The sequence below is a fragment of the Esox lucius genome, chromosome 4 (assembly GCF_011004845.1).
Source record: "Esox lucius isolate fEsoLuc1 chromosome 4, fEsoLuc1.pri, whole genome shotgun sequence".
In the NCBI taxonomy this organism is placed as follows: domain Eukaryota; kingdom Metazoa; phylum Chordata; class Actinopteri; order Esociformes; family Esocidae; genus Esox; species Esox lucius.
The window spans coordinates 29,176,728-29,462,323 of NC_047572.1; the positions used below are offsets into that span (position 1 = coordinate 29,176,728).

The 285,596-nt window shown below is 42.4% G+C and overlaps 2 protein-coding genes and 2 long non-coding RNA genes across 6 annotated transcripts; 2 read left to right on the top strand and 2 right to left on the bottom strand.

Annotated features, from left to right (window-relative positions):
• Positions 1-1,936: 1,936 nt before the first annotated feature.
• On the bottom strand, positions 1,937-32,094 carry ankrd50 (ankyrin repeat domain 50). Of its 2 annotated transcripts, none has more exons than XM_013133594.4 (5): positions 31,850-32,094; positions 29,740-30,510; positions 21,812-22,047; positions 4,639-8,183; positions 1,937-3,733 (listed from the first exon to the last, which is right to left on the bottom strand). In XM_013133594.4, the coding sequence occupies exons 2-4, from the start codon at positions 30,240-30,242 to the stop codon at positions 4,642-4,644; spliced, it is 4,281 nt and encodes a 1,426-aa protein (XP_012989048.1). In that variant the 5' UTR covers positions 30,243-30,510; positions 31,850-32,094; the 3' UTR covers positions 1,937-3,733; positions 4,639-4,641. The 2 variants fall into 2 exon arrangements, with proteins under 2 accessions (XP_012989048.1, XP_012989047.1); XM_013133593.4 differs by having other exon boundaries at positions 29,740-30,855.
• A 9,175-nt stretch (positions 32,095-41,269) lies between these two features.
• Positions 41,270-64,541, bottom strand: LOC109615712. Its single transcript, XR_002196684.2, has 3 exons — positions 64,469-64,541; positions 64,232-64,351; positions 41,270-41,335 (listed from the first exon to the last, which is right to left on the bottom strand). It is a non-coding gene; the product is annotated as an uncharacterized LOC109615712 (long non-coding RNA).
• Positions 64,542-70,557: 6,016 nt separating this feature from the next.
• On the top strand, positions 70,558-156,873 carry LOC105028103 (protocadherin Fat 4). Of its 2 annotated transcripts, XM_010900611.5 has the most exons (17): positions 70,558-76,161; positions 111,679-111,810; positions 118,664-118,925; positions 119,258-119,608; positions 121,814-122,736; positions 123,426-123,600; positions 135,201-135,381; positions 136,438-136,688; positions 136,817-141,163; positions 142,502-142,606; positions 142,953-143,260; positions 145,365-145,450; positions 146,078-146,257; positions 146,658-146,782; positions 146,910-147,127; positions 148,789-149,041; positions 153,770-156,873. In XM_010900611.5, exons 1-17 carry the CDS (start codon positions 71,056-71,058, stop codon positions 155,662-155,664), a joined length of 14,898 nt encoding a protein of 4,965 aa, XP_010898913.4. In that variant the 5' UTR covers positions 70,558-71,055; the 3' UTR covers positions 155,665-156,873. The 2 variants fall into 2 exon arrangements, with proteins under 2 accessions (XP_010898913.4, XP_019901605.3); XM_020046046.3 differs by lacking the exon at positions 142,502-142,606.
• A 107,860-nt stretch (positions 156,874-264,733) lies between these two features.
• Positions 264,734-267,616, top strand: LOC109615718. The gene is made up of 3 exons (XR_004575722.1): positions 264,734-265,103; positions 266,276-266,431; positions 266,566-267,616. It is a non-coding gene; the product is annotated as an uncharacterized LOC109615718 (long non-coding RNA).
• Positions 267,617-285,596: the final 17,980 nt, after the last annotated feature.

Genomic DNA, 285,596 nt, shown 5'->3' on the forward strand with positions numbered 1-285,596 from the left:
TTCTACAGGTAGGGTTAACAATTTTCTGAATAACTCTCATCACATCACCTGCTTTAGATTGTGATTGTACCACACATTTTTCTTATGGAGTTCGAAAAAACAAACACTGGGAAATGTCTTAGAAATAAATATATTTTTTGAAAAGGTAGAAGTCAAAATGATGGAGAAAACTATCCAGCCCACAGATATCTTTCATATGTGCTCATGGATTGTTCCACCAATTCAAACTGCTGTGTTTGGGTTGTCAGATCCAGTCTCCTGTTAGGCGCATCCAGGTTTTTTACTAAAATATCCTGTTACTGGGTAAAGTTCTTTAGTTGCTAGGGGTCTGATTGGGTCACAATTTCTTTCTGATAACATTGTTGGTTCAGCCCCAGATTTGTGTATGAACTGATAGGTCAACAGGGTTTGGGACAGTTTGCTATATATTGCTAAGTATATCAACACATTTGTTTGAAAAAAATCATTTGGTCAAAATATCAGCTTTTTTACCCAGTTTTTTTGAGAAGTTTTTGGAAATACAGCAGTCTTTCAGAAGAAGAATCGCATTGTGGACAACTGGCTACTAATCTGAACTCTGCATGGTAAGTGGTCTGACGCCCAGAGCTGCTGAGGCATCACCCAAGTGGTTCCACATAGAAGAGAAGTCCAGCGCCTATAAGATCAGGCTGTGTCCCAGACTTGACTAATACAGACTCCATCATCTACCATCCTCTGACCACCTCTCTCCACTCAAGCCATGATCTGACCCTCTCTATCTTCTAATGATGCAGCATTTAAAATTGGCCATGCTTAGCCATGTGATATATTCCACATTTCTTGCTCTTATTGAAGCGTCTGAGAATCCCTTTATTAATAAATCGTATTTATTATTATTAAAGTTAATGAAGCTGCTGGCCTTTGTGCCCAAGGAACAGTGAAAGCCAAACAACCAAATCATAAAGATGAAAAACCGCCAAAATAAATGGCAAATTCATTTCAACTGGTCTAATGTCCATTTCTCATGAAAGTCTCCATTAGTAGTGGTTTCTTCGCAGCAATTTGACCATAAAGGCCAGATTCAGCCTGATCAGTTGATGTTGAGATGTTTCAGTTACTTAGCATTTATTTGGCCTGCAATCTGAGGTGCAGTTAATTGTTGATTTCTGAGGCTGGTAACTCTAATGAACTAAATCTGGGACTTTCGTTCCAGTGGTGGCCTTCATGAATGCCAGTTGTTTATTTTTGCATATTTGAGCTGTTCTTGCCATAATATGCACTACTACTGTGCAGACATAATGATAGTCTTCTGTATATCAACCCTTCCTTGTCACAACACTGAAATGCACAAACTAACATTTTACAATGCACACCTGTTAATTGAAATGCATTCCAGGTTACTACCTCACAAAGCTGGTTGAGAGAATGCAAAGAGTGTGCAAAGCTTTCATCAAGGCAATGGATGGCAACTTTGAAGAATCAACAATATGAAATGTATTTGTATCTGTTAAATTGGCTTTTGGTTACTACATAACTCCATGTATGCTATTTCATAGTTATGATGTCTTTGCTATTATTCTACAATGTGAAAAATAGAAAAAGATAAAACCCTTGACTGAATAGGTCCAAACCTTTAAATATATATATATGCATATAAAACATTTCATTTTATTAATATTTCTTTACAAACTTAGGCCTGATAAGATTGAAGGCACTACGGCAAGAAAAACTGCCAAAAGAGGCTATTTTTTGACAATTGAATTGATCAATATGTTTGTTGGGTGGCTCTTTAATGCTTAGGTCTACATGTATTGGCTTTTAATAAAAGGTTAGCCAACAGAGCAGGGAAATCGCATACTGTTTCTTTACGTGTATGGTCAATTATAAAGTGGTTCAATGGTGAAATAAAGAATGTGGTGTTTAATGAAATCACAATAATGTAACAATACAGAAGCTATACTTTTCCAGCAGTAAAGCAAATATGTTTATTAAGCACTTTAATATACATCAAAAAATTTGCTTAATATAGTACAGGAAATACATTTTTTTAAATGGAAAGTTCAATGTACATGGCAAGCTATTTACAAACAATTTGTTAAGGGTCAATTCAAAACAAGATGACAGACAAACCTAGGCAAAACAAATAGACAGTTTGACATACAGCAAAAGAAGTTGGAAAACTGACCAGAATTTATCAGAAAAAAAAGGTCCTTCTTTCATTACACCTTCATAACCCGCCTCCACTGGGAAGTGCCGGGCTTTGACTTAAGTTGGTACAGAAACGCAATTGCTCACACAGCCCCACAAAATCCATGGGAAACAGATGTTTCCAATCCCAGAGCACCATCTTCAAACCCACCCCCACCCCTGTGCAGTGGAGCTAAAGCAAGGGAACCGATATGCAGCTGCTCAGAAAGAGAAAAAAGAATGCTTAGTTTCAACTTTGGCTTGACAAGTATACATTTCAAACAATGCTTAAAACCATAACATTATTGAAGACTAATACTCAGTGAAGTCATAAAGAGTGATCCGTAAGCCATTTTTGTGTCTCGCCCCAAAATATACTGCAATTATCAAAACTTAGCAACGCCACAACAACAAGGGAAACAAAGCTAGAATGTAGTTTCTTGCATTGCGCGTGTTTAATAGGAATTCCACAAACAAATGCATTCATCACTACTTTCACTTGAGAACTTTGCATTTAGCACCAAACGCCGCAGTTTCACCAGTACACCAATAGTCATTTTAATCAACTCGAATGCACGCAACACAGAAACATGAAAAGTCCCACAGGGACAAAATGAAATGGTCTGAACATTTTCAATGAACTCTCTCCCTTAGGTAGTTGCAATACTACAATATACATAGCCAGTAAAACAGTAGCAAGATAACCAAGATGGAGTCCAAAGTAACTGCAGGCAACTTTTGAACAGAGCACCATGATAGAGCATACAAGACAAATGAAAGTGGCTTTTTTTCGCTCCCCAAAAAAATAAATATGCCTGATTATACTTGTATAGTATTTGCCGTAGCTATTATCATATTACACACGCAACACAGGTGTGGCACACTGATGAGGTCAACGCAGATGGTGAGTCTCCAGGAAAGGGCAGAGTATCGATGTATGTGAAACTATCCATATCGATTATCTTGATGTCCTCTGATAAGATGTGGCAACGTACTGAGAGGTACATCGTTGTACATCATATGACTGCAGGACAACAGGATGTGACGTAGAAACAAACAAGAGAAAACTGTGTGTGATTCTTTCGAACGGTTACTCCGAAACACAGGAGCATAAGGGGAAACTGAACAAAAGCGTGTTTGTCGTTTTCTCTATTTGAAAAGTGCATACACTGCATATTAAATATCAACACATTAAATAAAATTATAGTGTGCATGATTACACCGAGAAGGCTACAACATATGTAGGCACATGGAAGTGTCAGTTCATGGTAAGCCTTGTGAAGCGATCAACATTCTTCCCTAGGTTTTCTTGAGGTGTTCCCAGGGCCAGCTCTAGCCTTTTCGGGGCCCAGAGCAAAACTTTATTTGGGGCCCCACTCCCCTAGCGGTCAGGGGCCCCCTAGCAGTCAGGGGCCCTAAGTGACTGCTTATGTCACTTATGGCTAGAACCGGCCCTGAGTGTTCCACTTGAGAAAGTGGAGAAAATAATTCTGTTCATATGCAGATGAAAATAGTTGCTTTGGCACGTTCCCTCCGATGTCTGCTTGACGAATGGCATCGAAGACTTCTGAAATGGCAATGTGAATCATTTGGGTTAGTGTTGAATTAGAAAACATTTAAGTCTTCCATGGTGCTCAGTTGGAACGCTAGGGGATGTGAATGTAATTTAAAGGGGGGGGGGGGTACCTAAAAGAACAAATATCGAAAAATGTTTGTCTTCGGTAGTGTGAGGCACTCTGGATAAGAGCGTCTGTAAACGGCTTCTTGGCCAGGAAAGGGCATTCTTTGAATGCCCTATATTAGTCATATTGAAGTCTGTTTCAGTTTAATGATAGGTCAATGCAGGACATTTTCCAACAGTGTTACCAGTTGTGGTGAGTGATTAGACAACCATTAATAACAACAAATGCCTATAGTTTTAACAAGGCGGCCATTAACCATTCAGACTAAAAATACATAGTACTGGACTGACCCATTTTATATATTTGTTTACCATTATATTACTAGGTAAGTATGCTGCAAACAGATTCTGATTTAGAGCAAAAACCTTGGAGCAATCACGATTAGCTGTACAACCAGCGACTTCTCGACCCTTAACCAGTAACCATTTTTGTTTCTCCTTGACAGTTAATTCCATTTAGCTGATATCCCAGGTCTGATTCATTGACTGTTTCTTGGCCCTCCAGGACTGTAACAGAATAGCCCTGGTCTATATCCCATTCCTGCATGATGATATCTTATACTACTACATTCAAGATGTAAAGAGCACATTTTAAATCATAATTAAAATAAGGCAACTCTGAACAACTCTAGAACTAATCTACGTATATTATAATGAATTAAAACGATAACGTTAAATTCCAGAATAACTTTAAAGTCAGTGGATTATCCTGTGGTTAAAAAGAAGTTCCTAAATCATGATAAGAAAGAACACTCTTATTACATCAGATTAGTTGGAGAATGAAAACTTACCAGCTATAATGGTGTCTCCTTTTTGTAGTTAAACCCAGAGTCTGATCCCTCTATCTGCAGTTTCAGGGCTTGTTTAAGGCTTAATTCAGTCTCCCCTATAGGATAGTTCTCCAGCACATCCTGGTGTCCTCTGTTCTGTACAGTTCTGGGGACAGAAACCCTACCGAGGAAAACCTGGTTGCCCTGAAGATGGTAGTTGGGGTTGGTCATAATGCCATTTCGCCTTTTCTCTGCAATGCTCTGCTGTTGGATGAATAACTGCTCTTGGGTCAGTCCCCCATCTGACTGGGTTGAGCAACCAACCATGATCTTACTATGAGGATCCTTCACTGCAATGTTGGCTACAGACTTGTTGAGTGCAATCCTCTTATCAAACTGGGTCATCTCATATTCCAACACCTGACCCTGGGTGGATCCAATGCTCTTAAGCCTTTTCTTGTCTCCGGACCCCCCTTTGCCATTTGATGTGCCATTCCCGGTCTTAGTCGCTTTGGTTGACTTCAGACCTGGCTTAACCTGAGCCCAGTCAAATTCACTTGATGGAGACCCCGGCTGATGTCCAATGGATTTGGTGGTGGAGGAGGGCGACACGATGGACTGTCGGCTTCGACTGCGAGGCAGAGAGTGTTGCTGGATTTGCTCCGTGAAGGTCATTCCGTGGAAACTATCTATCGGCACGGTCTGTGCAGTGGCAGTGGATGAGGTGGTTCTCAGCGAGGAATTCTTAGAACTTTTCATGGAATTGTTAGAGAGGGAGGACTTCTGTCTATCCACTGTAGAATCGGGAGATTCCGAAGGGGAGCTGAAAGCATGGACTGGGCCATTCTGTAGACCACGTCCAGATGACTGCATATCTCCAGCTCCTGTGCTGCCAGAGCTGCTAGATTTTATCGTGAGGGACTGCATTTTTCCAGCAACAGAGAGTGGGTTCTTCTGTTCCATAGTGTGTACAGGCGAAGGACTGCAGCCATTAAGACTTGAGGCCCCATACTTTTCAAGAAGTTTGATGATCATTGAATGCCCCCCTTTTGCAGCCACTCGCATGGCTGTGCGTCCAAACTGGTCTGCGTGGTTGGGGTCAGCACCATGCTCTAGAAGAATCTGCACCACGTCTTTGTGCCCCTCTTGGGCAGCAATGCCGAGCGCGGTTGCCCCCTGATTACACGTATGATCCACATGAGTTCCATTGTCAATCAAGAACTGCACAACCTTTGCGTGGCCTTGCCAAGCTGCCGACTGGAGGGCAGAGCGCTTCTCGTTGTCACAGGAGTTCACATCGGCATGAGAGTTTATCAGCATCCTGACCATTTCAATATGACCCTGCCAGCAGGACACATGGAGGGCTGTCCTCCCCTCTGTGTCACAAACTTCCACATTTGCCCCATTTTCTAGGAAGTATTCTGTCATTGCCAGCTGATTCTCAAGTGCCAATATGTATAATGTTGGGCGTCCGTCTGCATCTTTATAGTCTATATCGGCGCCGTGACTCAGCAACAGTTCAACAATATCCCTATGGCCTTCCAGTGCAGCCACCCTGAGAGAATTCCTCCCATCGTATCCTCTCTGGTCGATGCAAGACTTGTTTTCCAGAAGAATGTGAACACAATCGTAGTGACCCTCTTGCGCAGACAATATTAGGGGTATTCGGCCATCATTATCCACCTCTGTGCATCGGGCACCTTGCTCAATGAGGGCATCACATACTTGCCGGTGACCCTCAAAGGAGGCCATGTGCAGTGGGGTCCAGCCTGCATCGTCTCTGTGATTTTCATCCAGCCCTCTGTCCAGCAGAGTTCGGACCACCTCTACGTTCCCTTGAGCGGACGCTATGCTCAGAACAGTTCTTCCTTCACTGTCAATGCTGTCTACAGCTGCACCCCAGAAAAGCAGGGTATTAACAACAGAGGCATGACCCATGGATGCTGCGGCAAGAAGAGGGGTGCGGCCATTATTGTCGGTGTGATCCACGTCAGCTCCACCTTCCAGCAGCAGATCTACTACGTCCACGTGTCCTTCATAGGCGGCAACAAGCAGAGGTGTCATGCAGTCCTTGTCGCAGTGGTCAACCTCTGCACCCCGGTCAATGAGGAAACTCACAACGGAAGCGTGGCCTTTACTAGCGGGCACGCAGAGAGCCGCAACCGAGAGTGCCGTCCTTCCGTCTGCGTCTTCGTGATTCACCTCTGCACCGTGTTCTAAGAGGTGCTCTACAATCTCCCTGTGCCCCATGTATGCTGCTGCAATGAGAGCTGTCCGTCCTTCATTGTCCGCTTTGTTGACTTCTGCCCCGTGTTGGAGGAGGTTCAGAACAATGTCTTCATGACCTCCCCACGCTGCAGCTCGCAATGCGGTTCTGCTGTCGGCATCAGCACAATCAACCTTGGCCCCGGCATAGAGGAGGGCAGACACCACCTCTGAATGGCCACCCCAGGCTGCCGACCTAAGGGCGGTCCAACCGTCGTGGTCCGTGTGATTGATATTTGCCTCGCAGCCAATGAGGCAGTTGACCACCTTAGTGTGCCCTTGTCTTGCTGCAAGAGTAAGTGCTGTCTGTCCATGGTTGTCCTCCAGCTCCATGTTTGCTCGTCTGGATATGAGCAAGTTCACCACATCTAGGTTTCCGCTGTATGCAGCATTGGCCAACAAAGTTCTCCCAGTAGAGTCACATTGGTTCACAGAGGCTCCATTGTCCAGCAATGTCCGGATTGAATCCTCTCTCTCCAGAGCCTGCTGAACTATCCACGAGGCATGGTCGTCCTCGTTGTTGACATGTGCTCCAGCTTTGACCAGAAGTTGCAGTACCTCCTGCTCTTTAGGTATGGAGGTGGAAAGAGAGTTTTTAGCAGGTGTGCCATTCCACACCATCCAAAGCGCCAGGTTGAATGGCTCAATTTGCATGTTGGAGTTGATAAGATGCAAGGCGAACTCCTGAACTTCTAGCGGTTTCAGTTGTTTGGCCCTGCAAGTGTAACTCATCGCCATCATCCTATGTCCTTCTGCTGCATTACACAAGTACTTTTGGGTACAATGTTTAACATCCAGAAGCCACTCCGCAAAACTGTAGTGGAAGAGGATCTTAGAACTTCCGAGGCCATCAACCAACAACTTGGAGAGAATGTCCATCTTCTTCTGAAAGTCCTCCATGGTAAGGGTCATGTTTTTGGTCCAGACAGCATGGTAAAGCTCCTTGACAGTGAGAGGCCTGCATGTTGCAAGGATAACGTTGAGGATGGGCTGGACTTTGGCAAACTGCTTCCTGACAAACAACCTTTGGCAGAGCCACAGGTAGAGGCCATTGAGTGTGCCGGGTATATCACGTATCTCTCGAAGCATGATGAAATTTTCAACCACCCCATCAAGCACGCGCTCCAGGTACAGGAAGCAGCCGCTGCTTTTGATGTGCAGCTGGTTGAGCATCTCAGCGGTTTCCTTTGTGAGGTGCTGGCGAAGAGCCTCCTCTTGGTCAAGCCGGTGGAGGATGTACTGCTGCACGTCCTTGACAATGTAGGCTTTGCGAAGGTCGTCCAGGCTGATTTTACGGAATCCTATAAAAAAGAAGAAAAAAATTACAATTAGTTAATCACATCAAAATAAAAATTTTTTACATACATTTCCATCGCAACTTCTCTCCACACATTTAAAATATTAATATGGCAAAATATAGGGAGGGTATAATAACAGTCTTTTCTACTCTCTTAGTGATGTCAGATGTTGGAAACCCATTTTTCCATTGACCTTTTACCTTTGGAGGGTTATATTACGTCAACCTTTCATTTCTAAAGGCACATACTAATTAGTGGTGAAGCCATGTTGTTAAAAATTAAAACCTTTGAAGACATTAAGCCCTACCCAGGTCCCTGGCAGAATACAGCATTTAAAGCATCGGTATGGCAGATAGTTTGTGATGTGCTATGCACAATGGAAAACAAAGCCACAGTAATTAATGCTTAAAACGGGTACTTGATACAGAAGGACTTTGATGAAATAGGTTACCCCAGCGATTGCATAAAAAGTACTTTTAGAAAATACAGGAATTTCATAAGCATATCAACACCCTTAAAGTATGACCAGTCACAGTACCGTGTAAAGCACCTTGAGGAAAGATAGAGTAGATTTTTTGATGCAGTAAGTGCAGAGGTCTGGGTTCAAACCCATACTTCAGCAGTATATGTGCACCAGAGGCAGCTGCTTAGACTGGTGGACCACTCAATATGTCCATGCATGTCTAATAAATCACTGTATGCTTTTAAAGAGCATCACTGATATTGTTTATTTTCCTACCTGTCTGTTTGCCCTTGACATTTGCAAGGCAGGAATACACCAAACAGAGCCTTGGTTGAGTGATAGACTAACATTCATTAGTCTAATATAATCACATGATGTCATCAACTGTGCCAAAAGATCCAACCCTCTTGAAGAGTTGACATTTTTTCTCAAACAGCTCTTACACACATTTTTTCCCCCTGTTTTATTATTTGGCAAGCAGTAAAAAAAAAATCTTAACAGTATTGCCCCGGTATGGTCCATTCATGCTTCAGATAATGTATTGAAAGTCCTCTCCCAACATATCTTTAAAAAACACATTTGTAACAGTACTGACATTTGTTTGTTTTAAATTTCCAGAAAGTAGACAACCCACAAAAACCTATTTAGATTTTATAGGACACAAATGGCTGTAGGTCAACTACACATCTTCGCTCATTAACAGACTACACGCTCCCAGCACAGACTGTACCCTATGGAAATAAATCACTATGGGTTAACTTAAATGACCAATAATCAGCAGCAGCAATACTTTCTTAGATAGTTCAATCCCACAGGAAAATAGCTTCAAGCCAAAAACGGCAATAAACATACGCTATTGGTACTGTCTCCATGTTGAAGCAGTCAGTTAGGGCTCCACACCCAAAGGCAAGGTAAGAATTTAGAGTTCCCATGGTCTCTGGCCTGCTACAGCAGAGGGGAAAAGAGATTCAACAAATCCTTGTTCAAGGTTGTTGATGCATTTCTCAGTTCTAAACCAGTCTCCTGCTGTGGGAAGCAGGTGTTACATTCCTTGGTTTCATCGTATTGCCTAAATCGTGAAAAACTAACAACTTCTAAATGTTTCCTCAGGAAATAAATGGGCTCATTTCCGTCTGTTTGGGTAAGGGGTAACTGGGTTAATTAACATCTAAAACTTGAATGAATATACATGAACCCACCTTCCATAATGAATTACACAAACATTTCAAATTGTGAATCTGAGAGGGTCCTTTAAAAAGTCTAACATCAACAGTACTGGGACAGTAAAGAAAAAAGAATTGCTGTACACTCAAGGCCTATGAAAATACAGTTTAAACATGAATACGAAGCAAAAGTGACGAATGTCAGCTTTCATTTCTGGATGTTTCGACGCATGCGTTTTACCAACTAAGAACAACAGCACATTCAGAGTTCCACCCCCCCCCCCCCCCATTTTATGAGCCCATACGTATTGGGTCAATCCAACTGAAAGCAAATGTGAAAAGTATTAAAGCATGTATTCACTGGCATATCCCTTGCACGCAATCACAGCAGTGAGCCTACGACCCATTGACATCACCAAACTGTTGACTGGTGACTTCGACATGAATATATATACACCATTTACCACATCTGGACAGGGGTTTTACACCAGCAATTTGGGCTTGGCTGCAGTGATTTCAATAGGGGGAAAAAAAAAGACTTCTGTATCTCAGTTGTTCGACCGTGCATGAAAACGTCACAATGCTGTGAGAATCTCCATTAATTCCTCCTCACATGCTCCTGCTGGTCTCTTGTTCCCGTTCGAGTCCCAAAATTATAGGGCTGAGGTATCATTGTAGCTACCTAGGGTGGATATTGCTGAGCACTGCTTGCAGTGGTAAACAACCAGTGTGGCTAAAAGTGAAGCATGACCTTTAAATGCATGTTGTAATTACCTCCTTGTCTATCTTGCAGAGAAAGTGTCTACTTGTTGTCAAGCAAGATATTTCTTGCTACTTAAATACAGTACATATAGTAAACCATTGTCTTACTCTCACTGACCGTTTCTTCTCCTATTTTCTGATTGGCTCAGAGTAGAAAGATCACTAGCTCTTGTGAATAGTCACTGCCAGATGAAGTGCTAAATGTCAGATGTGGGTGGTCAACTAAACACTGCCTGAGGTGAGTTAGGGATTGAAGGTAAGACGATAGTCCAGTGATCGCAAGGTCTACAATCAATGCAGTTTGCCACGGTCTTAGAGGTTATATCCACAATAGCCAGGGCAAGAGCAGGTGGACGAGGTTATCCTTCATGAAATAACACTCCTAGTGAATACAAACACTGTGAATACAGATCTATGTTACATTACCATTCCATACTATAAGACACATCACCAAAAAGAATGCAGCTAATCATTCCTACCGAAGAAAGTCAACGTAAACAGAGCAGTGGGGTCATCATAATATTACTAAGAACCCAATGACCGAAAACCTCAGTGTAAGTCCTGTTTTTAGCAACAGAGCATTTTCCACTGTCTCTCGCCGGCCCAGGATTTGGGATTCCTCCAGCTAAGCCAGGAAACCCACTGGACAGAAGAAGGAAGAAGCCATTAAGAGAAGAGGGTTTGAATGGTATCTAGGACAGATAACCTCAAGTCAATTTTAGCCATGTGGCAGCCTTTTCTTCAGTTTGTTGCCTTTCAAAGGTTGTTTAAATGTTTGATTTAGACATGTGGAACCCTCCAAGAGAGTATCAGCGAATCAGATTGCAAAGCACTGCAAATCGTAGCAGTTCTTTTTCTTTCTCTAGACAATGATTAACAACAAATGCACTCAATCTCTCCAGCAGTTTTGAGATTAGTGACCTCCTCAAATTCCCACATACCTCTTCATATGTAAGTTTTGAACACTGGTGATGTGGAAAACCAAAGAGAAGGAAAGGAGAGACTACAACCATATTGAAATAGAGCATTAAAAACGTAGACCATCTGTACAGTATATATGTTTCACCTAATATGGCATAATAAATAAACTGTTGACTATGTCCTTGTAACTATATTTATGCAATAATGCCTTTGGCCATGTCGTCATTGTAAATGAGAATAATAGAACAAAATGCTTCTGTTTAGTTTCTCTGTCATACCCTGAGCCTTTTTGGCAAAATCCCATCCAAGTTTCAGCACAGGTATTTTTTGTATCCAAATGATCCAAAAGTTTATACATCGATTAACTCAACAAAGTATGCATGACTTGAACATAATAATTACTATGACTAACAGCATTTGTAACACAAAGGCCAAATTCCTAGCACCAATATAAATTGTTTCTGCTTCATGGTCATATCATATTCACATGCTTTTGTTAAACTTCCCAATGCAATGTAGAACTCACAGATTATATGACCAACATTCTTTGTCCACAGTCTTCTTAAATAAACCAACGTGTCATTTTAACAATGTGAGTAAACTATGCCTTAAACCCTAAACCCCTTGTAAAATCCAGAGGTCCAGAAAAAGTTAAAGAGAGAGATCAACAAGTAAGGGGCCTTCAGTCTGAACACGCCATTCATTCAATTACAATAAATGGATTAAGCTGACCCACAACTTCCTCTTGATTCATCACAGGCCACATTGTGAGGCCTGAAAACCCTGCCGTGCAGTTAGGTCATTGTCACGGTTCTCCTCGTGGGGCGCAGATTAACACAAGAGCAACAGAAGAAACTTTGAGCGACATCACAGTGGAAGGTAACGGCAGGCAGCGATGGTAGGCAGCAGCTTCACCATTATCTGGAAAGCTTGTTTCCCTTCAACTGCAGGCAAGCAACACGTTGCCATGACGTCAACTGGAGCACAGCGAATTAGAAACGAGGGGAGGCGGGGCTGCATCAGTAGGAATGACAGGGGTCTGAACACAGAGGAACTGCTGAGGAAACCCAACAACTGATACATTCATCAGGGCCAGGGACGCAGCTCTGAGTAAAGGCCTCGGAGCCAGCTGCTGCTCGTTACGGAACTGGATAGTGGCCATGCGAGACAATCCTACGCACAATGAGGAACTGTTATCAGACGACAAATGAGGCAGAGTGTGTGTGTGTGTACACGTGTGTTTGGAGTGGGAGGTGGTTACAGGTTTTGGACCGTGAACCTGGTTCTGGAACGGCAGCCAGCGTCGTCTCAAATTTGTCAAGTTCTTTGCAAGCCACCGCCTTAAATCACGAGATCCACTAGGAAAACAGAAACCCTAGCTTTACTTTAGCCCGCCGTAAAGCCCCCCTCCACTTGACAAACGCCTGTCCGACAGCTGCAAAGGTCTTGGCTCCAAAACCGAAAACGGCAGCCACCCAAACCCAAGACTCGGGACAAGATTTAGTTCAAACCATCTGTACACAAATATGTATTAAAACAATTCCAGTTGCCTTTTAATTTCAATTTTTTTTTGCTCCAACATAAGATGCATATTCATAAACAATGGAACCAAAACCATAGCCTGCTTGTAATTGAGAAAAGGAAAATAAGACGGCAGTTAGTATTCATGAAAGTCTAATTGAAAAGCGGTGTGAGAAACACAGTACATAACCGTAGTCAGGTTTATTTGTTGGGAGATCTGCAATGTCTGCATCATTGTTGTCTTTCCTGACATTTGAAGCAGCATCAAACGTGCCACTGAAAAACCATTAGAGACATTGAAACAATTAATTTTCAGTGCGTTAATCCTGCCGACACAAGCATGAAACAGCCTCGCCCCAACTTGTTCTGTCATGAATATCAAACAGGTTACGGGAGACCTTCCAGTTAGACCTGTCGGGTTAGCTGAAAGGACTGAGAGCAAACACAAACGACACTGAAAGGGAAACACTGACTCCAGACCCCGCGGTACAACCTAGCATTTGAGTCCACCCAAACAGTCCCATCAAGCCACCTGCATGAAAGCACATCACACATTGCAGGGAGACATCCATCAAAGATGATTTATGCGAAACACTGCAGAGCCAGGAGTCAGATGAGCCGAGATTCCCAGCCAATGAAACGCTGTGTTGTGCTCCAGATACGCTTTGAATGAAGGAGAGGACAGCGGCATGGGATTAATTCACACGGCGGCACACCTGGGTGGTAATGCTCAGTTCAGTCTTTTAGCAACACTGGAGCTACAGCTGAGTGTCACTCTGACATGAAGTCTAGTCATAGCAGGCACCTGCACGAATGACTACCCCTTTTTTGTCCAGATAAATAATTGACAGCCTCCGTTAGGCTTATAGAGGTAGACTGCTACCACGCTCCACGACTAGGTTCAGACACTTTTTCCTTACCACACGACCTAACCCGTAAAAAACAATAACCTGGAACAGTGCCGTCGTTTTTCGGGTTATGTCTTGTCATGCCTGAACTCTCTGTGACCTTATTTGGCCCAGCTCTACTTGATATGCTGTTCTCCTGCAAGTCCACGTGTTCAGGCCCAGACGCCAATCATGTTTTATTAGGCACAAAGTCACTTTAAACAAACCTGTACAGGCCACTGGTTTTCAGCCTGGTGGTTGGTAGGTCCACACAACAGATTCAAAACTCAGCCCATGGAATGTTCACAGAGTTCTGGAACGACTGTGGTTAGTACGTCCACACAACAGATTCAAAACTCAGCCCATGGAATGTTCACAGAGTTCTAGAACGACTGTGGTTAGTACGTCCACACAACAGATTCAAAACTCAGCCCATGGAATGTTCACAGAGTTCTCTGCAAAATCAGGTACTCGCAAAGTTATTCTTGGCATGCGAGTTGGAGGCAGACTACAGTATACCACCCTGTCTTTAGCACACTTTACCCCATATAGCAAGGCGAATCAATGGCACGCCGGAGATTACAAGGTAGAGTATTTATTTTCCTCAGATTAAATTAAGCCCGGCAGTGATTAAAGATCCCTCTGCTGAAGCAAGAATCAACATGCCTTTCTATGCAGAAACATAAAAATAATACCAATCTTGCCTACCAAGCCCAGGTGGTTAGGAGTAGCATGCTGCCCACCATTAGGGCATCGCATGCGTAGTGACGCGAAAATACACGGCGTCCTTCAATCTGTCTCGAGACATGTATCTGCCATGCAGCACCAAAGGTGTTATAGACAGACCAGGAAGACCTGTAATTTGCTTGGCTGTCAGACGGCTCGTGGTAAATTACAGTATTCAGGAGGATTAGCCTTGTCTTTAACCAGCCAGAAGCGCTCAACAGGGCCGACCCAGAGGCTAACCGGCACACAGGAATAGAAGCCTGACGCATAGTCTGTGTGTGCAAACACCAAATCACATGTTAACAGCTGATTGGCCTTTGTCAGGTCATTAGCTAACAACGAACTACCTACATCTGATTCATGTTTAACAATAAGACGGCCTCAGAGTTAGGCAAGTGGTGGGTTGGTTACTTCTGTGTGTAATGCAATCCGTTACAGTCACCTGTACAAACTTGTAATCGGTCAAGTAAAGAACATGCTAACGTAATCTGATTACATTCATAATTCCTTTGGATTACTTTCACAATTCCTATTACAGACATTCAAAGAAATCCAATAGGGTGTCCTAGAATTGGCCAGGGGTCTAACCTACTGCCTCTGGGGCAGATATGCCACTGAAGCATGTGTTTGAATCCAGTCTTCCAATCCAGTATTTCAGTAGAAAAAAAAAAATCACTAGCTTTACACTGTCATTAACCAATAAACTAAAATAAAGGCCTCAAAACAAATCTAAAATATTTTCAATTCAACATCTACTGCAGGATCAATCAGTGTAGAATTTACACAGCTGGCCACAAATGGGTGTTACATTCACCTTTGTGTGCTTCTAACCCATTGCTTACTATCGGAGTATAATATGACTGGGCTAGACTATTCCAGTCATTTAAATTGATTACCTGACAAATAAGGATTTAACTGCTCTGTGGTTTTTGTGTTTGTCTTGCTTCAAATCATTACTGAAGGAGAAATGCTGCTGTCATAGAACGGCTTGTTTTGAGAACTAACTAATCACAAAAACATCAGAGGGCAGCAGAGTTTTCACATTGTTATATAAAATGTCAGGGCTTTCCACCTGTCCACCACAGAGGCTCTCCAACGCGTTGCCTGGTGACCCTAACAATTCACTGGTTCTTCAAATCTAGTCCACTGTCTTGCAAATGTGAACACGGCCACACGCAAATGTCGCCTGTGACTATTGGGACAATTTTAACAGGCCAGGTACGGAAACAAACTACATGCACCTGCATTTGTAGCTTAAAAGACCACTTCTCTGCACCCAAGGTAAACTAGGGATGTTACTTCTCTTGAGTTCAGAATAATAGATTCATGCCTCAATGCAACGGATACGCAACTAGAAATGAGGTGTTGTTATGGCCTGGATGAGTGCTTGTTGCCAACACACTATTCCTTGTTAAACACGTAATTCATTCCTTACATGTTTCATTCTAATTCCATAATATGGAACGCATTGAGATGTCATATCGATCTTTATGCGTGCAGAGGCTAATTTATACAGTCATTCTCTGTCTTAATCGGGGCAATGTAATCACGGTTTAAAATAATCAAGCTGTGCTATATGTTAATTATCCAACCGTTATGAATTTAAAAGTAATCCAAGAGTAGTGTCTCTAATATGAACACGACATGCTCGTCCGTAATGTGATCGTTTACTTGGATTTTCTCAGGTAGCTCAGGTATGATAGTGATTCTACTTATGGACGGTTCACAGATAAACAAAATATTGCACATTCAGCTTTAAATGGGAAATGCTTTTGTCATTCACCAAAGTCCCGAATGCTTCTTTAAGTGGAAATTACAAATCCTGCTACACCTTCTTAGTAAATAAGTGGTTCACCCATCAAGCCCTGAACTATTTGAAAGGTCCTTTGCACTGACATCACCCCCATTTCAAATGCTGTTAGATCACCCACCACTACATCCAAGCTTCCTAAATCAAGGACAATGTCATTACAGTCTGCTGGTTTATAAAGATAGCTGTTCGAACACCATCTTTGTCCCTCTTCGGGGAGTGATCCACTCCCAGCACAGAAAAAATAAACAATCCTAGACTTCTAGCCTTACAGATGTATTTGTGCTGTCAGCAAGCCAGAATATCTTGAGCACCCCCCTCCCGCTCCTCATGAGGCCTCTCCATTTGCCCAAATGGGAAGAAAACTATTTCTCAGGATGGAGACATTCGAGTGGTGACCTCCATGCCCTGCCGCTCAGTCTTTGAGTCTTGCTTGGGGTCTGTGGAAAAGGGTTGGTCCGATGGTTGGCCCGGTCTGATGGTTGGCCCGATGGTTGGCCTGATTGTTGGCCCAAGAGCCATGATGCGGTCTCAAGAATGGAGAGAGGCCACTTCAAACAGGCCTGCCGTTTTTCTTTCTGGTCACTTGTAGTAAATCAGGACTGTCAACCGCCCCAGTGCGGAGAAAGGTCCATTCATGGCCAGAGCAGAGCAGGAGGAAGAGGAGGCGCACCTTCTCACTCGGGTGGGCTTAAGCCTCTCTTCAATTGGAAGGAAACAAAAACACTGGAGATGGATGGGTTGAACGCCTGGAAGTGGCTAGCATAAGCATGAGTACTGCTAAAGAAAAGGTACTGGATTTGGAAGACATTAGTTGCTGTATGCGAAATACAATTTTTTAGGTAAAGGTATATGGTAAAAAATGATTTACTGTATTCCAAAATATTGGTGCTTTAGAGTCCAATGAATCAATGTGGAAAATACAGTTTTCCTATAAAGGCAGAAGAATGTCCCCTGGAAGGTTTAGTCTCTTAATTATCATCCCTGAGTGGGAAAACTGAAATATGCCCATATTAAAACCCATTTGCTGTATAGCCAAAAGGAAAATGCCTTACCGAGTGTGCGTGAGTGTAAGCCAAGTTATTACAGAGAAATATATTGGGCAGATGGTGCCCATTACAGTTCAGTGCTCCTACAGATATGTCGAAACCAAGGCTGCATCATGCATTCTCAATTAGTTCTCAAATGATTAGTCAGTCATTTTCACTAACGACCTCAACGTGTGAGCAACAACAGGAAGCCCGCGCTACCCTACAAAAGGCAGAAGGGCTGACGGACAGTATGGCAACCAGACAGTCCGGGAAACGTCTGTTTCAGATTACATAATTCAGGGGGCTCCAACCTTTCTGGTCACGAGTGCAACTTCTCAGATATGAAACATGTTGCAAGGTTTGCAAGTTTTAAAAAAAAATCTTGAATAGGTACATTCTTCTGTCTTTCTCATGGTCCTTAGTGTTTCCCATGGTAAAATAACTGTTAAAAGTTGGGCCCTGTAAAATGTGTTTGATTTTCAAAACATAAAAGTTGGTCATTTTCCAAAATTATGTTTGTTTTATTTTTCCTGGCTTTGAAAGTTTACATTTCTTCAAAAAAAATGTATTGATTAGAATGAAAAAATACGTATGCACATCTGCAGTGTTTTTTTTTTTTCATTTTCAGATGGTTGTACTACAGTATGCCACAGTACATTTGAAGTAGAGCTTCTGGTACAGAATATAACACCCCGTACTCATCACATTCTCATTTTATTAACATTAGCTGGCTAGCCACCCAGCAGCGTAGTAGTGAAATTAGCCATCTTGCCAGCAAAATAACACGCCAGTCAGTTAGCTAGCTTGTTAGCTTAGCAAATTTGTTTAGCTAGAGCTAGAGAGCACTACTAGTGTCACTTTGAGCAGGCTGGACTCACAGCAGCCTGCCCCCGCCCCCACACACGCACAATGTAAAAACGCAGCCTTGCAACACATTTTAACTTGATGCCCCTTCTTCCGGCAGACTTCCACAAGCATTCAGTACACAACAATCACGGAGGGGTTTCATGAAATAGACTCTGCACAATCTGACTCAGCCTAAAAGGATTCCTCAAAAACCCACTTCTTTCAGCCTATCCGCAAACGGCAAATTCTTTGTTTGTTAGGCATTAGCAGAGCGGATGAGAAGTTCCTGGCAAGCCGGAGCGGCTCACTCTTCCTGCGTGGTCTCTGAGGTGTTAAAAACCCTAACAGCACATTCCTCTTAGAAAGAGAAAAGACAGGAGGAATCGTTAAGCAAGTACTCTGGAATTCCAAGTTTGAGTCATCCTCATAACGGAATTCCTTTGAGACGGTTCAGAGCCAGGAGAAAAGTTGTTCCTTTTACCGAGGAGTGAAGAGGTAATATATTGGATTATTTATTGAATTTATTGAATATATTTAATTTCTTCTCCAAACCGCACTAATGCGCCAACAGCGTGCACGGTGTTACACCTCATCACTCCTCGGTGTTACACCTCATCACAGGTAAAAAGGGTTATTTCCAAAAGGCACAAATGTTGAGCGAAGTGTGACGCCGGACGCTGGCAGGCCTCTGTCAAAACAAACTGGCCTTGTGAACGACACGTTAGAGTATTTTTAGAGTATGCTGGGCCTCAAATTGATACCACTAAGTCTTTTGGTGTATTTCTTTCAGGCGGGAATTGTGAATATTCTCAAAGTGGTCATTGTAAGCTGACGTGCCTTAGTGGGGGATAAAGTAGGCATGTGGGCTGAAGGGCTGAATGGTTGCAGACGAAGTGTAAAACACACCACACTGAGCATAGACTCAGCACAAATGACGACATTAAATCTGTTCGCTCAACTACATCAAGGGACTTGAGTTTGCATTCTGCTGGTGTGGAGACAAAACTCTGCAGAACAAGACACTTAATTTGAGACTTTGATTCTTTGACGGCACAACAGCTGTGGTCAAAACCATGAACAGATTGTCCATTTTCCACCTTAAAACTACTTCTCTCTGTGTTTGGCATTTCAAGCAGGCTATGAAATGGGCTTGGCCCTCATCAGAACGAGACGATGGGAGTCAAACAGAAAAGGACAAATAACCGTTTTTTTATCTGATTCTTCCAAGGTGAATCCATATCAAACAAAACAAACGGCTTTCAAAGCATTAAGTTACCTGTAAGAAAGAATACCAGTTATCATGAAAATCCATACTATGTACACAGGAAACAACTTCCTAAAAAGGATTACCGTGTGGAACTAACAATGTTGGTGTGTAACAACCTTTGATCTGGTATCAAATGAAATCCAACTGATATTGACATATGGTTAGGGGCAATCTGAACTCCCTGATATACCTATATTTCCACTAACAATACAGAAAGATTTACAAGTAAAGTATAAAAAGTTCAGTCAGTGTGATCGTGTACAGAATGTATGTCCTGCAATATGACGACAAAGCTATTATTCATTTTTCCTTTATGTTATGTTTGATCAATACTGTTTAATGGGTAAGTAATGGCTCTCCAGGCTTCCCAACGACGGTACATTTCTTTCTCCATGCAGGACTTACATATATAATAAATCCTTTGTTTTTGATGTACAGTAGTTTACATAACCCTGCCATGAAAGGGCTTCACACCTTCGCTGTGGATAATAAAGCATTACTGAATCTCCAAAGATGTTTATTGGGATGCGTTTGACTTGGCACATCAATATTATCAGTAATTTCAAAGGAACAAAATAATATTAAACCACACACAAACCCTTTATGCTATATTTAAATTTGCTGTTGTTATATTATATTGATAGCATCACTACATTTAAAAAATAACAACTAACATATGCATGACTGTATACTGCATACATTTGAATAAACAATTATCACCAAAAAGACAATTTAAAACAGCATCCCTCACAATCTCGCATCTGACAGAACAGTCACCACAGCATTGATCACAAGGCCAAAATATGTTTTGTAATACAACCAACCAGCTGTTAACAGCATACGTACGCTGTATTTCTCTCTAGTTAACCAATGTGTGTAATTGAAAATAGTGAAAAACCTGTGCACCGATCTAGCGATAGGAAACCCTTGTTACTATAACAACAGCGCAATTCTCTTCAGGAAGTGGCAATGTCAGGATGTTTCAAACTCTATCATCACATCAACTTGACTGAAAAACACTTTAAACAGACTGAAACAATACCCCATTCCTCTTCAGACATTTTCTACCGTGTTCCCAAGAAGTCCAAGTTGAAAAACCTTTTCACGGAGGTGATCAAACATATGACTGTCCGAGTCCATTTTGAAACATCCACTCGTTTAACGTGGGCCCGGATAAAAGCCGAGCTGAGCAATGCTCTCCGGTGAGCGTGGTTTGAACCATCTCAGCTGAAGTGACAGCTACCCTGTGTGAACCCTGCCCGTAGCCAGCAGTAAACACACCTAAATGTGCACATTAATTCTATTCAGCAGAAAAGCCTGTTATTTTCAACCCATTTTCTAAGCAGGGCCCAGAATAAACTGGGCTGTTTAAACAGGGGTGTTACATAATGTTTCAGACATCAAGGGGGGGTGGTACCCAAATCCCTCACATGTAGTGTTCAGAGAGGTAAAAGGGGACGCAAAAGAGTGCAGGCTCTGCAAGGTGTATCACTCCCACACACTCTCGCTGGCTTGATTAAGGTTACGCTAGTGTCTCTACTCATCAGCCAAGTGTGGGCTGGTATTCTGACAACTAGATAAGTTCAGCTTGTCAAGTGAATAGAGCAGCAGCCATTTTTGCCAGGCATTGTGATATTTAGGCATTCGGCGACAGCAGCTAATCCTTATTCCATTTCATGATGTTAAAATGTCTCCAGAATTAGCATTCCCTGAGCCAAAGTGTAGCATGACATGTGCATTGATTAATAGTGACGGAAAAGGCTAACATTTATCGCAACACGTAATAGAATAAATAGTCTGGAAGAAAATGAAATAACGTGCTGCTCAATAGGAGTTTAAATATATAACTGTATTGACCAAGCTTTTGCTATAATTGATTTACAGAAAACCAAAAGATATATCTCTTCATCAAGAAAATGCATTCAAATAAAAACAGCTCAAAGGCTGTTTTCTTCACTTTGGTACAAGTAACACACCAGCGATACAAGATGCCCAATCCCTGTTAATTGTTAGTTTTTTGTGGCACTTTGTGCTGTCTAAAGAATATGTTTTGCAATACCTTTTCCTGCTTTTGGTGACAAGACAAACTCCACATGGAGCAAATACAAATACAATACTAAAGCACCACCAGACAGATCACGGAAAAAAGAAAAATAAGCATTTCAGAAAACCCATCAACCTCTTCACCTGGGTGTCTGAATGGAGCTCCCACAGACCAAGGGGCAAGCATTTACCTGTGAACAGCTTGGTTATGGCCTTGTTCTGTCGCCGGGCAGAGCAGATGAGGAGCAGCCATGGCGGGAAGAACTCATGGTGACTGGCCAGAAGCTCCGCGATGGTCCTGGGTGAGTCGGAACCCGAAGACCTGTGCTCTCCCTCACCCAGCTGACAGCCTTCGTCGACGGAGTCCACCAGGAGGAAGAGGGCTTGCTGCGGCGGCTTGGCGCTCAGGAGTGGGAGGAGAACGCACCTGTAGGTCAAGCCAGAAGAGATGTTTAGAGACCTCCCGGTGAAATCTCACACCTCCCACACCCAACTGACGCTGCTGAAGATTGCCCGCCTGCACTGACGACAATATATTTTATGTCTGCGTGTATAACATTTTTCAGTGTCATCTTCAAAACTCAGTCTTCCCATCTACTGTTCAGCTACCAGAAAAGCAACAGAATGCCATAAGATCAAAACGACTGTCTGGAATAGCCAGGAAAATATTTTGAGAGTTGTTCAAAGTCATTGTCTGTGCTTGAGCATCACACACGCAAAGCCTTGATGTGCTATGATTAAACCACATCAATACTCGGCTATAGCCACAAAGAGAAGGATTTAAATGCTGCATTAACCTTGAAACAACATCGGCGTGCAAGCCAAAGGGAAAAGTGAGGACCGGTTTCCTAAAATGATAATGCGCAGAACGACTGCGTGCATAAACGCTCTGATAACATGAAGGCAGCTCTCTATCTGTTCCTCATATTTTCCAACCACATGTTTGCGCTGGCAAGACTTAAGTGCTTCCCACAGCCTGATTCCAGTCTTGTGACTGTAGTTCTGGAGTTGTGAATTCCCACCACCACTAAAACACACCTTAGTTATGCATGCCCTCGCTGATTCCCAAATTAGAGTCCTATAAATGTTGCTTTCTAGTCAGAGGGCCGGCCCAACACCAAAGGGCCAAACCCTCCCTCCATTTTGCAGCAGCTCAATTTCTTGAGTGCGATAAAAGAATGGCAACGCACAGTCGACCACCTCAAAACCCCGTCGCTACGTCATCCCCTCTCAAAGAAATCCTGCAGAGATCGCTTTTTCTGACGGCTGCGACCCTACGGTGAATCTGCTGAACGGCCAGGGAAACCAGCCAAGAGTCATGTCCATCTGCATAGTCAGTGTGTTGCAAGCTACTGCAGCCATGCTGTCTGCAGAGACAAACAAATTCACAGTGGCAGCGAAGCAGGCCTTGTTACGAGACAAAGAGCCATTCTTTCCCCCCAAAATCAACTGCTTTCAGAAACGTTGACAACTGGTTTTCCTGCAGGAAGGGGACAGGGGCATGAAATGAGCACAACAATCGACTGGATGCCAGACTAACTTCCAACATTCCTCAGCCAGTGATGAGTGTATTTCTGTCACTTCCTGGGCCTCAGAACTTAATACACACTGTTTTGGTGGTCCAGATTCCGAGCATATGCCAGTTATAATGTTTGACAAAAACAGAGGACACGAAACCCGCCTAATTCACCTGCCATCTGTTTTTTCTGCAGTTTAAATTTTCCCAACCGGGCCACGTTGTGCAAAGTGGGCTTCAGCGTGACGTTTAGTGAAGACGTCTGGACCGAGAGGCAGCACTGGGCACTGTGCCCACGTACCACACAGTTACTGAGCCGCTTTTATGGAGTGGGCGCTGAGCCTGAAAATTCCCTAGTCATGCAATGGCTTAGAGGAACTGGTTCAGGACCAACTTACATGTCTAGCCATTACACCGGTTTATTAATGGAAAAGAGCAGCAGGTAAGTCCACTAGTCACATCAGAGATCCCACTGAAAAGCAATATCAACTTGCATTTCCCTGGTTCTCAGTATAAAATGAATGAAACCCTCTTCATTGAGAGGATTCATTTGAATGGAGCGCCTCGGTTGTTTCATTTAGAGACTTCTTTTGAAAGTGAAAGCCTGCTCGGCTCTGTATTCAGGTGAGCTCAGCAGGAAAAGACTACAACTGGAATTCATTCAGACTCGCCATAGCAATGTTTAAGCAGTGTCTTTGTTCACACATTTCATCTCATGTATCAATCGAATTCATTTCCTAAAGGCCCTTCTTCATCGGCATTGTCGCAAAGTGCTAAAACAGACACCAAGTCTAAAACTCCACAAGAGCAAGCAATGCAGATATTGGCTCCTATAAATGACAGGGACAAGGGAAGAAACCCGAGACAAGCCAGGCTCAGAGAGGCATCACTGGTGCAAAACAGTGAAACGAAAACCAACAACAATCTACCATGTAAGTAGTTACAAAAAGACGTGAAAATTTAAGCACTTTACACATTGTGTGCATGCAGAGGTGAATTGATAAAAGAGTTAACAACAGAAAAATCTCAATTGTGGAACACCCTGAAATGTAAACTGGTGCAGTAGAACAAAGTAAAAACATATCTAGATAAAAAACAACAGCATATCCAAGCCCACAAGTCCCTGCTAGCAGAAAACCATTTCTGACATTTTCTGATGAACTGCACTGTTTATCAAGATCTCTCTTGGCATAAAGCTATTCGGTCCAGATTTCATATCTCTATGGGCGGTTTCCCCTCCTCCCTGCAGTAGCAACGAGTAATGGATTGGTTGACTTGATTCACTGAATGTGTGCTTTTCAACAAAGCATTTTCTGAGCTGCAGCATTCCGGTTTTCTTAGGAAGAGAGTAAACAGCATGTATAAATGGCTTGAATGCTACTACGACTTGGCTGTTTTTTCTTTGCAGGTATCTAAGAAAAGGTTGGGTGGTTGACTATAAACAATATTCTTATAAATAACAATCTAGACGATTTAGAATGCTACAACATTCTGGACAGTAACATCATGACTGGATATAATCATTTTGTTAACCATGGTTTGCAAGTGCTATTATAAGATTGTGAAAAGGCAATACATTTGAAGAATACAGTGGACCTTTATGGATTGTTTTAGCCATCTACCCAGAAAGTTTTAAAGCAATGATGTCCTAGTCTGAAATTAACTGCAAAAATAACAGCATTCTATTCAAACATCAAATTCAGTCAGTTCACATCCATACATTGGTTGAAATCAGTTGATGATAGGAGTTTGACAAGTTGCAAATGTTACAAAAATGATATAATTTAATACCACTCATAGCTTATCTTGAGCTTTTGGAGTCCCTTTCAAACAAACAAAATAGAGTCCAATTCGGCATACCCCCCAAAAACAAAATTCAAATGACTGAAAAGCAGAACACTGAAGAACAAAATTTAAGATATTAGTTTAAGAACAAACATGTTCAACCCTAACCTCTGACATGACCAACCGCTATAAGTTCTTCCATCCCAGACGAGGTGTGCATTCCAAGCCAGACGGACAGTTATTCAACACTGTCAGTGGGATCTGAAATTTCATCTCCAACTGAACAACCCCCCAACCCTGTTTTTCTAGAACACCGCTCAAATGTGACTATGGGACACACTACACAGTATCCACACAGATGATGTCCTGTATTTCACTGTGACGCTGTCCTGTATTTCACCGTGTTGCAGTCCTGTATTTCACTGTGTTGCAGACAAAAAACGAGACATCATATATGCTCGGCAAAGCACATCCAAATGTCTCCCCTCCCTAGTCAGAAGTAGACAGAAGAACAAGCCCGATATCCCACACAATGTTGGAGGGGTGACACCCTTTGAGAGGGCAGAAGATCAACTGCATCTTGATTTTACATCACACAGTGACCACCCATTTCCCCAATGTGCACAGCAAACGGGTCTGTAAACATTTAAGGACAGGCACTACACCCTGATCTTTCCATTTCTTTTTTCATTATCAAATTGTATGTTGCAGGAATATAACTTTTTTGCATTAAATTTGTATTCCTATCCAACTTTTTTAAGGACACTGGGTGAATTCAACCACTAGCTGACCGAAAGTTGCTTATAGAACCCCAGAGCCACATCAAAGGATCTGCAGGCCTCTTGCCACAATCAATGCCAAAGTGTATGAGTCAAAACTGTCAAAAAGAAAATGCACAAGGTTGGCCTACATAGGAGGTCAGGAAGGAAGAAGCAACTGCTTGTATCAATATATGACATACGATTGCCAGACAATACCTGTGTAAAGACCAAAATTATGCTCTGAATGAATTAGTCAAAGGTGGAGTTGTCTGGCTGCCATTTCAGATGCCATGTTTGGAGAAAATTAAACACTGCCTGTGCACAGAAAAACTCAAACCAATGATAAAGCAGGCGGAGGCATTATGGTATGGGGCTGCTTTACTGCCTATCCAACTTGTTCTCATTGAGTCAACCATGAATCCCATATTGTACCAGAGAATTCTAGAGTCAAAGCCCACAACTCAATATTATCGATATGCTGCCAGGGGACTTGATGCACGCAAGAAAGCCTTTGTACATGATTCAGCTGAAGCAGCACTGTAAATAAGAGTATGCAAAAATACCTCCCGGGCACAGTCGATGTAAGAGATGGATAGAAAGTTGCAAGAAAAATGCATGAAGTAATGTCAATGAATAAATGATTACAATTATAATCTTTCAGTGTAATTTGTTAAATTAGGTTTATTTGTCAGTAGTATTGACGTGAAGATTACATATGCATATACTCAAAAAAGAAATTCAGGGGGGGACAATGTTTAACCGTATTGATATTACCACCAATGTGATATTTTACTGTTGACTTTTTTGAATAATAGTATATACTAAAATAGACCATATACACCTCCGGAAAACAATTAAGAGGCCACTGTGTGTTTTTCTTTCCTTTCCAAAAAAAGTCAAAAAGGAAGGTTTTGAGTGAGGAACAGAAGGGTTAAAATTAAGAGACCACTGCAAATTGAACGCTTCTGTTCCTCACTCAAAACTTTCCTTTTTAACTTTTTTGGAAAGGAAAGAAAAAGGTGCAGTGGTCTTTTCATTTTTCCAGAGATGTAGTCTCCAAACTGCTAAATTGATTTTAAAATGTAATTTCATCCTGTGCCCAGCCAACCATGTTGGTCACAAAGTGGATCTGACGTAAGAGTTTGGACTCTTTAGGGGATAACACAACCATAACCACCTGTGTATCCATGCAAATACAGGCTATGTAGCTCCATTATGGGCAGAGCCATTGACGCCACATTAAAGTAGCCAAAGTTCTGAATAACATATCGGCTGATCCCTGCCAATAACCCAGCTGGAGCATCTTAATGACCTGCGTTGGGTGTTGTGATCATATAACCAACCACTGCTGGAGGTCTCACCTACTTGACTACATCAAAATGGTGATGGCCATATTGCAAAACAGGTTTCCTCCCAGCCACGTCCTCTAACCACCTCTATATGACGGCGAGTCAAAGCGACGTGGACGGAGAGGCCTGCTTCAGAATGCTGAGTCATCATTGCAGTTGCTGAGGCCGCCTCTGGCTGGCCCGGGACTGACTCGTCACAGCGGGATCCTGGGAAAAAAAAAGTGGCCTAATCTGCAGTGAGTCTTCCGCAGCCGTGCACCTCATGAAGGGCGCGCGGCTCTTTCATCTTTGATTAGCATCCACTCGTTTCACTCCGACTGCCGCTCTGCAGTCCCCAGCCTACTAGCAGCAGTCAAAAGATGGCCGACAAAGCACTGAAAGCGCCGGTCCAACTTCACAATTAGTCCCTTAATATTGTACTTCCATGGTGGGGTGGTTAAGTGTAATCCTAGGGAAGAGAATAAGCTCCGAACTACGCCAGATGAGAAGCGGCATTCTGACGCCAAACTCTATTTGCAATTATTAGAAACAATCTAGTCGTTGCCTAAAGCCCTTGTGTGAGAAACTATTCCTAACATAATCTTGTTTTACTTGGTGTATGTGCTGCATTTAACAACATTTGTCTTGTGATTAATGACTCAATCAAATTAAGTGGCTGATGTTGATTTGGAGGAAAATAGTAATATGTTATCTGCGTTAGCCAACTGTCTGAGAAGGTACCTTGTGACGTTTCAGGTCTAAACTCACACGACGTGTAATCAGATGGCCATGGAAACTCAGTTTGATTATGGCAGTTAAAATGACACAGCTCTTCCTTACTAACAGCAGATGGCTGATTCAAACAACTGCATGCTCATTTTAAAATCACCTTACCAAACCCCAAAGAACTCTCACCTAAACAAAAGTGTACCCTGCCCTAACAGTATATTTGCCAGTGCCTTTAGCTTTTTGTGCCCAAAGGGCTGAGTTAATATAATCTATGTACGTCAGCTCTTTGGTCCTAAAGAAGCTGCTGCTGGGAGAGTATTTGGTCATTTTAAGGTCAGATTAATTCCACTGTTAGTACTCTAGTCAAAACATTGTAGTTACCTCGGATTGAGGGAATGCACATCGTAGGTACATGACAAGGTTCCATATATCCTGGTGCTTGAATTGTACAACCAAGATGGATTAAAGGCACACAATGAAACACACAATGGAAGGTGAAGGGCAAGGCAACACATAGGATGTACACATCAACCATATATACCAGGTTTAATGTATTGACACACAGCCGGTGATTACGATCGACAAACATAGCTGTTTGGCTTCGACAAGGCCGAGGAATTTGACCAACCTCCCTTGCATTCAACGTGTCGTTAAAGTTTTGTAACTGCTTCATGGGTAAAAAGTTCCACCAGTCTTGTTTAATGAGAGCCCGACCTTCACAAACAAACACAACACATTTCCTTCATTAAAGCGAGAACATAGCCTAGTAGTTCATTGATAATACTGATGTGAAATAGGTTTAAAACCTCCTGGAATCTCTTTGCCAGAAGTAGATTTGGGCCACAAGGACTGTGTAAGAAGGACACCCTCTTCTACTTCTGAATTGCTAGCTTTGCCTTTTGAAAACCTCAGATCACAAAGACAGATCAGAGGACCTTGCCTGGGCTACAGATCTTCCACATTCCATCTTACTTGCAACCTGATAGCATCAAGTCTTTATGTACAACAGTGGCCGCAGCTTTTACACCTGAGATGGCGATAGGACATTCACCATAGCAGAGTGCATGTTTACCCTACAAACACAAGGCCGGGATGTTTTTCTTGGGGTAAGAATTGTTTGTTTTTCACCTGAACCAAACCTCAGGCGGTAAAGAGATGTACTTGTTTACACCAGGCTTTGGCTAGGGACGCTGCTTGCGAGAAACTCTCCGTCTCCTTGACACTGACCAAAATAGGACCTCTGTCTCGCTACAACATGGCCTGTCTTCTGTGTTAAAGTTCACAGGCAAGTCCCACACAATCGTAGGTCTATACTACCTGCTGACAGCAAAATAGCCGCGCAATTTCCTTTAGAAAAAGGTGAAAAGGGAAATCAATTAGTCACTTGAACATTCAAATATGATTTACCTTACAGAACATTTGACCTACTTTCCTAGTGTGTGTGTGATGTAGAGAGAGGAAGAATAAGCATCACCAGATGGCCAGACAAGCAGAATGTGTGTTCAATGCTGCATTCTATCCCATGTGTGTGTGTGTGTGTGTGTACTGGCCGACCTGTCATGCAGACAAGTTGTGCAAGTAACATATACACATGGTGGTTTAAACCCCTTTTAAAGCCCCACTCTCTTAAAAGAAAAAAAAAAAAAGAAAAAAACAGTGGCCAAGCATGGTCCCGTATGTACTTTGTTTCAAGTGCGCAGCACAAATCCTCACGGTGTACTCCGTCACACACTTAGAGGCTGTATGTTGTTCTCCCCTCTGGCCACCTAAGCTAGGGTGCCACTTAAAATAACTGACCTTTCCTTAACCATGAGCTAGGGGAGGCACGTCACACCAGGGGAAAACAACACAGGCCGTACATCAATGGGTCTGGGGAGGGATAGGGGGGCTGAGGGCTGCTCTGGGGGGGGGGGGGTTAAAGGACGTGTGTGTGAGCAGTAAAAATGGGGATGGGAGCTAGGACAGGAGGGGCAGGCCTCGGGGCAGCGGGCTTCACCTACCTCTTGAAAGCCTCTGTGGGGTTTCTCTCACACTCCCCGGGCTGGAGGGCGCTCTGCACCGCCGGGTCGCGCACCTTCTCCTCGTACCCCGGCACCAGGCCGCTCCGGCAGACCTGGGCCACAAGGCCTCGAATGAAGCCGCCCACGCAGAGCGTGTCCGAATCGTCCGCCCGGCAGAAGTGGAAGGCCATGCACTGCTGCTGCAGCCCCCGGTGTGTGCCCTGCGCCGAGGTGGGCCACAGGAGCTCCGCGCACAGGGCTGTCTTGCCACTCCCGGGCCCCCCCACCAGCAAAACCCCCCAGGCGGTGGTCTTGGCGGGGCCCGCCGCGGAGCAGCCACCGGGGATGGATGCGCCAGGGCTGGGGGCCGCCGCCGGCTTGCTGGGGGTGCTGGCGGGCCCATTCAGGCCGTGGTTTTTTTCCTGGAGGCAGTGCTGGATCTTGTGAAAGACCCACTCCCTGCAATAGAAGCGCTTCCCCTGCAGCAAACTGGTTTGGGACATTTTGAGACACTGCTGTTCCAGCTATTCCTCATGGGGGGGGGGGGGGGGGCGTTCCTGGCCCTCACATTTTCAAACCAGAGTGGGCCAACTGTAAATGTCAGTATCCATCTTGTTGGCTCCACGTGTGTCTTTCCAAGTTGACTGCAGCTGTCCGTAATGTTGTGATAAAGCCAGAGCGGAACTGAGGCTCCCCTCCGGGAAAACTCTGAATGGCTGTGGGCAAGAAAGGCAGTTTTCTGGGGTGGGGGTGGGGGGTGTTGCAGAATATCTGGGGCAAAAAAAAATATCAAAATTGAGGCTTATACTGTACACTTTCCATATTATTTTTCCATGGCTTTCTCGTTGACTTGACTGAATGCTCGGTGTTATTCCAAGTTAGTTGTTTTAACATAGCTTTGTGCATGACAGGGCACAGTGCTCTCAGTGCATCCACTATCAAACTCAACCACTGCTTGATAAAATTACCCTCAAGAGTCAATTATTTTTCTCCCCTTGATACATTTCTGAGGGACACGGGAGCTGGAATATTGTTTCCATTACATTAACATGTGAAACTCCGTCAGAGTTGCGCTGCTCTCCAATAACACCGAGAGCCTGGTCACTGAAAACAGTCCTGAAAAAAACAGAAGCTTGGGGTAAAAATATATATATATACATATATATTTTTTTAAATATATATATATATAATTATTTATTTATTTTTAACATAAAATAGGTCAAATATTAACCGTTTACATAGCCGATAGAATTATAGCGTTGGAAAATGCATTACAATGATCTGCCGAACGTGAGTTTGTATATAACACAGTAACAAGACGATGGTCCTAGCTCTTGGATTCTTCGCAAGGTTCCGTTCAGTTTCTCTAGGCTATTCACTGATCCGCCTTCCTTCCTATGTGGCTTTAAATCGCAAACAATTCACATCCGTCCTGAACGGGGGAAAAACTCAAAATGAGAGGACCCCCTTTCTCCGCCTACAGCAACATAGATGTCCCTATCCCACGATGCATTTATAGTAAAAAGCAATAACGTAAAAGTGTGGATATTTATTAACATCGTCAAAAACGACGAGTGTTACGGTGTAATAGGTATATCACTTTAAAACGCGTGTACTATGCCTGACTAAATGTTATTATTCACCTTTCTCCGGTTTTCTAAGCGCCCACCTCATCGCGCAACCATTAGGCTATAGGCTGCTACAGTGCTCTAATTTTGGAAATAAATGACAAAGAGGCAGTTTTAAACTCCTTATCGAAACGTTAAATCAAGGTAAAGCATATGAATAGGTGTTAGGGGTAAACTGTCATAGGTGGCGATGAAACGTGGACCGAAAGACTGGTTAGGCTACACCGTCTTTTGTATGACACAAAACCTCACCCATTTCAAATGGAACAGAATTGGTCACCTTTAATAAAAAAACATACACTATTTATAAATGATGTAATCACTACGGCCAACGAATAGGTAAATGAACAGAATGCGTTAATCGGTCTAACAAAATACAATATAGGCTAACTATATAAAAAAAAAAACTTCAAGCCAATTTGGAACGTTTGCCCATTTTTCTACATCAAACATCTCGTAAGCTATAGCCTACGGCTTCTCACCTTTGCTGAATCCCTCTTTTCCTTTGGATGTCCGCGCTTAAAGCCTTTGCGTCTCCAACCAAACGCTATGCTTTTAGAGCAATATATGGTTTGCTTAATCTATTTCCAAGCCCAATCTTCCACTTCGTCCATACGCGTCTTTGCATTTCCCTTTCTTTTAGCAGCCGCGGCTCCTCCTGCTATCCAACACAGTACTGTTGCACCCTACCACCAGTCTCTCCGCCTCCAAACATTCTAAAATTCTATCCCTTGCATACTGAGCACACACGCAGGATGGACGCAAAGTCTGACGGGAATTGGGGTTTTATAACTAGACGCCATTATAACGGTATTTAATAAATTTAATTTATAGAATTTATACACTAAATGAAAATAATTGCACGTTGCTTTCCAAACACATGCTTGCACAATAAAAAAGTGTTGATCGTGCATGGTATGTTTTCCACCGCAAATCACAGTCTTATTAGTGTTTTAATTTCACAGTAAATACCTTTCTTTATAAAACATTGTCTGACCCTCACCATCTGGAGGTAGCTTTTAGAGATGCCCCCATTCAACACAATAGAGAGAGATAAGGAAATCAATATATTGAACACAGCCTTTTCCCCATAATCACAAACACATACACACTAATCTCTCCTCTCTGTCCATCCCTACAGTGCTGTCAACCACTCACTAAAACAGTATGCCACAGGGTTGTTGAGGTAAAGTATGAATCTTTGTTTACAGCAGCTGTTCACACATAAATAACAAACACTAACATATATCCCCAAACACATTTAATAGAATAGAATTGAACTTAATCTGCATGGCACTTTTGTGAGAGAAAAAAGAGTGGGTCTTAAAGTGCACAGCACAAGAGCCCATTACCTTAACCACTGAAAGTATTCTATGGACCAAGATGAATTGTAATTCATGGTTCAGCTTTATTTAAGCACTAATTTCAACAAATTTTAGCCACAGCTAGATAAAAATAAATGGAATTAATGTGAGCATATTTCTTTGTTTATGGCCAAGTCAGTTCATTTGAGGTGATTTGGAGATTCAATTTTTGATTAAATGCTCACCCGCTGCTTTTCCCTTTATAGATTCTGTGCTAGGGGTGACAAACAGCTCGATGGGGTATCAAAGAGTGCAGCCAAGCTGATCTGTGTGATTTGGGTAATTGCAGTAATTTTCCCCTCTTTGTGCCAACCAATATCAACTGGCCAGTTTCATCCATAATTGTGTGCCATAATAATTTTTCTCCTTTGTTAAAATGTAAAATATACTCAGAGTAGGCATCAACAGCGAAACACATTTGGTATTCTAGGCTGGTGGTGGATCATTTGTTTTGGGACATCGGTGTAGCAGAGTGTGTCCACCCCTCAACCATTTTCTGCTGATACGTCGACAGATGCTCTGCCGCTCTGTCAAAAGGAGTTCTCGGGTATATAAGTATCTAAAACACACAGTAAGGCCCAAGGCCTTGAGAATGTAGGTTAATGGATTACCATTGGTTCTCTGCTTGGTGCTTTCTTGCCGTGCAACACAAGGTCAAAGAATGCAACCTTTAAAATGGCAATGAAAACAAGATGTGGGCCATTTTCTGACTCATTATGCGCATGTGGGTCTACAAACATCTGCAGTAGAATGTAAACACTGCCCAGCCTACGTGTGAGTGCATAACACTGACACCTTAACCTGAGCTCATTGAAAGGACGCAGCACATTCCAAAAACAACTGTATTCTGCATGTGCACATGCACGCGTCGTTGTATTTTTCTGTGGCGACAATGTAATACGGTGGTGAAAGAAGGGACATTAGCAAGTTCTTTCTTTCACATGCAGTAGTGCCTTCTGTTGCTCTCTGAACAGTCTCAGAATAAATGTAATTGCCAATCACAAATCCATGTGGAAGGTCAGTGAATGAATAATAATTCGCAATCACTGGACGCAGCTCCTTGATTCGAGCATGCTCCAAGAACTTCCATGATCGTAAGGCGTGTGTGATTTAGTTTGTGCGTTTATGTGTGTGTGTGCATCTGTTTCAGCAACGTCACTGAAAAACTCAAAGGAGAACGTTAATCACGATAGGGATTGTTTAGCTACCTGTATAGTGGATAAGGCATCGCATGAATCAACATCTGTACTAAAGTAGCATTTCCATGTGTTCATTATTAATAGTCTGTATTGGCAGCTATACATTCTTTATTCTTTTTACATTATTTCACCTCCACGTGCTAGCCAGCAGTACCCTGACTGGTGTTTGGTCCTTGGATGAAATCCACGGACCCATCGTCAGACCTTAAGCTGGTAGAGTGGGCCCTGGGTTCCTCCTGGTGCAGGAAAAAGTATGTGTTAATAGGTAAGTCTCATTAACACGTGCATTTTCATGAACGTAGTTGAATGTGCAATTTGTCAGTGCCGGCACACATCCTAAATCAAGCCCGATTACAGGTATACAGTATGTATTTTAAAACACCTTTTATGTCTGATAAATTGTATTAGTTTTAATTTTCCTTTTCAGTTTTAGCATGCAATAATGCTCAGTATTTCTATATATCTTTTATACAGGAAATTAAGTCATCTTTACTGAGCATGCCAACAAATTAATAAATGTTCTCATATGATCAAGGAATTTAATACCTTTTTAAGTATTTTCTTTTTATATTTCATTTTCTCAAGGCTCAAACATGTTACAGCAGTGCTGTTAAGTTCAGACCATTATCAGATACACTGTAAATATGTTTCCTACGTAACGCTTCACACTCTTTTTCAAAAAGAGTCCTTGGTAGCATAATGTCCTCCAGGAAAACTCAAGTGGTAGGATTCAATGGAGAATAATGACCCAACTACCTCTTAAATGCTGAGGGCAGTTGGCATTTTCGAGGCCAAGAAACTCCAGTGTATTTGAAATATAAAATATATAAAGGTGTTTAAAGGTCCTTTTAAAGGACCTTGACAAGTCAGCTGCCTTCGGGAGTCATAAAGTAAAATATTCCTATTCAATTTCATTTTTTCTACTATTTCAATTCAACTCAAGGGACAATTCAAATCCCAACAAGGCCAAAACCGGGCAGTTAGTACTACATCCATGGTATAAACATATCTGAATCAATTTCAATTGTCTACCGGAAGAGAGTTTCATTTTTTTTACAGAAAACTATTTGTCCCCCAAAGTCAGGCCTTGGAGAGTAATGCAGTCTTTCACTTCATAAGCCTGATTCACACAGCTCTCTGGGCCCGAGTTGAGTGTTTGTACGAGGTTGTCCAGCAGAATGGAAGAAACAACAACTATTCTCTGAATTATTAATATCCCTGGAGTACGAGTGCGTCGTGGCCGTTGGTGGAAAACAGGCACAATGCACTGTAAAGGCAAGCATGTGGGAGGAATTACTAGAAGGATATGTCCTCTCTCCATGTGCCTTCAGGCTCCATCCCTCACTATCAATGCTTAAGATTTTGAGAGCAACTGTGTTTGTCCCACAAAAAGGACTTTTCTAATTCATACAAGTTTTAGAGCCTAGTGGTTTCCTTTCTCTACCTGACAATTAATTGCACCCACCTAAGTCCCAGATCTAAATCAGTTCCTGATTAGAGAGGGGGAAATGAAGACTGTGGGCAATGGATCTGGCTTTGAGCTCCAGACTGACATTTTAGGACTTTAAATCAATGTAAAACAAATATATTTTTTTTATCTTCTGGAAGTATTTTGAACGCAAACTATATCCCTCCACAAACAGGTGAGGGATGACTTCAAGGAAGGATTCATCGTAGTATAAAATGGACCCCAGTGTGGACAGATTCGGACGGTAAATTCATGGGGTAATGCTTTCAGTGACGCTTTAATTGGTGTGGTTTTTAAATCAATATTACAAGTTAATGCAGTCATCCATCATTAGTTATTCACGCCCAGTGAATTCAGAGAAAGATTTGTCTAAATCAACGCTCATGTAAAGGTGTGTTCATAACAAACAAAACCCAGTTGTTTGTGGGAGCCCTATCACACCTCCAGAAGTGAAGACTGAGGCCTGTCCGCTGAAGCACATCTCGCTACGCTGTTCCACTTTTTTACACACAGCTCACTCAACCAGAAAGTAGACACCAGCAACTATGAGGCTGACGGAGAACTTGCTCACCGGCTGACAACTATGATCGAGCTTGAACTAATTTGCACACACCCATTCAAGGCCCCCATGCAGTGATGGAGTGCCCCAACCAGGATTTGAACTCCTGGCCGAAGCACCTTTGCCGCCGGGCCTTTTGGGATCCCTCCACGCCCACATTCTCATTATAAATTCATAACTCCTTGAGAAGTCAATAATTAATCCTACAATGTCTGTGGAAAACATCAAACAATAACATGTCATCTTCAGAAATCAAGGACATGAAATTTAAATTGTGAGCATTGTAAAACAATGCAGGCTTAAATAATTGATAAAGATTTGGTGGAATCAAAGGAGCAGTAGATAATCACAAGAGAGTATTTGATGTCTGTCTTTGAAGGACTGCTTTGAAACAAAGAACCACTTTTTCTCTGCATTTCACTCACTTGACCGACAAGAGCAGATTCATGTTTCTCTCTGTCGGTTAACCTTTAACTCACTTCATCAGACCTCTAAGAGACTGAGCGTCTGTTGAGAAAAGCGACATTGGTGCATATTTCTGCATCCAAACACATTAGGGAGGGACATGGGATGATGCTATAGGAGGAAGGAAAATGTCTCAGTCATTTAGCGTTGCACTTTCTCTGGGTACGGTGATTATGTCAAACAGTGACATCAGGATCGTCACGTTGCACAAGAGACAAGAAGCTGTTTAAGTCGTGGTATGATTACCCAAGACATTCTAGTTGCTTAGCTAATCGGAATAGATGTCAAGGTTGGGCAGATAAAATTAATTACCAATTACTGATGTATTTCTAGTAATAGAAAATGCACACATGTTGATGAAATATTAATAATTTGGGCCACAAAATCACTGCTGCTTTCCTCTGTCCGTACCAGCCCGCTGGTTTCCTCTGTCCGTACCAGCCCGCTGGTTTCCTCTGTCCGTACCAGCCCGCTGGTTTCCTCTGTCCGTACCAGCCCGCTGGTTTCCTCTGTCCGTACCAGCCCGCTGCTTTCCTCGGTCCGTACCAGCCCGCTGCTTCCCTCTTGCATTGACCTCCAACTGGCCTGGGGCTAAAATTTTCATTTGTTGAGTTCCTACACTGCTGTCCAGTAAACGACCGGTTCAGCTGCCAGCACATTGTGTTTGCGCCATAAAATCAACGAGTCTGAGGTTGCACGCTACCTCTTTTACCGTTTTCATCCAGGATATAGTAAATCTGTCGCCCCCTTTTAAGTGAACGATGCTGTGAAGGATCTTTGGTGTGAGAGGGAACTAGCTGGAGAGTAGACGGCAACCTTCGTTTTAATGTCTTTCGCATTTGTCTCATTAGCTCAGCTTGGCTTTTAAGGTTTGTGGTGACTGGATAGAGAGCCATAAGGGATGCATTTACCATGGTGACCCTCAACACAAATGGCCCAATTACTGAAGAAGCAGAGGTCAGAACAGGCGTCATGCATTCTCTGATTAACCTCACATGTGTGAACATAAACACACACAAACCAAACCGAGACCAGCCCAAGGGCAGAAATGTTACCACACTTTCAGAAGTGAGCCTAAATGTGTCTTTCAGAATCCATGGCTATTTGAATGGTTTAACAACCGTTCCGTTCCACTAGGAATGCAGTCATGAGTGTCTAAGACACAGCATTCGAAAATGTTCAGATCCAACTGCATACCCATCAAATCTAACCACTCACTAGTTTTTTTTTTTACACTATCAGAGTATCCAGTTTTGCATTTCGCTTCACGGATCGCACAAGTCTACTCTTCTCTTGATTCCAAAATGTTGCAACAGCGCTGAGGTTTTCCGTAACATACACAGTGCCCACACCTCTCAATCTTGTTCCCCTGCTCCAAGATCCCTCCGCCGGGGTTTTTGTTTAACATAGGAGATCGCCCTGCTAGTCTCTCTCATCAGGTAACCATTCATAGGGTGTTATTTCCTCTCCCCTCACCCTGAACTAGGCCAGGCAGGAGCAGCACTGGCACCAGGTGCTGCGGGAAATAGTGCGTTTGGCAAGAATGCCATCTGCTCAGAGAACCCCGACCGAATCGTCTTCCTCTCAGCTCTGTTTGCGGATCTCTGTCCTCGATAGTAGGTGAAGAAACCCGGCTGAAGCAAATGAAAAGGAATCATCTTGGGAATCCCGAATCTGCTGTTGGGTCAGGGTTTAGTCCGAATAATCACAAATAATCCCAAATGCACCGCTAGACCAGGGTTTTGTCTGAATAATCTCCAATAATCCCAAATGCACCGCTAGACCAGGGTTTTGTCCGAATAATCACAAATAATGCCAAATGCACTGCTAGACCAGGGTTTTGTCCGAATAATCACGAATATTCCTGAACGCACTGCTAGATCAGGGTTTAGCCCGAATAATCAGAAATATTCCTGAACGCACTGCCAGACAAGGGTTTAGTCCAAATAATCACGAATATTCCTGAATGCACCTCTAGACCAGGGTTTAGTCCAAATTGCCATGAGTTCTCTGAATCAACAGTTAAATCGGGGCTTAAATCGAATAACCATGACCGTGTCCTTAAACGCACATGATCTTATCTCAGCAGAGGCTATCTGTGTTTATGTTATAGGGAAGAGATCGGGCTTGGTCACAATACTCCCCTTTGTACCCATTTGAAAAGTAAGGGTAATAGTCGGGTCAACATTTTTATATCTCAAATAGACTAGACTTACTGGAAGCTGTGCAGAGCTGACTGTAACTTCTCCGGGATCAAAGCACATGCAGTTCACCATAGGAGACCAGGATTTATTACTCAATTCTCCCTTTCACCACTATAGTCGCACTTTCAGCATCCTGTCCACTCTTTCACCACTACGTCTGCCCTTCCCATTGTCAACTCTTGACAAAAACAATTAAAACAAGCAAGAACAGTGCGTGTCCACTTTCTTTTAAAATAAATTTTCAGTCAATTTGTATTTTGTACCTCCCCCTGAACAGGGGTATTTGCAAGTTAGCCAGAGAAAACCTTGTTTACAACCAGATGGTCGTGCCATGCCGTCCACTGGTCTCTATTGGTTACAGCAGTTTGAGTCATTTCTCTCGTGCTGGAAACGTTTGCTTTAGATTTACTTAACAAATCAACAAGGACCGTGTAAAACAGACTGGTATTAACCATCCATGGTAATTAGCGTAGAAACCTGCTCACTCACAGTTATGAAAAGTAGCTTCCAGTGCGAGAGGAGATTAAGGAGGCCTCAAAGCTGAGGAACTTGACTAAACGGAAGGCATGCTCGGTATTGGCAGAAAAAACCTATTGGAAGTAAAATCCTGGATCCTTGCTGTTCTCTCGGCCATCTGGACGAATGTACTGTACTGTAGGAGCGAGTCATATGGCGGTTCTAGTGGAAGAGAGAGACCATATGGCTTGTAAACCTCATCAATACGTAGAGGATGGGTCTGTGAGCATTGCTACGTGAGGCTTTTGAGATGTTTAAACATTGGTCTCCAGCTCGTTAAAAAACGGGGAAAGGGAAAAAGATAACTAATGAACAATTTCTTACCGTCATTTTGTTCTCTGCTTGTTTTGTTTTGCCATGCATTTTGTGGTGCTGACAAAATTTGAATCTTGCTCATGGATCATTTGATTTCCACGCTCTATCTAGCTACAAACCCACAAAAGGACTGTAATAGAGTCAGCGTGGCCCTATTCATGTATTCAACTGAAGATAATTCTTACCAAACACTGACCATTCAAAAACCTAATTACCTAAGTATTTATATTTTTTAAATGCTGGTTTGTCTAATAATATTCTTTTTAAATGTATTACCATAACTCTGGAATATATTTTTTCCCCTGTGTTTGTAGATGCTCTGTAGATTAACTACTGACTACCAGTAACATTTTAACTATCTATTAATAAAAACCTTACCCTAAGCTTTAAAATAACCCTAACCTTAACCCTTACCCTAAAACATATTCTAAACCTACCACAATCCTTAACCCTCAGCAAGCAGTTGCTTATCAACAGATACGTTTGGTGTTAGTATTACTATCCATGGAATATCCACAGACGAAAATTGGGACACCGAAAATGAAGGGTAACCTTTTTCACATAGGGACTTTACATTATCGCAAATAATGTATGTTTCCAATAAGTCTTTGCTCACATACAATAGGGCTTCCGCTGGAACTGTCTCACATGTCTTCATTGATGATGTAACTGCTGCTCCAGGAGAAGCAGAATACACTCTGAAGTGTACAGAAACATTGTGACTTTTTAAATACAAACAAATACCTCCACAACTATTTTGGCCTGACCAAACAGCAAGTCAATGACCCAAAACATGCCACTACAGCAGGGTGAAGTCTAGGGAGATTTTCAACGCCAAATAGTAGACAGTTGCTGACTGGGGAAGATACTTCCCAGATTTACACCCAAAAAGAACATGACTTACGTTTGTTGAATAAGAAATTTTAAACAGAAATGCCTCAAAACTAACAAAAACTGAATCCACTGTTGGCTCCAGAAAAGCCTGGCAAAGCATCAACAGAAAAATAACCAACATCTGGTGGGGTCAATGGGTTGCAGACTTCTGGCAGTTATTCCATGCAAGGATACACAACAAAATACTAAACATAAGTGCTTAATGTGGACATTATATTAACATCTCTCATTAGGTGCCCTGAAATAAGGGGACGATATCTAAAAAGTGGTGTCCTTTCTAAATAGTTCAATTAATATGTGCAAATATCCTCAAATTAAACCTTATAGCATATCTTTCAACCTTATTATAATTGTTTGATTTCCAGTATAACATTTTGAAATAAAGAAAGAAAGAAATCACCACTGTAAAGTTTTGATTCGCAGCTACACATTTGTCCTACACATTTTCAGAAGTTTCATAGTGTTTACATTTACAGAATTACCTCTATAAATGGTTTTAAAAAGGAAATCCTGTTTCACTAATCTTTAAAGACTGATGAGCTGATTCTGTAGGGTCATGATATTATACCATGTATATTGATGTTTAACACAACCAGATTTGAAAGCACCAGCTGGAACTAATGATTAGAAATCACCCAGTTTGCGGGGCAATTAGCTCTGTTTTGGGAACGTTTAGAGGCACAGCTAGAAAAGGGTTTGGAAAAGGTTTGGCAAGTCTTTTTATTATTTATAATATTTCTGCTAAACACCCGAATGCCTGGTTATTGCACAACTGTCATTGACCATTACCATACTTGAGTGAAATGAATTTGATCCGGTCGACACACTGGGCACACGTCCACATCCAGTCCACGCCCGGTCCACGCCCGGTCCACGCCCGGTCCACGCCCGGTCCACGCCCGGTCCTCTCGCAGCATAAATCTTTCGGTGGAGAACCTTTATTTCCTTTTTGACACGTGCTCCTGGAATGGTCCGTGCGCGGCACTGGTGATGTAGAAATCACAAACAACACACGTGGCGGACAAATAAAAACCTTAAACTATTCACAGACATTTGGAAAGAATTATCCAAAAGGCTTTCTAAATCGTCTGGTTTCGTAGGTTTCATGAATACCATACTTTATCACCAAACATATAACATGCATTAGACCCAAACATGAATTTTAGCTGGCTAACTAACTACACTCACCTAAAGGATTATTAGGAACACCATACTAATACTGTGTTTGACCCCCTTTCGCCTTCAGAACTGCCTTAATTCTACATGGCATTGATTCAACAAGGTGCTGAAAGCATTCTTTAGAAATGTTGGCCCATATTAATAGGATAGCATCTTGCAGTTGATGGAGATTTGTGGGATGCACATCCAGGGCACGAAGCTCCCATTCCACCACATCCCAAAGATGCTCTATTGGGTTGAGATCTGGTGACTGTGGGGGCCATTTCAGTACAGTGAACTCATTGTCAACCAATTTGAAATGATTCGAGCTGTGTGACATGGTGCATTATCCTGCTGGAAGTAGCCATCAGAGGATGGGTACATGGTGGTCATAAAGGGATGGACATGTTCAGAAACAATGCTCAGGTAGGCTGTGGCATTTAAATGATACCCAATTGGCACTAAGGGGCTTAAAGTGTGCCAAGAAAACATCCCCCACACCATTACACCACCACCAGCAGCCTGCACAGTGTTAACAAGGCATGATGGATCCATGTTCTCATTCTGTTTACGCCGAATTCTGACTCTACCATCTGAATGTCTCAACAGAAATCGAGACTCATCAGACCAGGCAACATTCTTCCAGTCTTCAACTGTCCAATTTTGGTGAGCTTGTGTAAATTGTAGCCTATTTTTCCTATTTGTAGTGGAGATGAGTGGTACCCGGTGGGGTCTTCTGCTGTTGTAGCCCATCCGCCTCAAGGTTGTGCGTGTTGTGGCTTCACAAATGCTTCTCTGCATACATCAGTTGTAACGAGTGGTCATTTCAGTCAAAGTTGCTCTTTCGCCCACAGGACTGCCGCATACTGGATGTTTTTCCCTTTTCACACCATTCTTTGTAAACCCTAGAAATGGTTGTGCGTGAAAATCGCAGTAACTGAGCAGATTGTGAAATCTGGCACCAACAACCATGCCACGCTCAAAATTGCTTAAATCACCTTTCTTTCCCATTCTGACATTCAGTTTGGAGTTCAGGAGATTGTATTGACCAGGACCACACCCCTAAATGCATTGAAGCAACTGCCATGTGATTGGTTGATTGGATAATTGCATTAATGAGAAATTGAACAGGTGTTCCTAATAATCCTTTAGGTGAGTGTATATCTGTTATATATATCAGAAGATGTAATGTTGCAACTGTTTGGGCACATCATCACCAAAATACTGAGAACAATAATTAAAAGTTAATGCACAGTGGCTAGGAAAAACTCCCTGGTAGGTTTGAAACCTAGAGAGGTGAAGATTATAAGGGATTACAATGGTATGTGACCTTTTGGGCCACACCAATGTGTCTGCATGTTCAGATGACAAGCAGGTCAATAAATGCATCCAGGTTGCGTCCAGGGTCTTTTAACAGAATCCAAGTCAGCTGCATGACCAGGTGAACAAGGACAGAGACAACCAGGTGGGATGTGGGTAGTGTCAGCAGGAATCATTAGGAAGCCAGGGTTAAGTCGCTTATACTGAAGCAATGTGATCAATAGTTTTTGTTGTAGTTAAAATTCTAGCAGCCGCGTTTAGCACTAATTTAAGTTAATTTATTATCTTATCAGGGTAACTAGAAAGAAGAGCATTTGCAATAGTCTAATCTTGAAGCAACAAAAAAATTAATAAATCTTTCAGCATAATTTTTCAATAAAATCTCGGAGCTAGAGAAAAAGATACCTGACACATCAGTGTCATGTTCATCGCACGGCACCATGAACATTAGAAGATATTTCATTACAAATAAATATAGGTTTCTGTTTGTGGACAAATGAATGCCTCTATCAGTGAAGTTACAAAAATGTAGCTACTTGATCACACAGATGTTTCTGCGGATAAGCTCTTGTGTGTCTGATGCATGGCTGTGCCTGTACGTTTTTCCAATGATAGTGTGTTATAGTTGACTGGTATGAGTGAGAGATACATTGTTGCACATGGACATAGTTTGTCACAAAGAGGAAAATGAACGGGAAGTGTGGGGAGATTAAACCAAGTGCACACAGAAAGCTAACTCTGCTGCACCACTATCACTCATTTACCAATTCTAGGGACATACGCGGAGCATGCGAAAAATATCTCTCAGACGTCATCGGCCCTAGTGAACTTGCTGACCCCTCTGGCTCGCGCACTATTGGTCTATTATATATCAATTGTGTGACATCACGCGGTTGGCCAGAAGTACCGTCTCAGCCCATACAGGCTGACATACCAGGCATTTCTTGTAAACAGCTCATACACAAAGAGGGCATTATTGCAATTTAAACAATGCAAGGCTGTTATTTCGACCTTATGAAAGGGTGGGAATATCAACAACAAACTAAATCAAGACCTCACTGGGCCTTTAACCAATGAAATAGTGCCAACTCCTGATGCTCCTCCTCTGATCTATACTAGAAATGTCCTGATGTACACACGTCAATACCAGCTGGCAACACTGTGTCGGATGGATGTGGAGTGAATGAAAACATTGAATGCTGGCCTCAGAATCAGTGCTGAATATTGAAACAATACTCAATAAGCCACGTTTTGCTGGCAATCCGTCACGTCTCGGAGGCATTTGAAGAATGCATGATGTTGTGGGGATTGGTGGGGATACATTAGTGGATGTTGAGCTCAGAAAGTGTGCAGTGTTTAACCACAGGCTAAGTGTCAATGGAGTCAGAGGATATTGTTTTGACTGCAGGACAGTTGGCAGACTGGCAGTTATGCTGACGTGGTTTCATGTGTCTGCATTTTATGTAATCCGTTTTATAACATGCGGTTTATAAAAATAAATAACTGAATACTCATATGAAAAATAGGATTTTTGTTGTTGATTATACAAATACATACAGAAAATTGGTAATCTATAGGCCTCACAAATGTTTGATAGCAGCCTGAAGGTTGACTGGGCGACAGGCTTGTCAGCCAGCTTCAAGGTTAGCACTTATTATGTCTGTGGCCATATTGTGGTTCTTCGTCTTGCTGTTGTTAACAGTGTACATTCTGGTATGAGAAAAACATCCTGAATGCCATGAGTACATTTGCAGATCTTTGTCATGGTACAGTTGTCAGAAAAGGTTATTTTCATTATTTTTCAAAATCATGTTCTGGGGAGAAAAGGTCATTTTCACAGTACAGATGATGTATACTGATTTGTAGCCACCAGAGGCTGCCATTAGTAAGATCACCCTGCATGCTGCAATACAGTATGACACCGTTTGAACATAAATTGAAGTGATTTTGTGTAAGAATATCAGACATCCTGGTCGGAGGGTCAACTAATTGCTACAGAATTGCTAGTTCCCAGGAGCACAGTGGCTCTAACACTGTTAAATCAATGAAGTTTGGAAGCATCAAGACTCTTCCTAGACCTGGCCGTCCGGCCAAACTAAGACATTCGGTCAGGGAGGTGAACAAGAACCCAGTAGCCACTCTAAAAGAGCTTCAGAGTTTCTCTGCAGAGATGGGAGAACCTCCTAATCAGGCCTTCATGGTAGACTGTCTAGATTGAAGCCACTCCTGAGTAAAAGTCTTATGATATGCCAACAGAAGAACACTTAGACCATAAGAAATAAATTGATTTGGTCTGATGAGACCAGATACAACAATTACAATTACAACAGCTACAACAATTGTTTAAAAATCTTCCATATTGTCCATCTGCACTTGAGACTCATCTAACATTTGACTCAAATTGTGCATAGTTACAAGTCACCATTCTGCACGTCTTTCAATATCCTGTTTTTCAAAACTATTTGTAGACAGTACCTGTATTATTCACCCATTGCTATCGGTATAGGTGTCCCACTTCCAAAAATTTTTCAGAAAACCCTTGCCAACGTATGCATTTACACATCCACAGGCAGGTAGGAAAACAATCCTTACGGTGGACTCTCTGGCAACACCCGTCAGCCATAGCCCACAATAAAGCGTGTCCACGGCCACCCCTAATTGAGGGCATCATGCACGGCTGTATAACGAGAGCCGATCCATGTCGTTGGCCGTCTGACAAGTGCCGACATCCTCCGTGAGCTGCCTTGCAGCAGTGCGGTCCAGTGCTGACGAGGTCCCTAAATCTCATCTGCCGCTCTGCTGACAAAACCAAAGGCCTTCATCTTCCACAGACGTGAGAAATACGGTCCCAGCTGAAGCCCTCATGTGCTGCATGCCCATAGGTTTGCCTCTCTCCATCCAGCCATGAATCAAACGCTGTACTGTAAGGCACGGTGAGTATTTGTGTTTGCTTGTGCGTTGCTTTTGGTGAATTTAAAGCCACTGAGGCCAGTTTTTGTGTTCAGTCATCTCACTTCTTGGAACAGTTGGACAAAACTAGGGCAGTAGGAGGCACTGACATTTCTAGAATATCCTGGTCCAACTTATGTACAGGAAGAAGTAATGTATTTGGCTTAGTCCAAATTCTGAAATGTATCTCCAAGTGTATTTTCTGGGCCAGCACTGTAAGCCAGAGTTATACATAGCGAAACACACTTGACAAGGGAAAGCAGAGGCGTCTTGACATTTCACTTCCTTCGACACCAGCACAAAGCCTTAATATATCAGTTCTTGTCCAGTCAGTTCCAGAGGATCACAAGCGTCTGCTGCTAGGCGTTTTCTACAGTTGTGGTCACTGTTAAACTTGCCGGGCTACAGTGAGCATCAAAGGGAACTGCTGTAAATAAAGAAGCATGGTGCCGTGAACTGAATTAAGTCCACCAGCTGACACATCCTAAATTAGTGGGACTTAACGAAAGACAGGGGTTAACTGGGGCAGATCTACCGATAGAGCCCATAAGAAATTCAACAGCTGCCATGTCATTCAGAGGTTGTTTGGATTCTGTCTTTATCCCATTTACATTCTAGTCATTTAGCAGATGCTCTTATCCAGAGAGTCCATACATTTTAAAAGAGGTTGATGAAACAACCACAGAGTTTCATCTACTTAATCTTTCATTCAAAATGTTCACAAAAATCAAAGCTTAACTTGAAATAAAATGATTGAAGAGAAATAAATGTGAAATCAATTAAATAAAGATTTTTCTCCAAAACATGTTTGGCACAATTATTGGCATTCATATGTTAGGTTTTAAGTTTACCTGAGTGATTAGGAATATTTAAGTGGTAAGCCATGGGTTCCTGTTTCAACGGGGTATAAATATGAGGGGACACAAAGGCAAAAATCCCATAGGTGTTGTAGAGGCCTACGTACAAACTCAAACGAATAGATCCGGGCAAGGGTACTTTTTGAACCAAACCCACAGGGTAACCAAAGCTAGAATTAGAACTAGGACAATGTAAGCGCAAGTCAAGTGAACCCTGGTGAGCCTTTTCTATCAGGAAAGTGAACCCAGACCATGAGGTGAGCAGTTCAGAAAGCAAACATTTTTTGAGGTATCACTAGCTAACGTTCATTGGTTGGTGCTCTAACCATCTTACCAGTTCGCCAGCCTAAACAGGTAAGGGAATAGTTAGTGTATGTGAAGAAACACGAAACACCCACAGGTAGGGCTTCCAGGTCAATGCACTGCTCATGTTCCTGGCATGGTTGTTTTCAACAAACTAAGGTTTGAGTGTAAAAACCTACAACCTACTGACTGAGACTAAAAGTTAAGTAAAAATCCTATATTTGAGCGTCTTTACTAATTTAGATGTGTCCTAAATGCAATTTCCGTAAAGACAGGAAGGGGTGTACTGTTCGAGAATATAGTGTGATGATGTGACTCTTTTCTATTTTTTCAGATTTTGATCTGGTTTTACCAATCTGGGTGATCTATATTTCCATGCCTAGAATTGTATAATTGCAGGCTACTCTGTTTCTATTACAGATGCCTCTTTAGCCGGTGATTGCCCAGGGAGAATAAATGTAGACCATACTGGAAAAAAACACCCAGACTGACTGAATGGGGATTATATCGAAATTACATCGAAACACAGCTTCTACTCGACAAATAATTGCTCTTGTACACTGTTCTTCCATCAGATCAACATTTTCTTTTCCGCAATGTAACTTGAGCTGACTGGTGGTTTCTGGTGGTTACTAGTGGTAAAAAATAAAAGCAGTAAAACTCCACCACTCCCTCCCAAATATGTGCTATGGTGTACATGTGTAACCCTCTCGATCACAAAATAACTCTCTGCAATACTGAAATGTGAGTGCTTCATAGTGATTCAAATCCATACTGGCTACCACACACTCACACACCTATGCACATACACATACAAACTGAAACACACGCCTAAGCTTGTTTTGTTATTTCACATTTGTGTACATTCGTGCCTTCAGTTGCCTGTATTGACTGCATGTTGAAGTACCCATGTGGTGAGCATTTTATGTATTTTCTTCCGAATTGCATTTGTTTTTTATTAAAGACCATTGTTAACTACTGTTTAACAAAAGACCAATGTATTTATGTAAATTAATTTCATGTCTACTTCCCCAAACGAATATCTGGTGCCACTCACTAATATAATAATTCATGACATACATGAAAATTGGGATCTACAACACCAAAACCACAGATTTTAATAACTTACCCAACATACACCACAGCCTGTCATTTCCAAAAGGAGCAAATTAAACATAGCGGGTAGAAAATGGAAGGCAGTGGGCAGAGCCAAGCACAAGCTACCAAGATCCTATTGGCATGTTTATTTCCATATTTTCATTTTGGCAATGCCTACTTTGTAAAGGCTGCAATAACCTAATTAATCCTTCCCAGTCCTAAACATTTATTTTTTATTTACAAATGTTTCTACTTTGTCAAAGAATCATGTCTACTAGACATTGTAATAGATTCTAGCTTTGGGAAGAGAAATCTGTGTTGAGATAAATTATTTCATTGATGAGAACATTTTCATAATCTAGGGCAAATGTAATGTAGCTCAACATTCTCTGATCTATTTGGTGGGCGAGAATTTGTTCCAAATGGATACATCAGAATTATACAACCAGTGAGAAATCTGTCTCCCCTTTCTATTAGTGTCATAACCAATTTACAGGATTTCCTGGATTATGAAAGGGCAGTAAGAATCCATTTTGGAATAAAATAGATGAATAAAACAGTGTTCATAAAACAAAGGACACATTTTATTTCAACGTCTTGCAGAGCAATACAATGTTTGCCTCACCCCAAGAAACCTAGAAATGAACAGTTTTTACACTACAATAGATTTATTTTGATACATGAAATGAATATAATTTATTGGTAGTAATGGATGAAAATGTCAATTATCGTCCGTCGACTTCTGAGGTATCGTGGGACAGATACTCCCTGCAGTTACTAAGGGTCTAAACACTAATGTGTCACTCATGGGGTTTTTAGACATCTGAGAGGTGATGTCGGAGGTCAAAGGACGTTTCCCGTTGTTGACAAGTAGCAGAGATATTTATCAAGAGGAGGCTAACTCAAGGCAAACAGATTGCCTTCATAAAGTTGCCTGTGGGAGTGTAAAGTTACCCCCAAAATGATTGAATTCAGCTCGTTGGTCCACAAAACTCTTTGGGTTTACAATCTGACATGTCAATATACTTTTTATATATATATATATATATATATATATCAGTTTACAAGAATCTGTTATAGAATGATGTTTGCCATTGTAGGTGGGCTAGCCGGCATTATCTTTCGCTGCAGCCTGAAAACAATGAAACTGCTGTCATGATTTTAATCCATTTTACGGCTCTCCGTCAGATCAATTCTGAGTCCACAAAACAATTACTAAAAATGCAAATAACAAGCATGCAAGCCAACTATTTAGCCCTGCAGTCCTTATGCCAGGCAAGGGTCTGCGTGATCATGTTTTCAACTTATCGCGGCGCTTTGTTAGTGCTACTTTCTCATTGCAAGTCTAACTCCAAATGTGTGTTTGCATATTGAGTAAACATTTTTTAAGCGAAAACGTAGTTATGACAATTGATGCACTCTGAATAGGTAATGAGTGAAAAGGTATCAGGTCTAACACGGCTGTTGTCAACAGTGCAATCAACTGTATTTCCTGTTTCCCCGTTACATGAGCCTCGGACCAAACAGTGGGAGCTACAAACTCATGAGTACCCTTTTTAGAATCAGTAAAGCCTCTGGGACATGGGATGGTTTTGTTTGGCTGGATTACACCCATAGTGTTGTCACAGAGAAAAATTTAGTTTGTCACCTGAGCACAACACGTTTACCAGAGGACAGGAACAAGGCGCAACATGCTAGGAGAGTGCAGTCACATGTCAATGCATAACCTGAACACCAAGTAAATCAGGACTTATTATAAGTAAGTAAATTATAAGAAGACAATTCACACTTGGCCGCGCGGATCGACCCCCTCACCCAGGGCAGTTGCATTTCCTCCCGGCTGAATCCCCGCCCCCACCCATTTCCTGTTACATCCACCTCATGATTCTCCGAGACGTTCTCCGAGATGACTTTCACCCTGCTGTGTTGTCATGTGGCTGGAGCAGAGGAGCCAAACGTTTGAAGGGTGAGTGTCTCTTGCCTGTTAGCTGAAGTGGTAGCTTTAGGCTCTTCACAAGGTCACAAATTAAGCCTCTCACTGCTTCCATCCAGCAAGACTTTCCTGCTCAACGAGTCTTCTACCCATGCCTTTGTAGTTCACGGCAACACAGTGTTCTGTCTGTCTGGTTTCATCTTCACTGAATGGGGAGTAGCTGAGGAGGCAACAGCATCTTCAGCAGCTGAAATATGGTGTTTTCTTTCTCATGATACACGTGGCACGTCTTGACTCTACTGTTTTTGGTGATGTGCTGTTTCTGTCCAAAAAACTCAGAACCTCTTAGGTTTTTTACTCGCATTCAGCTACACTGTGATTTTTGTAAATGCATGATTTGCATTTTGCAACATAGAAGAGTAGTTTTGTGCCATCTGGCTTTCTGTGTGCAGTGCTGCAGCAGATGGTGTGATTCTTTTTTTTTTGGCACGCTCATTTACCTGGAGGAGGATGACCAGTTCAGTGGTTTGCTCAAGCTCTGTTGGTAGCATGATATTGTAATGTGCAGTCTGCTCTTACCCTCCTTCTGTAGGAAACGTGACTCTCATTCATTCTCTGCTCATCGTCTACTCCTCTTTGGCTACTCTAGGATGTATCCGGTATCATCTGTAGTATGACAAAGTCGGCATTCCATACGTTTCTGACTCAGTGTTTCCAAGCTTGCAAATTTGAAATTCACATCCATCATATACTGTAGCTGCCTGATACATTCACATCAGAGGGTTTCTTCACAGGAATGAGATTCAGCTGCCCTGACATGTGAACACAGAACACAATATACTTGCTTCCAGATCTACTCCTGAGCAGAGCGACGGTATCATACTGTCTGCAAATCTCAGTCCTACTTCTGTCTTTGCAGAGGTGAAATACAGTGGGGAGAACAAGTATTTGATACACTGCCGATTTTGCAGGTTTCCCTACTTACAAAGCATGTTGAAGTCTGTAATTATTATCATAGTTACACTTCAACTGTGAGTGACAGAATCTAAAACATTGTATGATTTTTAAATAATTAATTTGCATTTTATTGCATGACATAAGTATTTGATCACCTACCAACCAGTAAGAATTCCGTCTCTCACAGACCTGTTAGTTTTCCTTTAAGAAGCCCTCCTGTTCTCCACTCATTACCTGAATTAACTGCACCTGTTTGAACTCATTACCTGTATAAAAGACACCTGTCCACACACTCAATCAAACAGACTCCAACCTCTCCACAATGGACAAAAGACCAGAGAGTTGTGTAAGGACATCAGAGATAAAATTGTAGACCTGCACAAGGCTGGGATGGGCTACAGGACAATAGGCAAGCAGCTTGGTGAGAAGGCAACAACTGTTGGCCCAATTATTAGAAGATGGAAGAAGTTCAAGATGACGGTCAATCTCCCTTGGTCTGGGGCTCCATGCAAGATCTCACCTCATGGGGCATCAATGATCATGAGGAAGGTGAGGGATCAGCCCAGAACTGCAAGGCAGGACCTGGTCAATGACCTGAAGAGAGCTGGGACCACAGTCTAAAAGAAAACCATTAGTAACACACTACGCCGTCATGGATTAAAATCCTGCAGCGCACGCAAGGTCCCCCTGCTCAAGCCAGCGCATGTCCAGGCCCATCTGAAGTTTGCCAATGACCATCTGGATGATCCAGAGGAGGAATGGGAGAAGGTCATGTGGTCTGATGAGACAAAAATGTAGCTTTTTGGTCTAAACTCCACTCGCCGTGTTTGGAGGAAGAAGAAGGATGAGTACAACCCCAAGAACAACATCCCAACCGTGAAGCATGGAGGTGGAAACATCATTCTTTGGGGATGCTATTCTGCAGGGACAGGACGACTGCACCATATTGAGGGGAGGATGGATGGGGCCATGTATCACGAGATCCTGACCAACAACCTCCTTCCCTCAGTAAGAGCATTGAAGATGGGACGTGGCTGGGTCTTCCAACATGACAACCACCTGAAACCCACAGCCAGGGCAACAAAGGAGTGGCTCCGTAAGAAGCATTTCAAGGTCCTGGAGTGGCCTAGCCAGTCTCCAGACCTGAACCCAATTGAAAATCTTTGGAGGAAGCTGAAAGTCTGTATTGCCCAGCGACAGCCCCGAAACCTGAAGGATCTGGAGAAGGTCTGTATGGTGGAGTGGGCCAAATTCCCTGCTGCAGTGTGTGCAAACCTGGTCAAGAACTACAGGAAACGTATGATCTCTGCAATTGCAAACAAAGGTTTCTGTACCAAATATTAAGTTCTGCTTTTCTGGTGTATCAAATACTTATGTCATGCAATAAAATGCTAATTAATTACTTAAAAATCATACAATGTGATTTTCAGGATTTTTGTTTTAGATTCCGTCACTCACAGTTGAAGAGTACTGATGATAAAAATGACAGACTTCAACATGCTTTGTAAGTGGGAAAACCTGCAAAATCGGCAGTGTATCAAATACTTGTTCTCCCCACTGTAGGTTTTCAGTTGGGTAAACTTCTATCTATAGCTTCTTTCTTGACCATCTTCCTCCACGTATTACTGAACATCTGTGATCTGCTTGAGTTTGTATCCCTCAGGTGTGATGGTAATGGATTGAGGTCCTTTTGTTCAGTATCACTTGCTGTACACAACACCTCAGCCCCTCGTGCTGCTAAGCGTCTGTGTCTAATCCATCCAATGGAATTGACAAATCAATTCCAGGGTCACGTTCAAAGAAGCTGTCCTTAGTTTTATTTCACCATAAGCGGACGCAGTTCTTTCTGGAAAATCACTGCGGTGAATTTAAAAATCCCATCATCACCAGGTTGCAGTGACAGTGACAAAGTAATGGCGAAGATACATTTAATTCACTGGCCAACACCTATATGGGAAAAGATTCTCCTTTCCGATGAGACACCGAATTTGCATCTAGCAACAACAAAAAAGATGGTAGAATACAAAGGAAATACAAAGGGAGTGGGGTCCTGTGCTCCAATGGCTAGCACCGCTACCCTTTGCTGAGTTCCTGTAACACATTCCTTCATTGTGGATGAGTCAGACCCAGACAGTGCAGGACCAGGCACGTACTACAGGTGAATAAGCTCTGTGTTTTATCAAGGCCAGACTCTGAGTGCTCTGTCGATTGAATTCCAACCCGGCACTGGCTGATGGGGTCTAGTGGTTTTAATTGGGTTGTTTATTATCTTAAAAACGGCAATTTAATCCTGGCCTTCATGTGAAAGGCCTGAAACGGGGAAGTGCGGGAATGCCCCAACTCACCAATTAGGAAATGGGGCATGTGTTTTAATTGGATCTGATTATAATTCAGAAGTACAGCATGAACTGTTAGGGGACTCAGGGTCAAAGGATTATGGTTTGTGTTTAAAATGTAATTGAAATAGTCTTCACACATTCAAACTGAGAATAAGGGTTGATTGAGGTAAAACAAAAAATAAAAAATAAATCCTTCTCAAGCCTTATATGTACTTCAATCTTTTCATTCAAATGTATGCCCCGATTTCATGATATCAGCATATATTAACTTTTCACCATAGCTCTCAACACGCTCAGGAGAGATGAAGCTAGGGAGACGTGTCCTCCAAATGAAAGAATATTTCTTTAACCGTCTGCCTCATTCAACTCGCAGGTGCCCAGCACGCCACAAAGAGTTGCTAAAGATGTCAAATGCCCTGCCTCTGTAACCTGTGCACCTCCCATTGGTTCATCCGGGGCTCGACCGGCTGTGGCACGCCCTGGTATTGAACGATACCGCAATGATACTACGGTTCTAAATAAAATATCGCATTGTCAATTTGATTCAGGGCAGTTGCTTTCACGCACTGTGATTCTCCGTGACAGAGACCACAAGGCTGCTCCTCTCAACCTGGATTGCAGGAGCAGGATGTAAGTGCTCCTATTAATGTGGCCCGTCCAAGCAAACAGTGAATTGATCCGGCCGGGAATCCCACCGCTGCCACCGTCCTGCACACTCCACGACACCCCGCCGTCACCCTTGCCTTACCTCGGAGAGACGTAATTGGCCGGGTGTCAGGTTTACTTACACTCTCTGTGGGCTGTGGTAGGTGTGTGTGTCAGCTGAGAATTAATGGCAGGCGGAGGTCAGCCCATAATCCCCTTGATGAATATGGAGGAGAATGCTTTGGGTTTACCAAGGAGGGCTGCCAAAACTGATAACCACCCCTTCGGTGCTATTCAGGGATTTAAATGTGCTGAAGGTATGGCACTGGAGTCATTCACTGAAATGAACGGGCCTTTGTTTGTTAATTTGCTTGTCACCATTTTTGTTAATTTGCTAAGAAAATGTACCTGCTTTCCTGCCAGTGAAGAGTAATTTAGTCCTTACTCAAACATTGAAATAAATGCATTTCATGTGTTATTGGGGGGAAAAAATACGAAGTTCTTTAGTATCATTACAATAATAATTATTATATAATTCATAAACTCAAAAGCATTTTCATTGTTATCTTGGAAAAAGTGACATTTTGTAATAGAGCTCATCTCTTTAGTTTAATTTGACAATCAAGTGTATTTTGGAAACCCTTCTTATTCTTTCTGATACTATAGAAATACAAAAATATGAACTGCATGTGACTCCGTGAGGGAAAAAAAAAAAGTCCCTTTTTGGAACCCTGGGGGGGAAAAAATCATGACCTCCTAAAACTACCGAAAGTAAATAGCAAAATTACTATGCACAATGACACAGACTTTTAAGATAATGTCAATAATGGAAACAGTGATGAAATGTGATCTCTCCCTTGACCGTTCTTGGCATGTAGCGAACATCTATTTCATGGTCCCATGTGAGCAAAGATAAAAGTGGGCAAATAGTGTCTACAACATCTCTCACCGCAAACTGTGAAATTCACCACAGGTGCCACACCAGCGTTTTGATCAGGGGTCGTCTGTTTTTCCAAGTGATTTCACAGAGCCAGCGCAAAATGAGTCGGCGGTGTCAGATCAGCGGTGAGTTATACCCGCTAATTAATGTGGGTGGCGTACTGAGACAGGCAGAGCGATGGCGTCTCTAGGCCCAGTCATTTCCCCTTATCTCCATCACCCACTCCTGGCCACTCAGCAACTTCACCCTCCTTATTCATGCCCCCGTCACTAGATCTGAGATATATTGGTCCGAATGAAAGCGGTCACAGTTCTCCGAAAATGGCTGCAAAACAATTCCGCTGTGCCACTACCACTTTGCCCAGGCTGTCAGTCGGCCATTTTGAGCCTTTGAATTGACTAAACTTCTCCTGACCAGGTTTAAAGTTAATTCTCTTTCCACTCAGTAACTTCAGTAGGTTAAAGGGATATTTCGTTTTTTTCTATGTCAGATCTAATTTTCCACTTACATTTAGTGTTGAAGCGTCGTCCAGGAAATTGTTTCAGTCACTGTTCCATTTTAGAGATTTATCTGGCCGTCTAGTGGCAAGCTGGAGCCTTACAGTACCCCAAAATATCTTCCTGACCCTCTCCCCATAAAATTCTAAAGACGATAATGTTTTCAGAGGGCCTTTTGAAAAAAACTTAACACTGTTTTATTCTGCAGACATCACGAAGTGTGCATGAAAATGGAATAGGTGCTTACAGCCAGTGTTGCTCCCTTCACTGACAAAATGGAGTAGGCATGTTTCTTTATCTCGTGTTTGTCTAGACAGGCTGCGAGGCTATACACACTGAAATACAGATTAAAGGGCGTAGCACTAGAAATCGGCAACGACACCGTTTTAGCCTTGAGAAGCAGGCTCACTGGAGGTGTACGTGGTTAGGATAGCAGGCAGCGTGTTTAGAAATAAGCTCAGTGAAAACGGCAAAGCAGGAAGTGAACACAGTTCAAGTGATAATAGTGGAAATAGCAGTGTTTTTGCATTGACATGCGTATAATAGACCTCAAGGAAAATGAGGTGATTGTGTAGCTCATTGTGGGGACATTTTGAAGTATTTATTTTGATGTGTCCAACGTCGGTGGAATGCTTGCGCACGCAGCTAGAAAACTAAATGAATGAACAGCTCTCTGGATAATGCTTCAACACTAGGATTGAAAAATTTGGTCTAACATGGTAAAAACCAAAATACCCCTTTAATTGGAATTCAGAAAGGTCAGCCCAATCTGCAAGGCCAACATTTCTTTCCATTTTAAAAGTATGCTGGCAGAATGAACCAAGGTTCAAAGTCTGAAAGATGAAACTGTCAGAAAAGACCTTGATCTTGGCGTCTGAAAGCCGTGCGGGGGTTCTTAAAGAGGTTTATAGGGATGCCAAAGTCAATGAATTGTGTACTGAGGTACATTAACTACAATCAATATTATTATCTGATTTGAAATTGGAAAGGTAGCGCATTTTGAGCGTGACGGGATTGGCTGCTGAAAAGCTTCTATCAAATATTGTGCGATGGAAGGATGGTTATGGATGAAGGAGAATATTTTAGCCCTGTTTGAAATAATACAAAGCAGTTGAGTCAAACGCGACGGCAGCCTTACCACAGCAAACACATACAGCTGCAAACTATCCCCAAGTTCTTCTGCCCGACCACACGTCTTGGAACCGGCTCGGCTTGATCTTATTTTTAGTCAGTTCGGAACATAATCTCACTGTGCTTTGGGGGTCTCCAGGCTTGTTGCTATCATGTTGCTTGGAATGTATTTGTCTCTGGGGAAATAAAACGGCCTGCCCTGTCGACCGGTGAGATACCCTGGCAGAAATGGCCACAAACAAGACCACCACCACCGCCGTAATGAGCCCTACAAAACAGGGTTGACTTCCCAACTCACTAATTCAACCTATTTTGTTTGTGTTTTTGAGATGTTTCAGAACCCTACAGTATAGTTTTTGTCATTTCCTTGCCAATAAATTACTATCTATTCAGTTTTACTATTGTAGCAATGAAGCAATCCACCAAGCTAACTGATCCTGAGAGCATTTTCGGGTTCTTCTTAAATCCAGTGTCAAAGAAAAGTTCAACATCCATAATGTTTGACTGGACAATATTTGTGTGAAGTGCTCTTTATTCAACCACACAAAATGTGCCCAAAATACATCTGAAGAACAAGCAGGTGTGCACAGCTGTTCCTTTACTCACAATTATCTGTCCAATCTCTGTTCAAATGTTGAGGTCTCACCTGCTCTCGGGTGTATACAGCACATTTCTGACAGCATGTCTCTTACCACCTCGCTTATTATATCGCTCCTGCTCACCATGATCGTGTTGTTGTGTTTTAAAATGCATTACTTCTCATTAATTACTATAACTGATCAATTGTATTGAGTTGACAGTTCTCTGCTGTTAGAAGCAATTTGTCTAGAACTAAATTAATCTGTAGTTCTGAGGTCAAAATCCTTAAGCATGTTTAGTGGGCTAAACACAAACATCTGGATCCTTAGAGACAGAACCAGATCCAGTCCAATAATCCCTCTTCGGTCTGTATCCTCTCCTCGTCCCTACTTTCATAAACACACTGCGCAACGCAGCCTTCCTCTGGGAAATAACGGAACTTCAGGAAATAATGTCATCATCAGGTGTGTTTATCAGGACAGTAATTTTACCATCATTTATCTTTCTTTAATACATCAAACAAAATATAATTTTATACTCCCTCTGTGTTCATCACAAACTGAGCCCTTCATCTTGTTGAGTAGGCTACCAGAACATTTGAGCGGAACTAAGAGCAGCTGCTCTTTGAAATATTGATGAGCCGTAAAAAGATGGTTGACAAACGTCAACATCAGTTTTAATTAGCTCATAGTTTACACATATTATATTCTCATAGTTTAGATGCCTGCCAAATTTATCTTAAGTATGTGCAAACTGCAAACTATGATGCAACTGCAAACCTACAAAACATCAAGGCCAGGCAATGAATTACGTGTATGACTGGTGAATGTTGACAACGATTTTAAATAAAGCGACATTTGTTGACGATTTTCTGAATGTAAGATGGCTGCCTCATAAACAGAACTGTAATGGGACTCCCAGCAGTTGGTGTTTAGATATTCTCCCTCCTTTATGAGTTAGCAAGAAGAGCAGTCTATCCTGGCAGCTGTTATCGCTGCACTTATGTATTGATCCTTTTCAAGAAGCACTTAAAGGTGTGTCATTAAGGCAATGAAGACTCAAGTAGCACTGGTTTGAAAGGGACTGACTGAACAGTTTGCAGTGACCGATGAGACATGTTAGTGAATTGAATAACTACTTGGGGAACTTCAATGCGTGCACAAGTCGTTTAGAGCAAGTGGATAAAAGTTGGATAAAAGTGAAACAACATGTCTGTCTTCCAAATATCTAAAAGGTGCTATCTGGGATTTTCGGCCACTGAGTGTAAAGGTGACTCACATTTACCCTTGTCACACTCCCCGTTATTCACCTTTCAGTTATGAAAAGGGCAATTTTTTCAGATGAAATTCAACTAGCTGTTTTGAACGTCTAGTCTAGACTATATGTTGCATAACATCTATGCTGTGAAAGCAATGAAGATGAAGAATCTTGTGCCATTATACACTCACCTAAAGGATTATTAGGAACACCATACTAATACTGTGTCTGACCCCCTTTCGCCTTCAGAACTGCCTTAATTCTACATGGCATTGATTCAACAAGGTGCTGAAAGCATTCTTTAGAAATGTTGGCCCATATTGATTGGATAGCATCTTGCAGTTGATGGAGATTTGTGGGATGCACATCCAGGGCACGAAGCTCCCGTCCCACCACATCCCAAAGATGCTCTATTGGGTTGAGATCTGGTGACTTTGGGGGCCATTTCAGTACAGTGAACTCATTGTCATGTTCAAGAAACCAATTTAAAATGATTCGAGCTTTGTGACATGGTGCATTATCCTGCTGGAAGTAGCCATCAGAGGATGGGTACATGGTGGTCATAAAGGGATGGACATGGTCAGAGACAATGCTCAGTTAGGCTGTGGCATTTAAACGATGCCCAATTGGCACTAAGGGGCCTAAAGTGTGCCAAGAAAACATCCCCCACACCATTACACCACCACCACCAGCCTGCACAATGGTAACAAGGCATGAGGAATCCATGTTCTCATTCTGTTTATGCCAAATTCTGACTCTACCATCTGAATGTCTCAACAGAAATCGAAACTCATTAGACCAGGCAACATTCTTCCAGTCTTCAACTGTCCAATTTTGGTGAGCTCGTGCAAATTGTAGTCTCTTTTTCCTATTTGTAGTGGAGATGAGTGGTACCCGGTGGGGTCTTCTGCTGTTGTAGCCCATCCGCCTCAAGGTTGTGTGTGTTGTGGCTTCACAAATGCTTTGCTGCATACCTCGGTTGTAACAAGTGGTTATTTCAGTCAAAGTTGCTCTTCTATCAGCTTAAATCAGTCGGCCCATTCTCCTCTGACCTCTAGCATCAACAAGGCATTTTCACCCACAGGACTGCCACATACTGGATGTTTTTCCCTTTTCACACCATTCTTTGTAAACCCTAGAAATGGTTGTGCGTGAAAATCCCAGTAACTGAGCAGATTGTGAAATACTCAGACCGGCCCACCTGGCACCAACAACCATGCCATGCTTAAAATTGCTTAAATCACCTTTCTTTTCCATTCTGACATTCAGTTTGGAGTTCAGGAGATTGTCTTGACCAGGACCACACCCCTAAATGCATTGAAGCAACTGCCATGTGATTGGTTGATTATATAATTGCATTAATGAGAAATTGAACAGGTGTTCCTAATAATCCTTTAGGTGAGTGTATGTCGATATTAAGGAGTGAAATCTTAGAGCAGCTGTCTTGACTGATGCATGAGGTGTTGAGGCCCGGGTTGGTCATGCACTGTTCGCAATGAATAATGGTGCATCTTTGGAATCTGCACCAAAAGCCTTCGCGTACAAACTGATATCTACGGAAAAGCATGGCAAGAAATGAATGCAGTGTTACTAACCTCCACAGACACACACAAACACATATATATATACACACACTAGACACACAAACTCCCACTATTTTTGCAACTATTTGCTCCCACCGAACAAAGTAATTTTAAAGACGTTCTCTCAATGTATTTTCTTGACATCTTTTCAATGCCTTTCCAACATCCTTTGCTACGTGGGCTTACATCTGAAAAGCAAGATAAGAGACAAAAGACTGTGTTTTCACTTAAGGCTTTCTGTTTGCTCTGCAACTGAGTAGATTATAGCCAACACTACAATCCCAGCTTGTATCATCGCCCGCACAATGCACACTGTGTGTAGATTTTTACACAATAAGACATTCAGTGTGAAGCAGAAGGGAGTTAGCTAATTTGGCAGATGCACCGTTGAGGTAGCTGTCAATCCAAACATACACACCTGTTTAGGGCAGTAGGAGCCACTTCGGCTCACACCTGGCCCCGTGCATTTGCCTGACTGGGACTTATAATGATTAAGGAGGGCAAAAAGGCAGACAAACGTAGGATAGGAGGCGTTCTGTTAGATATCTGAATGCTTCACTGTGTTTAAACTCCCTCTGGGCATTTTGCTCCTGATGTATCACTGCGGATCCTTAATAAGGGGGTTGCATTTTCCCTCCCAGCCTCCAGTGTTGTCATGAAGCGAGCGAAAAAAACCCAGAGGTGTCCCGTTGTGCCGTCCACAGAAAGCACCTCTTCAGTGCCTTTCAGGGACCACACGGTGCTGTCGTCACGTTCAGCTCACTGTGTGGCTGGCTCTGATTGACACCTGAACCCGGTGAGTCACAGGCAGTCCCGGTCTCCTTTGGTCCTCACACAAAGGACGGCCTCACAACGCGGGTAAGGTAAGTCATCGTTTCAGCCTCCCCCCTCTCCCCTCCTCACGTCACTCCCCTCAGCCCACCTGGACCGCAAGCCAACCTTAGGCTAACTTAGTCATGCAAGGATGATAAACACGCACGCACGCAGACACACACCCACGCAAACACACACACGCGCGCGCGCACACACACGCACGCAACCAAAGAGTTGCAAATCCTTTCTCTCAACAGTCTTTTCGACAACATGAGAAATGCAGGTGACTTGTATTTCGGAGTCCTCCATCAAAAACGCTTTGACACATTTTCAAGCTTAGAGGACACGCACGGCAGCCTCAGGGATGAAATAACACTTTCCCACTATTCAAAGGGGCCACTGTTCCTGAAAATGTTATCATGTTTTGTGCAAACAATGGGAATGTCTCCCCTTTAATTAGTGCAGGGGTCTGATTTGCCTTGCTGACAGTAGGCTCAGTGGACCTAATTGTGAGTAATTTGAGGGGGAAATGCATTTATTTTACATCATTATCAACTGTGTTCTCTGTAAAAGAAAAATGACAAAACAAAGTTTCTCTGAAATACACCACTTTGCTAAAACCCTACATCATCATTTCACAGAGTAAAGAAAAGGAAACTGTGGTTTCAACATTGATCTCTTAAACAGTGATTATGTCAATTTTTGCCTCTCAAAGGGATTATTTTTCACTCTTGATTGGTAATTACATTATTTATTTTTTTGCCATTTAATATGTATGGTCAGATTGCAATTGCACTTTTTAATATCTACATACGGGGTAACAAAATGAAAAGCCAAGACAACAATCTAATAAACAGGATACTAAAATTGCATTTCACCTGTAATTGCATACATTTTACACTACAATGATGTGCCATTATCTACTGTTTGTTGTTGCTGGACATTAAAGGAACATGGCAACACTAAACCAAATAAGTGTACCATATAACATTAACGCTGCTTCAATTAACACTCATGATATCATAAAATCTCCACGCTATCACTCAACGGCACAATAATAAGCAAAAACAGCTATTCATATTCAGTCTTGGTCACAGACCATTGCTCGCTTGACAACAGCATACTCAGGTCCATCAAAACAAGTTTGATAAATGGCCTCTGTTTGTGTGGAGAAACAAGGGATCATTCGCTGAGACTCCGTTGCAAGTGATATGATAAACATGTTTGTTTCAGGAACACTAGGTCAACATAGCATTCTGACTAGTCACAGAATGGTCACACCACTGCACTGTAGCTGCATACATCCTTTTCTCATAGAGACAGAAGAAGAAAACAGTATGTTCCATTCTACAGCATATCCAATACATATATTCCTACACATCTGATATATACATAGCATTTTTGCACTTCCGATACATCCGATAAATAGCACTGCTGCACAGCCGATACATAGCACTGCAGCACATCCGATACATAGCACTGCTGCATATCTGATACATATTACTGTTGCACATCTGAAACATAGCTCTGCTGCATATGTGAAACATAGCTCTGCTGCATATGCGAAACATAGTACTGCTGCACATCCAAAAAATAGTACGGCTGCACATCCAATAGATAGCACTGCTGCACATCCGAAAAATAGCACTGCAGCACATCCGATCCATAGCACTGCAGCACATCCGATACATAGCACTGCTGCGCATCTGAATCATAGCACTGCAGCACATCCTATACATAGTACTGCTGCACATCCGATACATAGCACTGCTGCCCATCCGATACATAGCACTGCTGCGCATCTGAATCATAGCACTGCAGCACATCCGATACATAGTACGGCTGCACATCCAATAGATAGCACTGCTGCACATCCGAAAAATAGCACTGCAGCATATCCGATACATAGCACTGCTGCCCATCCGATACATAGCACTGCTGCGCATCTGAATCATAGCACTGCAGCACATCCGATACATAGTACTGCTGCACATCCGATACATAGTACTGCTGCACATCCGATATATAGCACTGCTGCACATCTAATACATAGTACGGTTGCACATCCGATACATAGTACTACTGCATATCTGATACATAAAGTAGTACTACTGCACATCCAGTATAGTACTGTTCCACATCTGCTACATAGTACTAAAGCAGTTCCAATATATAGCACTGCTGCACATCTGCTACATAGCACTAAACAGTTCCAATATATAGTACTGCTGCACATCTGCTACATGCTGTAATACTAAAGCAGATCCAATATATAGGACTACTGCACATCTGATATATAGCACTACAGACATGATTTTTGTCTTTAACTGCATTATTGCAGATTAGAGATGTCAAAATGAACTGTAAATATTGTGTTGAAAGACAGTGTATACTTGCATCACTGGGATGTGAAGAAACATTTGAGCAAAGATGTTCACAATTCCTGGAAGGGAATGAAGATACAGTCTTAAAGAAAAGGGTCTGCGTTTGACATTTAGCAGACTGGGGTTAAATGGCTTGCTTAACGCTCCAAGCGCTAGGCTACCTGCCTAATCTGGATCTATAATTGACTGGATACTATGAAAGCAATGTGTTCAAGAGAGTAGAGGGTTTCGTGTTTGTACAGTGACATCCAATCCCATTTTGGGGAGAATAAATTTTTCCAAGGAATGTGAGAGAGATAAAACAGGATGTGTTACGTGATACCAATCTGCTTTACGGTGGGAGTACTGCACATAAATGCCACAAAATCAAATGAATGTCTTTCACAGTCAGGGGTGGAAATGTGTCCTCCAGTCATTATTTGTATTCCAAACTAAACAAAATGGGCCGTCATTAGTGTTTAATTATAATGAGCCACATTTGCCCTTCTGAATCTGTTCAAACACTCAGTCATCTCTATGACCAAGGGAACACTGTCTGTGGAATGTCGCTTCGTACGGAACAGACATGTGGAGTTTGTTCAACTGAGCTTGGACACTTACAAGACCAGGTGGTTGGAACCCTGATTGCTGATTGGCTGAAAGCCGTGGTCTATGACACTGTATACCCCCAGGTTATGATTTGTACTGTTCTGAATGCACTGCTAACTGGTTTATAATGGCAGTATGGCACCTTGGGGATTTGTGGTGTATTGCAAATACTTCACAGATATGGGCTGTATCCAGACACTCTCTCCATTGCATCTTACATACGAAAGTATTTATAGTGCAACTTATCCAGCACATTGCTTTTAAATGGTTGGAAAGGCAGTTTTTCTGAACATTAATAGTTCCTTATTCTGCGTGTCAGTGAGACCAACATAAAGCGAAGCTAACGAGGAGGGAAACCTCACAAAGAGGCCATTATTGCCTTTAACCCAGTGACTCCTGCAGTATATGTATTTAATTAGAGACGTGACAAGGAGGACACGAGGGAGTTCACATGCACAAGTTTGTCAGCTGAAGTAGAAATCACACCCTCACCGCAGAGGAAGCTGGACACCTTCCAGGGGTCAGAAATTACAGAACATATCTACTAACCTCAGTGGAAATCTGTGTATGCTCGCCAAACTCCTGAACCAACTTCCTGGATCCACTCCTGTTTGCGTTTTAATGGAGTAAAAAAATGTTTTGTCCAGACAGTATTATTGGCTTATCAACCTGAAATTATAAATTTATTTTGGCTTCAGTACAAGTAACATATCGACTGTGGCTGGATCTTGTGTTTAAAAAAATGTAGTACATTGGACACCGGTGAAATAAAATAATTATACTTACATGGTTGAACTTGACTTAATGGAGTGCCTCCGGAATAAGTCCTTAGCCCAGCACTTTTTCCCTCCACCATCAATAAGGATATTTGATCACTGAAACAGATCAAGGGATCCTTTCTTAAGAGATGTATAGGCTTGCCCCACTGTCAGCATATTAAAATATGGGTTTTCATAGGCATAGTAATATCAAATATATTAGATTCCTCCTTAAGAAATAGGGAATGCAGTGGTTGGGTGATGGTGGAACTGTAAGGCAGCATATGCTGTACATTTATTTTGAAACGGTGGAAGAAATTAGGCACAAGATAACACAATATGTTTTAATTATATGAGGGCTCTTAACAGACGTGACACCCGATAGAAACACAGCTTCAAATAGAAATTAAAATATACTTTCAAAGATAGAGAAAAAGGTTGATATGTAGATGTGCACTGTTCAATGGGTGCACAATATTTTTAAACCTGGGTGAAAATAAAATTTCCCCAGCTCACTGTCTTATATGTATTCCTTATTATGGGTAAGAGTTCTACTTACGAAAGCTGCAAGTCTTACAGGCCTACAATTCGCCACAGTATGCCAGATTTGCAGCAGCTGCTGTAGTTGACAGACTATGCCTGCTGTTAGTTCTCTAATGTTGCATTATTGTGTGTTGAAGAAGGCTGCTTCATTCACGTACAGTTCTTGCTTGTGTTGGTCAGGACAGATTGCCAAATAAAAAGTTTTGGCCTTTGAAGGAAATTGGAGGGAAAACCTTGAGCTTTGTGCGTTGTGTCCGGCCCGCGCGAGCTGTGATTCCGTGAATCTGATTGGTCAAGACAGGCGCAGTCGGCATAGAGCCGGCATAGAGCCAGGAGTAGCGTTAGCAAGAGAATGACAAATCGACTGTAATCAGGTTGACATTGACAAAATCATGATGCAAAACCTTTTTATCTAAATCAGCACTCATTTTTTTTTAAAGCATATCGCCTACGCTCAGCGTTTTATTAAACAAAATCTAAAGTGGTGTGGTAAATACTCTGCCTCGCCGCGCCTCCTCCTTTGGCCTCGCCGTGTGTCATTAAACAAGACTAATAAAAACCCTGACCACAGTTCTTGCTCAGTGGAATGTTTTTTTTTTTCGTTCCTCAAAACAGTACCCTCGACGTGGCATAGGCCTACAGGTCCACTGCAGTTTTCTTAGTATCAAAATGTCATGTTTGAGGTGGTGGAGGGCAAGGTGTCGGTTTATGACGCCGAGCATAAATGTTTATTCACTGCAGAGTAACGGCTTTTACGAGCTGCGACAAAGCTTAAAACGTACTTACACACAATGGGCGGAAAAACAGCCTTGAAAATGTATTTACACGTCTCCCGCGATAACTCAACATCTCCAACAACTGATTCAATTTGCAGATACTGTCTTCGAAAAGTGAATTGACAAACACAACGGGCAGCATTATCGTGCCTTCAAATCGATTGAGAATAGTGGGAAGACAATTGTTTTCTCCGTGTTCACGAATAAATGAATGACTGCAGCAGTAAATATGATACTATCAGCCGCTCTGGATAAAAGCATCTGCTAATTTACTGCAATGTAAATGTACTTTATAGGTATTAGACTGCAACTCTTTCATTTTCCTCCATGTAGAGGTTAATTCTACGGTGGTCTCTATAGTCCTTTGTTTACTCTCTCCATTTTGGTCTCTGACTCTGAAATGTCCATCCTTGTCATTTTCAAGTCACTTTGTATGTTATCTAAAGCCGTGTCTTACACTGCAGCTGAGGGATTGTATTGAAGTTCTACTCTTGAGTCTGGGGTTTGAAAAGACAACCAGATAATCTATATTATCCACCCCCAACGTAAATGTGAAATGGATATGGACTTAATGAGCGGAACCACGCGCCACTTGCAGCAATTTGTCACTGTCCTCCTGACTTTTGTGCTGGGTTTAAAGTTTCAGATTATTTTCAAAGGGATAAGAGAGTGTCATGTTGCTAATCATCATAATTATCTTATTTGAAAATTGCCATTCTAGAGAACGGGGCGATTTAAATTACCTTGATGTCAGGGTTTGAATTACATTTCTGTGCATGAACTGGCGATGGAAAAAAATAGAAGCACACCTATCTAGTAATGTTTATACGGTACAAGTTGTTTAGCATGGTTATACAACGGCGACATCTCCTGGGCAAATGCAGACAAATTGTTAGGTTTGATGCAGCATGACATTTCTTCAATCCACAGATACCGGGTTCCTGCAAAACAACCTGAATCTCTTCTCCGAGTCAAGTGAAATATCTCTAGAGAATATAGCCAAATAAGGCTGGACTCCAGAGAAGGCTAAGAGGATCGTGCTCTTGCACGAACGATCTCACATTCTATACGTTTAACAAGTATGCAGTGGAATTCACTATAGGTACAACTGGCCAAGGAAAAGGAAATCCACGATTGTACGAACAAAACACCAACAGGAGGCCCTTCTTACTTAAAATGGCGGATGCTTTCAAATGCGATGTCTATGCTTTCACACACTCTATAATGGGAAGTATATAGGGATGGATGCCCTTTTCTTCTCCATTACCAGCATTGGCAAAGGCAAATCAAAGACAACTGCCATAAGAATTTATGTTGCTCATGCTTCATATGCTTCCAGGGAAAATCCCAGAGGAAGCCTGAATTACAATTTAAAACATGGAGGCGTGTTAAACAAATACAGACGTGAAATGGACCCACAGTCAATATTAATAAAGGTTGAATTGCCACTGGCTGACAATTCATGGTTGTAGAATAGCCTTTCATTTCATTCTTCAAAAAGCAAATTAAAAGGACTTTCCATTGATTTCATTAGGCCCTTGCCCGAACACTCAAAAAAATTTATTAACTGTAGTCTACAAATAGTTATTTTTCCCCACACAATGTTAGATCAGAATGAAAGCCCTGAAACTGTTTAATATTCCTTTTGAATGAAAGTACTCTGAATATAATCTTTAAACAGTATCGACAATGTGTGAGTTTTTCTCTTAATGTGTTAACACATTTCCCACCTTGCAATCCAATTTGGTCGCTGATGACAGTAGAAACTCACAATTACTCATATGTTTTGTATTACAGAGCTCCTCCGTTCTCATTGACTCCTGCATTTTATCTTTTATTGCTGTACTCTAGCTTTACTGTATGTTGACAGGTTTTACAAGTGTATGTGCTCCCAGGTTATGCTCATGCACCCTGTAAAGGCATCAGGCTACAGTATTTCAGTCATTGAGGGGGTAAAAATTACTCAGAGCAAAGGGGTTCATTCTAAAACGTAGAACAGGAAGAAACATTAATTTGATGACATGTCGGGTGGACAGGAATATAGGGGAAACTGTCTTTCTCAGGGACAGAACAACAAAGTTAATTGTTTTCTAGCAACCTTTGGCTAACTGGTTAGATACCCTAAAATGCACATGTGCACATTTACTATTTCCAAGGTGAAACTTTTCTATGCGTCCTTTAATTATTTTACAAGCTATTATCTGAAATATTGTATTTCACCATAGAGATGGATAGAGACCTATTGTGGTTGAGAGGCAATTTTAGAATTGACTGACATTGTAGGCACCCATCATTTTATGTAGCCACCTGGGTAGGACTTTTGAATTCATTAGCTTATCCTTCATGTAGTCCCACTCAGTGGACTACATTAAAATGGTGGATGCATTCAATGGTGATGTCTATGCCGCAACACACTCTGTGATAGGAAATATATAAGGATGGGTCCCCCATTTCTCTACTTCTCCATGCCCTGCATTGGCCAAAGCAAAACAAAGGAAAGACAACTGCCATAACCATTTCTGTTGCTCACTCATTTCTGAGTGCACTGTTTGTCTATTTGGTAAAAGCTGGCATTTTGAGTACATACTTGCTGTGCATCTGAGGCTAAGATGGTGAGTACATAGACACATCATATTTATCAGGTCATTTACCATTGAAAAAATGGGTCACAGTTCCTGTCTACTTAATGGTTGGCTCTCCCTTTGACAGCAATGTGAAACCAGCTGGGTCATTTAGTCTAGTTTGTACAATGACTGTATTTGAAACAGAAGAATGAAAGAGTAGGATGTCTAGATTCCTCTTTCATCGATGCCTTCAGCAGCTAGAAAACATAATAAATTGTCCAATAATAATTTGTGTGGGTTATTCTCAACAATCAAAGGGATTCTTCTTTGCCGGGGGGTGCTTGGGTATTTTTTTTGGCACAATATACAGAAATTACATTTTTTATTCGTCTGAAACTGATTGGTGTCAATATACATTGTTTTATTTTTGTTGCTAATTTCACCTAACATTCGTTTCTTTTTTCTCTGCTCGGCTATCAACACTTTCCTTGAAATGGTTGTCAAGTTACTTTAAGATCTAAGCTTAGTGTTAACACAGGGGAGCCGTGCCAATAGGTCCTCTGAAGTGCCGAAGTTTAAACCCCCACTAGAGTTGAAAACATGAACTCGACTCCCCAGAATATGCGCAGAAAGAAACCAGTCCAAGTTAAAGAATTAGCGCAAACACAATCACAAGACGATTTCAAGCATACGGCAAGCTTCTGGCTTAGAATAATCAGGTTAGCCGGCTGACAGGCAGGAAAGACTGTGTGGGAAGCTAATCTGCTTTGATAGTGCCTGTCTCTTCTACACGCTGCAGAGACATCGAATGGGTTACGTACATTGGCTGTCAGTCCATGCGGTTCGTGCCAAACGTCCCCAGACAGTTTATAATTCAACTAAGCAGGGTCAAGTCCTCTCCTCTTTGAGTCTCCTGCGCGGCGACGTCCGGATCGCAACCTCGCGGTGAAAACAGTCGACTCGTGAACAAACATGGCCAAGGTTCAAACTGGGACGTATTTATTTTACGTTTAGTGAGTCTATAAAAAAATGTCTTTAACGATGCATAAATTCACAGACAAAGCAACATATGAAAACATGTTTTTCAAGTTTTACACACCAGTGAAATAACTTGAGTCATTTCAGTGAGTCAGTATGAGGCATTAGAGGCATTACTTTAGTTTGATCATCACACATTATGTATGGGCCATTATTAATCCCTAGCATTCACATATATATCATATGTAGTATGATCGGGACATTAGTAATCCACAGCATATGTGATAATCTACTGTACATTGCCTCCTACCTCCTACGTTTTCCTGACAGAGGTGCTCAGACCTGAACACAGTCGGACCATGCTGTTTGTGTTCCCCTGCTCAGATGTTCCACGCATCAACCCATGTCATGGGCTGTGTCATCGACTAAAAGATTCGTAGTATGGTGTCGTTAGCCAATGCTTAAAATAGCTTCCCTATCCAGTCATTGTAAGATGATTATTGTAGACCTGCAACAAAGTATGGCTCCTTCACGATTTACACTGAACACTAGGTGGAGCTAGGTACCCATATGTTAACTCTCAAAATGAAGACATGCACTTTTGAATCGTTTCCAAACTACAATCCTGTTTTGCATTTCTATGTTATGAGTAACAATTAACATGGAACCCTTGAGGTGCATCAAGAACTCTTCTGTTTCAAATGTGTGACTATGAGAAATGCAATAGGTAAACTTCCTATTTGGGGTTTTAATTAGATATCCTGATATTTTTTTTCTGTCAACCTGGCCTAGTAGGCTGCCATTGTATTCAATTACTAAGAATGATAAAGAACTAAAATATAAAGAATATAGGCTATGTATTCCTGTATGTATGTAACTTTGACTAATTAACACATTCTGAAGTAATTAATTTAAAGGAAATGTTAGTTTTTTTAAGACAATACAGGCCTAACATATCTTATGTAGTCCTTAAGGCCTACTGTGGTTATCATAACAAACTAACGGTGAACTCACTACCTGTCTCTCGTGCGGTGTTGACCGTTCATTAATTTGATTGACGTTCTCCTCCACAAGCCACGACAAGGGCTCCGGTTTACAATAGAGAGGAAAAGCAAGGAGGGCGGGCAGGAGCACTGTTATCCAATGGGATACCGGTGGGAGGGAGTTTTCCTAACTCCAGCTTTGTTCTAAATTACTAGGGACCTAAGTATATGACTGGAGCTTCTGCACCGTTATTCCACGGGACATTTCATTGGTAGCGCTGAGAATATGTTTGCCTCACTTTCCCGTATTCTATAAATACAATTATTGAAATACTTTGTAACTTTTGGTTACACTTTTGACAACGGAGAGGAGTTATTGGCAGCTAGACTATACTTTTTAAGTTCCCACAATTTGAGCTTTATTGCGCATATGAACCATAATGAATTGCCGCTCACAGAAGATGCGTTTTTCTACACGGGAGTAGCCTAGTGGTACGACTTCATTGACAAGCAAAGGACGTCCGAGCACCACGGATTAATTGCATTCCAAGGATTCAATTACTACATAAAGATATTCTAACAAGCGAAAAAACAACAACAGCACTTAACTTGGTAGCCTTCTCTGAGGACATATCCTTTATCATCGCTGGAATTATTGCAGTGAGTCACGCACTTTTGGAATATAATGCTTTAATGTTGGCTGAACTACAATAAAGTTGATGCATCTTCGGCATGGACTTTTTCTAATTAAAGTGGACTGGGAATTTGACCATGGCGCTTACAGGTAGCGGCTTAGGCCGGTTCCATTTGATTTTATTGATGCTATGGACCCTGTCGCAATACTCTTCATCCAGCCAAGTCCGTCAAGAGTTTCAGGTATTAGAGGAGCAACCGATTGGTACCTACGTTGGAACAATAGAGACCAAGCCCAGCTTCACCTATCGTTTTAGTGAAAACCACAAACTTTTCGCAATCAACGGCACCACTGGAGTCATTTACACCTCCTCGGTGATTGACAGGGAGATTTTGCAAAGTAATGTCATCAATGTAGTGGTACTCTCCAGCCAACCCACCTATCCTACCGAAGTTAGGATTATTGTACTGGATATAAATGACAACTCCCCAGTGTTTCCAGACGCGTCGATGGTGATTTCGTTCAAAGAGGACGCAAGCAATGGCAGGCAAGTGATTCTGGACACCGCTACGGATTCGGACATCGGCAGTAATGGAGTGGATCACACAACGTACAGAATAGTGAATGGCAACGAGCAAAGGAAATTCCGTTTGGATATTACAGTCAATCCTAGTGGGGAGGGGGCATTTTTGCATCTCGTTTCTGCTGGAGGTTTGGACAGGGAAGTAACTCCGTTCTATCAACTTTTGATAGAAGTGGAGGACAAAGGAGACCCTAAAAAGTTTGGCTACCTGCAAGTAAATGTAACTATCCAAGATGTAAACGACCACCCCCCTATTTTCGACCATGACCAACATCAAGCTAGTGTTTTTGAAGATGCAGCAGTTGGTTCTAGTGTTCTGCAAATAACTGCATCAGACCAAGATGAGGGAGTAAATGCAGAAATCAGTTACTTTTTAGATGAGGGAACCCCTTTTCAGATTGATCCCAAAGCAGGCACCATTATTATAAAAGAAAGTTTGGATTATGAGAGTAAGAAAGAATACTCTTTGACTATCCATGCTGTGGATAATGGGGTGCCTTCTCTATCTGGTAGGTCTGAGGCCACTATCAAACTACTGGATGTTAACGATAATGACCCAGTTGTGAAGTTTAGATATTTCCCCACCACATCTAAGTTTGCCTCTGTTGATGAAAATGCTCAGATTGGTACAGTGGTGGCCTTACTGACTGTCTCAGATTCAGACTCTCCTACAGCCAATGGTAATATATCTGTCTCAATATTGGGGGGCAATGAGCAGAAACACTTTGAAGTTCACACTTCCCCAGTTCCAAACTTAAGCTTAATCAAAGTGGCGAGTGTGCTAGACAGAGAGCGTATTTCCTCCTACAACCTGACTGTGTCTGTGTCGGACAATGGTAAACCCACAGCCAGGTCCTCTTTTGCCAGCCTGGTTATTTTTGTGAATGATATCAATGACCACCCCCCTATATTCCAAGAAGCCTTGTATAGAGTAGATATCAGTGAAGACATTCCAAAAGGCAGCTACATTAAAGGGGTCTCTGCAACAGATGGTGACTCTGGGCAGAATGCCAACCTTCGCTACTCCCTGGTGTCCGGAAACGGTTTGGGGTGGTTTGCCATCAGCGAGAACAGTGGTTTGGTTACCAGTGCATCTTTGTTGGATAGGGAAGTAGCATCTGAAATAGTGCTCAACATCAGTGCCAAAGACCAGGGCCTTCAGCCTAAAATCTCCTACACTAAACTAATAGTCAACATAACTGATGTGAACGATCAAGTGCCCACATTTACACAGAGCACGTATCATGTGTCCCTGGTGGAGCACTGTCCAGCCGGCAGTGAGTTGCTGGTGCTGTCAGCCTCCGATGATGACCTCGGGGCCAATGGAACTATCCGGTTCTCATTTGACCCAGAGACTCCTTCCAGTGAACAGGCATTGTTCCGCCTGGATGTTGCAACGGGCAGGTTGAGCACAGCCACAGAGCTGGACAGGGAGGACCGATGGGATTATTTGCTCTACATCCAGGCCACAGACTCCGGCTGCCCCCCTCTCCACTCCATTTGTAAAGTAAATGTCACCCTGAGGGATATAAATGACAATAGGCCGGTTTTCTACCCAGTCCAGTACTTTGCCAATGTGCAAGAGAACGAACCCTCCGGCTCATTGGTCACCACTGTGCTAGCCTCAGACCCCGACCTGGGGAGGAATGGCTCAGTGAAGTATACCATAACTGCCGGGGATACATCCAAATTCCACATGAATAGCAACTCGGGTAAAATCACCACCTTGGTCCCGCTGGATAGGGAGGAGAAGACAGCCTACCAGCTTCAGGTCACGGCAACCGATGGTGGCGGACTCCGCTCGGACACCCAGGCCACTGTCACCGTTAATGTCATTGACACCCAGGACAACCCCCCTGTCTTCAGTCAGAGCCTTTACAGTTTTGTCATGTTCGAAAATGTCGCCGTTGGCACGGTCATCGGCGCCGTGTCTGCCACCACTGTTGACCTGAATACAAACATCACATATTTAATCACCTCGGGGGACCATCGGGGTCTTTTCACTGTCAGTGGCGCAACCGGTCAGATCAGGGCCTCCGGTCAGATTGACAGAGAGGAGCAGTCATTCTACCAGCTCAAAGTCATAGCCAGAGGGGGAGAAGTGACGGGGGAGACACTCGTCAACATCACGGTCAAGGACCTGAACGACAACGCACCCCGTTTCATCCACGCCGTCGAGCACGTCAGCGCCGTGGAGAACTGGAGCACGGGACATGTGATATTCCAGGCCAAGGCGGCGGACCCTGACGAGGGCTCCAACGGCATGGTGGTCTACAGCCTCAGGCAGAACCCGAAAGGCCTGTTCCACGTCCATGAGAAACATGGGCTCATCACACTGACAGGCCCTCTGGAGGTCAGCACCAACTCCTACCAGGTGGAGGTGCTGGCCTCCGACATGGGGGTTCCCCGGCTCACCTCCAGCCTGACGCTGACAATCAGCGTGTACGACGTCAATGATAACTCTCCAGTGTTTGACCAGCTCTCGTATGAGGTCATCATTCTAGAGTCTGAGCCGGTCAACAGTCGCTTTTTCAAGGTGGAGGCCACGGACAAAGACTCTGGCCTGAACGGAGAGATTATGTACAGCATAGTGGCTGGGAACACGGGCGATGTGTTTGGGATCTTTCCGGATGGGCAGTTGTACATCAAGACAGAGCTGGACAGAGAGGTCCAGGACAGATATAACTTAGTGCTGGTGGCCAGAGACAGGGCAGTGGAGCCGCTAAGCGCGAGTGTCAATGTCAGTGTAATTCTAGATGATGTGAATGACAATCGTCCCCTCTTCAACAGCACTAATTACGTGTTCCAATTTGAGGAAGAGCAGAAGAGAGGGTCACTCGTAGGGCGAGTTTTTGCTGAGGATAAGGACTTTGGCCCCAACAGTGAAGTCAGGTACACGTTTGAGACTCCACAGCCCAACTTTGAGTTGAACACCATCACAGGGGAGTTGACCAGTACTCTACAATTGGACCGCGAGTCTCTCATGAGACAGAGAGGCGCCGCAGTGTTCGGCTTTACGGTTGTGTCCTCAGACCAGGGGCTCCCCAAGCCCCTAAGAGACCAGGCCAAAGTGCAGGTTTACATCCAAGACATCAACGACAACCCGCCTAAGTTCACCAAAGACATTTACCAGGCCTCCATCTCAGAGTCAGCCCAGAACATGACACAACTTCTGAGGGTGTCTGCCTCAGACGTAGATGAGAATAGAAATGGACTGGTCCGCTACCACATAAAGGACGGCAACGAGGAGAGCCAGTTCACCATCGATGGCAGCTCAGGCCAGATCACCCTAGTTGGAAAGTTGGACTATGAGGCGACTTCTTCCTACTCATTAAAAATTATCGCAGTGGACTCCGGAGCTATGCCCCTGTCGTCTTCCTGCATGCTCAGCATTAGCATCCTGGATGAGAATGATAACTCCCCGTCATTCCACAAATCCACAATATCTGTGGACGTTCTGGAGAACATGAGGATTGGAGAGCTGGTGGCTTCAGTGACGGCTACTGACTCCGACTCAGGTCCCAATGCCGACATAACATACAGCATCACTGCGACCAACAACCACGGGACCTTCAGCATTAGCCCCAACACAGGAAGCATCTTCCTGGTGAAAAGGCTTGATTTCGAAACTCAGCCTTTTTACAAACTGAATATAACTGCAAAGGACAGTGGGAGGCCGCCGAGGTCCTCAACGATTCCTGTTGTCATTCACGTCAGAGACTTCAACGACAATCCTCCGGTGTTTACCCCAGGGGACATTTTCAGATCCATTCCTGAAAACATGCCCGTCTCCGCGTCGGTGATGACAATCACGGCTCACGACACTGATGCAGACATCAACGGGCAGCTGGAGTACTCCATAGTTCAACAGACGCCCCGAGGAGGTCACTTTAGCATTGACTCTAGCACTGGACTCATATACACCAACAAAGAGATTGATAGAGAGTTCTCCAATCTCTTCGAGTTGACGGTCAAAGCCACTGATCAGGCAGTTCCTGTGGAATTCCGTCGCTTTGCCCTGAAAAATGTCACCATATGGGTGACCGACTTGAACGACAATGTCCCCACGTTTGTTTCCCAGAATGCCCTGGTCGCAGAGTCCACCATAGTCATCGGCTCTATCCTCACAACAGTGGTCGCGTTCGATCCTGACGAGGGCTCCAACGGCGAAGTGGAATACGAGCTGGTGAAGGGCGACTCGGACACGTTCATCATGGACCGCTACAGTGGGGACATCCGGTTGGCCTCTCAGCTGGTGCCGTCCAGGCTAATCTACAGCCTGACCGTGTCGGCCACTGACCACGGCTCGGAAAGGAAGACCTCCCGGACCGAGCTAACCATCATCCTCCAGGGTGCAGACGGGCCCGTCTTCTCGCAGCCCAAGTACATCACCATACTGAAGGAGGGCCAGCCGCCGGGAACCAACGTCATCTCCCTGGACGCCTCCAGCCCCAGGGGCTCGGCCACCAAGGTGGAGTTTTTCATAGTTTCCGTCCGCAGTGGCGGCAAGGCCGTGGGACGCCTGTTCACCATTGGCCGCCACACCGGAGTGATCCAGACCGCTGCCGAACTGGACCGGGAACAGGGCTCTGACCTCTACCTGGTGGACGTGTACGCCATAGAGGCGGACGCCAGTCAACCCAGGACGCAGAGAGCTGAGGTTAGTGACCCGTGTTTTTCTCTCTTGCTATTGGCGGGCGCCGGCTTCTTTGCATTGTGGTTGATGGCTTCGAGACAGCATAAATTGAATCCGTGCAGATGTTGAAGTCATTTAGTGGGATTAGATGAAATGAGATCAAGGTTTCGACTGGAAAACCTGGGAGTGAAAGGAAAGTGTCACACACACAACGGGTCTACCTAGTGGATTCTTATGCACATAAATTATTTTGCGTTTTCCGAATATACCAAATTTTTCTTATTTTTTTTACATTTGACATTTTAGTAATTTACATTATATTACATCCAAATTGCTTTGGACATGAGCAAGTAGGCCTTGTTTTTTTTGGCATGATTTATTTTATTGTCCCAGTTCCCAAACAGTACTGGTCATAGCAGCCCTTTTAGCTGTGTTTTCTGGGAAAAGGAAATGAGTGCCTGCCTATCAAGAGTTGTAGATGTTCTCCTGCTCTTGTAAAACTGGATATTCTTATCAGTGAATAAGAACAACACATCTCGCAACCGAATGTGTTTTGCTCATTGAAGGAATTAATCACATCAGGTGTGATAAAGATCCCTGAGAAATTCAATTCTATTTCTGTAGGCAGTAATGGAAAACAGGTATCAGGATGATCTAGTGTAGGTAGCCTACATCAGTGCCAGTATCGCGTTGGTGTTAGGACCCTGAGGTTGTTTTGGTTTTAAGAGTGGTCCTATGGAACCTCCCTCCAGCACTGGGCCAGTGTCAGCGTTGCAATAAGTGACCATTGAAATTGGGTAAATCTGTGAAAAGATTATTGGGGAGGGGTGAAAGGGAAAATAATCTTGTAGACTGAAATCTAAGCTAGCTGTTCAGTTCGCGTTATGTGATGCGCCTCTTGGCTTTGTTTTAATTTTCCCTCGGGGACGTAGTTCAATTCTCCAAAGCCAACCGCTGAAACATTAAACCCAGTTTTGGGTGTCTAGAGTCCCAGCCACTCCTCAAATGAAAAACAAATGTGAATCTGTGTACTATGTGTTTTGGACATTTCAACTGGAACCTAAAGTTTCATGTCGTTATAGGCTTGATGATACGTGTTTGTAAATTTGAGCTTTCTGAGCGCAACCAAATGTATTTCACTGCTACTTCTTATTGGAAAATGTGTTTTTGGTTATTGCTTTGTAGGTTGCTTGTAAAGGGACTTTTCTGAAACTCAATAAATGACATTAGGGTAATTATAGTAGATGCTTTGACAGTTTTTGTGGATAAGATTTCAACCCTTACTCTTATTGAAATTGATATTCAGTACATTGATAGGTTATTTACAGGTAAAATGTAATATTATTAAAATCACAAATTACAGTATTTGGCTAAATTATGTTAAGTAATTTTTGTTAATGTTATTATGGTCAAATGGGGATATCAAATTCCTCCCTGTTTTGCCTGCAGCACTGCAGATTGTAATCTCTTCTATTGAAAACTCAGCAGTCAAGATAATAGGAGAGATAATGCTTAACTCATTTCTGAGCTGTTCCCTGTTCGCAGTCCAGTAAAGTTAAATACTTCTTCAGTCCCCTGAGAATGACTTAAACATATGGCTGTACAGTCACTGTCTTTATTGTTCATTTTTACATTTAATAGTTCAGTCACTTTGATGGTCTTAAACTGCCTTTCTTGTGCGCGATTTAGCTGTTCTCATTTGGCCTACTTTAAAGCAGTCTCAGGTACTGCACAGTTGTGTGAAAAGCCAGGCTAAGGTCTTAGAATATCACATTAAAAAAGCAAACCTTTAAGTTCTCCAAAGAGGATTTTTTATTTTTTTACTTTTTCAACTTTAAAGCCATTTGCATTTACTTTGTCTTCTATTGATTGTTATTTGTCTCTTACGATTTACACTGTGCCCATGTTTGTGGAAAGGATAGAACCAAGAGAATTCAATTGAGTATGCTTTGAGTATGCAATGATTGCTATCCCAAACAACCGGACACAGTGCTTAACCTGCCACAAAACAGAAGTTACTACTGACTTGTTTTGACACTGACTTGTGTAATTGCCATTGATTGTTGATTGGTTTCCGTCTTTTGGGATTAAGAGTTTGCTTGGATAGCAGAGCATCTCTTGACCTTTCCGTCACTATTGTTTACAATGTCTGGCCCTTCTCTCTTTCCGTATTCCACTGTCTGATGTGCCCTCCCCCTTTCTTTCTTTCTTTTTTTGTTTCTCTCTGTCACTCCACTCTCAGCCTAAATCCCACTCCCTCTTCATCTCAATTGTTTTCTTTAGGTCATTGTGAAAAGAACTGAAAGAGGTTTTAGTAGAGATCCTGAAGTGCCCATATCACTTCTTGCCCCGCTCAAGCATTGTTCTTTCTGGACATAAACACTGTCAACTCGCAACAGTCCTCCCTTTGTTTTGCCCTCACAGATATAGTGTTGCTCTGCTCTGGCACTGATTCAGCTGGCTTTTTTCCCCCTTCTTTTTGAGCTAGCGTCATTCACACTTACAGATTTTGGGTGGCGTATCCCCCTTGCCCCCCACCCTGCCAATCCCTAATGGAAGACTAGGGATGTGGGAGTCACTTGGGGAGAAGTTTCGGATCAACTCCCAAACTGAGTAGGGGAGCGTGATCAGTATTCTTGGACTGGACATTGAAACAAGGGAATGCAGATGGCTAGGTTAGATAGATGCTTCTTATTAGGGTTTGTCAGGATAATGAAGGATCTTTTCTTTTCTCTCCCTGTCCTGTCTTTTGCTCCCTCACAAATTCTGTTCGCGCCCCCCTTACTTCTGACAGATATAATACATTCTGTCCCAGAAAACATCCACTGTGAAGCCTAATTACATTCACTCTTTTGAAACAGTTTCAATGTGTTTTAAAACTGCGGTGATGCTATTTTGGCCAGGTATCTTAGAAGGTGTGTGTTTAACATCAATTAGACTAACGTAAAAAATAAATACTCTGACATAGTTGGAAACATACCATTTCTTAGTGATACCACTCTGTTTTTTGCACGCTTACTGGAGATTAAATGGATTGCGTATCCACCTCAAATGCCTTACCATGGCTTACTATACCTCACCTGGGTTCAAACTGTCTGGTTTCACCAATTATTTAACCTACATTTAATTCAGCTTGTTGCCTTGTGCAAATATAACCCATGGACATATCCAAAAGTTCAAACCCCTCCCATCCAATTCTCCCCGCAGTCTCCATCAAACAGTCAAAGTATCAGAAAGAAACCAAATGCCCTTGAACCCAGGTCCGATAAACTCCCCTAACTTGAATCCTGAGGAAATGTGATTAGGGCATTAGTGGCGGGCGGAGTGCTTTATGTTGTGCAGAAAACACGGTATGAAACACAAAACCTCCCCAGGCAGGTAGACAGAGGGCTGCGCTGACCTGGGACCACATGATACGATGCTGGTGTGGGGGAGGAAGGGTTTCAGAAGGCCAGCGAGACCGTAAATTCACTGGACGAATCGGCTGGCTGTGTATTAACAGTTGTCACCGCGTTCCTTCCTGGACTCGATGCATGGCATGGTACTCCCTGTCTAGGTGGTCCCGTCCGGGGCCAAAGTTGAGGCAGTCAAACGGGGGGGGGGGGCCTCGCTAAGTGCCTTTGTCTTTAACGAGACAAAAGCGATAAAGCCCTCCTCACCACACACATACAGGGGGGGAGAAAAAAAAAAAAGCTTGGTTTCTCGTGTACAAGACACATGGGCCACGGACCTGGGCCACGGATCCATGCCACACATCAAAAATCTGCCGCCGCCGGGTTCAGACCGTGATGCATTCCATGTGAGGAAAGCAACGCACACGGTTTCACGCCACCTCCTCTATCTCCCTCCATCTTCCTGGAAGAATGACCGTAACTGCTACAGTATCAGTGCCGCTGCAAAAATAGTGCTGCCAGGTCACGTCTGTGGTTTTCACCGCGTAGCCTCCTGCCAGGGCTCTGTGCAGAGAACTCACCCGACGGGCCTCGCCATAACACAGCGGTCACAATATACAGTAAACCGGCTCAAATTTCTCATACGCTTTACTTTTCCGCCTTTTGCCTTCGCCCCGGGTTTCCGGGCCAGTGGCCGTCGCAGTCTCACAGTGAGTGTGGGTATGGCAGCCTCAAGGCGCGAGGTTGAAAACAAAGGCTGTTTTTCGTCGTTACCCGGGCCGGGTGTGTGCCGCTATGTAGGCGAGCTATGTCCAATGACGTCTTGACCCTGCCCCCCTCCGTTGCACCCCCTCCTTCCTCTTCTCTTTCTTCCCCACCCGCTCTTCCTTTCCCTCTATTGTTCTCTGTCTACTTCTGTGCAGGAGGCATGTATACAACATACCGTTTTTTTGACGAACAATTCAGCAGACTAAATGCTTTTCGGGAGTTTGTAATGAAGGTTATAAAGCAGCACCTTTGGTTGGCCGAAGTCAACAAAGGGTGAGACCACCGACTGGAGGAACATATGTCTGAAAGAGGTCTACAATAATCAGTTGTACTCTGCCTCATTCTGGTCGTCCGTTTGACTGTTGGTAACCTTCCAAAAAGACCACAGGTTTTTGCTTAGAGTAATAAATGACTGCGGCGTGATCTGTGCACGCTCCAAAGACCTTGCGCAGAGTTTATTTTTACTTCAGAGATACATTTCCCTGGTTCTGTGAATTTGATTGTCACACCTCATTTGCCGGCCATTCCTCGTCTTCAGAGCACATGGGCCGAGCGCAGAGGCTCAACTGGTGCTAAACCCTGCTGCTTTGGTCTGTGAAACAAGTGGTCAAGTAACAGGGATGGGGCCATTATAGGCTTACTGAGTTGGTTCTCTTGATCGGAGTTGTGATGAGAAATTCCGATATTGAGTAAACAGTGGTTTAGAGTTGTGTGCCATTGACACCAAGCCAAATTAGACATAATATACAATCTGGAGCTGTTTACATCTCACTATTATTGTATTTTTTATGACCCCCCCCCCACACACACACACACATTTGACCACTTTTTTTCTCCCGGCGTCTTGACATTACATATGTGAATACAGTTGTGTCTCACCGCAACAAGTGCTCGGGAGAGTCGTAATCAGGACATGCCTCCTCTGTAGCATGTCCCTCCAAGTCGTGCTTTTTACCATGCGGCTTGGTCAACCAGGACATCAGCCGGGACCAACATGCTTTGAGAAGAACGCCCTGGAGGTCTACCAGGACCAATGCGCTTGGAAAAGGACACCTAGGAGGTCAATCAGGACCAGTGCACTGAAGAAAAACGCCCTGGAGGTCAACCAGGACCAATGCGCTTGGAGGAAAACGCCTCCGGCTAACACAAGGAGTGACTAGAGTGCGCCATGTCAAGATAAATCTCGATATCCATTCCAGCCCCCCAGTGTTGGTGTCTAATAGCATGACCGGGGAATTAACCCGCAACTGCCTCAGACCACTTTGCCACTCAGGAGGGCCTTTCAGCTTTTATTAACATTGCTCACATTTTTAACATGTAATGTTACCCATACTCCTTACTTCGGAAAACACTACACTGAAGGATGTTTGGTTCTCCTCCACAAGGACTGCAGGTCACAAAAATTGCCAAAATATCTGATGGAATCATATAGAATGTACGGTATATGGAATTATATATGAGCGGTAGATTTCATATAGAGTCACCAGGCAAGGTAATATCTATGTTACTCAAGTTCACAAAACGTGTGTGGTGTCAGAAGGAACCATTACGGTAAATCTTGTCCAGTTTCAGTTAAAAAGATTCCAGTGCCTACTCTTGTAGAAATGTAATGAAGACAGTGTGTCGGCACCTTGGGAGATTGGGTTGAGGTGACAGAGGTACAAGGGGTGATTTTGGCACATTTTCACTGCGGTAATAATGGAACCCAGCTACGAAATTATTTGTTGTACACATGATTCACACTGACACACATACTCTCTCTCTCTCTCTCACACACACACACACACACACACACACACACACACACACACACACACAGACAAACACACACATGCAAAACTACCTTTAGGTTTCAACTTTCCTAAAAAAAAAAAAAAGCTCCTTCACTTTTAGAGTTAAACTATTAATTCCAACCTCCACCCCAGTGACATTTAACTATCAAGTCCAACCTCCACCCCAGTGCCATTAAACTATTAAGTCCAACCTCCACCCCAGCGACATTCAACTATTAAGTCCAACCTCCACCCCAGCGACATTAAACTCCAACCTCCACCCCAGCGACATTCAACTATTAAGTCCAACCTCCACCCCAGCGACATTCAACTATTAAGTCCAACCTCCACCCCAGTGCCATTAAACTATTAACTCCAACCTCCACCCCAGCGACATTCAACTATTAAGTCCAACCTCCACCCCAGTGCCATTAAACTATTAACTCCAACCTCCACCCCAGCAACATTCAACTATTAAGTCCAACCTCCACCCCAGCGACATTAAACTCCAACCTCCACCCCAGCAACATTCAACTATTAAGTCCAACCTCCACCCAAGCGACATTCAACTATTAAGTCCAACCTCCACCCCAGTGCTATTAAACTATTAAGTCCAACCTCCACCCCAGCGACATTCAACAATTAAGTCCAACCTCCACCCCAGTGACATTAAACCGAGATCTCTGCACCCTCTGCACATTTTAAAGCTGCTCCTCATGCTGTTCGCGCAGTCAGAAGAGCCGACCTCAAGAAAGGAAGGCTATCTTCCGCAGGCAGCCAGATAATTTAGGAGTGGAGAGCGAGAGATGGGGGGGAGGGAGGTAGGGAGGGAGGGAGATAGAAAGGAGAAGTGGGGATTGAGGTCTGAGCTTTAGCAGCGTCAGGCCTAGAGACAAGGAGAGATAGACTGGCACCAGAGAAGAAACTTCATGTTATTGTTATCTTGCATTCGGTTTTATGAGTTTTCCGTAAGGAGGGGAAAAGTGCAGAGCAGTCCACACTGCACTTAGCCATATCCCGACTGTGAATTACATCTGACCAGTTTTAACAGTGTTTGCACGTGTTCTTTTTTCCTGAGCCCGCGTGCGCTGCGTTGGGCCTGGCATGACGGCCGCTGCATGGCCATGTAATGGACAGTTCTGGATGGAGACGGCATGAAAATCAAATGACCATCTAATAACTGTTACAAAAAAAATCCCAACAGCTGAATTAAGGCGTGGCTAAGCGTCAGTGCCGGCCGAGGGTGTTTCTGCTGAAACGTGGGCTCCATGGCGACCTGACATTTTGTTGCCTCTGCAGCAGTAGATGGTATCAGGGGGAGACGTGTTTTTAAATGTATTTGGGTACATGCATTCTAACGGTTGTTATTGTGTTGGAGGTCATCTGGCTGAGCAATAAGCATCACCCAGAATGCAGTTCTCATCACAGGTTCAGTCCCAGTGCCAGACGGTGGTCATTTCTTTTAACTCACCTTATCCTCATAACCTTAGCCAGTCAGAATGAATACCTACACCCATATCCAAGAGAGGCTGCGGCAGATTGTCTGCAGTCGTGTGTGTGTGTGTGTGTGTGTGTGTGGTGTGCTTTGAAGCATCTCTGTAAATTTAGAAACACTTCATTAGGATTGATTTGAAGTGCAAACCAGTGTGCCACTGAATATCCATGTTATGTTTGTCGCTTGACAAAAGAGGGTCTTCTCTAAAATATGTAGAAAATGGTGATTATATGCTGTATGTAAAGAAATGTAATATTACTGAAGTGATGCTCACTAAAAGACAGGCCGTCTTTTGCAATATTCCAAGTCAGCAGAGAACTTTGGCTTGTAAGATATTTTCATAAGCGGACAGCAATTCTCCCAAAACAAGTTTGTAGTCTCCGGGAATTTCGGAGGAAGATTTTTTTTGTCTGGATGATTTACATTTGCGTAGTCTCATCTCCTTTTTTCAGATTCTAAACAAATGGATTCAGTTCGCCTGGCAACAAACAAAACCTGCCTTAATAACCAAACAATGCATTTGTTTACACAGTTCCAACGAGACTTCTCCAGTTCGAGAGAGAGAAAAAGAGCTCTTCTCTTAAATAGCTCGCCATTTTGGTGAGTGAGGACGTATTCCTCCCCCCTCTGGTGAGTCTGCCTAATTGAAAACATCTGGGTGAATTTTATTTTTTGGGCAGCGATGTGGGGGCCAGCCAACGTGACTCAGACTGTAGCTCCTGATTGGGGTACCTGAACTGCTCTCCCTCCCTCTCCCTCTCCCCCTCTCTCTCTCTCTCTCTCTCCCTCTGAGCTTTGTTGTCAGGCAAAGGTTTGCTTTTATTAAACACGACAATATCTCAAGGAGCAATGGGAAACTTTTTACTGTTTGTACTCTGTACGCCAGGACACAGAACAGTCGCTATGGTTTCGATTGCGCACATTGACTTTGTGCTGTTTTAACAATTTATTTTCCTTTCCCTGCTTTTACTATGCAAATGGATGCAGCGGCCTAATTTAACCAGCTGTTTAGCCTCTGAATCCTTGGCATAATAGAGCAAAGTGTCGCATGGAACATTGTCGTGTTTTCCTGCATGTGTGTGTCCACAGTTTATGGTTAGCAAAGATTGTTCGGTCAAAAAGCCCTTTTTTTCATGGCCAAAAGAGCCTGCGGAGTTTAACAAATACAAATAGAAAAATCTTCGCTGAAACATTTTGTGTTACGAAATCCCCCTGGCTGAGGGCACTTCCAAAATGAAGTTTGATTTCACTTACGGTAACTTCCCTGGGCAAGGTGCATTGTGATGCTTGGGAAGTGACCACAGAATGTGTTCTGCATCCACCCCTGGGATCTGTGCTGAATGCGAGCTCACAACAGAGACCCACACGCAGAGATGCAACCCCTGGTGTTTTCCATCAGTGTTATGGTTTTTCATTTGAGGTGGTTGATGTGATTCCTGAAGGATGAGATTTCCTCGTGCGTGTTTGTTCCTTCACCCTGTAATCAGACGCGCACTTTCATTGCGCCCACATCCCCGTTGTGAGTGAAGTGGGTTACACCAGACATGCGTGTGATTCTGCAAACAAATCAGTTTGTGTCACTTCGGTTCATTCCATTGAGGGATGGTGTTAAACATTCACACTTAGAGGGGTCAGGTTGCCAGTGGATGTAGCGACTTGTGTGTGTGTGAGTGAGTGAGTGTGTGTGTGTGTGTTTGACAGGCCCCTACAGTGGCACAGACTGGCAGAGCCGAGGCTAATCCCTGCATGGCGTCTTTATCCGTCTGACATGTGACAAGGCTGAGACGCTGTTAATAATGATATGGTTATTCTTTCCCATCATGCCTCACTGCAGGCCGTACCCATTACACAGCTATGGGTGTTTCTTTTGTCTGTGATTGTTAGCCCATTGTGCAAGCAATGTTGTTGTACACACATCGAGTTGCGATTACACCCAGGCCCAGATGATAGGAGCTTAATGAAGAACTGCTCACTGTATTCCTTTGTGAAGTAAGCATGACGTTATTACGTTTCAACCGTCTTCTGTCTGCTGTGGTTGCCTACAGAGAAAGTCCTTTTGTTTTTCTCAAATCACTGACCGTAAATCTTTACAACACCGCATCTTCTGATTCCATGTCCATAGGGTCCTGTAAACCAAAAGTATGCATTTATTTGCCCATTCCATGTTTCCTAACTCAGAGCCAGGTGAAACGGCACAGGCATGTTATCTCTTGACTTTCCTCGGTTGGGAGATCACACAGCTCTGTGTGCTTTTCATATTCATTGGCTGAATCGGTCTGAGTTTGAGGTCTGACCATAATAGTAAACACACATCAGATTCAGATGTGTAACCTAATCTTTATTTACCAAGATCGTTTACCACACCACTGTCAGGATTCCTGTAAGTAGGCCAAGAAGTCGTTGCCTTAGCTTGATGTCCTGGCATTACTGGTCATATGGAATCAATCAGAGTAGGCCAGTGGTGTCTTCCCCTGACTGTCAAATGCCCTGTCTGACCCCTGCATTAGGTTTCATAGCCGCTTTGCGAACACTGTGCTATTTGGCATTGGGGCCCATCGAACTGGTGCTCTTTAAGTTCTGGATTTGTGTCCATAAGCTTGTCTGCCTCTTAAGATTTGTAAAAAATAATGAAGGAAAATGTTTGTCAATGTTAATCCTGTACATGTGCATTTGATTACGTTGTTGTCTTGATGACTTTGAAGGGAATTATGCCATGGACCTTCAGAAGCGCACAGTACCCAACTCCCATGTGATTTGGTCTACTACAATGCTTGGCCTAAATTATGCTATGTTTATGCAAATAACAAGCAGTGGATAGCACCCCTCTGACCCATTTTAGATCCTCTCATCTTCAAAAAGCTTTATTTTCCTCATTAAGCGTGCAAGTCATCGGATACCCCTTTCATATCATTATGAAATGAGTCTCTCTGATCATTATTCTGTTGTTGCCCATGTTCTTGTTGATGTTTTTCCACTTTTCATTCATCATTTCCAGTACCACTTTAATTAATTTCTCACCCAAGTCAGCTCTAATAAAAACTACCCCGGAATGATTCGTTTAGGAGATGGAAGATAAGGATGAGCAGCAAAGATCAGAAGACCCCCGACACACCGCACACTCTCATGCTCACACACACACACACACACACACATACACACAAACACAGTTCCTTCCATATCTTTATGATAGTTTTTTCCTGTGGTCAGGATTTATTCTTTACAATCATCAGACCTCCCCCTGAGTTTGATGGAAATTAGTCTGCTTCTCTGTCGCCGGGGATTTGCTGGTGGGATGGATGGATAGAGCCTCATCCGGAGGTCCTCTCTCAGGTCTGTGGCTGGGAGGCCATTGAGAGGAGATTACATAGACCCACTGGTGGTTGTAAAATGCCAGCCATACTGGCAGACACCAAACAGGACTCGCAGGAGGCCTTTCAAACCTCACCATTGTTAGCCGGGGATTATTCCTTGGCTTGTTATCCCATTAAACGCTGTAATGGTGGCAATTTTCTGCTTAGGATTGAGGCATTTCTGTTGCAAAGAAAAATGCCAGAATGTTTTAGAATCATTGATGTCGTTAATGATCTGTAAATAAGTAACATAATTACAAGTAGGTATTTAATTGGACAGATGGAGATTATATTATTTTGTTTCTTGTTCCATCTATAAGTATTCCTGCTTGCTTTCTGCCAAATAAAATGTTATATGGTTTATTGACCAAAAAAGTTCTATTATTGTCTATAAGACTGTAAAGTTAGTTCCTATAGCAGTGAAAATCGATGGTGTAGCACTGTTCTTATAGCAGTAGGAATGAATAATTTAGTGCTGTTCTAATAGCAGTAGGATTGGATAATTTAGTACTTTTCTAATAGCAGTAGGATTGGATAATTTTGTACTTTTCTAATAGCAGTAGGATTGGATAATTTAGTACTTTTCTAATAGCAGTAGGATTGGATAATTTAGTGCTGTTCTAATAGCAGTAGGATTGGATAATTTAGTACTTTTCTAATAGGAGTAGGATTGGATAATTTAGTGCTGTTCTAATAGCAGTAGGATTGGATCATTTAGTTCTTTTCTAAAAGCAGTAGGATTGGATAATTTAGTACTTTTCTAATAGCAGTAGGATTGGGTAATTTAGTACGTTTCTAATAGCAGTAGGACTTGATTATTTAGTACTTTTCTAATAGCAGTAGGATTGGATAATTTAGTACTTTTCTAATTGCAGTAGGATTGGATAATTTAGTGCTGTTCTAATAGCAGTAGGATTGGATAATTTAGTACTTTTCTAATAGCAGTAGGATTGGGTAATTTAGTATGTTTCTAATAGCAGTAGGACTTGATTATTTAGTACTTTTCTAATAGCAGTAGGATTGGATAATTTAGTACTTTTCTAATTGCAGTAGGATTGGATAATTTAGTGCTGTTCTAATAGCAGTAGGATTGGATAATTTAGTACTTTTCTAATTGCAGTAGGATTGGATAATTTAGTGCTGTTCTAATAGCAGTAGGATTGGATAATTTAGTACTTTTCTAATTGCAGTAGGATTGGATAATTTAGTGCTGTTCTAATAGCAGTAGGATTGGATAATTTAGTACTTTTCTAATAGCAGTAGGATTGGATAATTTAGTGCTGTTCTAATAGCAATAGGACTGGATCATTTAGTACTTTTCTAAAAGCGGTAGGATTGAATAAAGCGGAAGAAGATGTATGTATGTATGTATGTATGTGTAGTGCTGTTCTTATAGTAGTAGGGCTGAATCATTTAGTACTGTACTTATAGCAGTAGGGTTGAATAATTTAGTGCTGTTCTTATAGCAGTAGGGCTGAATCATTTAGCACTGTTCTTAAAGCAGTAGGATTGGATCTACTTTTAGCAGTAGGAATGGATAATTTGTCTTACTTCAGACTGAAAAAGGAATTCCATGAGCGAAATTCTTACAATTTTCAGGGTATAATTTTTTTCTCTCGAAGTGAGCAATGGGAGTCTTACTTCCTTTTTTTACTCTGCCGTCAACAAGGCCTTTCAAAGTAATGCTCTTAGCAGGTCATTAAGCTTTTTGAAAGTTTTTCGGTATTTTTGCTCAAACACTAAAACCCTGTGTCCTTCACTTCTGATTAGTGACACTTTAATAAAGTCGTTTAAAGTTCAGTGGACTGAATTTTCCACCTTTTCTAATGTTTCTATGGTCACAGGGAAACGACCTGCATTCAGGCCTCAATGCAATCTTTTAAATGCAAATCCTTTAAAAGTAACTGTGTAATTCTGTGTATTGGGACTCTCCCGACTTGGCTGCTAGAGAAAGTGTTTTTTATATGAGGCAACCACGGTTGTTTTTCTTTCTGTCTTCTTGATCTGACAGCAATTGACTAAACCAGCCCTTAAAGCGAGACAAAAGCTTGGCAAAATCTTTATATTTTTTTTTTTTCCTTTTTTCTCTCTCAGTGCTTCAGTTTCCTTGGATGGGCCAAGGTAGACAAAAGCTGTCTCTTTTCCACTTGATTGGGTCATAAGGCTGAAGTTCATGTTTGGTTGAAAAATTTCTTAACATTCCCTGTATTTTGTTTTCCCCTTCTTGGGAAGCCAGGAAAACTATGTCGAATCGGCCACAATTGAATCATTTACGGTGAGCTCACAGCGAAGGAATTAATACATTTTATATTGGGCCGCCAGGCTCAGAGAACTGCCCCCGAGCACGTGAGAAAACCCCTCCATTGGAAATTATGGCTGTCACCCACTTCACAAGGGGAGCAGGGAAGCAGGTCATTGACTTGATTTTCATGGGAAGGCTGATTCGGCTATTCAAGGCCTGATAGGTCCAGTATGGACGGCCTCGGCAATGTGGTGGTGGGGGGGGGAGCACGCCGGCCTTATTGTGCCACGGTTTGCCAAGGAAAAACAAGAGAATCCCGGAGACAATGCGCTCAATGGGAACAGTAGCCCCTGTGTCCCCGCTTCTGACTGCTGCCGGGGCTTGTGTCTCCCATTGGGCTGAAGTGCTCCCCCTCCCCGCTCCCCGCTCCCACCTCCCACCTCGCCCTCCTTCGCTCGGTCAAGTGGCTTGTGGAGGTGTTGCCGTCTCCCTCCCTGACATCGAGTGCAGAGGTTGTGTTTGCCTTCTTCATTTATGGGGGGTAGGGGTGGCGGTGGCGGCGGCGGGGGGTGGGGGGGGGGCGGGGTTCGGCATTCTTTGATGACGTTTTGCTGTTCCCCGAGCTAGACTAGGCGTATTTGTAGTTGCACTTCTCAAGCGTTGGCGGTAGTTTCCAGCTAGTTTGCTGTGGAGATGTTGGTGACCAGTCAGCCGTGCTACCGCAGTCTGTGTCGAGGTTATCAGTTCAGGCTTATCAGGCCAGGCTTTGAAGTTAAGTGTCGGCTCTGTTTGCCCTCGATATATATGTCGGTCGACTCCGGGCTGTGGGCCAGGTTTTAGTATCTTGTAAATGTTGTGATGAATTATGAAGTATCTTCACGTGATGACAGGATAAAGGTTGAACATATACTGTGTCTATTCTGTTAGTTTATTTTGTATGTTGTTATTATAGTGTTTATTGTAGGCTATCAGATATGAGTTTATTTTGTTGTAGAATACATTTAGAATGGTTTATGAATGTAAGACGATTTTCTGAAGTTGGACAACTAGTCTAAAAAATAACTGTGTCCTGGTTGAACAAAGTTTAAGAAAACGGGCGAAATGTATAACAGTGTAAAACCAGTTATGACATCATTAGAGAGGGTCGGGATGAGAAGACAACTTATTGTTTTTCTAAATTTTTGTTGGGTGGGTTTAAACAGAAGGAGGTTAACCTTGTTTGTTTTTCTGAGGAAAAATAACCATGACTCTGTAGAGTGAACTCTAACCTTTCCTGACCGGGCTTCCGACCTCTTGGGACACCTTTTGACCTTTTTTACTGCTCTTGCCAACTCAGGAAACTGCCCTTCCCCCTGACAACCAATCAGCACGGACCTAGAAAGAGAGGCCTTATTCCCTTGCTTCCTTTCCTGTTGTTTGGTCAAAGTTATAACAAGCCAACTGATAGCAATTAGAGGCCATTTAAAAAGTCACATTTTCAAAGAGCAATATTTTAGGGCAAGAACACGACACATGCTATTTCGAAGTCTTTTGTCCCTGAAAGATCTGAGATCACAGTGGCATTGCGGACTTTAATGACTCCACCCCCATATGCTTTCCTTAACTCCTCCCCTCACTCCCACTCTGTCTAAGAGACTGGGGTTCTTTTGAAGTGTGGATTTTCTGGAGAAGTGTTTCACACCCTAGACCCCCCCCCCCCCCCACCACCTCCCCCAAATCTGTCCATTGATGTATCGTGCCTGGCTTTCATATGGGGATATAGTTCTCTGTAGTTGGTTTTGAGCTCTTTATCGTAATATACTGTATCAGGGAGTACTTCCCTGTGGTATGCAGGGATTCGGAGAGCTGGTCATGTGCTGAACTGATTAAGAACTTTGTGATGACCTAGGGTTAAACCCTCCAAGGGGGAAGAAAACGACAAAAGCAGAATGAGTTGAGCGGCCTCGAGGAGACGCATAGAAATTGGTCAGAGCCCAACTCCCCTGGTAGAAGTGAAACAGGACACATGGGATTCTTCTCACCTGCCACCTTTGCCTTTGCTCGGGAAAAGGGGACTCTTCTGATTAAACCCTTAAAGCTAAACCTCAATTAAAAAAACCAAAAATCTAATCTCACCTCCGCCTTTCTTCTCCTCAATCTTTCGTCTCTCAGGCTACAATTCGGGTCCTTGTTGGGTTGTTTGTGTAGCGGCTTCGTCTCCACAGAAGACTTGAACGTTCGGCATAGAGACAGGTTTGCCGTGTTGACCACTGCGGTGGGGTGTAGTGAGTCTGTGTTGAGTCTGGCCTGCTTTTATATTCCCCTCTTTGTCCAAAGGGGATTCAGGCTGGGCCGGCTCTGTGCTCAGGCACTGCCCACTTGAGTGGCACAGCCTGTGACAGCTCAGATTATCTGTCGCCAGGCCGAGATGTCACAGGCCGATCGGGGCTTTTGTTGCATTCAGAGGAATATTTTGTTGTCGCTTTTCATCGTCTTCCTCTCACGTCGAAACCAATGGCGTGGCCAGAGAGAGAGAGAGAGAGAGAGAGTGAGAGAGAGAGAGAGAGAGAGTGAGAGAATCGAGTCACGATCGAGATGTCTTAATGCTGTCATCACCGACTGTTTCTGTAATTCAACGAGCAACCAAAACCATACAAAATGGAACTAAGCAGAATGAATGAGCGACCTTTCGCTGGAGGCCTCTGCCTCTCCACTAGCCTGTTAAAGTGGACATTTAGCTCCATAGCCTTGGTGACCTGCCGAGGGTCGACCGAGATCTCTTCGGTTCAGCAGGTAATTCCCAGGCGTTTGTCCTGGTTTGGCTGAGGGAAACATTTTCCACTTCAGCCCTGTGTGTTTACATCATCATCCTCAGGGTGGTGGAGGGGTGGGGTGGTGTGTGTGTGGGGGGGGGGTATCTGTGAAGCAGTCTACAATGTCCCTAATGCTCATTACTTCATTCTAAAACAACGTGTCCATCCCGGAACATTTTTCAAACTGAGGCCAGAAGCACAATATCTAGATGCCGCAGTCTTTTTGATGTCCGACACGATGCACTTACAGCTCGCAGTAACGGCAATACGGTTTACAGAGAACAGAATGTATGTATCAATTCCCAGCATCTCCGTTTGGAGAGTGTGTATGTTCTGCAATAAACATTACTTTCAATACACTCGGGCCTATATTTTGAAAGCATGTAGATGGATGACCGTTCTTATACAAGACTGCATAAGTAATTCAGCCAAAGATGTATTAAGGTTTTGCTTACAGAATCCTTTGATGGCCCAGCTGTTGTGTAAGTGTATGTACAGCGATTATCTTCTGGACTAAACATCCCACCTCGTCGCAGACATTGCACATTTTCCCCACAGGAAGAGGGAGAGTGCTCTTCCTTTAGTGTCTTAGTCATATGGCCGTGACGGACATTTTGTTCTGCCTTGCACACATTGCATGTGTGTGTGTGTGTGTGTGTGTGTGCATGCATGTATACATTTGCAGCGAAAAACTAAAAATCCTCACACGAATGGTGAAACGAGGACAAGCCGACCAGCATCTGGGGACACTTCAGCAGTCTCCGTGAGGATGATTTTTTTTCTGGCTTAACGTAAAACGTGAAACAGAACATGACGTGATCCTTCCGTGGGGTGGGAGCGGGGAGCCGGGGGGGGCGGTGGGGGGTGTCCTCCCGGAGTGTGGGGGGGGTCTGTGGTAAGGCGATGATGATGAACCCCCCCCCCCCACCCCCCCTGGATGACACTGAGCCACTTCTTTTGAGGATTCCTTAAGCCCTGAAAGGCAACTGTGATAATGCAGGGACTACCCCACCCAGTGGTCCCGTGTTGGCCCCCCCTTAATAACTATATTAGTAATTAACAGACAGGACAGCCCCCCCCCTCCCCCCCCCTCCCCCCCCCCCTCCCCCCCCGTAGACACATGGCATTTGAGTTAATGAGCTGCGGGAAGACTTTACCCATGTGCACCTCATTCCATTTCTCCCCGCACAAGATAACCCATGTGTGTTAGATAATGTCAGTTCACAGTGCGCGCTGTTTTCTTTCCGTCAGCTCTGGTCTTAGGCAGTGGTGGGCTATGAAGGATCTGCAATGAGATATTGAAATCGGGGTGTGAGTCTTGATAACTTAAAAGGGCCCTTGTTTCAACACCTGGAGTCCCCGCGAGCAATGACCTCTAAGGGCTATAAGGATATTAGGTGGAATCAAGTGGAATTGTGGGTATGCAGTTCCTCCGACAGTAATTCAATTTTGTTTCATTGTAATTCGCTCGTCCAGAGGCTGACTTGTGGGCTGAGTGCAGGCACCGCGGTCTGCTGTGAGTCCATGCTGCTGAGCTCACACCCCTGGTTAACCTCACGTATATTAGCCATGTGAACAAGAGCGAATGTACCCCACCCTGTGTCATCCCAGTGCCTAGTCTCTCGTGAGTACCGATCCGACCAGGCTTTTCCCCCTCCTCGCCACGTCTCAGTTCGCTAAACACCGTTTGCGTTCAGGGGTTTATGTTTCCACTTGTCCGCTTGTCTGGGACAATGTGAGGGGCTACGCCATCTGTGAGACACTGTAGCGACACACCACAGACCCTTTAATGTGTCCGTCTTCGGTCTGAGTGGTCAAATCGCTGTTTCTCCTTGTGTCTGCCACCCGGAGCCTCTCACGCACTCCCCCGTCTCCCCCATCTTCCCCCCACACCGTTGCGCTGGTCAGCGAGCATTAGAAGTTATGGATGAGCATACTGATTCTGTTGACAAGCCCCCCTAATAGAAAACAGAGCATTCTCTCCTCCTCCCTGGGGCCCGTGATCGGGGAGGGGAACGCGGATGACAAATAAAGGCTGAACCCTTGAATGGCAAGGTTCTGCTTCCCGGGGTTCTGTTTGCAGCGTGGACCCCAGAGGCCATAGCTCTGCCGGCCGGGGGGTTGTCAGTTACTGATGGCGCTGTTGTTGCTTCCAGTGTGAAGGGGGCCGAAGAAGCCCCCACAATCCTGCTTGTTAAATAGCATGAATTAATGAAGTGGCGGAGCTGGGAACTTCCTACCCCTGAGCAACAAAAAAAGGGCCACTTCCTTAGCATTTCTATGGGCCCCCAAGTTCTTTTCATCCTGTCGGCTTTTTTTCCAACCCCAAACTTTTTTTTTTGAAGTCGTTTAATCCACTGGATTTATGCCGGGAAGGGGACGGCAACTGATAAGCGCTTCTCAATAAGAAAAAAATAAAACAGGGCTTTTTGCGGAGGGAGTCACGTGTAAATGCTAATGTGAACAGTGGTCATGGCTAACGGCATGGAAAGCCGAGATGAAAGGAGATGCAGATGGGAGATTTTGTGTGTTAAACTTTTTCGAGCATACACAGCCAGCATCATGCCCAAAACTTGTTTTTTAGTTCACCAAGTGATCATGTTTAAACTTGATATCATGTTTCAGGTTGTTGCTGTGTTGCACTAGACCACAGACCCAAGCATCTTATGGTCCTGTGTGAGTCTTAGGTTCTGTGTCGCACTGGACTGCAGACCAAGCATCTCATGGTGGTAGACAAAAAAAAAAATGCAAACCTTACGACCATGATACATTTAAGTTGCTGGGAACAGTTTAACTAGCCAGGCTGTAGGAGATATTCCCATGGTGGATTGGTTGCTATTTTATGGCCATCTAACTTTCTTCATTTACATTATTTATGAAAGTCTGGGTTTACAAGTTTTATGTTTCTTATGAGCTGGGGTCCTAGACATCTGATTTACTGACAGGCAAAGACACAGGAACACTTTTATAGAACTGTAAACTGGTCCAATGATGCTGAAGGATTACGCTAGCAGCTCACTGCCACAAGTGTAGACAAGGATATGGACATTGTTGATTTGGTGTGGCCATCAATACCCAGAGCCAGGACCAAATGTATCAGTGCTTCAACGCCGTTACTCATGAAAACGAATAGAGGGTGTGGGGGAACAAAACCTAATAATGGGCAGTGTTACGTATTTTGTCACAACATTTTTGCTTATTTTACGTAAGTTGTAGTGTCCGGTGCACAAAATGTGGTATTTGAAAGAAGATCACAAGGCTCAGAACATTCCACCAATCTTTTTCTCTCTCTCGGGGAAAATGTTTTTATTTTTTTATTATGGATTGGCCTGAAGAGGCTGAGACTGTTGCTGACAATGGCCGGCTTCGTGGCCCAACAGAGCACCAGCCCCTGCAGTCAGTCAGCCCGGCGCAGATGGAGGCACCGGTCCGATAACACAGGGCCCTTTGAGGTGGTGCTGGTGGGCTGCCAGATCCTAGTGGGACCGTGTTTACACGGAGGGGTTATCTCCCGTTTTGAACTTGCGACGGCCCTCCGACGTACAGAGGGTGGAATTCACCTCGTAAAGCTGATACCGTGCGAGAAAAATAAAGAAATAAACAATCACACGGTTGAGGGAGGGAGAACCGACGAAACAACGGCCGCATGGGATGCAGCGCTAACTTCACCTCAGACATGCATGCGCGTCGACCACCCTGCCAGGGACTGTGAACGCGGCTCGAGTCTCGCAATGTTTTCAGCCCTAGGAAAATATGTTGGCAGGTTTCAGACGCCGATCGCTGGCCGCGATAGGGTTTCTGTTAATGTTCCTCAGACGAGGGGGCTGGGTTGTGTGGCAGCGTCACTCGCCGGCGTAACTGATGTAGACGTGCGACTGTCTGGCTGCACCGGTTTCCAGAGCCTGTAATAAGTGCAGCGATCACGCATTTATATTTGGTTGAAACGTTGCTTTTGTGCTACGGTGTACCGCCACGGTTTGTTAATTATGTGATATTTCAAGCATATTAACTGCACTTCCTTTTTCCCGCACTGCAGAAATAGCTTGTTTGATCTGATGCTGAGCACACATTCTGAGTGAAAAACGAGCAGAGGCACAGACCTGTGTGACCATTGGCTTCATGGATCCAGATCACTTCGTGGAGGCCCATGGTGTCACCTCAGACTGAAATGACAGCTTAGGCAACGGGGTCTTGCCCCGGGACAAAGCACTGGAAGTGACCACCTCAGGCTTTTCCCCGTCTGGCCTGTGAAATTAGACTCTGGTCATTAACTCCTCTCCGTTTCTCCCAAGGCTCCCCCGTGGTCTCTGTCTGACTGGCCTCGCCTCCGACAAAGAACCGAGGAACCGCAGGTAGCGACGCTTCACTTCCCCTCAGAGCCCTCGCTAAAGCGCGGCAGCCTCATTGAGGCCTCTCTTGAAAAGTTTATGAAATTAGCCAATTAGGAGCTGCACTGGAATGACGCGATGGAGAGAGGGAGGGGGAGAGGGAGGGGGAGAGAGAGGGGGAAGTCTTCCCTCACTCTCCCAAAGCCCCCAGCATGGATTAATCACCCTGTCTAGAGAATGAATGGCCGCTCACATCCGTGAGCCTGTTATTTACAATTAAGTAGTTTGACAATAAAACTCACGCCGTAGAGTCTGCTTCAGCCCTGCCTGCTCTGTATTTTTTCTTGTTCATACCTCAATCTCTCTATCTCAGCTGTCTCTCTTTTCCCCTCTCCCTCTTTCCCTCTTTCCCTTTCTCTCTGTCTCTCTCCCTAGTCCCTCTTTCTCCATCCCTCGGTTTGTCTCTCTGCCTCTCACACTCACTGGCATTCTGACTGCTGAGAAGTAACAGAACTCGTGGAACCAGATAATGGGGCAAGGAATGTCCCAAACCATTAAGTTTACATGAAGGAGAGCAGACCTGTGTACAACTTTTTTTTTTTCTTCGTTACACTCAGCCCGGCTATGTCACACACACACACCCTTGTGCGCATACTTCTGCAGCTCCAGCGAGGCTCAGGGGAAGCCGATTGGTGTCAGAAGGCGACTGGTGTCAGACGTACAGGGTCGGTCTCATTCCCAGGAGGGAAACAGCATGTACTACAAAACAAATAACAGGAAACCTGGCCACACATGCAACATTTCCAACAATCCCAGCCGTTGTATTTCCAAACCCCCCCACACCCCCCACCCCCCAACCCCCACTCCCCTGTCTGTCTGTCTTTGTGGTGACGGTTATTGTCAGGCTCGCATAGACTCATATCCTTGTAGTCAAACGAATGCACTTCTGAGGGGCGCGGTATAGGTTTTTTGACATGCAGCATCGTGCATTGTTTATTGTTTAATCCAGTGTGATAACATTTTAGAGGCCCTAATATGGGTACAAGTTTTACAGTAGGTGTCACGTGCAATGCTATAGGGCCAAGAGAGTCATTATGGCCGCCGACAAAATAACAACGTTTTGTGAGAAAAAGTTTGGCGAAACCCACAATCTCAGGTTAAATCGCACAGTTAGTCACAACCACCACTTTGTTAGTTCTCCATATTTGGATATGCCATTGCTTTAATTAGCATCAGCAGTGGTTTAATTATCCCATTTGTTTTCACGTCAGAGGTTGTGTGCGGAATGGTGCGTAACGCAAATACTGAGTGTTGTACTTGTGGGAACCTGTGGAAAATAACCAAGATGTAAAACCCCGGTGATTTGGAATCCCCACCCTGTTTTTTTTTTTTTTTTTGGGTACCCTCGTTGATGAACTGGGAGAAGACATTTAATGCGTCTCTTTGTATTTATTTTAACCTAAATTTAGTGAACGAGCGATCTGGCTCGCTCATCTTGGTATTCTTATCATAATATGGAACCCGAAAGGTTTTTGAGAGGCCTAATGTTTCATACTTAAACGTGAAGCAACATTCGACAATGTCATCAAGCCTGAGATAAACAGTTGCTGCTGGCAAAGCAAAGGCGTAGAAGGTTTGGAAAACTGATTACAGGCCTCAGATTTGAGCCCACTCTTGACCAAAGAATCAACATATTCACTGTATAACGTTTCAGGAATAGAAGGGGGGGGGGGGGGGCTGAACATTTTCAACAGAAAATAGCATCACTCTTTTTCAGTTGCCAGTCCAACAGCGTTTGCCAAGAATAACAATGAGGGGAGTCTGTAGTTAAGAGAGAGAACACTCCTCGCTGGAAAGAAGGAATAGTATTATGGCCTTTGTTGAACTCCTCCAAAAAAAATGGCCTCCTCTTCCTCTCGCTGTCTAAATTCAGATGGCTTTGCCATGTCAAAGGTTTGTGGCCAAGTTCTCTGTTTTACTGGCCCTTATTTCCATTACCCAGGCTAGTGTCATGTCTGTGCGTTTCAGAATCGATGCCTTACCAAACATGCGTGTACTCCTTCCTTGACTTTGACATACGGAAGATGAATTGCACCTGTGCACAACGGGGAGTGGACCAGGAGGAGGCGAGCTGGAGATAACGCAGACTCCATTCAGATCAGATTAGACGGTAGAGCCATGTTGAGGGATCCAACGACTGGACAATCTTACAGACATTTGACATTTTGGACAAGACATTAGTCACAACTTATAGCTGCCTGGAGTGTAAAGTCATGTCACAGCCGCCCTCCACACCGCCTCCCACTGCTTCCTCGTCCCTGATGCTCTGCAGGATCAGTCCCGGTCCCTGGTAGAGTCTGTGCTGCTGGAAGTGGTATTGGGCGGCCACTAGGGGTCACTGATTACTCTGGTGTACTCCAGAGCAGTTATCTGGGACATTGCCCTTTGCCATCTTTCTGGTGAGATGTGCCTCCTGTCCCAGTGGCCCTGGTCAAAATCTCCCACCGATTCTAATATTGCCATGGCTATCTATTCATTCTCAGCTTCCAATCATAAAGCTCCTCTATTAATCTCCTAAAATAAAAGCAAAATTAACAGTAAATAGTTAACTGTATTTGCCATAGCCAAACTAAAACGAAGTTCTTCACCTATACTGAACGTGACGTGACAGCGCCGTTGCAATTCTCACTCCCTAACCCGAAGACATCGGCAGTGACGAGACACAATTCATTAAGTGTGTCGGTACTTTCTAATGATGTGGACTCTATTCTAAGCACAGACGACAGAGTGAAAACTGAGAGCTGTCTTAATGGGCTTTCCAGCTGCTGACACACTAATTGTAGGGAGTGGCCCCCATTCGGCCTGAGTATCTGTCCGCGACAGGAAGGTGATGGATCTCTACAGAAAGTTTGGATGAGACAACATGAGCTAGCTGGACGCAGGTTAAAATGGAGAAGCGCCATATATCACTCCCAGTTCTACTTCTCCAAACACAGCTGGGTGAATCTGACTTCTTTTTTTAAAACTGTTTTTAGTGCTTACATGCCCCTCTGTGATAATAAAAGACCCAATTCGATATGTCTTAGCGTCCCACCTGAAAACGCTCAGTGGAGCGTAGAGACGGAGCGACCACAACCCAGTGTGGGAAGTGTTTTCCCTTGTGTCACACCCACGTTACCCTTTTGGATCTCCGGACACGTCAGCTGCCACACGGCAACACTCTGGAGTCCACGTGAAAAGCACCAAAGCGACATTTTAAACAAAGCTGCTGATAATTGCCTTGGGACCATTTTGCCCTACCTGTTCTTCGGTCTGCTTGTGGCTGTACGTGTTTGATGCACACGGCCCGTTTGTTTTCGCACACGTCCAAAGAACGTGGCCTAAACTTCACCAGATGTCCCTGTGTTTGTGCTGCGTCTAAGAACAGAAATGACCAGACAGAGATTGAGACTGAGGTTTTTGTCAGGCCATGGGCGCCATATTTAAAGTCTTGTTTATCTCATTGAGGTTTTTCTCTGTTTGTGATTGTGTGTGCATGCGCATGTGTGTTTATGCATGCGTGTGTGTGTGTGTGTGTGCTTGTGTGTGTGTGTGTGTGTCTGTTTACACACGCGTGCATGGATTTGTCTGTCCATTCGTGTGTGTTTCTGAGCGCTGTCTTGACCTAAATTAAAATGGATACCTCAGTTTCTAAACAGGATCTTATGTTAATCCCCTGGCAATATTAACCAATTAGCTTTGCAATGTCAGTGAAAATATCAATCTTAATATCAATGTGTAGTATAATATACTTTTATTTTTGAATTGTTTCCAAACTCAGACTTCTTTTGCTTACCCATTGAATAATACCATAAATCTTTTGGTGTTTGTTTTCTATGAACTTGTTTGGCCTTTAGCCTAATGAGTAAAGCTCAAATGTATCCGATGTATGCAGCTTCCATGGCAAGTGCTTTTAACAACTCTATTCACCGTCTGTTTGACTTTAATCTGGATTAGTGATTTCCTTCAGTGGATTACTGTTGTAATTCACCATTTAATTGAAAAGCATGTTGTTTAATGAGGTTGTATCAAGGAAATACAAAGAGCCAACACACACAATGTCTTTCAGAAGAAGATAAGGAAAGACGCTTGTTGCATTTTAGTCATCTTATTAAAAGCCTCCCTTATGCATTAAGCAAGAGTAGATTGTATATGAAAACAATGTAGCAATACGCTGTTATAAAATGATACAAAAGCCATTCTTAATGCATTACATTTGTCAACTTGTAAGCTATTTCAATGCATGGCCAAATCTATTGTTAAAACCAAAGATCATTACTACCATGACACTCAAGCTAGAGTCTGAGTTAAGGTTAGGGCTAGGATTAGTGATAAGGTGATGGGTTAGGGTTAGTGTTAGTGTTATGTTTAGGGATATGGTTAGTGTTAGTGTTAGGTTTAGGAATATGGTTAGTGTTAGGTTTAGGGATATGGTTAGTGTTAGGTTTAGGGATATGTTTAGGGGTTGGGTATGTTAGGGTTAGTGTTAGGGTAATGTTTAGGGATATGGTTAGGGCTAGGTTATGTTAGAGTTAGCTTAGTGTTTGGTCTAGGACTATGTTAAAGGCTATGGACTCAGGTTAGGCCTAGGGATTTTGTTGGGTTAGGGCTAGAGTTAGGGCCAGAGTTAGAGATATCCCAAATTAAAAACGATCTCATCTTAAGGAAGTTGAAGAAAGCAAAGCGGAGAAGAGAGAGAGGGAAGACACTAAGGCTGGGAGGAACATAGAGAATAGAAATGAGGAGGGTCTCAGGACACAAAAGGACAAGACAGCTTGAGAGGGGTTAAGAGGAGGACAGAGGAAAGAGAAAGGAGGTGAGATGAGGGGAGAAAGAGAATGAAAGGAGGTGAGATGAGAGGAGGAGAGAGAACAGAGCATAGGAGACAAAAGAGGAGGCAACCCCATGGAAATGATCTCTAGGTCTCTATCCGTCTCTCCATACACACTCTCTCTTTCTTCCTCTCTCTGACCCTACCCCCCTCACCCCTCTGTCCCTCCCACTCATTCCCCCCTCCCCCTCCTTATCTGTCTCCTCCCCCTGTCTCTCTTTCTCTCCCTTCCTTCACCTCCCTCTGTCTGACCGGTACCAAGTGGTGGTTTAGAGCTTTGCGTGCCACAGTGTTTGGGGGGGGGGGGTGGGGGTGTAGAAGTGGCGACTGCTCCTGTCACTGACTAGATCATATGTGACACTGTAAGCTGTTTTACCCAAGCCTTGCCTTCTTAAATTCTCTGCCCTCCGCTGATTGACAATATCGGATTAAAAAAAACTAATGTTTTTTTTTTGTGTGTTACTTTGAAAGGATGAGGTCTGACTTTGTTCTTGTCCTTGCAATTTATTGGACCAAACCTATGGGGTAAAACTGATGCCGTAGTCGAGATGTGGCTTGGCTTGGGATTGCCAGGGATACATCATATACGACAATGAAATAACGTTGATTGTATCGCAGTTCGATGCTCCAGATACAGTGTAGTGCCTGCCGTATGTGTTTGCTGCACAAGGAAAGGAGAGACAAAACGAATTTCGGAAGTGGAAGTACTTAAAACGAATTGGCTTACAAAGATAGAGCTACTACCCGTAAAGGAAACATTGTAGAGTTCTGGTGTAAGTACAGCCAACTATCCCAAAGATATAATTGCAGTATTGTCAAAGTGAATGTCCTGATTCATTGTGTAACCACACTACTACAATGTGATTATCTTTGTGTCAGTACAGTCTTGTTAGTACAGTTTTAAAAAAACACATTGCAGGCATTTTGATTTTGGTGTTTTCTTGCACTTTCGTCCCAAACACCAGATAATATCTTTGACAACAAATACTGTGGGGAATACCCGTGCCTTTTGAAAAGAGAAATACTCAACTTTATTTGTCTGAAGTCCGGAGACTAAACAACTCACCAGCAAGGTTGGGGGCAATGATTGGTAATTCGTCTGTGTGTACTTTCTCAATGGTCGGATAAATGTTGAATTAATAAATGAATGTATGTAAGAAGAAATATGATTGTGTGTCTGTGTGGGCGTGTCTATAACATGGCTCATGTTCAGGATATGCCCCCTGTGTATCTTGGATTGTGTGTCTGCAGGAGCATTGCCATTGTTACTGATAATAGAATGTTGTTGCCAGACTAAACAATTCCTTTATTGCTAAACACAACTTTATTTATTGTGACGGACTTCGTTTACGGGGCCAGATTAGCCTTCCACAGTGGGACAGTTGGAATACATTGTTTGTCGTCAAAGTATTACTGCTCTACTACTCTGTAAGACACTTTTCCTTTTTGTACAAGTTCTACTAACGGTTTTGGTGAATATCAATAGAGATGAGAAACGGTACCAGTCCCACTTCCCCCTTCCTTCCGTCCAGGATTGGTGAAGTGGTTGCAAAGTAGAGACACAAAGTATTTGTCGGGGTTAGCAGTAAAGGTCGTGTAATGTACGGCTGGATGCGCTAAATAGGGGCCCTGACCCAAAGTATAGGAGCTCCCACAATGTCACTGCTCCAGGGGATTAATGATCACCTACTGACCCCGTGAAGAGAACCCTACAGCCAGTAGAAACCCTTTAGGTGTTACAGATGATAGCAGCACTGGGTGGATTTGGTCTAACTTGGAGGAGCGCAAGCTTGAGGCTTGGTCATGTTAAAAGCCCTTCCTGTGAGTTCACGACTTCAGATTTATGACTTGATTGTCTATGGATGTTCCTTGTCAGGGAATTAAGATTGTTTGGAAGTCATTCGGGTGCAGTCGAGCGTGCCGCAAAAGATGTCTCTCTCCTAAAACGTTTCCTTTATGTTCCTCGGACAAGCCCAAACCTGAGGACCTTACAGCTGCGAACATTTCGGCCATATGTTTTGCAAACCCAGCGTGATAACTAGTACTAGCTAAAGTAATGAAGACGTGGCTTCTTTAAAAGCAATTTTTGGTTTACAAACATTTGGGAACGGGTTAAATTGAGTCAGACTTATTGGTTCTTGCTTGAAGTCTGGAGAGATGTAATTATACACACCCGTTTGAGAGGCTTTCGTTGGACACACTGTGGACTGTTCATGTATGCAATGGAGACCGGGATCGCTTCATGGTATATACAGTAAATCAATGGAGACCGGGATCGCTTCATGGTATATACAGTAAATCAATGGAGACCGGGATCGCTTCATGGTATATACAGTAAATCAATGGAGACCGGGATCGCTTCATGGTTTATACAGTAAATCAATGGAGACCGGGATCGCTTCATGGTATATACAGTAAATCAATGGAGACCGGGATCGCTTCATGGTATAGACAGTAAATAAATGGAGACCGGGAGCGCTTCATGGTATAGACAGTAAATAAATGGAGACCGGGAGCGCTTCATGGTATAGACAGTAAATAAATGGAGAACGGGAGCGCTTCATGGTATAGACAGTAAATAAATGGAGAACGGGAGCGCTTCATGGTATAGACAGTAAATAAATGGAGACTGGGAGCGCTTCATGGTATAGACAGTAAATAAATGGAGACCGGGAGCGCTTCATGGTATAGACAGTAAATAAATGGAGAACGGGAGCGCTTCATGGAATATACAGAAAAATCTATGGAGACCGGGAGCGCTTCATGCTATATACAGTAAATCAAGAGAAGAGTGCTTCAAATTAGGATTTCTCAGAATAACTTAAAGGGATGAACAAAAGTGTGCATGTTTAAGATGTGCATTATGTCTTCATAAAAGAGAGTTCCTTTCTTTGTAGTTGGACTGTGACCCAAATAAAGAAAGTAATTGATACTGGTAAGCAAAACAAAATAATGAAATGCCCAGGAAACATTTATGTTTTTTACCCAGTAATGATCTCTTAGTGTCAGAGAGCTTTTCTTTAGCTGGTCAAACGCTTCCCATGCTAGTGTTCACGGTTTCTGAAAGTGAATGCAAATGGAAATGTTAATTAAGATGGATGGAATTCTGATTGAGACCATCTTCATGATGAAAAAAAAGTTAAGAAGCATTAAACATGTGAGGCTTACAAACTCCGCTTGTGAGGGAGGTTTGTGAGGCATGATGAAAAGCAGGCTGTTCAGTAGAGGAGAGCTAGTTTCAGCCCCTAGTCTGAACTGAATGGCCTCGGTAGGGGAAACCATCTCTTATTGTCAAGTTATTTGGCAGAACCTTTTTTTTTTTTGGAGCTGCCTCATGTTAAATGCATCAACATTTATCTTTCTTTTTTTTGCCCTCAAAATGTCTTCGGATCAGACCATCTTGCCAAACGTTTCCTGTCAGGTTCCTAAATGGCCGACACAGATGTATGGGACGCAAAATGAGTAATGGCTGCATGGCTAAGGAGAGAAAAAAGAGAGGTTATTCTTTGGATCAAGAATTACCAAGTGGAATTTTAGGATGGAGGCAGTGTTTAGCTCGGGCTACACTTTCTGTAATAGCTGTAGTAGTAGACTAATGTTCCTTAATAAAACACTAACTTTAGTGCGCGTTGGCTGGGCTCATTTAAAAAAAAAAAAACAGGTCAGTGTATGAGAACACCATCACATTTGAATTGTGTACTTCAACAGTGTTTCTTTACTAAAAAGCTATTAGCAAGCCTTCCAGAATGTAATTTCTACAACTGTTCCTTGGCAACCAGTTAGTGTCTGGTAAACACACAAAGGTGTGATTGTGGTTTCTGATTTGCATGTTTATGTACTTACGGTGGTCCTAGAGTGATTGCCAGCCAGTGTGTATTTGTGTGTGTGTGTCTGTGTCTGCTCGCTCTTAGGCAGTTAAACAGTCAGGGAACTGGGAGAGTCGCCTCCCTGCAAAACCATTCCTGATTAGGTACCAACCGCTGGGCTCTCTCTTTTCTCTCTCTCTCTCTCTCTCTCTCTCTCTCTTTCTTTCATAACTCCTCCCATTGTTACTGTTTTTGGGGGTTTTCACATAAACAGCGGCTGCAGGGGGTTGCACAGAGCCGTTCTCACACAGAGTCGGTCTGGTTTTGACACATCACACAGACACACACACACACACACACACACACCCCTCCTTTCACAAACGTAGAATAAAACACTCACGACCTCAGTGTCCTTCCTCCCACCAAAGCCCCTTCTTCCATGTTACCTTCTGTCAGTGGCCCTAGTGAGAGGACATGCGGTCAGTCAGGTGGTCAGGTCCAGGAACCTTGCTTTTTAATCACATTTTCTTAACTCCCTTAATAGTTTAACCGAGTGACATGCGTCACTGAGAAGAAATGAACAGCCTCTGCAGATTCAAATGTCTTTCATGCAGTTCTTGGCCGACTCCAGACAAGCATATCGCCCAATGCCTTTTCTGCTCCGTGCTCCTGAAAATCTCTCGCGTCAATCGCGGATGGACGGAAACTGTCAAATTGATGCCGGGACTGTCTTTGAAGCCAGGCCGTCTTGTAAAAGACTTGGAGCCTGACCTTGGCTTTAAAAGAGACATGACAAGTATTTGTATCGCTAAGATGTAATGGTTCTCTAGTTGAAATCCCCTGGTTTTGAGACTGCATGCTGGCGCGTTATCTTCCTGTCTCAATTCTTCATGAGGAGTTATGCAAAATCACATAAACTGGCAATTAATAGTATAAATAATAATATAATAAATAAATAATAAATAATTCCATTGAACTTTTTCAGTTAAGGCATGTTTTGAGGGACAGCAGCAAGGTCTGGTAGGATTATTATTTTTCTTTATTTTTTTTCTAATGTTTTTTTGGGAGGAATTTGCATCATGTTTAATTGCCTATGTTTCTTTGCCGGATCTTTGACGTGGTTTGAGTGCGGTAATGATGGATAAATTCTAGCGACAAGGTCATAGACCAGTAGGCTCCGAGTTGAAGACAGGCACAGGAGGCAAAGGGCAACGAAGGATTTTTGGTTTCCTCCTTATCATTTCCCTCTGTAGAGAAATGTAGTGTGCTCGTTTCGTTAATCATAAAATGTCTCTAAGATTTTGTATTTGAAATGTGTACTTTTGTCAGACAATGGTTGTTTTAAGCATACTGCTGTGTCAGTCTGGGGCCTAAAGGAGAGGTAAGTATTGTCTCCTGTTTGATTACGTCTGATTTAGTGCAACTACTAATTCAACTTTTCACTTAACTTTCCGCGGTAGTAATGATAATGAATATGACGGTTTACTGCATCGGCATTCTGGATAAAATAAGACCTTGGACTATTGAAAACGACCTTTTTCGTGATTTGTCTCAAGTGTTTATATGCAGAGATGTCAATAACGAGTTTAGAAAACTCAGTGAAACAATACTCCGGTCCAAACAGACTGTGTGTTATTAGTTCTGCAGGATCACATATTCCTCCTGAACACTTTGAGGGAAGCTTGTTTGGCAGAGGCTGCAGGGGGTTTGGAGGACTGTAGACAAACTATCTTTTAACAGTTGCTGAAGTGCTCCTCTGAGAGGACAGTGATCCCCTTTATTAAAACCACTTGTCCGTTGTTGTCTCCACACTGCTCCTTGGTTACGTCAGAACTAGGTGCTTTGTGATCGTTTGCAGGCCCTCCTGTTTTGTTTAGTTTTGTCTCTGTATTTTTTTTTGTCCGGCTGGAGAAGATTTGGAAGCTCAAGGGATAGGACCGTATTCTGACTTCTCCCAGGCACCGAGCGTTGGGTTCTGGCGGCATTCCAGCTTTGTCTAGCTTTTCCTGGGCACATTCCCCATCCCGGCACGGTCGAATTCCCACGTCCGGAGCACACGATGCAGACTGCAGATTGATTGTGGCGGAGGCTTTTGTTTGACAAATCAAGCCGGTCGCGATTGCATACGTGTAAAGAGCAGGAGGATCAGATGATGTATAGTTGAGTCGTCACCTTTATTATTTGCTTACATTTCCTTTTGCTCTTAAAAACCAAGCCTGGAATGGTACTTGGAGTTGCGTGCTTGACCCGCAGAACCTGCCTGTTCTTAAGCCAGCATCACCATAAATCTGGAGACCAAATAAATCTCTGACATTGTATCTAAACAGTGAAACAAGTAAAGGAGAGACAGACAGACAGACAGGCAGACAAACAGGGAAGATAGAGTGAAATAAAGATGGTCTTTGTCTTTCAGTCTCAAGAGCCACAGTACATGAAAAATGTTGAATGTGCTATATCGCCTCAGTCTGCCTCGACATTCTCTGAGCTATAGCAGGACATTCATCAGACGTTTACGGATCATGCCATACGCTTTTCAGATTAAGCAATGCAAACAAAGACCCCGGGCCCGTCGTTTTCCTACAGGGTCTGCCATCCATTCCGTTAGTAAGGAATATGACAGATCCCTTTACACAGTTCCTTTTAAACACCACTGGATCTTATTGAAGGGTGTTTTGTCTCAAAGATGTATGCATATTGTATTGGCTGACCGTCTTTATTCATTGACCGCCCTGGCTGACCTTAGTGAGGAGAGCGTTGCTGCTTGAAAGTGAGAAGCTCCAGTGGTTGCTCATCTACCTTTCCCCGCTGAAAACATGAAAATTGTACTGCCTTTACTTTTCTGTGTTTTTTTTTTGGGTGGGGGGGGACTTTTCAGCTGCAGTAGGTAGTATTAATGTTAACCCAACATGCCGCTCTATGCGTGTGTCATCTACCTCGAGGACCTGTTATGTGATTGGCCGAACAAAACCGCCCATGAAGGTAGTTTTCCTGCAAACAAATGTATGCTTTCTGCCTAAATAATTTGTAACAGAATCAGCGCACAGTTTGTGTGGTGTTAATTCTTTGGTGTTATAATAATTCTTTGTACCCTTCATTTCATTCTGAGCCAATGTCTGAGTAACTTATTTTAACAGCTCTTGATTTTGGCCCTATGCTGTGATGAAGTGTTAGCCAAAGTGATCCAGGTTTTTGACACATTATTTTCAAGTGCACTGCTGCTAGAAAATATATTTTTGGTGATGAATAATGGAATTATTCAATTTTCAAAAGGCCAAAAAATTATTAGCTTTGGAAGTCAAATCTTTGCCGACCTTCTACCTCAAGTTGTCAAAAACAACTAATGAGACTTGTAATCATACGGAAATAATTTTTCTCCACACGAGACACACCCCTTATTCTTTTCCATTTCGTGATCAAATGAACTAGATTTGTCATTCCAGGTTGCATCAGAGGATGTAGTGAGTTTAGTTTTGGGAACCCTCTCTTAGGAAAAAGAGACATTACTCTGCCTTTGCAGATGGAGTCTTTGTGATCACAGTAATGAATAGGAGAAATAAAGTACCGTATTACTCATCTTTAATGCGGACCAGCATTACGTTAATGAATTGGCCACTAGTATGTAGGAACCCCTGACTGACTCACTAAACTCGTAGTCTATGTGCAACCTATTGGGGTATGGTTCAAAAAGCCCATGTCCGTCCTCCATGACCCATTTCCCCCCATCTCTGTGCAGTCATCTTGGCTCAGCCACTAGTATGAGACATTGGGGGAAAACGTGTATGTGATTCACTTCCAGTGCGTCCAACTTTTAAAATATGAGGATGATGAATGGGGAGAGGTCATGTGCTCTCAGGGGCGCTGGTGATGCCTGTACCCGAGACGCCACTGAAACTGGAGCCGATGTTTCTCCTTGCCGTGCACCACAAGGCCCAAACACACCAGGACGGACTGGCTGTTTCGGGACATTTTGTTACCGTTAGCGAGACATAGTAAAACAGCTGGAAAGTTCAGCGGCTGCAGCCTGAGACATTTTCATGCTTTAAGATAGGGCTTCTTGAGATGGTAAACTGAAGTCATGAAGCGGTTGAATTCCACAAATGCAGATTCCTGGCAGCTCAGTGGATTACGTTTGTGCAATTCTTCAGTCCTAATTGTCAGAGGAATGGAGGGTTTGGCCACAAAAATCTAACAGAGTAGCAGATAAGGAGGATCTTATGAATTAAATCACCTAGATACGCATTCCGCAGTATCATTAGAACGACGTTTTGTTGATTAACCGATTCTTTGACCGACTCGGCCGTGTTAACAATATCCTGTGGGATAAGAAGCCCTCTGGGGCTAGACAGGCATAGACCTCGACAAGAAGTTCCCTGTCAGTTATGTAAGGCATTGTAATCGACAGCACTTAGGAGCTGCTCGACCAGTGAATCATTCATGGACGGGATGAATAATGGAGCCTAGCAGCAAGTCAGCAGCTGCCACTGGAAACAGTAGTGGCCTTGAAACGCAATCTTTTCCCCCGTAAACGAATGTTTCACCTGCAACATACCGGGCCACCTGGGCCTGAGTGACAGGGAGGGCAAGGGCACAAACAGACTCCTCCCTCCTTCCTTAACTCCCACCCTCCCTCCTGGACTCGCTTCTTCTCCCCTCCAATGAATTTTTCACCAGGCCTCTTTGATATCTCTCCCTCAGGGGAGGTTGGGTAATGTAAACTGTAAGCGCGAGGCATAATTATTTCTCATAACTGCACTTCTTCTCTAATTAGTTCACTCCCAGGACTGGCCTTGCATTATTTACACATCAAGAGGACACGGGTTGGAAGATAAATATTCGTTGTTTGTTGACCTTGCCGGGTCCCTCAGCACAGCGAGGGCCGACGTCTCCCGACTTGTTTTTACATGGTACACGGCGCCCCGGCTGGGACGGCCGGTGAGGCCCCGCGTTAAATCCGATATGTCTTCTTCTCTAATTATATGGACCCAGGGTCAGATCTACCACATCCTCATTCCAGACAGGGAACACAGAACTGCTGATTCAGGATCAGATTAATAAGATGTCAGTATGGAGACCCATTGTAATCACAGTCTTAGGAAGCCTGGTCTTGGTTTTGGACAGTGTTAGTAAACATTCAGACTTACAAAACTGATTTTGTTCTGGCTTTAAAAGTAGTTATAGCGAAGCCATTGTAACGCTCAAGTCATCAATGCGAACGCCCTCAATTCAATAGTCTGAGCCTCCCTCTTTATGCAGGCATCTCAAATCCTATCCTACTGGGTCATCTTTAATGGACTGCCGCTCTTGAAAAGGGCCTGGATGGTGGCATTTGTCGGTAGTTCCTGCACGCTGCTTGTTCCAGAGGGGATTTGCAGAAGCACGTGAGGTCTGTTTTTCTTGTCAATGCCATGAATAGACTCCTGTATATCCCCCCTCTCGGTGGTCCAGCGGCCTTGAAGCCCATTGTGAGCACAGTAAATGCCTGTGGGAGGAACTTTGGTTGGTTAAAAAACTCAGCCCGTCCCTTTGTGGACGTGAGGCAGCTGTTCCTTTCCCATTTCCTATTGCGCCTAAGCAACCCGCATCGACCCGCACAGCGGCAGAATGGAATGGTGGACTGGACAGGACTGAATAGAAAGTCTAAGATGTAAGCAACTGGCAGCTGATTTGGTGTTTGGCAAATCATTACCATAATCACTGTCAACATTAATGGAGATTGCAATGCCGGAAACTGTAAACCAGCTTTTACATATATAGAGGCAATAAACAAAGAGTGCAAACTCAAATGTCTGCTATGATTCAAAGTGAACACTGTTTACTTGTTTTGAAATGCATGGTCAGAACTGAATAGTTTGACACCATAGTGTGTCTGTCTCTGTCTCTATCTATCTGGCTCAGTTACTCTCGCTCCCTTTCTCTCTGTCGTTGTTCTGGAATTCATCTACAGACTGGTTTGGGTTAGGGAAACACTTCATAGGTAGATGTGAATAGGCAGGTCCTCGAGCCTAGCAGAGACATATCTGTTGTTTTTGCCTTGAGCAGTTAACATTAATAACTGCAAGGTCACTGTAAAAAAAAAAAAAAAAAGGTTGAGTGGGGTATACAAATAACACATTTTAAAATGTTCACATGTATTAGTCACCTTAGTTTAAAACAGGACACATTTAAGCAGTAATGATTTTTTTTTTTTTATCATTTTAAAGAGTCTGTCACCAGGCAGTAGTTGTGTCTGATCACAATCTTTATGTAGTTTGTGTTAACATGACTCTGTTCGGGTTTAACTGTATCTGAAACCATCACATATCTGATTGATGCTAGTATGACATCTGTATCAAAAAACATAAAATAGCACCCTCTGTGTGGAAATGATCACTGTGGTTCCCAAAATGTTTTGGTAACTGTACCACCTACTGAATTTTGTCCTGCCCTACATATCCCTGAAGTACATTGCATGTGTATTTTACCAGTAAGCCTTTGGTGCCATTAGTCTTTTCAAGTACCCCCGGGGGTCCTAGTACCCATGGTTGGGAACCACTGGGGTCTTGCATTGATAACCACATTGCACTTGGTGTGAAATATAGCTATATGCATATGAAACACATTACTTTCTGTAAACTCTTCTCTGGAGCTTTATGAAGACTGATCACACGTGTCTGTCAGAATGGCGTACGCAGGACTTCCCGATGGCTACAGCTGGCATTGTCTGACTGCGTTCTTCTCTCTCTACAGGTGGAAATTACACTCCAGGACGTCAACGACAATCCGCCTGTTTTCCCGAACGATCTTCTTGACGTGACCATTGAAGAGAACATCGGTGATGGTTTCAAGATAATGCAGCTAACTGCCATGGATGCAGATGAGGTAAAGTATCAGAGGACTGGAATCGGTTTAATATTCTTTTAACGTTCTTTCTCAGTTCCACTTTCTCCAGTTTGGCCTAAACATGATCTAATATTATACACGTGAATTACAATTTTGTTGTCTAACACGTACAATTGCATGTGTTTACTCGCTATGTCTACCTTCAATATTAACGTATTCTGGGGAATCTTTTTATGATATTCATGAGCCAAAAAGGATGCCAACCCAGCCGGCAATGCAAAGTGCAGCCATGTCAATCTTTCCACCCGAAACCTCTGCTAAATACAGATAGGCCATATGATCTGGCTAGTTACGAACTCCAGAGAAGTGATGAATGTTATCGCTAGATAATATTAGCAACTTGATTGACTCAGCTGAAATGCGGTTCTAAAACACATGCCCTTCATTATGAAAACGCTAAACCATTCATTGATCTAATCACAGGCTGCACATAGGCAGCGATTATATGTGTGTGTTCGCGTGACACGATAAACCTAAACAACTTTGGGAACTTAATGGCAGGATCTGTAATTATATATTTTTATTTTATTTTACCCAGTGACAGAACATAGGCTTTTCCAAAATTAATAGAATTTCATTATGTTTGTTTCTGGAGGTCGATAACCTCTTAAGGCTGGGTCTCAGTTAATAGCATTTACATAGTTTCAAAAGGAGGTTATTGCCGTGCTCCATACCTCTCCCAGAACCAACCATAGAGTAATTGAAAAGCAGCCAATTACCAAGTATGTAGAATTTATATCTTCTATACTTATGTAGTTACTTCTATAACCTACAATTCTCACAACCTTCAGCCAACCTGATTTTTAGGTCCACATCATAGTGGCGAGGGCATAAATTATCAGGTTGAAATTGGCTGTTGTCTATGATTAGTTCACTGTGTGTGTGTGTGTGTGTGTGGGTGGGTGTCACGCCGTTGTGGGGTCCACGGTCGGGAGTGCCACCGCTGCGCTGAAGTACAGCTCAGAAAAACGGGTCTGCTGTCGGGCAGCACGTGCGGGAGACACATCTAACAGCTGATCGCTCGGTTTTGGCCGTCGGTGTGGCTGTCAATGAACAGCAGGGAGCAGCAGAAATACTTAAAAATACGATTCATAAAAAAGCAGCGCGGGTGAGTCAGTACCGCTGGAATGTTTGCGGACTATAATTTCCTCCCAGGCTACAGTCAGTGTCTCCACTCTTCTCAATGGCCTATTGGTTTTATTGATCTCAGTAGCCTGCCCCCCAGGCTGGCTATGCCAGTCAGAGTAGCCTGTGTCATTTCTCTCATTTCAGTGGTTTTTATGTGTGTTTTTGTGATCCCTACATGAAATGACATGGGCTTTCATGAAATTGTTTTAGAAAAGGCAATTTTTACCAGAACTGTGAACACTGTTTAATTTGCCTGCCCTGACTTTTGTTTACTGGTCCTACAGTCAACATAATACTATGCTATTCTATTATATTCAGGTCCGTTGTGTAAAATACAATCATCACGTGATGTGTAGCACGGTGATCCCCCTTTGATCTAACTTTATTAAATGAACAGGCTAAAAATGTGCGCTGTGCCTGACATCCCTGGTTATGTCACCAGGCCCCATCAGAGTTTCATCCGAGTGATATGAAACTCCGTTGATGTCCCCCATGCTGGCCTTCGTGTCCTCTGAGTAGTGGGGAGGACTTCCCTTTCTTTATGATTGCACAACATGTCATATAGAAAACAGTCTTGAAATTATCCACTGCTTGTTATGCTTTCACACACACACACACACACACACGTGTGCGTGCGCACACACACACATGCACAGAAACACACTGTCCCCAGTTGATAATGCGTTTTAATGTTAACTAAAGGCACATAGGAGCCAATAGTGTCACGGAGCCCCTAGGAGAAGGGCTAACAATTGGCTCCTTAAGCCGGGCAGATTGTCCCTCCGTGGCCTTTGTAGTTCGCATTACATCACTGGCTTCGCCCTTGATTAGAAAAAGGCTCCATCCATCGCAGCTAGGCAGGATGTGGACATAAAATCCAGCACTGAGCGAAAATCAGGCCCTCCCAGCATCTCCAAGGCCTGCGGTTCCTTGGGCCTGCCAATGAGAACAGGGAACTGAATGGAAAGTACTGGGGCCATGGCGAGGAAGGATTAGTGTGTGAGAGAATATGGACTCATACTTAACGTTTACTTATGAGGCCACACTTTTTTATTGCACAGCTGTTACCTCACCAACTTCGCCATTCAGAATGTGAGAAAGATCGTGCGCAATCCATTACTGGTATGGCCATTGTGTTCAGAATAGAACGTTGACGATAAATCCTGGAGTCCTGTCAATATTTGGGACTAATAGGGTGTTTTAGGGACATCATTTGAGTAACTTATCTTGGACTCAAGTGGAACTGACCTCAGAGCTCTGATCTGGACGGCTATGATACAATTGGATAACATGTAACTTGGACGGTTTCTGTTAGAAGGAAAAGGATAGAAGGAACTGGCGTTGGTTTAGGGTATCGGAATCCAACCATGGTCACGACATATTGCACTGTGAGAAGAGCTTTAATAAATTGAGGTCTGTCATGACCACACAATATGGCTATGAAGAAAAGCAGTGTTTATCCAAAACTAAAATATTGAAATTAATCGGTCACTAAATTGTTGAAGCAATAGGATTTAGGTTCTAGTTACTTTGTTCCAGATAGGGCTGGCCAAGTTTTGCCCACATCCTAGCGCAGGAAACCTACGCTGCGCAGACACTAAGCGTACGAAGCGCATTCAGGCCCGATTCAGAAAGCCACATGTGTGATCCACAGAGCCATAGCCAAGCCCGGCAAGCTGTTGGCAAGCTGACTGGCTGAATTCAGACATTGTAATGATCCCATCCAATTTAACAGTGCTACATGTGGGATTCATGTGTGAGCGTATTAAAAGACAGTTTCTACGGATGCATTTTTCACCACACCCATTTCCACTCGAAACAAAAGGAACAGTTGCATTTAGTTTGGAAAAGGAAAAGATGAAAGCTTTGCTCTCTCCCGCAATGGAGGCCTCTCTCAGAGAAAATGTTTCTCACCTCATTATTTGAAAGAAAATAAAAAGTTTCCCTTTTCGGAGAGAACTCACAAATTTTATTAGTATTCTGACCTAGAGTGGAAAATATGCAGGTACCAAAAGCTAGAATATATAGAACAATGGGTGATAAAGGAGCAAGAACAACAAGTTAACGGTCCGACAACTGCTGAAAATACCAGTGACTTTGACTGTTGAGCTGATATATTTACAAGGCAATTTCTAATGTAGCATGATGTGTTCAACCTGTGAATACTAATGGTCATTTATTAAGTCAGAAGCCCTTGGGTGACATCATTACAAAAATAAAACTCTCCGACGTCCCTTGATTGTTACATTGTATCACCTTTCCATCGTGTTCTAAAACAACTTGTATCAGCTTAGACTAATGCATCGCAAATAGAGGCATTAGTGCACATCACCTTTCATCAAATTGTGGTGATTTGACTTTTAACACCTGTGTTATGATTGGCCGACGCACATGGCCTAGTCGTTGTTCAGGAAGCTCAGTCTCTCGACAGCGCCTCACACCTCACCTCTCCTCGAGCTGCTGCCTGAACTCATCTGCTAAATGAGTTTCCTTATGACCTGGTCCAGAATTCTGCTCTTTAATTGGTCGGTTTCTTCCTTTTTTTGCCTTCTGTTTTTCCAACCCATTTTTTTCTTCCTGCTGTGCCTTAGGACGGCTGTCAACCAAACTAACTCTGTACTCTAGAAGGTCAGGGGAAAGGTCAGTGTCCAGGGGAGACGACAGACCCCCATCTCCTCCCTTCTCTCCCCATCTCCTCCCCTCTCATCCTCTCCTCTCCCCCTCTCCTCATCCTCTCCTCCCTCCTCTACCCTATTTTCCTCTCATCCTCTCTCCTTTTGAACCCTATCAGTGAATTAATTGGCAGACGAACGGTGTCGGGTTCCAGTTTGCAGCCCAGGTGGCTGATGAGAATTCCAGATCCAGAGTTCTGATTGATGACAGGAGGGCTTGTTATATGAACACAGCCTCGTTCTGGCCTCCTACTAAAAAACAACTCCGCTCTCTGGTTCTGTGTCTTTGATTTGGCTTTTTTGGAAATGCAGAGGGCTAACTTATCACGTCATGGACTGTGTCTGTGGTAAACTAGTAATAAACAATTTCTACTTGTGCTGAGATACGATATACCCTTAAAATCAACCTGAAATAAAGATGCTTTTAGCTTTTGACAGGTTGAAACAAAGGACCTCTGTTGAAAAGCAGTAGCTTTTGAAGTTTTCTTTTTCTTCACTTAGCATAAGACATCAGGAGACAGTCATCTGTTCTGGTATTGTCCTCAACACAAACATAAATGTCAAGTTCTGTCACCACCTTTATTCAGTCATCATATCGCATTCGGTCCTCTACTCCGATTGCATAGGACTGCTATGGCTTTCACATGTGTACTGGGTTTTACTTGTCCAAGGTATCAAGGGATCTATTAGTTGCATTTATAGAGGAACACTATAGCCCCGAAGTTCAAAGAGTACGACCCACGAGAATACTGCCATTCAGCTCCTGTGAGTTGTTTCTCCTCACCAGTGTGATCATTCTGCTCTGAGGGGAGCCTGCTAGCAAAGTGATGCATTTTCACAGACTACAATGTTGTAGTGTTTTGAAACAGATATTTTTACCAAACAACTCTCTTACTAGCTCTGGAAACGATTACATTGACTTCATATCCACAACGCATTCATTACATATCTGTAAGCATTATGCGAACATGTCATAACAGGTCCCAAATGCGTTATTAAAGGTAAATTGATATATCTGCAGTAGCTGGCTGGCGCAATCACACGTGGATGAGATGGAAACGATGAACATCTTTTTATACAGAACCAAATAATAGTTCCAAAATGACATAACAGCGGTCCCTCCACACGGCAAGCTGTAGCACTTGAGACAGGAGGCTACAGGCAGTGCCGGCTCTGGCCATTCGGGGGCCCTAAGCAAAATTTTATCGGTATCATCCGAACTGAATGACTGCTCATTAGAGCAGGTTTCTATGGGCAGGCAGCCAGCCAGGCAGGCAGCCAAAGCTGCTAACGGTGATATACACTGTCCATGGTTCTGAATGTAGCACATCATATTGCTTATCAAGCACAAACAGCATAGCTTCTTTTAAGCCTACGTTCCGGACAAAGTTTCAGAAAGATGTATTATCGTAATCATAACACGCCAATATATTTAGCATCCCAGGAGATGCTACGCCCCCTTAATTATATGGGTTGAAGCAAAATGTCTGAAACCTGCTAGAGAAAATAAAAATTAGACAGAATGTTAATTTGAACTGATTTAAATCAATGAAACATACCCACAGCAGCCGATATGCTAGCTATGCTACCTGACATAAGTCACGTTTATCCGTACTTTCTCCTGGATGGTGCATTGGTTAAAATATCCATGAGGAATCTGTCTTGCTACTTGTCGGCCTACTGTTGCTTTGTTTCAGCCTTTCTTGGTGTTGATTGTGCTGTGGAGATGAGTGTGTGGCTGTTGGTGTTGTATTTTCTTTGCCCTGTAAGTTGTTTGATGCCCAGAAGTACTGGAAATTATTTGACATCTAAAATGTCTTCACCATTAATAGACACCAGCTGCAATCTATAGGTGGTTGGTATGGATAGTTCCCAGCCTTTACTGTACAATTACAAAGTGCCGGGCAGCACCTTCCATTTTATGTATTTCCATAAAACTTTCACTAAAAGATTTTAACCTACACCTTTTCAACAGTTTTGAAGTCAACAATGTTTCTCTTTTCAGCTAGCCAACCTTCATCAAAATCTTTTCTCTTCATATAAAAAACTGCAAATAATTAACTGAATAGTCGCATTCATAGGCTATAGTTTTAGAATAATTGATAACAATAACAAGTCCCAGTGTCCGTTTTTTTCCACAGATAATCTTAATTAATCCACAGATAATCTTGGTAAACCCAGAACTGAAGTCATCCATAATCCATCAGATGCTTGATTAAGTTCTGGTTCCAAATGTGTTGAAGATCTGTGATTTCTGGCCACTAGTTGTACAAGTGCTCCTCTGAAGCCAAGAAAGGTCCCTTAAAATGGTGTACAATGTCATGTTTGAGCCAATTTGTGCCCCTTGTCATCAAAACCACTCAATTTCATGGCTAACTCTGAAGTATTATAGTGATTCTCTTTATATATATTGTGCATGTAAGCAACCAGCCCAAAATGGAAGGTTGAAAACATTATTTAGTTAATCACAAAAGTCACACTCTTCATCTTAAAGAGATGGGATCGGAACCAGAACAAAGAGCTCCACCTCTCATTTAGAAAATCGAAACCAACAAGCGGTTGGGTCAGAAGTTCCCATCTGATTTGAAATTAAAATATCCTAACACATATCCTAACACCTGTTAATGTCGCTTGTTATCTCACACAAAAACCTCTGGTTCATGACTTATGTTCATTTGGACATTTTGAGTAAATGCCAGATGTGCTTGCCCAATGTTTAGCCTATTTGGTCTGTCTAACTTGTACTGGGGATTTCAAGTATAAACATGATCCTGGAAATTCAAGAGCCAAATTCTGGTCGCACTCCGCCACTGCTTAGCTTAATCTATTTCTAGTGTTAGAGTGAACAGTGAGTGTTATGAACTAGAGTTACACTCTCACAGAGAAAATTTTATAGAACGTCCCTTTTAAATGTCCTGTGACTAATCACAACCAGTGGTGATCATCAAAATCCAATTTATTAAAGCCATATTAAATAAAAGTCCATACAGACTCATGGAAGTAGAAATGATCTGTTCTTCGTATTCCCCCAGGGTCCTAATGCGCTGGTGACCTACACCATCATCAGCGGTGCCGACGACAGTTTCAGGATTGACCCAGAGTCCGGAGACCTCATCGCCACGAAGAAACTTGACAGGGAACGGCGCTCTAAGTATTCCCTGCTGGTCCGAGCCGATGATGGAAAACAGTCCTCCGATATGAGGCTGAACATCACTGTCAGCGACGTCAACGATCACACGCCGAAGTTCTCACGCGGAACCTACTCCTTTGACATTCCTGAGGATATGGCGCCAGGTAAAGGGTTTACTGTCAAATGCTGTTGTTTATAACAGCCAGGTTCTTTAAGGCTTACTCAGACTTTGAACAGTCCCGAATGAAATTATTTGAGGGTGTATGACATTCCTCTTGAATGTGGTGTATCTGTATCTAAAAGTTTTGCCAGGTCAACAGGGACATTGATTCTGTTCATCAAAGTCTGGCACACTGAAATGTGAAATGTCTCTTTTCCTTTCTTCAATATGGAAGTCGAAGGGGTTGTCTGGCAAATGTTAGGGAATCAAAACCCAGCAATCCAAAACCCCTCTCAAATCCTCACTGCCTGCCTGTCTGCGTCTTGACTTTGTCAGGCTCCATCGTGGCGGCGATCCTGGCCAGTGACTCGGACTCCGGGGTCAACGGTGAGATCACGTACTCCCTGAAGGAGGACAACGAGGACGACACCTTCCTGCTCAACCCTGTCACGGGCGTCTTCAACGTCACCCGGACCCTGGACTACGAGTCCCAGCAGTACTACATCCTGACTGTGAGGGCCCAAGACGGCGGCGGCCAGGCCAGCACGGTCAGGGTTTACTTTAACATCCTGGACGTCAACGACAACGCGCCCGTCTTCAACACCACCGCGTACAGCACCTCGGTCAGCGAGACTCTGGCCCCCGGCTCCAGCATCGTCACCCTAGGGGCCAGTGATGCCGACGACGGTAAGACGGCCCTCTGTGTCCGTTGCCGGTGTCCATGGGGTGATCATTCGTCACAGCGATGACGTGAAAGTGTGCTTAACTGAAAATGCATGTCAGTCATTTCATTTGGAGTTACAGTTAATTAAGATTGTCCGGCTTCCTCTTCCCTGCCGTCCACTCGCTCCCATTGAGACTCCCTTTGGACAGTCGGTCAACGTATGCTCAACGTTCTATCCGTGTTAGCACCCCGCGCTAAACATAATTATTAGCGCTTCCTGTTGTTTCTCAACCCTTGACCCCTGTAGATTTATGTTGCAACGCATTAGAATTGTATATACTGCTAGGGGACTGCGTACAGTATACGCCACATTGAGATATCATATGCAAGGCCCATAAATCTGCAGTATGACGCATCACCTGTAGTAATCATGTGCTGTGAAAACCGTTAGCGAGACATAATATTTCGGAAAGATTTATTTTCCCATAGTTTCCCTGTCACATTAGAGTCACGTTGTGAAATACAGTCTGGTAGGCCTATAATCAGGTGGCTTGAGGTATAGGTCCATTTCAGGTGGTTACGGTTAGGCTGCTTCATGCTATTATAACAGCCCTGCTGTCCCTCTCCCACTGCAATTACCGCTCCAACCAGACCAGGCCTAATGTGGTTACTCTGACCCACATTCCTGGGGGAGAGGCCTGCCTTGTTTCGTCCAGCGTCAGGCTTCCTCTCCTCTGCTGTCCGCTCGGTGCCATTGACCCCTCCCTTCGGACAGTCAGTCAGCGTACGCTCAACATTCTATCCGTGTTATCGCCGACCCCCCCCCCCCCCCCACGCCAAACATCATTGTTAGCACTTCCTGAAGTTCCTCAACCCTTGACCTCTGTAGATGTCGTTGTAAACCGGCCAATGGAAATAGACTTGGCCTTTCGATAAGGGATTACTTGTGTACAGTAAACACGGCTGGAGTGTGGGAAGGTGCCAGGCCGCTTTCCACATGAATACCCCAAAGACTTGAATTACAGCCGCTCAATTTAAGCTCATTTTCCCCAGGCTCCAGGGGAGGACCAGGGATTATAGGCTAGATTTCAAGGTCTGATAGGTTGCATTTGTGTGGTTATCGTAGTTAGTTATGTCATTTGGAAGAATGCAGGCTATCAGAAAACGAGATTATTTTAAGTTGCTGTGCTATTTCTCTTTGATTAACAATCTGCAGTGTGCATTATGCTACATGATCTGTGTGGAATAAAGTGGAAGGCTGTTGAATTTTTTTGCAAAGATAATATGTGTAAGTGTATTTTGATAGCGGTATGTTATTTTTCGGACATACAAGAACAGTCACATTTAATCAAGCTGGTCAATATATATAGGTAAATATTATCTACACTTGATTAGCTCTAGGTACTGTTTAGTGTAATGAATGAGTCATAGAGAAGGGCTGCATTGAGAAAGGTTCCAGATCCAGAGCATCGGTGGTGTTTATTTAGCAGCTGACAATTCCATGCAAGGGCCAGGCAGAAAGCAGAATCAAACAGGCAGGCAAGGGGTCAAAACCGGAACGTCCAAAATGGAGAAGCAAACAATACAAAATCAGGAGGGTAAAGCGAAGTCGTCAAATATCAAAGTTAAGGTCCAAACACTGAATATCTAAATGCTAGGGATTAGGGATAGTACGCTAAACAAAAGGCTCAGTATGTTGGCGAAAGTCAATCAATACCTTACAAGGGGCAACAAAACGGAAAGGAACTAATATAGGAATAAGGGAGAACAGTAGAACCGATAACACCAATACAGGGGTAAGGCTACGTTAAAAAACAACACTGAAAACACGGTTACACAATGAATTTCCAAAACAGTAAAACCTCATCAAGAAAACTAAGCATCTAAGCATAAAAAACCAAAAACATAAGAATAATAAAGACAAATAACTAGGACAAACCCAGACATCACATTCAGTATAGCATGTGGGACATATTCTCTGGGTTAATTCTATGTAAACTATTCCTACCACGTGAACCTTCTAGATATTTGTCTCGCATAAAAGGCCATTATACTGTAACTACCCCGCTTGTCCTCTACCATATAAAAAAAAAAGTTTCTGTAACAAGCACACAACGTCTCTTTAGAATTACACATTCCTACATCAAGATAACTTACTCTAAGTAATTGCAACCAGGTAACTAATCACTTCAAAGTAACGGACTCCATTTATTTGCCTTGCCTTCCAGGTCACAACGCACAGCTACTTTATGATATAGCATCCGGAGACCCTCAAGGCCAGTTTGGCATCACCAAAGCAGGAGTTCTCCAATCCAGAAAGGCCTTGGACCGGGAGTCGCGGTCCTTCTACAACCTTGTGGTCACTGTCCATGACCTGGCCCTCGCCCCCATGATCCGTTACACGAGCTCGGCTCAGGTGTCCGTCATCCTGCTTGATGTCAACGACTGCCCGCCGACCTTCACCTCCCAGAAGATGGCCTACGTCCAGGAGAACACTCCGGTCGACACGGTGGTCTTCACAGCCAAGGCCGTCGATGCGGACAGCGGGCCGAACAGCTACGTAGAGTACTCCCTGAAAGGCGCCTTTGGGAATAAGTTCAGTATAGGAACTGTTGACGGAGACGTGAGGCTTGTGGGGGAACTGGACCGGGAGGAGATGTCCAACTACACGTTAACGGTGGTGGCCACTGATAAGGGCGAACCGCCGTTGTCTTCAGCCATGAACGTGACCATGCTGGTGCTGGACGTGAACGACAACACGCCCAGTTTCTCGCAGAACATCTACGACATTGAGATTGACGAGAATACGCTGACAGGCACCGACATCATCCAGGTGTTCGCCAGCGATGCCGATGAGGGAACCAATGGTCAGATCCGTTTCTCCATAGCCGGCGGGAACATAAACTCCAATTTCAGGATTGATTCGGTCACTGGCGTGATCTCCGTGGCTAAGCAGCTGGACCGCGAGGCGCGCTCGTCTTATTCGTTGGTGGTCCAGGCGGCTGACCGCGGCAGCAGCCCCAGGGCCGACCGCGCCATGGTCAACGTCGTGCTGTTGGACGTGAACGACTGCCCTCCTCTCTTTGAGCTCTCTCCTTACTCTGTGAGCGTTCAGGAGAATGTAGGGAGCCTCCCCAGGAATATATTACAGGTCAGCGAGGTCTTTTATTTCAGTCACTTAAACAAAGCATTCATTTACTGTGTACGCCAAGCCGAAAGACCCGCAACGACTTAATGGCCTGACTACGTTTGACGTATTTTCAGGATTATGAATCTAATGTGTACATGTATGGTATTCATTTGCTAAAAACATCGGGCATGGGTGGTCGTGTTTTCCTGAATTGGCATTCGAAATAGGTGATTAAAACGATAAAGAAAGGATATACGATGCCAATCAGTCCTGCCTATTTCACGATGAAAAAAAACAAGATTGCCTTGGAAAATGTCACTGGGACCTGACGTTGTACAGGATCCCTGAATTTGGACCCATTACGATCTGAAAAAAGTACCCCGTTGGACCAAACGAGTGCTAGGAACAACCTGTATCCACTTCACTGAGCAGCCACACTAATTAAGCGTAGTTAGCCTGTGTAGCTACTGTAGCTATCAGGAAATGGCTTTGCAGCTGTGTGTGTGCGTGTGAACAGTTATAGCGGCGGTGGGTCGCCACACAAAACATGCGGCCCGGCGGGCAGGAAAGGCAGCGCCCATACTCCACTGGTACTCACTAATGAGTCCTTCTGGCCTGAAGATTTATTGCCAATCTTTTCCTAACAGCGTAGGTAGGGAAAGAGCAATGTTGGATTAGAATGGTCTCATTCTTCTCTGCTGTTTCTGTAGGTAATGGCCAGGGACGATGACCTGGGCTCCAACGGCCAGCTGAGCTATATGCTGAGCGGCGGGAACGAGGAAGGGTGCTTCAGTCTATCGTCCAGTGGTCAGCTGATCCTCACCCGGACCCTAGATCGCGAGTCGCAGGGAAAATACACGCTGATCGTCACGGCAACCGACTCAGGTAAGAACAGAGCAGAGGACGCGCCGAGCGAAAAAGGCGTCATTGTGGCTCAAAAGAAATTGAAAATACTTCGAAGACGTATCCCAAATGAGTTTGCCACGTGGGGAAACTGTTAAGCAGTGTTGAAATGCTTATTGAGTGTCAGCACGGCTGCGTTAGGATCACTAGCGAAATGCTTATTTCTTATCATCCCCATGGTGGTCAGAAGAATGGCGCTTCCATGCATCGGCTTGACGGTGCCACATTCAACATTGTTCAGGGTTCATCTGGCGAATGGATGAGCGCGAGTCGATTGGGTGCAACCGTGCAGCATCACGGTCCAGACAGAAAACACTGACGGAGAGCACTTCTCTCGGCAGACATGGGATCTTAGCACTTTAGACTGCACCGTTTCCTATGAAGCGATTTAGTCTGAATTCTGTGGGCCACACATTGAATTTCTGATGCAAATTCACCTAAACACGCATTCTTTCAGGGCACGTTTCTGTTTGTTTAGATACAGCGGTGGAACTTGTTGTATCCAGATAAAAGGTTAGGTTGTTATTTCACCGAGGTCAGTAAATGTGCAGTTGAGCGAGTACATGCATATCACCGCTGAGGCCAAATCATACGGTATGCTAGTTAAGTATATGTTTCTTTGGGCTACTCTGGCTTGGTCGTCATGGTCAAAGGGTGGTTCTGTTCATTCCATAGACTGACCGTGTGACCGACTGTAATGACGGGTATTTTTGACTTGGCGTTGACTTGGTTGAGAAATTTCACAATGACACAATTCACTCTCTGTTGTCTGGATATTAAAGTTACAGATTATTTCCGAGGCCCGATGTCAGCTGGCCTTCCTGTTTGTGCTGGACAGGTATCATGGGATTAAATGTAATAAGTAACTTTAATATCCAGTCAGAAGTTCTACCTCTGCAATTTGGGTCACCCACTGTGTTTGTGAGCAAGCCACAGAATGTAACACACCATACTGAGGATTTTGTTTGATTTGTCACTTACAGCAACCTCAAATTCAGAGAGTTCAAATAAAATTAGTAATAAGACAATTACGAACCAATTATAACAATTATCATCATCCATTTGCTGTGCGAAGTATGCTGTCCCTTTCAGTAAATTAAACATATTTATAAAACCTTGTGGAAGTATCCGAATGAAGACAAAGAGTGCTGAAAGAGGGACTTGAGCAGAATATCAAAAAATAAAAAGAACCCATAATCACTGTGTAATCGAAATTAGCCTCCGGCGTTTTGTATCACCACATTTTAGAGGCTGTGTTTGAGACAGGAAGGGAAATTCTTATCCAGCCTATCTGACAGGACATGTTTTAAGGTAGTGTTTGAATGCTGTTTTCCATGTGGTCACTGACATTTACAACTCGTTCAACCTTTCGCTTACGACACTTCTTAAAATGTAAGTAGGCTGTTTCAAATAAATGTTTAAGTATTTCAATTACACATCTTTTCATTACACACCTTTTTGAAAAAAAAATACAATTACCATAACTTCAAAATCAGTAGATAATGTCACCGGCATTTTATGATTTGATTGTAAGGAATAGAATTAATGGAAACTAAAAATGAACTGTATGAATCAGCTTTATTTTGTATAGCATTTTCAACATAAACAACACAAAATTCGCCATAACAGTTATTAACGCTTCCAATATTTATGTAGTCCTTCCTGTATTGATTGGAGTGTTAATCCACTGTCCAATCATTTATACACCTATCCATATTAGAATGCAGTTACACTGCTATTAACATACTGTTGTTTGTATGCTGTTGTTGTAGTTACTACTGTGTTACACCCGTGTACTACATATTAATAACTATGTACCTATTGAGGTTACCACTGCTAATGACATTGTATAACCAATGTAACTAACCAATGTGTTTCCAGTTGTTACCGTGTAGTTACATAGTAACAGAGAGCGAGTTAATGTGAAGCGTTACCATGGATGCATCCCTCTCTGGTTGCTGACAATATTATACCTTCTCTGAGGTTCTCGTCTAAGGTAAACTCAATAACCAGAGGCTGAGTGGAGTTTCAAGCTCAACTCTGTTGGGTAAAATCTGTCATTAAATCAATGGAAACAAAAGAGCTCTCTGGTCCCAGTTCTCATAATGATTCCTGGCCAGGGAGTTTGGCACGTTCCTGTAATTATTTAGAAATCTTTACTCCGGCCTGAAATGTGGCACAAATACAAGCTGCATAAAAAGGTATTTTACAAGGGGGCTTGTTGAAGGGAAACTTTAAGATCAGCCCTGCTCGCTGTGGAAAGTTGTTGGCAACGTTTCTGAGGGACAAGTGTGACCAAGTGAGAGAGATATCGGCTGGTGAAGTCTCAGGGAACCCTAATAGCTGTATGGGGCAAACATCTGGGATCAACTGGAGGCAGATCAGATTTGTAACCCACCGCAACTAGCAACATACCAGCGCAAGTTATCCCCCCACACAGAAGAATGTGGGACTATAAAAAAAGCTGAACAAGGAGCTACACCCCTAACACACAAACACACACACACACAGTACACAAACAGAGGCACACAAACACAGTGTGTAGTGTAATATTGGCAGTGCGCGATCGTGGAAATTGTTTACTGTGCCACAGTTAAAAAAACCCAAAACACGTTGATCGGTTATTGTATGAACATTAAGCCTTGTGTATGCATCGTGAAGTTTCATGGGGCTGCAGCTCACAAGAGAAAAAAACCTTGAGTACATTCAGAAGATCATGTGTTTACAGCAAAGTACCTATATTAACTCTGCAGATGTTAAACATCTCCCAAAGTAATTTGAAACAAACTATAGCCGTGTCATCTGCAGAGTTTTTAACCTCTGATGGAGAAGCTCAGTAGATCTGACATACATTTGTCTCAGTGTTCTAGAGAAGCCAAGCGCTGTTATATACGCTGATATCAAGCATTCGACAGTGGCCTGTCACTGTTTTCGCGTATTATACTTACAGTTTATACATACTTCGTAATTTCACCATTGCCACTCCATTGCCTTGTCTAGTTGTTGATGGATGAAGCAGTGCATGGGGTTAGTGGAGTCTAGTGCATTTTGTGAAATGTCCCCGGAGAAACATTGACACACACCACGTTTGGTCCCATTTCTTAAAGAGGAGGGAAATTCCTCGGCCAATGCCTATGGCGGTCTTTCACATTTTGCATTTGGGCCAATGCATTTGTACATTCTGCTTTTCAGGGCTAAACAACCACTTAGCAGATAAATAATGTTAATGACCATTCCATTTATAAGCAGGATCTTTTATGTAATTCAAAGGCTTCTCGTGAATATGCTTCGTAAACTTGCAAGGTTGTGAATGAATTTCCAGCTTAATGTTTATACCTGTAAGGAATGAGGTATCTAGTTGTTTTGAAATGATGGTTTCATTAACATACATTAAAAAAAATCCTGTACTCATATTTGTGGTCAAAGAGTACATAGAAGATAAACATATTTTTACCATGTGGCAAACAAGCAGTTGTAAAACTGTTTGCTATTTCCTCTTAGAATATTATAAGCTGGCCTATCAACAGTGTTGTTTAATTTATGTTGTCATTAACTATTAAACACTCATAGCAATATTTTATTTGGGTATGTTCAAACCACCCAAAAAAGGTTTTTTTAATGTACTTAGTTGTTTTGAGTAGAAAACTATTCCACTCATATTCTAATTATAGGCAATTTCACAGAAATCTCGAAAAACTGTGCAACATATTTTAAGATGACCTCCATCTTGGCTTTATTTCTAGTTAACAGGGTCCATTTCTTAAGTCCTAAGCCAGGGCTAGTGGCTTCACAAGAGAAAATAAAACACCAGATTCCTCAAATTATCTTTAACGGGCCTGCAACATTCTACATCAACTCTTAAAACTCGGGCACTGTAACAATCTGGTCCCGCAATTTGATCCTCTTTTTCTACCAGTGCTTTCTGGTTTACTTAACAATTGTCAGAATGCAATGTTTTTGTAAGTAACCTCAGCGTCTGTTAAGACCCCCAAGGAGGCTCTGTGGGGTTGATGATCGGCGCTCTGCTGCCGCCAGGTGATACACATTTTAAAAACCTTCACTCACTCTGGGTTTCTGTGACCCTGCCATTCCTCCTCCACGGTCACATAACACACATAACACAAAACAAAGAGCAATTCCCTGCCAAAACAATGCAGACCTCGCCTTTGGTTGTAAACCATTTGGCCTTTTGGAACTCGTGGAACTGACAGTTTTTGTTCAGCTGTCACTCATTAACAGTCATATTGCAATTTGCACTATAGATATGATTAGTTTACGATGCAAAGAGAAGAAAAAGTAATATAAAAGTCTTGCGGGCCTACTCGTTGACAACGATGTCAAAAACATTGAAGAATTTGGCAAAGGCAATGCCACGGTAATAAAAGAACGAGAGGCAAATCACTTCATAAACTCCCAGTATGTGTCCTGCAGCAGAAGAAAATGGCAGTTTAACTGTGATTTAACTGTTCCTGTCCGGCTGTCTGTCTGTGCCCACCTGTCTGTCTGCAAACCACCAAACCCTATCCATAACATATGGGAAAGAATATGTCAAATCATTCAGATACAACACTCCATAAATACCTGGAAAGCCCTATAACAGTTTAGGTATAATTTGATGAATACTCCCAAGTCCGCCTTGTTATTAGAAATAAGGGTTTTTCGAACAGGGAGTGGCTCGGGCTGTCGTGTTTAGCTGGGAATATCCTTTTATATTCACTTGCCCATTAACTGTGAGAAAAAGTCCTGTTTACTTTGTTACGTTTGGCAAATGAAGCAGTGGGATAGCTCGCTCCCTACACACTCAGCCTCACCGTTCCCATTCAGGCCCGCAGCACCGGGTGCATTAAAAGGAGCTTTGTCGCAGAGCAACAGGTTTTCAGAAGGAGAAAAATGTCAATTTCGGGGGAGATGGCGGCCAACTCACTGTGAGTAATGATGTGTTTTATTTACGCCGTCCCGAAAGAACACAATCTAGCCGCAGTCCATAAAGCGTAATTAACCGTTTAGCCTTAAGCTCCCAACTACAGATGGCTGTCTCATAAATGTACACATTCATCCGTCTTCCTAAGTCAACCTGTCCGGCGCTTCCAGCTTTAATGAACCCCAGAGTTTGGACAACCACACCATTGTACCGATGGACCGGGGGGCGTTCAACAATAGATCACTCTGTGATATTGAAGGAAGAGATCATCCCCTGTGCCAGCGAGGGACCTAAACCTAGTTCTTACCACAGCTCAGACCTGCCAACCCCTGCAGGCTCGCAACACTTCTTAGGGGCAGGCGGTGATTCCCTCCAAGTCAACTCCCAGCAACCCCCTGCACCGCTCTTTACACGGTGGCATATGCTCATCTGAGAGCTTCAGATAGTTTAATTGTAATTACATATGTATTTTGTACCCCCTCCAGCTCTACAAGTATGGCCCAGGCCACCTTTTCCTGGGCTAATGTGATTTGTTCACTGGTAATGTACACTAATAAGGTGCTTAGATTCAGCCATATGTTTATGCTAGACAATGCTTTCTGGGAAGGGCTTATGGCCAGCTTATGAGGAAAACTGTCTGTGTGTGTTTAAGACAGATGGGGCAGAGCAGTCCCAGTGAGTCTTCAGAGCTTGTTATTTTGGATGCTGACACTTAAGGGTTATTCAGGGTTCTCCCATTCGCTCATTTGATCCCACCAATAACAAACATTTTACGAGTCCAGGCTTAAATGTAATAATTGCATATTGGGGGGAATTGAACATTGTTCTTCTCACGACTACTCCAGGCTGTTAGGTATAATTCACAAATATCAAATAGACAGTTATGTTTCTGACTCAGCTCACATATTGTGTCACTGAACGAGCCTTGGGAAATGCGTTAAGCATAAAATGGGTATCACTTTTCTGATTGAATTAAAATGGGGAGGTATCCTTATGCTATGTTAGTGATTTAACTGTGTCTCTGAGGTGTTGCGTTACTGCCTGTGAAAAGTCATTGTCTCTTCTCCAATACTTCAAAGGCTGCTGATGGCATCCAAAAAGCAACTTTCGTTGGAAAATAAAGTGTTAATTGTCAGTCTCAGGGGCAATTACTATAATCGAAAACAAGGCACTACGATATAAAATGTATCTTTTTCCAATTCTAAGTGCAAGTTTCTTAGACCCAAAACCCAATTTCCTCATGTTATAATCTCCAAGACATATTTAGATAAAATGTACACATTTAGCCAAAACATTTTAAGTAACGTATACAATTTATCTCTTGAGGACGTGAGCAGAGTTGTTGATTCGTCCTGGTGTGAGGTAAATACTCATTTGTACGCGTAATCATCAGCCTAAAGATGGAAGCGGTGTTGTTGATGTGTCCCGGTGTTAGGTAAATACTGCCGTTTAGAAGTGTAGTCATTAGCCCTAAGATGTGAGGGCTGTTATTGATAAGTCCTGGCGTATGGTAAATAAGTGTGACCGTCAGGACAGAGTCGTTTGTTTTTTCCTACACAAGCAAAGATGAAGATGAACTGCCTCATAGCGTGATGCTAATGTGGATAATTCAGTTTGAGCAGCGGTATGGGGGCAGGTGTGTCTGGTAATGTCAGATAGCTTTGAAGCCTCTGAAGTTTGGTAAATACGTTTATCCCACATTCAGAACCTTGATTACAGACAATTTAAATGTACTGATTTAATTTTTTTAAGCGTTTTTAGCCAAATCTTAAATAAATACTTTCTGCGAGCTATGTCTACTGAAACCTTTTCCTCTAACTGTGCCTCTTGCGATGGATGCTCAAGATCTGTTTCCATTGGATGAAATTAAACTCTAGCCTGGAGTATCACCAGAGATGGCGGGAAAGAAAACATGTTGCGGTTTCATACTCATAAATACTGTAAAATATACAGAACTGCTGGTGTAGCAGGATAAAAGAGCTTTCAGGGAACAAGTTTGGCCTATGGAAACAATGCTTTTTTTTTTTACCCACAGTGCATGGCGGCACCATCACTGGTAGCTTTCCACCAGTTCTCTTTCCATGGCACAGTGATGTCATTTGTCATATATTGGTGGGCCAGACAAGGTCTGCCTGCTGCCAAAAGTACTTCAGCATTTTTTTCCTGCCATATCTCCACGGCATCCAGCAACAGTTGGTCACAAAAGGAGCCCGCGTTCCAAATCCAAATCAGCTAAATCATCCCTGTCAGTATCGGGATTAAATAATAACTTTTTATATTTTTATTTGAAAGTGTGAGGGTGTGAGGTAGCCAGATTCCAGTGCAGACTGGGAGTATTAAGTTGAAATTACATCACATTTTCACTGTTGTGTTAAGCTGTCACTGTAATGGGAGTACAGTTATTAACTTTATTAAATGGAAATTTGAATTAAGGATGAAAGCAAGTTCTATTCCTCCCTGTTCAATATCACATAAGCGGTCGTACACTTTTATTTTTATTTCTAACCCAAAACTACAGAACGCACAATAATCTCATTCATTTGCATACACGTGGGTACCGGCGAAGATATTGTACTCCATGATGACTGACTGTAAGCCCTAAGAATGTAACAAGAGATTTTGAACTATTTACAAATTTTGACGGCAGGTCCCAAAAAACAGCTGCTCTTGTTATGCGATAGCAGTGACCCCCAGGAGGTTACAGGGGGCAAACTGTAGAGAGGCAAAGGATGGTGTAAAACTGATCCACACAGAAAGATGTGGAAAATGCCTTGTTTGAACCCGGCCCGTCCACAAGGCTAAGTTGGGGGCAGGTTCACGGTCAAAGAGGGGGGACCGTTTCATAGGGTTTAAGGCTTCCTTCAGGCTTACCCATGGATTAGCTATGGTAACAGAGTCGGTCCCCAGCGCCCATTCCCTGACACGCTGGTGTTGGGGCTCTTGGCAAGGGGTCAGGGTTCGCATAAAGCAGCAGCTCTTTTGACTCAATTGGTGAGGCGGTAGGCAGTTATGCCAAGTAAACAGGTCGTGACTTAACGTTCCTCCCTAAAAGTGTATTGTCTGGACAGAGGCCAAAAGTATCCCACCTAAAAAAGAAATACCACTGCCACAAATTCATTGGCTTCCCGTTTTCAAAGGGGAGCAATGTTACAAGGCTGTTACTGACCGGGTGAAAACGGTGATTTGCTGAAAAACATTAACGCAACTTGATTTTGGAGAACGGTTATAAACCCTGTGGCTCTAGCAGTCTAGGGTGGATGGTACAGACCCCGTAACATGAAACTCATGCAAATTGGTGTAGAGGCACCAATTGCTGTAAAGGCACAGTGAGAACAAACGACACAGACAACCAAAGCTACCGTCAAACATAAAACTTTTATTATAAACACACAGTAAAGGGGTTAGGGAAAAGGGGCTGAGCTGGACCTAAGAAATGAAATAATATAGACCAAACACCCCTAAACTGAAATTGCCTGCATCAAGAACCACTTAGCTGACTACTAACCAATACAAAAATAGAGTGGGTGGTCCGCTCAGTTCTAACTAGTGTTTTTGGACTAAGTTTTCCTACGGGTTGTGTATGCCCAAGGGCGACTTCCTAAAAACCCTTTTTCCCAGGGACACAGGGACAAACAAAAACACATAGGTTGAACAAGGACTAAACAGCACACAGCAAACAATTGACTAGACAACACCAAACAAAACACCACAGCAATACATAGTCACATGAAACAGGACAAAGTGAGATCTATGTGCTGAACTAAGTGATGTATGAATGAACAAAGTGTCTGTCTATCAAAAAGGGTATGTATCTCAAGAGTGTCTATGTCCATGTGGGGTAAAGAAAAACGAGTCTCTCTGAGAGAACCAACTGACTGGGTTTTTAAACCAGGGATGTGTGATGTGATTGGGTAAAGGATAAAAGGAACAGGTGGTGCAATTAGGAGGAGTGTCTAATGATTGGTCCACCTCAGCAGTTAGGCGATGCACTCATGACTGCCAGGTGGGAAACACCAACGAGCACAATCAGGAACATAATGGACACCTGGGGATAAACACAAATGCACATATAGGGTACCTGCATGCGAAACAAGAACATTCTGTATTTAAGCTTAACTTTTTATTGTATTTATTGTTTTTATTATAGGTTCAATAACCTGAACAAAAATATGAATGAAACACTTCAGATGTTTTACTGAGGTACTGTACATTTCATATAAATAATTCAGTCAATTTAAATGAATTAGGCCCTAATCTAAGTATTTCATATTAGAAAAAGGAGCTTTTTGTACCTATAAAATCGTTGATCTTTTATTTCTGCACATTTTAATATTGCGTTTATATTTTTGTTCGGTGTACTGTAGATGTCCCTGAGTTAAATAGATATTTATGTATCACTGAGTTAAGGACAATTGGAGACGAAGCCAACTTGTTTTGAAAAGCTCCTAATCAATCAAGGAACGGCAAAACCGAGCCTTTTTAGCCACCAACATTGCAGGGCTCTTGTAAGCTTGCCATTGGCTTAGTGTTCTCCACCATAAACTGAACAACAAGACCTTCTGACATGGACTGCTGACATGGACTGCCACTCAATATCAACCTTGACTAAAAGCATCCGTTCAAGAATGGCATTTACGCAATTGAATTTACTTAGATAGAAACCTACGAACAAATTGCGCCATCCTGTCAATCCTGTCAGAACCGCCACGTTGCACCCTCACGGGTCATGGCAGTAGGCACAGCGACAGTTGTGAACCGGGCCACTGCTAAGCAATTGGCCCGAGTCATAGGTTTTTTATACTGTTAACGTCATTGGTGCCACTGGTTATATAATAATGGCAATACGATTTCATGCTATTTATAGTATTCAATGTTCACTGTTTTTCATTTGTGCCTGGGGGGGGGATCTTAACATTTCTTATTTCTGTGGAATTCATGAATATGTAATCAAGTAAGTAAGTAAGCAAACCGGAATAGCTCAAAGGTGTATGCGCTTATCTCCTGTTTCTGCAGCGTGAGGGAGCTTGCTTTAGCAGTATGCAAGTCTATATTGCAGTCTATATTGCAGTACTTTACCCTAAATCTAGCATGTGAACATAGGATCAAACCTCAAAGCCAGAGAGTTGGCAAAAGTTCTCTTATTTCCTACTCTGAAACACCTTGCTTGAAATTATGTTCGTAGTTTACCCTGTTTTATAATTTTTTTTACATGCAAATATAGCCTAACAAGGACTATATTTGGTAATAAACAAACAATAGTGAGAAAAAAACTGTACAATACATGTCTCATTTTTGTAATGTAGAAAGATTAGATTTGTGGTTTTTTGTGCCCTGTATTTTGGGATAAAAACTTGTTTACTTTTCGCTTGTGAATGTATCATTTATTTTGTGCTGGAATGCATTTTTTGTTTGGGGCGTTTGTAACTATTTCAAGTGTGTTTGTACTAACAACTGCTTTGCTGCTCATAGCAGCTGGAAGAGGCACTACATTTAATCTACAGGTATTAAATAGAAGTTTTCTCATTTAACATATTTGGGAGAGATTTATGTCTGGCAAGAATTGCCCTATTCTTTTCTTAATCTGGTTCTATGACAGCAGACACCACCACATCACTCATTAGTTACATATAAGGCTCTTCACCATGCCATAATCTCTTTGTCATCCAAATGAGCGGATAAGCGTTAGTTATGCAGCAAAGAGCTTATGAGCACATGTTTTTAATTATCCTGATCTTTACAAATCATGAGAGCTCCCCTGACTCCATGGGATAAACTCCATCTCATCCCCTGCATGAGATTCTGAAGTTTCTTTATGTTTTGATTATGCACAGGCTCCAGATCAAGAGAGATTATTCATGGACACTTTCCAAATGTTTTTTTCTTTTTTTTTTTTCATTAAGCCATGCCTCTGCACAGTACGCAAGGTTCAACTATTTGATGTTATTAACAGCTGAATATACAGCTGCATATGAGCCGCAAATTCATTGCTAACGCTTTGCATTAAAGTGCCATCTAAAGACCGGGTTTGAGAAGGGGCAACTCAAGCCAGCAGATGTTTGAATCTCTTAGTATTTCTGCATTGTAGTTCATTTTCATCTGCTATTGATTTAAGTCCATCCCTCAGGGCCCAGAGAGCCTTATTTCGTCACTCGCTTGGGGATAGAACGGTTAGATTTTAGCTGAAAATAGCATTTTCTCTTCTCACGAATTCCACAGAGTAACTCACTGAGAGCAACATGCCTCTAAGTAGATACCAGCACATTAGCAACCAGATAAAACCTGTGATATCCAAGACCCCACGAAGTTCTGAAGTTTCTGTTCCAGAGTTATTGAACTTTCTTGACGTGTTCTGTGTTGATGTGGCAGCGTGGCTCAGGAAGCTGGACTGGTGGTGACCGAAGACATTTGCTGGATTAAATGCAGGGATCTTGTGGTTGAGTGCCTGCAAGGATATAAATTGCTTCAGCATGTAAACGATAAACCCGCACAATAAGTCATCTTTCATACAAAGTTATATTCTAACTGTACTCATATGGAAGCTTGTTGGTCTGCAATGCTCTTATCCCTTAGGTATTTCAAATTTTAAGGTTGCTCTTGATACTTTCATATCCTCCAATCCCTCATTTCTTTTCTTCGGCTCTTACCCCCCCCCGCCCCCCAGGATCTCCTGCCCTGAGTGGAACAGGTATGGTCACCGTCCTGGTAGATGACGTCAACGACAACGTCCCCGTGTTCACCTCGTCGGCGTTCCACACGACCATCCCAGAGGACGTCACCACGGGCACCGACGTGCTCCTGGTCAACAGTTCCGACGCAGACGTGGGCCTCAACGGTGTCATAAGGTACGGTACGGAGACACCCGCTGACCCCGCCCCATCCGCTGTGTTCATGCTCCTCAAGCCGGACATTTTACTTAGATCCGACCCCCACCCGTTCGCCCTCCACTCACCCCGGTACCCCCAATGGGGAGGCACAGGGGGGTACGGCAACTCGCCCCACTTTCCCAAAACATCGTAATGAGGATGTTAATTGTCTGTGACAGAACTTGTAGTGCCCATCAGGGGTTCCACGGGTTCTAGGCCTTAATGGCGAGCAGAACCATTTGCCATCATTTATTAGTTTCCCATTCTCACAGCCCATTAAGTGGGGACGGTTTTACTTGTGCTTCTAGAGTGGGGTTTTAAACAATTTGGTTGGTTATTTGTTGTAGTAATATGTCTGTGTTCCGTCTGTGTTCACACTTTGTTTCATCATTTGTCCTCAGTTTCAGTGGAAATGCTTTTCTAGGAAGTCTTTTCAAAATATCTTTATGTCAGTATACGTTTGTGTCTGGGTCTTACTGGAAACTTTTGAAAAGTCAAGTGAAACACGATCCTCTTTGGGAAACCAAAAAAGTATGGCTCTTTGGTCGTAAAGAATTCTGGTGTGTCTCCAATCCTGAACTTCCACAGAGAGCAACTTGAATTAGACGTCCCTATGAGAAGGGGGAAGAAATGAGCGGCTTGGATCGAATATTAAGATGTATACCTAAGACGTTGGGTAATGTTTTGCTTGATAGACGATAGGCTTTCTTGAAACACAACCTACAGATGACAATTTAGTTTATTTATGTCCGGTGTTTTTCAATTAAATTTACTCACAGCATCTTTAAAGCTTGAAACAGTGCCCTCCATTGGATTATTGTAGCAATGATGAAACTTGCGTTTAGGCGTTTATTGGCATTATCACTTAAAAATATGTTTAGAAAACACACCTCTGAGTAATAGTGATTAAACATAAAATTCAGTACATGTGATGCATTATACTTTTAATACAGTACATGTTAAATGGCCAACGAAACACCTCAAACCCAAAATCCCATATGCTTCTAAGATATGTCCTCTTCTACGTACCTGCAGTTACAGCTTGACCGGAGGCAACGGTCAGTTCTCCATCAACCCGGCCACAGGACAGATCATCACCAGCTCTTTGCTAGATCGTGAGGCTCGGAGCAACTACCAGCTCCTGGTTGTGGCTGCTGACGGCGGGCAGCCCCTGGGCATGTCCAGCTCTGCTACGGTGTCTGTGGTGGTGTCTGACATCAACGACAACCCTCCCCGTTTCCACCATCACCCCTACGTCACACACATCCCCGCCTTTACATCGGCAGGTGGGCTCAGATTCTGGGAAATATTGTGCATACACCATTTGTGATTATATCTGTATATTATCCACTGACATTAACTCCTATTAAATGTATTCTTTAGAAAAATCTCATTTTCTAATTTTTTTTTTTAGGCAATCTGGTCTTTGCCGTAACAGTGACGGATGAGGATGAAGGCCCTAATGCTCAGCTCCACTACTCTCTAACTGGCCGCAACTCTGACAAGTTCAAGATTGACCCCGTGAGAGGAGCCATCACAGCCAATGAGAGGTTGACAGGCAGCTCGGAGGTCACACTCACTGTCCGAGTAAAAGACGGAGGCACCAATCCCAGAACTGACTCGACCACTGTGACTGTCCGGTTCGTGACCGGAGGAGACTTCCCTGTCATCAAGCTGAAGGATACTACTTTCACATTTCCAGAGAGCCAACCCGCAAACACAATCATTACCACAGTGGCTGGGTCATCGACACGTGGAGGGGCCCTAACATACTACATCGCCAGCGGAAACCTGGATGACGCCTTTCACATTGACCAGTTGACCGGAGAGCTGTCAGTCAAACATTCACTGGACTTTGAAACCATTCAGAAATATGTACTCTGGATTGAGGCCAGGGACCAAGGATTCCCTCCCTACTCCTCGTATGAAAAAGTGGAGATCACGGTGCTGGATGTGAACGACAATCACCCCGTGTTTGACAGGGAACCTTTCCATGCCGAGATACTGGAGAACCTGCCCCCTCAGCGGGTGCTCATGGTGTCTGCCGTGGATCAGGACAGTGGCCCCAACGGACAGCTGGAATATGCTATTGTCGACGGCAACAAGGAGAACAGTTTCAGTGTCAACCGGGCCACCGGAGAAATACGAACGACCAGGCCTCTTGACAGGGAAAAAGTGGCTCAGTATGCCCTTCAAGTTAAGGCCACTGACCGTGGCAACCCACCCAAAAGCACCACCGTAAAAGTCCTGATAAACGTGCTAGATGTGAATGATAACGCTCCGCGATTCTCGAAGATCTTTAGCGCGGCCGTGCCTGAGAACGCCCCTGTGGGGTACACTGTCACCAGGGTTATGACCACAGATGAGGATGCGGGTTCTAATGCCATAAGCAAGTATTCGATCGCAGACACAAGTCTACCGTTTACTATAAATCCAAGTACAGGAGACATAACTATTAGCAGACCTCTCAACAGGGAAGATACTGACCATTACATAGCCAAGGTCTCTGCCCATGATTCAGGCTGGACAGTTAGCACAGACGTTACAATATTTGTTACGGACGTCAATGATAATGCCCCGCGGTTCAGTCGTCCGTCTTACTACCTGGACTACCCTGAGCTCACAGAGGTAGGGTCACTTGTTACTCAGGTGTCTGCAACAGACCCCGACGAGGGCTTCAATGGCAAAATATTCTATTTCATCAGGTCCCAGTCGGAGTACTTCAGAATCAATTCAAGCTCTGGCCACATCTTTATCAAGCAGCGTTTAAAATATCAAAACTCAACCGGCGGCAACGTAAACATGAATCGTCACAGTTTCATTGTCACTGCCTCAGACCGTGCGACCAAGCCACTGATGAGTGAAACTACAGTCATCATAAACATAGTAGATAGTAATGACAATCCACCAACATTTGAATCACCGCAGTACTTTACTCCTGTCACTAAAAGCGTCAAAGTTGGCACCAAACTTATCAGGGTCATAGCTTATGACAAGAAAGATTTTGGCCTAAACTCTGAGGTAGAGTACATAATATCAGGAGGGAACAGCTCTGGCAAGTTCAAACTAGAAATGCAGAGTGGGTGGGTTGTTGTTGCATCCTCGCTTACCTCAGATATAAACAAAGTGTTCCTCATGGACGTTACAGCCAGAGACAAAGGGAATCCTCCTCTGACTGCTAAAACCACTGTAAAAGTGGCAGTCACTGAGGAGAACCACCACACCCCTGAATTCTCCCAAAGCCAGGTCACAGCTACGATACCTGAGAGCCTTGCTGTGGGGACAGCCATCAGGACACTTTCTGCCAGGGACAAAGATAAAGACATGAATGGCCTCATCACGTACAACATCACTTCAGGTAATGAAAAGGGCCTGTTTGCTGTCAACAGTAAAACAGGAGTCCTATCTCTGGCCAATCATCTTGACTTTGAGGAAAAGCAAAGACATGAACTCAGAGTAACAGCCACTGATGGGGGATGGATTGCAAAGACCAGCTACGTCACTGTCACCGTCCATGTGACCGATGTGAATGATAACCCACCTATATTTGATCCCGATGAATATTTCCCTGTGGTACAGGAAAATGTTCCCAGTGGTACCACAGTAGTGAAAATGAATGCCACAGACAGAGATTCTGGGCCGAATGCTGTCATGGCATATGTGATCCAGTCGTCAGACAGTGACCTCTTTGTAATTGATCCAAACACAGGAGTGATCACCACCCAAGGTTTTCTAGATTATGAGGCCAAGCAGGTCTACCACTTAACAGTGAAGTCCTTCAACGTCCCAGATGAGGAACGTTGCAGCTTCGCCAACGTCAACATTCAGCTCAAGGGGGCCAATGAATATGTTCCCCGTTTTGTCTCCAAGCAGTATTACTTTGAAGTTTCTGAAGCAGCTCCCAGAGGCACAGTGGTGGGCGAGGTGTTTGCCAGTGACCGTGACCAAGGAGATGATGGCGTGGTCTACTACCTAATTTTTGGGAAGAGCAGAAGAAAGGGATTCGGCATCAACAAGAAAACAGGACAGATCTATGTCACAGGTCCCCTTGATCGCGAGAAAGAGGAAAAGATCTCCCTCAAAGTCCTGGCGAAGAACGCAGGAAGCATCCGCGGAGCGGACATCGACGAGGTCTTCGTGAACGTCACAATCCTGGATGCCAATGATCCTCCTGTTTTTAGCCAAGAGCTCTATGATGTTCAGATAAGTGAGGGTCTCGCACCTGGTGGTCTGGTCACCTTCGTTAGTGCCCAGGACTCTGATTCAGTCCCAAGCTGGAGTAGATTCTCTTACTCTATATCTTCTAATCTAGAGAAAAATGTATTTACCATCAACCCCCAGACTGGACAAGTGTCTGTAGCTGAGGAGCTGGACAGGGAAACCATTCCTGTGTACAACCTGACCCTGCTAGCTGTGGACTCTGGCTCACCCTCCGCGACTGGAAGTGCCACCCTGATTGTGAGTCTGGAAGACATTAATGACAACGGTCCTACTCTGACGACACTGTACGCAGAAGTCATGGAGAACCAGAAGGCTGGGACAGACGTTGCAACCCTTTCTTCAACCGACCCAGACCTTTCACCCAACCAAGGACCGTTCGCCTACCGTTTGCTAAGCGTTGGCTCAGCCAGCAGCTACTTCAGCCTCAGTCCTACCGGAGTGCTGACCACCAGTCGTGAGATCGACAGAGAGCAGATCGGTGACTTTTACCTGTCAGTGGTGATTAAAGACTCTGGCATCCCTCAGATGTCCTCCACTGGAATTGTCCACATAAAAGTCAATGATCAGAATGATAACCCATCAGAGCCGCGCTCTGTGGAGATTTTTGTCCACTATTTCGGAAACATGTTCCCTGGAGGGTCCCTTGGGGTTGTGAAGCCCCAGGACCCCGACATCCAGGACAGTTTTCACTGCTCTTTGACCCCTCCTTCGTCCAGTCTTTTCACTATCCCAACTGGCACCTGTGACCTCAACTCCAAGGCCCGCGCTACAGACGGAACATTCGAACTAGCTGTGCGAAGCAGTGATGGTGTCCACGGTGCTGTCAGCAGTAACGTCCGGGTGTTCTTTATGGGATTCACCAATGCCACTGTGGACAACAGTATCCTGATTCGCCTCCGTGTGCAGGGGGTGACCGACTTTCTTGCCAATCACTACCTCAGCTTTGTGCGCATCGCAAATTCACAGCTGGCAGGACTAGGCACCGGAGTACTCTTGTATGGCGCTTTTGAACTCAACAACCAGACTTTCCTGATGGTCGCTATCAAGCGCAGCCACGGACAGTATGTTAACCCCAGTGGAGTGGCCACCTTCTTTCAAAGCATCAAAGAGGTTCTGCACCGGCAGAGCGGAGTGGAAGTTGACTCTGTCGACCACGACCCCTGCACACGCAACCCATGTCAGAATGGGGGCAGCTGTAAGAAGCATCTTAGCGTGGGGCCAAGTATGAAGACAGAGGAGAGTGTTCCAGTGATACTTGTCTCAAACCGGCCCCTCCAGCCCTACGCCTGCAGCTGCCGACCAGGCTACGCAGGGGCGCTGTGCGAGACGGATATAAACGAGTGCCTGCCTTCCCCTTGCCACAATGGTGGGACCTGCCAGAACCTTGTGGGGGGATTCTCCTGCACCTGTCCAGAGGGATTCACCGGAATGGCCTGCGAGAGGGACGTCAACGAGTGCCTCTCAAACCCCTGCAAGAATGGGGCACTATGCCAGAACTACCCCGGTGGCTTCAACTGCCTCTGCAAATCTGGCTTTGCAGGTACCGTACACCGCCTTAGGAGTCATTTACATTTTATGAGCAACACAATCACAGATGTTTGAGTAGGCTCAAGTATATATACAAACTGCACATGACTCCTGCTTTTTTTGTCCAAGTAAAATATTTGCCTCCAAACGGTTGTGTTATAGTCCTAGCATACAGGCCGGACTGCCTGAACTTATTTAGTAAACGGATTACTAGTTGGTGGGTATCAGCTGTGGTGCATGTCAGTTTGTCATGTTTACTTTAATAAAAAAGGATGAGGGGAAATAGACCTCATTATGGGCCTTACTGCTTACTACACACATTTTTGTAGTTTTATATAGTGTCATTTTCCCCTGGATGCCTTTCTTTTTTCTCTATTTAAGCATACTGAAAATGTTCTAATTCTCTGTATATCTTTCTTTGGTTAAACAATGAGAGGTTGAATAGCTACTGAAGATTGCTCTCCTTCCTCAAAATAAGTCAGAGCACTACCCATTCTTTGTGTAAATCACTCCCTCCCTGCCTGAATTTAATGCTAAGTTGATGGCGTGATACGATAATATTACGCTTAATAAAGGGAGTGCACACGGAGAGGCATGTTTGAACAGTAGTTTGGATCATGACTGTTTGGTCAGCTGCAGGGCGAAGGGCTGAAAGACATAGACGGCGATCAACAGCAGACGATTTGTTTTAGCGCAAGTAAACAACAGATTTTCTATTAAGACCATAATGAAAGACCAGAAATCTTTGCATTTCATCAAGACAAATGGCCCTCCTGAAGAATTGCACCTATTGACTTACAGTAGTTTGCGTGCCCCCGTACTGAACTCCAAACTTCCTGTTTTCACAGGCCCACTGTGGTGAAAAAACTTAGCTCCTTTGAGCTGTTTCTCTAATGGTGCAGGTGTCGGCATAAAATACACAATTCTGCAGGGCATTTTCAGGCACATCCAATGCTAACCTGTCTGTCTATTTTTGCACTATTAGTTTGTCTATTATTTTAAAGGGGCACTATTTGGTCTTAACCACAGAAAAATCATATTTATTTTAGATGCTTTTTATGGTGGTTGTAACTTTGTAATTTGGATGAGTGGCTGAAATTGTTTTAAAAAAAACAATCTCTAAAGGGCATCTTTAAGTCATCATGTCTTCATTATATGTCTTTGATGTTATTGTACTCCAATAGAGACGGTGCCATTCTAAAATCTTCATGTCATTATTTATGTGTTTTTTTTCACTCATGCAGGTTTTATGTAATCCCCTACGTGGGGGACAGCATGAACTGCCCCCCACGTCTCTCCCTGTATCATCTCCACCTCGTTCATTTTAATTTGTGTTGTTTTGTGAACCCAGGCAAAACGTGTGATGCCATCATCAATCACTGTGAGTGTAGCCCATGTTTTAATGGTGGCTCCTGTCAAAACAGAGTGGATGGATATCAGTGCCAATGTCCCTTTGGTAAGTATTAACTAAAAGGCAACCTGTAGGGGGTTGATATCTGTCCATTGTGGAAAGATGGCCGTGTTGCTATCATCAGTGAATTAATGTATGTTTCCTGTTTGTACCTTCCAAGTACATTGCCTCCATGGTTAGCCTGTTGTATGCAACAGATTCCCAACTGAGTGCTGATTTGTGGATACATTTAGGTGGTTGTGACTAGATGCGATACAGCTCTTTACAAGATTTACCACCGAAACGTTAAGCCTAACTCTCACAGTAGTTTGGTGGTAAATCTTATCCTTGGCTGTACTGCAGTCAAGAATGGCTTCCTGGTTTTAGACTTATTTATTTCATTCCTCCCCAGGGGTCTTTGGAAAACACTGTGAACTCAACAGCTATGGCTTTGAGGAGCTGTCCTACATGGAGTTTCCTAGCCTGGATCCTAACAATAACTACATTTACATCAAGTTTGCCACACTGAAGAGCAACGCTCTCCTCATGTACAACCATGACAACCAAACTGGAGACAAGGCGGAATTCCTGGCCCTGGAGATCTATGAGGGACGGATGCGCTTCTCGTTTAACTTGGGAAGCGGGACCTATAAACTGTTGACTATGATAAAAGTTTCGGACGGACAGTTCCACACTGTCATCGCGAGGAGAGCTGGAATGGTAAGGCATCAAGTTTTGTAAATTTGAAGGAAAAAAATGTTTAATTCTTAATTCCCCCCAAGATGTATTAAAATCCATAGGCCGTTCTGTACATAGAATCATTTGGTAGTTTGTGCTTCAGTAACAGTTATTCTAGGATTTTTATAGGTGAGATCTTCCACACGCTGGTTGTTCTGCTTATCGTTTTCATAGTTTGTAATTACAATTGATTTGCTTGTTGTGGTTCATATCCTCAGACACTGAATCCCCTTCTTTTCACGCTTTTCCACTAACCTCCCTGCAAGTCTGGTACTGGTGACGTTTTTTTCAATGAACTGGGATTTCATAAAAAAAATGTAAAATCTTTGTTGGTTTGGAGACACAAGTTACAGTGAGTACAGGTTCAGGAATTACCATGTTGAGGCTCTTAACTGAGCCAGAAGAACGAAAACAGAGCATGCATGTGTTGTGCTTGAAGTGCCAAGTCCCCGAGGCAGTCTAAAGTGAACCTGATCAGTGTGTTTGGAAAAGGTGATGTGGGTCACTGAGGTGGTCCCATGAAGGGCTTTTTTCAGTTTCTCCAGTTCTGGATTCTGAGCAGATGTGAAAACCAGACACCGGTCCAAGCAATGTAGGATGCACAGAGCAAGTCAAGGACACTGTTGTTTATACGGGCATGATTTAGTTCACACAAATGAAAGCTTCTCCCCAGCAAGCATTATTTCTTTTGTTCACATTGTACTCTGTTATTGCTATTTTCATTTAACAGCAAAGAGTTTGTGAGTGACCACTAAGTTAATAAATCCATTGTATCTTAATAATCCCATCATGTCTCAAATTAACTGCGATGTTTGTGGTGACATTCTTCTGAGGGACATGTTTTGCCATGTTTCCTGTTTCTTCCTGTTGGTCGTGCGAGGAATATGAGTAGTCTCAGGCCTCACATGAGTAATTTAAACATCAACTTAACCTTGTAACATAAAATCCAGTATGGACAATGGCAGACAAAACCCTGTTTCTGAGGGGTTGCTTCAGTGGCAGGCTGGGCTATCTCGGTTGTGTGTGGTTGGGAACTGCCCGTTTAGAAGTTCAGTATTTGGGAAATAATCTGCTGTACTTTACCACCCATTGACTGTATGTTGTGATGCCATGAATTCACTGTTTACTTTGTACCCTGAAACTTTACCAAAGAACATTATGCTCCTGTTTTGTTTGTCACATTTGATACCAATTTCCATAGGAGGTTTTATACTAGGAAACATTGTGCCGGTCATGTATGATACCTGACATGTTGTTGTCGTTTGGTTATGTGGGCTTTTATCTGAGCGAAAGGCGTTAATAGAATGCTCAGATGTGACGACCTAGCCCTTGTGACAAAGGACTGAGACAAGTGTTGTTTCTCCTTTTTGTTTGGCCTTTTCTGTGTTTCTGTGTTTGCAGCGGGAAGTGGGGTGTGGGAGGGGTGAGGGAGAGAGCGCAGAAGACTGAGACGGAGAAAGGGGGGAGGTACGGGAGAGTGGGGTGGAGAGAGGAGAGAAATGAGAGGGAAATGAGAAGGGGTGAGGGAGAGGAGGGGAGAGAGGCGAGGATCACGGTTTCTGTCATTTCTTGGATGATGTGTGCTCATGCTCCGAGTAGGACCTCCATGTTGACCTAGAACCTGATGTAGCTGAGGCATACTGCCCTGCTGGTTCAACACGTTCACGCATTTTCTCCTGACATTTTTTTTTTTACCTCAGTCAAGCCTCAGGGACCTCAGAATAGGAAAGTAAAAAAAAAAAAAAAAACAGCTGGTAGGCTTGGACAAGTTTAAATTTAATATCTTAGGTAATATCTTCTGTGTCTCACCATAAAGATTGTTCCAGATACAGACAAAACAAATAAATAAACACAGTAATGAAATCCAACAGCATTGGTTATAACTTGTACAATGTACAATGGCTGAATTCACAGTTCTCTTAGTTCTCCAAACCCTCCGAGTAAGATGTTACTGTCCACTCAACGATCACAGTGCGATGTGTGTTGGTATTACGTGTGTGTGTGTGTGTGTGTGTGTGTGTGTGTGTGTGTGTGGTACATTAAACAGGGAATAACATGTGTGCTCTGTGCTCCTCTCGTCACGCAGGCTGCCTCCCTGACAGTGGACCTGTGTGGAGATGATCAAGAGCCAGGCTACTGTGCTGTGAGCAGTGTAGCTGTCCACACTGACTGGTAAGAACTCTAGAAGTACACAGCCCACCCTTTCAATAACCGCATTTGAATTCAGTAGAATGTCCCTCCTGTTGTGATTGCCAGTTACGTTCCCATGCACGAGACCTTGCACGAGACCGGGTGTAGCCGGAGTTTGTCCTTCCAGATGCAAGATGCTCTTTGTTGTCCCCCCATGACATACTGTATGTGTATCTGTCTGGCCACCTTCAATGTGGAAATACAGTACAAGGGTCTTCAGTCATTATCGGTCCTGGTTCTGGGAAGTTGAAAGCAAAACTGTCTGGCCGCCGGGAAAGTACGTGGACAGTTTAAATCAACACAACAACGTAGGGCATTCTAATGGAGCGTCCGTCACAAATCTGCCGTCCTCAATGGACCCTTGACTGTCCACTGTGGCTTGGCTAAACATAATAGTGGACTTAAACACTGTGAGAGGGCCCAGAGTGAAAGCTTGTGGGACCCCTCAGGGGGGTTTGTAAGACTGTCTGAGAGGACCATCTGGCGGATGATGAATGGTTACGGGGGGTCCGCTGCGGTTCATTTGCAGAGGGCCCAGGTCCCCTCGGGGGCCACGTTGTGTGAGTTGCACTGACCCCCACCGGTGGCTCTCCCTTTCCCTCCCCACAGGATCCTGGACGTTGGGCCGAACAGGCTCTCGGTCGGTGGCGTCAGGTCGATAGAGCCCGTCCTTCATCGCCGTGGCCAGATCGCCACCCACGACTTCGTGGGCTGCATCATGGAGTTCGCCGTCAACGGCCGCCCACTAGAGCCCAGTCAGGCCCTGGCTTCTCAAGGCATCCTTGACAGGTCTGGCTCCCTCTCTCCTCTTCTTCTTTTCTTGTCTTTTCTTTCTTCCCTCCATCCCTCTCAAAGCATCTAAACCCCGGCCTCGCCCCACAGGACATCTGGTCATTCCCTAGCTTTCTCAACCCTTTAAGAGTAACTGAAGACCCATCTTGATATAAATAGCAGACATGATGTCCTGTTTCTTTGGAATAGCCATCATAGAATTGTGGAATGGAGATTCTCTCTTTTAGCTGGTTGTGAATAGTGGCGAGGACAGATCTTTTAATATGCTAATGCTCTGGGTCTTTCATGTTTTTTTTTGTTTTTTTTGCATTGCGGGAATCTCATCAGCCGGGTGCCATTGAGGGCCGGCTGTCCACCACGGGGGCTAACTTGTTTGTGCCCGTCTGTCTGTCTGTAGGTGTCCCAGACTAGAGGGAGCCTGCACGGCCAATCCCTGCAGACACGGGGGTACCTGTATTGACTACTGGTCCTGGCAGCAGTGCAGATGCATGGAGGGCTTCACCGGCAAATACTGCGAGAAATGTAAGAACAACTCACAGGGGGGAGCATTGGCCGGTGGTCCTAGTCATGCGCTCTTTGTGAATTTGACCGTTCCTCTGAGCTTTATTGAAATCGACTTGACCCAGTGTCCCTTGCCAATCTTTCGCAGACATAACGGCGGACACTGCCCTCTCGCTGGACGGGACCGGTCGCCTCGACTATGTCATGCGCCAAAGCCCCAAGCGGGACGCCTTGCTGCGGCAGAGTCTCGTGGGCTTGACCACTGCCCTGTCGGGACCCAGCAGCCTTGAGGTGAAGTTCCGCACCCGCAGCAAGAGCGGCACTCTGGTCCACGTTCAGGAGAGCAGCGACTACACCACCATCAAGGTAGGAGCCGGCTCAGTGGAAACCCTATCTACTGGGCTGTGAACATGTCTCTGGGTCTGGGTATTTCCATCCACAATGAAAATACCGTACACATGCTTCTAGTGTTAATGTGTTCATCGGTCGGCTGTTACACAACACCGTAACAAATTTAAATGCTTATATTTGTCACACGTACATACAGAGACACACACACACACTAGTTTGTTCACATTACCACTATGTCCTCACTTAAACGCACACATCCAACCCCCCTTTAACCCCCCATCCCCAGAGCTATAAGGGGACCTGTGTTTTTGTCACCTCCTCTCATTACTCGTACATTCACTTCGTAAACCCCTTATTCTGCTGCTGTACTGTGGTTCAAGGCTCTGACTGAGCCTGGGCAGCTGCCCAAAGGCCTGAGATCTCATTCAACCTCAGTCTTTTCCTCCCGTCTGCCTGCTTTCCTCCAGGACTCACTAGGTTTGTCTGGTAGTTTTCCGGTGAGGGCCAGTCCCTCAGAATCCCCTTTACCTATGGTATTATAAGTCTCAGAAGATACTACTGAATGTACTGTTTGACCCAAAAAAATGTATATACATGCATAGTATATAAATAAGGGGATGTAAAATAGATAAGTTGAATTGGTTCTTTGCTTATGTTTTTGGCTTGTGGGTATTTTCAGTTTCCATATTTTATTGTGGTCCTTTAAAATCAATTCCTTCTTAAGCTACTTATCACTGCCGATGTTTGGTTTCTCTGAAGGGAAAGCAAGAGATTTCCTTCCCACTTTAGGCTAATAAGTAGTATGTCATTACCATACACTGTAAAAGTCAGGTCAACTTTTCGCTTGATCTGAATGTATTAAAACTTGTCTTATAAAATTATAATTCATGTTTGTAGAGTGATACTGTTGATTAAGCTGTATGCTCAAATGTTGAGCAAACTCGCTGCGCTAATACAGCAGGGTGTTCTGTAATTGTACCTTACATTGAATCAACAAACTCTGCTCCATACAAGCTACATTTGAATAAGTTTGTGTGAAATTATAAATACCCTTTCCCTAAATCACTCAAAACCATTTCTTTAATTTCACATCTTCCCTAATGCAGCTGGATTTTCATCACTGTTCCAGTACCGTTTTTGTCTCCACAGTACATTAATAGATCAATCCTGTGCTAAACAAACATAAATAAAAATGCTCTAAATGGATCCAAACAATGTTAGTGTTAGGACTTTTTTGCATGTGTTACCGAGATGGCTGTTCCAATTTATATGATAACAGTTTATAATCCGTGTCCTCACTCTGGCTGGATTCCAGCAGGAATTACACATCACTTTGAAAGTCAGCATTGAGGTTTACGCATCCTGCAATTATAAAACAATCAACTGTGAAAGGATTTGAGTTTGCTCGACAAAATAGCATCTCGAGGTTGATTCAATTTACATGATCAAAATGATAATATATTTGGTTTGCTGGCATTTGGTACGAACTGTCTGAAGAGCAACGCCCTTTCTAAAAGCTCATCTTTTCGAAAAATAAATAAAAATCACAACACCAGTCTGTCTGCCTGCCTGTATTCCCATCCGTTTGGTCAGTCTCAATTTTTCCACCCGTCTGCCACTCGGTCCACGTGCCTGTGCGTGCAGTCCGTCTGACTCGGTCTGTCTTTCCCTCGCAGCTGAAGAACGGCAACATCCACTATATCTCCGATGCCGGGCTGGGCGGCAAGGTAGAGAGGACTCTGGGGGAGTCGGACCTATCAGACGGCCAGTGGCACGTCCTGCAGATCTCCAGGAACGGCTCCACCACCTCCCTCCACGTGGACGGGGCACTCGTCAAACTCACCCAGCGCCCCACGCAGGACTTTGGCGGTCTCAGCGTCCTGACCATATCTCTTGGCGGAGTTCCCTCCCAGCAGAAAATTGCGTTGGGTGAGTTGGTGTGAACTCGCTGTTATCTTCGTTATGCATGTCATTATATATATTTTTAAGAGATTAAAATGTCTGCTTTTGATTACTGGTGGTGTTCCAGCAGGTTGTAACTTGTGTTTTTTTAGACATATTTGCTTGGGCCATATTTACAGTAGAAGAGAGTTAATGTTGCACTCTTCCACGGATCATTTCTAGACAATAACTAATGCGAAAATAGTTTGAATAGGTCAGGGAGTCCCGCCTTATATTATTTCATGTTTTCGCCTTACTGCCATCTTGTCTTGGGTCAGGCCTAAATCAAGTATCAAATGTCCTCAACTTTTGACTTGAAAATTGTTTGGATAGGGTGAACAAGGGGGCGTTCAGAGGGAGAAATGTCCACCACTGTAAATTTCAGAATTTTAATGGATTTTTTTCTTAATACTATAGACTAATACACTAAAAGAAAATGCAATTTGAATGATTTGTTGGCCTCTTTCACACAATAACATCCAGTGTATATTTCTAAATAAACATGCTCTGAACACGCATGTCTATGGCAAGCTGCCTCGCCTGGCTCAATGATTATCTGGTCCTGGTTTCTTTGGGCCACACCTGCGCCAAAAGGAAATGACCCTCTCAATATGCGTGCATTCAACTAGTAAGGACCCAATGAGTGGAACAAAATGGTTTTTATTTACATTGGGATCAATCTGTTAGGGAACATTTTTAGGCAATAGTTAAGGTTTGAATTATAGTCACAAAAACATTTATTCCAGATGATTGTCTTGAAGCGATATATGGTCTAAAGAAACTCTCTTTGGCATCACATCTATATTTTTGTAAAGAATGTTGGCTTCTCTAAGAACTGCCAATAATGTATTTACCTGTTTCAGAATGAGATTTGTGAAGGTGTTTTTGATGAGGTAATTTCATTGAGATTTTGGCTAAAGCAGAACCAATTAGCTGAATAAACAAAATCTCTTCAGTCCTGATAGCTTTCAGTTCCTGTTATTTACTTGGAGGAGAACCAACCTCATTGCACATTCTGAAAGTGAACAATCTTGGGTCATTCAGAAACTTCGGTCTCGGTCATTTTTGAATTGCAATGGTTGGTGATTTCATTTGTCTTAGACACCACATAAAAACCCTTCAATGAAAGAAAAATATGAAAAACAAAAACATTTCTGTAACAGAAATGTTTTAGTTTTTCATATTTTTCTTTCATTAAAGGGTTTTTATGTGGTTTTTTTTATATATACATATACAGCACTTGACATAAACTTTTTGCTCACCAGCCACTGTGGCTAGGGGTTTTCCAAAGTTACTAGCCACTCAACATTTTCAGTAGCCACCATTTTTTTGTTGGGGAATTACGTTTTATTTGATAAAACTTGACTATCGTGTGCTACATCTTAGCCTGTCTTGTTCACTGGTTCAGTCACTATTAGGCAAAGGTGGTACCCCACTCCATCGGACACCCCTCTGTGAAATACTTTATATAATGTGGCTACACACTTGAACAAGACAACTATTATAGTGTTAAATCTGCTCTGTTGTCCATGTCTACTTGTGCAGCTAATGCACGCTACAATGTCCTCCCTTATATCAACAAAAATATGCAAGCAATATATATTATCTTAACATAACCTAGAACTATTAACATGTCATTTAAAAATAAATATGAAATCACCCATCAGCTTTATAATTAATAGCAGTCAATATTATTTTTGTCTATTTTTGTTATGCTAAGTTCTTGTTAATATAGACTTGCATGAAAAACGAAACAGCTTTGTCAAGTTATTTTTCCCCCATCTTTGCCTTGAAGCCACATCGTTAATCTCCCTCGATTTCCTTCAGCTGTCCTAGGCTCTGCTGGTGTCGCTGATCCAGCGTCTTCACGTTCATATATTTATATTGTTAGTAACTTAAATAAGTTAATTATGTTTTTTTTACTCTATATATTGCATACATAGTCTAAGGCTTTTGGTGATAATACCCTAATCTGATGGTCTTTTCACCTGTCATCTTCGTTTGTCATTTCTCTTTAAAAACAAATCTGTAATTTTAGGCTACTAGAAGTCACATGAAAAGTAAAAAAAAAAATTTGCGGATTAGATGTAGTTTGAGGTTATTAAGTTTTAATGGAATATTTTGACATGCTTGGGTGTGAAAGAAAACTGGGATCCACCTGTTTTTCCGACATTACTCATCTCCGCGTAATCTGGACCATGTGGTCCTGTATGCAAGGTTGCCAGATTTCATTGACCATAAACTGTATTCTGGCGCTGTCTGCAGAAAACAAATCGACTTGCCCAAGCTCATTAAAAATAGCCCAATTGCATAGGAAACACACTTCACCTGGCAACACTCAATATGAAAAAAGTTTTGTCCTACTGTCATTTTAGCTGCAGTGTTTCGTTGGTATTTTATATATGAGCGGAAAATCATGTTTTACCATGCCAACCCACAGAGGCAGTGCAAGATTTTGGGAAGGATGTTGCCTATGAGCTTTTGAATGCAGGAAAAACCCTGTATATATTTATATAGAATGCCACCCGCCAAAGTGGCTAGTAGTGTGACTGTGTTACACGCCACAGCCAAATTCTACCCGCATTTGGCGGGTGCCGATGTCAAGCCCTGTATGTGTGTGTGTATATATATATATATATATATATACAGTATCTCACAAAAGTGAATACACCCCTCACATGTTTGCAAATATTTGATTATATCTTTTCATGTGACAACATTCAAGAAATGACACTTTGCTACAGTGTAAAGTAGTTAACAGCTTGTATAACAGTATACATTTGCTGTTCCTTCAAAATGACTCAACCCACAGCCATTAATGTCTAAACCGCTGGCAACAAAAGTGAAATAAGTGAAAATATCCATATTTTGTGTGGACACCATTATTTTCCAGCACTGTCTTAACCCTCTTAGGCATGGAGTTCACCAGAGCTTCACAGGTTCCCACTGGAGTCCTCTTCCACTCCACCATGACGACATCACGGAGCTGGTGGATTTTAGAGACCTTGTGCTCCTCCACCTTCCGTTTGAGGATTCCCCACAGATGCTCAATAGGGTTTAGGTCTGGAGACATGCTTGGCCAGTCCATCACCTTTACCCTCAGATTCTTTAGCAAGACAGTGGTCAATTTTGGTCTCCAAAGAGAGGGGATCATGCTCTGCTTCAGTATGTGACAGTACATGTTGGCATTCATGGTTCCCTCAATGAACTGTAGCTCCCCAGTGCCGGCAACACTCATGCAGCCCCAGACCATGACACTCTCACCACCATGCTTGATTGTAGGCAAGACACAGTTGTCTTTGCACTCCTCACCTGGTTGCCGCCAGACAAGCTTGACACCATCTGAACCAAATAAGTTTATCTTGGTCTCATCAGACCACAGGACATGGTTCCAAAAATCTGCTTGTCTTCAGCAATCCGTTTGCGGGCTTTCTCGTGCATCATCTTTAGAAGAGTCTTCCTTCTGTGACGACAGCCATGCAGACCAATTTGATGCAGTGTGCAGCATATGGTCTGAGCACTGACAGGCTGACCCCCCACCCCTTCAACCTCTGCAGCAATGCTGGCAGCACTCATTCATCTATTTCCCAAAGACAACCTCTGGATATGACGCTGAGCATGTGCACTAAACTTCTGTGGTCGACCATGGCGAGGCCTGTTCTGAGTGGAACCTGTCCTGTTAAACCGCTGTATGGTCTTGCCACTGTGCTGCAGCTCAGTTTCAGGGTCTTGGCAATCTTCTTATAGCCTAGGCCATTTTTATGTAGAGCAACAATTAATTTTTTCTGATCCTCAGAGAGTTCTTTGCCATGAGGTGTCATGTTGAACTTCCAGTGACGAGTATGAGGGAGTGTGAGAGGGATAACACCAAATTTAACACACCTGCTCCCCATTCACACCTGAGACCTTGTAACACTAACGAGTCACATGACACCGGGGAGGGAAAATGGCTAATTGGGCCCAATTTGGACATTTTCTCTTAGGGGTGTACTCACTTTTGTTGCCAGCGATTTAGACATTAATGGCTGTGTGTTGAGTTATTTTGAGGGAACAGCAAATTTATACTGTTATACAAGCTGTTTACTACTTTACTTTGTAGCAAAGTGTCATTTCTTCAGTGTTGTCACAAATATTTGCAAACATGTGAGGGGTGTACTCACTTTTGTGAGATACTGTGTATATATATGTGTGTGTATGTAACATTAAATTATTAAATAACATTTGTTCACTCTCTAGCATTGAAATTAACTGATTGATATATCTTAATCTTGAAAGCCTCTGGCAAGTACATTCGAGTCATCTGGCATTTTGAGCTAATGCACCTTATAAAAATATTAGTTGTTATCTACCTATCAATGATAGGTGCCTATGATTAAAATGGGCGATTGTGAGGGTCTTGTGGAACAAAAATGGGATGGTAAATCAGCGAGCCAATTTCTGATCATCAGTTTCAAAAATGTATACAAATAAATGTTTTGTTAATAAAATATTACGCTACCATATTACGCTAACATATTAGTTGATTTAGAATGGAAAAAAGTAGCCAAATGCTTGCTTCAAAATTCCATGCCCAAATTCCACCATAATCCAAGAACAACACATAATCCAAGAGCAACACAAGAACAACACATGACAACACACTGTGTTGTCATGTTAACGGTCTAGGACTGCTTCCTGTAATCTGAATGCATTTTCCTGTTTTTTTTCCTCCGACAGGCTTTGACGGCTGTCTGGCTTATGTGAAGTACAACGGGGAGAATCTACCGTTTAGTGGAGATCACAGCACCGTCACCATCATCAAGACCAGTCCGGCTGTCAAGATCGGCTGCAGAGGGCCAAACCTGTGCGAGAGCAACCCTTGCTGGGACGGCCTGATGTGTGTCAACCAGTGGTACACCTACCAGTGTGTTCCGCCCGGAGAATGCTCCTCTAATCCCTGCCAGAACCGAGGGAGCTGTATTCCCGGTCCACGCTCCGGTTACACCTGCGTCTGCTCTGAGTTCTACACCGGCAAAACATGCGAGACCCTGGTGGCGTGCCTAGGGGTTCAATGCCCTCAGGGGACCCTTTGCAAGACGGCCAACAACGGCGGCTTCATCTGCAGCCCGAGCACTGCGGACAAGGAGCTGACGCTGCCCATCTGGGCGGTGCCGGCCATCGTGGGGAGCTGTGCCACAGCTCTGGCCCTGGTGGTGCTCAGCCTGATCCTCTGCAACCACTGCAAGGGTCGCAAAAACACCAAAGTGCCGAAGGAGGAGAAGAAGCCTAAAGAGAAGAAGAAGAAGAAGAAAGGCAGCGAGAACGTGGCTTTTGACGACCCAGATAACATCCCGCCATATGGCGACGACATGACAGTAAGGAAGCAGCCAGAGGGGAACCCCAAGCCGGATATTATCGAGAGGGAGAACCCCTACCTGATCTACGACGAGACAGACATCCCCCACAACAATGACGCCATCCCCAGTGCCCCATGCGCCCCTTGCCAGATGCCCGAGGCCGACATCGAACATTACGACATAGACAACGCCAGCAGCATCGCCCCGTCAGACGCCGACATCATCCAACACTACAAGCAGTTCCGCAGCCACACGCCCAAGTTCTCCATCCAGAGACACAGCCCTCTGGGCTTCGCCAGACAATCTCCTCTGCCCTTAGGAGCCACAAGCTATACCTACCAGCCCCAGTACAGTCAGGCCCTGAGGTCCACGCCTCTCAGCCACTCAGCTTGCCCCACACCCAACCCACTCTCCAGGCACAGTCCGGCCCCCTTCACCAAGCCCTCGTCCTTCTACCGCAACACCCCCACCAGGGAGTTGAACCTGGCTCGCCGGGAGGGCAGCCCGATGGACCTGCACCACAACGAGATGGGTCAGCCGGGCGCCATGTTCAACTACGCCACCCGGCTGGGCCGCCGCAGTAAGAGCCCCCAGACCATGGCGGGGCACGGCCACGGCTCCCGGCCAGGAAGCCGGCTGAAGCAGCCGGTCGAGCAGATCCCCCTAGAGACCGGGCCGCCCGTGGGCCTGTCCATCGAGGAGGTGGAGAGGCTCAACACGCCACGTCCCCGCAACCCCAGCATCTGCAGCGCTGACCACGGCCGTTCCTCATCCGAGGAGGACTGCCGGAGGCCCCTCTCTCGGGTGCGCAACCCGGCGGACGGCGTCCCCGCCCCGGAGTCATCGTCCGAGAGTGACTCGCACGACTCCTTCACCTGCTCGGAGATGGAGTACGACAGGGAGAAGCCGGTCGCCTACAGCTCCAGGGTGCCCAAGCTGTCCCAGGTCAACGAGTCGGACGCTGATGATGAGGACTACGGCGGACGGCTCAAGCAGAGGCGCTACTCCAGCCGGAGAGCCGAGGGCGGGCCTGCAGCACAGGTGCAGATGACGGATCACTACACTTTGCCACATAAACTGGGCCAGCAAGCTGGCGGATTCAACTGGGACAACCTGCTGAACTGGGGCCCCGGCTTCACCCATTATGTGGATGTGTTTAAGGACCTGGCCCTGCTGCCGGAGAACGCAGCTGCAAAAGACATGAACATTGAAATGAACAGTGGGGATGGATCAGTGACCATACTGAACGAAGGGGAGGCCGAGCAATATGTATGAGGCTATTTATTACAATCCTGTAAACTATGGTATGTTCTCTAAAAGAGAAGCAAAGACGATGTATATATATATGAGAGGCGGAGAATGTTGGACTAGCAATCTCCGTTCTTTTACTTTGTGCAAATAAGACGACCTTCAATGCAGTGAGGCAGAAAAGGACAACTGTAATATTACTTGTAATGAAGTTAACCCCTTGGAAGAGTTTGAGTCCTCCCCCGACCACATATTGTAACTGTAATATCATTTATCTTTTCGAGGCCTCATGGTGCGGTACAGATTAACACCAAATGGTTGGAACAATAAGCCTGTGTCTGAGTTTAATTTGGTGACTGCAAACCTCAGTTTTATCTTAATCAAATGTAGCTGGTCTGTAATATCAACTTTGCCACTCCTGTGCAAAGCTTCTGTCACATTCACAGGTGAAAGATAAGATTAGCAATAACGTTGAACCACTTGCAGAAGAAATTCCAAACGCCATTGCAATTGCAAACCTAGGCCACTGTCATTTTTGCCCCATTTTTTTAAACAAAGCATGTGTGTTTGAGCTCACTGCACCTGTAGGCACTACGATTCAGTTCTCAGTGCTAAAAGGAGCACGCCCCTTTGTTCGCACGGTAATTGAGGCCTGCCAATGTTATGACCCAAGCCCAGAAACCGCTCACTCTGGCTGTATGTTTTCTCTCAGATGACTTGGTAAGCGCTCCAAGAGCTAGGATTAATCAAGTCTCTGCCTTACAGACATTTGAGGATTTGAGATCAGGGAGGATAGCGTTGATTCTGTTGGCTGGTGCTGGGAAGGAAAGGTTCTGGTATAAGTTCTCTATGTCGCAACTGGTGTGTTATTTGACCATCCAAATCGATTTGGGAAAGGATAGCTGATCCATACCATCTTGACAGAAACCCCTGCATGCTAATAGCTTGGGTAAAAAAAGATATTCATACGAAATCATGGAAGTCATTGTGTTTTTGTCATTATGTATGGTTTCTACTTTTTGTACTGTTTATTAACTTAAATTACTTGTTTTTATTGATATTTTCATATGCTGAAGTTTATGTTCTTACTTTCAGGGAAAGTAAGATTAAAGACTTATTTTTTACATTTGTTACGTATGTAACATCAGTATTTTCCACTTTTGATAAAACTATAACATACTTTATGCTTTGTAAATGTAAAAAGCCAATAACAGAATAAAAAAGTATTTATTTAAAGGTCTCCTTCAATATAACGGGAGAATGCCAGGGGGTGAGCAATCTTCTTGCGATCATGCAGTGATGTCTAAAAATACCCAAACATAAAATAGGCACCTTTTAAAGATGGCCTGTCTAACGTGGTTCGTAAGGTATTGTACGGACTTTAGGCCTGTGGTGAGCAGAGTTTAAGTAAAGCTTAATTGAACCCTGCCGAATGTAACAATGTTTTTTAAAAACACCATTGAAGACCTTAATGAAACTGAGCCACAGTGCTTGCAGCCAAGCACAACATCCAGCGGACTCAGTGACACGGGGTCTTCTATTGCCTTCAACAATTATTTACATCTGGCTTATGGAGCAGAACAATTTTTTGTTGCCTGGTGATCCGGTATGCAACATGCTTATCTTCTCCGTCATCAAGAGAGAGGGGCGACAAGAGAGCAAGAGAGCGGGGAGTCATGAATTGGGTGTAGAGTGACAACCCAAATCTGGTAGAAATACTGCAGGCATCCAGAAAGGCTCGGTCCTGCCGAGACCAATGTTGACAAAGCTTGCTTGGGAATGCTGTATCACGCAGCGGCAGAAATAACACTCATAATGATCATGATAATGAGTAAAAGGAGGACCCTGCTTAGAAAAGATGAATTCAAATAATCCTCACAGCACCTATCTCTCTCTCTGCTGTGTGAGGCTAGCATGGCACGATATCGAAACAAAACCGAGGAGTCAAATATTGCATAGCACGCAGTCTGGTCTACTTATATAGGAAGACATACCCCCATAGGTGAGAGGCAGACATGGCTGCATAGAAGGACCATTGTTCTACTATGTTAAACCAGAAGAGGATGGGGCAAATGTACAGTATTAACCCTAGAAGGACTGGCTATGTAAGGTTGCAGCATCACCTTATCAAAGATCATTAAAAATAGCTGGTTATGAATTGGCATTACATAGCAGTACTGGGTGGCTAAGTTATCAACATTCACAAATTGAAGTTAGTCACCATGTCAAGTAAGATTTGGAATTTATGGTTTTCCAAAAAAGTGATAATGATGGAAATGCCAGAAAGAATTTCCCAATGTATCTCCCAATGCCAAACCTTCTTGATTGAAGGTGTGAAAGAAGCTTGAGGCAATTTCCCATGCAACGAAGTGCTGAGTGGAATCTTTTTAAATTCCACAAGTGTCATCAAATAAAATCCTCATTAAAATAGTTTACTCTTATTCAAATCCACAAGTGTCATAATTAAAATGGTTTTGATATCTTCTTTGTTTACTAAGACTTTTCTACCATGTTTATACGAGGATGTGGTGTGGAGATATTATTGACTTTCCTAAATCATCCAGTTCCTTTAAAATCCACCCAGAGCTTGTTTATAAAGATTGATTATTCCTAAGACTCTGGCATCCTGATGCATGGTGAAACCATAACAGCTTTCCTTAGACTTAAATAATGTGGCTTTTAATTAAAAACATCGTTAGAAGAACATAAGCTTTATTCACTAACAAGACTTGGAGTTGTTGGTTGATTCTAAATCCTATTCCAAGAATAGGTCAATTTTTCCGGTTGTAAGATTGAGGATGACAAACTACTGATCGGAACTATATCTAGTAACTAATTTTGAGGCAGGTGATCAGATATGCTTACAGAATCTCAAGGCCTTGCATTGACAAATCACTGGCTGGAATACTTGCACGTTAAAATAACTGCATAAGAGATCTGCAAATTATCACCTTGTCTTAAAATGTGTAGTGTTCAAGTTCACATCTGCATCAAAGCTGTGTCTTTTTCAAAGTGTTCCCTTAATGCTGTGCATACTGCAGCCAATTAGATGCCTTTCAACTGGCATGAAAGTGTCGGGTCATTCAACTGTGGAACAACACTTGTTTGTTGGCACATTTTGTAATATAATCTAGGATAATATAATCCTTTGTTACTTTCTGGCATTATCTAGTCCAAGGATCACCTATGATTGCATGGCCCTATCTTGAAAAGCCTTCAGCGGTAATAATCATCTGCTATCAAATGTCCCATTGCCGTGGAGTCTGTCAGTCTGTGTTGTCGAGAGACGGCTACGGGACAGCTGGTATGTATTATAATGCGACTGCTGGCTAAGCACTTTTTGTTTTGTTTTCTAATTCAGGGGGATGCTGACTTAAGTGACACCTAGCGCGCTCTGCTTGGCAAGTGGTTGAAATAGTGTCCTTGTCCCCCAGGAGAAAAAGAACGCACTGTGCTGAATTTGCAATGTGGTTTTCTGTAACATCTTGTTAGACTCAGAAAGGTAGACACAGCTCTGTCCTGGGTCGACTCTGATTTGAGATAAGTCCAAAGTAGCACTTCAGTAACTACAGTGGAAACCTACCGTGCCTCCTCCAACAAACGTCTGAGTTCAGATGAGGTCCTGCTCAGTGTGTCCGTCCTAGATAGATGTCCCTCTCTAATCAACCAGGATCTCAGCTTCTTAACAAACACGAAAGCATGCCTGTGAACGGGGTTGCCCTGCAGAAGTCGTATGTCTTCCATGCTGTAACCAACATCAGTCGGTGAGATGCAACAGACGATGCATCTCAACTGACCACCGCACCAGTGCCAATCAGTCTTTTCAATTGGGATGATTTAAATGAGACAAGAGCACCAATTATATCACACTCACAGTCAGTCCTTTTCCCTGAACCTTCCAAAGTAATCCTGGGAAATAAGATATCAGTTTAAACTTGAGGTCAACACAGTCTCTCATTGTAATGCATGTCTTTATAATATTCCCCCTTTTCACAGTCTGAGGCCCCAACCAGACGGCTCTGAATTATCTGCTGGTGATTGGCTCTCTCAGCTAGAGTACGAGACGTAGAAACAGCTGCATTCTATGTAATTACCACATATTTCAGTACAGCACGGCTGATATGTTTATGAAACCATTCTGTAGGGGGATTATACGCACAGTGACCTGCTGAGAAGCAATGTTTTCAAACGACCATTACAGTGGTTCCTGTGGACTTGTGATTTTTTTGGGACTGTAGGGGCATTCAGTATTGTACTGTGGGCTGTTAATACATTACCTCTTTGAGGAAACGGCAATGGACCAGGGTCATAATGTAAAATACCCCCATGGATAATGTGTTACCTATAAATCTGACTTTCATTACACTGGTTGGCAACATTACTCATGTTGTACGACAGATCCCAAGTTGACCTAAATCTGTGTCTGATTTGTTAACGCTTCATTGTTCTAACTTTCTTTGACAGCTTTTGACGGAACAACGTAAACGAGGGCAATATCTGTCTCTGGTGTGGAAGATAAATGGTGGTTGTTTCAGGCACAAGCATTTTCACCAAAAACACAAATTGCCTAATTGTCCGCCTTTTCTCGTTGGGCATACTTCAGTTGCTGTGTATCCCCTTTGGACTTTCCCATGCCCCTGCTATTTTTTATCATGTCTTAATCTTTTCATTCTGTCAGTCAAGCTCTCCGCAGCCTCAATGCTAACTCCAAAATCTGGACTTCATGCTAATTGTGTGTCAATGGCTTGATTACCTCCCCCATCTACATAAAGAACCGTAGACCCATTTACACCAGCCTATAAAATCCTGACCTTGTCCTCATCCTGACCCTATCCTGTCTGTTTCCACTTATAAGATCAGATCGCGATTGGATCACAGTGCTCATTTTAATCATGTACGCCCACAAAAACGAGTGTGCAATCAGAATGGAGGCAAGATCAGGACACAGGACACATGTGAGTAGCAGGTATAAATGGGGCTCCTGTTTGCACTATTCAATCTGGACCATTTGTTGTGTCAACAGAATATAGGGTCTAAGGAAAACAACTGTACTGCCCATGCACTGTGCATTTCAAGCTATGATTCAATAAAAAGTATCATTATTTATAGTGACTTGCGACTGCCTATCTTGGCCAGGACACTCTTGAAAATTAGATTTTTAAACTCAATGAGCCTTTTCTGAATAAATAAAGGGCAAATAAATAATACTTAAAAAAGTAATCTTGTTTTTGCGGGAAATGCGTGGATTAGTTTCAGATGAGGATTGATTACTGCATTGAATCCTTACAAATGTTCAACTTTATTGACAAACCAGTAAGATTTGACGGCATTGTGTTAATGCCCTTTCTTTTGGTATTGTCCTCTTTTGGAATTATCCTGTACAAAGTAGGTCAACGAATCCATCGCCAGCAGTTGAACATATCAGAGAATGTTTTAATGAAAAGGCACAAGAGCTAAAGGTTATGAAAATTATAGCTCGGAAGTGAATGCCTAGCTCCTTCTGTGGGTTAAGTGAAAGTACCTCAGTGATAGCCACACACAAATTGTGCTAATTGTGTCCACGTAGACCCCAAGTTGGCTGTTTTTCTTGAGCTCAAGAGATCTCAACCACTCAACACTGAGGCTGCAGGCATGCACCATTAACATCTATTCAACTGTATATCCTTTGATCTTCTCAAAAGAGGGAGCAGGAGGAGAACACAGGGAAAGAAAAAAAAATAGAACAGAAAAAAAACATCATCAACAATTCAAATGTGCCCAATTATGAGACCATAAATAAAAGCCTAATTAGCATAAATTGCTTCCACATTGTTGCTATTTTTATATTATTTCTTATTACCCACCCCCTGCCCCACCCCTGAATTTTCTGTAACACACACAAAAAAAAATTCAACATTAGTGTAATGTTTTCTTGAGTTGTGATGGAGATGCTTAATTTAATAGCAAAATTGCTAGCTAATTAAAACTGGTGGGTAAATATTTAGTTTACCCCGCTGCAATATCCACGTCTGTTGTGGTTGTTGGGACATAGTGAGCATTTGTAACTCAGCATTTGTAACTCAAAAAAGAAGATGAATGTGTTTCTCTGACTGATGGTCAGTGATGTCAAGGGTGATTATCACAACATGACATTTGGCATCTCTGCTTAGACTGCTGCCCCCGCGACCCGGCCCTGGATAAGCGGAAGAATATGGACGGATGGATGGATATTTGCTATTGATTTTAATTCCTAACCGGGACCCACTGCGAGGCATCAGTGACATAGTCCCTCTTGTGATGTCAAGAGCATGGAGGTAATTATAGAAAGTAATGGAAGAGTCTGTTTTGACATTTGTTCCAGATTTTAGCTCTTGCCAATTGATGGATACTGCAAAGGCATTTTTTTTTTAATTAAATATAGTCACGAATCAATGAGAAACATGCCTTTCTAAGAGAGGACAGAAAAGAGGACATGTGAATTAATTTGTATGAGTTGTATTTCCTGGTTGGAGTGTGTCGACCCCCAATTCAGTTGATTAACAAAAATGTAATGGGAGTTTTGCACAAATACAAAGGCATGTCTAAACATAAGACTTTGCAGAAACTTCTTGTTTTCACAGACTAAAATATATCCTCGAAGTGGATAAACGGCTTTAAAAAACCTCTCTATTTCCCAATGATTAATTGACTGATATAATTTACGATATGACTCAGGAAGTGTGGAGAATAGCATTACGTCTACTTCATTGGACGCCTTTTGGTTGAAACCTCAGCTCAAAGAGATGGTTCAATGTCTTCTCACACAGTTGCAGCCTCTAACTTCCAGTCCCTTTTGTTCTCTGTTGCGGGTTTGGTTAAGTTTTTATTACACGCTCCGACTCATGTAACTCCAATTTATAATCACCAGTTCCAGCGTGGAAGGTTACAATAATAAGTCGTAAATCTATTTTTCCAATTTTTTTCACGTTCAAATGTTTTCCTTGGTCACTGTTGATGTCATCAGGCCAATAAAATGCCAAACATTACTTTATTGTCATTTCCATTCAGGTTTGAAGGGAAAATGTGACTGTCGTTCCTGTTATTACTCCTCTGGCATGACATGTCAGTTCATTCTGGGGTGTAAATTCTCAAGGTGATGATATTTTTTCTTAATCCATTAATAAAAGTGTGGCTCAATTCAATTACATATATTTTTTTAAATGCAGATTTTTCACAAAAATTTGAAAATGCCCTTGAGCAAGGCAGTTGTTCCACGGTCTCCCTGATAAATGGCATACCTGCTGATTGTATGTCAGGGCGATATGGGCACCCACCTATTTAGTTTATTATTGTGAATTCCCCTACTGCAATATTTCTATGGTGGATTTGAACGAATCCCAGGCTAAATATAGCTCGAGGAAGTCACTTATTCAAAGTAAGGTGCCTCATCCTTCACTTGACCCTGTGATTATTAAATGACACTGAAAATGATTTAAAAACAATGGCTTTTGTTTTGTGCCAGAAATAAAAGCCAGCAATTAGAAATGGAATGCAGGGTAACCTTGTATGACCCGTGAACACTAAGGCATCTCCAAATGTTCATCACAGAAAAATAAAAATAAAAAGCAATAGCAATAGTTGAATAGAAGTCGATGCAATTCTAGTAGCTTCCACCATGGCTGGCCTGAAGGTGAACTTCTAATTTCTGTTTCGTTTTTATTGCCGATATCAGATGTCTCACAAGACATGGAATGGCTCTTTAATTTTAGAAGAGGAGGACAAATGCTTTACCAATGTGATGCTAAACAGAAGAAATTACATCATAATAAATAATAAGATTTCAGCTATAAAGAGCACTGCTTTCTTGTCTTTATGGATTTTGGTAGCCACCCAGAATTCACAGCTCGATTCAGGCCCACAGTTCGGACTAATGTTGAGTCTTCAATCTGCTGGTCCTGGATCAGGTCTTCGTATATCTCCAGCTGGGAACACTCAGTCGTCTAAACGGGCAGCTTTGAGAAGATCCGTAAAACAGCATCCGAATAAAATCCTCTCCATGGTTCCATAACAAAGGTTTTACAGCATGAAAAAAGCATCAATCTTTTGTTATTGCTGCAATAGGATACTCCTTTTATCAGAGAAAGACATTGAGCTATAAATCAAAGGTGCAACCTGCAAAACAAAAGTGCGTTGTTAGGACGTCCATAGAACGGCAGGGTGCTTTGTGGTGGCCCTAGAAATGTCCCGTTTGCTAAGGGGATTATGGAAAGTGCTGTAATCAGTGCATATACTATAAAAAGTGATATAAGTAATATAAATCTATATTTTGGGTGTATTTTTGATCCTGCATACATTAGTTGATAGAGCATGATGTCTGTGTATTCAGTTACGACAGGGGGCCAGACAATGTATGTACTCGAATAAGAGACTCTTCTTAATCACATAAAAGTATTAATGATAAACACTATCAAACTCATGTTGACGTGTTTGTTTGCTCAGGGACTCGGATAACAAAACGTAGCAAAGCATTTATAAATAGGTTATTAATAGTTTATTAATCATTAATTAATCTATTCAATTACACATTTGTAAATGTATTTAACCTAGTCATTTATTAATTCACTAACTTCTAAGGTAAACAATCATGATTTATACAATCATTCATGAGACGTTTAATGTAGGTTCTTACAAACCATTGACTAAGTGTCTGTGTAGCCTCATCTAAAGAGTGGGCGATTTAAAATGAACAAATACATTATTAATGTTTTGAATGCACAGTGTAATACTTTACAAAAACATTGGGCACGTCATTCCCTGTACCCAATGCACCTTTAAGTTGTAATCCACCTCAACACACACAAATCATGAAAATGCTATGCACCTAGTGTATTTAGCAGGTCCAAAACAAATAGCATACCTGCACTCAACTTTCCCAAATTGGCCATGTTCTCAAACAGATATCCCTGGACAATAATCACATAGTACAGAAGACTTTTAAGAAAAATATATTGAACATGTTATTGGAAAATAGTCGCACTGTTGTAACAGAGTGTGACTAAAACAAAACACTTGCTAAATTCTGCAATTCTTGGTTGGGTCTTTTCTGCCAAAAACCAAATTGTGAATTGCAGTCAGTTTTGGTGTAGTCTCTTTAGTCCTAGAACTAAGTTTCCATACCTCTATGAAATTGGGAGTTCTAGTTTGCAAAATCTACACCATCGTAATAGGCTCTATTCCAATGTCCCCAGCTTCCTTTCTACTAATTCGATCACACACAAAGCAGTCATAGTTTTAACATCAACTTTACACAATCCTGATAGTCAAAATAATCTGACAGAAACCCAAACAGCGGAACTAGCGCTGCTTCCCATTAGCCACAGTCAAAAGCAGCGGAGCTAGCGCTGCTCCCCATTAGCTACAGTCAAAAGCAGCAGAACTAGCGCTGCTCCCCATTAGCTACGGTCAGAAGCAGCAGCTGCTCTTCCTGGCTCTTCCTGGGAGTGTAACTTTAACTATATATTATAAAAGGGTTCATAAAACATTTTAAATACTTATTACTAAATGATGAATAAGCACATTTATGCCAAACTTTTGAATTGTTTTTCTGTTTGGCTTCACTTGGCGAGTTTAAGCAGCCTCGTAGTTTTCAATGAATAATTACTCAGCAACATTACAAGGTAGAAACTAGCCTAAATCCCTGACCTGCAGTATTTTTACTGAATACTTGAATCTTTACCAATCACGAATGTATACCAATTGTCATTAACTACATGTATGTATTTATATAGTTATTATATAAATTACAAAGTGTTTATGCAGTGATTATACAAAGTCAGGTCCCTACAGGGGAACTACATTCTGGTAGACATGTTCTTTACCTGAGGAACCTGTTTGTGGTTTGACTAACATTGGCATGTGTAGCTGAGCTGTGCTGTAGTTATATTCTACCTACTTAACGCAATTATTTAGTGACACCTAACATGAAGTGAGACCGAATAGGCTATAAAAACAAGGCTGCCACAGTTCCAGCATTTTTATATCTCGTCTTGGCAATGACCCCAGGAGAATACTGAAAGGTAGGCCATTCAAACAATAATTATCAAATTGCTCCATAACGGCACTGAGAAAGTAAGAGGTTTAGCGGGGAGTGTCTCTCGAAGTTCACCAGGTCACTTAAGGAGACTTACCCTGAATATTTCCCGGCTATTAAATTCGGTGGTGAGACTCTTCTGAAGAGTCTCCAAACTCGGCACCTGGTTCATATTCCCGGTGCACAATCTGCTTTCTTTGGACACCACATCTTCCTCTTATTTGATTTCAACTCTTTGAGATATAAAATACATGCTGATACTTAAAAGTGTCTTAGGGGACATCTCAAGGTAGAAAGCAGCATTTTGAACCATTTGGAAAAGTGATTTATTATATGCCTTGGCTTCAGGATACAAAAGTTAGAACTACTCTGGACGAGACAAACTCACAGTCTGTGTGTAACTATGCAATTACTGGGACCCAGGAATGTTTTTTGTACCCACTTGGAGTCCCTACAGCTATTTTTAATAGACTACATCAAAGGATTAGTGCACCATATTTCCTTAACATGGTTGAGAGTGTCAGGAAAGTCATTATTTCACCATATGACAGAACACCAAGGTGAACTTGACTGCAAACAGAATGATGGTTCTACGCGTTGTTATCCTGAGTTACGTTGCCGAGACTGCGTCAAGTTTACTAAGGTTCTTGAAGATAGGAAGGTGTACTTTAAACCCAATATGACAGTCACTGCAGGGAGAATAGCTAACACAGCTGTATCAGAAAATGTCATGAATCAAATCAACAGTGTGATGGCCCAGGCAGAGCAGTAACCTCCTTGACTAGACATTTAGTGGACTGTAAATACATTCAGTGTCTTTTCCAGGCATCTGAGAAAATATTCAAAATCTAAATATGTATATATTTGTCCAGTATATAGTATATAATGATACAGCCTGAGAAAACTTGTTCAACCTTTGTGGTTTACTTCTTAGAAAATTGAGTTGTATGGTGACCACAGGGATGCAATCATATAAATGTGGTCCAATAATTGGGGATACTCTGGCAGACATTATGCCCCTGAAGATTTAACAGGCTCTGATGGTTTTCCCAAACTCTTTTCCATTGGCGTCCGAGACAAAACTCTTCTATCCTCTGAGAATGAATCCATCTGATCGCCTGGGTCAGGCCCTAGTCCTGAATCAGCAGTCTGGCCACTTCATTGATCAGGTGCAGCAATGAGATGTTTCCTCTTGGAGAGGCTGTAGGCGAATGGGGACGTCAGGAGTCTTTAAAATAAATGCCCTATAGCCTTTCAGTGATTAAGTGGGCACTTGGGTGAGACTGTTCCACTTATTGTTTCTTCCCCTGTACTCCAAAGTGGTTGTGTGTGTATGTGAGTAAATGTATGTGTATATTTAAATGTACATGCAGGTTTGTGTATGTGAGTGTCTGTGTGTGTGTGTGTGTGTGTGTGTGTGTGTGTGTGTGTGTGTGTGCGCGCGGTGGAGTTTGAGAGAATCCACGAAGCCTGGATTCTGGCACACAATGGCAGGAAACACTGCCACACTATAAATGGAAGCCGAAAATGTTGTAAAGCCTAGTCAGCAAGACCTTGTCCACAACTCCAGAGGATTTATTGTTTTTTTGTCTTCCCTACAACAATTACACTTTGATGACAAAGAGATAAAGAGAACAGAATACCAGGAATATTGTGCATGCCAACCTAGTCTCTCCCTCTCAGACATCATGTCTAAGTGCTGATCCCTATCTTGAAAGTCATTCATGTCATTAAATCTAACCATATAGATTGAAACATTCTCCCTGACCGATGTATCTGCTATACAGTTTAGCTGTTGACAGTCCTGCAAAATGCATCATATCCCTCACCTTGGAAAATCTCTTCCAGTCTGATACTGTCTGGCATTCTCCCAGGACTAAATGCAAGGCCTCACCGTCTACCCAAATGTCAAGGACAAACAGTGAATCTCCTTGGCTAACTAGAACACATGTAAAAGTACAAGGGTTAAGACAGTTCAGATGACAATTTACTGGAGAAGGGGAAGTATTTCCAAGATGGACAGTGGAAAATCAACTAACAAACATCAAATTGCATTCAAGGAATGCTCTGGGATGTTCACATGAGCAGTCAGAGGTGTCTTTTGGGCAAACAGGTAAATCAATTTTAGTGTCTGACGTTGGGATATTTATCTCTCACGCCTATCACCGGGATTAACCTTTGACCCCCAAAGAAAGAGAGATCTTTGTCTTGGATTTTCGTCATTTTGTTTTTGACATATTTTCAAACACACATCCCACGCATTCCACTGTGTCACAGTGCCTCAGCCATTTTAAATCATAGTTATTTTCTTAATTTTATGCGTTCCAGGATACGTTTTAGTTGACCGGACAGTTAAATTACATATCTGCTATCCAGTATAATATTATCTTACAATCCTAAGCTGCAGTGTACTTGTGTTGTTGAATTCCTGTGCCACAGCATCTACTTGAGGAACCACTGCATGACAACCAAATAATTCTACATTAACACGGAATCCAGCAGTTTATGCCTTAGACCACGCAATCAGCTACAGTTTATAGTGAAATTAGTCAGCGTACACTCGCTGGGCTCCAATCTGCAGAGCCGGGAGGTGGACTTCCGCTTTGAAATTCAAGTGGGCAAACGTCAAACGGATAATCAAATGCTGGCCAGTAGCTGCGGTCGCTGCCAAGGGAGCGTCCAGGTCAGCTTGCCAAGTGGGGGAGCAACACATCAGCCAGTGTCACGATAAAAACAACAGATCACTATGATATTTATCTAGGAAGTCGATTCACCAAGTGACAGTAAAGAAGCCAGGAAGCTGATAACATTTTCTAAAAGCTCATAAGTACCAGAAAGTTAGAGCTATTTTATTTGCTCTTGTCCAACGTGAACAGCAACACAACAATGACCATGGAAATAGGCCAACATTTGTATTTTTTTTTGCTCATTCTCAGGGGTGGATTTCTGACCTCATCTGCTGAAGACATATTATTCCCCTATCACGAGAAGTCATATTTTCAGCCGTGCTTGTTCCCTCCATAATTTAACTCAGTGGCTTTCTAAATTGCTTCCTATACTGCCAGGAAATGGAGGCCGACTAATCAAGGTTCCCATTGGAAGGAAAGTTTGAGGAACCGACCCCTCCCCAAAAAGTACATATTCAACAGCCGTTCTCCAACAAGTGACATTGGCGGCGGAAACATTCATCTACTGCGTAACACCTGTGAAATACTTGAACTTGATGCAAAGAGAACTCCATTATCAGCATACAAAGTCTAATGTGAACATGTGATGTCACTGGATGTGACTTGATATCAAATCTGTCCTCACAGTTTAAAAACTGGAGCTCTAAGCGGAGTAACTGCCACATCTGTTTACAATATCACAGCAACAAAGACGGTACTGCAAAACAACACAAAAAAGACATAGAGGAGTACATGCAGTTTGGCACACTTTATTTCGTTAATAGGGTGCTCCAGGCTTCTCAGCTCAGCAACAAAAACCATGACAACAGTGGCAAGTTGGCAAGGTTTTTGCCAGCATCCTGACTCACTGACTGATCTACAGTGCAGACTTGAGTGAACTTGAAAACAACCGATTCGAAGTTAATTCCCTTTCCAAGCCCGGACAACAGCGTCTAACGTCTTTCCAAAGAGTTTTTCTTCAGATGTCCGGGGAAGCTTGTTATGATAACTGAGAATGAGGATTTTTGGACAAGGTGTGGAATGATAATCATTACGATGGGCATCTCCCAGTTTGGGTAAACATTAGCTTCACTGATGTTTCTGGGGGAACGCACCTGTTTGCAAGCCACTGACTGATTCATAACACTCACGCCTAACTGGGCCATGTAAGGTAATGATTTGAGACCACATGGACCAGTAAATACAGAAGAGATTTCCGCATGTTATCATTCTAAATATACTGCAAACACTACATCTCACTAGCAGGTCTCAGATCAGATTTGATCTTTACACTGGCTTTGAAAACAGATAGGGAAACACAAGAGACAAAATCTGCATTGCTAATTTGAATAACTTTACCGTGCTTAAGTCATTTATTATTTACAACACATATTTTCTAAAGCACCGTTTGTTCGCTGCACATTCTGTCACCTTTTGCTGCGCGGTCAGTAGAAGGACAAATATCTGATATAAACACCAGGGGCAATGGTAAACCTCATTACATCTAGAAAAGACTGGTGGTTTATTAGCTTTTAAAACCTCATGCAGAGGCTAACATTTTTTTAAAGCCCTTTCCCAAATCGTATCCCTTAAAATAACCTTTCAGAATTAATACCTCAAAATCATAGATGCATCATAAATTTTTCAAATTTGAAAGATGTTACAAATTTAACTTATATCTTAACATTTCTTATACTCCATCTTAGAAAAACCTTAGGAAAACTCTTCAGAAATGTAGGATTTTATACATTTTAGGAAAATAAGCTAGGACTCCGTTGTTCTGGGCTTCATTGGGAAACTGATTCCACCAACGGGAGAGGCGGAACTGTAATCCTGTAGGGATGGGACGGTCAAGAAGCCAGAATTGGTGGAGCGAAGACTTTGGTTAGGGCTGTAGAATTTCAGCATAGCCTCATGGTAGGGAGAGGCAGTTCCACGGTGGTGTGCTGTGTGGAGAAGCAGGGTGACATAAGAAAAATTGGGGAGGTGGAATATCAGACAGGTTTCCGAATTCTGGATAAGTTGGGGGTGTTAGACGGCAGATGTGGGGAGACCAATCAACAGTGAGTCCAGGCGCGGTATGACAAGTGCCTGGATTAGAACCGGTGCTTCTTCCCATGTGCGGTAAGGCTGTACTCTACCAAGGTTGTGGAGCACGAACCTGCAGGTGTGAGTTGCCACTTTTGACATTCACAGAAAACTACAGGGTGGCGTCCAGGGTCATGCAAGAGCTCCTTTTACTCTGGGACGGGGACACTGGGGAGTTAACAATCATAATGGACAGGCATTCCTCCAGAGGAAGAGCAGCTCTCTCTTGCACAAAGCAATGTGAAGATTCTCACTGAAGGCCATCAGGACAGGTGGGTTCCATTCTGTGCAGTACGATCCCATGCAATCCTTTAAAAAAAAAAATCCACCTGTATGAAGTTATTTCATGTAGAAAAAAATACATTTTAGGTATGCTGTAAGACTGAAACCAAGTCATTATTTCAATTTCCCATTGGTCCCCCGTTCTAACAAAACAGGGCAGCAATATCTATTATTTAAATATTTATCTGCTTAATTACGCGTGGCTACGTGTTAATTATCGCGACAAGTACACCGGCACTTATTTTCACACATGACTAGTCTTGTCATGGCGATGGTTTTCACTTCATTTGGTCTCTTCAGTCTGATCTAAAGGGAAAACAATGATCCATCTTCCCTCAATGACTTTGAACTCCCCTCAAAACAAGTTTAAGATTCTGGTTCTCACAGACGATGGCCTTCGAGGTGAGATTTATGAATGGAGTCTCAGATGGAGAGGCTCCGGAAGGGAGTTCTAATTAGCTCCGATGTCCAGGACTCTACAGGGCTCCACAACGCCTCAGGATGCTGGGGGGGGGAGAAGAAAGGCAGTGGTTGCATAATGAATACTAATATCCTACTGGACCCACTGTTCAAACACAAACAAATGTTTTTGTTTTGTTGTCGAAAAGATGATGAGCATACCTGTTGACGTCGATCATCAAAAAAGTTGTCACCGGGATAGCTTAATTGACAGGCGACAACAGATTTACAACATAAGGTCACAGAACGTTTGAATTGCGTCAAGCCATGTGGAAATTGGGTTTCGGGGCTTGGGCAGCACAGCGGGGACAACTTTGAAGTTGATTCTGATTGCATTGATGAAAAGCAGTTTGCGAAAACCACAGAATACAGGACATCAAAGACTTTATACTAATCCCACTGGATTATTCAACTAGAGGAATCAGGAACATTAGAAGCAAAACAACATTTTGTATGTACTTGACATAAGAGGGTTCTACTGTACACATCACAAAACGCTTTAACTTTTTTCACTGAGACAAAAGTGCAACACGCATCTCTTATCTTCCCTTATTATTTCCACAATATTTCTATACAGAAAATACATTTTACAATATATAAAACGGTTTGGTATTTGGTTATAGCGCTTGCCAACAACTTTCTTCTCCAATTTGTCCTGGTTCATTGCACGGGGTTGCTCTTTGTTCATTTAATTGTCATTCCGGTGAACATTCTCTGACTTGAAGATTGGTTCACGATGGCAAGAACCTGGAAAAAGGTCTGAGATATGATCACAAGAGTGCCGTACACGTCATGTGGGGTGTGGAAGTGATTTTTGGCTCTTATGTCTCAAAGTCAAGCAAAGACTTGAGAGAAGGGTTTTTCACTGAAAGACCACTGAACTCTCTCATTCACTCTGGATCAGAATTTAACATCTTAACCAGATAATCTAGTGTACATTTTAAAACAGAATTACAGGAAAATCAAAGTGTCTCCATAATGCTTTCATAATCACACTATGACATTACAGGCAGACAGTTATCCTTGGCTTGTGGCTGCGGACTTTTGCAAGTCATCCATTTACAACAAAACAATGTATTATTTTCAAAATGCTGTGGAGAACCTTTATTTGACACCGTTCTTTGTGTTGGACACACATTCTTCCGGCTTGAGAATGGATCCTGGTCGGTACCGTGTGGGTAATCCAACAACACTTAATGGGGCCTGCTGTTACTCCACATAGTTTGGTGGAAAACCAACTGTCTGAGTGTGACGCCAAAACAAGAGGCTACGGTGGATGATGTATGACGAGGTTGCAGAGTTCATTGGTCTGTTGGGATCATGTCCCTACAGGCTAACACAATGAATGTTGTACTTCAGCTCAGAGTCGGTCTGTCATGCCAATTGTACTGTGGTAAGAGCCAATGGGATTCAACCAGGTTATGTGACCAAAATAAAACTGATGTTGTCATTTAACTTTTCCAAGGTGATCAATCAAATCATGAAAACACGACAAATGTGAATGGATTATTGTTTTACTGTCTGGCTTTGCCAGGTTTTTTATCTTAATTGTCACTCAACAGAATGTAATTTCTTAATATTATACCACAGCTACTTCTGTCCTAACATGGATAAGCTTTACATTTCTTTTAGCATGTTATTTCTTATACGCTGTAAGCTTACAGCCAAGTTGAACAATTTACACAACTTTGTTGTCTGAACGCTCTGTTCTGTTTCGTACTGACGTACGGTAATTGTCACCAAAGTTAATAATTTTACTGAAATGGGCAACAAGTTTGACACAACACAACTTCTGTAATGATAGATATCATGTGTAATTTGTAATGACATTGTATCTATGGTATCATATTCATAATTATACAGTGGTCATGATATCTTCTTTTATTATTTTTATTTTTTTTACTATTAAACAGCTTTTTTTCCCAAATGAGTTTGCAGAGTGCTTTACACAGCACTTCTCTTAAGCAGGAGTCTTATGATTAAAAAATGTTTAGCTTCTGAATACATTTCAAACAAAGGCACAACATAAAAGAACATCTTTTGAATAAAGCAGTATTTTACAAAACCCTAAGGGTCATATTTATCAGGAATCTTTCGGGTGATTAGCACGAGACCCTTATATTTCTACAGTTGTTGAGATGGCTGCTGTAATCTTCCAGGAGCAAATTTAGCATTTCTTAATTTGGGTAATACAATTAGAATCCTTCTGAACCTAATCAGATTTAAAACTACTGAGTTCCCTTTGAAGTTCATGAAAATAAGGAATCCATTAAAGTGCACAACCATTTTGTGTGTTCCTAGAGTAACTGAGTAATTTGCCGTCAATATATAAGTGCATACTCTGTGATTAATTAGCCTCACTATGGACACACAGGCCAGCCTTTCAGAAACCCTTCCAGCTTGTTGCCGCATGCTTGCCAACTCTAATTACTGTCTCCACCTGTTCATTTGATAACAAAAACACTTCCCTCTTTTTCATCTTCATCATGTTTACAGAGTTACTAGTAGGCTTCAACAAATACTAGGTTTTCTCCAGATTCCAGTAAACCTAATAGAATTTTTGAAGTAATGAGTTATTAAGGCCACTTAAAATGTTGTGAGTTGTTTTGCAGGTGTGATATTGTTGTAAAAACAACATATACGCTACTGGTTTTGCTATAATGTCCAGGGTTTTTTGGCTTAGCTAGTGTTGTTATATGACCTTTAGAACATTGGTTTTGCTATTATGTCTAAGGGTTATGGCTACTTGGTCTGTAACAAGCCGCTCAATACAAAGCTAATATATTGGGTATATACAGTATTTTTAATATATATTTCCACTAGTATAAAAGCTATGAAAATCATTGAAATCTAAATACATGGTAAACATGAACACAGATGTGTGTTTAAAATTCTCAGTTTTAATACATCTTTACACATGCTTTATATGGCTAAAGATACATGATGTAGTAACATTTTAAACGCTCACAATGAAGATTGCTTTTATTAAGACCCATACATGGTATTTACCTTTTGATGGAAACCGTTTTCAGCAACAGCTTATAAAAAGAACACACAATGAAGCAGTGCTTTGGTATAGAGCATAAAGGTTATAAAAATACAATTGAAATATTGAACCATTTAAAAAACTATTCTCAGGGTTCTGGCCATATCATTTACAACCAGTCACAGTGCTGTGCCCTAGTCTAAACCATGATTACTGCATATTTAGACTACAATTTTCAATATTCATTGTAGCTGTGTATTTAGTAATGATTGTAGAATATTAACTACAAAAGGTTATTTCTAAAGATATGCATTAAAGGTAAATAGAGACACTGCCTTTGTGATGAGGGAGAACATGATTTCTAAACGTCATGCTGTTAAAACAAGTAAAATACACAAAAATATGAGTTGCTTAACTACTTATGTTCCTGTTACAATAAATCCTGACGGATTTCACAAATATTGACTTTGTTAGATCAGTTTCTGCCTGTATGCCAATGGCAGTGTTCTGTGTTCCAATGGTCCATTTTCCTCATCTATACTGCATCAAAGCTCCACTCTATCCACATGCCCTAATGGTGGCTTCCCCGCCTAATTTCTTGATTTTGAGGAAGACATGAGTCCTTTGGACCTCAGACTAGAACTGTAAGCCCTGGCAATTTCTGACTGTCCCAGTCCAAAGTACTTTCGGTTGTGTTGCAGATCTAGTCTGACTGATAATTCCAGCTGTCACTGCCTACAGCCCACCTGGTTGTCCTCGCCTACCTGGTTGTCCTGATCCACCTGGTTGTCCCAGTCCACCTGGTTTTCCGGGTCCACATAGTTGCCCTGGTCCACCTAGTCGTCCTTGTCCACCTGGTCATCCTTGTCCACCGGGTTCTGCAGCTGATCTTGATTCTGCTTGAAGAGTCTAAAATAAATACAGTTAAGCGGCATTTATTGACATGCTGGTCATCTGAACATTTTAACTGGCTAAAAAAAGGTTGTGCTCTTATAAGCTGTGCTCTTATAAGCTGTGCTCTTACAAGCTGTGCTAACACAGCCAACACAGGACTGGCTACCCCTCAGAGTCGGCCTCCTCTTTAGGATTCTTTCTGACAACTGCTGACGTGAAAAAGGGCTTAAAGGAATAAGTTGGGTTGATTGATTGACTGAGTGAAGCAAATACAGTTGCTTCTAAATTGTAGTATGTCTTATCTTGGCTTGATACTTCCAGCGTGTCCCTCATCAACAATAGCGATTTAACCTCCATGAAAGTGTGCCCACCTGCGATAGCAACAAAAGCGATTAGTATGTTAAAGTGCAATGCCAGTACAATTCCACTTCCTTCCCTGTGCCACCTCAACTGTTTCAAATCCGCTCAAAGGCTCGGCTCTGTTATGGCAGGAGGGCTCCTGCTGAGGTCAAATCTGAGCCGCCTGCCGGTCGCTAATTTGAGCAGACATGTTAACTTAGGCAAAAGCAAAGACTTGACTACTGGCTCTATGAACTATGACTCAAAAGCTCTCTCCTCTACTAATTGCGCATTGTGAGAGCGATAGAGGAAGAGGCTTGAGTGTCCAGTCTGAACTGTTCACGCACACAGAGTTTTGCCCCGTGGTACTAAAACAGGCACAGATGTGCTGCATCCAAAATAACCGGTGTCATAACCAGGCATTACCCAACGAATAATAGTATTTGGTCTCCTCCTCGTGTAGGATCATTTTGTAATGAAATTCATTTTCTCGGAGGAACAGGATGACGCTGTTCACCAGACCTGTGTTTGAAGTGGTTGCTAGGAGACGCAGACATATCCATTAGCCCCATCCTGTGTGTCTTTATTTACAGTGGACACAGTCTGTAAATGGAATCCAAGAGAAACATCTCAAAGCATTGCAGCAGTTATCTGAGCTAGCTGACCTTGCTTTGAACAAGTCAATCTATTAAATGCATTATGTCAAGGGGGTTGCTCAAAGCTTGCAGTAAACACTAGTTATTACAGTTCAGTAGCCTATTTAATTACAAAGTCATAAGCTAGTACTGTACATGTAAGGACATGCATCTACCAGAGGGCACCACACTGTTTCACGTCCCAACAGTTAAGATTCTTCAATTCTAGTTAATCCAGGTGTAAGCACTTTATCCAGACCACTTCCACTGTGAAATCAGTGTAGTAAGAATCAGTTCTGTGTGTCAGTTGGCTTTGAATAAGCATTAGGGAACTGGTGGTCATTTATCAGTCTAGTCCTCAGGCCACTGTGAGAACATATAGAATTCCACCCAACTCAAGAGCTTAATCCACACAGGTGTCCCACAGCAAATGTCCAGCTGTCTCTGACATGCAGTTTTTCAGATACACAACGTGGTATTTTTCTAGATTTCTTTTGTGGCATTTCTTTTGTGGCACTACTTTTACAAAACCCAAAAGAAAATATTTGTTAATATATTTATATTTTTTATTTAAATTATGTTCATAGTGGCCCTATGCCTGGAAATAATCTCCATTTTAAACTCTACAAAAAAATTTACTGGAATATTAACTGGAAAAGGATCTGACTTTCTTGCAATAGCAACACTTAGTGACTATAAAACAGTATTTCTGTCAAAACTGTTATACCAGTGATTTTGTCAACACCGTCAGACTAGTCTAAAATCCGAAATGAATCGTGAATGAGCAAGGTCAGCTGCAGTATACCATTAGGAACCCTTCTTTTGGTATTCATTACAACAAGGTATTTCCTTTCGAGAGACTAATACAAAAAATGCCCTAATTAACAATGGTCATGACCTAAAAAGGTTTACATAATTTCCCTGATAGATTCATATACCCTAAAATCCAAATTCAAATGATGTCTGTTGTCAACTTTGTCAGTGATTTGTTAACTCCATCAATGATAGGTAACCCTCAACAGAAATATTACAGTATTTAGCATTTTGTTTCACATGCTATTTTAAGACGAGGTGCAGTCTGAATGAGTTGACATTAATACAATAAGGTATGTTCTCTGAAAGAAATGAATAATGATTATATTAGTGACAGCTTATTATCAAAGGTTTCTAGGTACATATTCTAATTTCTTTTTAAATGTTGATGGAATAAATGTGTGACTCACAAATATTTTTTAAATGCATGACTTATTATTATTATTTGTTTATTCATAATTTCAGTGGGTTGCTAGATTAAATTCCCAAGCGGGGAAAGTACAAATAAATCTGCCAGACTGTCCTGTTAATTAATTGCTCCGTTAAGTTAGTTAATATTTTAATATATATTCATATGCAAGACAAATTCAGAAAACAGTCTCTTTTAAACCATCCAAATAGGACCTAAAAAAAGGGATATATTCAAAAAGGAATACATGTGTGCCATACAAAAGCAAATGTGTGTCTTACAGTCAACATAATTTTGAACTTCAGAGAGATTAATGACTTGAGCGAAAACAAGGCACACCATGACATGCCATTAGCTCACGCTTCACAGAGACAGCACGGAGGAAATCTAGTTTCCGATGTTTTGAGCCACACCCAATGTGTGGACTGTGTCTCGATCTGGCCAAGCACAGTAGTCCACCATGGAAGCTTAACCTACTTTGTGTCCAGCCACACAGATCATTCATATTTCAACAGGTTTGTTTTATACCACTTCAGGGAGTCGCGGGATAAACACATAATTTCTTTCTAAAACATTAAATCACTGTTCTGTATTTGTTTGTGGTTTCTCTAAATTACAAGAGATTTGAGGCACATCTAAAAAAAATGACCTGGCCTAGAGTTCACTTTGACAAGCAATATTGTGCCTCTTTACTTGGGACCCATTTCGAGGGGTCAACGTCGATGATCCTTTAAAGTGTGCAACATTAAGATTTGGAGAAATCAGTCACAGGTCCACCACTTTGACTCATAGTTTGCATAATGTTCTCCATTCCCACAGGTGTGATCCAATACATTGGTTCTGTAAAACACTGTAGTCCTTCTATCTTAAAAAAAAAATAAGCGGCACAGTTGCCTGCCAGATTAACAAATGTTGTTCAATAATGGGAGCCATGACTGCTTTCATCTCCCTAAAACATATCAATGCTTATTTCACAGGGGCATGATGAACCACTATCAGAATCCGCGTGAGGCCATTTTATGAGTCTAACATGAAAAAGGTTAACTGCTCAGGTGAAACAAGAACCAGAAGGTCCCGGTTCGTGGCGAGAGTCACGTAAGGAAAAGCACGTGTCTCTCATTAACACACCACTCTCTCGCCGAGGGGCTTCAACTTTTACCTGCCACCCTGGGTCGCCCTGCCTGACGCCTGGCATGACATCTCCCTCATCCCCCCTGTCCCAGGGGGACCCGGTGCCAGGTGTTGAACTGCCAACACTCCACATGATGCCGCCACTCCGCATGATGGCCATAAAGCTCCTTCTTTATTGCCCTCCTCTCACGGAGAACAATGTGTTTCTGACACAATCCACTGAAGCCAAGCCAGAATGGCTAGGGTTTCACACATGCTCCATTGTTACGTCCCTGAGCGGGTGATCCGTGCGGGATATACCGAGGCTAGGCCGCAGGAAATCCCCAGTGAGCACATGCACACATCTTCCATTCAGGGGCGACGAGAGGCTTATTTGTGTAAAGGGGTGCCCACACGCCGTACCGTAGCGTGTGTTCTTGTAGCATTGCATGCAGGCATGCGTTTCGTGAAGACTGAGTTTTGCCGGGTTCAGTGCTGGTTTGACTTTACCGTAGCTTAGCAATTAGTCTATGAGTATATTTGGCTTCTAATTTAGTTAAGCCCACAAGACCACCTGATCAAGACTGTGATTCAGGGCAGGCCTGTTGGAGCTACCGCACGGGGATCAAGCACGGCGGCAGGAATAATTCCCCCGGTGTTGTTCCAATATCCCCGCGTGAGGACCAGCGCTGCTGAAATGAAGGTAGCCGAGCACAAAAAAAAAAAAACAGGACAGGAACTGTGCTTGAAATTCTCATTTGAAAAAGAAAAAAGAAAATGCTTTAAAAAAGAACACCCATTGGCTCAGAGAGTTCTACTGTTGTAAGCTCTACTGTTGTAAGCTCTACTGTTGTTAAGTTCTACTGTTGTAACGAATGAAGCTGATGAAGAAGACAGACATTTTCCAAGCTTTGCTAGAGAGTCCCATTTCCTCCAGTCTGTGTGACCTCCTCACACACCCCCTTTATTAGCAGTGGGAGAGGTCGGCCAGTGGCGTTAGCGGAAGCCGATTCAATCCAGTGCGGCAGTGTGCCAGACCTTCCATCTATATGCCAGCTGCCTCCAACTCAATTTGTCAGACGGTTCCTGCAGACATTTTTTTTTTCCATTCGGGAGAGACAGATAAAACCCGAGACCTGATGTCCAACTATTTGGGACGTCTGTGATATTACAGTCCTGCGAACACCACGAAATATACTTTTGGAGAGAAAAAAACTCAATGTCTCTAGATCAGTAAAAGGTCAAAGGAAATGGCAGACCTGAATGTTTGATATTTTTACTTCTCCTTTAGCTGTTTAAATTATAGAGATATGTGAATGCATGACATTTTGCTAATACAGAGACTAAATGCAAGAATACATTACATTTATTTTATTTTTTTTATTTTATTTGGCATTAAGGGCCTTGCTCAAGAGCTGAACCACATATTTTGTTCCTTTATCTTGGTGGCTAAGGGACTAGAACCTCAAACTTTTCCATTACTGACCCAAGAACACTAGGTTAATGGCTGCTCCGATAATTTGACAAATGCTGTGCATAGCGGCTCAAGTGTAATTACCTTAACATTTCTGTTATTGTGCGGTACAGTACAATGTTCCTTGTCTTAATGTAGTGTAGACATCAACGCTGTAGGGCTATTGTCTGCATTCAGTGTTAAAGCAGCTGTAAAAGCATTGGCACAACAATATGTCAGCAAGTGAACATTGAGGACATGACCCTTTGAAGGTGTGGAGTTTGAAATATTGTTTTCCCCACTTAAGACTGTGTCAAAAGCTAAAGAAGGAAATACGGCATAATCCCTTTTCCATTGGTGGAATACAAACATACTCTATTGTTTTGGTTGGCCAAATGCTAGAGGGAATTTAAAACTCACTGAAGAATTCCAAACTCCTGCTATGCCCCCTAATTTGTGATTCCTACCATGCTACCATATGGAATTGTTTTTATGTGCTTATGCTGGACCTTGGATCATTTAGAAGGTTGAATGTAGATATTCATTTTAAATAATTACTACTATAATGCATAGAAATGCATTGTAAAACAGACAAAAACATTTAGTAGAAATAAAATTGGAAGCTTGTTATGAAGTGTAGTCCATGGATCTGAAAGATACTGTATAAGAAAAAAAGATATTCCTGGGTAAAATAAATTTTCTTCCGCCATGAACAGTTCTGAATTTGCGCTGTGAAACATTAGTACAGCAGTACTTAGCTTCCCTTTATATAGCGAAAGTTGTTTGCGTCGGCCTGCAAAACCACAAATCTTCTCATATTCCAGAGACTACGGAGTCCAAAGGATTAATTTATTAGTGTCTAGCTTCAACTATTAAGCTCTTGGACAAAATATTTACTCACTAATGCATTTGCAACTCAAATGCTTGACATGTCACGGACTTGTTCATGGCTTTGGCATTTTCTGATCAAACACTGTATTCCACAAGCCTTGAATGCCATAGGCCGGCAGACTGGAAAGAGACACAGTGACATTCAACCTCATTGCACGATTAATGTTCACAGTTTGAGTATTTAGGCCGCACCTTGTTCAAATATTATGTGGACTGTTAGGTTGATGATTTTGTCATTTATATATATATATATATATATATATATATAAATTAAATATATATATATATATTATATATATATATACATACACACACTGGATATACAAAGTCTACACACCCCTGTTAAAATGCTAGATTCTTGTGAAGTAAAAGAATGAGACAAAGATATGTAATGTCACAACCTTTTCCACCTTTCCACCTAACAACTTTTTGAACTATAAGGTGAACAATTCAATTGAAAAACAAACTGAAATCTTTGAGATACATTTTTTTTATAAAACCCACAATAACCTGGTTGCATAAGTGTGCACACCCTTAAAATAATACTTTGTTGAAGCACCTTTTGATTTTATTACAGCACTCAGTCTTTTTAGGTAGGAGTCTGTTAGCATGGCACATCCTGACGTGGCAATATTTGCCCACTTTTCCAATCTGTCAGATTGCGAGGAAATTTCCTGTGCACAGCCCTCTTCAGATCACCCCACAGATGTTCAATTGGATTCAGGTCTGGGCTCTGGCTGGGCCATTCCATAATGTAAATCTTCTTCTGTTGAAGCCATGTTTTTGTGGATTTGGATGTGTGCTTTGGGTCATTGTCATGCTGAAAGGTGAACTTCCTCTTCACCTTCAGCTTTCGAACGGATGCCTGAAGCTTTTGTGTCAAAACTACCTGGTATTTCCCTCCACCCTGACTAAGGCCCTGGTTCCACCTGAAGAAAAACATCCCCAAAGCATGATGCTGCCACCACCATGCTTCATTGTGGGTATGGTGTTCTTTGAGTGATGTGCAGTGTTGTTTTTATGCCAAACATACCTTTTGGAATTATGGCTAAAAAGTTCAACATTGGTTTCATCAGACCATAACACATTATCCCACATGCTTTTGGGAGACTTGATGTTTGTTTTTACAAACTTCAGCCAGGCTTGGATGTTTTTCTTTGTAAGAAAAGGCTTCCGTCTTGCCACCCTACCCCATAGCCCATTCATATGAAGAATACGGGAGATTGTTGGCACACAGCCAGTACTTGCCAGAAATTCCTGCAGTTCCTTTAATGTTGCAGTAGGCCTCTTGAAGCCTCCTTGGCCAGTTTTCTTCTTGTATTTTCATCAGTTTTGATGGGACATCCAGTTCTTGGTAATGTCTCTGTTGTGCCACTTTTTCTCCACTTGATAATGACTGTCTTCACTATGTTCCATGGTATATCTAATGCTTTGAAAAGTATTTTGTACCTTTCTACTGACTGATATCTTTCAACAATGAGATCCCTCTGATGCTTTAGAAGCTCTCTGCGGACCATGGCTTTTGCTCTGAGATGCAACTAAGAAAATGTCAGGGAAATCCTACTAGAACAGCTGAACTTTATTTGTGATTAAGCAGAGTCACTTTAAATGATGGCAGGTGTGTAATGACTTCTATTTAACATGAGTTTGAATGTGATTGGTTAATTCTGAACACAGCCACATCCCCCGTTATAAGAGGGTGCACACTTATGCAACCAGGTTATTGTAAGGTTTTCATTTTTCCACCTCGAAGATTTCAGTTTGTTTTTCAAATACATTGTTCACATTACAGGTCACATTAAAAGTGAAAAAAGTTCTGACATTATTTATCTTTGTCTCATTCTTTTACATCACAAAAACCTGGCATTCTAACAGGGGTGTGTAGACTCTTTATATCCACTGTATATATTAAAGTCATTAAAAACCTAATCACAATACACATGTTCATGTTTACATAGTAACGTGTAAGGAAGCTCTCAAAATGCACTATTTTTTTAAACTAAATTATGATAGACACATTTCTCCTCAAGTGAAACCTCCTGCAAGGCCACAAGGCATTTGAGCCAAACCTCATGTTACAGCTTTTTCCCCTTCTCTGGGTCAAGAAAAGTAAAAGCAGTACCTTATTCATAGGCTATCCCTGGTGTATCAAGTACTAACCTAATTTATTATCAAAAGATAGCTCCATTTCCATAAAGCCTCACCCCCAGACTATTGAGCACAATGCATGATCAAGGAACACCCCTCATCCAAAGTTGGCCTTGTGGGAGGGACGTAACCGACTAATGTTTGTGTCATCATTTAATTTTAGCAAATTACAACCCCACAAGGTGTGGCTCCAAATAAAGGCTGGACTACGGAGCAGACAGCTGGCAGAATTGAGCCAACGACTAGTATTGAGCTGCCAGTTTCTGACTGTTTTCTTATAGGCTATGAAGGCCACATTTGAACCAAGTGCCTATGAACAAGATTTAGTCAGTGACGTGTACTTTAAACAAAAACTTGCTGTCTAGACAGATTGCAAGATATTTATAACAGGCAACTTTTTCAATTTGTGAACTGTCTTAGTAATCTGAAACAAACGACTGAGTTCAGCACTACTTTAAGAACTAACAGGGACTTAATGCTTGGAAGTCTGTATCCAATGCTTTATAGAAAGTGAATCTTATCATTTCCCGCAGCATCTTCAATGTCATTTATATACAGTGAATAACAGAGGGCCCAAAATGCAGCCCTGGGGCACACCTTTTGCACGTCTTTAAATCCCAGATTCAGCCCCTTCAGCCACAATAACCTGACTTCTATTAGGAATCATAAACAGGTATCAGCACAGGTCTATGATAACCGCAGCATGCTAATTAAAAGTTAATTAAGCTATCACATGAACCAAATACAGTATCATGAACCTATAGCATGCACCATAAACTGTTATCCAAAACACTCTAAATGGTTCATTTCATTAGTGTTTTTATAGTGTGCTTCTACAGTTCATTTACATTGCAAAGATTGCAGAATTCAGAGTATGTGAAAATACTCCCCTTGTTTAGAAATTTGTCTAGAACACCTCAAGCAATGGATATTACGTTTTCAATTCGCCACAAAAACATATGTTATAAATCCATGTTGCAATTTTTTAACTTTTTGTTTTTTTCTGGAAAATGTCTGAGTCCAACCTAAGTAAATCAGAATATATAATTTCACTGTTTTCCGAACCCATCTGCAGTCCTCTGTGTTGACTTTACTGACAAAGAATAAAACAGACAGTTTGTGTGATTTTGCTAAATTGCTGTTGTCTCAAGTATCATACCTCGTGCCAATTATGTAAAAACTCTAAACACAACCAGTAAGATAATTATAATAGGAAAAATATACCCCAGATCTCTTTGGGATAACACAGATCTCACTCTGACTTTTCCCTCAGAAAGGACAGTGGAAAGGGAGTGTCTGTATTACAGATGTGAAGTGAAGCACTGTCAACTGTTCTTAAAATAAAGGGAAGTTAATGGAGAGTTTAGATGAATGCGTTCATAAGTAACAAAATACCTGTACAATAAAATTTCAATATGGTTCTGGGCAACGTTCCCTTCAAGCTACGCGCATGCAAGGCCTTGCGGCTGTTCTAGATCTGCCGCGCAGACCCACAAAATGAAACTTCACACAGTTTACCATGTTAGTTGGCACTATAGGAAATAAGAACATCATTGATCAAATCAACATAGTATCAGAACCCTTTTCAATGCAACAAAACATAAATGTATCTTTGCAAGAATTGTCTAGGATTTTGAGGTAGACAGAGCTGGAGCTCATCAATAAAAATGTGTCAGTCTTGAACCCTACACAGAGCTGGGCACTAAAGCCAATCAGAGCTATAGAAGAGCTACAGTCATGTAAAGAAGAAAAATAGTACACCCCTATGGAATGTTTTTATGTTAACATATTTGGACGCATGGATATTTGAGCTAATTTCAAACCACATTCATGAAGGTAACATGATTTAAGAAATCATACCAAGAAAAATATAATATGAAACCATTTATGCAAGTAAAATAAAAAGCAATGGAAGTTAGGTTCCATGGATCATCTACAAATGGAGAAAAGTCTATACCGCTGACAATCTACATTGGACAGATTGTCCCACCAAATTCACCCCAAGAGTAAATTGAAAGATGCTCATAGAAGTGTCTAAAAACCCCAGGGTAAAATCACGGGATCTGCCAGTGTAGAAGTGCATGAGTCAACTGAAAAAGCCTCTGCTCTCAAAACGGAATACCAAGACTCGACTGACGTTTGCCAGACAACACCTGGGTCAACACCAAAACTACTAAAACAATGTGCTATGGACATATGAGTCAAAGGTGGAGTTGTTTGGTAAGCAATGCCAGACGCCATGTTTGGTGAAAACAAAACTACTGCCTTTGAAAAGAAGAACCACATACCAACCATAAAACATGGAGTCAGTGGCATTATGGTTTGGGGTTGCTTTATTGCCTCAGGGCTTGGCCAACTTGTCATAATTAAGTCAACCATGAATACCATATTGTACCAGAGAATTCTTGAGGAGAACTTGACGCCATCTGTCAATAAGGCTAAGGTCCAAAACACCAAAGGAAAGCTACAACAGAATGGCTCAAATAGAAAAAATGGGCGTTGTCTAATGGCCCAGTCAAAGCCCAGATTTAAATCCTATCGAAATGCTGTCGGGAGGCCATGCATGCATGAAAGCCTTCTAACATGACACAATTGAAGCAGTACGGTAAAGAGTGGGCAAAAATAGCTCCCAGTTGATGTAAGTGATTGATTGACGGTTACAAGAAATAACCTGCTGATGGCAACAACCCCAGCTGTCAAAGCAAAGGGGGGTATGTATTTTTTCTGCATGATAAACACCTATTTCTGTTGATTTTTTTATACATAAATGATTGCAATGTATAATCCTTCAGTGCCATTTGTAAAATTAGGTCTCCTTTATCTGTCAAAAGTTGTGAAGTGAAGATTTCATATCAGTTTGACAAAATATGTAAATATGTACTGTGTTTTCAGGGCAGTACTGTGTTTACAAAGCAGTACTGTGTTTACAAGGCTGAACTTTGTTTAAAGGGAAGTACTGTGTTTACAAGGCAAAACTGTGTTTACAAGGCAGTACTGTGTTTACAAGGCTGAACTTTGTTTAAAGGGAAGTACTGTGTTCACAAGGCAGAACTGTGTTTACAAGGCAGTACAGTGTTTTCAAGGCAGTACTGTGTTTACAATGCAGTACTGTGTTTACAACGCAGTACTGTGTTTACAAGGCTGAACTTTGTTTAAAGGGAAGTACTGTGTTTAGTAGGCAGAACTGTGTTTACAAGGCAGTACTGTGTTTACAAGGCAGTACTGTGTTTACAAGGCAGTACTGTGTTTACAGGCAGTAGCAAAAGTGCAAATACAGATGGTTTGCTAAAAAGCGATTGTTTAAAGCCGCAAAATTCCCGTCTGTTTTACCGAAAATATCTAAGTACCACAGGGCTCCTCTTACATTAGGAAATGTATGCCAATCCTGATTAAACATCCATTGGAAGCCAGGGTCGCTTTTGTTCAGTAGTGCACAGCAATATACAGTATGCAAAGATATCAACTATCCAGAGCAGATAGCAACAACATATTAGGGTAAAGTAAATGGACCCTCTCAACTTTTCAGCGGGCCATCTAATTTGGCTAGCAATAAACCAGTTTGCAGTTGACATAAAACAATAGAAACGTGCTTGTCTTACCACGGCTCCCATTTCATTGATGCCAATCAATTTCATTGATGCAATAGGTATACTGACTATGGATTATTAAAAAAAATTAGTACAAAAGAGACATCTGTAAACATCAATCTGTTACACAAAGAAGGACTTACTTTGTCCTAACTTAAGCCAACTACAGTGTATTTTTTAAACCAAATTATCTAGCAAACATATATTTTACAAATTATTACTTTGTTAGTACAGATCTGTAATGGAAAGTGCTACCTTCTTTGATAGGTAAGCTACTTGGATGTGAATCAATGACACCTGCATGGCAGAGGGTATGTACAAAAGGTTCAGCCAAACATGCATGTATGACATTTGGCACCAGGCATTTAAAACAAGCACGGTCTGTTGGAAAGAAGTCACTCAACATGCTTTTTTATTCAATTTTGAGCATTCTAAAAGCTTGGTAAACTTCTGTTTACCCCAAATTGAGTTTCGCCTCAATCATCATTGTTTGTGATGAAGCAGATTAAATGTGGCCTCAATCAGCATACTGTATGACTTCACCTTGCGATAATGAGAAACACATTGGAAACTCATAATTCAAAGAACAACTGTCTTTTTCATTCCCCAACTGAGATAGTGAGGGGTGAATTGAGATGGATTTGCACTTGCTTACTTCACTTTAGTAATTAATATTTCATTATTAATGTTCCAGTCTAAAATTTAAACGTGAAAATACAATAGTTTTAAAACAAATATTGTATCAATGATACGGACCAGCCCTGTTTGTTGGGAACAATGTTGGCAATGGTCTCTAAGGGTGTTGTCAGCTTTCACAAAGAAATGGATCAAACCTGACTCTTTTTTTCCCTCAATTTCCTCTCTCACACCACAGAAACCACATTTGACACTGTGCACTCAGATGCTTTAACTGCTTGGTTAAGAGGGAAGTTTATGTCAAAGGCATTGCAAGAAAGCTGTACTATACCAAGAGAGAAATCATACATGCAGCTACCATGACCACACTTAGGAACATCTCATCTCACTGTGGTTACCATGGATTCCAAACTGTAGACATTAGCAACAAGTTGAGTTGGGTTTAGATCACGCCTGAAAAGTTGGTTATAATCCAAATGTATACAAGGAACTCTATAAAACCCATAGTAGAGTACAGCACCTGTTTCACCAAACAATGAACTGACTCCAATATATTTGTCTTTCGGGTTTTGTCCAAAATGTAATTTTTTTTATTTTCAATGAAAGATACCACATGACCGAAATGGGATCAAGTGGGATCCAGGGAAGATGAAAACAGAACGGTCTGGAAAAAGAACACCAGCTGGCTTAATCTGGTCCTGGATCAAGATCCTCACTGCAGACCGAAACTGTTTAATTTCTCAGAGCAAGTCACCACATCTTGAGATCGACACACTGCTGGGTTTCTCAATGTGAAAGTTCTCACTTTGGAACAGGATCTGGTTCCCATCCCTGTTCAATTGAACTTGATGGCTTTTGTTGCAAAGGCACTAATTATAGAATACGCACACGTTTGCAAAGACACTTTCAAGAGTCTTCATCTAGGACCTCTATACTTTTGTTGTGATGCAATAATGACTTACTGAGAGTTTATTCTTGGTTTATCCACAGTCCATCTGTTCATTATCTGTCGCGTTGAGCTACAGAGTGAAGCACCACCTCAACTGCCCAGAAACAAATAACAAACGTAGGATCATTGTTGTGACAAATGTGAGAGATTATATGCCTTTGAACAAGTCAGTGCCTAAGGCATACAGTAGAAGTAATGTGGATGTAAAGGGTCATAAACCTGCAACTATTTGGGACAGCATCAACTTCATTTCCTCACATCATCAAATTTACAAAATAGCCTACAAATGACAACATTGTACATTATGTGCTGATTTAATTGGGACTACAATGTCCTTTTGCATTTACTTCTAAGCTACAGCATACATCGTTATCCAGAGCAAATGAAAGTAGTAAAGGCATGTCTTTTCATAACGTGGAATTTGTGTGTTGTTAACTGGAGATTATTAAGATTAACCTTCTGTGGAGAAACCAGTATTTTGGACATCATACAAACCTTGTTCATCCAAACATGCATAAGGACACATCCCAGGTGCTTTGTTTTTCCTTTCTCTGAGTGTCCCACATCCTGTCATTCTCAGTGATCTCTCTTTCAGTGCTTTTTTCATTATACAAACTACTCTAACAGACTCTAGACAGTTTGGGCTGTTTGTAATCGTACAAATCTCATCTTGACAGGGCACCTCTGCAGAAATCTGAGGAAAGTTATTGAGTGTGTGTAAAAAAAAAAAAAAAAAAAAATGGAATTCATCCACGGCCAGCTTTTTTTATTAAATGTACCCTCAAAAGTGTGATCCAGTGAGAGAAAAATCTTCCAGCTACCACATGCAATGGAAAAAGTCCAAGCCAAGCACACCCACCGGTGTGTACACCAAGACAGATGACTATAGGACTCAGGGCCTGGCTAGCACAATGTAGACCTATTCACTATTTATTTTCATAGTTCAAAGCACTGGCAGAAACCCACTTGGTGTCTGCAGTCCGGCCCAATACACTACTGATTACCACAGTGAGCTTTTTACAGGCCAGAGGGGCATATACCCTGTCTTGTGCCAGCTACCGACGCTGCATCTCCCCCTTCCCCCAAAAATTTGGGGCTCAGGGGTAGGGGGTAAAGGGATTCCATTGTAACCACACTTTGCTGTGGGCAAAATGGCCGCTTTGTGCAGTTTGGCATAATCACACAAACCACATTAAAGGGTAAAGTCTGTTATTGGCCAAAGCAATGATAAGTAATGTCTCACAGGCTGCTACTCTGAGCTACGGCATACCATGGCTGTGATGTGTATACGTGTACTTTGCTCTGGGTTATCCACACAATGCTCAACTCCACGGAGCCCAAGTGATAGACCAGCTACTGTATAGAATCAAGGGCGAGACAGGGCGAACAGACATCTGAAGTTTCCGAAGGCTTATACAGTCTCGAAATTCCCTCACTCCATCCAGAGACGGATGGAGAACCAGTTCACTTGCCAGGCTGAAAATGTCACCAGAGATTACAAACACTGTCACGGCAAAGCGTAGGGTACGGAGATAGAATACTGCCAAAATGTTTGTATTCACAGCATGCAACTCACCCGTAAACCGTGTGGCCACAAATGCTATTTTAGAAATATGATTCAATTAGTATTTCTTTGTGGATAGTGACTTACATTTTCTTTAACGTTTCCAACTAAGTATTTGTGAATCTAATACTGTGTACATACGGTTTACAATCATTGATTCACTGCTGTGTATTTACGGTTCACAGTTTACATTTGTGGATTGCATGCAGTGTATTTACAAATCATGGCTCACATTTGTGAGTTGTATGTTGTGAATACAAACATTTTGGCAGTATTTTATCTCCATAGTAGGGCCCCCAAATGCTTTGCTTATCATCTGGATAAAGTGATTCCTCTACTGACAGTAGTAAAATACCGTGTGGGGCTATTCTCTACATTCTGTCGCCACGCTGATCAGAGCTGCTGCTGTTTTTACACACTGTTATTCTGGTATAGATCGGAAGGAATGTTATTGGTCATTGCTGGATCGGTTTGGTCCAACCTAGGATTTTATGATGGTCCAACATATCTAACTATCAAAAACTCCCACTTTTCTTAAGATGAATTGTTTTAACCACTCAGATTTTGCTACTAGTCACCACTATTGTCTACTATTAGGGACTATTAACACTGTAATACCAAAATGTATCAGAGAATACTCATGCAGATGGATCATTTTATAGTAGAAATGGATGATTTTGAGGAAATCATCAATTCAAGCATTAAGGTGTTGAAATATATCGGGGGGGGGGGGGGGATGCCCCCTGGACCACGGCACTGGCTTTGGGTTAAGCAGCCTAATGTCTTCCTATCCTAGAACCCTCCCTGTCAACAACCCAGATGTTTAATCCAAACAACTCAGTTGGATATAAAAAGGATCTCAGATCAAATGTTTTCGCTTTTCTGGTTTCTGCCTGCTGTGATGAGATTCTCTGTCTCTCCCCATGCGCTACAGGGCATGGCCTCCTGGCTATAATCCCTACCTCTCTGATCATGCCGAGAATGATGGGTTTGTTAATGTTAGTACTTGTAATTTAATCCCCATGCTTTGTATAGCGTAATCATTCATTTTACAATGTGAAGGGAATCTGTTTGTCTGAGATGCAATTGCCAGACCCATTCTTACAGTCAACTTATAGATTTACACTGGCCAGTAAACCACCAGGGTCACAAAAATGTATCACTCTTATAGACAGTGAGTGATGCAGCTCACTATACAAAGCAGCCTTTTATTATGAGCAAGTTTGATCTGGGATGCATTACAGCCACAACACAAACAACCATGTCCGCGGCCAAGAAAGCACTGCAACTACATAGTATCTCAAAAGTGAGTGAATCTGAAATTACTAGACACGAAATTAGAAAAAGCAAATGTGTCACAGATTTGCACTTCGGGAATCTGTTCACTGATGACCTAGTGTGCTGCAGCAGTCTAGGCCACTGGTGTGCCTGAAAAGCTACAGGATGGGTTAGAATCCTGTTCTCTCTGTATTTTCTTTCCCAACTATCAACTATTAGGTGTAGCCTGGCCCGGGGGTGTGAAAGTGACCAGTAGGCTTGATACTGTCCACCCTTGCTGTCTTGCCAGGTGAGCTCTCGTCGCCACTGGGATGCCCTCCCTCCAATGCCTTTCGGGGGAAGAGTCACTGGGTTGTTGTTGTCTCTCTGTTGCGCACTTGTGCCCTCTCTAGGTTTCTTCCTAAAATTCGGCCTTCTTAGGGAGTTTTTCCTAGCCACTGAAATTCAGAACTACTGTTGTTTGCTCCTTGGGGTTTAAGGCCGGGTGTCTCTGTAAAGCACTTTGTGACAACTGCTGATGTAAAAAGGGCTTCATAAATAAATTGGATTGATTGATTGATATCCTATAAAGAACAGAAATACATCCAGAAAAATAAAATACAAATCTAACGAGTTACCTTTTTCTAAACCAGTGAGCAACACCCATTGCCCTATACTAAATGGGTTAACTGTGGTCTAACAAAGATGGCTGATGATGCCAAGATTGCTGATTGAACTGCAATTATCGGTCGGCGCCATCTCTTGCAGAGGACTTTGAACAGTTTTTTTTTTTATATTCCCAAGTCCTTATATCCGTTGCTCTGTCTGTAGATTTCAGTGTGGTTATATTTCTATAGCCTCAATCTTCAGCTTTTTAAAGAAAAAGGGCAATTCACACTTAGGGCAGCAACACTTAGAAAGTAATTGTTAAAATTAAAAAGGTTATTACATGTAATTAAGGTAATTAAGTGCTTTGTTCCACCCTTTCTGTGCGTGTTTGTTTGGGAAAATGCAAACAGTGAAATCTTTAGGATTAAACTGTAATAAATAAGAGATATAAGAGTAATTGAATTGCTTCATCTCATTCAGAACATCACAAAGTTGGTTCTCCACATTACTTTGTGTTAAACCCGAACATAATGGATATAGTCATGATGACTAAATATAAGGAATACACTTAAGGTCAAAATAACATTTATTGTGGATGATGTATGTTTTCACTTCACACAATAATAATAGCTCATCATTCAACAGACAGCTCAACTGGGAGTACTTTCATGACTCATCTTTACTTCGATTACTTTTGCCAATTTTCTGATTCAACATAGAAATTTGAATGTCACTCAGACTCAGATTATAGTACACCTCTGAGAAATCTTCAGGGCATTTTTACATTTATATCTTCAAATTCCCTGTTAATGCATGTCATATATGAAAAAAGAGAAGACATACTACAGTCCACCAGACCTGGGACCAGATCACGGTATGACAAATTGCAAAGTCAGGCTCACTCGTAAAAGAACAGCGCAAGCCGAGCGACAGATGTGCAGAATTCACGTAATTTATCATGAAGCTACCAGCCCACCCAAGGCAAGATATATATGGCATCCATGGGAAGATGTTCTTACTTTTCCTTAACCAAGCAAAACTATGTGAGTTTTATTCAAAGCTTGTAATTCATTCAGATTTACAGTGGGCCACATCCAATTCATGACATCATTTGGTTAGGTTCGCCAAGGCTGGTCCACTTAAGAGTTGATTAATTCAACAGTTTATTTTATTTTTTTACCCAGAGATCAGTGCTGATAGGCCGTGGTGCCAGCACATTATCTTGAAATGTTTTTCTCTTGAATTTGCTATTGTTTTAATACAATGTGGCTTGCAGCCTGACCGTGGCAGGTTTGGCACCCTACATGTCCACAGCGGTCACACTAAGGCAGCATGACGCCAAGGTCATTAGTAGACCTGACTACGGTTACACTGAACCCCCCTGTTTGCTGACAAATACATCAAGGCAGGAGGGTATGTCCGTAGCTATGTCCCGGTCCCGCGACTGGCTCTGTGTTCAAACCACCACTCCGGAGTAGATGATTCGCAGCAGATCAATGTCCAAACATGCCCTGCACATTTTGGATGGTAAAACAGGTGTTGACTAATGAACACCAGATTTGTTTAACGCTGTCCCGTCCAATCACAGTGTGGATGTTGAGCCCCGCTGTTATCGACTGTGACATTGATTATAGCCATTTGATTCATGTATGGTATAGAGTCGTCCGGGGATATGTCTGTGATGTGCCCCTGCTCAGCTACTTTACCATGTCGTTAGTGTCATGAGATGCAGTGGTCTTGCTTGTAAGGAAAACTGATGGGTGTGATAGAAATGCAGAAATGCATTCAGGCCTATGAAGTGTTACACACGGTAAGATATCCCACCTACAAGAGTGGCGCCCATTCACACATGGAAACATGGAGGTGCCAGAAGCCCGCAGGAGCGCGGACAACTTCAGTTCCAGTCATATTTGGATGAACAGTTATAGGTGGTGGTCATTGCTGTCCCGCTCTTTTCCCTGTTTGAAGAAAAACGTTGGCCGTTAAGGAAGACATTTAGTGAAACGATTAAACTATTCAGAGACCGGTAGTGCAGAGACCGCACATGGTATTACACAGCATATTGCATGTTGTTGATAATTTCTTCTGTTTTGCATTACGTGGACGCTTTTGTGCATGCAAGTTGAGGGAATGTAAAATTACTTTTTTAATTATTATAACATCATCCATAACTTGACCAAATTTAGCAATTGCTTTTGTCGCAAAATTGATGACCAGAACGTTTGAAGAGACAGGCTCACTGGGCGGGGAGCTTATTTTCATGAGCTCAACTAGATTGACAGCTCATTGAATCGGCCTCATGTTTTTTGCAAGGTAACCATCCAAACAAAGGTCCACGTGTCATCGATTACTCAACTACCAAGTCTGTTTTTGGCCTCGTGCAATTTCCCCTGCAAAATGTTGTTGCTTGTTGCTAAATGAGTTGTTGATGGACTGCAGCAATACACAATTGCCTTTCAGATGTTGTGACTAATTAAGGATTACAGTTTATGTATACCATTGTTCATAGAAATTAGCATAAACTACTTTTTTCCTCAAGAATTTGAACGGTAGTGTGTGTGTGTGTGTGTGTGAATATATAATGGCTACATGACCTAAGGATTTCTCTGCAGCTATTTTTGAAATATCAATACCACTCAAATGTCACCACTCATTCAAGAAAACCCCAAGCAGTTATTTAAGTTAAAGCTTTTTTTCAGCTCTTAAAAAGTGCTTAAAACGAAGCTGTAAGTGCAATCACGTGTTTTACTATGGAAGGTTTGTTTCCAAAGCTAGGCCGGACAGGGCAGAACCAAAAACCTCTATACAATCAAAACAATTGCTTTGCGAGATGGTACTTGTAAATGCCTGCTGAAAAGATACCATATGGCTGGCAGTGTCCCTAGGAGAGAGCAGGTCCATCTGATTGGAGCAGGAGAGCCCAATGAAAAGTGAGAGTCGGCTTGCATGGATGGAAACAGAAGTCTGATTCTGAATGGAAACATGTCATCACTCTTTCAGTCACCAAAATAGATTATAGGTAAAAGAACCAATTATAAACTCTACTTTATCTTCAGGCAAGACACGTTCAGTAATAAACAGGGGCATTTCTTTACAAAATAACATCAGGACATCCGAAGGGTGTCCCTTTCTGGTTTTGTTTCTCCTCCCTTCTCCTCTTTTTTCATTTTCAAGGGCATAATCTCTTCCAGCTGTAGACCCCCCCCCCATCTTATCTTTGCCACGGGTGAAGTTTCCACTCATAGACTTCCCCACAGGCTCCAATCCAACACAGGCTGTCAGACAGAGGTGCAGGAAGACATTCCCCTTCTAAGATTCAGCCTCTACAAGAGGACCACAACATTAAAGTGTCGTTAATTTCCTTCCCTTTTTTCCAGCTTTGAAGAGCTGGGGATACTGACATTTTCAGTGAGAGGAATTTTATTTATTGATGCTTTGAAGAGACTGTGCAAAGTGCATCCATCTTATTTCAATCTAATAGTTAGCTTGTATTGGCACATGAGTTCAGCTCAAAAGACAAACTGAGTGACGCCTATTTCCATGTCCAGCACTACATTTCTTAGAGGAAGACTTTTGGCCACCTGAGCAAAATATGGTCAACATTTCTACAAAAGGCAGTGTACAAGTACTTTGTACATCTCTAACTCTCTAAGGTAACTTAAGCTCAAGACTGAAGCTCTAGGGCCCAGACATATTGCGAGGACATGTGCCGACAGAAAACCTTGCCTGCTCAGCAACTTCTCTTTCACAGTCCAGCTGAAAGTTATGAATCATTAACAATTGAATGTTGTGCCGGTCAACATTAATCAATTGGGCTCGGCCTAAATAAACTGATGCCACACCACCAATCCAAACTTGGTCAGCTGTTGGCAATTCTACACAAAGTACCCAATAAACCTGCTGTGATGGTTGACCTGGTGGAGCTTAGTGGGTCAGGACAGCGAGCACGGCCTTTGCTGTAGCCCAGCAGCACCCAGCAGCGTGTATAATCACCGTGAGTCACATTAATTCTTGTACCATGATGCGACCACAGGTTGTTAACTAATTCCATGCAGCAGCATGTCCCAGTCCCCCAGCGTTCCTTCAGGACACAAACACAGAACAGAGCATGACCACTTTTTCTACATATATAAAAAAAGAACATTCTAGCAGGACAGATGCAAATTAATTACAAACAGGTTGTTCAAAAGGGTTTTTTGCCAATCATCTGACGCTGTCATGGAGGATCTAGAGGCGATGCTGTGACAGAGACCTCCTGGGAGTTCGGAGCAGTCACCACAGCTCCAGATGTGGCACTGGGGAAGAAGCTCAAGGAAGGATTCACACCGTTCAGGGAGTTTTGATGTGGGCAGTTTGAACTCAGTTTGTCCCGTGTCTATTTTGGCACAAGTGGACTTAACAGATTTTAAGCATGACTGGGGAGTATTAAGAAAACCAAGAGATATGTCATGGCTCAATTTCTGGTGATCTTCTAATCCGAAATATTGGCCGGGCCTACACTAAAAAGATGGATTCAGTCATGCACAAGTGACTTAAAGGTATGTTTTGATACATGCATTATATGTTTCTCCAAGCACACACACAGTAAATCCAAAAACATCATCGTTTTACAGTGGTGATGACAAGATAAAATATATAGATTGGTATATAGGTATATAGAGGAACAAAGTTACCACATGATGCATAAGACCATATTGAAAATAAAGTGGCCAAATGAGAATACATACGCTATACAGTGGTTAAAGAAAGCTGTAGTTTGTAAGAGCGGTTAAGGGGTATCATGCATAGAAAATCAACTTACATCTAAAAACTACCGTCTAGCAAACAAATGGTTGGTTAAGAATCCAAAGAACCCTGTTCAATAGTGCCACGTGTACTAATGCACCCCCATACCATCATGGAGGCTGGCTTTTGAACTGTGGCCTGAAAACAAGCCTGATTTCCCCTCTCATCTTTAGCCCGGAGGATGCAGCATCCATGATTCCCAAAAATACTTTGACATTTTTATTTGATAGACCACAGTTTTTCACTTCGCCTCAGTCCATCTTAAATGAGCTCGGGTCCAGAGAAGGAGGTTGTGTTTATGGACCTTGTTTATACCTGGTTTCTTCTTTTTAACTTGCATTTGTGGATGCAGCAACATGAACCACAGACAATGGTTTTCAGAGGTGTTCCTGAGCCCATGCAGTGATGTCCACTACAGAATCATGTCTGTTCTTAAAGCATTGCGGCCTGAGGGCCCATAGATCACAGCCATCCAATATAGTTTTTTGGCCCTTTCGCTTGCATACAGCAATTTCGCCAGATTCTCTGAATCTTTTAATGATATTAGGCACCGTAGATAATGAGATTCCCAAACTCTGCAATTTGCCTGAAAAGTCTTTCACAGAGTGGTGAAACCCCTCCCCATCTTTACTTCTGAAAGACAGCCTCTCTGGAATGCTCTTTTTATACCCAATCATGTTACTAACTTGTTGCCAATTAACCTAATTAAAGTTTTTTCTTTTGCGTTACACAACATTTCCAGTCTTCAGTTGCCCGTCCCAGCTTTTTTGAAACGTGTCGCTGGCATACAATTCAAAGTACTATGTTCTATTGAATATTGGGTTTAAATTATTTGCACATCATTGCATGCTGTTTTTCTTTACATTTTACACAGCATTCCAAAATTATTTTGGAAATGAGGTTGTAAGAAAGGCAATCAATTTGAGCCCATTGAACAGCACTTCCCCACAGAAAACCTGCTGCACACCTAAATCTAGTTTTGTTTGTGATTGGTGGCGATTTGCCAAAGACAGATTGAGGCCCCTTTTAGACATGGTGAAATCTCTTTTTAAGAACATGGTGTTTTCAGAGAAGTCTGACCATTTGAATGTGGTCAGACTTCAATGTGGATTACCTGACCCGCTTTTCCCCTTTTAATGAAAATAGAAACATGGATTAAACTTTTCTCTTGGCCAATAGATTACTTTCAGGATGAGGAACATGAAGTTAAAAAAAAAAAAAAATCCTATAATTAACATGTATTATTTTGACACTCTCATCCAAAATCAATACCATCAAAGTACTGTAACACGTAAGGTTGTCAAACTCTCCACACTTGGAAAGAAATCTTTAACCTAGGTTAGTCCTCATTAAGTAGGTGAATGCTTTCCAGACGTAAAATAGTAATGGGCATTTTGATAACCAAATGTTTCCAATCAGGGCTAGTTTATTTGATAATTCTATTCAGCACGGAGGAAAACATTGTAATCTTGGTCCACTTTTGGTCATACTTGATTTAAGTTACAAGCATTTCTGTCAACAAGGCAAAACACCATAAGATGGCTTTTTTTTCACCAGTAACCAAACATATAGACATCAGGACATGGTGAGGGTTTAGCCCAATTTCACCTCAAGCAGAACAGAGGATTCACGAACACAACAATGTAATCTCATTGACATCAAACCTATTCAATAAACAATTTGGATATTAATTATATGATACATGATATGTCTTAAAGGCTTGAGGTAGAAATCTGAAAGGATTACACGTTCAGAGGGCTTCTCTGGATAATGTTTATCTCTTCGATCGTCTTTTGGGATCATTGACCGTGACAGCAAATCTGTTGAATTGAGTACAGATGTGTCTATCTAAATAGTAATCATATGTGGTTGATCACTGGAGAGGGCCAAAGACAAGTTGATTAAACATGAATTATGATGAGTTTGATGACGTGATACTATCAAATTTGTCGTCAAAGCTAATGTGTGTACAACTGGAGATGTTGGACCTGTTGCTCGGCGAAAAGGATGGCACCTTTTCCTCAAGCCAGAGGTCAGTGGTTGGATTCCAAAGCATCACTTATGCTAAAAGAAATCCACTTTTCATCACCAACCATTAATTCACAATTTACTTGAAGATGGACAGTGCCCATCACAATTAACGGAACCCAATAATCATCTGAGTCATAAGGAATTTTCGTACAAAAACTCATTGGCCATCATAAATGACAGCTGCAAAAAATTAAATAATAATAATAAAACTGACCTGAAAACACCCATATAAAACAATATTAATAAAGAAGTTTAATTCAACAGGTGCAGGAAGAACTTCAGCTCTTATGTATAGTCAGAAGGATGGTTTGTGTAAAAACATCCCTGTGCAGGGCAGGTAGGCTACAAGAGCACAGCAGCAGGGAATCATTCCTTTCAATGTTCTTTCGACCAACAAACTAAGGCAAAACAGGAGCTACTTAAATAGGGTCCCCGATCAGAGACAACAAGGTGCAGCTGCCTCTGATTGGGGAGAACAGAAAATAATAGCGCAGAGATGCCTAGAGGCATCCCCACGGTTAGGCCCTGGCTTTGGTCCCCGGGCGCATAAAGATGCCTAGAGGCATCCCAGCAAGTACCTAATAATAAAAAAGTTTCTAATAATAAAAAAATTATAAAACAATATATATTCTGTATCAATAGGAAGATATGTCTATTAGATTTCATTGATTACATTAACAAAAATTCCTGTTGGTGCCAAACATTGTACAGAAATGTTCAAAAGACCAAGCTGATTAACAACACACTTTTTTCATAGCCTTGTTGTTCATCTTCACTAAGGAGTCCAATAATAGGAAAGGTTCTTTGGATGTGACTTTCACAATATTTCATAGGTTATTGTAGATCATTGCAGCTCTGTGGTGGATCAGATAGCTTGAAGTTTGTCTAAATTGTCATATTGTTTATAAAGTTAGTATTACTGTGGGTGGCATAAGTCCATCATGTGGCAAACCGGGTTATAAGACAGGGATATTGTGAAAGGCCATTTGCATGGAAAAAAGCTTTCCAAGTTGAAAAGGCATACCTCAGAATATCTTGGAAGATACAGCTTAAACTAAGGAGCTTAGCATTTAAGAAAGCGTTCAAAGGGAAAAAGTGGTGGTAGGATTGTGTCTATGTCTGTATTATTCAGAGGTTAAGAGGTTGTTAATTTTGAATTTTCTTCTTGGATGGACACAATCCAATAGCATTCTGTGTACGGGATTGAGCCCCACAATACAGTATTTTCCTGACACGCACTAACGTGGACAATTCTCAGCTCACTTTCAACCAAGACCATCTATTTTTGTTGAATATTGGGAGCACTGCATATGGAAGTAATTTATTGACCACTTACTGAGGGGCAACACATCCAGTCATAATGTCTGCCCCAGTGCTGATGTGTCCGTTGGCTTCAGTGGCATAAAAGCCACATCATATGTGCAACAGTTGTGTTTGTGTTTTGGTTTCAGTGTTTTGTTTAAGTGACTATGAAAAGTTATCCCAAAATACGAATGTAAAACCCCTGAAAATGAATCAGCAAAATTGTGTTTGCAAACTTTTGACAAATTAGGGTCTCCTTGAGCAGGGGAATGGCAACATGAAACTATAATATATATATTTTTTTTTTAATTAAGTAAACCTTGGAACGGTTTCATACGTTTCCTTGCCACGATTGTGCACAAATGATTTGTCAAGTCTAGGGATGTAAAGGTTGTCACAAGCCAGAATGCTTCACAGACGATTCTCAACAAGTTCATACTAAAGTAGATGTTTATGTTGCTCGTAGTTCATATTGTATGACAAACTGTGCTTGAGCACTTGATAATGCAGACATTTTCAAGGATGATCCTCCCAGAGAAGATCTCATAAACATTTGTTTCTCATTATTTTGTGAGGGCCAGTCAGCAGCTTCAGATTTGCCACAGCTGAATGTTACACTGTAGTACATTCCTGTTTTGTTTGAGCTCCAAGATACCCAAGCACCATCAAAAAGGAACCAAAAAAATTTACCATGAGCTCAACTGTTTGCAAGTGAAACAACAGTAACATTTGCAAAGAAATTGCAATTTGTTTTTAAAATTCTATCCGGCAGAACCACTGGCTGTGCCTCGCAGACATTGGCTATTGACCGCAAGGTCTGCATTTGGTAGCACTCTGATTGGAGCAGGAGTTGGGGGCGAGTTTAGTCACACCCAAAGGGAAGAAAGAGCTTCATGCAGTTTTGCGGTTATTTGATAGTGCTTCCAGATTCCTGCTCACAGCTTGCGGGTGAGTCGGGAGTTTTGTACTGAACTTTTAGCACCAGGACAGGTAGTCATAAAATCATAGATAACCAAAGAGAGGCTGGGTGAAGAGTGAGATCCTGTTATCTACCGACCTCAGCAAGCCTCAAGATCCATGTTTGGTTTTCAGAAAAAAGCCTGGAACAAATAGAGCAGGGATACGGCCGGGAACTCACGCCCATTTGTAAGCTATTCTGGCATCTGCAATCTGAAACTGCTTGGCTGTGATACCATCACACATTCCCAAAACTAATGGATTTCAGGAGATTTTGGGAGACAAACTTATCCTCTTTTTGAAGATTGTGTCAATAGATTTTGAAAGGGCTTACAGAAAGGAAAATAAATGTTTTAAATAAATGTTTTAATTTCAGAAATGCGTAATTATCTTAATTTCCTGGAGCCAGTTTTTAAGAATTGTAGGCAGTGGTCTTAATATCATTATGACTAGAACCAATATCACCTTTCCAGCACTGTGTTTTTAGAGCAGGCTGGAACGTCTCACTCTTAAGTCTTTGCTGAACTGTCACAATGTTTGAGCTACCGGCTGGGGTCATTTTGACCCAAGAAACCTATGTATACCTAAGAGACATAGATATTTTGAAAACTTTCAAAACTTTTTATAATAACAAAAGATTGAAATAAATTTATCTGAATGATTATTTTGTGTGTATCAATACGTTTAAAATTAAAAAATATATATTTTTAAAAACTACACACGATAACACAAGATGACATAATAATGCAATAGCAAAAGAAAAACTTTTACAAATATGTGCCAGTATATTGAAGAATAAAAAAGAAATGTCTTATGAACATATGTTTTCAGACCCTTTATTCAGTACTTTTAGAAACACCTTTAGCAGTGATAACAGCAGCAAGTCATTTTGGGTATGCCTTTACCAGCTATGCACGCCTACATTTGGGCAGCATGTTTCATTCTTCTTTAAAGGTCCTCTGGAGCCCAATCAGACTGGATTGGGAGCGTGAACTGTGAACTTCGGGTCTAGTCACAAATGTTCAATTGGGTTTAAGACCTGGCATTGGCTTAGTAACTCGAGGATATTCACAGACTTCTCCCGAAGCCACTCGAATGTTGTCTTGGCATCCTTTCCTCAATCCTGACCAGTCTGCCCGCCCCTGCCGCTGAGTTGTTGGTATGTTAATGGTTTGAGGGTATATTGGTAGTTTGAAAGTATGTTGGTAGTTTGAGGGTATGTTGGTAGTTTGCAGGTATGGTGGTAGTTTGAGGGAATGTTGGTAGTGCGAGGGTATCTTGGTAGTTTGAAGGAATGTTGGTAGTGCGAGGGTATCTTGGTAGTTTGAAGGAATGTTGGTAGTGCGAGGGTATGTTGGTAGTGCGAGGGAATGTTGGTAGTTTGCAGGTATGTTGGTAGTTTGAGGGAATGTTGGTAGTGCGAGGGTATCTTGGTAGTTTGAGGGACTGTTGGTAGTGCGAGGGTATGTTGATAGTGCGAGGGAATGTTGGTAGTTTGAGGGAATGTTGGTAGTTTGAGGGAATGTTGGTAGTGCGAGGGTCTGTTGGTAGTGCGAGGGTATGTTGATAGTGCGAGGGAATGTTGGTAGTTTGCAGGTATGTTGGTAGTTTGAGGGAATGTTGGTAGTGCGAGGGTATCTTGGTAGTTTGAGGGACTGTTGGTAGTGCGAGGGTATGTTGATAGTGCGAGGGAATGTTGGTAGTTTCAGGGCTAAGCTAGAAGCAAAACTTCATTACACTGGAAGAGCCCACTCTAGGGGATTGGCCTCCAGGTTTCTGTAAAAAATTATAATCCATTGGTCAAAATAGGGTTAATAACTCCCATCTGCTGTGTACAGATATGTGCCAGTGTGCATATTTCAAAGTCATTTGTTCACTGTAAGATGCACAGATTATCAAATCCTTAACAGCAGCCTCTGAAGGATTCCCACCTGGCCCTGAAGATTCAGAAATATTAAGAACTGGGTCCTCTATTCTGGTGAAGGCCGAGATGGAAATAATCCGTCCTATTTCTTCTTCCACATGAGCTGTCATAATGTGAAGCTAGCAGGGTAACCTCTTAGATCAGGCTATGCTGTGTGATGTGATTTGGAGGTATGGCCAAGTTAGACTACTGGTTGAGGAGCCCCCCCCACCCCGTGTTGTCCCTGTCCTTGTCCATCTGGTCATGCTTTTGACCTGGATTAAGTTTAAATAGAGCCTGGGCCTGGTTCCTCTCTAGGTTTCTTCCTAAATTTCAGCCTTCTTAGGGAGTTTTTCCTAGCCACTGAAATTCAACAATACTGTTGTATGCTCCTTGGGGTTTAAGGCCAGGTGTTTTGTAAAAGCCCTTTGTGACAACTGCGTTATGAGTTAACCGTATGCATCGATTTTTGTGTATTGGCATTTGAACAAAGATTGTATGACTAGAGACATACAGTATTTACAGTATTCCATGTGGAAAAGCTTAGATACAAGTGCGTTTTTTAAGGTTACATTTCTAGTAAGAGTTTTTTTAAATGCATAAAATGCATCTAGAATTTATCAACAAAAACTTCACCGTTGATAGTAAAAAGCAAGAAAGAAATGCACATAACCCAAAAGAAAGACACAGCAAATGCATTTGAATCACCCAGCCATTAACACATGGCAAGTCGGACTTTTTTTCCCCATGTCTATAATGAAAATATCTTATGAAAAATATCCTGAGATACTTTTAACACAGCCCGCCCACTCACGTCTGTTTTGTGTGTCAGGCTTGAAATGAATTGCACTTCCTATGTTTAACACAACTGGTTTTGAAATAGCCAACATTGACAGCAATAGAAAGGCTGTGAAAATAGTTATCCTCAATGTATGATCAAGTTACTGTGAGTTGGTACGGAGTGGGCTGGTGCCGCTAAGCTCCTCAAGGATGCTGAGTTATACTAGTACTGTACGTAGAGGAATGGCCTCGAAACCTTATCTCAACCATGGAATGTGAATGGCTCATATCCTTACATTAAAGCTGGGGCCATTTATATCTGAGGTCCCTCCTATGAGAGTATTAGAAGAGTCACCTCTATCATACAACACTTTTACAGTAAAGCAGTGTATATACATACTGAATTGTAATGTATATACTGAATTGTTTTAACTATTGTATTGGACAAACAGGTTTTTAGGCAAGACTTTTTGGAAGGTCACCTTGAGTAATGATTGTTTAAAATATCTCAATTATGTTACGATCTGACCAAATTATAATTTTTTGCATCATTAGATACAGAGCAGAAGGTCAACCATGTCCTTACGCAGCGAATCATCCCCAAAGCATCACACTACCACCAAAATGCCTGACCTGATATGGCTTCAGTACTGTGGAAAGAAGTGTTTGTTTTTTGCCTGACATAACGGGAACCATGTTGTTCAAAAAGTAAACTTAAGTTTGCCAAAACGCACAAAGATGCACCTGTCAAAACTCGTCAAGACTCCAAGAAGTATGTTCTAGCGACGGATGAGTCACAAGTTTAGCTTTTTGGTTAAATCTTTTCTGTCAAAAACCAAACACTGCATTCCACAATATTGACCCCATATCAAACTCATTTGAGATGTTGTGGCAGGAGCTAAAAACAAGCTATTCATGTTTAAAAACCTTAAACTGCGGCTGAGTTACAGCAGTTCCGCACGGCAGAGTGGGCCAAAAGAACCCCCCCACAACAATGCAAGAGACTTCGGAACAGTACAGATACTCAGAGTACAGAAAGCATTTGTTTGCTGTCCTTGCACACACATGGGCCCAATGCAAAATTCATTGTTTAATGTTGTGTAGATATGTGGGCAACCGGTTTGTAGCAACAAAAATACACCTTAGGGGTGTGGGGGGGGTATCAAAATACTGATTTGTTGTGCTGAAAGTTGCCAGAAAGAGGTCAATGGAATGCGGAGCAGGGAAGATAGAAGAAGGATAATATCACAACAATGTCATATAATAGTCCTGAAGTGCTGAAGCTGAACACAGTGCTGATTGAAACACACAGAGGCTGAAGTTAGAGGGACATACAGGACTCCACTCAGGGGTTGTGAAAAGTTGGCGACACACACACACGCACGCACGCTTTGTTAATGGTGTCTGAGGGCATCTGGTTGACTAATGACCATTATCTTGACTGCCTCCTCTGTATCCTGGCATGTATCCTGCCTCCTCTGTATCCTGTAACATCTGCATATCTCCCCCCCCCCCCCCCCCCCCCACAGAGACAGACTCTGATCAGCCAACCCTCCCGACAGACCCACGGACTAGTGAAAGTGAACACCTCCCACTGCAACTGCATCCTGGATCTCCTGGTGGCGAGGGGAGGGTAATAACATGCTGCCATGCTAACCCTCAACACGGAGGCCGATCGCAGAGGATGCTTCTTGTTCGTGGCAACGAGCTAATCCATCATCAAAGTCTCCTGGCGACAGTGGTGGAAGGCCTGATCACCAACTGTGATCTATAGGGACCTGGCAGTGTGGTGGCAGTGTGGTGGCAGGCCCCCCCCCCCCACACAGTTGGCGGTGTAGGAAGCACGTCAAAGCCTCTTCCCACTTAAGAAGCCGGCGTTTGGCCACTTGATCCTCACACAGCTCCACAGCTGCACAATCACGAGCATTTTGGCAGGCTGCGTCACCGTCTGGTATGACAACTGCACCGCCCGCAAACGCGATACACCACCAGGGCCAAGCGCCCCCGTCAGATTCCCTGCACAAGGCCTTGTCAGAGAAAGACACACACCACACACACAGACACACAGGCATTGATACAAACACAGACTCCTACCACAGTGTTGCACCAACTCGCCCGAGGGGGAAAGCTGTCAGATTCCGGAACCTTCCGGACAAAGCCAGCAGTGCCAGCCCCGCCCCTCCACACAGCTACCCGACGTCAGGAGCTCGTCACGGGCTAGCTTATCAAGGCTCCTGCAGAGCAGCTAAGGGCCAAAGCAGAAAAAGGCGACAGGAGAGTCAGAAGACGGAGGCGCCACATGGGGACACGTCGGCGACGCCCCTCCTGACAGCCCTTCGCGCTGCGCTACCCCCGAGCTGTGGGAGATAAGAGAGGAGGAAGACAGCCAGGAGAAGTAAGGTGGAGAGCTGAATCACCCATTCCTCCCAAATTGCCTACTCTGCCGTCTCAGAAGAGCGGTTTGTTTTCTGTATTTGCTTTTTCCATCCAGTCCCCTGTGAGCTTTAATAACACACCCAGCGGAGACTTGAACACTTGTCCTGTGTCCATTCCCTGTGTCTCTCCACATTACGGTGAATGACTTCTTCCAAAACATGCTTATAGAGAAAAGTCTGTTCAAGGGCTAAAAAGTAGGAAATATTTTAAAATACATCATTTGGTAATCAAAAGTATATTTACAGCACCATGTTTGTATGCATGTTCAATAAACAATTAAATTCATTACAGACTCTTGAATGGAAGTGTCCTCTTTTCATAAACTTATCCTATAACCACATGATCAACTTAACTGCATCGTGTCCATATCAGGACAATGTCAGCCAGCTGCAAATTGAAGGTATTTCTATCACAGTGTACATAACAGAAGGCGGGACAGCGGACATTTTCCAGGTAAGATGAGGATGGCATTCTCAGGGTGGCCATGTTCAAATCCACATCTGGTCCATGACCTTAGGGAGCCATTAAAACGTCTAAACCTTCACAGACAGTGAATTGGGGAGAAATACCTGCAGATACAACAAAAGGAGCTCAAGATTTCAAGAATGTCTCACACTGGAAAGCCAATGTTAAAACATCAGAGGAAACATACCCCAGTAGTTTGCGTTGTTGAAATGGACATCAAAAGAATGCACTTACAATAAATGTCCAGACCTGTGATTATAATAACGGCCGGATCTATGATAAGAAAAACGCTCTGGAACTCCGACTCATAACAGTAAGGAATTCCATATGGTTGCCAACGGAGAGAGTGTAGCATAAAAACATATTCCTCATGTTTAAGATTACATTTTTCCCACAGCTAAACTGTAAAGCAAATCAGTAATAAAAATTCAACCATCACCGCTCTGGAAGCCATAAAACAGCAGGTGCATCACTGGAGGTAGTTTGCCAGACAGACCAGCCTCTCGTTAGAGAACGATTCAATCCCGACACATTTTCTTTTGCTGAATCAAGCTTTGGGTCAAAGCTGGCCGCTTTCTACATTCATCCCAACGCAAATAAAAAGGAATATCGCCAGTGGGAGCCAACGCGTGCATTAATAAGGAATGCCCACTGTGTTTTCGCTGCGGGATTTACGGCTTTCGGAAAAGAAGAAAACTTTGGACATCATTTGGGAGACAGACGTCCAGTGTTTACCCACCGACTAGACGTAGGCCCTGGTTCAGGCTGTACCGAGAACACCCACACTGTGACCCTCACAGAGCAGCGCTCCGCCGGGACCCAGAAGACTTCACCCGCACCGACAACGGGCTGCGCTCCCGTGATAAAGCCAACAATGCCACACAAGTTTAAAGGCCCACGGCCCCCTTCGTGCAAAGTAACCTCAAAATATTATGATTTCACCCATAAAGCTTTCAGTCTTTCTGACAGGGCACATGCTCTTGAACAAGGACACGCTGTCTCTTTTGCAGTAACTCATAACCAGTCTGGTGAAAACCAGTCTCATTTCCTTGAAATGAGCTGATAAGTGATATGAACTGTGGCGTTTATTTCGGGTTATTTGTGTGCCGTGTGCGCCGGCGACGGACGGGTCGATGAGTCCACTGAGCCGCACGTCCGAAGGGACCGCCCGTTGAACCGAGAGGAGAGTGATTCACCAGAGACAGCAATGGAAATAAGACCCTGGAAATAGGTTGTCAGCAGGCACACGGAGCCATTAACCCAATATAAGGGGATCCCTTTAAGGCAATCACAGGGGGCATCCCTGTTCACAAGTGGGAGGGGGCCTTGTTTGAGTCTTTCAGTACTGGGATAAATTCGTGATGTGTGCCTCGAAGGTTTTTAATGCAACCTTGAGTACATTTAGAAAAAAAGCCTGAGAACATTGGGTTATTTTTGTGCTTTTTTTATGTTTGGCATTTTATGCTTTACTGGATGGAGGAAAGAGAGAGAAGAGAGTTGAAATTGCTGTGGGCCCGGAAGTGAACATGCTGTAGTGAGACCACATGTGTGCCAGAGGTCCGCGTTATGCATCTGTTGAAACGCGCACAGTTGCCAGCCAATAGGTGTATTGTTCAAAGGCTTACATCCTGGATGTGTTTTTGTGTCTTGGCTCAATGAAAACCTCACCAGGTGCCAAAAGCTTTCCATGGGCACCGGTTGAAGTTCATTTGGAGTGAAAGTATGTTTGGAAGCAGGGTGCACTGTTGACTGTTAAAAAGGGTGCAGTAAAAGTGGGGAGTGATTTCTTGACCCGACCCATTATGATCCCATTCTGTTAATGTTACGTCTAACGTTGCTGAAGTAAACTTGGACCATGGAGGGTGGAACTGAAGTGCCCTCACATGGAGGGTGGAACTGAAGTGCCCTCACATGGAGGGTGGAACTGAAGTGCCCTCACATGGAGGGTGGAACTGAAGTGCCCTCACATGGAGGGTGGAACTGAAGTGCCCTCACATGGAGGGTGGAACTGAAGTACCCTCACATGGAGGGTGGAATGTAATGAAGTGCCCTCACATGGAGAGTGGAATGTAATGAAGTGCCCTCACAAGGAGGGTGGAATGTAATGAAGTGCCCTCACATGGAGGGTGGAAGTAAAGTGCCCTCACATCATCAGTTTTCAATTCTGCAGGCAGCTGAGAGATTTTCTGTAAATTAAACAGGTAAGAATATATCCTTGACTGTTGGTTAATGGAGTGAGTTAATGAGTTAATGGCCCCTTGGATTGAAAGAAAATGCATTTGATAAGGCATTGAATAAAACCATTCAGTCCCTCAAAGAATGTAAGCATGGAATGGTGAGGTTATCATATATGTTGTAACATTTAGCAACCAAAAGAAAAAGTAAATTATGCATCAGTGGGCAGAATCCGGTTACTGCCATATTTCCTGTGTATCATGTTTGCCGACTGTATAAATGTAGTAATTGAAACATAAAGCAGGGATCCTGCAATACAATATTTACACAAAACACTTCACATATGGTCCGGATTGCTGGACAGCTGTTTTCAATTGCGGGAGCACAGCGAAAGATACACTTCGGAATGAATTTTAAATAAAGAGGGAGGGATGAAGATCAGAAAGCTTCTCTACAACCTCGAAGATTCAATTCATGAGAAGTGTAAACTTTGGTCGGATCAACGTTATGTATCCCAGTGCTCTTATTGTAGGCTACTTGCACGCCCACGTGTTTGTAGCACTGCGGAAATTTCCCAGGGATGCCCAGAAAACTACAAAACGTTCCACAACTGGAAGTCAAAAGCTGTTTTTTTTTATTATTATTTTTATGATCACTTCGGAGGAGGCTCCAATTTAGATCTCTATATAGTCCATTACTTTTGACCTGGGCCCATCTGCTTCTGGACTAAAGTAGCGCAATACAGGGATAAGGAAATAGTGTGTCATTTGGGATTCAGGCCTAGGTATTTTTTCCAGTAAATACTGTCTGCTCTGCCATGGTGGTTTTGGGGGGACACTAATACCTGGTAATAATTTGGAAAGTGGTGATCACATTGACGGTCCTTGCCATTGCATGGGGTCGAACCATGTGGCTGTGGTGGGCTGTGAGTCAAACTCTTTTTTTTTCCATGTGTTTAAGGCATATTTTTATTTGAGAAATGCGCATTATCATGCAGCTGCACGCAGGTCATCTCGGTTAAGTCTTCTCAACTGTGGAAAGACAGACAGTGAATCAGCATGAAGTGGCTACAGACCAGTATATGGGATTAATAAGCTAAAGGTAGTCCTTTCATTAAGTGATTTCAATGAATGAATAAAAAAGTTAGACATGCATAGATTTCTTACGTTTACTGAGAATTCCTTGAATACCTTGTTAGAATTATTGAGATGGAATCCCAGTTGACTTCAGTTTACTCGAAATTCGATTCAAATTGATCCCAACTCTGACATCCCAATGTCATTTAAGAATATGAATGGGTTGCCAGGGACACTGTGTCTTGTCTGCCTTTAAACCTCAGTTCCTCTCAAAGCTTTTCATCTGTCAACGTGATTTATCCTCCATTGTTCTGCAGTACTTTTCATCAGAGGACTGTGTTACATGCCAATGAATCATTGCTGTTGAAATTGCATTTTGGTTTGATTATTTTAAGATGCCTTAATTCCTGTTCCATACAGTCATGACTAAATCTTAGCAGGAGTCGTTCTCTAGAAAACTCAAAGAACCCCAGCAAAGTAGTGCATGAAGTATCCAGGTAAAAGGATGTTCACATAAGCACATGTAGGAAAGAGAGTATCTAGGTTATCTACCAGGAATCAGTCACATCATTGAGTTAATGAATAGTTTAAGATGAGAACAAACTTTAATGAAAGGATTCCTTCCAAGTTCACTGATTTACATGTAAGTGCCTTGGGAATGGGAATTGATTGCTGTGTATTGTGAAAGTAAAGCAAGAGGACCAACACTGGCAGATCCAGAGACCATTGCAAACAAGCTGTAATCCACAAACCATTAAAATTAGGGGCCGCAAACAGTCATTTTGAAAGGTTCCCTTCATATGTTTGTACTTGGAACTTTGAGTTTACTTAAGGGTTTTTCTCCATCAAAACAAGAGAGAATTTGAGTAGCTATTCACTACGTGGGACGATGTGGGTCTTCATACGAAAGCCGATAAACAGATTTTGTCTTGGGGTTTGGACTAGTTAAAATGTACAAAACCACTCAACGTATTTTACTAGTGGTCAGTGTTTATACTATATACCCTCAATAGACTTCCTTAAATCACATAAAAACTGAACAGAAAATTCTTCAAAACACAGAAGAACATAAGGTTCTGCAGTTTGCCACCTGGTGAAAATGAAATGTTTCCCTTCATGCTTTTCAAGCATCCTGAATAGACTGACCCAGAACAAACTGGCTCTGTTTTAAACATTCAGCTGAATAGATTATTTTTTAAAGGTTACACGCTACAATGATGTAGCTGAACCTGAATGGATTTCAATGTACTGAACTCAATTGCTTGTAAGTTCGCGACAAAAAAAACACACAATTAATTGGATTTTCACAAATATTACAAAGGAAGGATTACATCCTTTAGGTTTCAGAATGGTTTGTGGTTTTGATTTAATTATTCACCAAACACAACTGTGTGCATATATTACAATATGACAACATTATGTGGCAAATGGGGTCATTTTGGTCTACTTTCCAGGTGTTCACATGCACAAAATATTTTCTTGATACAACTCGAATTCTGTGACCTGATGTCTGAGCCCCTGAATCGTGATTGGTCAACTTTGGCAGAGACGTCAATGGCGTAAGTTCCATCCACTCGGAAAAGACATTCATGAGCCAAAACATTATGACCACTCACTGGTGAAGCGAATAAGAAGGGCCCAGGTCAAGGTCTGGGCGGATTAGATGATAAGCAAACAATCAATTCCTGATACATGATAAATGGGCAGGAGTAAAGACCTGGGTGACTTTGACATGGGCCAAATTGTTATGGCCAGACGACTGGATCAGAGCATCTCTGGAACAACAAGGCTTGTGGGATGTTCCCGGTCAGATGATCTCTGAAACGATAAGGCTTGTGGAGTGCTCCGAGGAGGGACAAACCCCAAACAGGCGACAGGGTGTAGGGCTCCCAATGTTCATCAATGGGCGATGGCAACGAAGGCTACACCCATTCTGGTCTGAACCAACAGAAAGTCTACAGTGGCACAAAAGTCACAAACAATTGCAATGATGTTTAACACAAGGAATGTGTCTAAGCTGCAGACTGGTCAGTGTCCAGAGCATCTTCAACAGGCACGCAAAGTAGTGGAACTGGACCTTGAAACAGTGGAGGAAGGTCGCCTTTTTCTTTTAAATCATCACCTTCATGGATTTTGTAGAGTCCATGACTCAGTAGGTCGGCACTGTTTTGGTGGCACGCGGAGGACCAACAGCATATTAGGCAGGTGGTCATAATGTTTTGGCTCATTTGTTTTTTGAGTGAACGCCATTTGAGGGAGTATGTTGGAGACTGCATCCACAACCAAAACCAAGAAGCCTGAAGCTCGCATTACCCAGACCTGATTTTGCTGTTGCTTTGTAAGGAATACACAATGTTTTGGGCACTGCAAATCCGTAAAAAATTGGAATGCAACAAAAATGCAGATTTCTTTTACCAGAAAGCGCTACTGAATATCAGAGACAAATTACCAGATTATTTCAGTCTGAAAATTCTCCATCATCCCACTATACATGTATGTGTCAGTAATACTTTGTTTTATTTTTATGACAATGCAAACAAGAAAATGGAGCATAAATTCAAGATCAAAAGAAAAGCAAACTAAAACAGAAGCACTAATCCATTCCCTCCTTCAAAGGTGGCCCCAGGAAATGAGTTGGTTATCGGGAGCAGGAAAGACATTGCTCTATGGTCACAATGACCTTTTATTTGCCTTCCGGATAAGACCTGTTCTATGTATCCTTGACAAAGACTATGAGCACAGTACCAACACAGATGTCACTTGTTCCGTTCTATTCTAAGCCATCTGGGTGACGCAGGAGCGTCGTCAAGCTAAAACGTGACAGCGCGGCCTTTAGCGGGCCAACAGTAAAACATAGAATGTGGAAGTAACAGTCCTTCGTTAATCTTGGACTTTCCGAGGGGCTTTGTACCTGTCATTTATACTGTAAATCAGGATGAATGGGTTGATAATTGAGTACAGATGCTCGCTAAATCAATTGCACACTCATGGGTGTGGTAAACATACCTTTTTATCACAGCTGTTGCTTAGTCGTAGGTACAAGGTGATAGCCAAGTACCGTGGCCCAGCACAGCCATGATAAATAAAAATCACCTCCCTGACCAAAGAAGTGCTGTAGACCAGCACTGCCATGATAAATAAAAATCACCTCGCTGACTAGGGGAGTGCCATAGACCACACTGCCATAAACAAAATCACCTCCCTGACCAAAGAAGTGCTGTAGACCAGCACTGCCATGATAAATAAAAATCACCTCGCTGACTAGGGGAGTGCCATAGACCACACTGCCATAAACAAAATCACCTCCCTGACCAAAGAAGTGCTGTAGACCAGCACTGCCATGATAAAAATGTCCCCTCCTGAATATGGTTGCCTTTTACTTCAATGTGCTGCAGTGTATTTAGAAGTCCTTTTTAGTTCATTGATCTAATCTGTATCTTAGAAATGTATGCCATGCATGAACATTTCAGAATGCATAAAAAAGGGGCTATTTATTTTAATTGTATTCTAAATCAAAAGGTTGGGACGCTGTGTAAAATGTAAAGAAAAACAGAATACAAAGATTTGCAAACCATCTAAACCCTATATTCAATAGAACACAAATGTTGAAACTTTGAATTTGATGCCAGCAACAAGTTTTAAAAAAGCTGGAACAGGGCAACAAAAGACTAGAAAAGTTGTGTAATGCTGAAAACCTGGTTGAACATCTCATAAATAATTAGGTTGATTGGCAACAGATCAGTAACATGATTGTGTATTAAAAGGTCAATCTAGAGAGAATGGGTCTGTCAGAAGTGAGGATGGGGTGGGGTTCACCTCTCTGTAAAAGAATACTGTTTCTCAACGTAAAATTTGAGAAATGTAAAAAGTGTTTGGGGATCTCATCATCTACAGTACAGAATATCATTAAAAGAGAAATCTCTGTACGCAAGGGCCAAGGCTGAAAACCAATATTCGATGGCCATGATCTTCGGGCCATCAGGCAGCGCTGCATTAAAAACAGACACGATTCTGTAGTGGAAATCACTGCACAGGCTCAGGAACACTTCCAAAAACTATTGTCTGTGAACACAGTACGTCGCTGCATCCACAAATGCAAGTTAAAACTCTACCATGCACAGAAATAACCATATATATATATATATATATATATATATATATATATATATATATATATATATATATATATATATAAGAACAAGAAACGCTGCCACCTTCTCTGGGCCCAAGCTCATTTTAGATGGACTGAGGCAAAGTGGAAAACTGCGGAATCAATCGGACAAATCAAAATGTGAAATAATTTTTGGGAATAATGGACGCCGCATCCTCTGGGCTAAAGAGGAGAGGGACCACCTGGCTTATTATCAGCATTCAGTTCAAAAGCCAACATCTGTGATGGTATGGGGGTGCATTGGTGCACATGGCGTGGGTGACTTGCACATCTCTTAAGGCATCATTAATGCTGAACAATATATGCAGGTTTTGGAGCAACATAACAGTTGAAATAACACTGTTAAACATGCCCCTATCACAACTTTTTTGAAATGTGTAGCTGGCATCAAATTCAAAATATAATTTTCCAAAAACAATAAAATTTCTCAGTTTCAACACTTGATATGTTGTCTTTGTACTCAATTAAATATAGGGATAAATGATTTGCAAATAATTGCATTCTCTTATTTTTTTGGCATTTCACACAGTGTCCGAACTTCTTGGGAAACGGGGTTGTGAAATGTAGTGTATTTTAAAAGGTAGTTTTTTTCTGTTTGGAATTCCCTGAGTTGGTAAAGCCACTGCAGGATATGGCAGGTGGTTGCGGGTTACATTTGCAACAGCAGAATCATTTTCATTCCTCTTTTATTTCATTGGCCAGTAAGGCCTACAAGCAGAGATGTATGCTTGATTTCAGGCCCCTCAGATTACACCCAGGTGAACACTTATGAGGGGAAGCCATATAACCAAGCGGAACTGATTTCCTAGTGCAGACTTTCCCATGAAACACAGTACCAGGTCTAACATCAGGTCACTTCCATTAAGTAGTAAAATTTAACAGTAGAGTTAGAGAAGGGTTGATTGGAATATCCTGTGTTTGCTGAGAGCGTCTGTCCAACAAGCTGATCTGGTGAAGCTATAAGAGACCTGCATTCATACAATGTTAACAGGATATACATGCTTGACAGGCCTGTTTGTGACTTTCGAGTGAAGTGATAAAATCAACTGAATGTGTCCATTGAATGTTTTTTTATCACTAAAAAGAATGGGTCTTTCTCCCAAAAAAGGAATACTCTCCCTTCGCTGTTTTCTAGAGACCTGCCCGTTGAAGATAAGTAGTTTTTTAACGTAGCAGTTATACAGTATAAATCAACAGTATAGCCACTAACAAAATATTTTTTTGTTGAATTGGCGGATGCTGGGAATGTTTGGCTAATATTATATCCCAACAATATTAATTTGACTGTCTACTCATTGTGAGGTGGGTTCGGGTCAGGCCATACCTAATCTGTAATACATCTGAGGGACCTCCGAGGAGGTAAACACTGAAAGAAAAAACAACACATTTTGTGAGAACCTTTCCAAAACAGTGTTGTTTCTGAGTCCCACATATTGAAGAGCAATAATCTCTGAATTTCATGTGAGTTCAGATAGGAAAAGATTAAAGAGCACTGGAAAGACTATTCCCTTTGTGGAAAACAAATCAACACACATTTCAAGCCTCAACCCGTTGATTGTCCACAAACAGAACTCAGCACAACACAGCTTACGATAGCCAGTGGAACAATGAAATGTTGCCCTTAGAACGTGTTGCTCATGGAACATTTTGCCCGTAGAACATGTTACCTGTACAATGTTACCTGTGGAACGTTACCATAGGGACAGATGGCCTGGTAGCCGTGTCCATCTTGGCTTGTTTTTTCTCCGTCCACGTCTAACGTCAGCGTTGCACCTCTCCTGTTTAGCCCAACTGGGTGTCGTCCCCTAGAGTGGCCCCCCCCGGGTGCCTTGAATACAACCATAACATTCGTTCCTTGAGGGGAGGGAACAAAACGGTCCTCATTGGGGTTGGACTCCCGGCTGCTTTGCAACTGCTGCATCTTTTCCGACGTGATTTGTTGTCACCATCACCCATGCTTGATGCATCCTTCCCCAAGAGAGGCACCTTGTTCCCTCGCTCAGGTCATGAGGATTATACTCGCGTCAAAGCACTCCCATGGCTCTCTCTGTCGACCACAACCAAATTATGCTGTGATTTACCTTCAGGAGGTAAATGAGCTTCCTAGCATCTGTTGCAAAGGGCCTGGGTTCATTAGAAACCCATCCGTGTTCATTAAGCAGAAAATGTACTTTGCTCACTGCCTTTCGTCACATCCCCAAAAAAAAGCAACAACTGATTAGATGCAGGAATACATGCACAACATAGATACTGTTGTGGGCACACTGGTGTGAACTATTAGAACTACATTGTTGTGGCCTCGGGGCGGTCGAGTGGTCCAGCCTGCTGATTTTACAGCAAACCCCACCCCCCCATTGTAATTATTAACATCACACATTATAATCATACATAATCCCTCCTGTACATCGTCAACAGTCTTGTGCCAATCATAAGCATATTACACTGATATGTCAATACTTCTACCCATATTGTGCATTTTGTATATTATTGCCATTCATATTATATTCAGTGCTACTACCCGTTGGCTGCTATTTTACAGTTAAGTTTTAATTTGCTGTAGTTCTACAGTGTTATGAACATTACCGCTTTATTTATTTTTGCTATATATTTTCCTTTATATATTTTCCTTAATATTTCTTAATACTATGTAGATGGCGGTTGCCATGTCTCAAGAATTTAATTATGCAGAACGTCGCTGTGTTATTCGGTAAATTTGATAAATAAACTTGAAACTTCAACTTGACCTCATAGCATTATGACCTCATACGGATATTGCATTAAGAGAATAAATGTGACTGTTGCCCACCAATTGGGATTCACAGCTCTCTGACCGTCCGTGATATGATCCGCTGGACAGGTGTTTACAGATTAAGCTTTGACAAAGGCTATTGCCGAGGGCATTACATTGAAACAATCACCCAACCACTGACAGAGAGAGCTGGGGGTAAAGTCTGGGGCACCAGATGCAGTGATTATACACGCTATTATGACGGGCCCTACTGCACCGCTAGCCTACCACTATTACGGTAACTCATGGTTACTCGTGTATTTACGTTTCTCTTTGACATCTCTACCTTCCCAATAAAATACACAACTTATTCAACTGTAAAATCGGACTATATATATATATATATATATATATATATATATATATATATATATATATATACACACACACAACTCCGGAAATAATTAAGAGACCACTGCACCTTTTTCTTTCCAAAAAAGTCGAAAAGGAACGTTTTCAGTGAGGAACAGGAGGGTTAAAATTAAGAGACTACTACAAATTGAAGGCTCACCTTCCTTTTCAACTTTTTTGGAGAGGAAAGAAAAAGGTGCAGTGGTCTATTGTTTTCCGTAGCTGTATATGCCTTACTGTGTGTGTGTCCTAGCAACTAGTGTGCAGTGGGACCCGTCATAATAGCGTGCACTGGGGCCTGTTGTAACTACCTCACGCCAGTGTTTGGAAATGTCAAAGGGCCCTTAAATAGTAGGCGTTCACATTGACATTCTATTTCGCAGTATGACAGAATGCTGCATCCCAAATAGACATGGCACAGCCCAAATCAATGTCATTACCATATAACTAAGAACAAACTCACAACAACAATGTTCCTTCCATGCTAGAAGCCAGGTGTACTTTAGTAAGCCAGTTGGACTTTTTCCGTAGTTGCTCGATTGAAAGTGCCGAACAAATCCTTTCCTGGACTGGGACAGGTCTGCTAGCTCGGGGGATCGGTCGACACTTCCTCGCAATTTACAGATTTTCTTGAAAGGTCCTTCTCGAAAAAGGCTTTGCCGCTAAATCCGCCACCAAATCCATTTCTTCTGCTCCTTCAGCCATTGTGCATTAAAACACAACAGGGCTAAGTAAAAATCTAAACAAAAATTCTAAACGTCACAAAAGAAAGTTTAAATAAACCTTAGATGGGTGCTATGTTACGTGGTAGCCTGTTTTACTTCAGTTAGCTAACTGGCCCACTGAGTAAGACAGAAATGTGAACGTAGGTGTCACAGGCGCAGAGTCGATGAGGTTGAAATAATCCATGTTTAATAAAAATAAAGACACAAACAAAACAACCGCAGCAACCAGTGACGTGGGCTATCCTAGACAGGGATAAAACCAAAATGAACCACACTGGTGTGGCAAAAAAGGGAACTTAAATAGGGTCCCCAATTGGAGGCAATGACCAACACCTGCCTCCAATTGGGGAGACTAAAAGGATTGGAGGTGGCTAGAGGTGCCACCTCCTGTCCTGTCCTGACTATGCCCCCAGCCCAGCGCAGAGATGGCTAGGGGCATAGCCAGGACGTGACAATAGGCACCTAGGCGGTTAGGCAAGCTAGAAGACTCCAGCGTGTCAAATAATACGCCCAACATGGCAAACTCGAAATCTGATTGTCATATTCTTTAGCCAATCAAAATCATTGTCCCCATTTGCTTCAACAACAAATTCTGGAGCAATTCTCAAAATTCTGAATGCTTCAGGGTAGATTTTTCACCCGGAGACAGCATAGGTGAAAAATCTGATTGGATAAAAAGCTTGGATTTATGTGAGATGCACTGGAAGCCGCGCAACTGAGGGAGAAAATAGCAATGAAATGTTGTTAACAGACTGATGCAAAATAACTTAATAAAATACATATATTTTATAATAAATTATAAAAATAAAATTTTCTGTTTCTGACATCACAGCAGAGGCCTTGCTGGCCCTGATGGCCCGCCTCTGGACTTGAAATTGGACAACATACATATTACTTGGAATTGAACAACATACATATTACCCAGCAAACATCATTGCAAATCTGTATATGAAAAAAAATAACAAAGGAAATAAGAAATTCTTCATTTAGTTGAATATTTGTTATGGTTTATTTATAGTTTCTATTCTTCATGTAGAATAAGCATATCATTTTGTTTTAGATTACTAGTGACTAATTTATGCAAGAAAAATAAAACCATAATGGAGTAGGTTTTGCCTTTATGAGGGTATATATAGCAAAAGTGAGTGAGTTTAAATGTGAGTTGTTCTTTGATCACAAGTGTATATTTGAGATGGCAAATAAAGGCTTGTTCTCTGCCCAACGTATTGTTGGGAGGGCTTGTGTTCTTCAAGGCCCAGTGAAACTGCATTGTCTGTATTTATGCCTCCAGTGCCAGCATGGCATATCCCTCACAGGCCTGCTACGTAGGCCCTAATGTTGGTACTCTTCTTAAGAAGCCTTGCTGTCCTTTGTATTGAGCTTCTGATTACCCATGGGTGGATGAGTGGGATTTTCCATGCGGTGTGTAAATGATCAAGGAGCGTGTTTTCCTCCTTGAATAGGTCTGAGAAAGTGCTTTGCTGGACATAGAAGGCAATTTGCTGCTGACTGGTGCTGGTGAAAAGTGCCTAAGTAAAAGTTAGGAGTTTGGCATACATGTGTTCTTCCAATGCTAGACTGATCCGTATATGGACCAGAGTGTCTGGGTAAGTGAGACACATTCTTGGGCCCAGAAAAAGAAATCTCCATAATCCCATCCCAGACCACTAGCTTTCTCCTCCCCAGAGTTGGCTAGCAAAAAGGTAGCTAAGGGAGCATTTGCATGTAATAGCACTTTTTCTTTTAGACATCACACATTCCTCCCTGCAAACCACCGTTATGCACACAGCAATGAAGGAAGGTAAGATCTGCATAAGAGTTTGACATTTTCCCATGAGCGCGTTGGCCTGGGTAGAGCTAGGCTCAGCACGATGCTACTCTGCGAGTTACTTGAGTAGCTCCAAATTCGTGTGGCGGCAGAAACGTCTTTCTGTTGGAAGCGACAACAAAGAAGCAGTGGGATTTATTAGTAAACACACATCAAATCCATTGCATCAGCACAAAGATAATCAAAATGGAAACCTTTTGCCTTTGGTTTCAGTTTTCACTGACCTCAACCCTGAGCCTGGAAAAGTCAAATAGCATCCATCTCTAATCAGGCCTCCTGCAGAATAGAGATAAACTTTTGGGGAGACTGCAATCTTGGTTGGTGAGGTTCTCGTGTCACTGGGCAATGCCATGCAATTTTGTTAATACAGGAAGATATTTATGGGGAGATCTGAAATATGTAACTTTTTTTTGTAATATAATATTTATTTTCTGAAACAAATACATTCCGGCATACATTTTCAAAAGAGATTCCAGTGTACTCCTTTCTCAAATAACTTGGGAACAGGTTGGGGACAGGGTTGGGGTTAATCCCATTTAAATTCCAGTTAAAACACACAAATATTTCAATTCAAATGTTTCCTTGATTGGAATTTGAATTTCAGTGTGCTTCCTGAATTAACTGGAATTTAATTGGAATTCACAATTTTTGTAAAATTCTCCATCCATTAGTTTGTGTCTGAATGCCCTTGTTGACAGATTCCACAATAATCCATTATTTTCTTCTCATTAGAACATGATCCCAAAGGATTATTTGTATAGGCTGTATATAATGTGCCTTCAGAAACTGTTGAGGCCCCTTCAATTTCTGCACAGTTTTTTATGTTGTAGACTTTATTTATAATTGTTTTTAAAAAATTGCTGTCAATCTACGCACACTACGCCAAAATGACAAAGCGAAAATAAATATTTTTCTCCCCAAGACATCTGGGTATATACACCTTTTTGAGAACACTCTGTTCGCCAAAAAATATTGAACCATCTACTGGGTCCCAGATACAGATTGTTTGGGCCAGAATGTATGTATTGCACAAACTCTCAATCAGAAATATGAAGCAAATCATACTGCAGTGTTAGGTTCTGGTTTGAGTCACTAGGCAAGCTGTTGACTGCAAGTCTATTTGCATTGGCTAGCTAGCTGAATTGTGCATCACAGACCTGACTCACAGTTTCTAAACATAGATTTTTCACATTGTAAGACTTCTAGGAGACGGGATCGACCGACCAAGGTTTCACATGTCAATGGAAGCCGGGAAAAATAGACCTCTATTCGTTCATTTTCTAAACAGAAAGCATAGAAGACCCCAAATTTGAGCCAATGTCTTAACTATGCGTCAAAGTTAGTGGACATACAAACTACTTCATGCAAACTAGTCCATGCAATTGGAATAAATCTAGTCCGTGCCACATGGGGGCATGACCAGTTAGCGAACACGTGATGGCTCACATGACTAATCTAATCTTTGACAGACAATACCTCAAGGCTCATGGGACATGTAGTTTGTGCTCTTTTTAACCAAAGAGACAAACATTTTCTTAACAGCAATGATACATTATTCTACAACCTTGGACGAAAATTGAGCTTTGTTATTGGGCAGTGATATGGTTTTCTCTAACAGTTTATATGTGTTTAATTGCCGTGTACATTAGGATGCATCTTTGTTCACCTCTAGACAATGAAACAGCAGCACGGTTTTTGCAAAAGGTTAAAGTTGAACGCTTAACGTCAACATGTCATATCAAGGTTGAGGATCCACTTCCTGTTGCTACGGCCCTATGTGTGAACTACATTTACCAGTGAACATCTGATACTGTGGAACACCGTCAACCGTGAATGGGTAGATTGCTACATTTGGATTTATTTTCACAGCAACATTGAGATTGTTGTTTTATTGTATACATTAATATTGTTCAGTACTACTGTTACTGCCACTACGATCATCATGCACATTACCCAAATGAGAATGTTTAAAAACTATTTTTGCATCGTCCGGTACATCACTCAGCTCTCACCGCGTGCTCGTTGCGTCACAAATCATCCATGAATAATCACACGTCGGGCAAAGTGATGTAAGCCTTTCTGCAGATAAAAGAAAAGCTCTGTAACCACTGGACTGCTTTTGGAAAGCCCTCATGTAATGCATTGCCTCATGACCGGACAGACCCGAAAAAACAAATCAACCTGCGATATAACCATGCCATGCAGAGCTCCATCACTCTTGCCTCTTTCAGACGCTGAGATAAAGGGGAATGATTTATTCAGGAGCTCTGTGAGCAAGACAACCAATCAAATGGCACATTTTGAAACACACAGATCTCGCTGAACATACTTTAGTTATCAATTACTTTTTTTTTGGCTTGAATAGAAATAAAGATAGAAAATATGAATAAACAGAGTGGATGATTACTTGACTTGATGCTTTGCAGAACACATACACAGAATCACTGCTTGTACATTTAAGTCTTGTACCTTGTCAGTTTGAGGTATTGCTGCTTATGGAGACTAAACAAACCGTGAATCAGATTTACAAAGTGTTCAAAGGAAGTAAAAAAACCAGAAGATAAATGACAGTTTGATAGCCAACCTTTTCACTACACCTACATCTACAGGCCATTATTCAGGGTATATTGACAATGTTTGAAGTCAAAGGAAGCCTTGAAGTTGACTTGGTGCTGCTAAGCAGCTGGAAGCGTTAACTGCAGTGATGTATCTGGACAGGTGTGTGGACGCTCATGAAACACAGCTCTCACGTAAATACAATTCCCGTAATTGACATGAATTTGGTTTAGCGGGCGTGGTTGACGCTGATGTTGAAGAGACATCTTGGTACAGAAAAGTTGAGCGGTGCCTAAATCATGGATGGTATGAATTGAAGGTGTGTATTGTTCGAAACGACCAGGCAGCCAATACATTCTGCACTAGTAAATCCTTTTTCAATGTTTAGAGTACAGTTAAAACAAAGTTCAGTTTGTATTTTATGCCACAAAGTAAAACAGTATCTTCTCTGGCTAAGTGTCTCAGTGTGAAGGAGAAACATTTAGCTTAACATTCCTTGCTACTAACTCCAATTACGTTGGAAGCTGTGAAGATATGCTAACAGTTAATTTGGTATTATTATACACAACAAGTAGAAGCAGAAGTTCTGATGGATTGGCAGGTCGTCCAACTGCTAATCCATTCTTGTTGTCAACATGTGGTCAACAAATACCAAATGTGCACTATGAGTGTTGACCTGAAAACCTGGGTCAACTACAAAGGTCAAAGGTCAACTACTCCATGAAAAATACCCTGCCACTTCTCAGCTTACCTGTCTGTCTAAACAAAGAAGTGAGGGGGGAGAGGAAGAGTGTTTGACAACCATGAATCGCAGTACTTTAGTTTTGTCATCCTAATAGACAGTTGTGTACGTTCCCCAATAATGACAGCAGTTGGGTATTTTACTATATGTGATATTCACACTGAACAACAAATAACAACTAAATGCAAAAGTGAAGGGAGTCCACAGAGTATTGAGTTGCCTTGAAAATAAACAATAACGCGTAAGATCTTATTTAAAATGGAAAACAAAATGGTACAGGCCTTGGCTCAGATGCTCTGAGGATAAAATCTGGAGTAAGAGACAAAGAGAAATAACATATTTGAAAGTGTGTTTTATTGAAAGCTATAAAAAGTACTCAAAATGAATTGTGCCTCTGGGGGATCAGCTGAGATATTCGTGGACATACCCCCTGGACCTAATACATAACTGTGATTCTCCCTTTATTGGAATCAAGGCCAACAAAAAAACAAAACAAAAGAACTCAGGCTTCGGTCAATGGAAATGTTTTCCTTCGTTTTGTTCCTGCTGCGAGCAAAGTGCCTTTTTAATTGACACACTCTGGTTTTCCTAACCGTCTACAGGCATTACTTACTATATCCAGCTTAGATTTATGCCCTTTCAAACCCCGCTCCCTCTCAGTGTGCACCGTACTTCTCGTCCATCCTTCAGGAGAGTGACCTCAAATTCCAATGGCACTGATTCAGTGGGGAGTGAGTGTGGATGCAGCCTCGGCCAAGTCCCTGCTACGGCCTCCACACCAGCCAGCCAAGGCCATAACATACAGGAGGCTGGGGCCGTGATGGAAGCCAGACGTGACGTCCCACCTTATCACTCCTGGGTGTTTCCATTCAAAACATCACTTCAGCGTGTAAAAGATAGAAGCAAAGCCCTGTTCCTCACGTGACCTTTTTTTTTTTCTCTCTCTCTTTCCTTCCTTTGGCCGAATTCCTAGAGTTTCTCCTTTGTCCTGGGCAGGAAGTTAGTTCTGCACAACGCAGTGAAATATTGACATGTAGTAGAGCAGACAGGTAACGCAGTGGACCAGTTTCCTCGCGGCTAAGAAACGGCCAAACGCCACAGTACTTCAGTCACAGAAACATGTTTTTTTATGACTTGCATGTTTTTTTACGAGTCTTTCTCTCTCACTCTCTCCTTCTCTGTGTGTGTCTCTGCAAAGCTATCTGTTTTCCAGTTGTTTAATGCAATGCCTATTGGTGTACATTGCTGCCATCTAGCGTGGTAAAAATGCATCATTGGCAAAGTTACAGCACAGTAAAAGGGTGCAGTGCCGTTCTGGTGGGGGATTTTTTATTACAGGGCTTTTACACTTGGTACGGATTTTGTTCCTCATCGTAATTTCCATTCCACAAGTCCAAACTCCAAATCTATTACACTGAACAAATGCATTTATTTATAATTAAATTCTATATAATGTAGGCATGTGTCAAAATATTGTGGTTATAGCTTTTTTTTCCCAAACCTAACAAGATCAAGGTTTGAAATGATTGGGCTCTTTTTTTTTTCAGAGAAGCATCGTCTAGAAAAACAAACAGCATTTACTGTTCAGGATCCATCATCATATGCTATCATTTTCATATTCTTATTCTGAGCGAACAGTAATTTTATCCGTTTAGTTTTGACTGATGGTCTTCTTTGAGTCTGTCCTTGGGTTGGTTACGCGTTTTCTTATGGACACATTGTTTTATCAACATCTCAAAAACCAATAAGAGGACCGAAATAAAAGTGTGAACAAATGAATTGCGAAAATGACTTGAAACGAACCCAACACTAACATGGAATATGTGTGAATGTTTGCCTGGGTGTGTGGTAGTGTGCTGGGGAGAGGAGACATATCCAGCCGTGGCTATGAGCTCTTGAAAGACCTATATCAAGGTTAGCTCAACAGATCCAGGACTCTCCCCTTTTCATTACTTCCTTCAGGGCCAAGAAAATGCTCAACTCTTAGCCCTACCTTGAGTGCAATTCCCATATCTGCAATTTGTGAATTACCTTATCCTAAATCATTCAATTTGATATTACCTCATCCACAACTACTATTCATAATTGCACACCTAAAGTACAAATAAATGGTGCGTATCCTGGTGTAGGAACTGGCGCACAGTGCCATTAGACCATGTCGTCTCCTCCCATCTATATATTTATACCCCATAGTATAAGTAGACCAGTAAAATATTTTAAAGGACTTTTAAATCACTTAAGCGGAGCATAAATCGTTACGTTGCCCTCTTAGCCTGTGGCACGTTGGCAGGAATTTGTATGTTGCGCCTGAAAGAGAACGAGCCCGGTCTTTTTCCAGAATTGAGCTGAACTTCTGCTGAATGTGGAAAAAAAGGGAAGTTGCAGGATGAAGGCCTGTGGAAACTGTAGTTCAGAGTTTGAGGGGAGGGGTCCGCGCCGGTTAACAGTCACATTTCAATGGGGCGATATGTAGCAAGGCACGGAGTCTTCTCCTGTCCTTGTTTTATTTTATGCTCTATTTTTGTGTCCTTGGGGGTTGTTCCTGTCCTGGCGAGGGTCGCGAAGGGTGACTGTTGAGAAGGTTCCAGAACGGAATCTGGCTGAGGTTACCCTGTAGGACCCAGGCAGCAGAAGGCTCCCACCCTATCCACTCAGCCAGATCCAGGATTTCCAGGATAAGATCATGCTCTGGAGGTTTCTGGAGGTTTCTGGTAGAGCAGGCCCCAAGATGGCGTGACTGCTATTTGGTCGGCGGGACTGACGACAAGATCTTACAGTAATATATCTTCGCACGAGAGAGCTGCTTTCAATTGAGTCAGCTTCATTTAAAAGCTATTGCTCCGCTGAATGTGTTTACATGGTCAGGAAAAGCTCTCAACACCATTGTTTAATCATACCAATAGTCATTAAAAAAAACCTAGATGCAATCTGTGATGCCTTTCGAACACTGGGTTTAAATAAAACACCACCACGGTTGTGTCACATCATCCCACCCTGATGCATCCGCACACCCACCCATCCATCCAACCAACCAACCCATCCATCCACCTAACCACTCACCCACAGATCCACCCACCTGCCCACTCACACACCCATCCACTCACCCACTCACCCATCTAACCACCCACCCATCCACCCACTTACTCACCTATTCATGCACCCACCCATCCATCCGCCCACTCACCCACCCACCCACCCACTCACTCATGTACCCACCCATCTACTCACCCAACCACACACCCATCTACCCACTTACTCACCCACCCAGCTACAGATCCATCCAACCACCCACCCATCCACCCACAGGTCAATCTAACCATCGACCCACCCACTCACCCACCCGCCCATCCATTCACCAACCCACCCATCCCACCCATCCACCCACCCACAGATGATTCTAACCATCGACCCACCCATTCACCAACCCACCCATCCACCCACCCACAGATGAATCTAACCATCGACCCACTCATTCACCAACCCACCCATCCACCCATCCACAGATCTATCTAACCATCGACCCACCCATTCACCCACCCGCCCATCCCACCCATCCACCCACCTACAGATCAATCTAACCATTGACCCACCCATTCACCCGCCCAACCCACCCATCCACCCATCCACAGATCTATCTAACCATCGACCCACCCATTCACCCACCCGCCCATCCCACCCATCCACCCACCTACAGATCAATCTAACCATCGACCCACCCATTCACCCGCCCATCCCACCCATCCACCCACCTACAGATCAATCTAACCATCGACCCACCCATTCACCCGCCCAACCAACCCATCCACCCATCCACAGATCTATCTAACCATCGACCCACCCATTCACCCACCCGCCCATCCCACCCATCCACCCACCTACAGATCAATCTAACCATCGACCCACCCATTCACCCGCCCATCCCACCCATCCACCCACCTACAGATCAATCTAACCATCGACCCACCCATTCACCCGCCCAACCCACCCATACACCCACCTACAGATCAATCTAACCATTGACCCACTCATTCACCCATCCGCCCATCCCACCCATCCACCCACAGATCAATTTAACCATCGACCCACCCATTCACCAACCCACCCATCCCACCCATCCACAGTTCAATCTAACCATGGACCCACCCATTCACCCACACGCCTATCCCACCCATCCACCCACCCACAGTTCAATCTAACCATCGACCCACCCATTCACCCACCCGCCCATCCCACCCATCCACCCACCCACAGATCAATCTAACCATCGACCTATCCATTCACCAACCCACCCATCCCACCCATCCACCCATCCACAGTTCAATCTAACCATCGACCCAGACATTCACCCACCCGCCCATCCCACCCATCCACCCACCCACCCACAGATCAATCTAACCATCGACCCACCCATTCACCAACCCGCCCATCCCACCCACCCACAGACCACAAAGTCTCCGTAGTAGTCTTTGACGCTGGACGCCTGCCAAGCTCAACCGTAGGCTCACAAATCTACACGACGTACCGATGCCACGAGCGTCCAAACTCAGCTGAGGATAAGGGCTTAACGGGTCCCGCCGGATGGTAAGCCCGGGATACCTGAAGCATGTGCTGAATTTACGGCCGGGGGGGCCAAAGGGCTAGGTCACATGGGGGTGCCGTTGTAAATCAAAGGTAAGAGCAGAAGCTTGTGGCATAACAGGGTCCCTTGTGAAGTAAAGAGTGGGGCTATCATTTTAAACAAAGATAGGATAAATAGCAGGATGTGTGTGTGTGCGTGTGTGTGTGCGTAGGCTTGTGTGTGTGTGTGTGTGTGTGCGTGTGTGTGTGCGTAGGCTTGTGTGTGTGTGTGTGTGTGTAGGCTTGTGTGTGTGCGTGTTTGTGTGTGTGCGTGTTTGTGTGTGTAGGCTTGTGTGTGTGTGTGTGTGTGTGCCTATGGTTGTTCAGCCAGAACATTAACTCCATCCTTGCCAGTCTATCACCCATGCGTGTTAGCCAATGGCCAAGTAGCCCCAGTTCCAGCTGTACCTCCATTTTGATTGCACCTGACTGTGAAACGGGCCGGCCGTAGCCTGGCTAACAATTACAACTGACATTATTATCTGCAATAATCTATTTGTCAAGATAAGCCTGAACAAGTGAAGAGTTGGGCAGAGCAATAAAATAACATGTTGCATGAGGTGAAACGGTACACATTCTGCAGTGCCGACCGAGAGCTGTTCAACAGTTGTGTGCGAGAACATGGATCTCATTCAAAAGTACAACTGATCTACAGCAAGGCACAGATGTACAGTATACGCTCTATCGGTTAATAACTGGCAACACTGTCTTAAATTGGTCCAGAGCAAGTCAAACTTTTCATTAAATCTGAAGACGAAGTTTTGCAGATCCCACATATGGCTGCCAGATAACTGAAAATTACTTTAGTGTTAGTGCATTATATGCCTGAGATGCAATCCTTTAAAGCTAAAGTAAACATCGTTTTGGTTCATCTAGGGATGAAGGTTCTATGCAGTGTTTCTTAACACACTGTTCAGACCTGTGATGTTGTTCTTGGCTGGTGCTAGATTCGTTATTAGTATGTTGAAGTTCCAGTCGAAGGTCCATGTCTCCCCCTTTTCTGGTAAATGTGCAGTATGTGTGCTGTGCTTTTGGTAAACTGAATAAACAGTGACGTAGAACATTAGTATCTTGTAATACATGCTTAGTGGCAAAACCATATTTTTTATGATTAGCTATTGTATTCAATGCTTTTACAGTTGGAATTGGAGTACGTTCCTCATTGTAATTTCCATTCCATAAGTTTAAATCATAATCTATTACACTGAACTAAATTATCCTGTAAGCACTCCATTTTATTCAAGTACGGGTCAGTAAGTTGGTTGTTTTTATTCCGTTTGGTTTGAGGCGACCTTTGGGTGGCATACGGGTCAGACATTCTATCGAGTCTTGTGTACATTTTATGAACCTCCATTCGACTTTCTGCCAAGCTATTGTTAGTAGAGTAACAACAACAAATCAGAACTCAATAGCAGGAAGCAGTGCTCTGGTTGCCTGCTTGGCCCTTGGCAGCTTGCCAGCAACAGTTCCAACGTTTTGCATTAACAGTGGCCACCAAGTCATGTTCTACTTAGTCATGTGTGCTCCAGGATATGTATTTTCTTCTTGAGCACCAATCAATGGAGGGAAGATGATTCGGTTGTGTTTTCTTCAGTAATTTGAACAAGACTTGCACCAGAGGCTTGTTGTTCCTGTAAAGGGATGATCCTTCCTGGGTAGACTGGCAACTTTTCATTGGTTTAGAGGCTTTACACTTGACTCAAGGTCCAAACAATGAGTGTGTGAGGTTGGCAGATGAGAGCGTGTTAAAAAAAAGTGCTGCAGCCACAACCCATGTGAAGAACACTTACGAACTAAGTTCAACAATATTTCACCTGTTCACACACACTACAATGACACACACTCTATGCCTGACGTTGGGCACTGTTCATGTTGCGTGTCGGGCAGGTAACGTTGCAACAAATCCGGAGTGGTCTCTAACATTTACTCAAACCTCAGCGGGGAGGTTTTCACAAAAAGGCTGGCCCCTTGGAATCGCGTGAAATGCGACTCGTGAAACAGCAGTGCCCGTCTCTCACACTGTGTGTTTTCGGATAGATGTCATATTCACACGCACATTGGGGGCAACAGGTTGAACTACAATGTCAGACGTGTGGGGAACTGCCTTGAGAACTATCATAGGCTGAAAAAGCAAACCGTGCACAAAGATTACAGACCGACTCTGTTTCAATAAATCCATACCGGGGATTCCAGTCATCTGTAAGGCACTTGGCTCAGCAGTGTACACAGTCCTGGCATTGTCTTCCAATTAGAAGAGGGTGGGAGGACGCTGCAAAGAAGGAATTGACGAGACGGAAACATTCTTTCTCATTATTAATTAAAAATGTTGGCCATTATTTTTTATTGGCCTCTCACCGCTACCAGGCGTGCCATCCTTTCCCATCATCCACTCTGGCTATCAGCACCTCCGCCAGGCAGTCCGGCGTAGTCCTTTTCCCGGAAGAAACTCCATTTATGTTATGACTACAAAGACTGATTGAAATGGTGTAATCGTTCCAAGTCCTCATTGTGTATGTTTGTGCTGATACAACGGAGTCCTGTTTAGGCTAAGGGAGGACGGTTCTTTATTTTTATTTGACCTAGCCACCGCCGGTCCAAATAACTTCATGTCCCTTTCATGCAAACCTGTGTTAAAGCTGAATGGAAGTCAGTGGGGTACCCGGGAATGCGTCTCACGCTTTTGGCATTCTTTGCTGGGACATTGCCATGTTAAGGGGAAGTAGATGTGTGAGAGGAAAAGCCATCAAGACCCAGTACTTTTCACTGTTCTTATTAATTTTTCTTGTTAAGTGTATTTCTAGCTTTGAGTTCACCACACATGGTTTCTAATACTTGGCTCCTGGTTACGTGCAATCAGATAATAAATACAGGATGTCTGTGCTGGTGGACTTTGAAACAACCCATCTAAAGAAATGTGACAGCCACAGAGCAGTCTTGTGGGTTAAGAAGATATCTTTTTTGAAATATCTATCGACATTTTATTATTGGGTTTTTATTTGAGGCCGTCACCACGCCCCCAAATAATTGGTACATGATTTAATTTGAATTCCACTGGATCCATTCGACATGGAACAAATGGCAGATGTACTTTTTCATCTGCACCAACACGTGATGCAAAACAGCATTTCTTAGAGGTCTGTGGCTCCAAAGTGTATTTATAAAACTCAGTCCAGTGTTTTCTAGCTTTGCTGCAACTATATGTTACTTCCAGAGATTTATTTGGTTGCGAGCAAAAAAATACATGTGTCCATAAACACCAATACATAAGATATAAATATTAAATTATATATCAAAATATTATCTGCCCGAATAAATAAATAAGGCGCTGGGTGTCTAAAACATTGTGGCTTTCTTAAAATGAGCTGTGAAGTCAAATGACAAATTGTGTTTTCATAGGAGTTTCCAATATTACTCGCAACTTTGGTGGCCTTTCCAACATGATCAAAACAAAAAGAAAACAAAACATTCAATGCTACTTAGGATATTCCATTTGGGGTCCATCGAGGGATAACATTACCATTAGCAAATGTACATACTGAATGTAAAGCGTATGTGTTACTGGAATATCTGATATGCTTAATGATCTGAGGTTTGTTGGGGCATTTGACCTGCTGACGTATGAGTAATAATGACTTTGGTTAGCTTGCTGATAACAGAAAGAACCACAATAGCGTTATAGATTGAACTTGAGGCAAGAATCCAAACATAACACGGAGTGCCCCTTACATGCTTTACATTAAATGTGATGGAACTCCATTTCCTAATTAAAGGAAACAGAATATCCAGGACGTTCATCAGTCAGAAATGTCAAAAACTGAGAGCACATTAAGTACAAAATCGGTCCAAACCATACAACCAAGACGTTTTCTCTACAACCATGGAATGATTGGTAACCCAAGTAGAAACTGACTCAATAGTCACTGGTTTCCAATTCAACTGATAGTTATCACTGAACAAGAAAAATGTTATGACGTCTATCGTTTATCTTTGTTACAGGATCTTTTGGTGAATTATGTGCATTTTTGTTGCCCTGCAGTCATTTCTGACATTTGATCGCTTGTTTTCAGCTATATTTTTATCAGTTATTCTCCTAAATTCAGTGAATTTTGCTGTAAAAATATTGAAAAATGAAGACACCCTTTCAACAGTCTGTCCCAGACTGCATACAGCAAAATTGCTTTTGGATCCATTTTCTGTTAATGGTCTAGATTATAATGATGGTGGATGTTATTTTGTGGAGGATCAGTGGGATGTTTACTCTGTAAATGTGATTTTCTTCAGCTCTGTCACATTGTCATTTACTTGTCAGAAAGAAAATATAATTAACGGGTATAGATGTTTTGAGGGCACTTTACTGTATTATTTCGGTAGTGTCCTTTAAAAATCTAATTCTAGCCTTGAGAAATGTCTCTCTTTTATGGAAATAGCATTGCAATTATCCACTGGATACATGTTCAACGTCTGTCCAAAATTCTTAGTGTCATGCAGAGGTCAAATTAACATTTTATCTGATATACAGTACACAGTATTTTCAGAAATAATACAAGCGTATCTCACTCATGCAACACTAAAAGTTGAACAAAAAAGTAGAACATACGGATCCGGAAATCATTTGAATGCCAAATGCAATATTACAGATTAACAAAATTTGGGACTAAGAAGAATTTGTGCAATTACACTTCACATGCATGTTGACCCAGACTTTTCATAGAAAATGTTTAAAATGTGCACTTATCTTGTCAATTGTCTTGTAAATATTAGTTGCTTTTATATTATTTTGGCATTGTTTCATACGGAATTGGACATTCAAGTTTTCGTAATCTGAATCACAAGACACAGTATAACAGAATACATATCAAGAACGAAACATTAGCCCATTCTTATGAATATATCATGAGGGGTTGTAGTATATGGCCAATATAGCAATATACCACAAACCCCTGAAATGCCTTATTGCTGTAATCTAAATTAGAGCAGTATAAGTTTTGTGATGTAATACATAATTTATACTTATATACCACGGCTGGCTATCAGCCAATCAGCATTCAGGATTCGAAGCACCATGTTTATATTAACCATTAGACAATTCCTTCGTTCAACCACCTCAAACAGCAATGCAGCTTGGCGCGGGGAACTGGGAAACTATTGGTAAGTGTTTACAGTGAACTGAAATCGTCTCTTCCTGGTTAATTCCTTCTTTAAGGAACACTGACAGACCTACACTAGGATATGTATTACAGTGCCACAGTGTTTATGGCTGGATTAATATATCATTTGTCTCTCACATTTCACAAGACCAGAGAGACTAAAAGAACATACGTGTTCAACCATTAATATTCTATCTTTCTTCTTGGCAAAGGATGCCAGTTATGTGATGTGGCAAGGTATATCGAACAAGGACAGTATAAAAGAAAGTGCAACATATGTCTGTAAGGAAATCTCTATCAGATTTACCACAACCTCTTCAGACATGTCAACAGGAAACATGTGGATTTTGACTAGCCAGCTGTACTTGTACTTGTCTTGGACGTAATAGTGCCCCAGTGCATCAACCAAGCAAATCACCCTGGCTAAAAGTGTGTTGGTTCCAGCCGTTCAGAAAAAAAAAATACTGGATTGTGAGACGGCCAGATGTTAAGGTGAAGGTTCTTGTATTTTACAACTGTTTTGTCTTTCACTTGTTTTGACACAGTTGATAGGCACATATTATTTTTCACTTTTCATTTGGTCGGGGGCATTAAAAAAAGTATACACTTTTTTACGTCCTTTTAATTCAAATAAATTGCATAGTTAGGCATTCTCTCGAAGTCAAACTGAAAACGGTCTGCCGTGGCATTGCTGCACTCGTCTTTATTGAATGCACCCACTTCCTACCAGTTCACAGCAGTGCATTTGAAATTAATACTGCCAGTAGGTAAATTTAGAGTTGCTAGCATGTGTTCTTTCTCATGGTCAAGGTCAAGCAGGAAGCAACTGCAGCGCAACTGTTTGTCAGTAACAGAACAAACTCAAATCAAGTGAAGACAAGTCATCTAGACTACATTAGCGATAATCTGCTGATATTAGCATTGTCCACCTCAATGGTGGTTTTAGCAAAGACCCCTTACAATATCACTACACTAAAAATAATATCTGTGTTACTAAGGTGTTTTATATTTTTTATTAACTGGGCTAGTTTCTCTAAATCAGTAAATGATAGAAAGAATGTACAATATGGACAGAGATATAAAATGGATAGCATATATCAATTAAATTAATGCCCAAGTGCATAGAACGACATGCAGACACAGACCAATGCAAAGACTAATTTAGATGAGTCAGGCATTAGTCAATGGTTGTTCCATTTTAGTGACTCTTCAGAATTAGCCATTGCATTGGTCTACATCTGCAGGTGTATTTTATTACACCTGGCAATTGTACAATTGGTAAGCAAAACAAATAGTCACTGTTTAATGCTTTACTAACAGGACTGTGGACATGGTGCATCATTAAGGACATTTTCTGTGTTTTAAAAGCTGGTACTAATCAAGTCCCCATCTCAAATGCATCAATGATCTTTGACTTGTTTGGCTACACCTCCACACCTCCACGAGTTCCCAAGCATGTCTGAGGTGGCAACTACGTGTGTGGCTTCATACTAGTGGCCAAATTAAAAGGGTTTTCCTGACAGGTGAAACCAAAAGGGAATCTAGGGCCTGTCCACTGGAGCATGTTTAATGTTATAGCGTAGAACAACTCAAGGCTTTGGCAGACATCTATTAGGTTACTCATTCCAAGCACTCAATTTATGGCAAATTCTATATTTGTGTGACATCACCTCCTTGACAATTAATATTAGCAACTGTATCAACCAAGTATAATTACGTTGTTGAATACATTGAGTCAGTCAGTAATAAAAAGTAGCGGGCAAGGTGGGATTTTCTTAACTCAAACTCATTTTGACCCAAGCCAAAAAACATCCAATTTAATATAATTACCTACAGTAATTTGATAGGACTTTTTTATTGATGTTTATCTGGGGACAAGTGGTCCACACCAAACGTGTGAGGGCGAATAGTAGTAGGCATTTTCACTCTGCAGAGAGGTGCATGTCCCATACATTACCTTGCCTATGAATGTAGTTTTCTATTCCCTGTGTCGCGAGACTGTGACAGTCATTTAGCAGATGCTATTATCCAGAGCAACCTGGCTACAGCTTTTTTTTTTGCATATAAAAACGATAAAGGATGACACAATTCTGTAAAGGAGAACAGAGACAAAGGGAATAGAAAACTACAGTCTTAGGCAAGGTAATGTATGGGACATGCACCTCTCTGCAGAGTGAGAACTGAGAACTAAGAAACTGAATCTTGAACTCTGTATAGATGTGTATTCGCCAGAATTAAGTTATTGTAGGGCACATCTCTGATTTCTTTGGAGACGGTACCAAGTTACTTTGTTAGTTTTAATTATTTTAGGGACATTGCACAGTAATCAACCCTTAAAGTAAAAGTTCAAATTTAAATCTGCTAGCTACATTTCAACCATAGCCTTGATATGTGTATGTGGGTGCGTGTGTGTGTGTGACATGTCAAGAGCCATACTGTACACCACACACAACTATATCAGCAAGGTTAACAACGACATCTGCCTTGTCATATTACAAAGATACAACAATGTTTGTTTCCATTTCATATATCATTACATTTGTATTGTTTTTGTGAGAGGCTTGATTTATGCTTCCATTCACATGTTACCAAACCCTAAGAAAAGCAGGAATGTAGCTCAGCACATTCTCAGGCATTGTATTGCAGTTTGGTACAAGGGTCAGGCAAATGTTGCCAGTTGGCTTCAAAGAAAACTGATTTACTTAACACTGACATTTTAGTCATTGAGCAGACAAACTTATCCAGAGCAACCTACAGTAGCAATTAAGGTTAAATGACTTGCTCAAGGGTACAAGGAGATTTGTTTAGCCAGTCGGCTCAGCAATACTGGATCTGTGGCTGAAAAGGGGCTTATAAAAAAGAAAAAATATGTTTAGACAAAAATGTCTACCAGCAAGCTTGTGATAACTGATGGAATTATGCTAACATATGACAACTCAGAAGTCAATGTGTCAATTCAATTAGTCAGTTGTAGAAATCAAAATATTGTTGTAACTATGGATATATTTGATAAAATACATGAATAACCTTACAATGAGAACTAAGACCTATTTTGATTTATTTGGACATCTCAGTTTTAACCAAAATATTTTCAAGAATACAGTACAGCACTTAATTTTATGATTCGGTGTAGGCTAGTAAAATCTGCTCTTGCCAGCTGGCCAAGGGTTTTATACGAGAGTCTCAGTGCTGCTACACTTTAAATGCTTTCTTATGGTTTTACTGCTTCGACCTAGAAAGAAGTGGTATTGCTTGTACCTCTTGGGTCAAATGTATTAACACCAGTGAGCACAAGCGCTGATACAGTATGTATAAAGAAAACAATTACAATCAATGATGAGCAGATACTACAGATTAGATATGACATTAAACAACGTGACTATAAAAAGAAAATACATATTTTGTCAAAATGACATGGCCTTACCTGAAATGTTTATTGAATTTCCTGCCATCCTTAGTTCATTACTTCTGTGATATGACTTGTGTTAAACTTGAGACAGCTAACCCAGTCCTAGCTCTCCAAGACGTCTGTGGTCTGAAAATACATTTGTGTCAGTATGACAACTGTCCCATACACTCTTAGAAAAACGATTTCTAAGGGGTTCTTTGTCTGTCCCTGAGGGGAATCCTTTGAAGAACCCTTTTGGGGTTCCAGGTAGACATTTTTTAGTTCCAAGTACTACCCTTTTGATCCCGGGTAGAATATTTTTGTTTCAGGTACAATCCTTTTTGTTTAAGATAAAACACTTTCCACAGAAGGTTCTAAATGGAAACCAAGAGGAATATACCATATAACTGGAACCAGTAAGCGTTCTATCTGGAAACAAAAATAGTTCCCCCTATGGGGACAGCCGAAGAACCATTTTAAAAACACTGTGTAAAATACTTGGGCATTATAATTTAGAGACATCTCCGGTGGATAAAACTGTTCATGTAACTCGCTGCCAGTGAAATTTCAGACCAGAAAAAAAATTTGCACCTCAAATAATGAGATCCAAGTAAAACAAACGTCTGCATTGAGGAGTTTCACAGCCAATAAAGGGATCCAGGATTGGACTAATCTTTCATCAAGAAAAAAATCACATTGTACAACACATCATAGCAGTATTCTGTAGATTTTCCAGCACCAACCTAGAAACTACAGGCTAGTGTTTTCCATCATGGTCCATAGAAAGAAAAAGTTACCCAAGTCTAGATGAGAAATCAATTTGTTACAGTATGTCAGAACCAATTGCTTTTGAAGATTACAGTCTGCCATTTGTAAAACTGTACATAAGGTTTACAAAGACTACAAATCACATTGGTTAAAATCATAAATCAGGTATGAATGATAATGCAGGGTTTCTGGTTGAACACACCTCATAATCCAGATAAATAACAGAGAGAAAGACATTTAGCAGGTACCATCAGCAAAGTTACACAGCTTCCTGAAGTAGAAAGTGTTTTAAACAAATGTCTTCATGACTCAAATCTGAAGTAAACAAGGTGAGTTGCCAGGACTTCACAGTGCTCCACACAAACATGGAAACTACACAGCAATTCTCTTCTGAGAAAAACACATTTTAATGAGGTACCTTCTCAGCAGTTATACTCTGTTTTATTGATGAAGAGAGATTAACACACATCTGGAATAACAGGCAAGCTGTTCCTCATTGCAAACAGTAGTGATTACAAAGATCACACCCAGCTTTCCAACAGAAAAATTGGAAAAATTGGGGAAAAATTGGATAGAAAGTGTAGGTAGAATATAAATACAATGACTAGCATGGATATCTGTATTCTCTTCCATAATAGACGAGAGGGTTTAATGCAGAGTTTAATGTTTTGTGATGAGTATTGCAACTTCAGGGTTTTAAGACTTTGTAAGAAGGCACACTTAAATGGAAATAACACTATAACATCCTTTGTTCCTGCATTTAAAATGGTGTTGGTTGCCACTGATAGAGTCCATGTTAATTGGGCTATAACTTCTTAACGGTAATGGCTCTCATTGCTTAATTAACCTGGCTGTTATTGACCAAAGGTCAAGGAATTGAGCATGTTATACAACTCTAACCCTGTTTCCAAAAAAGTTGGGACGCTGCGAAAAATGCAAATAAATACGTAATGAAATTATGTGCAAATCATTTATCCATATATTTGAGAACAGTACAAAGACAACATATAAAATGTTGAAACTGAGAAATGTTATTCTTTTTGGAAAAATACATGCCAATTTTGAATTAGATGCCAGCAACACGTTTCAAAAAAGTTGGGACGGGGCATGTTTATTACTGTGTTGCTTTACCTCTACTTTTTACAATACTCTGTAAGCATTTGGGAACTGAGGAGGCCAGTTGCTGTAGTCTTTTGAGTGAAATGTTTTCCCAATCTTGCTTGATATGATTTCAACTGCTCAACAATTTGTGGTCTCCTTTGTCGTATTTTTTGTTTCATAATGCGACAAATGTTTTCAGTGGGTGACAGGTCTGGTGACAGGTCAGTTTAGCACCCGGACTCTTTTACTACGAAGCCTTGCTGTTGTAATATATGCAGAATGTAGATTGGTATTGTCTTGCTGAAATAAGCAACGCCTTACCTGAAAAATACATTGTCTGGATGGCAGCATATGTTGCTATAAGCTGAATGGTCCCTCTCCTCTTTAGCCCGGAGGATGATTCCCAAAAAGAATCTCAAACTATGATTCTTCAGGCCACAGGACAGTTTTCCACTTCGCCTCAGTCCATCTAAAATGAGCTTGGGCCCAGAGAAACTGCTGGTGTTTCTGGATGTTGTTTTTGTATGGTTCCTTCTACTTTTAGTGGATGCAGCAACGTACTGTATTCACAGACAATGGTTTTCAGAGGTGTTCCTGAGCCCATGCAGTGATTTCCCCTATAGAATAATTTTAGTTTTTAATGCAGTGCTGCCTGAGGACCCAAGGGTCGCAGCCATCCAATATTGGTTTTCGCCCTTGTCCCTTGCATACAGAGATTACTCCAGATTCTCTGAATCTTTTAATGATATTGTGTACTACAGATGACGACTTCCCCAAACCTTTTGCAATTCTATGTTGTCATACGTTATTTTTGAACTGTGTCACTATTTGCTGACACAGTGTTCCACAGAGTGGTGAACCCCTTCACATCTTTACTTCTCACAGGCCCATCCTCCATGGAATGATCTTTTAATACCCAAACATTTTACTGACCTGTTGCCAATTGACCTAATTAGTTGGGAGATATACCACTAGGTTTAGTTTTTTAGCCTTACACAACATTTCCAGTCTTTTAGTGCATCTGTCCCAGCTTTTTTGAAAAATGTAGCTGGCATTAAATTCAATGTGACCATGTATTTTCCACAAAAAAGTATTTACATTTTACACAGTGTCCCAACTTTTTTGAAAATGGGGTTGAAAATGTCTCAAGGATACTTGTTAAAGTATTCCTTTACATACATTTGCATACAATTATTTTTGCTTTGATAGACCATGGCTAACTATTGACATTGATGAATGAAACTCATGTTTGGTTCCAGATTACTGTACTAAGAATGATTACAGAGGCATTAACCCATTTTTGCTACACATTTCAGGACAGACTTGAAGCCATGTATATCAATAGTCTTGGTTAATGCACTGACCAAAAATATAAACACTGCAAAGAGTTGTAAGGTGATGTTCCCATGTTTCATGAGCTGAAAGAAAAAATCCCATTTCTCCTTTGCCAAGGCAATACATCCACCTGACAGGTACATCCATCTGACAGGTACATCCACCTGATATATACATCCACCTGACAGGTACATCCATCTGACAGGTACATCCACCTGACAGGTACATCCACCTGATATATACATCCATCTGACAGGTACATCCACCTGACAGGTACATCCATCTGATAGGTACATCCACCTGACAGGTACATCCACCTGATAGGTACATCCACCTGACAGGTACATCCATCTGATAGGTACATCCACCTGACAGGTACATCCATCTGATAGGTACACCCACCTGACAGGTACATCCACCTGATAGGTACATCCACCTGACAGGTACATCCATCTGATAGGTACATCCACCTGACAGGTACATCCATCTGATAGGTACACCCACCTGACAGGTACATCCACCTGACAGGTACATCCATCTGACAGGTACATCCACCTGACAGGTACATCCACCTGATAGGTACATCCACCTGACAGGTACATCCATCTGATAGGTACACCCACCTGACAGGTACATCCACCTGATAGGTACATCCACCTGACAGGTACATCCACCTGATAGGTACATCCACCTGACAGGTACATCCATCTGACAGGTACATCCACCTGACAGGTGTGGCATATCAAGAAGAAGGGTGTTACAGGGTAGCCTAGTGGTCTATAGCAATGGGTCTGTGAAGGAATAATTGCTTTGTCTAATATCCAAGCCAAGGTGAGAAATGCTTTCTTTTTGTCCGTGAGCAAGCAAGGTAACGTAATTGCTCCCTGGTTATTGCTGTAAATAAGAATGCATAAAAGTATCGGGGGGAAAGCTAAATAAGCAGCATAATTATAACACAGGTGTACCGAGTGCTGGGGACAATAAAAGACCAATGCAAGGCCAAGAAATATAGTCAATAATAAAAAAAAATATATATATATTTTGGTTATTTACTGTATCTACAGTGATATTTTGCAAATACAATTTCAAAGCCTACTTTTACATTAACGCTACGCATGATTAGCCAATACCTTACTATATATTTGGGTTCCTTTAATTCAAAAATCCCTGTTGTCAGCACATTGTATTTGCATTTTTTACTACACTTGTTTGTATATGTTGGTTAACTCCATTAGTGACGAAAACAGCAATGTTGTTTTTTTCTTCAACGCTTGGACATGTGCAGTGGCTTTTTCTAACCCCCCTGCCTGGGCTAAAAATAGGACCAGAGGGAGTACAGGACTATTGTGTGTTATGAGGTAGGTGTGTGTGCTTAGTTGTGTTATTGTACATCTACACACCTTCCAGTGTACATAATGGTGTTTCTACAACTTTCATTCCAGACACCAAAAATGAACCCCAGCTAGGCCAAGTGCTCAACCCAATTACCTTACTTAGACTTTTCCAGTTTTTGACTCTCCTCCAACTGACCACACAATGCAAGGCCTGGCCAGAAGAATAATTCTCTTTTGAAACCATTGGTGTTTGCATAGTGGCTGTGACGTCATATGGAGAAAGGCTCCAGAAAAAAAGCACAACTTAATACAACCTTACAATGTTAGTATTTTTGTTACTATTCAGGTTGTGTCAGCTTACTGGTAGCTCCAGGCAAATGTAATTCTGATAGTAAAATCAGTAAGTTGCTCGAGGATTGTGAAAACGAGGCCAAAACTGCTCTACTGTGAAATAACCAACTAATACCAAGTTCCGAGTTCCATTCAAAGGTTACAAATAATTTAACTCTTCACACAGGTTAGCGTTAGGAGTCACCTCATTGAATATAACCAGTAAACAGGACAAATAAAAGTTTACCTGTGTACTATTGGAGACAGAGCATCCCCGTTACCTCAACATGGTACATTTTTAGTATTGAAATATGGCCATTACATTTAGTGGTATCAATCTGCGAAACAGTCAAATAGAACTAAAAAAACAAGAATGTTAAGAACAGTGCAGGTGTGGTCAATGTCTCTAAAAGCTGGCTACTGCTCGCTAGTGTAACTGGAATGCAACCAAACATGCAGCCAATTTTACAGTCCGAAATTACACGCTTGCTTGGAAAAATATGGAAAAGTCAAGGAGTAAAGGGGGAGATTTGCCAGGCGAAGTCTGGGGGACAGTCCCCAGCCACAAGACAAAATAACATTTTACAGCCGAGAAAACACAGGAAGATGAAAGTCAGTCTGTCATACATACAAAGGGTTTCTGTCAGTGTATTAAGCAACCAGAGTTAACACAATTGAAGTGCACACAAAATGTTGGAATTGCGTCACTGTATCCCAAACATTAAAAAAATCTCAATAACTTTTATGTTGGTTTCTGTAAATTCACTTGTCAAGTTAAAAAGGTATCGTACAGGAGAAAACCTAGGTTATATAACAAACGTGAGCTTTACATTTCTAAAATGTCAGATAGTAGCAGTAGGACAGAACACCGTCACACCATCACAGTTAAGACATTTTCCCCATTTATTTACCAATTTCAAGTTGACATTTACCACCTTGTTTAATCATAGCAACTGCCCCAGGCTAATAAGAATCAAAGATCAGAGCATGCATCCTGGAAAACATGCCCTGCCCAAACACATTGCTTATAATCACACCGGGAATGTCTTATCTACGTACCTCAATTATCAATTATTTGATTGGATGCTGCACCAACCCCCGCCTCCCTCCCTTCATGAATTCCATGGAACTGAGGTTGATTGAGGAAGTACGAAACAGCGGTGCTTGGAAATGACTATTTCCTGGTTTTGACGAGGCAAGCCCAATAAAAAAATGCATGCTCATACAAAGACGTAAAGAGAGAGTGAATTAATTCAAATTGAAACCAGGACCACGGAGGCCCAGTGCCATCTGGCTGAGTGTTGCGTTGGATCATCTCTCGCAAGCCTATGGCTAAGCTCACGCGGCAGTCTGCAACATCTGCCAGCTCTGTCTACACTTTAAGGGTGGGGGCAAACTGATCCGTGGAGAATGGAAGCCCGGTCCTAATTGGCTAACGTTCAGTGTCTGTCGTCGGCCATTAGAAAGCAAAGGTAATCTGAACTTTTGTCTGTGAAAACAGATGAAAATGTTCTGGACATGGACACGCCATCCCTGCTGACCATCAGTGCAGAGTGTCCACTGAAAAAATATTGGAAATGATACATAAAGATGTGCCAGTTGACTAACTATTAGCATGGGAGGAACACAGCCAATGTCCATTAACCGAGTACACACAGAACTCAGAGACAGAGGGATGTCAGAGAGGAACTCAGGATAACAAAATGGCCACTTATTCATTTTGACTTTCTTTGATTTAATGTATGGATGCTGTGATTCCAAACCTACATTCATATTTTTCGATCTAGCCTCACAAGTACAGTTTTCTCAGGGGGAAAGTAATGGAAGTGCACTGTTTGTTTATGTATAAAGCCTGTCAATTTTGTTTACATCGACTCTCTAAACAGAGACTTGTGACATCCATTCATCATACTTCCTAGCATGAAAAACGAGTAAAACCAACACCCCAGTGGAGAGTGAGGGAAACGTGGGTAAAGAGTGATAAATCACCTCAGAGCCAAAGTAAGTTATCTGCGCAATAACTTCAAAAGGCATATTCATATCCAAATTGCATCAGAAATATATTCAAATGTGTTTTCAATGTATTTACCGCTGTTAAGGAGAGGCTTAATGCATCCAAGTATGGGCTGTCACATTAATATCGTGATAATCTTTGACATTCAAATTGCATCATTGACAGCCGACGTCCGACGAGGTGCAGATGCACGGGCATCTTCCCAAGCAGACACTCAGCCCAGCGCCAGGCAACCAGGCAATCGTTTGGAAACCTTGACAACAGGGAAGTCGTCATTCTCAACTGGACAGTTTCAACCTTTGTAATCTTTCATCTTCTCTCAGACCGGCTGTCTACACTCGTTTGGATTTTGAAAAAAAAAAGCACAGTGTGATTGAGCACTGTTGACACGATTGGCCTCCAGTGAAACATTACACAGCCTCTTATGTTGGCTTACTGAAAATGCCAGGATGTGCCAATTCTGTGCTTACCAGATTATGCTTGGAGCTGGCTAAAATGTTGAAGCTATACATCTTTCTTCTGTCCACTACGGCACATCTATTACCATCTAGCAGGCTTGCAGCTAGCTAGCTAGCTAGGGCTTTGTGGAAGGGGTGTGGTGTAATTTTGGCAATCCTTTTTAACTTAGTCTACACTTAGTCATATTTAGAGAAATATCTTTAGGTTTCAGTCAAATCTTTGTAATTTGAATAATGATTTGGTCTAGTTATTTTGAAAAATTACGAAAACAGTGAGCAATTTTAGTCAACAAAATGTCCTTACAACTTAGTCACATTCTAGTAAAATCACATTATTTTCCTCATGAATCCTTACCGGTCAAATGTGGGTAAAGTTAGCTATTTGTGTGGTATAACCGCCTCTCTTACCAACCATATGGTTGGGTAGCAAATCAGCAAATGGGAACACCTTTTTATTGCATAAAATATGATCCTGCCAAATGCACTACGATAGGCCAACATAACAATGTTAATTAATTACCGTATTTTGACAGTTGTGCTATAATCTCATCCCCATACCAGTCATATGCCCATGCATAATTTGACAGAAAAGAGACAGTTGCTGTACCAAAGTAGGCTTGTTTTAATTTACCTGATAAACCATGAGCACGGGCCAGCTGAGTAGGCTTGTTTTTGATTTACCCGATAAACCATGAGCACGGGCCAGCTGAGTAGGCTTGTTTTTGATTTACCCGATAAACTATGAGCACGGGCCAGCTGAGTAGGCTTGTTTTTAATTTACCCGATAAACTATGAGCACGGGCCAGCTGAGTAGGCTTTGCTGATACACTTCTTATTGTCACAGAGGACAAGAAATATTTTGCCTAAGTCAACCCAAATGAACAATATTTTTTGTTTAGTTGAAAAACATTTCTGGATCTTTTTAGTCAGTTATTGCCTTGTCAAATGCGACTGAAAAATAAGTGTTTAAGGAAATCAAAATTTTTGTTGATGATATTAATACTGGCCTTCAAGCCATTGTCTCTGAGGTTCACGTGTTCCGTCCCAGCATTTTCACCAAAGATCCATCTCCAGATCCAACTCCATCTCCAGAAGTAACCATTCTGAATTAAAGCCTAAGCTTTCATTTTGATTTCATTTGTATGTAGTTATCTACAGGTGGCATCACATGGGCCACTGAAAACCCATGTCGTAATAATGTTCCTGCAGTTGTGTTGTTGCCGTTTCATTTCTTGTTTGCCGATTTTTAAGTGATTTGGAAATTAAAGGTCACCCAAGTCCAGCCCAGGGGACTTCTACAGTGGTCTCTGGGGACTTCTACAGTGCTCTCAAGGGACCTTGGACCACTCTCTCATTTCCCTGTCTGTCTCTCTCTGTCTCTCTGCGTCTTTCCTGTCTCTTGCCTTGCCGCCTTCTCTCTCTGGGTTTCTGTGAGCTATGAGACCACGCTGCCAGGGCTGACTCTTTTGATTTGAGTGGAGTACATGTGGTTGAAATCGGAGGCCCTCCCCGCTGCCAAGCCACAGGACCCGTAATGGAGCACTGGTGCAGGAGAATGAGCCATTGTTCTGGGAGCAGTTTGAAGGAGAAGGGAGCTCTCAGGCAAGTCTGTTAAAAAAAAGTAAACTCTTGCTGAGCAAAGCTCTGAGGTCAAAGGGGCGCCCGTAATCTCCCGGTAAATCCAGTGGTGACTGACGGCACGAGGAAAACGCGTCTGGGAGTTGTTTTTCAACGCGGGACATTGCATTTCCGGCTCTGCCTGCTTCGTACCTGCTGTCGTTTGCATAATTGAGAGGGAATGCCGTACTCTCCACACAACACGGTTTGTTTACGCTCTAAAGTTGTCCCGGTGCCGGCTTGGACGCAGTCAGTCACTCCAGCAGTGTTGGAATGTGGGCAAAATACAACTCCAGCCACTTTGTTGACAGTACACTTCAAAATGTCACCAGGGATGTTCGCCAACGGCCCGGAGATGTTGTGTAACTCCACTTATTGTTCAGCTCCGTATTTCTGAATGTTAATGGGATTTTGTTAAAAGAGTTAATAGAACGGGTTGACCGATGTCAGGTAACCCCCCAAGCCCCACCCCCACCCCACCCACCCCACGTCAGTAATGTGCACGTTTGTATGAAATATGCTTAAGCCATCTGTTGATATTTAGCGAGTTGAGGAGGAATAAACATAGCCCAGTTTGACAATGCTGCTTGACCAATGTATGGGCTGCTTTAAAATATTTGGATGCATAGGAACAAATCTGGAATTGATCTGCATGTTTATCCCCTGTGAGCACAAGCCAGACTCAGGATGTAGCGCTTTGGTCCCAACCATTTTCAACTTAATTAAAATGATTTTACGACTGAGGGGAATAGTGACTGAGCAAATGTCGAGCTGGTTGCTCATACAACCATTAGCCCACAAAGTCCCACCAGCAGAGTATATGGGTATAGTAAAAAACATTGTGTTTTTGAACTCTAACAGGGGCTCTGAGGTTTGTTTACCTCATCCAATACTGCCAAAGCAAAACAAATACAATGGCTCTGGTGGAAATTGGTCATTAAAATTAACAGTTAAATGGGATCACTGGGTGCATTGGAAATGTGTGTTCTGTCATCTCAAAGTCAAACAACTACTGGACTAGCTCATTGCTTGGTGCCATTGGCTCCTAAGATTTTCCTCACCGAAATTAGTATTAAACCTCGGCACAACTTGCTTATCTAAACAGCAAAAAAAAAAACACTGAAATGGTTTTATTTTCAGCCAAGTCATAAGTACAAACATAAAAGCTTAGATGTTATTAGCCATTCTTGACGCAAAACTAAGTCCTTGGATACCCTTCCTGTATGATTTGACTTCAATGACATGGAATTAAAATAAAACCATTCATAGCTAGCTGGACATTGGGAGGCGCCTTCTGTTCTAGGTGATTACAAACGACCATTTTGAGCTTCGTCACATTGCCGTCCAGTGTGTTTGATATTCTCCCCCTGAGGGTAAATGCGCAGGAGTGTTCATACGGTCTGACAACACAGCGAGAGAGTGGTGTTTCCTGAGGACAGCTGATGTTTTTACCATCAATGAGGTGTCCAGGGTAATTGCCATACATGCTATGACAGCATAGCATTTTTTTATGTAATTGGATTGTTTTCTCTCTTTATTTGTTTATCTTCCAATTTCGTAACATCCATTTTGTGTTTTTTGGCCTCGCATATTAACACCAACTCCGGAGCTTCAACTATTGTTTCCACCGACACATATCTCGCCAAGCCTTCCTGCTTCTCATCACACTGCTCGCTGAGCAAGGACGTTACCACACACTGGAGCGGCAAGAGCGCGACAAGCCCTTTCCGACATCCACCGGCCATACCCCGTGCTCTGCTGCTGTGCCAGGACCAGGAATCAAACGACTGACCACCTCAGACCACTCAGCCACTACTCAGGCCTTGGAACGCAGGCATTTCAAACAGATGCAGTGAATGAATACGTTGTGGGCTTCCAGTTCAGTCAACCGCAGGTGACGGGACCCAAGCGGCAGGTTAGGTTTACGGCTGTATTTTAGGCTTTGTGTATCAGTATCAATGCCCATGTTAGCAAGATTGACACCTTGAATGCCACACACTGTGCAGGTGTGTGACAGGTGAGTTAAGGGCCACATGTCATGAGGAGTCACGGTTAATACAGCATTGTAAATGCGTAGTGTCACGCTACGCCACGTTGATGTGTCACCGCATCTTTGGAGCAACATTTTAACACGGGAGTGACATGGGAATCAGCACTGGGGCGTCCACATCTTTAAGATCACCTCAAAAAGCAGCGTACAACATATTTAATGATCACAGTATTAGCTGCTGACTTTCACCGTCTCTACTGCACTCGCAGTTTACAGTGCAGGATAAAGCGGGGACTGTCTCGAAAGCCAGCTGTTTCCTACCTCTTGGCACGTCTCACAAGGTGATTTATGAACTGGCCAAGAGAAGGAGGCTGAGGGGTCCTCCAAGAGTTAAGAGCATTAGGTCACAGTAGCTACCACCAATGTTCCTGGCAGCTTAAGTCATTCCCATTATCACTGTACAACACCAAGCCAACATGTGTGAATCATTACCACAATAGAGGATAATCAATAAAATGTAGGGCAGACTTTATGTGATTGATGCTTCTGTCCTGCCCCAGTTTTTGCCCCATTATTAGTAATAAGGTCCATCACAGACACAGGTGTCAGTACTGGCCTAAAACATGGTCATACAGAAGTGCTACAATGGATTTTCCCCCTCACATTGTCTGCCCTTTGTGCTAACCCATTGGCTATCGCTCAGAGGGAGTAGAGGATGTCCAGGTCACAGGACCCTTGGCCAACAAAGTCAAGAAGTACAGTTCAGGTTTAGTCAGAGGTAAGCTACTGTTAGAGGTTAGCTAGAGTTAGAGGTTAGTTAGAGTTAGAGGTAAGTGGGAACATAGAGTTAGAAGTTGGTCAGAGTTAGAAGTTAGCGAGAGTTAAATGTTAGCTAGAGGTAAGTTGGAGTTAAAGGTTAGTTGGAGTTAGAGGTTAGCTAGAGGTAAAGATTAGCTAGAGCTAAGTTTGAGTTAAAAGTTAGTTTGAGTTTATTAAAGGTTTGCAAGAGTTAGAAGTTAGTTAGAGTTAGAAGTTAGTTAGAGTTAGAGGTTAGCTTGAGGTAACGGTTAGCTAGAGGTAAGTTTGAATTAAAGGTTAGTTTGAGTTAAAGTTTAGCCAGAGTAAGAGGTTAGCTAGAATTAGAAGTTAGTTTGAGTTAATTGTTAGCTAGTGATAAAGGTTAGCTAGAGTTAGAGGTTAGTTTGAGTTAAAGGTTAGCTCAGGATTGTCTGTGTCTAGAACAGCACCACATGATCACCAAGTGCCTTAAGTACAGACAATTGTAATGGTACATTGTCCACTGGAGGAGGCCGTATTGGTATTGACGATAAGGTAATTCCCTCTGTTGGGCATGGGTAGTGCTCTGTCAAATCACAGTTGCCACTGCCATTTACCCAAGCCTGCCTGCAGCCTAAATATAATATTTGAGCTAATGTTCATTGTGAAAACAATATCTGCCCCCAACTCCATGCCCTCTTAGTGCAGCTAATTAAGCAAGATTACAGATTGCGAGGGCCTAAATAAATCTAGCCTGGTTCAGGATCTATGACTGCCCTGGGATAAAGGGAGCGAGAATAAGAGAAGAGTCAAAGGTAGTTAGACAGAGGGGAGCAAGAACTCAACACCTAATTCATTTGGAGATGTCAAGTGTTAATGCCCTCTTGATCATTTGTCTCTAAACATTACTGCACGGTCAAACAAATTTTAACAGCCGGGACACCATATCCTTTTACACTGAATCTGGAAACTTAAATCATGTCAGTGGGTGAAAAATAAACACAATGCGTTAAGTAATAACATGCAGTTCTGTGAGGGCTCTGTGTTTCCATGAATTTTGATGAATAGTTAATTTTGCTGCCGTTTTTGGGGAGGCATGTAAGGTCTTTGCAGTTTTGGAAAGGGCAATGTTTTGTATGCTTTGTTAAAATGCTGAGAAAAATATATATTCAGCCTTCGTCGTTGTCAGTGACCATCGACGAAGGTTGAACCTATAGACTGTGGTAACTGAATGAATATTCATAGTTGTTTTCTGTATTCTTACATACGGTATATCTTCATGATGTACTATGCATTAATAAGGCCTCTGTGTTGCGAAAAACGTTTAGGTCTGGACCTGAACATTGGCCGGTGGCAAACAGACTGAGAGTCTGACTAAATTAAAAAGATAAGCAAGGTGTCGGGGGGTTCAAACACAAGCTTTTAAACTTTAACCACCCTTTCATTCCAACCAAGAATCAGAATGGTGACGGGGAAGCCTCAAGGATCCCCACTGTATGAGCCAATCTATACAAATGTGTCATAATGAATTCTTCCTAGGCTGTTAAATGCAGTCAGTAATATATTCTATGACTGTACATGTTCGCTAATGAATGATTTCGGTACAGGCCACCTGTCAGGTGAAACCTAGCCTATAAACTCACAGTGAAATGTTCTGCTGCTCCTTCATCACATTAAAATTAAACTCAGAGTTTAAATTCACCCAAGACCTTTTACAGAAAAATAAAGAGAGACATATTTCAATACCCCAATAAGAAGCAGTGAAAAGTTGTGGTCTTTCGGTGCGGAGATTAAACATGTGTGTAAAATACATTAAGCCCTGGTCATGCGCAAACAGATTTAATCATATTGGCATGTCATACATTAATCATAAAAAATAGTCTATAAATGAATCAAAATATTTCCAGTAACTTTCTGCAGTATGTGGAACCCATGTACAAAGTCCCAGACAGGACTCAAACAGACTGTGGGTTTACGGTGTATTCCCTCTGATTGTGTCAGGCCTGTTGCAGGACACACCAACCCACTTTCTACTCTCGGACTTCAGGATCACATTACATTAGGGATCCAAATTAGTCTTGTTAATGGCCCTGCTAAGATGTAAAGAATATGGTTCTTGGGATGTATTTATGAGATCTGATTGGTGTCATGCCTATCTCTGGAGGATTTAGGGGTTACTGGTTGTAGCAGTTATCAGTAAAACATTGACCTAGTGTGCTGTCAAATATCAGGTGCACTATCTTTCAAATTTATACATTCTTGAAGATGCAGTTTGCGATTATTGGCCACTGGTTACGAAAGTGGTGCCTTTTGATAGGAGGTTTTCAAACCTTTTGATGGGAGGTTTTAAGACCTCTTAATAAAACCTGTAAATCCAGGTTAAAAATTAATCAATCAAATGTATTTATAAAGCCCTTTTTACATCAGCAGTTGTCATAAAGTGCTTTTACAGAAACACCCGGCCTTAAACCCCAAGGAGCAAACAACAGTAGTGTTGAATTTCAGTGGCTAGGAAAAACTCCCTAAGAAGGCCGAATTTTAGGAAGAAACCTAGAGAGGACCCAGGCTCAGAGGGGTGAGATATTAAGAGTCCAATTGGAATAATTAATAAATGCATGTGGTCTAAATCCAGAGTCTATTTAAATTTAGACTAGATTATAAGTATGACCAGATGGACAAGGACAGGGACAGCAATGGGCCCCCCAAACCAGGTACTCCGCAGGTGTGGACCAGGACCTCATGTCATCCTAATGTTTAAAACGTGAGGAGACTGGGAAAATGCAGAAAATGCATTCCTCATATCAACAACGATTTATAGTGGAGAAGAAGAACTTAGCGGGGAAGGAGAACTGACCCAATCCCCCAGCACTATAGTATAGCAGCGTAAGACCTTGGAACTGAGACGGGGGGGGGGGGCGGCAACACTGTGGCCCTACCCGGGGGAGGCCCCGGACAGGGGCTCTACAGGCAGGAAATCAATCCACCCACATTGCCAGGCATCAACCAAAGGGACACCCACCAACCGCAACCACCCTGAATGAGGGCCGAGTATTGCCAGCAGAGTACAGCCCAATTGCACAAGTGCGCAACAAAGAGACAACAACAAGCCAGTGACTCTTCCTCCGAAAGGCATTGGAGGGAGGGCATCCCAGTGGCGACGAGAGCCCACCTGGCAAGACAGCAAGGGTGGACAGTATCAAGCCTTCTGGTCACCTTAACGCCCCCGGGCCAGGCTACACCTAATTATAAACCGTGCTGTAGAGATGAGTTTTTAGTAGACACTTGAAAGTTTGCATTTCTAACTTTAATTGGCAGATCATTCCACAGTAATGGAGCTCTATGAGAAAAGGCCCTGCCTCCGGCTGTTTGTTTAGAAATTCTAAGTACAATTGAGGCCTGCATCTTGCGATTGTAGGTTACGTGTAGGTATGTATGGCTGGTTCATTTCAGCAAGGTAAGTAGGAGCAAGTCCATGTATTGATTTATAGGTTAAGAGTAAAACCTTAAAATCAGCCCTAACCCTAACAGGCAGCCAGTGTAAGGACGCTAGGACAGGAGTAATGTGTTCAGATTCTTTTGTTCTAGTTAGGATTCTAGCAGCCGTGTGCAGCACTAATTGAAGTTTATTTATTTCTTTGTCTGGGTAACCGGAAAGAAGAGCATTGCAGTAATCTAGTCTAGAAGTAATGAAAGCATGGATTCGTTTTTCTGCATCAGTTTTTGATAGAAAGTTTCAGATTTTTGCAATGTTTCGAAGATGACAATAAGCAACTCTAGAGACATATTTTATAAAACCAATTCTCTTTTTACACGCCTATGACCTGAGCAGCTTTAACCACACTGTTTAGCCTTACAGATTTTTTTAAATGTTACTTAGTTTTTCCTCTATTTCTTAGTCTACGTTTGATTATTATGATGTGTTTTTTATATATATTTTTCTTTGTAAAGTGCACTGAATTGCTTCTATGTATGAATTGTGCTATATAAATAAACTTGCTTGCTTGCATGTATGTGATGATATGTGCCCCATGTCATCAAAACCACTTACTTTCAAACTTGGATTTTCATGGCTAACTAAGGGATGACAGTGATTCTACTTCTAGATTATGCACATCCAGCCCTAAATGGGAGGTTTAAACAAATGTTTTGTTAGTCCAACACTGCAACTTTTATGGAGCTAGAGTTTTACTGTCAACTCAGGAATCTTGCAAAATGCCAGTGGATATATCCAGTTTAATATTCAGAAGTACAGTTTCAAAGGTATTTAGTTAAGCTTAAATGTCTAAGACAAATATTTTCACATCCACAGTAAAACCAAAATACGAAATATGCATCCATTGGTTATGTCTGTCATTTTCAGCAGGCAGACGCAGTACTCAGTTCATTAAAATGAACAGAGCCCATGTTCCGTACTGTATCATTTCCCTGCACTAACGAGCTGCCGACCAAGAGAGGGGTTCCACCTGTAGAACAGGGGAAAATGAACTCCAACGTACAGTTTATGGCCAACAAAAAATCACATATTTTTAATGGAGACTATCTAGATACAGGGAAAGCAAGGCTGCAAGACCAAGTCAAGACTAATAATGGGTGTAGCTGAAGAAAAGGGTACATCAGACCACACACAAAAAAGATGACTGCCATGCTGTCACTAAGAGCCAGTCTAGTGTGATGCTAAGGGTTACTACCAGAGGCCCATTTGACCAGGTGGACGTTGGATTTAGGGGCCCACAAAGAATTCATCCAGCAATCTATAGTAAAAAGCTTTGAGTAGCCCACATAATAAGGAATAAGGAGTGGAGCTTGTCCTGTGTGCATTCCATGATGCACCTGCATGAATCGAACATACGCCGATCGGCCATAACATTATGACCACCTGCCTAATATTGTGTAGGTCCCCCTTTTGCCGCCAAAACAGCCCTGACCCATCGAGGCATGGCCTCCGCTAGACCTCTGAAGGTGTGCTGTGCTATCTGGCGCTAAGATGTTAGCAGCAGATCCTTTAAGTCCTGTAAGTTGCGAGGTGAGGCCTCCATGGATCGGACCTGTTTGTCCAGCACATCCCACAGATGCTCAATTGGATTGAGATCTGGGGAATTTGGAGGCAGAGTCAACACCTTGATCTCGTTGTTGTGTTTCTCAAACCATTCCTGAAACCTTTTTGCTTTGTGGCAGGGCGCATTATCCTACTGAAAGAGACCAACGCCATCAGGGTATACCGTTGCCATGAAAAGGTGCACAAGGTCTGCAACAATGCTCAGGTAGGTGGTACGTGTCAAAGTAACATCCACATGAATGGCAGGACCCAAGGTTTCCCGGCAGAACATTGCCCAAAGCATCATACTTCCTCCGCCGGCTTGCCTCCTTCCCATAGTGCATCCTTGTGCCATGTGTTCTCCAGCTAAGCAACCAAACGCACCCAGCCATCCACGTGATGTAAAAGAAAACATAATTCATCAGACCAGCCCACCTTCTTCCATTGCTCCTGATGCTCACGTGCCCATTGTAGGTGATTTCGGGCACTGGACAGGGGTCAGCATGGACACCCTGACTGGTCTGCGGCTACGCAGCCCCATACGCAACAAACTGTAATGCACTGTGTGTTCTGAAACCTTTCTATCAGTACCAGCATTAACTTTTTCAGCAATTTGAGCTACAGTAGCTCGTCTGATGTATCGGACCACACGGGCCAGCCTTTGTTCCTCACGTGCATCAATGAGCCTTGGCCGCCCATGACCCTGTCACTGGTTCACCGCTTTTCATTCCTTGGATCACTTTAATATTTATATCCCACCCACTGACAGGTGCCATGATAATGAGATGATCAGGATTATTCACTTCATCTGTCAGTGGTCATAATGTTATGGCTGATCGGTGTATATGGCAGTTTTAACAAACCAGACAGGATAACAATAAGCAGAACTCTTATACTGCAGATACCTCAGAGGAAATAAATATTTTCTATAATCTAAAATTTGACAATGGTTTCCACTTTCCTGCAGAACTGTGTGTGCTGCTAACAATTGATTTATCGCTGTAATCAGTGAAGAACGTACAACTAAGTAATAGGAGCTAATTACAGCTAAGAGATGAGAATCTGACTTGAGTTCAGAAGCCTTTTGGAGAGAAAGATTAAGTTAAGACTATTCAAACCAAATTTTTCAGATAGTTATAACTATCCTTTCCATTTAGAGCCTCGGTCTCACATAGCTACCGAAGATATTCAACAGACTTATGAAACTTTGAGAGCAAACACTGCTCTGTCAAGCCTGAATGCTAACAGCCAATTCAGCCAGCTCTCCCCTGGTGGGAAGTAGGAACAACTGACTCTGATCAGAATGTCTACCCCTGTCATATTTTACCAGGTACGTTCACAGTAAACACATGAACAAACACCACCAGTGATGCCAAGTATGTGCAGTTTATTTCCAAAACCTGCCTGCTGAAGAATGCATTTCGGGTCAAGTCTTTTATCCTCAGTGAAAAACATTTGATCATGGAGTCATCTGTGCAAACAAGCTCCTGGCTTACGGCACGGGGGGGAGAAAACAAAGAAATGGGTTCTGGAATGGAGGAGTAAAAAATGAAAGCCGGCAGAGGTTTGGTGCAGGAGATGCGTGTTGACAGTTACGCTGTCAAGACTGATACCCGTGATTGTCCCCAGATGTGGGCTCCACTGCATCATATGTCGTATGACGGAGTGAGCGTGTGCAGACTGCTTTTCCCTGTAAAACAGCCAATGGCTTGCCGTGTTAATGACAAGTGAAATTAGTCAGCTTCCGGCCTGCGTACAAGGCCGAGGACAGTTTCACTTTAATACCTTCCCATGTTCTTTGCAAATCGACAATTGGCGAACCCATGGAGGAAACAAACGCCCTTCGTTATTTACGAAAGACGCAGGAAATGTGGAAATCTGGTGTTTGGATGTGACATGTGATCTGAGCCAGAGCCTCTGCAAATTCTCCCTGGAGAAGAATACATTGTGTGCCTTTCCATTCCGCTCACGTCTGCAGACACACCTATAAGGGGTTGCAGCTCAAGGTCTGGTTTAGACATTGCCTAGGTCACTGACCCATAGCCAGTGGAATGTATTTGTTGTTTATCTGTAACTTTCTTCTGGGGTTTTTCTAAACAAGAGCCTGCACACAGTTTTCACACAAGTGTATAGTGAAGGAGTAGATGCCAACAGCTGGTGCTTTTCAGCTAAGCCACTGCATGGCTATGTTTATTTATCTTTTTTTCTTCTTTTTTCAGATTTTTGGAAATAGCTCAATATCTCAGTCTGGTTTGAGATTTGAAATATTGACATTAACACATTTTACCAAATGTCTAGCATATACAGTGTTTCACGTTGAATGCATCAATTTATTTCATGCACGTGAAACCCTGACATAAATCTGACTTAAATACTAAATTAGACCCAAGGTAGCATGAATGGGAATGACCATGCAACTAAATCAGCATAAACTCAACAAAAGTACATATGGAACACAGTTTTTTTAAATGACTCAGAATGGGGACAATCATCTTTCACCTCTGGAAAGGAGGACTGCTAATCAACTGTAAGGCTATTACCAAGTGACTGGGGCTGAAAAATATTCCCAGAGTCCTAAACAGACAGCTGGAAGCTATTGCAAAGCTTTGGGGGGTAGGAAATACACCCCCATGTGCAACCTATGAATAATTGTTTTATTTTGAAATAACCTTGTAATGAGCGTGAGAGCAGCCGGGAGTTAGACGTGGGGTCAAATAAAGTAATTGTGAGGAACTTGTTTATACGAGCACTGCGGATGGACCTTGGATGCGGCTCTTACGACGACTCCATTGTAAAACTGGCTTTGTCAAGGAAACCATGTGCTTTATTGGCACTGTGGAATGAAGGGCTTCCCCTCAGAGAGAGGCGGTTTTGTCAACAAACCCCCCCCCCCCCCCCATCTCGTTTCATTTCACACCACATTAATAATCTAATTACTTGGTGAAATGTACACGGACAGGGGTCCTCCGGCACTGAGACACCCGCCTCGCCAGGCTCTTTTGGAGGCACAGCGTGGCGGCCCTTCCTGCTTCTGTTTTTTGGGTTTGGAACCCCATCACGCCCACCCTGAAAGACTCGAAGCGGAGTTGACCGAAACCTAAGACGTGCCTTCCTGAACGCCTGCGGCTGAGGCCAAGCCACGGGCTGTCAGTGGGCATTAGGGTGACCACGCTGCACCTGACGCGGGTGCGTTTCTCAGGGCGTCCGGGGCCTGTGTGGTTGCATCCCCCCCCAAAAAAAAAACTCTGACGACCAGGCCCCAACACACACAATGCATCACCAACGACAGGCCCGCCATTCACTCAGCCTTCCAGTCAAACATCTTCGGAACTATGGGGGGGGGGGGGGGGTCACTCTAAAATTAATTGTGTGTAATTTGAACGACATAATGGGCTCTGTGTTCAACGGGGTTAGTGCAGTAACAAAGCCATAGGCCATTTTTGTCATAACAGAAAGTGAATTTTTACCACATGGGGTTTCAACCCAAGTTACAAGGTCGCCGCCTTATAAAGTAAGAGCTTTACATGATATTGCCTACTGCCCTATTAAAGAAGTAGCATTTTCTTCACATACCTTCTGAAAACATTTTGTTCAGGCAGGTCGAACCTCTGTGTGTCCCTGGCATGCCGCTGTCTCGAGGGAGGTTTGTGTTGGACACGCTCCACATCACCTCATGTTTGAGATTATCGCCAAGCCACCCAGAAAGTAGTATCCAAAAGGAATTTTTTAATAATTTTGTCAAGCATGGTGAACCCACCCTCAGATTCCCGTAGCATGAGCCTGGTATCCACTGGGTAGAGATGTGATCCCTGCGTGGCCTCAGTCACCACTGCGTTGCTATTCCACATCATGGCAGACATTTTCAGGGATCTCTGAGAAACTTTGAGATGCATTCAAGCCCGGGATGGGTGACTTTGATGCGGTCGGGGCCACAAGAAAAATCTGAGGCAGCCACAGTAGCCCACTGGTCCGCATGTTTTTCCATACCATTAAAACACTGTTAATACTTGTCTTTTAAGTTTTTTGTGTATACTTGTAGCTGCTTTTTGTAAAAACCTGCTGTCGTCCATATCCCAATAATTAATTGCAATCAAAATATGAAACAAATATTTTTAAATTTTCACAATGTTTATAAGTCCTTTTGCTTTCCAAAATTAAATGATGATGGCAATCATCTACCTGAACTTGTATGACTGAGTGAGCTCAACTGACTGTCTTTGCAGGACAACTGACTGACATGCAGGACATTCCAGGACATGCAGGACATTCCAGGACATAATAATAATATTTTTTTACACCTAGATGTGGGGCTAGATGTGTACTATGTTGTTTATAGGTGCATAAAATATGATTAGAACACTATTATTCCCGATCTAGCCATGAAATTCTAAATATGAAAGCGAGTGGTTTTGATGATATGCGGCACAAATCAGCACATACATGAGCCAATTTGAGCTCGGCACTGTGACTTTTACAGCCAGCGGCTCAAAATCCTGCAATCTATCTTTAATCGCTAAAGACGTCTACAGAAAAAGCCTCATCTTGATATTAGCACAAGCTACGTACATTTAAAGGGGATTTTCACTATTTTACTTTTATGGATTGTGTTTATTTTGAAGGACCATGGACATGCTCCTCTCTCCAGGTGGGAGAAAGCAGGAGAGTAGTGTGTGTGTGTGTGTGTGTGTGTTTCAGTGTCTGGGTGGCCCCCAGAGCTCATGGGCTTTGCCTTGTACACTGTACCTGCCAGCATGCCACAGGTACTCCCTAAATCTGCTCTAACATTTGCCCCTGTGAAAACAAAACAGCTGGGATGCATTCATTACACCGCCTCAGTTTGGGTGGGGAGAGAGTGCTGCCTCCATGTGGGTGGGGAAAATAAATACATACATATTTATATATATATATATATATATATATATATATATATATATATTTAGTATATTTGTACTAGACTCGCAGTCCTGACGGGTTGCATTACTGTTTACTGCAAAGCACTTCATAAGATCCACATGTACATTGAGTGAGTGGGTGGAAATGAACATTGTGTCGTGGCGTAAAAACACCGGAGGAAAAGGCAATCTCTGGTGGGCGTCAAAAAACCTAGCAGCGTGACTAAAGCCTGAAAGTGAAACCCAATGTAGCCAGTGATTCGATTCGCATAATTCTGGTCTAGCTCACCCAAGGGAGGCTTTTGGAGGTAAATCAGAAACCGCCCGCCATGAAGAAATCTCAATTCTGCCAGTGATAGGCTTAGGCTAAAAAATAAGTCTATAATTACCTGTCGACAAAATATGAAATCCTTTATGCCTCATGAATATGCTCTTCTAATGGAGATTCGACATGTTGATCCTTCTTCCATAGCCTCTGTACCATGAAAGAAATTAATCTTATCAAAGAACAGGCACAACATAATAAATGGTGGAACTCAGTTTTAGATGAAAAATTATGTTATAACCGATCCACATGTCTTCAGAGTCTGGAAACCTGTTATTAAGCGTATTGAGGTGGATTTAATTTAATACAAGCCCCATCTTTTCTAATTAGGTGATACATTTTTTACATCCTTATGTGGTTTATGTGGTAGCATTTTAACAGGAATCGACAGGAATCTAATGCTTTGCCAAAATAAGAGGACACCAAAAACTGTCCCTTGGGATTCCTGGGCTCTCTGGACGAGAAGGTGATTGCCACGGGAACATCGTACCTCTAAAAATAATGGAACAGGTTTGAGAAACCAACCCTTTATGATAGATGTGGTTAGCAGAGAAATGCAGTCATGGGACATTATTCCACTCTTAGTCTAATGACAAAGCCAACCCCAGGACAGAGGACTGAAAGTAATGTGAAAATGCCTTGGTTTTATTTCCCCTCCTAATCAGTGCTGAGGATAAACCCCATCTTTGAATTCCAATGGCAACAAGGAGAAGAAGCTGATTGGATTTCAAAAGGAGTGGGTGGAAATTGGCGGGCACAACTAAAATCTGGAACGGACAACTTCGACAATAGTTTAATGAACCGCATTCCACATTGCTATGGCGACATATAGTTTGCTATGGCGGCATCAGATTCAATAAGAATTTCAAAAGATCAACTTTGCCGTATGTAAAGGGATATCCCTTCAGACCTGTGTTGCTTCAATTGGTTGGTTAGGAAATTGTGCAAATGTCCTTAACTTAATGCCTGACCTAAACTCTGGGTTAGGCAGTGGGTACATCACGTGGTTATTTAACGCAATTACGGCAAAACTGTCTTACGAACACTGTTGTGCCAGGCAGCTCATTTGGGCTACCACATTGCTGTACAAAATGGCATGCGAGTGATTGTCTCAACTTCTCAACTCAAATGTTCCTCCCAAGGCAGAATAGAGGGTCTAACGGCATGCAAGGCTGCTGCAGTGCTCAGAGTTCCGAATACCATGGTGGTTGTAGAAGTCAGAGAAAGGACATGCAATATAAAATGCGACCCGTGATGGGGAGCCACCAAAATCCAACCAAGGTTTTCACCTCGAGGAAGTATAACATAATCGGTTGTACAATGTGGGATTTCAGTAAATTATGAATTATAACGTAGCCTGTATACAATCCAGATAACAGATCAAACTAACCTGAAAAGCTCCATGACATACTTTCTTGAATTTGCAATTCATACAAATATTTACATGGAAGAATAATTTGCGGTTAAATGTTGCTGTTTCAGGTGACAAAAGGCCAAACGGACAGCATGTCTCGCCAATTCAGCACAGACGGTCTACATTTTAAGTCTTCTCACTAAATCCTTTATGTAGAGCCAACAGTGTGAAGCTAGTGCCATAAACACACACACACACAACCACCCCAATACCAGGAGGAAATTAAAGTATGGGTGTTTGACAAGAACAGAGACAGAGGATACGTTGACTGTATTGACGCTGCCCCCCCCCCCCCACACACACACACACACGCAGCCCCCCCAGGCCCTAAACATCCAGTGAGATCAACACGGTTTCATCTGTCAGTCCTTGGATGCTCCTGAGCTTACCTCTAGGCACATTTTACTTGGATCCTAAATTATTTTGCTACTCCCATTGCTGTGTGTGTTATTATCATCAATCATCATCATCAGCCTTTTTCTGCGTTGGACTAAGTAGTCAGAGTGGAAAGGCGAGAATATTAGTTGTAAATCAAAAAAAAATGAGCTATCACACTTTATTGCTAAAGTGTATCAGGGGTGTACATTTGAACCCCTTGCTCCTCAGAGCATTTATGTAAGTTTGGAGCGCAACAGTCCTCTGGCCTGAGCAACCCTTGAGAAGTTTCCCTCGTTGTACATTCAAGACAGACTAAATGACCTAAGTCATGCCAAATGCAACAACACGTTCACTCGCCTAGAAGACGTAGCAGTTTGAAAATGTCACTCAGGATCAGGATTTCAAATTTAGTCTGGGAATAAAACGCTGAATCAAAACTAACTGAAAGTCACCATTGTTGCAAGGAAGTAAAGGAATTATATATTCCAGCCACTGCGGTTGTATAGGTTTTATTATGTTATTATGTTATGTCTAGATTGGACTTTTACGTAGCGTTGCCATAGCTTTTCGGGGACCCTCAACACAAGCTAAAAGAAAACATTTACAGCAAATCCTGAAGTTGTTTATAAATTATCTGAGATGGATTGTAGTTGAGGAATTTGATGAATGTGAATGCAACATCCCGTCATGCTATTTCTCAGCCACAGTGCGTGTTAAGCTGATTTTCTGTGTTCTCTTTTTAAAGCATAAACATTAGGCAGGACCATATTGCACTGTTTGTAGTTTTAGTGAGTTCAATATTTGCATCAACTCTGAATTTAACTGTTCATGTCCAAACTAAAGCTGTCAACAAAATGTAGAAGCATTATTTAGCACTAAAACAGTACAGGATAGATCACAGCGTGTCAGTCCACAGGGATGTTTATAGATTTACCTTAATTTATACAGAAAAATGAATTGCATTCTTCCAGCACTATCTAGTCTGGAGAGCGTGTTTTTTTTTTTTATTTATCCTTTATTTAACCAGGAAAAGCCCATTGAGATTAAAAATCTCTTTTGCAAGGGAGACCTGGAGTTTTGTAAATGGTGTTCTTCTAACAAATGTTCTCTGTTAGATAGTCAGGAAGTTTTTTCATGACTTCCTTATCAACCATTTGTCTGTCCTAAATTATTATTCTAGATGTCAATCAATCAGTCACATTTATTGTAAAAAGCTCTTTTTACATCAGCAGTTGTCACAAAGGGCTTTTACAAAACATTTGTGACAACACCCAGTCTGAAACCCCAAAGAGCGAGCAATGTGTGTTGATGCACAGTGGCTAGGAAAAACTCCCTAAAAAGCCAAAACATAGGAAGAAACCCAGAGAGGAACCAGTCTCTGGGGATTGGCCAGTTTTGGCCCTGGTAGTTCTGAGGTGTGGTCCACAGGCTCATGTCCTCAAAAGTTTAAACAGAGAAGGACACAAGGAAAATACAAAAATGCTTTTTCCAAGAAATATCAAAGGAGACTTTACATTATTTTGTGGCGCAAACTCGCAGATATCAAATGGGAGCGAGCGCCACAGTTTTGATTGAGTCTCGCGTGGATGTTTGCAAGTGTGAAGAGAAATTGTGTCAGAGTTTATGTGCAGTGCTCACAGAAATCACTAGATTTTGTCGACTAACGTACCTGCGTGGTACGTCTCGAACATACCAGTCTAATTCAAACTCTGATGCAAACTAAAATAAGCATATCTTTTTATCTCTCATAATGTAAATAAGCCCTTAAATCTGCACTAACTATAGTCTTTCAGATGGGTTTAATGTGTTTTAAAGCCTGATAAAATCTCAAAAGGCACCAAACTGGTAAACCACCATTCTGTCAAGGCTTTGTCTATAAGAAATATCCACCACACTGCATTTGTAGACTTAAAATAATGGAATATCTTCATCAATATACTATTTTTAGCCTGGTTGGAAAACAGATTTAATGTTCAAAGACCTACAGAGAGTTCTATCTGCTTGCCATTTCCAGGTGCCTGAACAATGCGCTAATCAGTTGTGACGGTTTAATGGCATGAGTCTGATAATGCAATTTTCCGTTCAGAGTGTTGGAGAGACTAGATGCAAATTGGGCCATGGGGGCCCTGCCTCTTGTTAAAACTTCTGTGTAGTGATAGTACTCGTAGAAAAATACAGAGAAGTCATAGAACCTCTGGCTAGTGATAGCACTTGTAGAATAATACAGAGAAGTCATAGAAACTTCTGTTTCATGATAACACTCATAAAAAAAATACAGATAAGGCATAGAAACCTATTTGTAGTGATAAAACTGGCACAAAAACACAGATAGGTCAAATAAAAGTTTAGATTTAAGACTTACAACAAATTCTGTGCAAAGGTTACAGTGTTGAGTGTTAACCCCCCCCCCCCCGAAAAAAAAAACAGAACGTAAAGGTCCCAGTGTTGAGTGCTAAAGTGCTAGTCAACCAGACTGAAAAGGTCACAGTGTTGAGCGTTGAAGGGTCGTTTAACCAGAGTGTAAATATCCCAGTGTTAAGTGTTGAAGGGCCAGTTAACCAGAGTGAAAAGGACATAGTGAGGAGTGTTGAAAGGGTTCAGACTGTAATGGTCAAAGTGATGAGTTTTGAAGAGCCAATTAACCAGAGTGTAACAATCACAGTGATGAGTGTTGAAAGGGGTCAGATTGTAAAGGTCAAAGTGATGAGTGTTGAAGGGCCATTTAACTTGAGTGTAACGATTACAGTGAGGAATGTTAAAGGGGGTCACAGTGAAAAGCTAAACATTATGAGTGTTGAAGGGGGTCAGAGTGTAAAGGTCATGGTGATGAGTGGTAAAAAGGGTCAGAGTTTAGAAGTCACGGTGATGTCATTATCCATAATAAACAATATACTTCTTCCACAGCCCAAGATAACATAATTGCAATTGGCAAAATTCATTCATTTAAACCAAAGGGCTGCTATAGTGAAAGTTGCATTGCAGGCAGAATGTAGTGAGGAGAATGTAGTGATTTTTACAGGATCGATCCTACACGCTACCCGTTAAGAATTAGACAGAAGTCAAAGAAGTTATGCTAGATATTTTGTAAAGCTATGTGGTAGGGTAATTAGTAAGGGGCTAGTTGTAGGATAGCGTCAAACCTGTATGAGGGAGTTAACGTCAGAAAGTGCAGTGTTATTAATATACACAGACAATAGGGACGGCCCAAGACGGCCCAAAAAACTAAAAAAAGTCAAATAACACACATGCAAAGTGAAGCTATTGTGCTTGTTAGCCCATGCATCCCATTCTACATTGTCAGGTATGTTTCCAAAGAGCTCAACATGAGATATGACATTGACAACATTTCACATGGCCCATACAATACCGCTGTAGCAATGTCACACCACCTGAGGTTAGATTTCTGAGAACTTGTGACATGAATAGGCTAGGTGGTTAGGAGCTAGGTGGTTAGGAGCTAGGTGGTTAGGTGCTAGGTGGTTAGGTGCTAGGTGGTTAGGAGCTAGGTGGTTAGGAGCTAGGTGGTTAGGTGCTAGGTGGTTAGGAGCTAGGTGGTTAGGAGCTAAGCGGTTAGGACCTAGGTGATTAGGAGCTAGGTGGTTAGGAGCTAGGTGGTTAGGAGCAAGGTGGTTAGGAGCTAGTTGGTTAGGCGCTAGGTGGTTTGAAGCAAGGTGGTTAGGAGCTAGGTGATTAGGAGCTAAATGGTTAGGAGCTAGGTGGTTAGGAGCTAGGTGATTAGGAGCTAGGTGGTTAAGAGCTAGGTGGTTAAGAGCTAGGTGATTAGGATCTAGGTGGTTAGGAGCTAGTTGGTTAGGCGCTAGGTGGTTAGGAGCTAGTTGGTTAGGAGCTAGGTGGTTAGGAGCTAGTTGGTTAGGAGCTAGGTGGTTAGGAGTTAGGTGATTAGGAGCGCTCCAAATCAGACCCTTGGAACACTTGTCTCCGTTCCCTTTCCTTCATATCTAAGGAGCCAATGTAGACAAAGGAGTGTTTTATAATGAGGTTAAAACAAATGAGCACTTTTTTCCTGAAGCATCTGGGGCCATGTAGGGTCGCTGCGAGTCAGCCCTCTGCAGTCTTTCCCTGTGGACTCTCTGACCACAGTTTGTGTCGTAAACATTCCTCATATACAGTAGACAGGAAATAATGAAGACCTGTCTTCAATCAGCAACTGCTTGCCAAAGTCAATGTCAAAGTCTCGGGCTCTTTAAAGTCTTCAGAGAGGTCAGACCATAAAGGCTTTTCATGTCATATAATCGACCATTTGCCCTGACCCCACAGAGATGGTGTGAGCTCCTGTCTGCAGCTGCCTCCCCTCATCTTTAATCTGGCCAAAACGTCGATGTCGGTCCAGAGGCCCCATCACGAGTGTTTCAATACAGACCAGAACATGGAACTTGCAAGGCCGTGACCGTCCAAATAATCACTGCATTACGACTAATGACTGCAAAGTCTTTCTCTGGAAGAATGATTTTTTCATTCAAGTCCATGAATACGGTTTGTGGTTTTATGAATCTGTGGCGCCAGCGTTTCTGATGGTCATGGATGTCATTCTGAAATTACGTGATGCGACGGTACTTTGGGAAAGCTGTTCTCATGCGACGACGAGCACAGTAGAGCCATGAATAATTCATATTTTGCATGTTGGGCAACAGAAAGCTTACAAAAATGACCCAGAGGATTTGATGGCTCCTCCATTTTCAAAGATTACAGCCCAGGGTTTGTTTTCAGGCATTAGACGGCGAAGTGCCTGCTGACCGGCAGCCCCCCCCCCCCCCCCCCCCCATATCATTCTGGCTCGACATTGCACGTCTCCTCTCGACTGCTCCCCTGGCTCAGCTACATCACAGCTCACACTCCAGATCTGATTCTGAGGTTGTGGCCCCCTTGGAATGTATCCGCACACACTCACACACTCACACACACACACACACTCTGGCACACACGTACACTCGTGCAGCCCTCCTTCCCCTTCATGCTCTCTGCAAAGCAAGTCCTCAGCGCTTAGCTGGAGACACACAGGACCATTAAAGCCAGAGGACCAAGGGCCCCCAAACCAAAACCACCAAACACAACTCACCAGCTCTCATGACCTTTTGTCAGTCAAATTTATCTGTGGGTAAATGAGCTCCAGTGCCGGACGGATGTGGCCTGTAGATATGTGTTAACACACAGCCAGTCTGGGTGAAGTGATATTCCCTAATCAGCTCCCAGAGTTGGTCCAGAGGACATTGACTACCCAAGGTCAGCGGTAGACTCAGTCATTCTTCCAAAAACAGTGTGTCCACTAGGTTATTGGAAAACAGATGGCTTCCCTTAGAGTGTCCGCTAGCCTGGAGTCTGACGTCGTTATTAAGACTCAGAAACACTGTGTGTGTGTTATTGGTCTAAGTTGCACCCAAAGAATTAGGTTGTCAGTTGATTTTCTTCAACAGCAGCCAAACTTTTTTTACACTGTCAATAATAAGGTACTCTCAGAATTCAACTGTAACTCAAACTGTTATCCATTCAGGGATGACTCCCAAAAGGTAGTTCCTTCTTCGTCTAGTGCGCTGTGGAGTGCTGCTGGTTGAGACACATTTATTCTTCACGTCTTTCAACGGTTGTTTTCACGAACATGAGATGGTACAGGTTTCCCGTTTTAAAGCGAATAGAGTAAGTATGTTTTTGCAGTCCCGGGCTGCTGATGTCATGCAGAGACTGTCATTTTGTGTTCATATTTTTACGTGACGACAGAGACAATTGGATGTTTCACCACAGTACAACAGTCATTGTGTCACCGCAATAGTTGTCTACAGACATGTCAATAGGCGGACTACGAACTACTCGTAACTTTTAGCTGTCTGTGTGGAACGTGAGCTGTTATTGTATTGACGTCAATGGTAAATTGGCTTAAAACTTAAAGTAAACATGCATGTGTAGTATTTGAAGTACGATTTCATCTCTCAATGATTACCAAATGGTGACATTTGTTTTTTTGTTAAAGGAAGTGGAAGATCAGAACAGTTTTTGTGTGCCATAATAAACATATGGAGTAGTGTTGGACTGAAACTTAGCCTGCACATTGAAATCCTTGAGATGTACCATTCGTATGTACAGCCCTGTCCAAATGCATTGATGCGAGACTCATGAAATGATTAAATGAATTCACCATTAGAGTGGAAGTGACAGAGTGAGTGGTCTTCAATGCTAATGTGATGATAGCCAGAACGTAAGGCGGTTCCAAAATGTTTTTTTGAGGTGAACCAGATACATTAACTAAAACCTATTACGTAATTATGAAATACAAATGTAAGGAAACAAAGAGAAGGAAGCTTGAATGCACTTTTCTCTAACTTTGTTTAAAGTGCAAATGCCAGCGATGCTGAAACCCAACAAAAAGGAAACCATAATACTTAAATGACAGGCTATCAGACTATGGTGAAACAAAGTACTGTCCCAAATGGTATCCTATTCCTTGGTATTCCATGTATGCTAAAGTACATTAGACCAGGCCATATAAAACTGGAGATAATAGAGTGCCATTGGGAAGTAACCTTATTTTATCACAAAAGTGTGCACTATAGAGTGTTAAGGGCTGTGATATTTCAAAGTTAACGGGTATTGTTATGAATCTATGCATGGTCGACTCGTTTGCTAGCAAGCCAACTACAACTCGCAAGCTAGCTAGCTTCCTGGCATACCAACGAAGAAACTAGCTAGCTTCCTGGCATACCAATGAACGAATGAGCTATCTTACTGGTGAAGTTGCCGAAAGCGAGATGTAGAGTATGTGTCAGCACTTATATATGGCTTCATGACTCAGTGGAAAATATTCTATTTCACAGAGATTGGAACCAGAGAATCCTATTCCATCAGCCCAACTCTGCTTCTAATGATGTCATTCTTCATCTATGCCAGTTGGGTCCGTAGAGAGAGTGGGCGCCAACATATTCGGAAGTTCAAAAACAATGATGTTTTGCAGTTTGGGGGCATATTAGGAGGTGAGTAATGTTTTCACACCTAAACACATCTCACGTGGATATCCAAAAGTAATATTTCGAAATGTATTTAATTTTAATCAGCATGTGTGTTGAGTTAACCCTAACTGAGACAATTTGGGTAATTTGTCACTTAGTGACCCCTTCCAGGAGGCCTTATCCAAACAACATCTATTTCTTGGGAGGCAAAACAATACGGATCACATGCTCTCCAGCACAGAATAACACACTTGCAGGAAGCTAAGTAAGAGAAGTGTTTTGTCAGAAGATGATGATGATGTGGCTATAGTAGTTTAAAAAAAAAGCATTTCTGGGCGCTATCAATGTAAATTGTTGCACTCTTTCAGACAACCAGAGTTCAGAGAACACTTCCATAATGTACCACAGTACATTACAAGTCACATATGTTCAGTGAGTTCAAAATGTTGACTCTCTTTTTCAACCAATGTATCGCCTGTTTACTAAACAAAACATCTCAATGGGTGGTCCAGGTATGACATGACATGATATAGGAGGGGCCTTTACACTTTTGTTCTTTCAAGGAAGGGGGGAGCTGATGACATTATGTTAAACTAATAACTCCTTTAATGGGCTTCTCCTTGCAGTTGTATCAAAGAAAACATTTTCAGTCTAAAACTGGTTGGTTTACTCTTGTTTTTTTTACCATATAAACAACAGAAATGTAAATAAACCTGTATAGCCACAAAATATGGTACAGAAAAATATGAAAATATGTGCACTTACTACTGTACGTCAGTTTGGATGGTCAGGCCTTGTTTTCATAGCTCTGTCTGTCTCTAGATCCATAATTCAGCTATTTACCAAAACACAGATTGGGTGACCACGTCGTTATTGTTTAACAGTAGGATCCAAGCTTTAAAGCCTGAATCATTATTGGTGAATCTGCCACAACCAAGTTACAGCAAACAACAAACACAGTTTATTCCATTCCTAACCACCCTTCACCAGCGATAAAATAGCAGCATGTGAACCGTACATAGTTTTCGGCACTGTGTTGTTATTGTACTGGATAATTTTGTTTGTAGAGTACATCGTTTTTTGTAATGGATATAGTTCTTTGTACTGTATGTTGTTTTTTTACTGAATGTTGTTTTATGTACTGTATGTCGTTTTGTGTACTGTATGTTATTCTTTATGCACTGCACATAGTTTTTTGTACTGTACATAGTTTTTTGCACTGCACATAGTTTTTTGCACTGTACGTTGTTTTTGTACAGCATGTTGTTTTTTGTACAGCATGTTGATTTTTGTACAGCATGTTGTTCTGTACTCTGTTGTTTTTTGTACGGCACATTATAATTTTTTTGTTACTGCATGTTGTTTTTTGTACCGTTTGTTGTTTTTCGTGCTGGACGTTGTTTTGCGTTCTGTACTAAGTTTTTTGTACTCCCCTTTGTTTTGTGTCATGTAAGTTGGTTTTTGTACAAAATGTAGTTTTCACTTTAATGCCCGACACTGGCATGGTTTATCAACCAAACTAATGAGTGGAGTGTTACCATTACTCTGGGACTCTGGGGACATTTGTCTTTAGAAAACCTATGATTAATAACTAGGCGTAATTTTATGAGACTCTGGGGCAAGGTGGGGGAGAGATTGTGCTGCTGAAACAGTAGTGAGTTGGATTCAAATTCATCCTGCAGCAGCCAGTGTGCCCTGGAGGCAACAACTTGGACCATACATACAGTGTTACAATGTTCAGATATTGCTGTAGGGCACCTTTATGCATTTCACCGGCATCATGACAACTGTGAGATGTGTCAGTTTTGGCCTGGTACTGGGTGTATAAATGTCGGAAGTTTCCAGATTGTTTGGATTTGCTGAGGGAATTCCATACAGTGATGTATCTGTGGATGAGGAACGACGCAGAGGAAGAAAGGTACCAACATGCAATACTGGATCATTGGCACCAACTTTTTTATTTTGTATTTTTTTTACAAAGGACTGTTCCAGGCATCTGGACAAGAGTTGCAAGACAATGTTTCCCAATGAATTAGAACAATGCATCCAAAAGAAATCAAAAATGGATTAAATCGTTAATAAATGTATCACAAGCCATAGAAGGAAATATCTTTAAAACATACATTTATTTACAGGGAAGCTGTAAATCAAATAGATTTTACCAGGCCACATTTGTCAGAGGGACAGGCAGAGCGATGGGTCTGGATAAAGAGATGCTTTCACTGGGATAGTCAGAGCTGAAACAGAGAGTTCTCTGGTCAGGAGCTGGCTGAGAGCAATAAATTGAATGAAAACGGAACCAACTCAAAGGGGAAACTATTCATCCCAGCTCTATAACTCTTCCTGCTCCTTTCCCTATTATATTTTACATCCAGCGTTGCGCTGATTGCATTAGCAGGCTCATTGTGGCCTTGAAAGAACAAAGCCGTCATAGCTGGAAATGCAGCCAGGGCTATGGAAGGCAACTCGGAGCTCTGGGCCGATTCAGTGATGGCCCCGGTCCACGGGATGAGAAATGGCCCCAAAGTCTTGACACGGCACAGACATGTCCAGCTTAATGATGACATTTTCAAAGGGAGGACGACATCCTCTAAAGCCACAGACCTGAGCAAGCATAGAGGCCACAGTTTGTGGAATATGTGGTGGCGAGACACTAGTCCGTTACAGACCGACACACTGCCTCAGATTCCCTGGGCACAGATGAAGTCTTGGTTTCCCAAACCCGCTCTGCCGCACCCACGACCAGACAGAACTCTTGATCGCAAGCTGAATGTGCAAGAGTGACGAGATATTAAGGTTTTGTCTTTGTAAACACTAAGTGAAAATGGTGGGGGAGTGTCCTTTCATCATTAGAAATGCTGTTACCTTAAGTTCCTACAGCATCCACTTAGGTACACTTAGCCTTACTGTATGTGATTAAATAAAGATGCTTGAAATTCCTTCAGTCAGGATCATTATTCTGTTGTTGAGTTCATGGATAGGATATGCATACTTCACAATGAATGAATCACAATAATGATTGTAATTATCTCCTAACAGTCTCCTCTTCATGTTTACAACTTTCAAGCCCGTGTTTTGCCTCAACACGCTTCTCCAGAGGAGATGAGGGGATATCAATATGGTTTACATCAAGCCTGAGAGTAAATTATTCTTAATTACTTACAGAATGTACTTGAGCTTGGGGGTATTGAAAAAGCCAGCAGAGGTTACAAACAGATGATGACTTTAGTGTAGCAAAGATGGTCACATCATATTACATGAACTAAGAGAAAACAGATCTGTGCATCTGCCAGTACATTTGTAATTATTCCCCCCCCCCCCAAAAAACGGATTAAAAAGAGAAGATGTAGTCCAGGCATTTTGTCAGAGGTCACAACCAGAGGATAATACTTTAGCGGTAAAATTTGCTGATTTAGCACAGTAGACTAGTTAGTATTACAATTCTGGCAATCACCCTGAAGCTTTTTAGAATTTATATATTTTCCCCTTTTGCTTTTTGAGATATTGCTGACTGTGAAAATTATAGTAAAGAGGAACATTCCCAAAAGCAGACATTTTTCCCGTAGAAAATTTCTCAGAGGAATTAAATATATCCAACAATAAGCAGGCTTTGTCAGAAATATTTGAGTATTTTCTAATTCAGTGCCATATTAATTTGTCTGCAGTGCCTCTTGAAATGTGTTTTGTAATCTGCTAACATGTATTCATTGATTTGTACACCTTTAATGGAGAACACAATCATAGAGCCTTTTTTACATATTTGGATACACAGATATATAAAGCTAAATTTCAACCACATCCTTTGGTAAAGGTAACCCAATTTAACAAATGAACAGAAATGCAATTTCCCTACACAGAAAAAGGTAGTGCACCCCTACCTTTATCATCATATAAAATGGCTAAAATTAGAATCAGGCACATAATAATAGAACATCATTAGAAAGTAATTTGGGATGGTCTAGCATATTCCATAAAGATGAAACAGTTAGTCTCGGTTGATCTTAACCATGTGGGTGTGTGGTAAAGCATCATGCCAAGATCAAAAGAGCTATCCATGGCCCTCAGAAGAAAGATTATTGATGCCCATGAGTCTGGGAGGAGTTAGAAACACATTTCCAAGCAATCTGATATACATCATTCCACTGTCTGACAAATAATCTACAAATGAGGAAAACTCCAGGTCAATGACAATCTACATAGCACAAATCATGCCATCAAATTCAAATCCAAGAGCTGACTGAGAGATGCTCATAGAAGTATTTAAGGATGATACAATGGTTGTCTTGCAACCAGTCCTTGAAGTGGGGAAAAAAATTTGCCGGTACTCTCTTTCATTTGCATATGATTACATTTGAGATTTTTACAGTGTCTAGCTCTGGCACACGCGTTCTTTTATTGCCTTTCTGAAGCCAGGCTAACATGACTTACAATTTCTGTATTAGTTTGGATTTGGATTTCACCAGTGAAAAATATGTTTACGCTCAGGCGGAAGACGCAGCCATCAGACAGCTCCTGATAGGGTGAACCGACTGCTTGCCTTTACGGGATTTGTCAAGATCTTTAGTAAGTCACGTATTGCCCTCTGGGTAGTGTAGTTTATGTAACGTTACGTTAGGTCATTACAAATCTCTCTGACACTGACGCTTTTTCTGTCAGTGGTAGAGTACCGGCTGCATGTGAGAAGTAGCGGTATGCATGAAAAAGTGCAGGTACCGCCCCACTTCGAGCACTGCTTACAACTATCAGTGTTGAAGTTCATGAGTCAATTGTCCAAAAGAATTATTCACTATCTTGGCCCATATGGAAGGTTGCACACCTGGATAAACACCAAAATTACTGGAACAATGTGCTCTGGACAGATGGGTCAAAGGTGGAGTTGTTTGGTCGCAATCCCAGACACCATGTTTGGTGAAAACGAAACTACTGCCTTTGAGCAGAAGAACCTCATACCAACTGCAAAGCATTGAGAGGTAGTCATTACGGTTTGGGGTTGCTTTGCTGCCTCAGGGCCTGGCCAACTTGCCATCATTAAGTCAACCATGAATTCCATATTGTACCAGAGAATTCTTGAGGATAATGTGAAGCCATCTGTCAAAAAATCTGAAGCTGAACATGTCAAAATGCTGTGCAGGGACTTCATGAGGGCCGCCCATGCACAAAAGCCTTCGAACATGACAGATTACTGTAAAGACGAGTGAGCAAAAATCGTCCCAGTTGATGGATGAGACTCATAGACATCCTTAAGAAATCGTTACATTAAGTTATTTCAGCCAAAGGGGGCAAAACTTACTATTGATTTTCAGTTAATACATGATTGCAAAGTAAAATCTTTCGGTGACATTTATTAAATTAGTTTATCTTCATCTGTTAATAGTGTGAAGGGAAGATTACACATCCATGTGTCCAAGAAAAAACTTTTACTGTTTCACATGACTGTATATGTCTATATTTATTTACACCATAATCCAAGGGGGAGAAATTGTTTGAAACAACTTCATTGAAAACCAATCTTTCAGACTGGATCAGTTTGATAAAGCTTGGTTATTTTATGAGGGCGTAGTTGGTCTGGTCCCAACTCACAACTGTTGGAGTAGCAAGATAAACTTACTCCCTGAATCTCCAAACAACGTGAATCTCCAGATCAGTTTTTGTTGGAAAAGCTTTGAATGGGTTAAGTTTAAAGTTTCCTATTACATTCAATGCATACCAGTTGTAGAAGTAGAGATTTATGCTCAAATTGGCAGCCAAACAGTGTACGTTTTAGAAGAGCCATTAAATGAATTATGACATCATACAGTATTCCCCATCATCCAATTTACGACTAAAATGAAACCACGGTCATTTGAGAGTTTCAGGGCTGACCATGTTTGAACATTTGTTTTTTGCAGATTATGAAGAGTTGACTTGGTCAAATACGCCACAAGTCCCATATTGTTCACACCTGTATATGACATGTACAAGGTCATTTCAAGGTGGTGGACTTCAAGCCACCCAAAGCAATCACAATATACTGTGTGTGACTACACTGGGGATGACCTCACGCGTTTAGGTTGTATCCAAAGTAGCAGGATAATTGTAGCCATGAAATAGCAGTGAGGGACTACAACGTGCTTTTGAAATTGTTGCATGAAGGATGATATGCTCTGGCTGTGGACAGGGCCATAAATAAATGCCAGATCACACCAGAGCTTTGGATCTTTGATTAGGGTTGGCCTCGGCATAAAGGACACATAGGCTTGTGCTGTGCTGAGAAATATAGCTTTACAGAGACCACATCCATCCACCTAACATGTGTAGCCTACCACATGCAAAATCTGAATTAGACTGGAAAATAATTGAAGCCCGTTTCTGCCTCCCAGTGTTAGCATCTTTAGCATTTTTAGCTAGCATCTTTAGCATGGATAGCTTACTTTACCCAGCAGTTAGAAATGTAGTGTGCATTTACTCAAATTAAATGTTCAAGAAACCATATTTTCAAGCATCCATCCACCCATCCATCCATCATCTTCCGCTTATCCGGGGCCGGGTCGCGGGGGCAGCAGTCTAAGCAGGGATGCCTAGACTTCCCTCTCCCCAGACACTTCCTCTAGTTCTTCTGGGGGGACACCGAGGCATTCCCAGGCCAGCCGGGAGACATAGTCCCTCCAGCGTGTCCTAGGTCTTCCCCGGGGTCTCTCCTCTATTTTCAAGCATCCGAATAAAAACATTAGCTAACTTGAATTCCAAGGACTATTGGCTAGGAACAATCGTAGCAAGCAGGATATTGTTAGTATCCCACGAACCCGAGAACATGTGACTCTGAGCCAATATTATTTATTGTAAAATTGTAATGTCAAACATGTCTATTTGAATGATTAGAATCACAGGCAGTGACTTCGCTATTGGAAGTAAGTCCCGGAAATCCCTGGCTCATTGAGGATCAGATTAGATACTGCATCACTAATACAGAGAAGGGCAGACCATCCTCTTTATAAATCTTTTTAACCACCTGCCCACACAACAACCAAGGCAGTATCAACGCTACACATGGCATTTCAATACGCACTAGATTCTTATACTCATTGGTGCTCAACATCTTTCCCTTTCCTCCTTTCACCACAATAACAATGTATTCAAATTGATGAGGTTCAAACATGAAACCTTCCATGTGAGGTATTCATTTATCTTGTGGTTTAATTGTCAAGTCTTGTCACATCCAAAACCACAAACCTATAAAATAGGTGCACACCAGTTTCGTGTTTCCTGGATGGTATGAATTCTCCCTGCTATATTTGTAAGATTTAACACTTTTCAACCGCGTTCTTTTCCCCTTTTTTTCAATGCATTTGAGGTGAAAAATGAAAAAAATATCAAAGCTAACAAGGGGCAGATTCTGTATGCAGAGACACTTCACAGTAAAATATGAAACCTTTAGAGATGCTTGGAGAGGCAGTCCAAATCAAACAGACATTTTGCCAGTAATGTGGCCTCAGCTGCCATCCGTCTTCTGGCCAGGATCTTATTAGGAACACGTTTTGGACGTCTGGTAATTAATTCAAGAAAGGTACAAGGAAGGTGGGTTTCTAGGGTGTAATTGAACTGAAGTCGGGGTGTGAGACTAGATAGTGAGAGGGGGTGTCCTTTAAACGTGGAGAGCCTGCCTGGGGACTATGTCCGTGTTTGCAGACAAGTGATTTCCCATTGGGTCCAAACGTTCCATGACCAGTTCGGAGCAAATGGCTTTTTTTTCTACTGAACCCTCGTACTGTGACTTCTGAAAGTATTCAGACCCTTATAGTTTCAACGCATTTTGTTGTGTTCTGGACTGAGTTTATGATTTATTACATATATTTTGTATGCCGTCAATCCATAAATCCATAACGGTGAACTTTATATGTTCTTGTTGCTAATTCATTTATCATGACTGGATAGATTAGCACACAAATGTCCCAGCCAGCACATAGGGCAACCTGGCCAATCACGCGTCATGCCCCTTCCACAACTGTCCAGTAGGAATTCAAAGACACTGTGGTGGGAGTACTAGGCTCTCACTGAAGATGTAGCATTGACAAATGTAGTCCTGTAGAGTAGCATTGACAAATGTAGCCCTGTAGAGTTGCATTGCATCCGCTGTTACACCTCGTCCTTGCATTGTTAATCCTCATACAAGCAGGATGCAGCAGAACAAACCAGAAGAGGGTCTTGACTTCTTTAAATGTGTCTGTCTCAATCTACAGCAGGATTGTATTTTTTCTGTACACATTAATTTATTCCCCTTTAAAAGTTAATGATGATGAGGATCAATTTATTGTATTTATATTGAACATGCCTGACTAGGCCCAACTGCACAGATGGGCCTTTCCTACATAATGTGCTTGCTCAAGAACAAAGAAGTAAGAGCCAGAATAAACCGCAGACTAAATCACCAATAGGTTGCATTAAAAGACATGGTGTTGTTTTGATGTGTATGTATATGCATTCCATATACAGTACTGGTCAGTCTCAACATAGCATGCGAGCACGTGTGGGAATGAGGTAATCGCACAAATAACTGCCCTATGATCCAATATCTGGCACTTTTAAGTACCTCGTCCTACAAACAACTCCCAGTTGAAATGTATACTCTGAGAGGGATTTTCTCCACAAAACAAGGAAAGTTTGTGCTCCTCTGCGCATTGACAAAAAACAAGGGATGATCCCAGCTGTGAAAGATCAGAGTTTACCCTCCTAACTTCTATAAGCGGACTCTTATACTTCTTGTTTTATTGCCTCAGAGGAGTTGGTTGATACGAGCGTCTTGTGGGTTTCCTTGCCTGCCTCCATTCAAACAGGACATGAAACAGGGACACAGAATGAGGATAGCTGGCAACATTCCCTAAGCATGTATTATATGCCATCACTCACCAGAGAACTACACAACTGTCAAGCCTTTTGGACAAGACTAAAATGCAAGTTTAATTGCCCAATACCAAACGCTCTGGCAGTCAAAGGCCCTCATGAGTTCACTTGTGTTAGCGCAACTGCACTCCGCTGTGACCAAATGGAAGGGCTGTAGTCTCGGCCCCCCATTCATTACACTTATCCCCCAGCCCTCACGTCCTTGCCATATGGGATGGATTGAGCTGTGACCGCAGCTTCCCTCTCATCCTGAACCAGGCAGAGAAAGAGTCAGCCTCTCAAAAAACTGCCCAGACAACGTGTGCATGGTCTCTGATTTGTGCGGGTGACGAATTTTGTTTTCGAGACGACCGAATTCGTCAAAGGTCAAAGTGTGTCTATTTATTCATCACGGCCTACACGATCATTGCGGTCGTTATTGTCACCGCCATTATTAGCGACTCTCTATCTCCAGTCAGGCAGGATTTACGAATGGACACGCAACAGCTGGGAGAAGATGACGCTCTATCACAGCTGCAGTTTAGCGCTCCCTCCCTCCGGATGTCTCGCATCAGTCCACGTCCGTCTAAATGCGTTCTTTATTGTCCCGGTGGAAAACGACCGGCGTTGGATTCTCATAACCAACAACGGCGAGACTGAGTGGCCATCAGCAGGCCCCGCGACGGCATCCGCGGTTTCCTGACAGCATCTGCACTGGCTCACCGTAAGCTCACGTTCGACTTATTGAGTTATTTGTTATACTTAAAGAGCAGCTTCCCACCGAAAACTCCACGTGCAACACTACGCTCGCCGAGAGGGCTGTGTCTCCCCACTAACTTTCCATTGGAAGCGCGGCCATCGGCGTCGATGTCCGGGCAGAGCCTTGATGACTTCACGGATCATCACGCCTCCTCAGGCCACGTGTTTACGTGCGAACGCCAACCAACACGTCGCTGCGACTCAGATGCTCCTCTGAACCTTTGACATGACATTTCACGACTCAAACTTTCTCCGCGGACCACTGCTGCTCTCCCGAAACACTGGGAATCTACAGTATCCTCAAAAGTCTGCACATTATGGCAATAGAGGTATATTCCAGGGTTTTTGGCCACTGGTCTTAAAAGGGGTACTGTCAAGCCAAAAAGGGTCCCCGATGTCTGCGTACCATGTCACGTATGTGCTGATTCCCACTTCATGTACTGAAAACTACTCACTTTCAAACTTTTTATGACCAACTGAGGTATGCCATTCTACTTAGATTATCCCTCCAAAAAAACAACATATTATGTATCCAGAGCAATATGGAAGGTTTGAAAAATTATTTAGTTCATAGCAAAAACTCACAGATACTTTTATAATAGTTAGAAGGTAGTCATTTGTCGTAAATGAAGTATACGGTTGCAACCTGTCATAAAACAGAGTTTGCCAACTGTCAAGAAATAGCAGCTCTGACACACTGGGCCACACGTGACATAATATGGACCTAATAACAGTCTAGTGAAAATACACTGTACTATGTTGCTAGCCAGAACTATTATGACCATAATAATTTCAGAAGGATAACAGTATGATGGGTCCATTATTATTTCTGCATTCTTTTTATATACTTTTGGATGTTGTCCTTTAAGAGTGTTATTTGGTTTCAACACCAAGGAACCTATGTCAGATGCTATATAAAAAGGAAGGGTTTAGACTATTTTCAGGAGATGGTATAGCAGCTGTCGTAGAAACAGGTTTCACCATCGGGATGGCATGCTCCACTTGGCTGAGTGGAACCTGCCCTCCCTTAGGGATGTGATGGCCTAGAGACCAGAGGTGGCTGAATTAAGGGCTTGGCAGGGATGTTGAGTTTGGTAAGAGTTCCTGGGTTATTACAATTTCAAATTATCACATTACCATAAAGGTGCATGTATACTGGACTGTAATTAAGAACAGAATTGGTTACATTACGCTGTATTTGCTTTTCAAGATGTTTCATCTAGGCCTCCTATGAATTGTCCTCTCGTAACCTTAAGAGCAAAAGGCTCTATAAAAACGACAAATGTGAAACTATATATCACACTCCAAAGTAAGAGTGGTGTTAACCTTGGAGGTCCGGTTCAAAGAACATGGACCTAGGGTTATTAGTTTTAGGAGGCAATGCTGAATAGGACCTACTGGGTTTCAAAAGCCATATCTTGGCCATGGCCCTTTTCCTGCCTGGGTTCAAAGGTCACTGTTGTCTGTTGCCGTAGAGACGTCAAAACAAAATTATGAAAACACTTGATTCCAGCTAAGGGGAACATGTGTAGGTATACCAACAATGCAGTACAATTTATAAGGAGTGATTATGCTTACTAAAAGATCCCGTGGGTAATAATCAGGGTTGTTGGTGGTCAAAAACCTTTTTGAAAGAACACAATATGTTTCTTATTCATCCACCTAAACAGCCTCTAACTGTTTACCTTTTATTGCACTACTGTTTATTTTATTTTAGATGGCCTCCACCATACATAATCCCAAGCCACCTATTAAACAAATACACATCATAAAGTACACATGGGAGGCATATTTGAAAGCTCAAATCCACTGGCCACCCTTCTGCACTCTTTCTTATTTTACCAGTTCTTACAACTCGCACATGCTATCCAAAATTAGAGGTTTCTATTCAGCTTTTAGAGTACTCATAAACGGCTTGTAATTTAACATGATGAAAGACGGTAAGCCTTGCCGACAGACCTCGTTGTGGGCTGCCCGTTTCGAAAAGACAAGCATCTGACACCCCTGTAACCTACCTTCAGGCAAACGCTATAACACGTAGGTGTCCGTTTCACTGCAGTTATTACGGCATGTTGATTTGATTTTCCAAACTTAGTCAATGATGTGAGCTACGGAGGACCAAACAAGAGTCAAATGGTCCGTTATGAGTTGTTTTTCCTGCTATCAATTTCCTGGCAGACTCCCTTGGTTTAACTGTGTGGTGAGATCCAGCCCCTCCTGTCAGCGCACGAGTTTCTGCCATGTATTGTTTATTTTCTTCCCATGTATTTAGGCTTGTTTGTTGTTTCTAGGACTATTCCTTTATTAGAGGGTTAAATACGCAGTCTGGGACTTTTGTGATTGACAATATCATTTGTAAAATCTCCCATTTTGGGCTGGATGTGTAATATGTCGTTTATATGTGCATATCCTATGAGTAGAATCACTATTATACTTAATTTAGCATACAGGCACATACGTGACATAGTACACACATTTCGGGGACTATTTTGGCTCAACTGGGCTAATTTACAATTGTGACCCAAGAACGGCGGACTTCTTCTTAAATAAAAAGTGTCTATTTTTTCTGGTGCACCGTAAATACTGTCCAGTTCTGAGTGTATGCAGTGGCTTAGAACATACAAACGCATCAGGCAATTAAAATAATTAAGCAGAATACTATGACCACATAACAGTTAAACCTGTCTCACTGCAATTTGATATTCCTGTGTCTGAAATCAGGTCAACAGTTGGGGTGATTTGGCCCGTCAGTATATAGTTTGTCTCAGTCTGGTGAGGGGTGACACAGGAAGACCCTCTGTGATGTGTATTTTTGGAGGAAGCTCCCTGAAAAATTGAGAGATTGCAGAACCTTGGTTCCCCACCACAGGGTTCTGTCAAACTAAATAAATGTTGAAGAGTAATCCTAAAAAAAAAAATGTCTGGCAACTAATATCCTCACCAGAAAAATTGCTCAATTATGTTAGTCTGGAGGTCCTCACTACAGAGGGTAAAAATAGTCCCATCGCTTTTTGGACAATTCAGAATAAAGGAGTCCACATTGGGTCTCATTTACAAAACTGAGAAATTCAGAATTGTACCAATTCAACTAATGGGCAACATTACCGTTTTTTATTAATGTTCTGCCTCATTTAGACCAAGTTCTTGGACACAGAATTTCAATGTTTCATAGTCCAGAGCAATGCCACATGAAACAGAAGAGACCAATCCCTTTTTCCTACTCCTAATGTGTCTCACTCAAGTGAGCTTGAACTCAATAAGACCTGATTCTAATACGTTGTACACTGTTCGACAAAGGCTTCAAGGAGTGACACCAATCTCCTGTATCTTGGAGATCACGTTGCACAGATGTGTCTAAAATAGGGCCAGTTCTGATCCAGGCCCTCATCTTAGTTCAAGAAACAAAACCTGGCTTGTTTGAAGAGCATGGACTAGAACAGGCCCGCTGGCTTTGGGGTATTGAGTTATGAAGGATTAGATAGTTTTATTGTCTAAACTTACAGCCAATATTGCATTGACAGTATAGACATATATTACGTCCTCTTTTTTTTCTGCAATAATTGTTTCCATATACTTGGCTATTCTGGTAATATTGAGCCGCGTTGTTTATTGCTTTAGAAGCTCGAGAAAATGTTTCCTGGTAAGAAAACAGCGGCTGTTGGTCTGAATTCAGATTCCTCTGCCATAAGTGGTTTAGGACTATTACAGCGAGTGCAGGTTTATGTCGGAGAAACACAGGTTGCGTGGGGACAGTGTATGCGTATTATTAGGGCGATGTTATGTTTTCCCCCTTTCCACAGCCATAGCCGAGACAGCAGTAGCACAGCCAATGGTGTTTGCTCTCAGATTAGCACTGCTACTAGGCTGTGGACTTCCCTTCATTTGGACGTTTCCCCAAAGTGCCCGGGCACCCCACAACCGAACTTTGATTTCAAGAATCAATCAGCTCCCAGTGGATAAAATAAAGACATTCGCCACAGTGCGACGAGTGGAAATTCATGTGGCAGTCATGGCAAAGGTTTTCATCAAACTTGTAAATGAAGAGTATTGTTCATCCAGAGGCGTGACCTATATTATTTAAATATATTATATTGCCAATATTTTTGTTTAAAGTCACATATTTCTATATGGGGGATATATCTGCTGGGCCATTCTAGTTCTGCTAACCTAAATGTAACACTCCAAAAAAAAAAAAGAAGAAATTCAGCTGTACTCAAAAGTGTTCCAAGTGTTATAAACACTTGAGACATTTCCCCCAAGCTTCACACATTGTCTGCAATGTAAATGCTAGAGGGGGGACATGCCCACCAGGGGTATGCACAGACACCGCTCACTTTACGCCCCAAAAAACACAGGAGGCGTGTTCGCCGTCACGTCAATTACTCACCACGGGTTTACAGCAGAGCTCAATTGGTGTCATTATTAGGCATGCAGCTGTTTTTCTCACTACAGTGTTCAGCGTGATCATTTCATTGTTTTAACACTAAGGCCTTTGTCCAACCACACTTTTATCACCAGGGTTTTTGATTACATCGCTGAGAGGATTTTGAATTGTACCCTCCAGAAAGTCCATAGGCGTTATCAACGCCTAAAGCTTGCACTTGGCACTTGAAGTATAGGTTTGGTTTTGAAAAATAGTCATTTTGAGAAAAGTACCTCATACCTACTATAAAGGCTGGGGGGTGGATCTTTGATTTTATGGGGCTATTTTGGTTTAGCTGGCAATAGAATCTTGCCCTGAGGAAACAGAATCATGAACTTCACCAAGTACCAGGCCATTTTAGCCAAAAACCAGGTTGCCTGCAAAAACTTGGCCACAGTGGGATCATGTAACAAGATTGTAGCCACAAAAAAACATCCAATCTGAAAGCACATTATTAATTTGTAATGTCCATCTCCATCTCGGACTGAAAAGTGCAGTTAATATGCACAGGCAAAGGATAAAAAAGCTTGATGCAAACCTATATAAACAGTATTTGTGTATATTTACAGTCTGTCTCCCTTTTTATTATTTCTGCCTCAACTCCTAGGGTTGCATTCCAAACAATTATTTTCTCTTGTCTCAGTCAGTGCCACTATACACACCTAACCCAAAAGGTCCCGTAACATTCCCTAAAGGCTCTTATTTCGGTTCTAGGAAAAGCTACTTTTACAGAATTTAGATTTTTTTATATGGACTAAAAGAGAATCTTTACACAACGTTGCTATTTTGGTAAGGTAGAATCCCATCATTTTGAGAAATTTTTTGGGTGAATTTGAGAACATCAATGCAACATTTCCCTGTGGTTTCCATTTGTTTATTAATAAATTGACATTATGGGAATGTTCTGGGAACTTTACATCCATAGATCACCATTGCGTTGCCAGACTGTGAAGATCTCATTCCAACTACAATATCCTGGTGTCCAGCGTTTGCACACTGCTTTCGAAATGCACACACCTTGTTTGTGGGCAAGGTTGATTGTTAACATGCCACTCAGGTCCGCCCCAATTACATTTTGTGTCTTTTCCCCCCAGCTAATTAGATAATAACTAGTTAACTTGGCAATCTAGCTAACCTTATACAACATGTGGTACAGAATTCCCATTTAGTTAGCATATCAGGCCCATGGTATAACTAACCTAGTTAGTGGCGCGTGACGAGGAAAGCTATTCTGCCCATCATATTGACACTGTTTAAGGTAATCACATTTCCAAGGCCTATCGTGTAATTTACACAAAACAGCACTTAGGCCTTGTTTAAAGTCAAGAACTAATTTCAAACTTTGAACATCAATATTGCTTCTGCATCTGTAGAATTTTTATATGGGTGTGCAACACATGAATATAGACGATACTGAGTGTAGAGCTTTGCGTTTACATGCAGTGTTGTCTTTATCTATACTGGGAATGGAGTATACATTTTCTTTCGTATAAAATACGTTCATACTCGGAATGGTGTGACTCATTACTGTGATACATTTTTTTATTACAAATATGATGTATTATCCACACAAACCGTCATAAAGGCAAGTCAATAACCGCAGATTACTATACAGTAGAAAAGGCCACACACTGCAGCAGAGAGGTTGTAAACTTGACATTCACCTCCAGTTTCTTAACAAATGTGTTCTTCACAAGCAGCATGCCCAACGTCTTATTGTGTGGACAGAAGCTGAAGGTTTAAAGACTGCCTGGCGAGGTGTCCAGAGCCCACCACAACCCTCTGTTCAACATCCATGAGGCCTCTTCCCCCATAACGCTGCCAGAAAGTCTCTGCCATGTCTGTTACCCAGTGAGGGTGGCAAACGTGAACTGCTACCGCTTGACTACAATCCACGAAGGATAATCGACAATGAAAATACCTGGAATGAAAACACCCTTTCATGAATCCAAATTTAAGCCTAAACATGAAGGATTTAAAAAAAACAAGGTTTGCCACAGAAAATATTCTGCCCTTCAGATTCTGTATATACATTTATAGAATGGTTGTTTCTCTATGGGAAGCTTGTGGGCTTTGCTGAGTCGGGCCTTGGCAATGTGACAGGACTATGTAGGATTTACAGTAGCAAATACCCCTTTTAATGTCCATTTTCTTCAACTTGTTTTCTGGGGTTTTTTTGTCGTAGACTGGTGCTTCTGAACTTGCGCTCCACAAATCGGTAACAGTTTCCGATCCATCAATTTGTTCACTGACAATTAAATTATTTATCTTATGCTATTTTTAGGAAACTATACTGTCCTCAAAGTATACATCAACAAGCAAAGTCCCTGACAGTAAATGCTGAGGGCTTTTTTATGTTGGTTTTTCAATCTACCTAATCTGGTTAGCATAAACAGCATGGTGACAAGCAGTCGGACACAAAACTGGGCACCGTGTCATGTATGAGTTGGGACAAAACCTAGACATCTGCAACAAACATTTGTGTTCATGAGCAGTCTCCAATAAGTGAATGACAAGGAAAGGTCAAGCTATAGTTTAGATGGTAGCTTAAACAAAGTAACATCTGCATCTGCCTTGTCTCATGTTTTTTTTTTTTTCTTCCTCACTTTTTGCTGTTTCTTTTGTACCTTTCTAGCCACTCGGTTTGGAGCATCTTTTCCATACAGACAGCTGGGCTCAGTTACAGACTGTTTGACGCTGGGTTGACCGACCGACAAGAACGCAGATGGTTCATTTCTCGTGTCGCCCGTCTGCGTGGCAGAAACGCAAGGGCAACAGAAGGAGAACTCGTGCACACCCCCCACCCCCCAACTTCTCCACCCATATAATGCCATGCATGTTTTTCGCATTGTTACTATGGTCACTGTGCCACGCACCATATTTTGTGGTCCTAATTTGCTTTATTGAAAACATATTTCGTGAAAACCGTGTGAAGGCACGAGAGTGAAGTTGGCTGAATCCCGATTTTTCGAGACCCAAATAAAATAAAAAAAGCAGTGGCCTCTCTTGTTCTCTCGAAGGCTTTTCAGGGAGAGGATGGGCCGTGTTGTGTTATTATGCAGGGACACAGCAATGCTCAAGTTTTCCGTTTGTTTTGGTGGGTTTTGCAAATGTCTAAGGGTTTGTCATACCTAATTTCGGGCGGAATGGGAGGCTGCATTCTTGTGGCGGAGGAGACGAGGAGACGGTCATCAGGCCAGTCATCGCCCCCACTCTGCTGCTGGGGAGCGGACTACTGTGTGTATGAGGAGCAGAGCAGCGGAGCAGACGGGGAAGATGGGAGGCGTCCACAGACAGACAACCCTGCTGACAGGGATAGACAGGTGGGAAACGCTGTAATAACATTGCAGATGGGGGTTTGAGGTGTGTGTGTTTACGAACATGCGTGTTAGCGCGCGCACACGTCCATGTTCGTGAGTACGGGCATACTCGCCTTTCATCTGAGCACCCTGCTGCTGAATAACCTCACTCAAAGCACTGCGAGCATTTTGTCATCAACATTATAGAGGTTGTATGACAGCTGGTTGTGCATAGCGATAAGACGGGATTTCTGTTCCATCGGGTATATTTTTCGCGTCAGTAAAATAAATAACCCAGTGGGTTATCGTTACGTCGTCAGTAAACTAAAGTAATAAAGCGAACAGCGTTCTGAGTGCCGATATCTATACGTTTGAATCGGCTTTTACAAAATGTGTCAAGATGTCCAAATAGAATCTGCGCCTGTTGGAGTTTTATGGGGAAGATGAAAGACAAGCAGGGGGTTATCTTAAATTCAACTGACATTCCGATTCACTGGATGTTGTGGAGCAGAGCTCTATAATTGAAGACACATTTAAGAGATGTCTCAGCGGCTGCCAAGAAGGGAAACAGACAGCAACACTAGTGCACGAGTGACCTCTACCGGCATGAGTATTTTCGGAACTAAGCGTAGCACCACAGCCCCTCATTGTCACTGTGATTAACCTGCTAGCTGCACTGAATTCATGCCAGACGATTTCCGGTAACCTTTAGAAGGCTTATGATCTGGCTGACCCCATTCTCGTTATGTCCAGCAGGTTGAGTCTTGTGTAAATGGGACACAGTGAGCAATGTTAAAATGGGATACCTGGAAATATTTCCATGCCACAAATGTTGCCAATTCCACTAGTTCACTATTCACTATTTCACTATTCCAATTCCACTATTTATAGTCTTGCCTCCCATTAGGTAACACAACATTGTTGTGTTACCTAATGCCTACGCCCGGCTTGTGCCTGTCCCAATGAAAACCTGAGACCCAGCACCCTACCAGCACAAAAAGGGTGGGTGGGGGGTGTGGGGGTAATGGACAGGCAGAGGGCGAGGGAGGAAGAAAAGGGAAAGGAGTGGAGCGATAAGAAAGACATCCCACCCTTTAGAGATGGCTGACAGAATCCCAAGCTTTTTCCCAGGATACTTAGCAGGCTTTCCTCTCCCTCATTCCTCCTTTTATGGTTGGGAGGGGGGAGGGAAACAGTTGGGTATCAGGAGTGGGAGGTTTGAGATGATGAAAAGAAAAGAAGCACTGCTGAGGAAAAATGATGCTTCAGAACCTGCCGGGCACTGAGGTATTTTGGTTCCTGTGAGAAAATGCATTACAGATGGCTCTTGGAGATGCAGGGGGAAATGTATCCAGCATGGCGCACCTTGTATTCCCCCTTGGGTGTCAGCCACAGGGGATTGATGCCTTGCTGTTCTCACACAGTCGAAGTCACAGCAGGTAACTGTAGAAGACGGAGTTCAAAAGGTGCCTCACGGAAGTGTGCAGTGTATCACTCAACGGCTGAAACGCTGTGTCAAGACGGGCACAGTGCTGTTGCACACAGCTCCAGGGAGATTCAAACTGTTTTATTCACCAAGTCAAAGTAAAAGCAAATCATTCTGATGCTGAGGGTCGCACGTTCACAGGACAATCGCACACCTCTCTGACCCGCTATTGCCCTATAGTTCTTTTTTTTTTTTACCCTTAAACATTTTTGTTAGGGAACCAATAATTTAGGAAAATAATAGCACTTTCTCTTGTGATTTACCAACCATTTGCAGGAGTATTGATAATTCTGACAACTTAAAAGCGACGGAACATGCTTTGGTATTACGCGCTACCCCCTTTCCAGGATCAACAGCGATTTTTGC

Excerpts from the sequence above, each read along its gene's own strand:
- ankrd50 (XM_013133594.4), bottom strand. The coding sequence starts at position 30,242 with ATGTCCCAAACCAGTTTGCTGCAGGGGAAGCGCTTCTATTGCAGGGAG. Across the intron at positions 22,048-29,739 it reads CCCACAGAGGCTTTCAAGAG|GTGCGTTCTCCTCCCACTCC; the intron begins GTAGGTGAAGCC and ends CTTGACCTACAG. Across the intron at positions 8,184-21,811 it reads CATAACCAAGCTGTTCACAG|GATTCCGTAAAATCAGCCTG; the intron begins GTAAATGCTTGC and ends TCTTTTTTATAG.
- LOC105028103 (XM_010900611.5), top strand. The coding sequence starts at position 71,056 with ATGGCGCTTACAGGTAGCGGCTTAGGCCGGTTCCATTTGATTTTATTG. Across the intron at positions 76,162-111,678 it reads CCAGGACGCAGAGAGCTGAG|GTGGAAATTACACTCCAGGA; the intron begins GTTAGTGACCCG and ends CTCTCTCTACAG. Across the intron at positions 147,128-148,788 it reads GCGACTACACCACCATCAAG|CTGAAGAACGGCAACATCCA; the intron begins GTAGGAGCCGGC and ends TTTCCCTCGCAG.